The sequence below is a fragment of the Melanotaenia boesemani genome, chromosome 2 (assembly GCF_017639745.1).
Source record: "Melanotaenia boesemani isolate fMelBoe1 chromosome 2, fMelBoe1.pri, whole genome shotgun sequence".
In the NCBI taxonomy this organism is placed as follows: Eukaryota; Metazoa; Chordata; class Actinopteri; order Atheriniformes; family Melanotaeniidae; genus Melanotaenia; species Melanotaenia boesemani.
Window position 1 is genome coordinate 20,738,239 of NC_055683.1, and position 288,358 is coordinate 21,026,596.

A 288,358-nucleotide genomic window follows, 5' to 3' on the forward strand; every position below is an offset into this window, starting at 1 on the left:
AACAAAATCATGTTTTAGCAGAATTAATGTGCAATATTCACATCACCCCATACTTTTTAAAAATGCCTTACAAGAAGCATTGGTAGAATTAAATAAATGAGCATGTGACTAATTTAGCTACATAAAATCAACATGTTCAGCAAAATGGAAATTATACTAAACATCAGCAAATGCCATAAAATGATCTTCCACGTCTTGACATGTAAAAGGCTTTATCCTTTTCATTTATCCTTTGCAGACAGATTAATGGGCAGAATGCATTCAGCACAAAAAATCATATTTAGCTTGCTCCATATGTCCCGGCCCTTCGTAAGGCATACTGATGAAAGTGGGCTTTGTCATGTTTGTAATATATCCAAATGTAAAGTGCTGAGCAGGTTTTGTCCATTTAGATCAGCTGTTTTACATGTGGGACCACTAAGAATGACTGAATGAAGCAGAAAGATGGCACGCATGTTTTTTCTGATGTAAATTATTTTTTAGGATACACTTGATGGCCAGTTGAGAAGGGCCAAACACAGCAGACTGTTAAAAGACATAAAGCACAATTATAATATAAATTATATCTAACAACCCTTTTGGAATAACTTCCCTTCCTGAAAATCTGATGGATGCAGTAACTGAGTAGCTGAAGGTTCTGGTAAAGTTGGCTGTGATGGTCAAAGAATGTTGTCTGGATCGTTAAGATGAAATTTTTTCTAAATGTTCTGTGAACGTCTGCTGAAGGTTGCAACTAAAATTCGAAGAACCTTCCCTTCACCACCGTTCACCTTCATCCTGTCCCAGTCCACTGCAGCCGCTTCTCCCAGAGAAAAATGAGCTTCTTTCAGATTGTAGAGCATATCTGAACCTTCCTTTAATTTAGTCATCATACAAGTTTTCCTCACTTGAAAGGACAAATATACAAGAAAAATAAATATATTCAACTACTTGGTGGTTATTTTATTTGATTAATCAATATCTCTCATTATCAAGTACCAGCAGTCAGGCCAGGGCCGACTGACCAAATAAAGTGACCCTTTCCCAGCTGCATCTCTCAGCTCTTCCCTGGTCAGTTTAAAACGTCACATCTTCTGAGTTTTGTCCCATCGATTTCAGTTCTACATCACTCAGCAGTGTTATCCATCCGTTAGCTGTACTTGCTTTATTGAGTTTAGTTACATGAATAAGAATGAACAAAAATAGTTTGTTTCACAAAACCCAACAAGGTCCACCGCACTGCAGCGCCTGGTCCTGTAATGTTTTGTGAAACAATAGAGTCATTTTTAATTGAACTGAACTTAATGAAAATACTCGGTTACTAAATTAGGTAACTCATAACAGGGTGCTGAAGAAACTGGCCCAAAGACAGATGTACTGGGTATTTACACAAAATAATATGACACCAAATGGACTTCATGATGATTTTAGTCTTAGATTGTGACACTATAGCATTTACAGGTGTTGTATTTATTCTGTGATTGACTTTGTCAGAGTTGAAGACTCTGTGTCACAAGTATTCTTTTATCTGTGATGTATGCCAAATAAAATACTTAGTATGAGTACTTTGTTCTCCTTCACACATGTGCACCATTTTATTTATTTTTATGATTTATGTAACATTAGAAAATTAAAAAATCCACACAACTAGACAAATAAAAGACTGTCCAACTTTAATATGAGTTCCCAAACTTTATTATGCAGCAACCCACCTGTGGAGGTGTGTTTGAACAAAAACACTTCCACAAACACACACTCCATATGGAGCTGTGAACAAAAACCACAGACATCAGCGTTTAACCAACAAGCATAAAAAGCTGACATCATTTACAACCACAAAAGGTTCCCTCATCAGTGAGATAATAAAATGTTCCTCACTGGCACAGTTTTGCAGCTGTTTCTGAGTTGGACAAGGTGTGCAATAAGTAATAATATCCACTTATCAGCTTAACACAGCACATAATATAACTGATATCTATGATCCCATATAAGACTTCACAATTAAAGAATTAGTCAGCAGCTCTTTTGGTGGATCATGTCTGGAGCTTGTAGTGGATTCATATCAAAAACACAGAATATTTAGATAAATGGAGGAGATGATGTCGTGTGTGGCACTGATCTCATCCAGCCAGGCTCAGTAGGTCTGTACCCTCAACTGTCTTTAACCATCACTGTCTTTGGTTATTCTGTGACAGTGTACAACAACAGTGTGGATCAAACATCATGAAAATTGTTTATTGCTGGAATGATGTGCATAAGTCAAAAGAAGACAAACAGTGCATACAAGAGGTGGATACTACTGTGTTAACACCCAGCAGTTGTGATCTTAAGACACAGTACTTGATACCTGTCCAAGAAATAATATAAATTAATCTAACCTTTTACAAGACTCCCTGTTTACGGTCAACCTCCGTTTTTCCCTCTTAAAACCCAATTCTGTCCAAAAATTTTTTAAAATTTAATCTTTTTCATGCAAAGTAGTTCATGCTTTCATTTTTTTTTCTTTTTTTAGAGAAACCAACAGAAAGAAGAGATACAGATGCTAAAATACCTCACAAGTTTCTGCTCCTGTCTTCATACATGACTCCTAAGATTCTTACTTTTTTTTGTTATTTATTTATTTATTTTTTTTAACTCTGCAACTAACCAACAGTAGTTTTACAAAACCTTTGGGAGGGGCTGTGAACTTTTTAAGATAAATTTGGCATGCACTATCGGATATTTTGGTGCCGTTAACAGCTGGAGGATTTGTTTTTAACAAGGTTTTATTTAATATCCCAGCTCCTTGAACAGCTAAAACATACTAATCTAGGTCGGTCAGATTTAATGACAGTCTGTTGTGTTCTACTTTTCAGACCGTTCCAAACCAGATTAATGTGTTTAACTGTAAAATGTCCAATTTAAACTGGTATATGTGGAAAGTCAGTTTGATGGTTTAATTATTATTTTCAGTATAAATGAAAAATATAAAGTTTCTGCAAAGTTGTCAGTTTAAATTGATTTTCTTTCTAAATAATGTTAGAATAAATTAAGAAGATTGAATATTTTTGTAAAGGGTTATGCATGTTACATTAGCAAAACAATCATAACTGACTATAAGGACACAGGATGTGCTTTTGCATTATTGAAATAATTCATTAAGTTTTCTTGGTACCCATGTGCCATTTTAATTCCTATTTTTTTTTTCAGTGCTGATTTACAAACAAACAAAACCATAGAAATTACTTTTAAACGTTACATGAGCATATCTAGCTCATAAATATGTCCCATATTAAAAGCTATCAGGGAAAGATTTTTTAATTTCAAACCTGCAATTAATTGCAGAACAACTGGCAGCCCTTTAATATGAAGTATGATACTTGGACCAGAAGCCACTCAGGTAATGTTAAATACAGATAAAAAACACAGCCTTCCTGGAGTTTATTATTTACAGCTTACTTTCACTGTGAGACAATCTTTCCAGATTATATACACTTAACAATATTTAGTGATTGTCTGCTTTGTGATTAAGAATTTTTTAGACTTCATTTCTTTATTTATAGGAGTTTTAAATGAGATCAAACTACAGCGGTTGTCTCTGAAGGGAAAAGGCCAGGAGAAACAGTAATGAAGTCTTACGTCATACATGGCTTTTGACATGACATGCGACTGACATTTGACATGACATTCACTGGACTAGGGAAAACTGAAACGGATTAAATGTCATTGAGGTTAAGCTAACTTAAGTTTAAGTTTAGTTTAACTTAGTTAAGTGAGGTTAAGTACTTTAAGTCATTTGAGAGATGCTTTAGCCTTGCTTATAAATGTGTCCAGTTTCACTTTGTGCTGTGTTGCCAAAAGTCAGCAGCAGCTTTTTACTGTTTTCATACAGCAGGGACTCAAAGCAGAATATGTCTTCAGACAATATAAAGTAATCATAATATCAGTTTTATTTAATAATCATTTAAATAAATACATCTTATGGGACGTTATCTGTGTTAGGAATTTATTTTTTCTTTCCCTTCATAACATACAGCATATAAGCTGCTGTGTATCACTATATGAACGTTCAATAAACAATGAGTCAACGCTACTTGGTGTCATAAACAGCTTCTGGGACTAAAACTATGAACTTACTGTCACAGCAACTGTGACCGTGACAGCAGCTCTCTGAGCTGTTATTGATTTATTTGTTTTCATTTTTCTATACCCGTACTTTTTATTCATTTATTATTTTAAAATGCTTTACCTTCTTCATACAATGTTTAAGCAGTCCTGTTTTTGTTATTCCAATATTTTGAAGTCCAACCATGTTAACTGATGTGCAGACGGTATCACGAATTACTACATTCTATATTATGTTTATTCTTCATGTTAATGTGCATTTTAGTGTTTAGAGTGTGTATGTGATGCACAAAGAACTCTTTTGAAGTCTGCTTAAAAATGAGAGCCCATAACTAAAATAACAGTTGAGGTCAACAGACTGTGACCTTCTATCATCACATAATTTGAGGGTTTGCAGTTTCTCTTTAGTCACGTCCTCCCTCTCTGGTTCTCCTGGGACCACATCTGCAGCTGCGAAACTTTGCAGAAACTGCCACAACTACAAATACACCTTGTAAAAACAAGTGACACATTTAACTTAATGTATTTGCATGTCAGCAGATGTTCTGACATAAAGTAACTCACATAGTGTGCACATACTGTACACCAAAATAAAAGGATTAAACATATATTAATTAATGATATCAAGCTACACCACTACACAATCTTTTATGGACTCTTTAAAAAGATGGAACATTAGTATTTTATTCAGGTTTGCAGATTTATCTGTAATGTCTGAACTGTCCTCCAAATAACCCTAGCTGAAATCTACTGCCACATAGCTGTCCAGGATTTACAAGTTAATCTTCATGCACATTCCCATAATGTTATGAAAAGCAATTGTAATGTTCTCAGCATGCAGACCTGTTTCTGTTTACAACAAAACAAGCACAAGACCCCAGTAAGATTTAAGCATTACAGAATGACCTCTGTGTGACACAGGTATGATTTTAATCTGTAGGAATTATTAAATCCTCACTACAACACTTCATCCGACTGCTAAGGCCCTCCTCAGTATCTAAGGTCCAGCGCCAAAGAAAGGCTGGTTGAGGCCAGTTTAAGCCAGGGAGTGAGGATACTCACTTTACATCTAACTGCTCTTTGTCCTAGTGTCTATTGTGCTTCCTCCAGTAATCAGTAATAAATCCAAATAAGCGGCCTCTCAGATGAATAAAATAAGAGAGATAAGATAATTCTTTATTTGTCTCACAGTGAGGAAATTCGGTGTTACAGTAGCAAAGGTGATAGTGTAAAAAAAAACACTGGTCAGACTACAGCAGCTACCTACTGATGATTTTGGCTCTTTTGATTCTGGTTGACAGGAATAATTTAGTAGCTAGGATAATAAGCTACAACGATCTGAAGCTACAAGGTGGACTAAGCCAACCGGTAAAAACTAATTTCTGATAATGTTGGACCACAACCGATGATGTTAAATGTCCAAATTCAAGTCAGCAGCTGTTTGGATACAAAGCTGATGGGTCCTTGGGCAGCTCTGAATGAAATCCAGACAATCAGCTGAGACCTCTTCTGAGCCTCTTTTCCTTAGTGGCAGTAGAGATGCTAACTCTTTTTAGGGCTGAAGAATAATGTGGTTTTTTACTTTTTTCAATCATCTTTATCACTTCATCTGTCCCTGCTGTTACCAGGGGTTACGGACACACAAGCACTCAATTCCGCTCTAGTCTTTATCTGCTATGACAGATTTTGGAAAGTCCCAAGCTGAGACAAAAAACGGCCATCTGTTTTCCTTTTCCTGATGGTATCCGCCATGTGGCCATTCTCACATCTTAACTAGATGTTTTCAGTTCCTCTAATGGTGTTTTTCTCTAGTGTCCCTCATTGCTCAGCAGGTAGATGAGAAAGAGACGTTAGGACTGAACCTGGGCTGGCTGCACTAACGTTCAACAACATCAAAACCAGTTCCTTTTATTTCTGTTTGGTCTTTTTGCTCCTGAAATGCAACATTTCTTTGATGGTTTAGTAACTATGCTGGTCTGGTCCGCTACCTCCTCCAATATCAGTGAAAAGTCAGACAGAAACAGGGGCGATACTAAATATTTTGGTATTGATCCAATACCAAGCAATTCAAGGGTATCGCAGATACCAAAACTTATACTTATTAGCTTGAAATCTTTTTTTGGAATTGGCCTTTAATTATTGATCATTTTTATTATCATAATCAAACACAGTATAAAGATAACTGTCAAATAAAATGTGTTTTATTAAGAAATGAATGGCAGAATAGAAAATTTTAAATGGAAGCTTTTCATTATTTTTCAAACAATATGAAATATCAGCAACGTAACAAATAATAAAAAAAGGTCATTTCCTTTTATTACACAATTGTCTGAGAAAAAATAAAAACAAGAGAGCAAATGAGCTAAACAAACACAAAACCTGTTACTAGTTCTTTGGCTTTTTGCCCCCAAAGCACTCCAAAGCAATACCGATCTCATCATGCTGGTATTGATAGAAATTGATATTTCCATCAATCAATCAAACTTTATTTACATTGCACTTTTCATGCAGGATTGCAGCACAAAGTGCTTCAAATAATAAAATAAACAACAGTTTTTACATCTTAGAAGCATCTTAAAAACACCAGTAGTCACACACCAAAGTCAATCACATAAAAAAATCAAAACACAAGCTAAACTAAACATGCTCTCTCATGCACACACACACACACACACACACACACACACACACACACACACACACACACACACACACACACACACACACACACACACACACACACACACACACACCTGACTCTGTGCTTTTCTATGCAAAATAAACTTCCTCATTGATGCCATAAAGTGTCAAACAATCAATGACATCAGATCATGTTCAACATGATCTCTGTAGCTCTGCTGCTACTGGCTGCTGGATCCTGTAAGTCTCACTGAGGCAGAGACACTGTGATCACATCACACTGTTTACTGTTATTACTCTGATATGTTTCCATTTACAGGTGTGAAGTGTGAAACACTGACACAACCAGCCTCCGTGACTGTTCAGCCTGGTCACAGTCTGACCCTCACCTGTCAGGTCTCTTATTCTTTGGGCAGCTATCCAACAGCTTGGATCAGACAGCCTGAAGGGAAAGGACTGGAATGGATTGGTAGAGCAGGTTCTGGATGGACCACTTCCTACAAAGATTCACTGAAGAACAGATTCAGTATTGCCTTCGACACTTCCAGTAAGACAGTGACTCTGAATGGACAGAATATGCAGCCTGAAGACACGGCTGTGTATTACTGTGCGAGACGCCACAGCAACACAAACCATCAGCAGACCTGAACAAAAACCTCAGAGCCTGAAAACTTTTCCTATTCCCCACCAGAGGAGGAGCTCTGAGACAAGAAATGATGTCAGACAATCTGAAAATTTCAATAGCTTGCAATTTGGTGTGAGGGGAACTTTTGTTCCCCCAGAAAGAAAAGAAACTGACTCTGCCACTTAATCAATGTTAACACACAACTACATTTCTTTTTTTTAAATTAAAGTTGGTCCACGCCTAACTAAACTGTTCATCTGTTTCCATCCTACAAGATTCACATCCAACATAAACTGACACATTGAAGACATTGTGCTTTGGTATATAGCAGATTGACATATTACATTACAAATACTGTATATTATACATAACATAACAATATACAAAACAAACATGACAAAAGAATAAATGTGTTGCTCAACCTTTGTTTTGCTACATAGTTTTGTTTATTCTCCACTAATTACTGATGCACCAAATCACTGCAAAGATGGCTGTAACACATGTATGTACTTGATAAAATAAGTAACATGGAAGAAGTCAGAAATCGTACTGCAGAGAATACCATAACATGTAACATTACAGTACAGATAATCATTTGCTTAAAAAGATGATGATGTTGTCACACCATGACACAACAAACATAATAGATCTTAGGTCCAGGTCAGCTTAAGAAGCTCAGTTTAAGAAGGATCATGCCCATTTTTAAATGGCTGATCTTTGACCTTTTACATAAGACTCTCATTGTTTGACACACATTAAACTAGAATGAAACCTTGCTGTTCCTAAGCTTAAAAAAAGTTTTTCCAGAGTAAATGACAGGAAAGCAGGTGGTTGGAAATGCATAAAATAGGAATAAATGACAAGCTTTGTGCTTACTAGTTATTTTGCTTTTATGTAGTGCTGCATGTCTCTTCATGGGAAGACTTGAGAATGACTTCTTTAAAAATAGAAGTCGCAGCAATTAATATACCATCTCCCCAAAGTTTTTTTTTTTCAAATCATTATTTAATACAATATTATTCAGTTTTCTAATCTCAAAAAGAAAATGAGCTCTTTATAAATGTCTGGGTTTTACATGACAGGCACATTTGAAGAATGATCTTTATTACTGTTTTAGTACACAATAAAAGGTATATTTAGATTAAATTAGAATAATTTATCAGTATAGAAGCAACGTCTTCTCCATGCTGCTCTGATACAAATCTTCAGTTTTATCAGTTTGCTTCTGTCTTACTAATTTGTTTTACCTTTAATGTGAAGCGTTAGAAATGCATATTTATCTTCAGGGTGATGAACACTCCTGCCTCAGACACCATTACATGATTTGTCATTGATGCCAGAAAACTTCTGTGGTTGTCTTTCTTTGTATAATCAGGTTAAACAGGTCAATTTTGAGTCCATTCCTTTCAGTCCACGAATTCTGGACACTGTCAGTCTGTCATGCAGTGAACATTTCTTGACATATTGTGTTGCACTGGATCTAACAACCTGCTGGTAAACCACTGGAATGGATAGAAATAGACTTTCTCTGATTTGAGATATTTTGCCAGCAGTGTGACAGGATGTGCAAATATCAGTAGGGATGAAAGCAACAGCAAGGACTGAACGCACAGTGTTAATGTGGTCAGTCATCTTTTTAAAAACAACCTTTAGGTGGCAGTAAAAGACTCATAATCTGATTTTCAAGTAGAAACACTTGTCAGTTAGCTCTGCCCTTTCATACCAGTCATAAACATGCTTTTGGGATAATTTATAAAACTGGCTCATGAGAGGCCGTCAATCTGTCCCAGGCAGGGCAGTTATGGCTACACATGTAGCTTAACATCACCAACTATGAATGAGGAGTGAATGAAAAATTCATACAATAAAAATTATAAAAAGCAAATATTCTGTTTTTGTAATTGTAAATGTGCTTTTCTGCTGACTCATCTGAAAACATGAATTCATATGATGCAGAAACTGTAGTGTTCACCATGTGTCTGAGCAACGCTTTGAAACATACTCTGAAGTAGTAACTTAAAAATGTTTCAGCTGGTAAAATAAGTCCTTATAAAAATTGGGGTGTTTAAGAATATATAGAAATATATAGAAATAAACAGAAACAACAAAGCAACTTGGTGTATGTGAAACTGTCCAACTTTTTAAAACCAGAGGACACAGCAGTGTATGACAGTGTACTAATCTACAAGAATGTATTTTTTACACACACACAAAAAAAAAATAAATAAATAGGCAAATTACTTTTTTTTAAATTTTTTTTTTACTGTCACTAACAAGACTCAGCAAGATTGAATATATAAGATATAACCAACACTCATAGAACCAAACTATCATGGACAGACAGACAAACATTTTCTGGGAAGGTTTGTTGTTCAAGCAGTATTCCCTTTAATTTAACATTTTTATATTAACATGACTTTGGATGATATTTAAAACAGACACATTTGCTTTTCCTGTGTGAAATCAAATGCAAATACAGAGAAATACTTCTATCCTCCTACTGACTGACTGTCTTCATTAGTGGGAAGAGCTTTGTTCACTCCTTCACCTTCAAGATGATCAGACTGTGTGTCCTGCTGACAGTGCTTTGTCTCCCCTGTAAAAGTCTTTGATGTCGTTGCACATACATTAAATATGTTTTGTTTCCCTTCTGTTTACATTAATATCTCTCATTTCCTTTTTTGGCAGGTTTGAAAGGGCAGACTCTGGAGTCCATTCCCTCCACACCAGTACTAAAAAATCTCAATGAAGCTCTCAGTCTTTCCTGCAGAGGCACTGGATTTGATTTTAGTCAGTATGGGATGCACTGGATCAGAGAACCTGCAGGAAAAGCTCTAGAATGGTTGGGAGTTATTTGGTTTGATGCAAGTAAAACTATTTATACCAGCAGTGTTCAAGGACGTATAGAAATTACCAGAGACAATAGTAACAGCATGGTGTATCTGAAACTGTCCAACTTAAAACCAGAGGACTCTGCAGTTTATTACTGTGCTAGAAACACACAGTGGTGAATGTGAGCACAGAGGCTTTACAAAAACCTGACAGAAAAATTCACACTAAAGCCTCAAGGTGGCAGCAGACAATGTAAATTTGGAGCGCACACACACACACACACACACACACACACACACACACACACACACACACACACACACACACACACACACACACACACACACACACACACACACAGAGAGATTAATGCCATGAATATTATCAGATATATTCATTTTTTATGGCTTTAATCATTATGTATTTTTCATTTTTTTATTTCCTCCATTCTACAACATACTTTATGTCAGTATTTACTAGCTGAGCAAATGTGACAGAAAATGTGAAACTATTTTTTTTTCTCTTTGACAGCATTGGTTGATACTGATGACACCAGCATTATATAATATAACCAGCATTATGACAAAATAATCAAACATGTCTCCAAAAGCTGAGTTTGAAGTTTTTTAGTCTAAAATGTCCTGTTTGAACACAACAATGAATGAAATCCATTGCTTTCATCTGGCTTTGGATGTTTAAAAGTTTATAAACAATAATATATTATAATATACTATAACAATATATTTGGTGAACTAAAAGTTATGTTTTACCTAAAAATAGAGAAAAAGAGATATTGTCATTATGACACAATCCATTTTTTTGTTTTGTTTTGTCAATGATTCTAAACAAAGGAACTAAAATGTGAAAACAGGTCTTCATATTAATGACAACATATTATCTGTTTAGATATTGTTGGAGTGATAATATTTAATTAAACTTGAGCAAATTATTACCTAAAGAAGTTTTGTTATTGTATATGATAATCCATTTTAAAATGGGGGCATAAAAAAACCCACCATAATTTATGTTATATGCGACTGGTCCCTCCTTATGCAAAGCAAACTGAGCTGTGGTGAAATATAACCAGTTAGATTCATGCTGTTAAAAAAGAGAAGCTCTGATCAGAGCCTGTTCAACAGCAACATGTTCTCTGTAGCTCTGCTGCTGCTACTGGCTGCTGGATCCTGTAAGTCTCATTGAGGCAGAGACACTGTGATCACATCACACTGTTCACTGTTATTACTCCGATATGCAACATGTTTTCATTTACAGGTGTGAAGTGTGAAACACTGACACAGCCAGCCTCCATGACTGTTCAGCCTGGTCACCGTCTGACTCTCACCTGTCAGGTCTCTTATTCTTTGGACGACGCTCCAACAGCTTGGATCAGACAGCCTGAAGGGAAAGGACTGGAATAGATTGGTAGAGCAGGTTCGGGGTACAATACCTACTACAAGGATTCACTGAAAAATAAGTTTAGCATCACCTATGTCACTTCCACAAAAACCGTGACACTAAATGGACAGAATATGCAGCCTGAAGACACGGCTGTGTATTACTGTGCGAGAGAGCCACAGCAACACAAACCATCAGTAAAGCTGAACAAAAACCTCAGAGCCTGAACATTTTTATCACTTCCCCACCAGAGGAGGAGCTCTGAGACCACCAAACATTTCAGACTGATTTAGCCCATAATACATGTCAATGTAAGGAAGCAAGGAAGGATATAAAGTCCATGTTGATGCTGTCTTCAGTCTGTTATTTTCTTCAGTTCTGGATTTTCTGTTAACTATAGTCCCAACACCACTATCATTCCCTCGTGGTATATATCCTCTTCCATGCTGGGTGTTGTGTTGCCACGGTTCTTCTTCGTTTTTGTTAGATCACGTTTGATTATGCCAGATTCCTGGCTCAGAGGACTAGATTCTAGACGAGACAGCATCGTTATGTGTGTGCTGTCCTGTGATGAGATTATCGGGGCACACTATACACATCTTGATAAAAGATTTAAGTTTGATCAATAAAGTGATGCTGTGATATAAACGCATTCAAAATAAAAGGTTCAAATGAAATAAACTGAATTAAAATTTTATATATAAATACAAGCTTTTAATTAAACTATTTAATTAGAATTATTTTAACTGTTGTCAGACAGATGTTTTCTGCATCTGTAGCCCATTTTCTTTTTGTTTTTTGTTACAAATTTGACCAGTTTTCTTACAAGAGTTGGATGTTTGGATCTTGTTTGTGGAACAAACTCCGATAAGCAGATGTGGAGTTTGTGGGAAGCTGCACTGCACCCGAACCTATTATAACAGTAAAATATCTGTGTTGGTAAGGTGGTTAATATAACTATCAACAGTTTTTGCCTCTTTTTGATGCATATTAACTACATCAAATGGGTGAAACTTGAACGTAACCTGTGGTGTGAACCTTGTGTTAACATCTGCTGGTGCATTATTTGTGTAACACAGTTCAACAACAGAGTGATTCAAAGTGCTTTACAGAGATATTGAAACATCAGAAAATAAGAACCATCATTTAAAATTAAAAACCAAAAGAGAAAGGAGAAAGAAAGAACATAGATAAATTCAAGCTTAAAACAAAGAGTGCAGATTTGGACTTAGGAAATAAAAAGCTATTGAAATGCAGCAGAGAACGGGTCATTAACCTGGATTTAAATAAACTGAGTATTTCCACTGATCTCAGGATTTCTGGGAGTTTGTTGGAGACATGTGGAGCATAGAAGCTGAATGCAGGCTCTCCATGTCTGGTTCTGACAAATAGTTTCTTATTCTAAATCTTCATCTTGGACCCTACTTTGCGTATCTGCTTTAACATTTTGTTTTTTTCTAATATTGTCCTGATGAGGAAACACAAAAGTAACTCAACATCTACCTTCTCTAAAACCCATAAACACATTTTTTAACATTTCCTTCAGCATTTCCACTTTGATTCTGCACACAGAGCAAATTTAGATGAAGTGAATGTTTAAATGTTTAAATGAATTTTTATGAGACCATGTAGACTGGATTGGATTGGATCTCTGGTAAAGGAGGTGGAGTCTAATGTACCTTCTTGGTAATCCTACAAAAGGACAACCAAGAGAGTGCTGTAGATAATTTATACATGGCTGATTGATTTAAATAAATGAATTGTATGTTCATTAGGTACCTGCTTTTTTTTAAAATCCAGTTTAAAATAATTTTATTTGTTTTTCAATTTCTCCGTGGTCTTGCACCACCCTACCTCGCTGAGCTCCTTCACCCTACGTGTCTCATTCATGGTTTATGTTCCTTGGTTTACTTTAATGTTCTTTCATGTTTTCATGTTTTTTTTCTTGGCTGCTTTACACTTGAGATTTTAAGATTTTGCTTCTGTTTTTATATTTTAACTTGTCTCATTTATTTGATTTTACTGTTTTTATTTTTATTTGTTGTGCTTTTAGTCTTCTGTACAGCACTTTAGTCGTCTGTGGTTGTTTTTAAAGTGCTTTATAAATAAAGTTGGATTGGACTGGAAACTTTAAGCAGTCAAATGATATATATAAAAAATATATATATTCAGACTAATATTGTCATAATTTTCATTGCTGGTTTGAATGGATAGTTGTATCCCCCTTGTGAGGAGGAGTCAATGCAAAATCTGAATTTTTAACCTCTACAAATAAGATGGTAGAGAGGCGTGGACACACACGTCAACACAATGGACTATAGGACAGGATTGTTGCTTTTCACTCTCTGCTTGGCAGGTGAGAATATGAACTAAAATCCAACATCATGATGTTGTTTTGCCACCAGAGTGTTTGATGTGATTCTTTTCTATTCTTTTTATAGGTGCTGCAGGTCAGACTCTGACAGAGTCTGAACCAGTGGTTAAAAGACCAGAAGAATCCCACAGACTGACCTGTACAGGCTCTGGGTTCACGTTCAGCAGCTTTCCCATGAACTGGGTCAGACAGGCTCCAGGAAAAGGACTGGAGTGGATCGCTTTTGTCCACACAGGCAGTACCTCTAAGTATTACTCCCAGTCAGTTACAGGTCGATTCACCATCTCCAGAGATGATTCCAGCAGTAAAGTTTATCTGGAGATGAACAGTTTAAGAACTGAGGACACAGCAGTTTATTACTGTGCCAGAAGAGACACAGTGAGAAGAAAGAAAAGGAAGCTCATACAAAAACTACTTCCTCATCTTTCCCTCATTTAAGACATGAAACTTTTATCAGTATCACTTTGGTGGAAAATAAATTGCAGCGGAAATCGTGCCACTATTGGTTGATGGGTTTACACAAAGTTTACACAATTTAAGTCACATCGATCAGCAAAAAACAAAAAAAACAAAACAAAAACAAACAAAAACAAAAAACAAAACAAAACAAAACAAAAAAACTAAACAAAACACAAAAACAAACAGTAAACAGTAAAGTAAAAGTAAAAAAAGACACATTATGTGTTAATTTTATTTTTTATTTTTTTATTTTTTATGCAGTATTTCCTCTTTTTTAAATTTGTTACTTTATAGTTTATCATTTTATTTAAATAAATATTTACTTGTTACACAAAACAAGTAAAACTGCACAGTTTTACACACAAAACACATTTTTTAAGCACAAACATTTTAACAATTGTTCCACTTTTAATGAACCAGTTTATTTAGATCATGAAAAGAAATCCCTGTTATTTTAGCTTTTTATATAATTGAAATAAATAAATTGATAAGAGAACGCTCCAAATACTGTCTGTTATTTATAATTCTAACGGTTCCTGCATCAAAGAAAAAATATTATACAATTCCAATCATTTCATTATATTTTGTTTTCATCTACAGATATAAAGAAATGGTTTTGCTAAAATTTTGTGTGTAAAGACGAAACTACAACATTTACTGAATCCTTTAAACCACATGTAGCAATACCCCAGGATAAAAATAATTTTTTTAGATGTTAATTTTCAACATCAATAAAAAAAACTGACTTAAAATAGATAAAGTTTTACTGCTTGTTAGTCAAGCTTAGATTTTACAATCAAGAAAAGCTATTAAAAGTGTACAATATATGTTGTTACCCAGCTCAAATGCATGCATCAATACTTTAGGAATTTAATTTAATTTATTATATATATATATGTATATATATATATATATATATATATATATATATAAACTGTGGTGGTTTATTTGACAATAAATACATCAACAAATAAATAAATAACTTCTGTCCATCCCATGTTCTGCCAGCTATCTCTCACAAGGGAGGCTAAATTTGAAAGGCAGACAGAGAAAAATACCAGCTTTGACAAATGATGTAATTTGTCAGACCTTGCCTTTATTGTTCTTGACGTTTTTTTCATATAGGTAAATAATGCAAATGTCAGTGTGTTTAAAGCAATAATTCCTCTTTAAAAAGCACACAGTAAACACTATAAAATTTGCTGAAGTAAATGTTCATAATTTCAAGTTTAAATGTGAAAACGTTTTTGTGTGACTTCTCAGTGGCCCTCCCTATGCAAAGTTTATGTCATGATAGTCCAATATAAACATTTGAAGCTTCCGCTTAGTTACAGGAGAAGAGAAACTCCCATCAGATCATCTTCATCACCAACATGTTCTCTGTAGTTCAGAAATACTAACAGTATGATCACACCACACTAACTGTTACTGTACTTCTATATTCAAATATCTTCTCTTCCACAGGTGTGAAGTGTGAAACACTGACACAACCAGCCTCTATAACTGTACAGCCAGGTCAGCGTCTGACCGTCACCTGTCAGGTCTCTTATTCTGTGAGCAGCTACTGGACACACTGGATCAGACAGCCTGCAGGAAAAGGACTGGAGTGGATTGGTTATGGAATGGTTGGAGGCACCCCAGCCTACAAAGATTCACTAAAGGACAAGTTCAGTATCAGTGCAGACTCTTCCAGTAACACAGTGAGTCTGAATGGACAGAATATACAGCCTGAAGACACGGCTGTGTATTACTGTGCGAGACAGTCCCACAGTAACACAAACCACCAGCAGACCTGAACAAAAACCTCTCAGAGTCTGAACACTTGTATTAACAGATATCAGCTGCAGGAGGAGCTGTAACACCAGTGATGATTTCTGATGATCTAGTGCCTGATCAATGTAATACTGGAAAATATATAACAGGAAATAACAATAAAACTACATGTTGTCATTTGTTACGACCCTCTTTGTAACTCTAGGGTGTTTGGGGTCGCTAACAAAAACATGGCCGGACAGAACGTAAATATATAACAATAATTTTATAACAAGCCCAGGTTCTAATCAATACAACAAATAATAATCAACAAAGGTTGTTCTAATCTATATAGTCCGGTAACAAATAAAAGAAATCTAATAAACAAAAGATGTCCTTAACTTACGGTTTTAACAGTTAACAATTACTTTTAAAAAGGAAACTTAACCAAATATCTAATACAAACTTAAAGCCAAATTTCCCTGAGGACTCTCCGAAGGGATTAATAAAGTATTTCTATTCTATTCTATTCTAAACCTACAACACAAAAGGCTACTCACAAAAGGTGAGAGCATCTCTGCTCAATATCAACTGAAAAGGCACAACCGTGAACACAACCAAAAGGAAAGGAATTCAGCTCACAAACCACACGGGTATTCTAACACACAAAGACCAGTGTCTACTTTTAAAACCCAGCCTGGCAAACTGTGGGCCTGATGGAACACAGCTGCCATGATTGCAGTTGCTTCCTCCCTTTTGAAGTCCCGGAGACTGTTCTGGAGGAGGAAGGCGGGAACAGAGTCATCGTCTAGCTGGGCATAGTGTAGATGGAGCCTGAGCGAGTGGTGGCCAATCACCACCAAGATGCAGAGGGAGGGGGTGTCTCCTACTGGAATTGCCTCCAATCGGCGAGATGCAACCAGGCAGCAACATTTACATGAATACGACCACAGGCCTCAAATCTGGGGTCGTAACATTATTACTGTTCGCAGCAAGTGTTCCTTCATCTTACAATAGTTGAAATACAAAACCTATGTTTGTAGATATGTAGTCACACATTGACTAAGTGCTCTGAACAAATTCAACAAAAACTGGGCAAAATAATAGTAAATAGACTAAAATAAATCTGACATTCAGTGTGATATATAAATCAAAATATATATAACCTATATTCTGTTTTTTAGTTAGGCATTGAAAAGGACAAAAAATGATTACACGTTTTAGTAAAAACAACTAAAAAACAAGACAAAACAAGTAGGAAAACAAATAGAAAACAATAAAAAAAACTAAAGCACACGTATGTTTAAAAATTAATTTGCTCAACCTTAAAACTGACAGCTAATTTTCCTTTAAGTAAATACGCTAATGACACACTAACTTAATAAATCACTAAAAAAAATATCAAGTATTACAAAAAATGTTTTGTTTCTGTCTATAGAATTTAATGATGTTTCATAAAAATATATATTTTATGTGGAAGAAAAATAATGGTGCATTGGTGGACCACAAAGACTCTTTAAAGTGTCATTTTTGTATTTTTCTTCACGCTGACAAAACATTTCTGAAGCTGTCCGCTGTTGTTTTTATGTTAATGAAGCTGAAAACACAAAACTTCTGGACAAAATCTCTCTGTCCATCAGACCAGAGTCAAAGTAAAACATGAAGTGTGTGAATTGTATTAATGACATAAAGTTAACCTCATTATGTTGATCAAAGATTATTTATGCATTTTAGAGGTCTGTCATTAAGTTCAATTATAGTTGTTTTTACCCATACCATAATAATACCAAAGATCTTTTTCTCTTTATGCAAAGTAATATAACTTAAGGCTTATTCTACAGGTCATCATAGTAATTTTATTTATTGTATCTATGTTTCAATTTAGTTTGAATTTAATAAAATTTGTGAATTGTAAACCAAAGAATGTGTCTTATTGTATATACAAATATTTTATAAAATGAAGGGGACAGAGAATGCTTACAACATTATTTATGTATGACTGGTCCCTCCTTCTTGTGGTCCTGCTGATGCAAAGTGAACTTAGAGGCAGTCATTTATAAAACCAAAGGAAGAGAAGCTCCCATCAGATCACCTTCAACACCAACATGTTCTCTGTAGCTCTGCTGCTGATGATGGCTGCTGGATCCTGTGAGTCTCAATGAGATACAGATAGTATGATCACACTAATTGATCTGTATCATTACCCTGATTCTACTAAATATTCAACATGTTTTTATCACCAGGTGTGAGGTGTGAAACACTGACACAACCAGCCTCCATGACTGTACAGCCAGGTCAGCGTCTGACCATCACCTGTCAGGTCTCTTATTCTGTGAGCAGCCATCGAACACACTGGATCAGACAGCCTGCAGGGAAAGGACTGGAGTGGATTGGTAGTGCACGCATTGGGTACAACACTTACTACAAGGATTCACTAAAGGACAAGTTCAGTATCAACTTAGAATCTTCCAGTAACACAGCAACTCTAAATGGACAGAATATGCAGCCTGAAGACACGGCTGTGTATTACTGTGCAAGAGAGTCACAGTGATACAAACTATCAGTAGAGCTGAACAAAAACCTTTGAGAGTCTGAAAACTTTAACATGAAGCCACCAGAGGAGGAGCTCTGAGACCATTAATGAGTTTAAACAATGTCAATGTAAAAAGTCTAATATGTAATCAGTACAAGACAGAAACATATTTGAAAGAGCAGGATGACAATTGCCTGTTTTTAGTTCTAAAAAGAAAAAGATAAGTCCATTTATCACTGTAGACATTTAAAATGTGCTAACAAGCAGAATGAAAAAACTTCCTCGAAACAACAGACCCATCTGTCTGTTACACATCATTTCTCATGTAGCTTATATTAAGACAGAGACAGAGGTCTCTAATTAAGTTTCTTTTCCATCGGGAATTGTATTGGACTTTGTGATGCAAATTAATAAAAAATCGTAGATTCATAAAATAGGGATAAACAATAATAAATGTTTGCCCAAAAAACATGTGAACATAACATTAACATTGTTATGTTATTGCATAACAATATCTGCCCCAAAAACCTATTTTTTTTTTTTAAACTGGATGTACGACTAAATCAAATAATAGACACAAATATTAATATTTTAAACTCAAGCTCATGTAATGTCTAGCAAAAAAAAAAAAAAAAAGCACTTCAATCAAAACAATAAAAAAAAAAAAGAAAATATCTCTGACCAAAAATGAACAGACCTAAAGTTAAAGTACGATTTAAAGTAATTTAAAGGTCCCTTAAAGCAGACAGGACTACATCTTATTTCTCCCAGTCCCAGTGGTGCATATAGTCTGTATAATTTACATTTTTATTTTCAGAAGACAGCCATAAGTGTAATCACTGGTACATATTATTAACTAAATACAGTGCACACACTCTATGGCAACTCAGACACACACACACCGTCTCAGTGCACGCAGGCAGGTGACGCACCGTGTTGATCATTACTGTCCCACATTTCTGTGTGTACAACAAAGTGTTTCTCCTTGATAAGAATATGTTCCAAAAATAGATTTTGTTCCAGAATAGATCACAACAACATCTGCATACAGTACAGGCTACTTTCATTCATGTTCTTACAATAAACTTCATGTCTGAATAGACTCTCCATCTTCCTTGTATGACAGATCAATGACCCTCCCTATGCAAAAAAGTGAGCTTCCCGGTAATCCGATATAAACATTTGATCTTATGCTGTTATTTTCAGTAGAAGAAGAACGGCTGACATCAGATCACCTTCAACACCAACATGTTATCTGTAGCTCTGATGCTGCTGCTGGCTGCTGGATCCTGTAAGTCTCCCACTGACGGTATGGTCACACTACTCTCACTTCTTACTGTTGTTGCACTAATGCTGGATATATTTTTCTCCACAGATGTGAAGTGTGAACAGCTGACACAGCCAGCCTCTATGATCCTGCAGCCAGGCCAACAGCTGACCATCACCTGTCAGGTCTCTTATTCTGTGAAGAACTTTGTTACAGCTTGGATCAGACAGCCTGCAGGGAAAGGGCTGGAGTGGATTGGTGATGGATGCAGAGATTGCACAGGAGCCCTTAAAGATTCACTAAGGAATAAGTTCAGTATCAGTGCAGACTCTTCCAGTAACATAATGACTCTGAATGGACAGAATATGCAGCCTGAAGACACGGCTGTGTATTACTGTGCGAGACGCCACAGTAACACAAACCATCAGCAGAGCTGAACAAAAACCTCTCAGAGTCTGAACACTTGTATTATCAGATATCAGCTAGAGGAGGAGCTGTAACACCACTGAAGATTTCTGATGATCTAGTGCCTTATCAATGCAATACTGGAAAATATATAACAGGAAATAACAATAAAACTACATGTTGTCATTACTGTTCACAGAAAGTATTCCTTCATCTTATAATAGTTGAAATACAAAACCTATGTTTGTAGATACACACTTAAACATCTGAACAAATTCTACAAATATTGGGCAAAATAAGAAATAGACTAAAATAAATCTGGGTGCAGAGGATGTACATAACTTACAAATATTCACTAAAGAACAAGTTCAGTATCAGTGCAGACTCTTCCAGTAACACAGTGACTCTGAATGGACAGAATATGCAGCCTGAAGACACAGCTGTGTATTACTGTGCGAGAGCCACAGTAACACAAACCATCAGCAGACCTGAACAAAATCCTCTCAGAGCCCTGAGACCACTAATGATTTTAAACAATGTCAATGTAGTCCAAACTCTTCATTAAAAAGCATTACTATCTGACAGTAAGACAGGATGGGATCAGTCAGCACCAGCTTTGAGTCTGGTGATGGGTTAGAGGTGAACATCTCCTGCTCTGGTGCTGAGACTGATGCTGTGTGTTATGTAAGATAAGTTTTTCCTTATAAAAATCTTTTTCCTTGCACCGGTCTGTGTCCACAGCTTTGTGACAGCGTCTCTAGATTTGTTGCTAGTTGCCTTTTTAAAAGAGTCTCTAGAGGGGTCTGAAAACTCACTAAATGTAGCACCAAAATTGCAAAGTAAGCAACACTGCATTAGCCGAGCTCTGACATGTGCATCAGTGTAATCGGTGTACAGGAAATTGCACACAGACAAATGTCCCACATTGTTTGGAATTTAAACTGCGATTAAATGCATTAATTTAACAGCAGTGGCTTAGTAGAGGGGGTTGTTGCGTCCTTGGGCAAGACACTTCACCCTGCTTGCCTCCAGTGACAGCATCGGTGGTGAATGACTGTGGATAAATGTTTGGTGGTGGTCAGAGAGGCCGTAAGCGCTGATTGGCTGCCACGTTTCCGTCAGTCTGCTCCAGGGCAACTGTGGCTAAATATGTAGCTTACCATCACCAGGTATGAGTGAGGGGTGAATGAATAATGGATACTATGTGCCTTGGGTGCCTTGAAAAGCGCTAAATAAATTTAATCCATTATTATTATTCATTTTTAATTAATCGTAAATAACACATTAAAGTCTGAGTCCTAATATATTGTTAGCTTTGGCTAACTGGAGATATTTGGATGACTGTGTGCAGTGTGAAAGATAACTTCAGACTAGGAATATAACTTTTATTTTCCTTTACTAAAGATGGCAACACTTTGCAATCTGCAGGACAATCACAGACTGTTGACCACTCTAGCACCAGTGCAAGTGAACTTTTATGTCCATAGAGTGAGTGAGCGATCATCCTACAGCGAAAACATTTCCCCAGAAACAAACAGCAACCGTTTACAAAGTTCTGCTTACTGGATAAAGCTTTATTAACATACCAGCAGTTTTCTGTACTATTTCAATGTAACTGGCAACCCAGTATTAGTTCATTGCCGGTACTAGTTCTACAATTTATAAATATATATATATATATATATATATATGTGTGTGTGTGTGTGTGTTTGTTTGTTTATTTGGCTATAAGGTTTTAAATCAACTGTAAAGATTATGAATTTGTTAAAAAAAAAGGGAGGAGCTGATGCAAACTCTGACAGTTTCCATCTTTACATCTGCTGCAGAGAATAAAACAGACGAGCAGCTGCTGACAGACACATGCTGAACCTGACAGATACAAATGGCTTCAATAATTAGACCTGAGATTCTGGTTGTTTTTCTCATCCTCACAGTTAACATGGCTGGTAGGAACTGAAGTTTATTCCTTTTTTTCCCCCACAAATATCTTGATGAAGTTATTACTTCAGTGACTATTGAGTTTTCTGTCTGCAGGTACTGATGGTCAAACACTGACTGAGTCTGAACCAGCAATTAAAAGACCTGGAGAATCCCACAGACTGACCTGCACATATTCAGGGTTTAGTAGCGACTACTGGAACGCTTGGATCAGACAGGCAGCTGGAAAAGGACTGGAGTGGATTGCAACTATTAGTGGTGACAGTAGCTACATCTACCACTCTGAGTCAGTTAAAGGCCGGTTCACCATCTCCAGAGACAACAGCAGAAAGCAGGTGTATCTGCAGATGAACAGTTTAACCACAGAAGATTCTGCTGTTTATTACTGTGCTCGAGAGTCACAGTGACACAAAAAACTAAAACACCGTACAAAAACTCAACACATGAACCAAGTTACAGTTTGCCTACTGCTTTTAATCCTACACTACATAGTTATAAACCTTTATTTAAACATAAATACAAGCATAAAGTTATAAATCTTTATTTAAACATAAATAGAAATAAACACTATTCTACCATGGTCAAAGTGAATTATTGTGCTGACTACACGGCTAAACGGCAGTTGCAATAGAAACTCAAACGCCGGGCTGCAGACGCACCAGATCATATCTGTGACGCGCATTGCTGTGAAAGCAGCTTGATACAGAGTGAATGGTGGATAACATTATAAAAACAATTTAGGATAGACTTACTTGCTTAATACACATTTAATGATCAGAGTGAATGGTGAATAATGTTTCTTGCAATAAAAACGATTTAGGAAACGATCTGTGAACTTTGACTGAAACAAAATGTTGCATCATCCTCTGGACACACATAAGCTGTAAGAGCTGCACCCGCCCTCTGAAATGTTTGTGTCATGTAACATAACTGCAGCTGACCGAGCTGCACGTTATGTGTCAGAGCCGGTTACCTTGGCAGCGCGTCACAACGAAATAGTCCACCCCGCCACTTCTTGTGAAAAACTTAGGATTTTAACGGTAAAAAACAAGATTAACGCATTAATAATTTATTAAATATTTTTTTTCTTTTGTAAGTGAGTATGGCATATGTGGAATGATGCGCTTCGATATGTCCATTATTGTAAAGTAACTGACTTTGTGGAGGCGTGAATGTCCTCAGATTTGCGTTGGACTAATCACGCCTCTGCGTCGCCTATTAATTTATGGTAATGGATACTTTGTCAGGCATTATCCCTTACTTAATGATATAATGACAACTTTAATATTCAAAACTGATTTTTTATTCACTAAAATGTTTTAACATGAATTAAAGAAAATGGAAATGTTTAGACCTTTAGATCTTGTCTGAAATATGTTTCCTTTTTTTTTTTTATATAGAAAAGGTAAATAATAGAAATTAGGAAATCAGCCACACACACTAGAATAAGGGCAAGACCAAAAACAGGGTTTATTGAACAACAAGGATGCAGATTCAGTATTGTAGTGGTTACGCAGGGAGGGGGCAGTAGAGTCCTGTTAGTATAGGAGGGCAAGGAATCCAGAATCAGGGGGATCCCAGGAGGAAACAGTGGTGCTCCACAATCCACAGAAAAGCAAGGGTCATGCAGGCAATGGTCATAACATTGAGGAGAGAGGCAGATACTTATTGGGGCAGGCAGGGTTCAGTAGCCAGTCCGAAACAGAGGTCATATCTGAATAAGCAGCAGGCAAGAAGATCCATCAGGGGATAAGGCAGCAGGGGGTCCAAGGTACGTATCAAGGTCGGCAACAGGAATCTAGAACAAGACTAGAGGAAGGCTGGATATCAACAGCAGAAGAGTAGTTGACCATCTGGCAAGGAAGCCTGAAGAGGAGAGGGTTTAAAAGGAGTGGGGAACAGGTGACAATGGTTTGGCAATCAGGGTGGCTCCAGGTGGAGCAGATGAGCCTGATTAGGGAAGTGCAGGCAGCAACCATGACACATTGTATTTTAAATAGTGCTGGGCAACGATTAAAATTTTTAATTGCGATTAATCGCATGACATGTTGCGATTTGTCGCGATTAATCGCATTGTAACGCACAAACGTTCTCCTTCCTTTAAAAGAAGGCCTATGGCTATACAAAGAAAATGCAGTAAATTTTGGTTTACAAACATTACATCAGGGGTCTTCGACCTGCAACTCTGGAGTCGCAAGTGGCTCTCTGGACCTTCCACAATGCCTCTTTTACTTTACATAATTTTCCACAAATATCCACTTCCCTTAGAAGAAAGCCTATCTATCCTCTTTTTATAAAGGTTTTCTGTTTTTCTTTATTTTGAAAACCTAAAAATGAAAATAAAAATGTGGCTCTTCAAAAATAAGAAATATCTTATGGTGGCTCTTCATAATAAAATATATATATATTAAGTTGCCTTTTAGAAAAGTCTCATAACATTTGCAGCTCTAAACAAGTTTTATTTAGCTGGCTGAGGGAAAAATGGCTCTTTGAATTGGAAAGGCTGCAGACCCCTGCACTAAACACATAAACAGGTTTAGCAGCAGTTTTCTCTTTAAACAGCAACAGATAAAATATTTCTTCATATATATTTATAAAATCAAATATTTATGAGAAAGAAGAATGAAACGTTCAGGATTTCCAAACTAAAAGGTAAAATGGCAGCAGGATGAATTTAAAGCTGTGAAACTGCTTCCTTCTAAACACAGAAGGAACATAATCTGATGAATATCAGCATCAGGTGAACAGACAGAAAGCAGGATTAGAATCTCACAGCTTCTAGATGGTGAGGAGAGAGAAATATTCACAATATGCACAATAACTTCCATCCATGCAGCTTCACTGCTTCATTATCCAAATTTCTGGCCTATAATTGTTCTAACCTTTCATTTTTAGCTTGACTGTTTAGCCTAACACCTCTGCACCTGCAACCTCCGCTACTGGGAGTTAAGGGGTTAACATATTGTTTACTAGTGTAACATCAGGTCTGTTGATTAACTGTAAGGATGTGGTATCCACAGAAAGTCCAGAATCTCAGCTAACAGCTCAGCAAAACCATTTCTATCACCTACAAACACAGTTAAGACAACAGACAATTCAAAGACCAGGTACACAAAGTCCAAAAAATATGTAAACACAGATGATGTCTCCCCATGAACACGGACAAACGACTCCTCTACTGAAAGCTCACATCTCACAGATTCTACAGCTTGAAGTTTAATCTCAATATGACCAAGATTCACCGAACCAGAGGCAGAAGAAGACCCGATTTATGGTTCACGTTTGTAAAAGTCAGAAAGCATGTCTTACCTCTGCTGTCTTGCCTAAATTAAAACCGTATTTATTATAAAAAATAAATAAATAAATAAATAAAAAGTTTCTCGTCTTTTGGGAGCAGTTTCCCATCCAAAATTCACAATGTTCTGCAATCTGCAAGAGTTTTGACAAAGAAAAAGAAACGTGGGTTCTTCTTAAGTTCCAGACAGAAAACATCTCTTCATTTTAATAAACTTGCTCTCTCCTGATTACATCAGACGCACTGCTGCAGCAGGGAAGGGAGACATGACCGCCATGTTTCTGTCATCAAAGCTAGCGGCCAGCAAAACAAAAACAAAACAAAAAAAAAAACAAATGCGCGATTAAAAAAAATTAACACGGATAAACCTAGTATTACTAGGCGCGATTAATGCTTTAATATGCCCAGCCCTAAATTTAAACTAAAATAATTTTTAAAATGTGCCTAAATCAATGTTTACAATAAGTTTCATGTCTGAATAGACTCTTCATCTATGACTGATCAACGGTCCTCTCTATGCAAAAAGATGAGCTTCCTGGTTGTCCAATATAAACATTTGATCTCATGCTGTTATTTCAAGTAGAAGAAGAAGGGCTGAAATCAGACCACCATGTTCTTTGTAGCTGTGCTGCTGGCTGCTGGATCCTGTGAGTCTACACTGACAGTATCAGTCCACACTGACTGCTGTTATTACAGATGATGTAGAATAGAATAGAATAGAATAGAATAGAATAGAATAGAATGGAATAGAATTACTCTGCTATGCAACATGTTTTCATCCACAGGTGTGAAGTGTGAACAGCTGACACAGCCATCCTCCATGACTGTACAGCCAGGTCATTGTCTGACCATCACCTGTCAGGTCTCCTATTCTGTTGGCAGCTACCAAACACACTGGATCAGACAGCCTGCAAAGGACTAAAGTGGATTGGTTATGGATACGGAGGATGTACCTCAACCTACACTGAAGATTCACTGAAGAACAAGTTCAGTATCAGTGCAGACTCTTCCAGTAACACAGTAACTCTGAATGGACAGAATATGCAGCCTGAAGACACGGCTGTGTATTACTGTGCGAGACGCCACAGTAACACAAACCATCAGCAGACCTGAACAAAAACCTCAGAGCCTGAAAACTTTAACATGAAGCCACCAGAGGAGGAGCTCTGAGAGCACTGGACTGGACAAAAAGCTGTTACATTGATCAGACTTGTTTATTTCTTTGTTTCCTTAATAGTGTTTTGTTCTTTTGCTGGTAAGAATGTAAAATCTACTGGAAAACATGCTGATATTAAGAAAACTTGACTGTACTCATGATCCATGTTAATTTCTGTAGGTACTGAGGGTCAAACACTGACTGAGTCTGAATCAGTGGTGAAAAGGCCTGGAGAATCCCACACACTGACCTGCACATATTCAGGATTTGATGGTGATTATTCTAATGTTTGGATCAGACAGGCTGCAGGAAAAGGACTGGAATGGATTTCTTATATCAGCAGTGGCAGTAGCACCGCTTACTCCCAGTCTTTTAAAGGCCGGTTCACCATCTCCAGAGACAACAGCAGAACGCAGGTGTATCTGCAGATCAACAGTCTGACCACAGAGGATTCTGCTGTTTATTATTGTACTCGATTGTCAGAGCGACACAAAAAGCAGAAACACTGAACAAAAACTCATTATGTCAACTCACCATAATTTCTTCTCTTTTCTTTCAATTTGCAGACCATTAAACTTTATCGACACATTTTGTAATACACAGTTTTAAAATATCCTGTATTTATATAATTTAAAGAGAATTTTGCTTGTATCCATCATCTGTCATATGTTGTCAAAGCAGATTGAAGATAAAACTGCAAAAATAAAGAAAACACTGGTGGCTGGCTTTTTAAATCTTTCTTTTTTAATCTTCATGTAATTTTTCATCCTAGATTTTATTTTATTTTTTTTGTTGTTTCATTTTATTTTATTCTTTTTTTTTTAATCGTTTTATCATCAAAACAATTTTAGACAACTTTTTTTTTATTGCTTGTATTTAACAACAGTGGAAACCACTTGTCCTGGGCATCTTTTATTATTATTATTATTATTTTTTATTATTATTTTTATTTCTGTGTCACTAGTTCATGACACAGAAATCTGCTACTCCCAGTAAGCTTGAGGCCAGTTCACCATCTCCAGAGATAAGAGCAGACAGCAGGTGTATCTGCAGATAAACGGTGTGATAACTTAAGATTTTGCTGTTTATTTTTGTTCTTGAGAGCCAGACTGAAACAGAAAGACATATAAAGTAATGACAGAGGATGTTTTCTGCTTTTCACATTCATGAAATAAACATTAGTTCAACATCACCAACACACCCAGAGAAACATAATCTCAATAATGAAGCATCATTTATTGTTAAACTTTTTATTAATCTGTGTATAGCTGCACTGAATTGTAAAGATAAAGAATTCTTACTGATGATGTGAATGTTTAGAAAAGTAATTAATTGTATCATCCCTCTTTTATAATCTGCTCTTGTCATCGCTTATGCAAAACAAATTTTGTCACATGTTTCATCCAATAGAAATTTAAGGTGATGCTTTTATTGGCAGCAGAAGAAGAGAAGCTCCATCAGATCATCTTCACCACCAACATGTTCTCTGTAGCTCTGCTGCTGCTTCTGGCTGCAGGATCCTGTGAGTCTCACTGAGACACAGATTTTATGATCTCGCTCACTGATCATTGTTACAGATTTCATTTACAATATTCTCCTCCACAGGTGTGAAGTGTGAAACACTGACACAGCCATCCTCCATGACTGTTCAGCCTGGTCAACATCTGACCATCACCTGTCAGGTCTCTTACTCTGTTGGCAGCTACAGCACACACTGGATCAGACAGCCTGCAGGGAAAGGACTGGAGTGGATTGGTTATGGATGCGAAGGATGCACCTCAGACTACAAAGATTCACTGAAGAACAAGTTCAGTATCAGTGCAGACTCTTCCAGTAACACAGTGACTCTGAATGGACAGAATATGCAGCCTGGAGACACGGCTGTGTTTTACTGTGCGAGAGACCACAGTAACACAAACCATCAGCAGACCTGAACAAAAACCTCTCAGTCTGAAGACTTGTACCTTAAATCCACCAGAGGAGGAGCTCTAAGACCATTAATGATTCCTCTTCCTTCTTTTTTTGTTGCAAATATGAAAACATTTATCCTTTATCCAAATGTTTTTATCAGTATAACAATAATTAAAATATAAAAAAACACCATCTCAAATATTTTAACAAGCAAAACATTAATCAAGAAAAGTAAAACTTTTGGGTTTATATGCTTACTCTCATGTAAAAATAAGACCACTTTTTCACTTGGCTATTATTTAAATGACTTTGTGTTTGTAATTTTACATTAGAGTCTTTTTTTCACCATGAATATTTTCCAAACACCTGTGTGAGGAGGCAGTGAGTAAAAGACAAAGATACTAAAGACAAACATCCAGAAACACACAAGACACAATTAAATAATTATTTTTATTTGACTGATATGTTCAAAATGTTCTTGTATGTGAAATTTAACAACATTGCTTCATTTAATTAAGGTCAGGTGAGTCCCTTCATGTCACAACAAACTAAATTATTCTGAAAGAATGTAATCTATTTTTAGATTCAGATGCTGATCACTGCTTCATTTAAAATGCATGAAGAACATAGACCATATTGAACTCTCCTCTGAGGACTTGTAAATAATTTCCTTGTTCAAACTGTGAGGTGGAGTCAATGCAAAACAAAGACGTCCTCCACGTCTATAAGTTTGACTGAAAACAGCCGACACACAGTTTAACAACATGGACTACAGGACAGGACTGTTGCTTTTCACTTTCTGCTGTGCAGGTTAAATATTCACAGACCTTACTTATTTATTTGTTTATTAAAACATTTTCTGCCATATATCTTGAATAGACATGACTATTTAATGTATACACATTTTAAATGGTTGTTTCCTCTTAACAGTTGTTGATGGTCAGACTCTGACAGAATCTGAACCAGTCATTAAAAGTCCTGGAGAATCCCACAAACTGACCTGTACTGCCTCTGGATTATCAATCAGCGGCTACAGGATGAGCTGGATCAGACAGGCTCCTGGAAAAGGGCTGGAGTGGATCGCAACTATAGATGTAACAAGCACACACTATGCCGAGTCAATCAAAGGCCGGTTTATCATCTCCAGAGACAACAGCAGACAGCAGGTGTATCTGCAGATGAAAAGTCTGAAGACTGAAGATTCTGCTGTTTATTATTGTGCTCGACGAGCACAGTGACTGACGTTGGTTAAGCAGCTGTACAAAATCCAAACATCACAGTACTGTATGAAAGGAGTGCTGGAAACATGGATAAATCTGGGAAAAATAAGAAAATAAATGAGGAAACATTCACAAATACATAAAACTTTTTTATTTATTTATTTATTTTTACATAATTTAATTCTTTTAATTTTAATAAATTTATTTTTCCCTATTCTTTTAATTGTTATTTTCCTTATATATTTCCTTTTTCTTTTCTTATTTTCTCATTCTATTACCTTTTTATTTCCTTTGCTTTTATCTATTTTTTACTCGCATCCAAGCTGTCAATCATCTGTTTTGGGGCGGGGTTTCTTTTCCACTCAGCAAAGTTGATCACCGCACAAATGGTGACATCTCAGTGTGCTCTGACCCAATATTAATTCAGCATGAGAAGACTGAACCTTTACTGAACTCTAATTGTCTACTATAATCTACTTCTGAAACTATTTTAGGTGAAAAATAAGCTGTTTTACTGCTTAAGAGTCATTCCCATTAGACCTATAACCCCTCATTTAAGATTATGGTCCGAACGTTGTAATACGGCGCTCCGGTTATTGTAATGTTAATTGCATGCAGTCATGAAAGTCATTTTGATCTGATCTGTGCAGCTTGTTTATGTAGACTGCATTAAGATAAATATTTACTGACTGAAACCTACAATTACCTTTTTGTAGTTAGATTACACAGCTATGGAAGTTGTATTAATATTCTACTTGTTCATTTACAACTTCCTTCTACTTCCCAGGCTTTGTGTTCTGCTGGCGATGTTAAAGATGGCAAAGCTACTGAAGATGGTCACAAGGAAAACCCTACGTTGCTATAAAGAAGCTGTAGAATGAAACCAAGACAGAACGACACATATTTTTGTTACACAGAATAACGCTGATGACTATATTAACTGCATTTGATTGACAGATGTTGTTGTATCTTTCCAACTTAGTTCTAACTTTTGATTTGTGGACGTTCGCCGTAACTGAACAAAACAAAGACGTCCTTCACATCTATATGTCTGGCTGAAAACAGCAAACACACATTTTAACAACATGGACTACAGGACAGGACTGTTGCTTTTCACTTTCTGCTGTGCAGGTTAAATATTTACAGACCTTACTTATTTAATAGTTTATTAAAACATTTTCTCTCATTTATCTTGAACTGAGATTTCTTAAGTCAATTTTTCTTCTTAACAGGTGTTGATGGTCAGACTCTGACAGAATCTGAACCAGTGATTAAAATTCCAGGAGAATATCAGAAACTGACCTGTACTGGCTCTGGATATGACTTTAATGACTACATGGCATGGGTCAGACAGGATCCTGGAAAAGGGCTGGAAAAGGTTGCAATTATACAAATTACAACCACATACTCTCAGTCAGTTCTGGGCCCGTTTATCATTTATGGATCTGGAGTCTGAAAACTGAAGATTCTGCTGTTTATCGTTGTGCTCGACGCCCACAGTGACTGACGTTGGTTAAGCAGCTTTACAAAATCCTACATAACTCCAGAAAATAAAAGTAATAAAGGTTTTACTGGGATAAAATACATTTGAATATTTGCTTTCCTATTTCTCATCAAGGCAAATTCATTTACATAGAACATTTTATACATCTCTATGTGCTTTAACACTATAAAGATGAATTGGTTCTATTAATTTCAATTCAACTTTATTTGTTCAGCACAAATTCACAACAAAGTAACTCAGGCTACTTTCAAAGTTTTAGACCAAATTTACTCCAATTCACTGCAGTCCAGTTACAATACAGTTAAAATAAAATCCATTATATGATCCACATTAGTTTATTGATCGACTTATTTACTTTCACATTTCTAGTATCTGGCAAAGATTTTAATAATCATTGTTATCCTGCTGCTTTTCTCTTTAGTGTTCACGTATTTGCAAAACGTCATATTGTGATAATTTACTGTTAAAGTGTTTCTATTCCAGGAGAATGACCCACAAATAAACCTGAATTTGATATTTTCTCAAACTAATTTATAAATGAAAAAAGACATGATTCAGTGTAAAATCCCAGTTATTCCTGATGTCTGTGTAGTTGTTAAACAGCATGTTTGTACACTTTATGAATAAAAGCAAATCTATTGTTTTGGTTCAGAAAGGCTTTAACTTTAAACTTAAATCAAGTTTTCTCATTATTGTAAACACCAGTTCAGTGGCTTCTGTTCCTGTTGATGTATTATATGTCACAACATGAATCTGGTGAAGTCTTGATGGAATTTTCTTGCATTGAGGTTTTTTTTATGGCATCTTTACATTCTTTTTCATTTTATCTGTATTTCTTGAACATGCACAGTTCAGTAAGTTGTTAAGTTTTAAAAATTCAACTCAGCATGCTTTATTTACAGACACACATATTATAATAACACACATACTAGGGACCTGTTCTATAAATTACAAGTTTTATTTTCATAAATCTGCGTAATGAAAAGAGGTGATTTCCAGACATTTTAAACAGCAGAATAAATAACACCAAACAACCAACTTACACAAATCAGACTTAAACAGTTTGCATAGACTTCAGTGTAAATTCAGTGAACTTCCTCTTCGCTCACCTACAAAGACGTTATCATTAACATGAGACCATCAGAGAGGTTTGTGTCAGTTTTCCTGCAATTATATTAACTAACAGTTATGTGCAGTTTAAAATGACTGATTTAATAATTTATTCTTTCAGCGGGTGTGACTTGTCAAAAGATGACACAGTCAGCCTCTGTAACTGTGCAGCCAGGTCGGCCTCTGACCATCAGCTGTCAGATCTTCTATTCTGTTGGTGACCATCACACACATTTTATCAGACAGACAGCAGGGAAAGGACTGGAGTGGATTGGAGGTGCACGTGTTGGATATACCACATACTACAAAGACTCACTGAGGAACAAATTCAGTTTCACCTTAGACTCTTCCAGCAACACGGTGACTCTGAAAGGACAGAATATGCAGGCTGAAGACATGGCTGTGTATTACTGTGTGAGACAGTAACACAGTAACACAAAGCATCAGCAGACCTGAACAAAAACCTCTCAGAGCCTCAAAACCTGTAGCATGAAGCCACCAGAGGAGGAGCCTCAGATCAGTGATATTTTGAAGAGCAGCTGACTCATATTCCACTGAAAATGTAGAAACAACGAAAACAACAGTTTTACATCATGGAAATCATCATTTCTGCCAGCATATTTATCATCATCTGATTGTAATAAAATAAATTGAAATAGGTTAAGGTCATGAAAGATAATGAAAAAACTATGTCTAATGTCAATTCATCAGTAACAGCTAACTGGAGATGTTGATTTACAGTAGGCTCTCATTCTCATTATTTGTAAACCGTTAAAAAGTTGTTCTACATGGATCTTTATTGATTTAAACACCACAAACCTTTTACCTACAGACTGTTTTAATCTCATCCCCCTCAGGAAGAGCACATGAAAAACAGACGGTATGATTAGATTACACAAAACACTGACTAAGGGAAAGGCTAGTACATCTACACTAACTAACACTGCTCTCTTTGTAATTCAGACATAGTCATTTATGTTTTGTTTGCTTGTTTCCTTCCAGGATGTCACTTATAAAGTTCAAATTTCTAATGTAATTAGACAGAATATTCAGTCTGAAAACATTCTTGCATATTACTCTACCAGAGGGAGCTGAACACTGGTGACAAAGCTTTATCCTTCAGTAAAACACACTTTACCACTGTCTGTATATTGAAGTGAAAATTTGGCATTCTCTGAAATAGAAATAATGAATTACATGAAGAGATCATTCTGATGTTTTTATCTTGTTTCATATTATCATATAGAGGAAGATCTTGTAAGAGACATCTTCAGCATTTTCAGGAGAAATGTAAATCCCATAAATTCAGGTCATTTGGAGGAGGAGTCAATGCAAAACAAGGTTTCCCACCTTGACTTATTAAACTCCAAAGAGCAACAGAGAATTGTGATCTAACATTTTAACACGATGGATCTGAGGACAGTTCTGCTGTTAGCAATCTGCTGGGCAGGTGAGAAATATACAGAACAAACTTTGACTTGTTAAAAAAGAAAATATTTACAGCAAATCTACATTTTCTTGTTTGTTTCAACAGATGTTAAAGCCTAAACTTTAACAGAATCTGAACCAGTGGTTAAACGACCTGGAGAGTCCCACACACTGACCTGTACAGTCTCTGGATTCACACTCAGCAGCTACTACATGTCCTGGATCAGACAGGCTCCTGGAAAAGGTCTGGAATGGATTGCGTGGCATGATAGCGGCAGTGGTAGCAGGAGGTTCTACTCTCAGTCAGTTCAGAGCCGGTTCACCATCTCCAGAGACGACAGCAGACAGATGCTGAAACTTCAGATGAACGGTCTGAAAACAGAAGATTCTGCTGTTTATTATTGTGCTCGAGAGCCACAGTGACTGAAGCCGCCTGAGCAGCTGGACAAAAACCCACAGAAGTGCTGATACAACATTACTACATATAATACATATAAGGACACTTTGTTTTTTTAAACTGAAGCACACTCTACCTTTAATCAGTTTATGATGCTGTACATATAACTCTACTGTGTTTAATAGTTATGTTTTAAACGGTGTACATATTGTTTTTACATGTATTTAAAACACATTTTGTCTAAGAACACTAAAATTATTTGTTGTCAACAACTAACAACCATGTTTCACACATAAACACTCCAAACACAGGACACAGTCTGACCAAACTTTAGTAGAAACACAGAAAAACAGAATCTATAATTAATGTGACAGCTAAACTAAATTCCAACATCACAGTGAAAAGAGAGTTTGGTAATAAAAGTACTACAGAACATGATCTGAGCTAACACTAAATTACTATGTGTCCACTTCATTTCACACATTTCATGGATTTTCACACATTTTGAGGATAAAACATATTTTACTAAATTCAGCCATGACCAGGTTTCTGTCTGACATTGTTGATTCAGCTCAACAGACGTAAGTAAAAGTTCAAGCTAAACATCCGCTGTGATGGAGTTGCTGCATTGATGTGATTACCTTGATGTCCTAGGTGTTCTCTTAAAGGCCCTGGAATTCAACAAAGACATAGTAAAAAAAAGTCAGAGCCATGTATAAAAACGTGTTTATTCCATTCATACATTACACCTCCCCAACCCTCCACAAAAAATAAAGGTACCAAACATCTTATATTCATTGTACACTCGGTGTGAAAATCAATACCTTTCTGTGTGAAATGATCCTTAAAGATCCAATTTTACAGTCACCTGTGCTTCTCTTAGTTAAGTTGCAAGAAGCTTCATGATTACAGTATCATTCAAATGAAGCTGTTTTTTTCAACCATATGCAAACAAATGTTATTCATAAGGAAGTGAAGTGTGTGTCTGTGTGTCAGAGGAGCTTCCTTCAGTTCATCTTCAACATCATCATGTTCCCTGTAGCTCTGATGCTGCTGCTGGCAGCTGGATCCTGTGAGGAGATTTCAATGGATTCACACTAAAGATCACATCAGAAACAGCAAAATATTCAGATGAATATAAAATAACTTTTCTTTGTGTTTCTACAGGTGTGTACAGTATTGATCTCATCCAGCCAGATTCAAAGGTTGTTCAGCCTGGACAGTCTTTGTCCATCACTTGTCGGGTTTCTGGTTATTCTTTGACTGATAGCAGCTATGCAACAGCTTGGATCAGACAGCGAGAAGGAAAAACAATGGATTGGATTTTTCATCAGTGGGGAGGCAGTAGTGGAAGCTTCTATCAAAATGATGCCCTGAAGAACAAGTTCAGCTACAGCAGAGACACGTCTGCAGGAACAGTAACAATAACAGGACAGAATCTGCAGCCTGAAGACACAGCTGTTTATTACTGTGTGAGAGTCCACACAGTGATACAATCCCCCACCAGACCTGAACAAAAACCTGACAACAAGCAAAACCCAAACACACGTGTAAAGCTCTCAGAAAATAACTGTAAAACATATCTTTCTGTTTTAGTTTCAGTTTCAGTCATCTATTGTGTGGATTGAGATGCTTATGTGATCACAAGTATATTTAAAGAAATAAAGGTCCACTTCTTTGTCCTCTTTGTTATTGTGATTTTAAACTGTGCTTTAATTCAGTAAATATTTTATACTGTTTGTTGCACATTAAGGAGTTTCCCCCTCAATTTTTATACTTGTGAAATGGCAATAAAGATTTTGAACTTAAAACTGAATTTTAAAATGATCACAATTAATCCCTAAACACCTCATTGTTTTATCTCATAGTTTTGAATATGACTTGTTTAAAAAACTTGTTTTTAATTTGAAGAAAAGAAAAACTATCAAGTTCTTAATCAAGATTTTAGGAAACATTTTCCAAAAGATAATCATGCTTTTTGAAATGAGCATTTTCTACATTGTTTTGTAATTTGCAAGATTATCGTGTAACATTTATTGTGTGCTTTGACATAAATAGTGGAATTTGGTGCTTTAGGGCTTTCTTAAAAATAAATGTTAAAAACTAAGATTGGCAACAACATTTAACACCTCAATAAGGGGAAAATATTATTTTTCCTTAATCTTCCTGAACATGCATTTGGCTAAAAATCACATGTAAAACATATGTATATTTTTGTATATTTTTATAAGTGATGTGTAAATATTAAGTGTTTTATATATATATATATATATATATATATATATATATATATATATATATATATATATTGTATTACATTGTTCTCCCATTTCCCCAAAATCCCCGGGACTGCGGATGGAAATTAGCATTTTGCTATAATCTGGTATGTTTACATTCATGCTATATAAGCCTGTCTGATCATTGGCATGCACTGTCCTGCTCAAATAAATAAATAAATAAATAAACTTTCTATTTGTGTCAATAACATTCTGCTGCTTTATATACAAGAATTTTACCTTACCATTTTTCTATAGAAACATATTTTTAAATAGTTTAGAAACATGGAGGGGTGAGTACGGTCACGCCTCGAAATACCAAAACAGTTCTGAAGATGGGGATCTACGCAAAGTTTTCATCGATATAAACAACTGACATCCTTTTCACTTTACTTTGTTGTGATGATTTAATAGGTCAAACTTTACAATAAAGGCCACAAAATTGGATTAGTTACTCAGTAATTAATGTACTTCAGTACTTTAGTTACTGAGCAACTAATGAGGAACAAATCAAGGACTAATGATTTATTAATGATTACCCGAGCTTCGGATTCCAGTGAAACTAATACTTGTAGCTGTGCGTATACCATTTCAGTGAGCTCAGGACCAGTGAGAATGGAAGGAACTGAAGTACATGCTTGTGTTCAGAGAAGCTCTAATTATCTCAGCTTCAACATCATCGTGTCCTCTGTAGCTCTGATGCTGCTGCTGCAGTCGGTGAGGAGATTTCAGTGGATCCACAATATAATTACATGTTTAATTCTTCTTTGATTCTTATATTTCCACCAAATAAAACCGCATTTACAAACACACCCCAGTTGTCCACAGGAAGCTCATGCAAATCATTTTTCTTTAAACTCTTCTCAACCATCTGCAGAGCATCAGAGATCTTTGTTTAACATGATGGACTACAGGACAGGACTGCTGGTTTTAGTTCTCTACTGGGCAGGTGAACATCTCATCCAACTTTAATTTAAGATTTTAACTCTGATCCATTTCAACTCTTGATTGTTGTTGCAATGTTGCAGGTGTTGCTGCAGGTGCTGATGGTCAGACAGAGTCTGAACCAGTCTGGTTAAAAGAACTGGAGAATCTCACAAACTGAGCTGTACAGTTTCTGGATTCACACTCAGCAGCTACTACATGGCCTGGATCAGACAGGTTAATAAATAATTAATAAATAATACTAAAGCATTGATCCATTATCTGGAGTGCATGATGCACTGCAACAGTGAATCATGAATTTATTTTATTTGTCAGCCTAGCCCACATGTGTCAAAAAAAGGGTTTCATTGTTTCCCTGATCTAACACACCAGAATAAAATCAGCTGGATCCAACAGCTTCTTGTCAACTTCTTCACAATAACCCATTAATTTCAGTTAGGTGTGTTGGATCATGGTTCCTTTGGTCCAGAACAAGCCGCAAGCTTTCTTCATTCACGTCCATTAGAGCAAAAGGTCGTCATTTTATTCTTGTGGCCTCAAGAACAAGACAAAAGTTCTGGCTTCTTGCGGTGTAACAGCTCTAAGTAACAACATAAATGTTGAAATGTTCCACAAAAAGGTGATATTGTTTTGCTCAGTGAGTTTGCATTTTATACACGTTTGCAGATGAGGTAATTTGGGGTGGGGGGAAGAGGTGTCGCTTATGAAACACTTTGTTTTGGTCTACAGACAGTGCATGACAGTAAATCTTGTGGTGAAACAGTTTCGCTTTTTCCTCTTTTAAAGAACAGTTATTGCATCCATCCAATTGCCACATCCATTCATACCTAAGTACATAGATGGTCTTTGACCACTAATAATCAAACTGTATGAGCAGCAAAACTCTGGCAGAGGATCTTCCAACTGTTAACAGTAGAGTTTCACAGACAGTCACCATATTGTGGAAAATTATATTTATATTCATTAAATTAAAATGGAGAAAAGACAATTTGATTTCAATTTATCTTTGTTTGCTTAGTTATGAAACAACCATTTCTAGTGATGTGTTTGTACAAATATTGTATAAATCAACTAGAACAAACAACTTGACTTTGACAGGAATAAATTCAACCTCCCGTGGCTGTAAGTAACTAAATTAAATGCAGACACACAAATGGTAAATGCAAGTATCTGCAATGGTGATGAAATATATTTTCTATTATAAAAAGCAGTCTGAGACGTTCATATCAATTAGCACCTTAAAATGTAAAGTCAGTATGTCATTGTAGATCTGTTTTCTAAGTTCATCTGTCAAGATATACATTATGTAGTATCCAGTTAGATCATCAGTGTTGTTTCTATGCAAACTCAGGTCCTCCTCTCATGTATAAAGACGTGGCATCCAGTGTGGAGTGGAGATGACAGGATGTCAGTTTCATCAACAAACATGTTTTCTTCAGCTTTGTTCCTGCTCTTAGTGGCTGCATGTCAGTTTCTTCAGATTAATCGTTTTTATCAGCTCCTCTTTACAAAAAACCTGATTAAATAGAACAAAACTTGTTTTTTTTTTCATTTAACAGGTGTGAAGTGTGAACAGCTGACACAGCCATCTTCCATGACTGTACAGCCAGGTCAGCGTCTGACCATCAGCTGTCAGGTGTCTTATTCTGTGAGCAGCTACTGGACAGCTTGGATCAGACAGTCTGCAGGAAAAACACTGGAGTGGATTGGTTACGCAAGAGCTGGACAAACAACATATTACAAAGATTCTCTCAAAAACAAGTTCAGCATTTCCACAGACTCTTCCAGTAACACAGTGACTCTGAATGGACAGAATATGCAGCCTGAAGACACGGCTGTGTATTACTGTGCGAGAAGCCACAGTAACAAAAACCATCAGCAGACCTGAACAAAAACCTCTCAGAGCCTGAAAACTTTAACATGAAGCCACCAGAGGAGGAGCTCTGAGACCACTAATGGTTACAAGACTGGTTCATTGATGGAGAGAGAAATTTTTAACATGCTGCATTAAACTACATATACAGAAATCTATTCATCATAATGTAAAGAAAAATCTATTAAGAAACCTCGAAATGAAAACAAAATTTCATTAACATCATAGTAAAAATATGTCAGCTGATTTTAAATTTGTAAACGGTTACATGCATAAATCCATAAATGTTAACAGTTTAGAGGCAAGTCATTTTTTTATTTGCGATTTTTATTTAAATTGATGAAACAGAGTTTTAATTTTACATGAATTACACAATACTTAAAACATGGACAAACAATTAATTGATGGATTCAACAACATCTAAGTAAAAGTAGAACTTTTAGAAGAACAGCTCATATTCAGTAATAATTTATTCATTCTCAAGTGGTGAGAACTGAAAACCAGTCAGTGGTTTTTCTCCACAATCTGTCCTGTGGGAGGAGTCAATGCAAAACTTGAATATCTTCCACCTCTACATATCTGACTGCAGTGATGACAGAGGACAGTGGACAATCAGGTTAACATGATGGATTACAGAACAGTTCTACTGTTGTTAATTATCTGTTGGACAGGTGAAGATTGTTGATGATCTGGTTTAGACAATTATTCATTTCATTTATTAACATAATGCATGAAACAAAGTTCTCTTTATTTTGACAGGCGTTGATGGTCAGACATTGACAGAATCTGAATCAGTGGTGAAAAAAAAAAATAGGAGAATCCCACAATCTGACCTGTAGAGCCTCTGGATTCACATTCAGCAGCTATGCTATGGTCTGGGTCACACAGGCTCCTGGAAAAGGACTGGAGTGGATTGCTTTTATAGGCACAGATGGCTAACGTACACATTACATTCAGTCAGTCCAGAGTCGATTCACCATCTCCAGAGATGACTCCAGCAGTAAAATATATTTACAGATGAACAGTCTGAAGACTGAAGACACAGCAGTGTGTTACTGTATCCGAAGAGACACAAAAACTACTCCTTCTTAGAGGTTGTTTTATGCAATCTTATATTTACAAAAAAAAATATATTCAATAATTTATATCAATCTCATTTTTTAGATTTTAGATTACCACCGAACAATTTACAGAACTTCATGGGGCTTTTCACTGAGGATATAATATCTGACTCTGTCAGGTTAAACAAATCTTCTCCTGGAAGTTACTGAAACACTAAGGAAACTTGATCTGTGTTTTTTCTGTTGTTGAAAATAACTCTTTTTTTTTCTGTATGGATGTATGAAAAATAAAGAAAATGAAACTGCAGCACTGGCATTTTGTCATCATGAGTGCATCTTTTGTCCTGTTAGAAAACAATTATATCAGAACCTGTCCAACTTCTGTCAAATCTGTTGTTAAAGCCAGCATGGTGTTTGATGGCTTTTTTTACTACCATGTGTCCTGTGAGGAGGAGTCAATGCAAAACTAAAATATCTTCCACCTCTACATATCTGACTGCAGTGATGGTGACAGACAACAGTGGACTCTCAGGATTGTAGAACAGGACTGCTGATGTTAACTATCTGCTGGACAGGTGGAGATTTTCAATGATTTTGCTCTGACAATCTTTCATGTGGGCAACCAACAGAATTAAATAATTCAATTCTGGGTTGACAGATGCTGGTAGTTTTGGTTCTTACAGAGTCTGAACCAGTCGTTAAAGAACCAGAAGAATCCCAAGAAAAAGGACAGGAGTGGATCCTTGTTGTACACACAGAAAGTTTTCAGTTCTATGAATTCAAGTCAGATTCATCATCTCCAGAGATGACTCCAGCAGTAAAGTGTTCAGGTTGATTAAAATGTGTGTCATGAGAACAATGAGAGGTGTCTCACTCTTACACAGGAAAACACCAGAGTGGTTCACAGCAGAATGTGAAGCTCGGAGACCCTCAGCTGGAAAAGGGTGGAGTCCTGTCTTCAGGTAAGGAATTACATATTGGCCCCAGAAGAGGAGTTTGAGTATCTTGAGCTCTTGTTCACAAGTGTGAAAATGGGAAGAAGGTTGAGATAGACAGAAGGATTGGTGTGGCATTTGCATTAATGTGAGCTGTACTTTGGTCTGTCATGGTGAAAAAGTAGCTGAGCTAAAGGGAGAAGGTCTTGATCTCCTGGTCAATCCAGAGGGGGTCCTGGCTAGTTTTGCACCCTGGGCGAACCACCCATCAGCGCCCCCCACAACTAATCAACCCCCCCCGACCCAACCACAAACACAAGTCAAGTCAAGTCAAGTCAAGTCAAGTCAAGTCAAAGAGGTTTATTTGTCACATGCACAGTTATACATAGTACAAATGTACAGTGAAATGTGTATTCTGTAGCTGTATCCTTTAAGAATAGGAAGAATAAGAATAAGCTAAATATTTATAAAATAGAATAAAATAAAAATAGAATAGAATAAGAAAGATAAATCTTTTTTCTTTTAAATAAGATAAAAGAATAGCAGCATACTTATGTATATTTACATTCATATTTACATGTGCAAATAGGAGTGAGAAGTGGCTTTTGTTTTGTTCAGTGCTCAGAGTTGAGCAAGCGGACAGCCAGGGGGAAGAAACTCTTCTTCAGCCTCTCAGTCTTAGTCCTCAGGCAGCGGAAGCGCCGGCCTGATGGCAGTGGAGAGAAGAGAGAGTGTGCTGGGTGGCTGGGCTGACTGAGGATCCTCTTAGCCCTTGACCTGCAACGTTCCACATAAATGTCCTGCAGGTTGGGGAGAGTTGTTCTGGTGGTCCGCTCGGCTGCTCGGACCACCTTTTTTAGGGCCAAGAGGTCCTGCTTTGTGCAGTTCCCCATCCACGTGGTGATGCTCCCACACAGGATGCTCTCAATGGTGCAGGTGTAAAAGTTCTTGAGCACCCTGAGAGGGAGCTTAAAGTCTCTCAGTCGTCTGAGGAGGAACAGACGCTGTCTGGCCTTCTTCACAGTTGTTGTGATGTGTTGAGTCCAAGTCAGGTCTTGTGATATGGTCACTCCCAGATACCTGAAAGTGTCCACACGTTCCACCTCAGAGCCACTGATGAGGAGTGGATGGAGGCTCCTCGGCTGTTTCCTGAAGTCCACTATCAGCTCTTTTGTTTTGCTGACATTTAACAGGAGATGGTTCACCTGGCACCAGACCTCCAGGTGGGAGACCTCCCTCCTGTAGACAGTCTCGTCATTGTGGGAGATCAGTCCTACAACGGCTGTGTCGTCAGCAAACTTTATGATGACATTTGAGTCTGAAGTGGCCTCACAGTCATGAGTGTATAGTGAGTACAGCAGGGGGCTGAGCACACAGCCCTGGGGGGATCCTGTGTTGAGGGTGAGGGGAGATGAGGAGTGGTGACCCAGCCTAACCACCTGTGGTCGTCCGGTCAGGAAGCTGTGGACCCACCTGCATAGTGAAGGATTCACTCTTAGGTCATACAGCTTTGACACTAGTCTGGAGGGGACTATGGTATTAAATGCTGAGCTGTAATCAACAAACAGCACTCTCACATAGTTCCCCTTACCAGTGTCCACATGGGAGAGGGTCTTGTGGAGGAGGAGGGCTATGGCGTCGTCCGTGGATCTGTTTGGCCTGTAAGCAAACTGTAGTGGGTCCAGGGTGGAGGGCAGTGTGGAGGTGATGAAAGTCTTTATCAGTCTCTCAAAACATTTCATCACCACAGGTGTGAGGGCTATGGGCCTGTAGTCAGTGGGACTGCTGGGGTTTGGTTGCTTAGGGACCGGGACTATCACAGACATTTTAAAGCAGGTGGGGATCACACACAGTTTCAGGGAGAGGTTGAATATCTGTGTAAACAGAGGCGCCAGCTGATCAGCACAGGCTTTGAGGACACGTCCGCTGATGCCGTCTGGTCCAGCCGCTTTCCTGGTGTTTACACTTTTAAACACCTTCCTCACGTCACTTTCCGTCACGGTGAATGTCTCCTCCTCTCCAGCTGGGAGCGCAATGGGTGGTCGGTCTCCCGACTCGAAGCGTGCAAAGAAGATATTCAGTTCGTTAGCCAGAGAAGCATCGGCACTCACCGGGTGTGTGTGTGTTGCTTTAAAGTCTGTGATGGCACGAAGTCCCTGCCAGAGTCCCCTGGAGTCAGACTGTTCCATCTGATGCTCCAGTCTACGTCCGTAGCGTTGTTTGGCCTCCTTCACCGCCCTCCGGACGTTGTATGAAGCAGCCTTGTATTCCTCCATGTTCCCAATGGCGAGGCCGGAGTTATAGGCAGCTGTGCGGAAGCGCAGAACGTCGCGGATAGATTTGTCCACCCACGGCTTCTGGTTTGGAAAGGCTCGGATGATCCTCTTAGGCGTTGTATCTTCCACGAGCTTTCCAATAAATCCCATAACAGCTTCCGTAAACTCCTCGATGTCTCCGCCCGCGCTGCTGCGGAACATGTCCCAGTCGGCTGATTCCAACGCACCCTGTAGAGCGGCCTCTGATTGGTCAGTCCACCGCGTTACTTCTCTCACCACAGGTAGCTCCTGCTTGAGCTTCTGTTTATATTTTGGCATGAGAAGAACAGCGGTGTGGTCTGACTTCCCAAAGGGGGGAAGGGGCTTGGCTTTGTAGCCCTCCTTGAAGGGAGAGTAGCAGTGGTCTAAGGTCCTCTCTCCTCTGGTGGGGCAGTCGATGTGTTGGGTAAACTCCGGCATCACCTTTGTTAGCATGATAGCCTCATGTAGCTCAGATAGTGCAGCATTTGTGTCCGCCTGGGGTGGAATATAGACGGCGCTGATGATAACCGAAGTAAACTCACGGGGCAGGTAATGGGGACGACACTTAAGCGTCAGGAGCTCCAGGTTAGGCGAACAGGACTGCTTCAGTGTGACGATGTTCTTACTATCACACCATTTATTATTGATCATTAAGCACACCCCTCTGCCTCTCTTTTTCCCCGACTCACGGGGTTATATTTGTTACTTTATTTTATTATTATTTACTTATTATTAAATACAAAAGTTAATAAGAATAGATAAAACAATGAGATGAATGAAATAAAGTATGTTAACACCACATGTTAAATCCTTCATCACACAAATACAAATGAATAAAATAAAATAAATAAAAAATAGTAATAATAATTAACATAATATGAATTCAGTGCTCAGACTGTAGCAGATCTTTCAACCTGGGTCTTTTATCCTGTTTACACCTGGCACACACACACACACACACACACACACACACACACACACACACACACACACACACACACACACACACACACACACACCTGTCAAGTCCTGCAAAGATGTGGCTGCAGAGGTAGATGGCTCCTCCTCATCAGACTTTGGGAGCATCTCAAAGGCCTGTGTGGCTGCAGAGGGAGGTGGCTCTTCATTTTGGCCAGTGGGAGCTGCTCCAAAATATTTCAGAAGTGCCCCTGAATTTACAATTAAGATACAATATGTACGTTAGATCACACTTAACATGCATTAATTACCCAATTAAAATAAACCATAATAATGCACAAATTATTATCATTTGTTAACATCCTATTAACTATGCATAACACACTAGAAATTATTAAAAAAGAAAAAAAAAACCTATCACATAAAGCTTACAAAATGTCATGTCAGTGTATATTAACATGAATGTTTTATAAGTTATTTAAGATAGCATAGACCCACATACAGCATTAAAAACTCCACAGTCAGGACGTACTGTTGTTTACCAACTTTCCAGACTAACAGGCCCATGTGAACTTGCACTTGTTGTGTTGCAAACACAAACTAGCCTATTGGTGAAATTAACTGCATGACTTCATGCCTCAAATGTTAATAGTTGCTTAAGTAAAGCTAAAAAACAAATACAGTCGTCTTCTGTGGCTAAGTAGCAACATATTAGCAAGAGGATAAAAAGTGTATAGGCTACTGTTTCATTACATGCACAATTAACATCACTCATAGAGACCTGCATATCTTTATCTTTTGACCGTTTCTCCTCTTCTTCTTTTCTTTCTCTTTCTGGACAGCTGATGGTTTCTTGGTCTTTTGTCTGTGATACACCCTTGACTCGATGTGACATCATCACCTTTTCCGTTGTCAAACCCAGAGGATCAGGCCCCTCCTTCATGACTCAGCAGTATGCTGACACGATAGTAGGGGCACCCCAGCGCCCATTAACTTGACGTGGAAATGAGCGGTATTAGTCTAGAAAACTGGCATTTTTTTTTTTTTTTTTTGAGGGCGCTCGTGCGCCCCTAAATAGATTGCGCACTGGGCGGTCGCCCACCTTGCCCATAGCAAAAGCCGTCCCTGGGTGAATCTCTTGCTATTTTCACCTTTGCTCATCAGCTTTGCTTAGTGACCAAAAGACTGAGATGGCGGTTACAAGCAGCCAAAACAAATTTCCTCTCCAGGATGTCTCGGCTCTTCCTTAGAGACAGACTGAGAAGCTTGTTCATCCCTGAGGTGCTCAGAGTTCAGCCACTGCTGGAGCTACAGTAGATGAGGTGGCTGGAGCATCTAGTTAGGATGTTTCCTTGATGTCACCCTGATAAGGTGTTATGAACCCTCAGATGTTTGGTTTTAGTTTAAATGGAAAAGCCTCATAATAAATAATGAAGACATACTCTATGACCGTAAATCATTAAAACATCTAATTGAGTTGCCCATAGAAGATGTTTTGATGAGCTTAAAAATTTGATGAGTTTGTAAAAATATTTTTTTTAAGTCCATCAGCAAAAATAACTGTTTGAGATGATGTATTAAATGATTAGTTCATTTGTTTGAAATGTATATAACTTAAATTTTTTACATAAAATGCACAAATTATATAATTTAAAAACAATTGTCAGCATAAATTCAGCCAAACAATTGGCCCTATAAGTTTAAAATCTTTTGTGTAAAGACGGAAATGATTTAGAATTCTTGTAGCAAAATTACAGAGCATTATTATATTCACTTATTAGATGATAATGTGTTTCTACATCAGTTTATTAACTGCACAGCTTTTCATCATCTTTATTAAAACATAAGAATCTTTATTTTTTAACATTGTATATAATTAATCAATATGACCTAAATTTACAAAGACCATGTTTTGTATGTTTCCTGTTTCCATGTTATCATCTCATATACAAGCATTTCTCTTAAAACATAAACACAGTACAGTACCAACCCCCCCCCCCCCCCCCCCCCCCCATTGCATGATCTTTCAGTATTTCTGTCCTGCTGGATGGTCGGATACTTTGTGTGGAGCATCAGAGGTCACATCAAGATGATGATGAGTCCCACATAAAATCAGAAAAAGCTCTTTGATTAAATTACATTTTAATTGTAGAATTAAAAGAGGACACTGCCTGCTGACCTGTTTAGTAGCTTTGACTGATGCTTCATCACGTCTGGTCTTAAACCAAGTCTCTAGAACATCTAATAGTCCTTTGTCAGAGGTTCTCAGACTTCTTACAAGCGCACATGTTTCTAATCTAAAGTCAGGTAAATAAGAGAGTGAAAGTCCAAGAGACTTTAGAAGTGTAGATTAGAATAAAATCAATTCTATAACATACTGGGAGGGTGAGTAAGGTGCTCCCACTTACTGGTTTTAGTTAAAAGTCTGAATTCTGAAACATCTGTAGGACATGAAAATATTTTTGTTTCAAACATGTAAAAATGCTGCTGAAATAGTTGTACCACGGAGATAATGGTGTGTAAAATGGTCTCTGTGTTATTAAAAGATAAAATAGGCTGTAATTTAGAAACATTTCTTAAATGGTAAAACCATGACTGAGCAAGTTTTGTGATGTCTTTCTGTTTCTGTAGTTTATATATTTTCATGTTATTGTAGCACTCAAACATGTTCAAATTATGAAGTTAAACGTCTTCATTTGTGCGAGTTCCTACATTCAACCTGTAGAGGGAGGTCTTTCTTCTTTATTATCATCACTAAAAGTCCCACCATGAAGTCAGTTTCCTGACTTGAAGAGTTCATCATGATTGGAATGAAGTGTTTAATTGCCTTAACTTAGTACAACTGTATTAACTAAGTGTAAGTGTTCGATATAAAAAAAATAATTCTACGGTCACTAAGAAAACAAAACATACACCTTCCACCTCCAGGCAAAGAAAAAGTCCTCTTATAAGATTTAGTGAAAGCTGAGAGCAGGAGGAAATTATCATAACAAAGTTTTTAAAATCTGCTTGACAGATTCTGATAACTAGTTAAACTTTTTTTATGTAGAACTCAAGCAATGAAACAAAGACTATTAGTTTTAAGTAGATTAACTATTCTGCTGGTCTAAGTGTAGTTCAATTAGACTAATATGACCAAAGCAAATTATAACATCATGAAATATCAGAGAACTGTATGAAAGCAAATGTTACATTTGCAGTTTGATCACTGCAACGAGAAAATGCTCCTCTGATGTGTACAAATGACTAATCGTTGTGGAGTTTGAACTTAAAATTATGAGAATGTAAATTCTGATGTGAGAAATGCACCAAAGCAACTGAGAAAAACTGTAAATAGAGTTACCTTTTAAGTTTGCAATGAAACTATTAAAAAGAAAAGTGAGAACAACAAATACTGAAGTTTCACAGTTTTAAACAAGTTTCCATCTCTTTTTATTCAATTTTATTTTTTGCTTCATTATAATTTAAATTTAGCTCTATATTTAGGTTCTTGCTTTGTCAGTTTCAACGAGTTTAAACACTTTTGTATTTAAGCAAATTCAACTAAATGAAAGAAATTATATCTTTTTGCATGCATGTTTTCACTTAATCATTCTCTAAAATATGCATCAAGACAGAAGTTTATTTGAAGCATGAACTCACAGAGATCTGGTTTACATTACTTTTACCCCTCTAAACAAGAAACTATAATGAAATACTTCATTATTAACAGACCCTTAAATGATATCCATGAGTTACATTTTGATCCACAAGATAAGATCCTGTTCTAAAAACACTCAAATATATTCAAATGATTTCTCATTCTCAGGACTGGATGTAAACTCAGTGGTTTCCTGTTCATACAGATGTAAATAGTTCACTTGGTGTTGAAGTTAAAGAGGATCAGAAGCTCATCCGTTCAGCTTCCACACATCATGTTTTCTGTCACTCTGCTGCTGCTGTTGGCAGCTGGATCCTGTAAGTCTCTCTAAATTTCTCCCAGTCAGCAAGTCTTTGTTTGTAATTTCATAAATTGTTTATCTTTTTACAGACGTGAAGTGTGAAACACTGGTACAGCCAGCCTCCATGACTGTACAACCAGGTCAACGTCTGACCATCACCTGTCAGGTTTCTTATTCTTTGGGCTACTACACAGCTTGGATCAGACAGCCTGCAGGGAAAGGACTGGAGTGGATTGGGATGAAACACACTGGAGCTTCATATTATAAAGATTCACTAAAGAACAAGTTCAATATTGACTTAGATACTTCCAGTAAAACAGTGACTCTGAATGGACAGAATATGCAGCCTGAAGACACGGCTGTGTATTACTGTGCGAGAGCCACAGTAACACAAACCATCAGCAGACCTGAACAAAAACCTCTCAGAGCCTGAAAACTTTAACATGAAGCCACCAGAGGAGGAGCTCTGAGACCATTAATGTTATCACACATCCAGGCAGAAATTATATTAGAGGAACATCCATCTTATAAATAACTTTGTGAAATCCAAATGAGAGCTTTAGTAACAACACATTTACTTAAAACCCTGACAAGTGAATTAAATAATCATTCAATGTGGCATATCTTACTGCTTTAGCCAAAGAAGAACAAAGAACATTTACTCTATCTTATATTTTAATGCAGACACCATGAACTCAAGATCCGTTATGTTTTTCCTTATCAAATGTGATATAATTTATCAATAATAATCTACTTTAATCATGTACATTTCTGACCTGCAACACACATAAAAGAGTCATGAGAGAAAGAAAACCCAAAATAATTTATTAACAATAAAACCATTTAACATACATTACTAAAATCACAAAATGAATAAAGAGCAGAAAATTGACTCAAACAACATAATAACTACATAAATATATCTGAAAGTGCCCTGCAACAATGTGTGTAAGAATGACACAAATAAATAAAAAAATACACCTGCTGTGTCTTTCCTGTGAGGAGGAGTCAATGTAAAATATGACAGTTCTTCATATTTATGTGACTGCAGGGAGCATGTCAGAGAACAGTCCATACGTAGTTTAACAGGACTGCTGCTGGTTTCTATTATCTGTGGAGGTGAAGAGTTTCACTAAATTTAAATTTGTCTTCAATAACATACCAGCAAACAGCGAGTGACTTTTTCTTTTGTTTGGTTTGACAGGTGTTGATGGTCAGACTCTGAGACAGTCTGAACCAGCAGTTAAAAGACCTGGAGAATCCCACAGACTGACCTGTACAGGCTCTGGATTCACATTCAGCAGCTACTGGATGAACTGGGTCAGGCAGGCTCCTGGAAAAGGACTGGAATGGGTTGCCACTGATACCAGTGGTAGCCAGTACTCAGTCAGTTCAAGGCCGGTTCACCATCTCCAGAGACAACAGCAAACAGCAGGTGTATCTGCAGATGAACAGTCTGAAAAATTATGATTCTGCTGTTTATTATTGTGCTCGAGGAGCAGTGACTGATGTTGCTTAAGCAGCTGGACATAAACTAACAGTAGATCTGATATTTGGCATCAATGGATCAGCACCATAAGGAATTTTAATTTATACATAAGTGTTAATGATAATAATAATAATAATAATAATAATAATAATCAAATCTAATAAATTAGTTGGGTCTTCAATCAACAAATACAATCAGTAAAGTTGAATAAAATCAGGAAAATCAAGGAAGAGGCTCTGGTGAGGAGCTTTGACATTAAATGTTGTCACCTCTTCTCACAAAAGGAGTCAAGCTAAAATCTGCATATCTGTGACAACCCACAGGCTCTAAAATGCTGTAAAAACTCAGCCAGATATGAAGGTAAAATGGTTTGAAGGAAGACAAGAGTAAAATATAAATTTCTTTCATTGCAAATTCCCCTGGGATGAATGAAGTATCTTTCAGTGAAAGATGAACTACAGAACTGTTGCAGACTGTCTTTGGCCCCTATCAACAGCGAGTGCTGTTTCTCATCCTGGGACGCTGCTGGACAGTCATGGCTTCAGAAATGCACAAAACAGATGTCTGTGTCATCACACGAGTCCAGAACACAGAGTTTTAAGGTTAGAATGTGTCTTTAACTCAATTTTCTTTACTTGTCTGGAAGCAGCATATGGAGCAGGAAGTGTGTTGGCAAATGCCACCAACCTCCTGTATCTCCACCCCTGAACCTTCCCAGCAGCTATCAGCAAAATGTTTCTGCTCTGTCATTTTATGTTAGCATGAGTCAGCAGGATCTCTTTCAGTTAAATAAAATGTTGTTTTGGACTTTAATCATTGCTTTCCACACACAAGATTTCACCTTTCACTGATAAAATAATCCTTTTACACACAATAAAAATATTAGAATATTCATGTAATAATTTCTTTATTGAGACTTCTTCTTGCTCTGTTTGTTCGTAAAACTGAATTTCTCTTATGTGTCTATGACAAGAACTAAAAAAAAAAAAAAAAAAAAAAAAAAAAAAAAAATATACGCTCAAGACCGTTTACCCGCCTGAAAATACTGCTGTTTATTATTGAGCTCTTTCAGAGGAACTGAAACTGAAGCTGAATAAAAATACATAAAAATATGTATATTTACTGTATAACTTTTATTCAGTGGAACATATAAGAATGTGCGAAATTAAGCATGTACAGCATCACATGCTGGAAAAAAAAAAAAAAAACAGGTGACCAGAACAAGGTGTTAACCACACACAAACCTCCATGTAAGTTTTAAATCTGTACAGTAACAATTAGCTTCCACATGTGAAACTGACTGCAGGACAGACAACAGTAACAACAGTTTTGGTGACATCATGAACCAACAATGTTTCTATGCAAACTCAGGTCGTCCTATCAGTTATAAAACCATGAAACCACCGTGTGGAGTGGAGATGACAGGATGTCAGTTTCATCAACAAACATGTTTTCTTCAGCTCTGGTCCTGCTCTTAGTGGCTGCATGTGAGTTTCTTCTGATTAATTAGAGTTAGTTTTGTTTTTTTCAGAGAGAGAGAAAAAAAAAAAAGAAAAAGAAACAATAACTTGTTTTTCTTTAAACAGATGTTAAGTGTGAAACACTGGTACAACCAGCCTCCATGACTGTACAACCAGGTCAACGTCTGACCATCACCTGTCAGGTCTCTTATTCTTTGGGCTGGTACACAGCTTGGATCAGACAGCCTGCAGGGAAAGGACTGGAGTGGATTGGAATGAAAGATACTGGAAGCTCTTACTACAAAGACTCCCTAAAGAACAAGTTCAGTATTGACTTAGATACTTCTAGTAAAACAGTGACTCTGAATGGACAGAATATGCAGCCTGAAGACACAGCTGTGTATTACTGTGCGAGAGCCACAGTAACACAAACCATCAGCAGAGCTGAACAAAAACCTCTCAGAGCCTGAAAACTTTAACATGAAGCCACCAGAGGAGGAGCTCTGAGACCACTAATGGTTACAAGACTGGTTCATTGCACAGACATGTGTAACATGCAACATTAAAATACAAATATAATTCATTGTCAAAAAAAAAGTAGTAAAATACTAACTCTTCTGTCTAAAAATATTTATGAATAATAACTAGTTCAGATGGGTCTTTGTGGAGTTTGCATGTTCTCCTTGAGTATGTGTTGCTTCTCTGCAGGTTCTCCATCTTCCTCACACAGTCTAAAGACATGCATGTTAGGTTCACTGTAAATTCCTCCTATAGTTAGTGTGAGTGATTGTCTTTGTTGGGCCTTTGATAGACTGGTGATTCCTGGCCGAGCAGCTGCTGCAATAGACTTCAGTGAGCCTGCATTGGTAGAAGCTGTTATAGAAAACGGATGGACAGGTGTGTATGGTCAACTGCATGTATGCATTTGAATGAACATGTTCTTTTCCCCATATTAAATATATACAGAATCTTTCCCTGAAGGAAATCACATTTGTCAAGAAAAAGAGCACAGCCACAGTTCCCTACTTATTTTAAAATTCCTATATGTTTGAGCATAATAAGGGAAACAGAGTTAAGGGAAAGCAATTAACAATCTTTTTTTTTTATATATAATCTTTTACTAAATGCAGGATTGGTCCAGATCCAGGAAGCTTTCCCTAAGAGAGGGCAGAGGATTAATGTTGGTCTGAAGAGGTTCTGGGTTATGAAGGCAAGATCTGCTGCTTACTGTAATCCAGTGGTTGCCTGATGGTGGAGGGGTAAGCCAGGGAATGATCTCCAGTTGTGGTGCATAAGTTGGCAGCAGGTAGGGCTAACGGCTGAGGTAAGGCTAGTAGAGAAATGTAGTCCTGATCATGAGTTCTTTGAGGATATCCAAGAACTTCTTGTAACAATCCGACAAAGCTAAGGGGAAAACAAGACAACCAGGTGATAACTGCAAAGAGGCACAAGAAGATTTAGAAGAAGGCCTGACTACCACCCTAAATAGCAGCGTGTTGAACAGCATAACGAGCAGGATGATGAGCTGCAGGTGGTGCCAATTGAAGCTCCAGACTCTGCCCTGAGTCCCCATGGCAACCTGCTCAGCCCTACCTGCAAACTCAAACACACACACAGAGCAAAACCATGAGCAGTGCTGTATTTGAAAATCCACTTTAAGAAAAATGTAAAAAGAAAAAAGAAAAAAAGAGAGCAATACGCGAAATCACTTGAAAACTATGTACTCTCTTGTTCTTTAAGAAAACAAAAAAATATTGAGGCTTAATATAATAATAATAATAATAAAAGTAATAATAAATACAGAGAAAAACTTTAGTTACATTTGCAGGACAGATTTCAGTTATTTATTTTAAGAGAGCTGAAGACGACAAATATTGTGCTAATCGGAAAAACATCTCACAAATATATCAAAATGTAGAGCTTCGGTACTGAGGGCAACTAGATTACTCTGATGATCAGCTTTGCTTTTGATATATATAAAGTGTGATATCTAGTTTTATTATAACGTAAACTGGCTACAAGAGTAAAATTTCAAATTTCTGACCTCATAACACAGGTAGGCTGTTACTGAGAACATGTTATTTAATTGTTTATTATTAAATATCTGCACGGTGACTTGCAAGCATCAAGATCAGAAAATGATTAAACAGAAGAACCACAAGACGCCTGTAACAATATGAAACCAGAATTTATTTAAGACATGAACACAAGTAGCACAAGCAGCTATATTTAGACTTCCTAATGTCATTGCAGTTTATTAGTAATTTTCCCAGTCTGACAGTAAGGATGCAGCGTGGTTTAACTGATCAGCCTGATTGCAGATATTGATCACATAGAACTGTGACTGAAACTTCACCCCCTGAAACATCGACTGTTCAAATGTTCTTCATATCCAAATTTTCTTCATAAACTGCTCCTGTGTTTACACGATTCAAATTGACTAACAAGGGAAATAGACTCCAACAAATCACATGCGAGTGAGTTGTGTGTTTAAACCACAATTTTCATTGTCTGAAGCCGACATTTCATTCATGACTTTTTTAATTTAACTTTGTGTGATGAAAACATCATCAAAGTTTATTTTATTCATTTGTTTGTTTTTATCTTAAATTTCAAAGCTATGAAAGAATTTTGAACATATAAAAGATTTGTTTTACAAGTAAAATTTAAGGAAAAAAAAATGGGGGGCAGCTGGGGAGGGGGAAAAAAACTCCAAAGCAAAACTTTAGCAAAATTGAAATATCTTCACCCCATTCCACAACCTAGAATGGGGTGAGTCCAGTGGTCGAGGAAGGGAGAGAGTTATGGGCATATTCCACCGAGGACAAGTTCCTGGCCCAAGAGGACGGGTTCTCGGAGCAGAGGCAACGTAGACCGGTCTCCAACACCTGGTTGACCCTCTTCGATTGACCATCTGACCGAGGGCGAAAACCGGAAGAGAGGCTGATGTGGACACCCATCCAGCTTCTGGATTCTCATTCAGCAGCTACTGGATGGGCTGGGTCAGACAGGCTCCTGGAAAAGGACTGGAGTGGATTGCTGCTATTTATGATAGTGCCAACATCGCCTACTCTCACTTAGTTCAGGGTTGGTTAACCATCTCTAGAGATGACAGACAGCAGCAGGTGTATCTGCAGATGAAAAGTCTGAAGACTGAAGATTCTGCTGTTTATTATTGTGCTCGAGAGACACAGTGACTGAAGTTGGTTCAGCTGTACAAAAACATGCAACCTTTTAGTGTCAATGCATTCTAGCAGGAAATTTAGTTTGTAATTTGATTCTGCTTTTGAAAAATTGTTTGAGAAATTAGTAAAAAAAGGTTCTCAGATTAATGATAACAAACAAGAAAAATATTTCTGAAACATGTCCTGAATAAAAACTTCAACATAAACGTTACAAAGCACTTTTTTTAACAAAGACATCAAAGATCACTCTGTGTCAACTTCCTTTTTTCCTGTAAGACAATATACATTTTTATTTTCTGTTAATATCCAACGGATGTTCACTGAATGAAATTAAACTCTGACTTCAGGTAAAGGTCCATACTGACATTTTTCTTTTAACCCTGAATCCGTCATGGATCATCTTCAAAGTACTTTTCAACTTTTAATCACACAAACAATCATCACATAATTCTGTTTCATGATCATTGCTCCTCTACAAACTAAACTTCAGACCTCAAACCTTTTATCTTTCACTGCTGTATATAAAAAAATCAGACTAGCATTCCTGTAAAATCCAGTCTCCGCCTCCTGTTGCTGCTCATTATACATCAGATCAGAGTTTACAGTTGCAGCTCTGAAAGTCGCCATGAATTTTACAAAGTGTCTCCATCTTGTTTCTTATTTCCAGTTAATGAAGTTTTATCCAGCTGAGAATATATATATATATATATATATATATATATATATATATATATATATATATATATATGTCTGCTATCTTCCCAGCTCTGTTTTTCAGCTGCTCAGCAGGGAGCTTCTCTCTTCCTCTAAGCCAGCAGTCCACAGAGCAGAAGAATAGATCGGACACATTGAAGGGGGAACTGGCACAATATTTGCCCAAAGTCTGCAAGGCCAGTTTTCCATCACCAAAGACTCTTCCCAAACTTGCTTGTATTTGACAGTGAAGAGTCTCAAACAAGATGATTCTGCAGTTGTTTGAAAAAGCCACAGTGATACAGGAGGCAGAAACAAAGTACAGAACATGATGAACTTTGATGTGAAAGCGTGTCAGAATTTTATGTTACAGGCTTCTGATGGTTCCTGTTTTTCTACAGGAAAGAATCAAGAAGACAGATGAGCTGTGGTCTGTCAGCAGACAGGCTCTGGTCTGATTACTTAATATACATTTATATTCTTTAACATCACACACTCTAGGTCTAATAAGACAACTGTGCTGCAACTAGTCAACATGATATAAACCTGACACAAAAAAAAAAATGTGATTCGTGAATCTAGCAATTCTGGAAGTTAACCAGCAGGACTACATGTCCATAAAAGTTTCATGACAGAAGTGCAAGAAAATCTTTATTTTAATCTGGTTTCTCATGATAAACCTTCTGAATTATGATATTATACTTTAAACCATTTTACACTTCACAAAAAGATGAGACGTTGTATAATTTTATAAATTCATTACACATCCAGTTTGTCTTTATTTTAAAGTTGACATTTTCTCTTTGAAATAATGAAACAAACTTATCTTAAACCCAACAATGAAAGATACCCGACTAACTAATTAATTGACATAAATACACTGACATACTACAAAGGAGTAAAAGTAGGAGTTTTAGAAAAAAGACTGTCTGCTCAGAAATCGCTTAGTCATTTGTAAGATAATAACTCAAGACAAACTCAGTGGTTATATACAAAGACAACCAATTAACTAATATGTTCATTTTCATTTTCATTTTAACAATGACACATGAATAATTATCTGTTGCTGCTCAGTAAACATTAACCTTTTCACGCTCACATGGTTTTAACTGAAAACCAAGTCAGTGGTTCTTCTCCACAATCTGTCCTGTGAGGAGGAGTCAATGCAAAACTCAAATATCTTCCACCTCTACATATGTGACTGCAGTCATGATGACAGAACAGTGGACTCTCAGGTTAACATGATGGATTATAGAACAGGGCTGCTGTTGTTAACTCTCTGCTGTGCAGGTCAAAAGTTTGATTGAATTTACTCTGGCACATTTTGATTTTTGTGACAAACAAAATTAACTGAAGTAATTTCTTTTACTGTTTGACAGGTGTTGATGGTCAGACTCTGACACAGTCTGAACCAGTGATTAAAAGGCCTGGAGAATCCCACACACTCACCTGTACAGGCTCTGGATTCACATTCAGTGACTACTACATGAACTGGGTCAGACAGGCTCCTGGAAAAGGACTGGAGTGGATTGCTGCTATTTATAGTAGTAGCAGCATCTACTACTCTCAGTCATTTAAAGGCCGGTTCACCATCTCCAGAGACAACAGCCAGCAGCAGGTGTATCTGCAGATCAACAGTCTGAAGACTGAAGATTCTGCTGTTTATTATTGTGCTCGACAGCCACAGTAATTGAAGTCAGTTCAGCAGCTGTACAAAAACTAACAGCAGTGTCTCTGCTTTGTTAATACTGAATGTTTCCTCTGTTATGCAGGACTGACAGTTTAATCTGATCTGAATGTGATTTTGTATAATACAGCTGTGTGATTTAAGCAGACAATAAATTATTGTAGAACACTGCAAAAACATAGATATATTTATATAGATATACACAGTAAATGACTCATTGATATTGCTTACTGGAAAACTGAAAAATAACCTTTGTGTAGTAAGAGCAATATTTAACTCATTCTTAGCTTACATGTTGCTAACAGACCCTTTTTAAAGACATGAGATGTTTGCCAGCCTATATAAGCAGAGTGCTGCTGCTGCAACCTCAATGTACTTCACTCCACAATCTCTGCCTAATTACTGTTTGACGTCTCCTCACACTGCTGCACCTTGTTTTGGAACAGGCCCTCCCTGGGAGACTTGTATATCCCTGCTGGAGCGGGTTAGCTGGATAGGCTTAAGCTGTTTGACTCTCCCTGGAGCTTTATTACAAGTTGCCTGATGGTCCTCCAGGCCTGGACTTCTCTATTCGTTAGCAGTCCTCCAGAACAGCTAACTCCTGCTACTTGGACCTATGTGGACTAAAAAGCCCTGCCCTAAGGCCATTAAAGAGATTCTGCTGCTGCTTTGCTTTGGCTTAGCTATTGATTTGGTTCCACTTTTGTTCTTTTAAGTTCTTTTATTCTCGTTTTATGGGCTGTTGTTGTCCAGCTCCTATGTGGTGGTGTTGTTTGGAGATGGAAAATATTTTAACCACTTTTTATTGTGTTTGTTATTTTAGCTTTTGTTTAACAAATTTTTTCGTAAATGGTTTTTAAGCAACTTATTAAAAATACAAATTCATTTAGTTTTTTACATCTTTATTAATTTCTGTCTTTCTTCTAAGGTGCTGGAGTTCTGAGGCGGTGGTGGCTGGGCCCTGCTGGTAGTGGTATCCCTCTTTTGTTTGGAGTGCTGTGTTTCTCCCATCATAGGCGTGAGTCATATCCTTTGTACATGTAGAGCATGTGTGAAATGGTGTGACCAAGCTTGCCAGTCCTCTGGCAATCATTCAATGCATTTGCTTTATTTGTAAATTGAACTTTAATAAGATGAGTTCAGTCTCTTGCTACCTAAAGTTTACAAACCTGAGTGCCTCTTTTTAATGAACTTAAAATACTTTTTCCATGAGCGCAACTCTATAGGTGGCTTGACCAAGTCTGAACCAGTGATTAAAGAACCAGGAGAATCACACAAACTGTCCTGTACAGGCTCTGGATTCACATTCAGCAGCTACTGGATGCACTGGGACAGACAGACTCCTGGAAAAGGACTGGAGTGGATTGCTGTTATAACTCACTCACGCATTTGAGTGAATTCTTAGACTCTCACGCTAATCGTCCGATTTCTCCCGCTGAAACACACATCAAGAGCAATGTCGGCTAATCAGGAGGTTTAGGAAGATTTCCCAGTGGACCATGTTACTCTTAGAACGGCGTCCTGGTGAAACAAATAAATAAATAGGTGGGAACAGATCTACGATATGATCTGTCTGAGAAAAAAAATAGTAGTGATGTGCGGATCAATAGTGAAATATCTATTCATCCTATTTCAACTAAACTTCCATGATAAGTAGGAACTACTTCTTCTTGTGCCTGCCATAGGCATGTTTGTAAAAGACGCAGCGTTGCACACACACAGTTAATCCAGTGCTCAGTATGACATGCAGTGACAAGGGGAGATATTTCAGCTCCACAAACAGCAACGATGCGCAGTTTGATGCATGTGTGAAGCCAGCAAACTTCATTAAACATCAGAAAATCTACAATAACACAGAAGCAGAGGTGATGAGGCGAAAGAGGAGGAAGGGTGCTATAGGGAGGAGACAGACATTATTCTGAGTCCGTTGTCGCATCAGGCAGATACTATCAGGTAGTATCAGGCACTATCCAGAGGTAGAAAATGTAGAGCTGGTGGATCCAGTAGCAATGTCACTGGTTTTTGGGGAAGTGATTTATGTCTGCTGCTAGTTTTAAGCTTTTGTGTTTATGTTAAACAACAGGAGTTCCTGCAATATTAGAAATAAGGTTTCCTGTTTAGATGTGCAGTAATAAATATCAACCACTCCGACATTGCTGACAGCTGAGAGTTTTTGGGATCTGTCTTTTGAGCCTGAAAACAACTTTTGTAATCAATAAGTTATGCCAACAGAGACTGAAGGCAGGGGCGTTGCTAGACATAGGTCTCTTATATTTATAAGCGTTATAGAATTAACAATGTTATATTCCATCTGCTTCCCTTTACTAATCTGACTTTTACTGTTGGTTCCAAACCACTTCTACTGAAACCAAAACAACAACAGCAACAACAACAACAACAATAATAACAATAATAATAATAATAATAATAATAATAATATGGTTGAAACAGACTGTCTGAAACATACAAATAGACAATTTATATCATTTATGAATTCATGTGTATTTTAGTTGGAAAATAAGTCAGTGTATAAGCAGTCTAATAAGGTTAGTTTTCATTTATAAGCGTGGTCATCTTTCTATCAATACCTGGTGATGGGCCAGTCTTGGCTCAAAATGCCCAGGCTGATGTTTTGTCCTAGTCCAGCCCTGCTAAGATCCACTACATTAGTAAGGTCATCACATTAACAAATCTCAGGAAGACAGTTATTTTAGCATGAGAATCAATCACAATAGCAAACAACTGTCTCTAAGAGACACAGAGTGGGACACAAAGACTTCCTCTTTTTAACATAACCATTCAGATCACTTTATTTTTGTATTTTTTTTATGAAGTGTATAGATTTCACCTGAAGATTGTAATAAGTAATTAATGAATCAGGGGACACTGATGTTCTGCCTCCATTTCTGAGGTAAATGATTGGAACTGTGGATGTAAGGTAGTCAGTGCCTGTTGTGACCCTCCACTGGAAAAGGGTGAAGTGCTCTCTCCAGGTCGGGAATAAAATGTTGCCCTGAGTGAAGGAGTTTGAGTCTGTTGGTGTCTTGTTCATTAGTGTAAAAAGAATGAAGGGGAGATTGACAGGTGGATTGGTGTGGCTTCTGCAGTGATGCAGGCTCTGCATTGGCCTGGCATGGTGAAAGATGGGCTGAGCTGAAAGGTGAAGATCTTGATCTGCTGGTGAATCTATGTTGCTACCTTAAGTTTTGGGAAGTGACTAAAAGCTATTGTGGTGGAGTAGGATTTCCTTACTCCCACATTGCAACCCCAAGGTGTGGCTTATATGGCACTGATTGCTGGGCAGAGCAGGGCACCTTTATATCTAGGCAGATCCTGAGTGCCATCATTTCTTTCCTGTTCTGCTTAGGCTTTGGTGGTTATTGGGTATTTACACCTGCTTGCTGCCGGCGGTGTACTGCTTGTCTGTGATGGAGCTTGGTGCTGGGGGCAGCTCATTAACCCCTTTTCCCTCTTCTCTTCCCCTCCCTGTGGGACTGGATGCATTGGTGAGACTGTATTTTCTCTACAGATGGAGTGGTAACCGAATCCTATATCTATCTATCCATTTTCTTCCACTTATCCAGAGTCGGGTTGCTGGGGCAGCTGCCTAAGCAGGAAAACCCAGACTTCCCTCTCCCCAGCCACATTCACGAGCTCATCCAGAAGGATCCTGAGGCGTTCCAAGGCCAGCCGAGAGATGTAGTCCGTCGAGCATGTCCTGGGTCTTCCCCAGGAAGACCCAGACTCCATCCTTCCCTCACTCGTGAACAAGACCCGAGATACGTAAACTCCTCCACTTGGGGCAGGACCTTATTGCAGATCCGGAGAGAGCACTCCACCCTTTTCCGGCTGAGGACCATGGTCTCGGACTTGGAGGTGCTGATTCTCAACCCAGCCGCTTCACACTCGGCTGTGAATCGCTCCAGTGAGAGCTGAAGATCACGGCCCGATGAAGCCAACAGAACCACATCATCTGCTAAGAGCAGAGACCCAATCCTGAGGCCACCAAACTGGATCCCCTGAACACCTCGGCTGCACCTGGAAATTCTGTCCATAAAAGTTATGAACAGAATCGGTGAAAAAGGGCAGCCTTGGCGAAGTCCAACCCGCACTGGAAACGATTCAGATTTACTGCAATGTGGATCAAGCTCTTACACCAGTTGAACAGGGACCGGATAACTTGTACAAGCGGGTCCAGCACTCCATACTCCCGGAGTCCCCATGGGGCATGGTCGAATGCCTTCTCCAAGTCCACAAAGCACATGTATATTGGTTGGGCAAACTCCCATGCCCCCTCAAAGACCCTGAAGAGGGTGTAGAGCTGGTCCACTCTTCCACGACTGGGACGAAAACGACACTGCTTCTCCTCAATCTGAGGTTCGAATATCTGACGGACCCTCCTCTCCAGCACCCCTGAATAGACCTTACCGGGGAGGTTGAGTAGTGTGATCCCCCTGTAGTTGGAACACACCATCCAGTCCCCCTTTTTGAAGAGGGGGACCACCACACCAGTCTGCCAGTACAGGGGGAACTGTCCCCGATGTTGACGCGATGCTGCAGAGGCGTGTCAGCCAAGACAACCCTAAAGCATCCAGAGGCTTAAGGAACTGTGGGCAGACCTCATCCACCCCCTGGAGCCTTGCCAACAAAGAGCTTTTTAACCACCTCAGCGACCTCAGCCCCAGAGATGGAAGAGCCAGTACCAGCTACCATAACAGACAAACATCTCTACTTCTCTCCAGCTGTCACATTCCCCTCTCTTCCTCACTCTCATTAGGTAAAACATCAGCTTCCTCTAACCCAGGGCCAATGCTGATGTCACACAATGGAAAAAATTGTATCTTGTTTCTAACTGCTCTACACTCATTAGTTTTCTATTATTGTTATTATTATTATTATCATTATGTCTCATCGGATGTTCCACTCTTCCTCTCCTCCTCCTGCCACTCTACCCATCACTCCTCTGCATGACCAGCCCGACCACTAATGCATGCCAGTTTTATTTTAATGTGTTACACACACACAACGGTTTAAGGAACATTGGGTTTAAAATGCAAAACAAGTCTTCAAGATGTCCTGATGTCAGTCCAGCTGAGCGTCTCTGAGACATGCTGGACAAACATATTTCTGCTTTAATTTGCTTTTTGTTGTTAATGACTCTTTTCTGTACACAAATGCTAGTGTTGTATAAATGAAGGATGTTAATCACAATAAATTCTCTGATTTCAGGAGGTAAAAATCTGCTGTGAAAAGTAAATTTTGTAAAATATTATCACGCAGAGAAAATAATACAGTACATGTGAACACAGTTCATGCGTTTATGTAGAAATATGTTATACTTGTAAATTAACTTTGATAAGTTAATAGACATCACACCTGTACTGCATAGCTGCTAGTAGCATAACTCACCCAAAACATCTCATTATTACACCAGAACTTATTTCTTGTGTCAGTAAACAGCGGCCAGAATAAGAAACTCTCTTCTCTTTGTTTGAGCTACTCAGGTTGTTTTATTGTTCCAGAGCTGTCAGGTGTATTTTGTATACAGGACACATTTCTGTTATATTCTAACGTTTGTCTAGTTTGATTGTTTTCTCTGTTTAAGCAAATGAGCAGTTTAATCTGGCTTAATGTGATTGTGTATAATTAGATTCTTTCTTGTTTCAGAGAAAAGTGTGTGCACGTCCATTTATGACCTGTAGGGGGCAGTAAAAGTTTGGTTTTAATCCCACTTTCTGTCTAATCAGACAGTTACAGCAGGTCATCTCAGCAGTGACACATGACACGTGAAAACTAAAAGACAAAAAATAAGGGAAAAAAAAGTTAATCAAATGTTTAACAAGTGATGTAGTTTTGAGAATTTTATAATTGTTTATTTTATCATGGAAAAGTTCACCATTAATTTCTTCTGCATGCTTTCATTCTTAAATGTGTTAGCAAAACTATATAGCGTTACAAATACAGTCTGAACGAGTTTAATTCTTCCTGTGGGGAGGAGTTTATGCAAAAGTTTGATCTTCAGCCTCTTTTTATCAATCTGTTGAGACAAGTGGACACAGTTTACATGATGGAGTACAGAACAGCTCTGCTGGTTTTAACTATCTGCTGGACAGGTGAAAATGTTAAATGATCCTTAAGTCTTATTTTAGAAAACTGGTAAAGTATGACTAATGATTATTTTTCTGTATTGATAGGTGTTGATGGTCAGACTCTGACAGAATCTGAATCTGTATTTAAAAGTCCTGGAGAATCCCACAAATTGGCCTGTACAGCCTCTGGATTCACATTCAGCAGCTATGCTATGGTCTGGGTCAGACAGGTTCCTGGAAAAGGCCTGGAGTGGATTGCTTATATAGGCACAGATGGCTGGCCTACACATTACATTCAGTCAGTCCAGAGTCGATTCACCATCTCCAGAGATGACTCCAGCAGTAAAATCTATCTACAGATGAACAGTCTGAAGACTGAAGACACAGCAGTGTATTACTGTGTCAGAGACCCACACTGACTGAAGCTCATTGAGCAGCTGTACAAAATCCACTTACTACAGTTTTACATGACCATTAAACCAACCTGCTAATATGAGTTAAATTTCAACATTTTACATTATACATCAATTTTCTTTATTGCGGACATATGATAACCTTAATTAAGTTATTGTAATATAGACTGAGACATTGCTGTATCTATTATAAATAAAATGGGATTTGTGTTTCTTTTAAATGTAATTTCCAAAGACATCAATGACCTTTATGATCAAAGTGAAATCATCCAGACAACAGAGGGTGTTAACAAATAACTAACATGACAACTGACATGATTGTTGCTTTGTGAAGGTGAAAATTGTCACTTATTTTCATTAAAAGTTGTATCTGGAATGTTACCAGTTTAAATAAAGTAGATAAATACAAAAACAAATCTATCTACAGATGAACAGTCTGTAGACCGAGGACACAGCAGTGGATTCCTGCAGCAGAAGAAACACAGTGAGAGAGTTGTTTTCTTCTTTATTCATAATATGTGTGGGCTGGGATAAAAAGTCAACCGTGGCATTTTGACCCAGACCGGCCCATATATGACCAGGCTCACCAAAAATCTTTGAACTCCCTTAAATGTGAATATTAACCGTGAAACTCCTTAAAATAATTGAAGCTTCGGAGTGAGTTAGCAGGAATCAGTAAGAGTGAACACATTAAACAAGTTTTAAAAAGTGTAATTTGTTAATAAGAAAAACATCTACACTCCAGCAGAGCGATGGATCAGATGAAAACTGTCCCTGAATAATGTGCAGAAACAGAAAAAATCTTCTCTTCTGGAAATCTTACCTCAACTAGGTTAACTAGGTTCAACAAAAGATTGAAGGGAGGTTTTTATTTATTTATTTATTTATTTGTGTGTGTGTGTGAGTGTGTGTGTGTGTTTGTCTGTGTGTGTGTTTTTTTGTTTTTTTATTTGTTTGTTTGTTTTTGTTTTTTGTTTTTTTTTACAAAATGAATTAGTCAGGTCCAAAAGGACAAACATTTGCATCACTTTAATGTATGGATGAAAAAAGTAAACAAATCTTAAAGTGTTTCCTTTCTGTCCATAAGCACAAAAACATAAAGTATCAGACTATCAGCCCAGAACCAACAACAAGTTAATGAAGAAATCAGAAATTTGCCAGTTAATGTGGATAGATGATGGTTAAAAATCACGATCACACTTTCAATAGAACATCTAAATTTAAAATCTGTTGTTTTAACCAGTTAACACAACCAGTCAACCAGTCAATACAACCAGCTCACCAGCTGTTCTCCTGCTGGAAACATTGATGTCATCAACTAATTTTGTAAATGCAAAGAAACAAACTAACGTGGCAAAAACTGGCAGTTTTATCGACTCGTATGGATCAGACTCAGAGTTAAATGGGTCTCTTTAATGAGAACAGTAAGGAGATACATGTCTCTCTCGCTCTCTCTCTTCTTTTATTTATTTAATTTATTCTTTTTTTGTAAATCACAGTTCCTTTGTGCTTCCTCTCCATTTTCTTTCCCTAGTTCTTACAGGTAGTTGCACCCACTAGGACAGAACCAAAAAGGATTGAAAGCATCGGATTGGTTCAGCCTGGTGTCACTTCAGAAAACGACCAATAAGCTTTAAATCAACATGTTTTACAGGCTGATGGGGCACAAAGTTCTGTGCTGACTATTTGGATAAATAAAATACTCAGGCACATGGACCACAGCAAAAAGGGGTGGTTTTTAATGGTCTGAGTAGGACAGTCCAGTGGTCGGCCGGTTACTTTAATGAACCAATAAATTAATAAATAAATAATAAAAAAAATGAATAAATGGTGATGAACCAAAATTAACATCAGCCTACTGTACAACTAATCTGGTAAAATATTAAACATTTTAAGACGGATAAATTGCGTATAAGAATTGAAATTGAAAAATTTTCTCTTGCAGGGTTTGACTCACTCTGTGAATAAGAAAAACTCTCCAGAACTTTTGTTTATACCCAGTATCTCGTGTTGCCTTCTATGATTTCAGTGTGTTTTTGACATTCTGTTAGTTTTCCTTCTGTGTGATTACCTCTCTCTTGGTTTTTTCCCATCTCTCTCATTATGTTCAGACAGGAAGGGCTGCAATAGTGGAAACAAATGGTACTCTTAGTCTGTTCAAGGCGGGTTTTACTAAACAGAAGGAAAGAAATACTTAATAAGCCAAGAAAACTTAAAATATATTTAAAAAAAACATTTTTTTAACAATTCAAAGAATCAGAGAGATCTGTATAAAAAAGTAAGTGGTGGGTCTTTAAAAATTTTAAATTTCTATTGTCATTTATGCCAGTTATTAAATATGTTTTTCTGTTACAAAGTATTGTCTAACAATTCATATGAGCAACACTTCAGATATTTCAATGAAAAAAAAACTAAACCATAAAAAAAAAAAAAAAAAAAGACAAGAAAATATGACAAGGCATATCTTAATCTGGTCTTGACCAGGTAACAGAGTAATGGAAATAGTAATAGTGGATAAGGGAGATCCTGTGTGTCGGGTATCTCAAAATTAGCATCTGACAATATGAAACCTAGGAGGTTACAATGCAACTTGGGGACTTCTGATCCAGAACACAGAGAAATGCTTGTTGATTACTTAAGAAATAAACTGCTCATCTGTGGTAAATTGAGTTTTTTCACTAAAGCAACATTCATCTTGTCAAATGCTCAATATAAACTATTACTGCCAAAAGTATCTTCTCACCTGCCTTGACTCTTGTATGAACTCATAGACTTCCTGTTCTTAATCAAATGAGTTCAATATGACATTAGCCCACCCTTTGAAGGTATAACAACTTTAACTCTACTGGAAAGGCTTTCCTCGAGGTTTAGGAGTGTTTTATAGGATTCAATGTTATAAATACAACAACACAGTTACTGTCTCAGTTACATAAGCACGATGTTTCAGCACTGGCAAATGAAAACAGAAACACAGGGTTGAGAACTTCCTTCATCAAACACTGAGTCAAGGATGAGACAGGGAGCTGCATTTCAGTAAAGTATATAAGATGAGATTTCAGAATAATATATAACAGCATTTCAGTATAGTATATAAGAGGTTTTACTATAATGTGTGAATGATTTCAGTATGATTGTTATGAAGGACTTCTCGGAGACAGAACAGGTTTAACAGGTTTATTGACAACTCCGAGGTTTGGTGGAGAATGTGTCTCACGAGTCCAACGCTTGGTATAACCTGGTAGTTCAGCTGGGTCAGTCGGGACCGGGAGAAGGAAGAGTTCAGAATACTTGAACGAGGTCCAACGGAGACTGACTGGAGAACTGGGGCTTATAAGTCCTGGCTTGGGATTGCTTGCAGGTATGTGTCATTAGTATTCCAGAGAGGGAGATCGGCGGTGATTGGCAGTAGCAGGTGTGTCCGTTGCAGAGTCTGTTGCAACGGTGACAATGATATTTGAGAGGATTCAGTATAATGTGTGAGTGACTTAAATTTCACATGTGTCTGTGAGAGGGTAATTCTTAATAATGTCTTAAACGGCTCCTCATAGTTGACTGTGGAATATTTAGGAGTGAACAAATTTGTTATACAAGTGGCATCCCACTACAGTACGATCCATTCTTTCACAAATGTTTGTAGAAACAGTCTGCATGCCTCAGTGTTTGAATTTTATACACCTGTGGTCATGGAACACCTGACTTAGATTATTTGGATGGGTGAGTGGATGCTTTTGGTAACACAGTGGTGCATCATATAAAGTAGTATACAAGGTCGCTAACTACTGATTTGGAGTTGTATAAACACCATATAAAATATTAATGTTGCTATTTTTTTCTACCTACTACACATAAATGTACATTTATTCCCCAACTCACTCATCCACATGTGTGCACAAACACACCTGAAGATAAGATATTATCAGACAGTGGAGATATATGTGGGGTGAGGACATGTACTGCTCCTCATTCTGGTTGGTGACAGAAGAAGCTCTAATAATATGTCAGAAGTGCCCTTGAATCTTAAATTTATATCAAAACACAAGTACTCACACTGAACATTCATCTGTTGTCTAACTTTCAGCATGAAAAACACAGCAGTTAACAGTTAATAAGTACAGAACAGTGCAATCCAATTTATTTATAAAAAAAGAAAAGAAATAGATAAAGCTTGAATAATTAAAGTGTAAGTTATTTTTTCATTATGGTAAACCTACATGTGGCCTTAAAAATTGTGTTTTTCTGAGCAGAGAACACAAGTTTTACTAAATTCTTGGAGTAATATGTGAGCTGCAAACAAAAACTATTAGGGTGAAAAGAAACAACAACAACAAGAGTGTATGTTATCTTCGATAGCTTTTATCTTATATTTATACATATTGTACAAATCAAACTGGGCAAATCTGAATTTTGGGCAAATCAGTCAGTTGATTTTAATCAGTTCAACCTCCTGAAGCAGAAAGAAGTCGAGTCAAAAGCAGGTCCAAGCTATTCTTCTTATGAGGAGGAGTCAATGCAAATTTTAAATGGATTCCACATCTACTTATGTGACTGCTTTGATGATAACAGAGAAGTGAGGGCTCAGAGTTTAACATGATGGATTATAGAACAGGGCTGCTGCTTTTAACTCTCTGCTGTGCAGGTGAAGATGATTAATAATCGTGATCTCATTTTGTAAGTGTGTGTGTGTGTTACCATTATTATTCATGGAATGTATTTCTTCTTTGGTTTGACAGGTGTTGATGGTCAGACTCTGACAGAATCTGAACCAGTGGTTAAAAATCCTGGAGAATCCCACAAACTCACCTGTACAGGCTCTGGTTTCACATTCAGCAGCTACAGGATTGGCTGGGTCAGACAGGCTCCTGGAAAAGGACTGGAGTGGATTGCTTATATCAGTAGTGGTGGTGGCAGCATCTACTACTCTCAGTCAGTTCAGGGTCGGTTTATCATCTCCAGAGACAACAGCAAACAGCAGGTGTATCTGCAGATGAAAAGTCTGAAAACTGAAGATTCTGCTGTTTATTATTGTGCTCGAGAGACACAGTGACTGAAGTTGGTTTAACAGCTGTACAAAAACCTTCAACTTTTTTGTGTCAATGCATTCAAGCAGTAAATTTAGTTCATATTTTGATTCTGCTTTTGAAAAATTCTTTGAGAACTTGGAAAAAAAAGGTTCTCAGATTAACATACAAAAACAATATTTCTGAAACATGTCCTGAGTCAAAACTTCTTAATACATTTTACAAATCACTTTTTTTAACAAAGACATCAAAGGTCTGTGTCAACTTTCTTTTTCCTGTGAGACTATAAACAGTTTTATAAACATTTTTATTTTCTGTTTATATCCAAAGGATGTTCACTGAATGAAATGAAACTGAATTTAGGCTCATACTGACATTTTTCTTTTAACCCCTGAATCCATCATGGATCATCTTCAAAGTACTTTTCAACTTTTAATCACACAAACAATCATCACATAATTCTGCTTCATGATCGTTGCTCCTCTACAAACCAAACATCAGACCTTAAACCTTTTATCTTTCACTGCTATATATATAAAAAAATCAGACTAGCATTCCTGTAAAATCCAGTCTCCACCTCATATTGCTGCTCATTATACATCAGATCAGAGTTTACAGTTGCAGCTCTGATAGTCGCCATGAATTTTACAAAGTGTCTCCATCTTGTTTCTTATTTCCAGTTAATGAAGTCTGTATCCAAACGAGAAAAACAAACAATAAAACAAGCAAAACTTTCTAATGTCTGCTATCTTCCCAGCTCTGTTTTTCAGCTGCTCAGCAGGGAGCTTCTCTCTTCCTCTAAGCCAGCAGTCCACAGAGCAGAAGAATGGATCGGACACATTGATGAGGGAAGTGGTGCAAGATTTGCCCAAAGTCTCCAAGACCAGTTTTCCATCACCAAAGACTCTTCCCAAACTTGCTTGTATTTGACAGTGAAGAGTCTCAAACAAGATGATTCTGCAGTTTGTTGTTGTGTGAAAAAGCCAAAGTGACACAGGAGGCAGAAACAAAGTCCAGAACATGATGAACTTTGATGTGAAAGCGTGTCAGAATTTTATGTTACAGGCCTCTGATGGTTCCTGTTTTTCTACAGGAAAGAATAAAGAAGACAGATGAGCTGTGGTCTGTCAGCAGACAGGCTCTGGTCTGATTACTTAATATACATTTATATTCTTTAACATCACACACTCTAGGTCTAAGAAGACAGCTGTGCTGCAACTAGTCAACATGACATGAACATGACACAAAATAAATCCCCTCTGTGATTCGTGAATCTAGTAGTTCTGGAAGTTAACCAGCAGGACTACATGTCCAGAAAAGTTTGATGACAGAAGTGTAAGATAATATTTTTTTAATCTGGTTACTCATTATAAACCTTCTGAATTGTGATATTAAATTTTCAACCATTTTACACTGAAGAGAAAAAAAGATGAGACATTGTATAATTTCATAAATTTAAAAGTAGGAGTTTTAGAAGAAAAACCGTGTTTACTCAGTAATCACTTATTCATTTTTAAGTGGTGATAACTCAAGACCATGTCAGTGGTTATATAGAAAAAGAACCAATTAACTAATGTGTTCAGGAACAGAGAACCTGTTGCTGCTCAGTAAACATTAACTTTTTCATGCTCACATGGTTTTAACTGAAAACCAAGTCAGTGGTTCTTCTCCACAATCTGTCCTGTGAGGAGGAGTCAATGCAAAACTCAAATATCTTCCACCTCTACATATGTGACTGCAGTGATGATGACAGAACAGTGGACTCTCAGGTTAACATGATGGATTATAGAACAGGGCTGCTGTTGTTAACTATCTGCTGTGCAGGTGAAAAGTTTGTTTGAATTTATTCTGGCGCATTTTGATTTTTGTGACAAACATTATTAAATTAATTTCTTTGACTGTTTGACAGGTGTTGATGGTCAGACTCTGACAGAATCTGAACCGGTGGTTAAAATCCCTGGAGAATCCCACACACTCACCTGTACAGGCTCTGGTTTCACATTCAGTGACTACTGGATGCACTGGGTCAGACAGGCTACTGGAAAAGGACTGGAGTGGATTGCTGCTATTTATAGTAGTAGCAGCATCTACTACTCTCAGTCATTTAAAGGCCGGTTCACCATCTCCAGAGACAACAGCAAACAGCAGGTGTATCTGCAGATCAACAGTCTGAAGACTGAAGATTCTGCTGTTTATTATTGTGCTCGAGAGACACAGTGACTGAAGTCAGTTCAGCAGCTGTACAAAAATTAACAGCAGTGTCTCTGCTTTGTTAATACTGAATGTTTCCTCTGTTATGCAGGACTGACAGTTTAATCTGATCTGAATGTGATTTTTGTATAATACAAAGCTGTGTGATTTAAGCAGACAAAACTTTCCCGAGAAGATTTTCATGCTATAAAATGTTGTAGAACATGGCGAAAATACACAGTATATCTATATAAATTAAACATTTATATTGCCTGCAGGAAAATTTAAATGAACCTTTGTGTAGCAAGAGAAATATTGAATTCCTTTTTTTAGCTTACATGTTGCTAACAGACTTATATAAGCAGAGTGCTGCTGCTTCAACTTCAATGTGCTTCACTCCACAATCTCTGCCTAATTCCTGTTTGATGTCTCCTCACACTGCTGCACCTTGTTTTGGAACAAGCCCTCCCTGGGAGACTTGTATATCCCTGCTGGAGCAGGTTAGCTGGATAGGCTTGAGATGTTTGACTCTCCTTGGATCTCACAAGTGTTGCCTGCTGGTCCTCCAGGCCTGGACTTCTGCATCTTTAGCAGCTCTCCAGAGCAGCTAACTCCTGCTACCTGGACCTACGTTGACTAAAAAAACCTGAGCTAAGGCCTTTAAAGAAATTCTGCTGCTGCTTTGCTTTGGCCTAGCTTTTACTTTGGATCCACTTTTGCTTTTTAAGTTCTTTCTTTTATTCTGGTTTTATGGGCTGTTGTTGTCCAGTGGTGGTCTTGTTTGTGTGCAGCTGGAAATTCTTTTAACCACTTTTTAGTGTGTGTGAGATTTTAGCTTTTGTTTAACCTGTTGTATTTCAAATCTTTTTTAAAGGAATTTATTAAAAAAGGCCATTTTATTTTGTTTTTTATACAACTTTATTTAATTATTTTTGAGGTGGTGATGGCTGAGCTTTGCTGGTGGCGGTATCCCTCTGGGTCCTAGCCTTTGTATGTGTGTAGCATGTGTGAAGTGGTGTTACTGGGATGCCTCTTCTTCCTGAACTACCAGCCTCCACCCTGGTAATCCTACCAGCACCACCAATCTTGTTTTTAGTTCTGTTTGGTCTTAATTCATTTGTTCTATTTGTAAAATTACATTTTATTTAATAAGTTGAATCCCGTGTCTTGTTACCTAAAGTTTACAAACCTGAGTACCTTTCTTTAGTTAAAATAGTTTTTCCTTGGGTGCAACCTCCAAGGTGGCATTGTGGAACAAATAATGACGTACATACATGATTTTTTTTTATTTAGATAAATTTAATACATTAATATTAAAGTCAATAGGGAAAAAATATAAGTGGATTTAGGTGTACGTGTACTATAAACATGTAGGGGATAGGAAAAGTAGATTTTAAACTCTACTTTCTGTGTAACATGACAGTTACAGCAGATCATCTCAGCAGTGATATGTGACACATGGAAACTAAAAAAAACCCTAAAAAAGAGTGTTTTCCTATATTGATTTTCTTTAACGGTGTAGAAATTTTACAAATTATTGAGTTGGTTCAGAAACAACAATTAAATAGCTCACAATTTAAAAGTGACGTGTGTGGTTCCAGATTAAAACTCATCCTTTGTTTTCTCTAGATGCGCCGTTACTGCATGCAGCTCCCGGTCATTTCTGTGGACTGTGTGCATGTGTGTGTGGCTGCGCACACTTACCCATGTCTGCCATGACGTTTTAATCTTCATCAGTCACTCATCATCAGTAAGGCTATATGGTTATTTCGCCCCCTATGTCCCCAATCAGATGAAGACAGCATCAGCGTGCAAGAATATAATGTAACGCTATGCGTTTTCAACCTTTTTATCACCTGAAACTGAATTTTGGGTCCATAACTTTTTCATGGACATCTTCTGGCTTGAACATGATGCAGCTTTATTCTTAGCTTGTACTCAGTCACAACAGAACATGGAAACTACTTAAACACTCAGTGTGTTCTCAAGTTTCAACCGTATCATTCTGCTTCCTCTTCAGCAGTATTTTCTGAACAAATATGAAACTTATGTTCACCCAAAACCAAAATTAATCACATCTTACAATAGTAACGCACTTTCAGTAACACACCAGAAGAGCTGAGCTGTTCTTGTTACAATCAATGAAAAGACCTTGCTCATATTTGCAGTCAAGCTTTCTCTACATGCTAAACAAAATTTCTGCAATTTGGGCAATTTTGTTGTTTTCTTGGTATTTTCTTTCTGCGTCTGCTGTAGCACCAGTTTCTTACATAATTACATAAGTTGTTCTCTGTCAACAGGCATCATATTACAGTGTTTGATAAACTCTCTGTCCTGTGCCGTTCTGGTGAGGTGAATAGGGTGCAGATGTCTTAGACTGTAAAAGGTAAATGGGCTGTATTTATATAGCGCTTTCCAGTCATGTTCACAATTTAAAGTGCCTTGCATTACATTTCACATTCACCCATACACACACGCATTCATACCCAGTATGTTGCTCAAGGACACTTCAGCATGGAGACAGGGAAAACCTGGAATCGAGTCACCATCTTTCTGGTTGGTGGATGACTGTTTTTCCTCTTGAGCTAAAGCCGCCTCAATGCCTGAGGCTAATTGTGACGGCCTTAGGCCTGTCAGCTTGGTTACCGGCCATGTATATATGTAAATAGAGATGTGCAAGTGCTTGCAAGTGGTTCACTGCTGTCCTCGTGCCTGGGAATAGCCCTTCATCTCCAGGATTGGCTGCCATCTACTCTGACTTCCCTTTTGCTTCTTCTGCGGGACTGGTCAGCGACGACTCCGTCTTCCCTGTGGCCAGTCAATCCGGGATGTTCCTGTACCTTAAATGCTTCTGATCACCTTCGTTCTGGGCAGCTGTGTCAGATCAGTGCACAGTGTGCCATTGTGGTGTTGGTTTGAGCGTGATTACAGCTCTGTGTGCCACAAGAGGGTTTTGGATTTGTGTCAGGAGTTTGTTAATGGGTCTTGTGTCTGTTTTGTGGTGGAGTAAGTTGCTCCTTTTTCGTGACCTATGGGTTCGTTGCTTACCTTTGTTGTACTTGCTTCATGTTTAAAAGCAGCCAGTTTTGGGCATTGCTTTTCTCCTGTCACAGGACGCTTTAAGTTGGTTTATTGTTTGTTGTTCGGAGTCTGGATATTTTACACTGCACATTCCCTTTATTTTGGTTTCTTTTGGTTTCTTAGCTCCAGGTCATGGATGTTATGATATGGATGATCCCTTGGTTATTTTGTTCACTTATTGTAAATAAATTTTATTTTATCGTGCAAGTTTGACTCTGAACATTTGTGTTGCCACTTCTTTTTCCCCTGGACGCCTTAGGGGTCGTAACACTAATCTGTAGCAATCTTTGGAAATCTTTGCTGGTATATTCTCTACCATTATATGAATGAATACACCTAACTTCTCCATAAGGTACAACATCAGCTAGGAATCTTTCGGTAGCTAGCACTGGGTCACTTTTTGTCTTTAGAATATCCACAAATACAGTGCCTGAATAATCATCAGTAAAGGACTTTGCATATGTGTCCATCCATGTCTAGTGTTGACATAGGGTCTGTTAAATCAGTGTGGACTACATCTAAGGGCTTCTTGGCTTTTGCATCTGGGTCTCTGTTTCAGCTTTCTGTGATTTTTTTTTTTGTGTGCAAACTTCACAGAGCTGATCTGGCCTTCCTGAACCCCCTTTTATCTCCATACCTTTTACATCACCTTGTAAGTATGTCAGACCTGGTATGATATTTTGGTTTATTGTAACTATGAAATCCATGCCAGGTTTGACACTTACTAATCATCAATACTCACTACAACAGTTGGTAATTAGTTCGAGTTTTCACTTTCCTGAAAATCTAACCTGCCACTGTCTTTGGTCACCATGATGCTGTGCCCTCATTTGAAGGTAGTTGTTGCTCCTTCATTAGCTGCTCTTACCACTGAGAAGATGTGTGGATATCGTGGCTTGTAGAGTGCAGCTCTGCTCTGTGTTGATGTCCAGCACTGTCTAGTAATTAGATCATCTCTGTGCCTCTTCCTTGTGCTATTTCGCTGCACTTGGCCCCATCTACCAACTCTATGGAGTGGGTTTCAGCCTGGAATAAGTTGTCGAAGCTTTCAAATTTCCCAATGTCATTCACAATGTTGCATGTGGCTCCTGCATTTTCCATGGTGCCTTTCATCTTCATGTTGTCTGGAGGTCTTCTTTCTGTGTTTTTCCTTGAATAAATGATCTTGGTTGCTTCCTTGTTTATCAGCCTTTCTGGCTCCACATTGTTTGTAACACTACCTTAATTTAGTCAAGTCTCTATTTTCAGTCAAATCGGTCCATCACTCATTGTTTCACCTGCTTCTGTTAGGGCTCTCATCTCCCAAAGGTCATACTTATCTTCTGATCCATCAAAGACAAGCTGTGGTGCCAGAACTACAGTGTTTTTGCTCATTATTTTGCTAAGGTGCCAACTTTTCACGTGACCGTCAAGTTGTACATCTTCAGTTGATCTCACCTGTTACTTTAGTCCATTATGTGGCTTACAAACTCTCCAAAATATAAACGCTCACTTACACCAGAGCTAATATATATCGATCCAAATATTGATAAAATGCATATAGTCTCGTATCAGTATCGTTCCATACCAATGTGATGAGTGATAGTTTTCTTTCGGAGGGCTTTGGTGGCAAAAAGCCGAAGAATGTGAATAAGAGCCAACCAATAGTAGGTTTTGCTTTTGTTTAGCTAATTTGCAATATTGATTTTATTTTTCTCAAACAATTTTGTCTAATAAAAGGGAATAACAGAGTTATTTTATTATTGTGTTACTTTGTTGATGTTGTTATTTTAAATTGTTTACAAACAATAAAGAGTTTGAGGGTCTTGCTCAAGGACACTTCGGCATGGAGTCAGGGGAAGCCTGGGATTGACTAACTTTTTGGTTGGTGGACGACTGCTCTTTCTTCTGAGGTACAGCCGTTATTGTTATTTTTTATTGTTTACAAAGAAGAAATGGTTCTGCCATACAGTTTGTTAGTAAAAGACGTTTTTTTAAACAAAATATTTGTACTGTGTTTGATCATAATCAGGATCAGTAAAAACAAAGTCATTAAATGTTTGTGAAATTTCAAACAAAAAGAATCAGTATTGCTATCAGTGATACTTGTACTGGATTTACTCAGTATATTGGATCGATACCAAAATGTGCAGTATGGACCAGATCTAATCCGAGCTGGTCCCCAAGCTGTAGAAGATCAGCGTAATCCTTCACACCACCTTCTTCTGCTACACTAACTTGTGTCAGAAGCTGCCTCGGCTCACTTTTTAACATTAACTTTGGGGAGTCACTGAAAGACTGAGATCACTGTTACAAGCAGCTAAAACAAATTTCTTCTGCAGGTTTCTTTCACTTAGAGAAAGGATGAGAAACTTGGTCATCCAGAGTTCAGCCACTGCTCTCTGCATCAAGAGGAACCAGATGGAGCCATCTGGGTAGGATGCCTCTTGGTCTCCCTGGTGAGGGGCTGTGGTCCCTCCAACCACAATTGCTATTAGTTTAATTGTAGAAAAGTTAAATTATCTATACAAGTAAAAATGTGAACCACATTTAAATGAAGACATAATGTATGATGACTGTAAATCATCAAAACAAAATTCATTTTGTTGCTCATAGACGACGTTTTGATTGCTTCAAAATTTGTTTGTAAAACTATTTTTCTTAGGATAATTTTGTCTGTAGAGATAAAAAGCCAAATATGACTGCTTGAGATGCTGCAGTAAAAGATTAGTTCATATTCAAGAAAGAAAGATGGTGGGATTTAATAAGTATACTTTCTCCCATTCCTTTTCTAACAAAAAGTTCTTTCTTTCTTTCCTTCTTTCTTTCTTTCTTTCTTTTTATTTGCATACTTAGTGGTTTGTTAATTTTTTATGTGTGCGAAATAAATCGATCAAAACTTTGTTTATAATCATATAGTAATATATACATATTTATATAATTAAAACAAACCACATTCTGTATATTTCCTATCTCCATGTTATCTCATATACAATGCTTCCTCTTAAAACACAAACACCAACTCTCCCTGATGATCTTCTGCAGCATCTTTCTGTATTTCTGTCCTGCTGGCTGGTCTGATACTTTGTGTGGAGGATCAGAGGTCACATCAAGATGATGATGAACACACTCATGCTTATACTTGTGTCTGCAGTGTGAGCTCCACCACTTCTTTGCTCTCACAGATCCACTTTCTAAATGAATGTGTGTTTTTCTTCTGCATTCCCTCCTCTATGTTATTTGATCAAATAGAACAGGTCAGAGAATAAAGTCCATTTCTTCTAGTGTAGAAAAGCCTGGACAGTTTGAATTTGTCCTGTATAGGATCTGGCTTCACATTTAGCTGCAGCGACAGATTATTTGGACTCATTCACCTCCGTTGACACATTCAACAGGAGACAGGTTTTTGTACGAGTCTCTTTCATTGTGACTACGACCTCTTTGGTTCTGGGACAATAGTTTATGTAACAGGTAAGAATAAACATTTATTTTCTTCCCGGTTGTGTTATAATAGGAGTTAAATGTGTTTAAAGTCACTTTCTGCTGCTTCAGGCTTCACGTGTTAGTTTTTTCATCATTAATAGATATTTTATACAGCCTTTGGTACAGAAGAAAAATATCAATAAGTTCTAAAAACATGTTTAAATCTCAGTGAACAATTAAACTTAGACCACATTTTTGCAAACATTAATGATGAAACAAGTATTAACTTTTTGACCTCTTCAGTATTTCTGTGACATCTATGAGGTTCCTGGAAATGATTCAGTATTAAATCTTACATAAAAGCTGTAAACGAGTTATAAAACATGTTTCACTGAGAGTAAATTTATAAAATAAGTCACATGTTTAATTAAGACATGTTGAATAAAACATGTTTTTTTTCTGAATTGTTTTTAGAAAATATTTAAGAAAGAAGTTAAAAGGGACTTCAAGTGTATATATTTATATGTATATTGACATTTGACAATTAACATTTTAGTAAATTTATTTTTATACCATAAACAAAATTTTGACCTACAACATAAAACAAAGGGTGATAGCACTTTGAATTTAATTTAATATTTTTTCTGTCTGACATAAGAATAACTAATAAAAGCAAAAAAGTTTAAATATTAGATAAACTAATTCAGAAAATAATAATGTTATTTGTGTTGATGGTATAATGTCTTATTTGGTTTTTAATCCTTAATGAGAGAATGAAATTATATTGAGGTGAAGATTTTTTTTATTTATTTTCTGTTTATATATTTATTTGACAGTGGTAATTAATATTGAAAGTATAATATTTATTTTAATAAATGAAATATTTTTCCTCATGAATAAACATACTGGATATTGTATTATTTATTCAATATAGAGAATGAAAAAAATCACTATAAATAGTGTTATTTTTATTGGCACTGCACTCATAAAAAACTCACCCTTAAAAAATGAAACAAGATGGCAAATAATTTTATTTCACATCTTCATGTGGTCCACCTGCTGCCATGAGGTGATGAGTGTGTTTGATATGAAGGTGATCAGAGTGCATGTAGTGAACTTTGTGCTGTATTGAATATTTTAGTGATCAGAGTCCATGAAGTTTCCAGGATCAGACTGGATGCAGTTCAGTGATAGAAGCTGATGTTAACTGTGTGTGTGTGTGTGTGTGTGTGTGTGTGTGTGTGTATTGGATTTCATTGTTTGTTTTCATTCATAAAAACTGGGCCTGAGAAACATCAATACCAACAATAAACAGCAAGCAGACAAATAACAATGAAAATGAGTTACATAAAAAACCTGTTTATTAAAATTAATAATAAACAGAAATCTGGTCTGTGCATATTATTTTAATGCAGAATCCATTTCAAATTTTCTTCCCAGATGTGATAAACTTTTAGAAACCAAATATATAGATCAATTTATATGAAATATTAAATATATATATATACACTACCGTTCAAAAGTTTGGGGTCACTTCTGTAGTGGAATTTATTTATCAAAGATCACACACTGAGTGAGAATCAAACAAAATATTTAATTAAGAGCTGTACAGACAATGAGAATCACACAGTCAAAGAAGCTTTGGCTGCACGAGTCTGGGGAGGTACATGTGTGCTTGATTAATATAGCCAGAGCATGAGCTGATAACATCGAGGTCGAAGGTCATTGTAGTAAACCCCTCATGGCCTGGTACAAGGAAGAAAAGAAAAGGGGTAAGGGGAGCTCACTAAATCCTTATCTGGGTACACAGTCATTCTCCTCCCTGAGTAAAACATAAGCCAAGCTTTAACAATGCAAAGTGCAGTCTACAGAATATAAAGGTTATTGTGTAAATTTTCCATTATACTACTGAACAGCTTGGTTCAGACAGCAGGCAGGGAAAACAATGGAGTGGATTGGTAATGGATGCAGAGGATGCACTTAAACCTACAAAGATTAACTAAAGAACAAGTTCAGTATCAGTGCAGACTCTTCCAGTAACACAGTGACTCTGAATGGACAGAATATGCAGCCTGAAGACACAGCTGTGTATTACTGTGCGAGAGCCACAGTAACACAAACCATCAGCAGAGCTGAACAAAACCTCTCAGAGCCTGAAAACTTTAACATGAAGCCACCACAGGAGGAGCTCTGAGACCACCAATGGTTACAAGACTGGTTCATAAAGAAAGTTGTGTGTAACTTGCAACATAAATTAATATGTAACTTTATAACTTTGTTGCCTTATAATATAATAAATGAATAAATCAAACAAACAAAAAGAATGACGCATATTTCCACTACACCAATTTAGAAATTGTTGATATATGATTTCAGCTCATATAAACATAGCAAAATATGATAGATTGTATGAATTACTTAATGTAACACAAAAACAAAAGTAGAACTTTTAGAAGAATGGCTTATATTCTCTAAATATTTAATCATTATCAAATGGTGAGAACTGGAAACCAATTCAGTGTTTTTTTCTCTACCATCTGTCCTGTGGGGAGGAGTCAATGCAAAACTCAAATCTTCCACCTCTACATATCTGACTGCAGTGATGATGACAGAACAGTGGACACTCAGGTTAACATGATGGATTATAGAACAGGGCTGTTGCTGTTAACTATCTGCTGGACAGGTGAAGATGTTGGATTCATTCTGGCAAATTTTTATTTACCCAACCAACCAAAATAATCAGTTAAACAAATTTCCTTTTCTGTTTGGCAGGTGTTGATGGTCAGACTCTGACACAGTCTGAACCAGTTGTAAAAGGACCTGGAGAATCCCACCAAATGAGTTGTACAGGCTCTGGATTCCAATTCAGTGGCTATGATATGAACTGGGTCAGACAGGCTCCTGGAAAAGGCCTGGAGTGGGTTGCTTATATCAGTAATGGCGGTGGCAGCACATACTACTCTCAGTCAGTCCAAGGCCGGTTTTCCGTCTCCAGAGACAACAGCAAACAGCAGGTGTATCTGCAGATGAACAGTCTGAAGACTGAAGACTCTGCTGTTTATTATTGTGCTCGAGAAGCACAGTGACTGAAGCTGGTTAAGCAGCTGTACAAAATCCTGGAGTTATAATCAGTTTGCTTAGCATGTACTTCTCCCTACAAAACCTGTTGCAGAGAGAAATCTTGTCAGAAAAAGATATTATTCTAAAGCTATGATGCATTTTTTTCAATTTCATAAAATTATGCATGATTGATAATATTTTTAAAAATTAAAAATGTTTACGAACCACAGTAATGCATTTCGTTCTGTAGGTACTTGTTCATAGTAACATCCTAAGAAGGAAGATCTCAACATAGGAATTACAGTAAAATAAACAAGCAGTTTAGCCTGCACACAGAAATAATTCCTTTGATTGGACAGAAAACATTTTGTGAAAAAATGTGAAATAATTCATTGATTTGTTTTTTTTCAAGTGTTAGCAGGGTGGTTTCTGTTTGTTTTAGCTGTTAGAGGGTTTGTACTTAAAGGATGATTTGGATTTGATCTTTAAATTAATAAATTAATAAAAAAAAGGTAAAATGGTGCTAAAAATGTCAATCCAGATGTCTCCTTCCTGTAAGGAGGAGTCAATGCAAAACCGAGATTCCTACCTACCTCTGTTAAACACTGCAGAGAGGACGAAAGAGAAAAGACACAATTTAACATGATGGACTGCAGGACAGGACTGCTGCTCTTCCTTCTCTGCTGGGCAGGTGAAGAATTTTCAGATGTCACATTGACACAGTTTTCTTTGTGACATAAAAAGTCATTTAATAAGTCAATGTGTGGATGGTCAGACTTTGACATAATCTAAATCACTGGTTAAAAGACCAGGAGAATCCCACAGACTGACCTGTAGAGCCTCTGGATTCTCATTCAGCAGCTATGCTATGGTCTGGGTCAGACTGGCTTCTGGAAAAGGTGTCTCACTCTTACACAGGATAACACCAGAGCATAGACTGTATATAAAACGGAGCCTCTGTGACGTCACCCGTAGGCAGTGTTGGGGTAGCTACTCTATAAAAGTAATTAGTTACTATACTACCAGGAAATGTTGAAAAAAGCTTAGCTTGTTTAGGTGGGTCAGCTGGGGAGCAGGATCTGACCAAAAGCCCCTGTCTCCGACTCTCCAGCTTCATTTTTTATTTTTTCTTGGTTGGCGCACAATCAGCTATGTCACACAAATCGATCTCTATGGCAACGTGCCCAGGCAAGCACACACACAGGCAGCAGCATGCATGTATCACTTAATACAGATCAGAACTTTACACAGACAAACATGGCTTGAGTAATGCAAAAAAAAACAAAAAAAACTGTATTCCAGTAAAGGTTTTCGTTACTAATATTTTAAGTGTAACGCACTACCTCACTTCGTTACCCAAAAAAGTAATATCGTTACTGTAATGCGTTACTCCCGACACTGCCCATAGCTTTCTGAAGAGCTAAATTAAAGCTCATTGGGCAGTTCCCACCGTCGCCATCTTGGCACCGTCACACATGTCGTCATTCCCAGGAAAATCCAAAAGTAATCAAAGGGGCGGAGCTGAGAGGGGCAGTGTGAAGGTGTGGGGTAGATGACTGACGCCCATCAAACTCCGAGCTGCCTATAGCTAAGAGCTAATCAAGCTAAGGTAACAGTAACTAACCAGCTAACAGATGTAGCCAGGCTAAAGCTATGGCATGCTGTTAGCTGGCTAAAAATCGCGTTTGTGCTGCACTCTCCCTTCTTGCTGCGGATATTGGATACATGTCAATCAAAAGAACACGCCCCTAAATATGCCAAATTTCAAGATTAAATTAACATCCACACGGATGTCAACCCCCTCACAGTTGTCATGAACGTAAACTTGACCTTTTTCCTGAAATGGATTTTTGTACCAGGCTTTAAACATGTTTATTTCGGCTGTGAAGTTGGTCTTTTTAACATGGGAGTCTATTGGGATTTGCTCTGTTTTGGAGCCAGCCCCTAGCAGATGAGGGGTGAACTGCAATTTTTTGCATTTCCACACAGGCTTCACATTTTATTAACGGAGGTTGCCACTTGCACCAGAATGGTTTTACAGCAGAATGTGAAGTTCTGAGACCCTTAGCTGGAAAAGGGTGGAGTCCTCTCTTCAGGTTAGGAATTAGATATTGCCCCAAGAAGAGAAGTTTGAGTATCTTGAGGTCTTGTTCACAAGTGTCAAATGGGAAGAAGTTTGAGATAGACAGGAGGATTGGTGTGGCATTTGCAAAGATGTGAGCTCTGCATTGGTCTGTCATGGTGAAAAAGTAGCTGAGCTAAAGGAGGCAGGGTTGATGTACTGGCGAATCTATCTTGCTACCTTCACCTTTGCTCATAAGCTTTGGTTAGTGAACAAAACACTGAGGCCACAGTTACAAGCAGCCAAAAAATATTTCCTCTCTGTGGAGTTTTGGCTCTTCCTTAGAGACAGGCTGAGAAGCTTGGACACCAGAGTTTAGCCAGTGCTCCTCCCCATCAATGCCTGCTCCTTCCACAATGCCTCTAAATACGTGGCTAAAATATTTTTTTAAGTCTATATTTCCTGTCATTAGGTTGAAAACCAGGGACTTTTTTCTTTTTTTTTTTTTCTTTTTTTAACTTTACATAATTTTCCACAAATATCTACATCCCTTATAAGAAAGTCTGTCTACTTCCTTTTTTAAAGGTTTTATATTTTTCTTGATTTTAAAACCTAAAAATAGAATTAGAAATGTGGTTCTTCAAAAATAACAAATATCTTATGGTGGCTCTTCATTAAAAAATATATATATATATATAAAGTTGCCTTTTTGAAACGTCTCATAACAATTGCAGCTCTAACAGAGTTTTAATTAGATGGCTGAGGGAAAAATGACTCTTTGGATTGGAAAGGCTGCAGACGCTGAACTAAACACATAAACAGGTTTAGCAGCAGTTTTCTCTTCAAACAGGATTTACTAACTAAAAGGCAAAAAGTCAGCAGGATGAATTTAAAGCTGTGAAACTGCTTCCTTCTAAACACAGAAGGAACTATATGTGATGAATATCAGCATCAGGTGAACAGACAGAAAGCAGGATTAGAATCTCACAGCTTCTAGATGGTGAGGAGAGAGAAATATTCACAATATGCACAATAACTTCCATCCATGCTCCTTTAGTGCTTCATTTTCCAGATTTTTGGCCTATTATTTCTCTAACCTTTCATTCTTAGCCTTCCTGTTTAGCTTAACACATCTGCACCTGCAGCCTCCGCCACCGGAGGTTAAGGGGTTAACATCTCATTTCAGCGGGGTAAAGCGTCAGGTCTGTAAATGTAACTATAAACATGTGTGGTATCCATAGAAAGTCCAGAATCTCAGCTGCCAGCTCAGCAAAACCATTTCTATCACCAACAATCAAGACAACAAACAATTCAAAGACCAGAGGCCTGTACTACAAAGCTGGATTTTCTCTTATCGGGGTAACTTCAGGGTTAACTCTGGGTTTTCTGTACTACAATGCTGGTTCACTACTTACCAAGCTGTATCACCGCAGCAACGGACGCTGAACAACTAACCTGCTCCAGAGCAGGTTATGTTCTGGATAAGAGAGCAGCGAGTATAAAAGTGCCACCTCCTGACCAATCAGATCTCATGAAAAATGGCCTGCCCATTTTTAGAAGCTCCCGTTGACGTTGGTGCATGGATAGTGAAAGGAGCGCTTAAGAGAGAAAGAGTCTTTACCCAGGTAGCAGAAAGATCTGGGCCAGATCTGGTATCCCGCTTCTCGTATCAAGTCTTCTTACATGCGAGTATTTTATTTTATTCATAGGCCGTGATCTGCTGGTCACTTAACACATTTTTATGAGACATGTTGTTTATTTCCTCATCCACAAAACCTTTTTTCTTCCTAGCACTCCTGAGAAATATTCTCACAAACCAAAAGATGATGATGGAACAGATGAAAATTATATTAAAACTGCGCAAGGCTTGAAATCTGTGGATGAAGAAGAGATAGGTGTTGAACCCAATCTGCTGCCATTAGCTGATCGCCAGTGTATTGAAAACCTGGAGGAGCGGCTCAGAAATATTCCTGACCTCAAAAACAAACTGGTAAGAATGTCATGTCAAACTATCCTTGTGAACTGGAAAACCAAAAATAATTTGTGTATTCAGCCTTGTACCCATAAGCCTCCCTTGGCAGAGCAAATTTGTTCGGCACAACACAGCAGCCAGACTATCATTCTGCTGCTATAATGCTGGACAGGACAGGTTCAAATAAAAGACTGTCATGTCAGTTAAACTTCAGGGGAAAAGTTATACAAGGAGAAACCATGTTCTTGATTGAATGTGCTTTAAATAACATGCTGGGACATACAGTATAGAATTGAGAAACTATTTGGGAGAGGATCCTTTAAAGAACTGCCAAATATGATGTAAATAAAGCATTCCCAGAAATGTTTGTGCTGTAATACAGTGATCTGAGTGCTGTCAGTTTATATTGTCTCATTAATTAATATTGGATAATCTGACAAACCTTTTTGGTGGTGTCAGCAATTTTCTGCCAGCATTTCTTCCTGGCTTTTGCTGCAGCAACAGTTTTGCTTTTAGCCTAAATTATATTTTCAAATTCTTTATATTTTTGAAGAATAATTGTCTGCTCCTCCATGGTAAAATACACTGCTCTGCAGGGTTTGTCCATGTTTGCAATAGGTCAGAACTTCCAAACACCACCCCTTTTATGTCAGCACGCACTAATCGTAATTGGAAACCCTGGGTTGAGTTACTGAGTTGATAACCAGCTTCATAGTACAAATTATCCAGATCCTGATAGGCCCAATAGATTTCACTGTTTTGAGTCTATGTAATACGGATCTCTTTTAAATGTATATTTGTATAAATTAATATGACTTTTATTGTAAAGCAATCTGAGGGGTCAACAAGACTAGAAAATCATCAATGCAGCAGTAATTTCTACTCTTAGTCTGAGGTTTACTGTCTCAAGGGAAAACAGCAGAGAGCAGCTGTTTCTGCAGAGGATCAGTCTGTAAACTAAAAACGGCTGAATTTCCTCAGAATATACCGAACAATCAACAGTATCATGCTGATGTGGACAGAACGTGTTAGAGCAGTTATACAGTTTATTTTTAAGGTGTGTTCAAAGCCTGTCACTAAAGGTTTTATAAGTTTAAAAATGTCATTTTACAGACAGCATGATCATAGAACAACCAAGAGCAGAAGGTGTGGATAAGACCGCATGAGTTGTCTAATGAGTGTAAAAGTTTTTTTTTTGTTTTTATATACATAAATGCAGTTCTTCATTATTGCATGTTTTCTTTAGTTTTTTTTTTTTTTTTTTTTTTTTTGTGAAACGGACCTTATTACATTTCACTAAGCTAAATAAAACGTGTTTATTATTTCCAGCATCTTAGTTAATAATAGTTATCTTTAAAATTTTCACACATAACAAATATGAAGGATTGACAATAAATCCTCAGTTTTACCAGTTTTCTGGAGTCCAGGTGTCTCCTTCCTGTGAGGAGGAGTTTATGCAAAACCTGAACCTTTATTTAACTGAACAGACAGAGATCAGTGGACACATGCAGCAGTTTAACAAGATGGACAGTAGAACTGTGATACTGCTTCTGACCGTCTGCTGGGCAGGTAAAGACTTTAACTAAAACTAGCAGCTTTAAGCAAGAGACCACATTATTATTTAGTTAATCTAAACTTTCTTTAAGTGAGGAGATTTCAGTGGATTCACACTAATAATCACATCAGCAACAGTGAATATTCTGATGAATGATGGAGATGATGTTACTTTGTGTTTCTACAGGTGTGTACAGTATTGATCTCATCCAGCCAGAATCAAAGGTTGTGCAGCCTGGACAGTCTTTGTCCATCACCTGTCGAGTTTCTGGTTATTCTTTGACTGATAGCAGCTATGGAACAGCTTGGATCAGACAGCGAGAAGGAAAACCTATGGACTGGATTTTACATGTGTGGGGTGGTGGAGGCTTCTACCAAAATAATGCCCTAAAAAACAAATTTAGTGGCAGCAGAGACACGTCTGCAGGAACAATGACAATAACAGGACAGAATCTTCAGCCTGAAGACACAGCTGTTTATTACTGTGCACGTTACCAAGCCACAGTGATGCAAAACATCCACATCCTGTACAAAAACTCATTAACCAGCAAGATGCAGTCAGGCACAAGAATGTGAACATGAATAAAGTCGGTGTGTGTATTACTGTGTAACAACCACTGATGGAGCATCAAAAACATGTTTCTTTTAGAGATTATTATTATTATTAAATTTATTTAAACATTTTTCAGTTGTAATTTTTTTTCTTTCTGTGATAAATGTTTATTTCATGTTCTGAAGAAAAGTTTAACCCTGTTTCATATTTGGTTACAATAGTTTACAATGTTTATACTTTTCTACATTATAATTTTATTCATATATATTATTAGTTTATTACATACAATGAAATATAACAGTCAACAATAGAGACTAAAAATAGTTTTGTGGGATTAACTTAACCTTTTTCATCCCCTGAGACAGAAAAAAATGTGTTATATATTCATACCAAACAAATCTAATCACCAGTAAAAAAGTCATCACTGATTTTAAAAATCTGAATTCGGTGTTATCTCTGCAAGAGAAACCACATAAAACCACTTTGTCCTCCTTCTGATTCTGGCACTTTTCAAGCCCTACATTGAAGTCTTGGTGTTATCACACCGTGTTGTATAATTATGTTTAACAACAACATTAATTATAAATGCTGGTCATAAATGATGCTATTGTACAACATTTTGTTTTGACAGCTTTTATATTATTTCAATCATGATATGATGACAGTGTGATTATAATTAGGAGATTTAAAGGCAAACGTAAAATTCAAAACAGTGTCCTGCAGATGTTCCAAGAAACTTTTTAATACATTCAGTCTGCAGTTTTGTGAGAAGATCCAGAAATCCAAAAACAAACAAAAACCAAAGAAAAAAAAAAGACTACCCTTTAATACAAATTTAAATTTCCCCCAGAGACAATTAAAGTATATTTAACTTAATTTCATCATGCATATCTATCTGTGCTGCATGTTTACCTTTTAAACCTGCAGAGGGAGGTCTATGCAAACTCTTCCTCTCTTATAAACTCTCCATTATACCGTTTATGCACTAAGACAGTTTTAAACATTTCTAAGACATCTGTCTTAAAGTGCTAATGTCCAGTATTTAATCACAGAATGGAAAAAGCAGCAATTTGGAGTTTATTTTTTGTAGCCACCATTTAGGGTGAGACAATTTATTTAGTTTATTTACTTATTTATTTTGTTTTAATTTTATGTTTGAATTTTTTTATTTCTTCTGTTGGATAATGATTATGTTATGCTTTCATACAGGAGTCTGGAGTGAGATCAAACTGGGCCAGTCTTCATCTCAGGTCAGAAGACCTACAGGGACAGTGAAGATGTCATGTGTCATATCTGGGTTTAAAATGACCAGCTACTACATTTACTGGATATGACAGAGACCAGGGAGAGCTCTGGAGTGGATTGGAAGGATGAATGCAGGATCTAACTCTGCTATCTATGGAAGTTCCATTCAGAGTCGTTTCCTGATGACTGAAGATGTTTCCAGCAGCACTCAGTACCTGGAGATCAGGAGCCTGACAGCAGAAGATTCTGCTGTTTACTTCTGTGCTCGACACACAGTGACTGAAAACAGAGAAGAAGCTGCACAAAAACCTCCACAGACAGTAAAAATCGACATGATCTTCTCTTCTGAATTTCATCTGCACTTGTTAAATTGATTTTCAGAATATAATGTCATTCATTACATGAAGTAGTTTAGACAAGAAAAAGAAACTAAACATGTTTCACAATGAGATTAGAAAGAGAACAAAAATAAATGGAACATCAACAAGATAAAACCACTTTTCTTATGTGCATAAAAATGTTTTAAACGCAGTAAACAGAAAATTGTTGCAGTTTACATAAGAACATTTGTTTTTCTCCAAATGCTTCTTTAAAATTTTATTTTATGCTAATAAGAAACAGATCCTACACACCAACACAGCTCTCTAACATTGAGTAAAACTAGTTGGTTAATAGTTTCAACATCTCAGTTAAAAATAGTGTTCAGATCAACATTTTCCTGAAACATGTAATTAATTAAAATAACTGCTGATAGATCCTCAGTTTTATCAGTTATTAGAGTCCAGTTTTCTCTGTGAGGAGGAGTTTATGCAAAACCTGAACCTTTATTTAACTGAACAGACAGAGATCAGTGGACACATGCAGCAGTTTAACAAGATGGACAGTAGAACTGTGTTACTGCTTCTAACCGTCTGCTGGGCAGGTTGAGTTTCACTAAAACTAGCAGCTTTAAGAAAGAAACCACATTATTATTATTATTATTTTTTTTTTTTCCGTGATTCAAAGTAAATAAATAAATTAATTAATCACATTATCACGAGGAGCCTTACCCATAGGCCTCCCCCTTGGCAGAGCAAATTTGTTCAGCACGATACAGCAACCAGATTATCATTTTGCTTGCTATGATGCTGGACAGGACAAGTTAAAAAAAAAAAAAAAAAAAAGACCACATTATTATTTAGTTGATCTAAACTTTCTTTCAGTGAAGAGATTTCAGCGGATTCACACTAATAATCAGCAACAGTGAATATTCTGATGAATGATGGAGATGATGTTACTTTGTGTTTCTACAGGTGTGTACAGTATTGATCTCATCCAGCCAGACTCAAAGGTTGTGCAGCCTGGACAGTCTTTGTCCATCACCTGTCAAGTTTCTGGTTACAGTAACAATAACAGGACAGAATCTGCAGCCTGAAGACACAGCTGTTTATTACTGTGCACGTATGAAGCCACAGTGATGCAAAACATCCACATCCTGTACAAAAACTCATTAACCAGCAAGATTCAGTCAGGCACAAAAATGTGAACATGAATAAAGTAGTTGTGTGTATTACTGTGTAACAACCACTGATGGAGCATCAAAAACATGTTTCTTTAAAGAGTTTTTAAAGAGTTTCACTAAAACTAGCAGCTTTAAGAAACACGATTATTTAGTTGTTTTAACTGAACTTTTGGTTTCATATTTCTTGTAATGAATTTATTATCATAAAATTATTTTCTGTTTTTTTCAGACTTCGACAGAATCTGAACTGGAAGTTCCCACAGACTGACCTCTACAGCCTCTAGATTTGACTTCAGCAGCTCCTGGATGGCCTGGATCAGACAGGCTCCTGGAAAAGGACTGGAGTGGATTGCTATTATAGAACATGACAGTGTCTGTGTCTGGAGCAAATAAACACCCGGATAAAGGAGAATTTTCTACAATTAAATGAAGACAAAACTGAGATTATTCTGTTTGGTAGCAAAGAGAAGAGGGTCAGCATTGGCAAACACCTGGAGACTCGGGTTCTTAAAATCACCGACCAAGTTCGTAACCTGGGAGTGTTGATAGACTCTGACCTGACTTTCAGCAGCCACATCAAAGCTGTCACTAAGAAGCTTTTTACCAGCTCAGAAACATCAACAGAATTAAAAGTTTAGTCTCCCAGAAAGACCAAGAGAAACTCATCCATGCATTCATCTCCAGTAGGCTGGATTACTGTAATGTTCTTTTAGCAGGACTTCCTAAAAAGAGCATTAAACATCTGCAGCTCATCCAAAATGCTGCTGCTAGAGTTTTAACCAGGACGAAGAGATCTGAACACATCACACCAGTTTTGAAATCTTTACACTGGCTTCCAGTCAGTCACAGAACAGATTTTAAAACTCTTCTGATTGTTTACAAATCCCAGAACGGTTTAGGCGCAGAAGACATCTGTGATATGTTCAGAGAATATAAACCTAGCAGAGCTCTTAGATCCAAAGACTCTGGTCAACTAGTCCAGACCAGAGTCCAGACTAAACATGGAGAAGCAGCATTTAGCTGTTATGCTGCAAACAAGTGGAACAAACTGCCAGTGGAGATTAAACTTTCCCCAAATGTAGACATTTTTAAATCCAGTTTAAAAACATTTCTTTTCTCATGCGCCTATGCATGAAATCTGCACGGTAACTTTTTTAACTTATCTTGCTTTTAATCATTTTAATGTAATTTATTATTTGGGATTATGTGTTGATGCCTTTTACTATTCTAAATATCTGTAACACCTTTGTTTTATGTAAAGCACTTTGAATTGTCCTGTACATGAAATGTGCTATACAAATAAACTGCCTTGCCTAGAATCTTCAGTCCAAGGTCAGTTTATCATCTCTAGAGAAAACAGCAAACAGCAGGTGTATCTGCAGATGAACAACCTGAAAACTGAAGATTCTGCTGTTTATTATTGTGCTCGATGAGCAAGTGACAAAAATAAAACAACAAATGGCTCCTATGTAACCATATAGTAGAAAAAAAAAAAAAAAAAAAAAAAAAAGAATTACACGAGTTAGTAGAAGGAAAACCTAAACAGGAGAGCCAGCCGATGGTCCGTTTTTCTTTTTTTTGGCTAATTTGTACTGTTTGTAATAAAAGGGAAAATCATTTTATTATTTTGTTACATTGTTCATGTTGTTTTGCCAAAAAAAAGTTTAAAAGTCAGTCAATAAAAAATCTTTTATTATACAAAAACTATATATATACTGTGTTTATTAATAAATAAATAAAATTATTGTGAAATTTCAAGCAGAAAGTACCATTTTCTACATTGGTCATACTTGCCTGGATTTACTTGGTATCGGATCAATAACAAATTTTACAGCATCGTCCAGCCCTCGTCACAGAGCAGAACCAGTCGTGCCAACTGTGATACACAGCAGAACGGATGCAGCAGCAGATTCCTGCCCAATTATAAGGATGTGTGGTCCGCAAATACTAACAAGTAACACCTGGTGTGTGCAAAGTGAGAAGGAGATTAAGACCTGAAAACCTCTCCCACCAAAATAAGTTTAGCTTGAGTTGTTACTGCTTATTGATGATGGCAAAAGATGTGCGTGTGTGTGCTGCTTTGAGATCTGTGCCTGCCTTGACAGTGAGGTTATGTTTCAAAGCTCAGTTTCGAGAGGGAGAGTATGAGGGAAAGGTGGAGAAGTGAAGGAGTTTATGGAGGTGAGAGTGAAAAGCGTCAGGATGCTGCCCACCAGTGTCAGGATAAACAGAAAAGATAAATGTCCCTGTGTTGTTAAAGAAAAAAGAAATGACTCACATTCAGAGTAGACCGCTTGACAAAGAGATCTGTTCTGTTGTTACAATGTCATCTATTGTCTCAACTATCTATAGATTTAACTGTGGAAGTTACAAAACAGGATTAAAGTACCTCAATAGTATGCAGTAAGCAGTTTAATTCATCACAATCACAAACTGTCAATGTGTCACTTTGGCAAAACACTTCATCAAACTCGCCTCCAGTGATGCATTGCTGGTGTATGGATGTGTGGTGCTGGTTAGAGAGACCTGATCAGAATTACTAGATTGTATGTTCAAAGTTAATCCAGAATCCTTCTTGTTAATCCATCAAGTTTTCAGAGACTTTCCCATTTACTGTCACCTCAGTGATTAAGTTCATGCCAGCATGTTTTTGTTGAAAAATAGAAAAAATTATGGCTGAACTTCAAATGCAATTATCCCTATACATTAGAGTTCATAGTAAAAGCTGCAGATCTTCTGTTAAAGCTCTAGAAGTCAGAACAAGATGAACTGTTTCTTTTTTCCAAGCACAAAAATTCTTCAACAGGACATTTGTAAGTAATTTTTTAGCACAGGCGTGCCCAAGTCCGAACCTCGAGTTCTACCATCCTGCAATGTTTAGATGCAACCCTTCTCCAACACACCTGAATCAAATGACTGGCTCGTTTCCAGGTCTCTGCAGAGCTGAATGACCTGCAGATGACATCTGATTCAAGTGTGTTGGAGAAGGGTTGCATCTAAAAGTTTCAGGATGGTAGATCTCGAGAACCGAACTCGGGCACCCCTTCTTTAACACATTATTTTCCTTCATTCTTGATTTACAAAATAATGTCTGCCTTTCATATTTGATTGTGTTTTTTGTACACAAAGCTCTAAAAATATCGACAACCTGTAACCCCTTTTTTTAAAGTTACCCTTTATTCAAAGTGTGAGGTGGAGCAAATGCAAATCTCAACTTACTCCATATTATTTAAGTCTCTACAAACCAAAGCACCAAACAGACATACAACACATTTCCACAATGACTTTAACTGGATGTGTAACACTTCTGCTTACAATCATTTCTGGTGAATATGACTTCTGCAGTCCTCTGTTTTTGTCACATCCGCACCCGGCTCTGCTGCGGACACACCCACTCCAGCCAGGCATCATCGTAGCCGATCCCCTGAATACTAACCTGTTACACCTGTGTGCAATCTGGCCACCAGGCTTTAAAGATCCCAGCTCCCCGTTCATTACCTGTCGGACCTCGTTTCCACGTAGATGGACTCTCCTCCTTGCCCTTTCCCGGTCACGACTTCACAAGATCTCCGTCTCGATTCCAGTTGGACGTTCCAAGATCCTCCTGTTCAGTTAAGCTTCCTGTTCACGATTTGGAATAAATCTGTTCTTACACTCGGCTTGGTCTCTGTCAGGTCCTTCTTAAAACAGAAGGTCCGACCATAACCGAAAGAACAACGGATGGCTTCCTCCACGAATCACTTTTCCGGCGATCCCAAACAATGCAGCGGTTTCCTGCTCCAGTGCTCCCTCCACATCGAAATGAATCCTGGCAAGTACCCCACGGATCGGGCTAAAATAGCCTACGTTATTTCCCTGCTTTCAGGACCAGCGCTTCAATGGGCGGATGCACTTTGGCAGCAAAACAGCGCGGTGACGCAAACCTACGCCCCCTTTACACGTCACTTTCAGGAGGTGTTTGGGATTCCCCCCGGGGATACCACCACACAGGAACGCCTGTTTCGCCTTCGGCAGGAAAGCACCCCCATCACCGAACATGTGTTGATGTTTCGCACCTTGGCGGCAGCCAGTGGATGGAATGAGACCGCTCTCCTCACCCATTTCCGAATGAGCCTGGAACCATCACTCCGCCTCCAACTCTCTTCCCAGGACGACACCATCGGTCTGGAGAGGTTTATTCAGACAACCATTCAGGTTGCTCACCGGAGGGAGAGCTGCTTTCGGGACCTACCACCCGCCACTGCTGCCACAGCCACGGAGGGCTTAGAATCCATGCAGGTGGATTCTGTACGCCTTAACCCCACTGAGCGCCGAAGACGCCTCACGACTGGTCTTTGTCTATACTGTGGCCAGGCTGGCCATCGTATCAACACCTGCCACGTTCGGCCCCCACATCCTCGGGTGAGTCTGGCCTCAGCCTTTTCTATCTCTGCAAAACCCCTTACCATACCGGTCACGTTGTGGTCATCTTGTGGTTCCCTGACAGTCACGGCCCTCCTCGACTCCGGGTCCGAGGGGAACTTCATCTCCGACTCCCTAAAGCACCGCCTTCAGATCAGATGTCATCGCTGCCCGTCTCCCCTCAGCATCCAGACCATCACCGGTAAAAGACTTACTCAGCGATCCATTCACTTACAGACCCCACCTTTGTGTCTTGGTGTGGGTTGCCTCCACAGAGAGGAAATCCAACTTCTGGTGTTGGATCACTCCCAGGTCGATGTCATCCTCGGACGGCCGTGGTTAGAGCAGCACGCCCCCATCCTTTCCTGGAAAACGGGAGAAATTCTCCAGTGGGGTTCGGATTGTTATCCACACTGTTTTCCCCAACTACCACAAGCCACGAGGATCACGATAAGTGCCACCACAATCGAAAGCCCTAACCTCCATTCGGAGCAACATTTCCCCACCGAATATGCATCATTCCAGGATGTGTTTTGCTCCCGCCGAGCAGCGCAGTTGCCACCTCACCGTTCCTGGGACTGCGCCATCGAGCTGCTTCCCGAAGGCAAACTTCCAGCTGGTCGCATATATCCATTATCCATACCTGAAACTAGAGCCATGGAGGAATATATAGCGGAAGCCCAGGCTCAAGGGTACATTCGACCCTCCACGTCACCGGCTGCTTCTAGCTTTTTCTTTGTAGAAAAGAAGGACGGCGGACTGAGACCATGCATCGACTACAGATCCCTAAATCAGATAACGGTGAAATTCAGATATCCCCTGCCGTTAGTTCCTGCTGCCCTGGAAACCATGAGAGATGCTAAAGTGTTCACAAAGTTAGATCTCCGTAGTGCCTATAACCTTATTCGGATCCGCCACGGAGATGAATGGAAAACGGCGTTTGTGACACCCACTGGCCACTACGAGTATCTCGTCATGCCCTACGGGCTTGCCAACGCCCCCTCAGTCTTTCAAGGGTTCATGAACGAGATCTTCAGAGACCTCCTCAACCGCTTCCTCATAGTGTACATCGACGACATCCTGATCTTCTCCCCCGATCTCCCTACACATATCCGCCATGTCAGACAAGTCCTCGAACGACTCAGAGCCCATCGTCTTTTCTTGAAGGCAGAAAAGTGCACCTTTCATCAGACAACAGTCGACTTCCTCGGTTATGTGGTAGGACCTGAAGGCGTGAAAATGGACAACAGCAAGGTGCAAACAATAATAGACTGGCCAAAACCTGACACCATCAAAGCCCTTCAGCGTTTTCTGGGGTTTGCAAACTTTTACAGACGCTTTATTCTGAACTACAGCGCCTTGGCCAGCCCCCTCACTTCCATGCTCAAGAAGGCTCCTCACACTCTTTCCTGGTCCGCCGAGGCGGACAGCGCCTTCGCTTCCCTGAAGCAAGCATTCACGACAGCGCCAGTACTACAGCATCCAAATCCAATGTTACCTTTCTGTGTTGAAGTCGATGCTTCCACCTCAGGTGTAGGAGCTGTCCTGTCACAGAGGTCGGGAGATCCTCCTCGCCTTCGTCCTTGCGCTTTCTATTCCAAAAAACTCAGCCCAGCGGAACAGAACTACGATGTCGGGAATCGTGAATTGTTGGCCATCAAACTCGCCCTCGAAGAATGGAGACACTGGCTAGAAGGAGCACAACATCCTTTTGAAGTCCGCACGGATCACAAGAACCTGGCCTATATCCGTGAAGCAAGACGATTGAATCCCCGACAAGCAAGGTGGGCTCTCTTCTTTACAAGATTCCATTTTAACATAACTTATATTCCAGGCTCTAAGAATCGGAGAGCTGACGCCCTATCCAGACTCCATGAAGGGACAGCATCACCTGAGGAGCCCGAGCCTATCTTGCCCTCCAGGTTAGTAGTTGGCGCCATCCAGTGGACCCTGGAGGAACGAATTCGAGAGGCGTCACATGACCATCCTGCACCACCTGACGCTCCTCCGGATCGGCTGTTTGTTCCCCCTGATCTGCGGCTCTCCCTCATCGAGTCGGCACACGCGAGTCCCGGTACGGGGCATCCAGGTACTCAAGCCACCCTAGCTTTGTTACAACCCCGATACTGGTGGCCAGGAATGGCAGTCCAGGTGCGCCACTTCATCGCAGGCTGTGCAGCATGTGCCCAGACCAAGAGCCCTCGGCAACTTCCATCCGGAAAACTACAGCCTCCTCCAATCCCACAGAGACCCTGGTCCCACTTAGCCGTCGACTACCTTACAGACTTGCCAGCCTCTCAAGGTAAAACCTGTGTTCTGGTGGTGGTGGATAGGTTCTCGAAAGCCTGTAAACTAATACCGTTTCCCAGTATTCCCTCAGCTGCGGACACCGCCAGGGGCATCTTTGAACAGGTTTTCCGAAACTTTGGACTCCCAGAAGACATCATCTCAGATCGTGGACCCCAGTTCATATCCCGGTTTTGGCGGTCGTTTCTCCGACTACTGGGGGTTACTGTCAGTCTGTCTTCAGGGTATCATCCACAGACGAATGGACAAGCGGAACGGAAGATCCAGGAGGTGACTCGTTTCCTCCGTACGTTCTGTCACGAGCATCCCGCTCAATGGAGCGAATTCCTGCCATGGGCTGAATATGCGCAGAACTCCCTGCGTCAAGCATCCACGAGACTGACTCCTTTCGAGTGTTTTTTGGGTCAGCAACCTCCGCTCTTTCCCTGGAATGGCGAGATGTCTAATATGCCAGCAGTGGATGACTGGTTCAAACGCAGCGAGCGGGTATGGAGCCAGGCCCATCAACATCTGCAGCGGGCGGTTCGGCGCTACACCGACCAGGCCAATCGGAGGCGTTCTCAAGAACCTGCCTTTAAAGTTGGAGATCTGGTGTGGTTGTCGACACGGGATATTCGATCCCGCCACACATGCCGGAAGCTGAGTCCCAAATTCATCGGTCCCTTCAAGATCATCACTCGCATAAGTCCGGTGGTGTATCGCCTGGAATTACCAGTCACCTACAAGATCCATCCTGTCTTCCATGTGTCACTGCTAAAGCCTTATCTCTCTCCTATTGCTCCTCTTCCCACAGACTCGGGTGCGGCGGCGGTTCCCCCTCCTCCGCCTCCTCTCCCGCTGGATACGGAGGATGGATCGGTTTACGCCGTCCGGGGCGTGCTGGACTCCCGGCGCCGGCGAGGGCGGTTAGAGTACTTGATCGATTGGGAAGGCTATGGACCGGAGGAGCGGTCTTGGGTGCCCCGGCGGGACGTCCTGGACCCGTTCATGCTCCGGGAGTTCCATCAACAGCATCCCAGTCGGCCCCGCCCCGGTGGCCGGTCCCGTCTTCGCCCCGGTGTGGCTCGTGGAGGGGGGGGTACTGTCACATCCGCACCCGGCTCTGCTGCGGACACACCCACTCCAGCCAGGCATCATCGTAGCCGATCCCCTGAATACTAACCTGTTACACCTGTGTGCAATCTGGCCACCAGGCTTTAAAGATCCCAGCTCCCCGTTCATTACCTGTCGGACCTCGTTTCCACGTAGATGGACTCTCCTCCTTGCCCTTTCCCGGTCACGACTTCACAAGATCTCCGTCTCGATTCCAGTTGGACGTTCCAAGATCCTCCTGTTCAGTTAAGCTTCCTGTTCACGATTTGGAATAAATCTGTTCTTACACTCGGCTTGGTCTCTGTCAGGTCCTTCTTAAAACAGTTTTCTAGTTCTTTGTTTTCTGCTCTCATCACACTGCTTTTCTTCCAGGTGTTTGCAGTCAAACTCTCACAGCGTCTGAACCAGCGGTAAAGAGACATGGAGAATCCCACAAACTGACCTGTACATATGCAGGAATATCTGATGGCTCTGCTGATATCAGCTGGATCAGACAAGCTGAAGGAAAAGGACTGGAATGGGTTGCCTACATTTCTGCTCCCAGTGGAGGCACTAAAACTTATTCCTCATCTGTCAAGAATCGCTTCACTATTTCTAGAGACAATGACAAGGATCAAGTGTATCTGCAGATGAGCAGCTTGACAGCTGAAGACTCTGCAGTTTATTATTGTGCTCGGACGCCACAGTGATACAGGAAGCCACAGAGCTGAACAAAAACACTGCAGCTGTTACTGTGATGCTCCCAAACTACTATAGATAATTCCTGCAAACACCATTCCATTTAATATGATTTTAAGTCCTTTTTCTAAAGTTGATAATCTCCTCTTCATGAGACAGAAGAAAAATAAATAACCATTGTTTTATCCATCTGATGGCACAAATTGAACTAATAATGGCATTTTTACCATGTTGTTGTTGTTTCACCATTTCAGACCCAAACAAGTATATTTCTGACCTCTATGGACTTAACAAGATAAATTGATTAAGCAAAAATAAGATGAGAGTAGTGTTTTATATATTCTTAATGTAAAAATATATAACAGTGTTGTGCGGTATCTTGGTTAACCATGTGTTGTAGTTTTAAAGTGCTATATGAATAAATATGTTATGGTAACAATCAATTTATATAAATTATTCTACATTATGATTTGTAGGCTGAATTTATATATTTCAGTTTTCTGAAACCTGATGTTGAAATAACCTGTTATTTATTTCAGTGCCATAAAAATAGTTCATGTTTACATGAACCTGAATATTTCAATGTAAAGCTGAGTAACAAGAAGTAAATTATATTACTTACTAATAAAAGAGGGAGTAAAAACAGGCCTGGAAGTAGCAGCAGACGCTCTTCTCTATGTGAAAACACAACTGTGAGGTGGAGTCAGTGCAAAAAAGTTTCTATATGCTGACATCAGTGGGACTGACAGACAGCATCTGATCCAGTTTAATATGGACTACAGGAGAGGGATGTTGCTTTTGACCATTTGACTATTTTACCTTTGCACATATTTTTGTTTCTAACAGGTGTTGATGGTCTTGACTTTGAGTCTGAACCAAAACCAGCAGAATCCCACAAACTGGTCTGTACAGCCTCTGGATTCATGTTCAGCCAATCCAGTTAACTCCAGCATATGTGATTAGATTTGTGCCAACAGGATCAAGAAAGACTGTCCTTCTGTCCAAGCAGCACTATGGACAGAAACTAGAGTCACAATTTCAGCAGAGTGGCTCTGGGAGTCTGTGGCAGGGACTAAGAACCATGCCGGACTACAAAACACCATCTTCCAGATCGGTGAATGCAGACGCTTCTCTGGTAAACAAGCCAAACACCTTTTATGCTGGTTTGAGGCTGAAGCTCACAGCGCTAACAGTGTTAGCAGTGTTAAAAGTGCTTTGGGCAGCACACTAGTGGAGCATACCGGAGAGGTGAACGATCAATGATTAAGTTATAAATGAGAAATGGTAAATGGTAAATGGTCCGTATTTATATAGCGCTTTACTGTACCTGGAATGATACCCAAAGCGCTTTACATTATACATCACATTCACCCATTCACACACACATTCACACACTGATGGCGGAAGCTGCCATGCAAGGCGCTCGACCACGACCCATCAGGAGCAATTAGGAAACAGCTAGAATATTGTAGTGAACTACTTGAAGCAGGTGATGTGGAAAAATAGTTGAGAGGTAAAAAGAGCTCTGGACGCCAGTTTGATGGATAACAAAAAAATGGTTTATTAGAAAAAGTGACATCTTAAACAGACATCCTGAGTTTATCTCTGACACCTCCTCTGAGCTTAACCTTCCTTTAGGCTAAACTAACTTATGGAGCGTTTCCTATGGTTAATCCATAATTGACTTCATTTTTGCTGTTTTGTTCTATTTTTCTACCACACTCACTTTTAGTTTACTTTAGTATACGTATATTTTTGTTTTCTTCAAGAATGTATATAGAGCAATGAATGTGTGTATATCCATTTTTTCCCCAGTTTGTCTCATCCTTTAAAATCATGTCTATATCTACCTCTGTTCCAACATCAACAGTGTGTGACATCTTTCACTGGACGGAGCAACACAGTAAAATGGGAAAGTTAGTGGAGCTCAGAGAAGATCTGTGAATGCTGGTAAATTTACACAAATCAGGAACGACTGATGGAGCCATTTTTAATCCACTAAGTATTTTTACTGTAACAGAGTGTGTGTGCTCTTTAATTGCTCTTACCATCCCTGCTATGGACTATTCTAGTTTCTGTGGTGGTTTATTGACTCTAGAGCGCCACCTCTCAGAGGTAGTAAACAAATGCTTGAGGGAAGGTTACCAAGCTCTGTACTCTTTATAAGTATTGTGTTAATATGTCTGGATGATAATAGGATGAACATACGTGCTCTGTGGTTTCTGCTATAAATAAGTGTAACAGGTGGGTTTGCAGCACTTTTTCAGAATTACAGCACACTGCACTTCCTAAGACAGCAAGTTAACCAGCGGCCTACAAATAAGACGACTGCTGCTGCCTGACGCCTCAGCCTCAGCTGCTGTGTGGATTCATCTTCTGGATTTGAATCTGACAGCAGAAAAAAGCAAATGATCTGGATCACATGATGCAAAAAGAATAAAAATAAACATTCATGTTTCCACAAACATAAGAAGGTTGGGGTGAAATTAGTAACCATGGATGAAAAATGGTTTAAGGAACATTGGGTTTAAAATGTAGAACAAGTCTTCAACATGTCCTGATGTCAATCCAGCTGAGCGTCTCTGAGACATGCTGGACAAACACATTTCTGCTTTACTTTGCTTTTTGTTGATAATTACAATTATATAATGTGTTATACACAAATGCTAGTATTGTATAACCAAGGCTGTTTATCTTATTATCTTTTCTGATTTCAGCAGGTAAAAGTTTGCTGTGAAAAGTAAAGATTATAAAATATTGTTGCACATAGGAAATAATACAGTAAATGTGTTTATGTAGAGATATATTATACTTGTAAATTACCTTTGATAAGTTAATAGACATCACACCTGTACTGCATAGCTGCTAGTAGCATTAACTCACCCAAAACATCTCATTATTACATCAGAACTTATTTCTTGTGTCAGTAAACAGCCGCCAGAGTAAGAAACTCTTTTCTCTTTGTTTGAGCTGCTCAGGTTGTTTTATTGTTCCAGAGCTGTCAGACCAGGAAATGCATTTTATATACAGGAAACATTTCTGTTATATTTTATATTTTGTCTGTTTTAAAAGTTTTCTCTGTTTTAGCAAAATACCAGTTTTATCTGGCTGAGTGTGATTGTGTTTAATTAGATTCTTTCTGATTTCAGCAGGTAAGTGTGTGCAGGTCCATTTATGACCTGTAGGGGGCAGTAAAAGTCTGGTTTTAATCCCACTTTCTGTGTAATCAGAGTTACAGCAGGTCATCTCAGCAGTGACGCATGACACATGAGAACTAAAAGTTTATTTTAGGAATGAAAAGTTAATGAACAAGTGATGTAGAATTTTGTAACTATTTATTTTATCATGGAAAAGTTCACCACTATTGTCTTCTGCGTTTTTTCATTCAGACATATGTGTTAGCAGAACTATAGCGTAAATACAGTCTGATCCAGTTTAATTCTGCCTGTGGGGAGGAGTTTATGCAAAAGTCAGATGTTTAGTCTCTTTTTATCGATCTGCTGAGACACACAGTTTACATGATGGAGTATAGAACAGCTCTGCTGGTTTTAACTATCTGCTGGACAGGTGAAAATGTTAAGTGATCCTTAAATCTAATTTTAGAAAACTGGTAAAGTATGACTTATTTATTTATTTATATTTTCTTTTTCCATTAAAAGGTGTTAATGGTCAGAATCTGAAACTAAAAGCAAAGCAACCTGCTGCTGAAATAAGACTGACAGAAACATGAAATTAACAAATAAAAGATAAACACAAACACACTTATATTTAAAGTTGCATAAACATTTTTTCTTCTTTTTTTTTTAAAATCTGACCTGAGCCAAAACTTAGAGTAAAAATTATGTTTCCGTTACTTGCAGCTTCAGGTACTCGCAGAAAGTTTCTTTCTTTACTGTCACGATAGAGTTATTTAGTCTATAAATATACATTTCTAAGTTATTATTAATCAGTGACATCAAACAATGTTTAATTTACTTAATAATCACAGAAATTTTGGCAGAAAACTGTTAAAAGCAGAAAATATCTGAAGAAATTATGAACTGCAATCTGTTTTGCTGAATGATGCATCATTATTCTGCAGACTGAGCCTAAATCTTTACCACTTTTATATTTCAGCAATTTAACTCCAAACGCTAATACAAATAAAAATGTAAATCCAGTCTCCTCCCCCTCCAACTATCTGTATATCCTTCAGATCAGGATTTCCAGCTGCAGTCCCAGTAGTCACCATGAGTGCTGTACAAAGCGTTTTTATCTTGGCTCTAATTTCAGGTGAGTCTGTGTCCTGCTGAGGGGAAGAAAATAACTTTCTAATGTCTGCTGTCATCTAAACTGTGTTTCTTTCAGCTGCTCGGGGTCAGTCCCTCACCTCCTCTGAGTCAATGGTCCACAGACCAGGAGAATCAGTCACTCTGTCCTGTAAAGTACAAGGACTTTCTCTTGCTTGGCTGCACTGGATCCGACAGAAACCAGGAAAAGGACTAGAATGGATCGGACGCATTGATGGTGGGACTGGCACAATATTTGCCCAAAGTCTCCAAGGCCAGTTTTCCATCACCAAAGACTCTTCCCAGAATCGTGTGTTTTTGACAGTGAAGAGTCTCAAACAAGACGATTCTGCAGTTTATTATTGTGCACGACAGCCACAGTGACACAAGAAGCAGAAACACAGAACAAAAACTGATCAACACACGTGTGTGTGTGTGTGTGTGTGAGAGGCAGTGGATCGATTCAGTGTTTAAAAACATCTCATCTTAAAGACTAATTAGTTAACAATGGATCATGTTACAAACAGTAAAAGTTTTATAGTTTACTTCACTGTATTTGTAAGAAAACAACTTTACTGCAAACATAATAAACACAAATTCATTTGTAGTAAAACCAACCTGTTAGTACCAGAAAACCTAGCAGCCCTGGAGTTAACTAGCTGGATGAAGACGTTTCTAAGCTTTAGGACAGAAACTCAAAACAATCTTTATTTTATTATGCATGAAATTTAATTTTAGCCTAATAATTTTTCTAAAGCTGTATGTCAAAACATACAAATAAATTGAATATGAAGAGTGTGTCAGGTGTGGCAGTGAGAGGACAGCAGGGTTCACATTAGTTCAGTTTCTGGTGGCATCAGAGGAGGAGCTCTAAGACCGGCCACGTGTTCAGGACCATTTTAAAATAGAATGTTTTAGTCAACAGACGTTCCAGATAAACTAAACACAGCAAAATTCATCACATGAAAAAACATTTTTATATTGTGTAAATCCATCTAAATTATGAAAATATTTCAATCTCTTCAAATTTTGTTTTTAAAAAGAAGACAAATTATATCAATTAATAAATGTTTTTTCTGTTATAAATGGAGCTTATCTCTGATTTTAATTTGACATTTTACCTTTATTTAGCTTGAATCACTTAGTGCTTCATAATAAAACCACCAATTTATTAAGATATTCATCAATTTCAGCAACAGTAGCACATGAGAATTACTGCTGCTGCTCAGTAAACTTTCACTTATTTGTACTCAAGTGGTGAGAACTGAAAACCAAGTCAGTGTCTTTTCTCCACCACCTGTCCTGTGAGACGGAGTCAATGGGAAACTCAAATATCTTCCACCTCTACATATCTGACTGCAGTGATGACAGAACGGTGGACACTTAGGTTAACGTGATGGATTGTATAGCAGGCCTGCTGTTGTTCTGCAGGTGAAAATGATTTATTCTGGCATATTTATAATTGTTGTGATCAACATAATTAATAATGCAGATTTCTCTTTCTGTTTGGCAGGTGCTGATGGACAAAGTCTGACACAGTTTGAACCAGTTGTTTAACAGTTTTGAGAATCTAACAGACCGACCTTCAAAACCTCTAGATTCACATTCAGCAGCTAAGAGATGAACTGGATCAAACAGGCAGTTGGAAAAAGACTGGAGTGGATTTCTTATATCAGCACCGGTAGCACAGCACTGTACTCTAAGTCCATTAAAAGCTGCTTCACCATCTGTAGAGACAAGAACAGACAGCAGGTTCATCTGCAGATGAACAGTCTGAAGATTTTACCGATTCTACTGATTCTACTGATTCTACCGTACAGTGACTTGATTCAGTTAAACAGCTGTACAAAATCCCACAGCACATCTTTACTAATATCATAAAACCTGAGGACAAAATAACAATTTATTTATTTATGTTACAGTTTTTATAAAAATGAGGCAAACTTTTAAAACTAAGAGATTACAGCAAATGAATTCAGAAAGAGTTTAACAATATTTACCACTTCTTCTATATCAAAGCCAAATGCACATTAATGAATAAATAGCATTCTTCAATACATATTTACGAATTTGGAGTAACTCTACAGTTTTCATTATTAAAACAGAATAGGACAGCCAGTGTTTCTGATTTAACAGTTAAATTAGAAATGACTGAAGCTTCACTAGAAAAGAAGGAAAAGACCATCAAACTGAAGATCAAACACACTAGAAAGGAGAAACTTCTTTGTTGCTTGAGTCTTTTCTGGTTTTATTTAACTCATACAGTCCTGCACTCTGCTTTCTAAAATATAAATTAACATTTATTACCCAAAATCACAACCCTGGCTACATCCTTCATCTTTACAGCTGCTGTTTTATGTCTCTCTCTCCTAATTAAAGAGGAGATAAATCAGATGTGCTGTGGCAAACAGTCTTCAACAGACGGAAACTTTGCTTTAGACTGGTCACCCAACCCGATAAAGAACTATTTCCAAACATCTTCAAAGACAAAAACTCATCAGTCAAAAAGTAAATAAATGAAAAATGGAGATGAATCATAGTTGAAGCTGTAGAATTTATCGTCCATTCAGAACAATACAGACAGGAACAAAACAAGCAGTCCAGCATCTTCTTGTTAGTGAGGGTTAAGAAAAAGCATGTTTACATTCTTCTACAGCAAATCTAATTTGAGCAAAGTCACATGCTTCAAATTAGTGATGTCAGTTTTCACTCTATCATTTAAAACTAACTCAGTCCGTAAAATGGTGCCTCATCATGAGGAAAAAATTTGCATATGAGCCTGATTTTGATCAGTTAAATCCAGCAATATGCAAATAAAGCTTACACAAAAGGAAGTGTGTGTCTGTGTGTCAGTGAGAGGACAGCAGAGTTCAGATCAGTTCATCTTCAACATCATCATGTTCTCTGTAGCTCTGATGCTGCTGCTGGCAGCCGGTGAGGAGATTTCAGTAGATTCACACTAATGATCAAATCAGAAATACTGAATATTCTGATGAATGATGGAGATGATGTTACTTTGTGTTTCTACAGGTGTGTACAGTATTGATCTCATCCAGCCAGACTCAAAGGTTGTGCAGCCTGGACAGTCTTTGTCCATCTCCTGTCGGGTCTCCGGTTATTCTGTGACTGATAACAGCTATGCAACAGGTTGGATCAGACAGCGTGAAAGAAAACCAATGGATTGGATTTTTTATATGTGGGGTGGTGGAGGCTTCTACCAAAATGATGCTCTGAAGAACAAGTTCAGCTACAGCAGAGACACGTCTGCAGGAACAGTAACAATAACAGGACAGAATCTGCAGCCTGAAGACACAGCTGTTTATTACTGTGTGAGATACCGCACAGTGATACAAAACACAAACATGTCTGAACAAAAACTCAGCAGCCACTATGAAAGTCTAGATTATTCCACCGTCTGTGTGATAAGACAGTTAAAGCAGGTCCTTTTAACAACAATGCTTGAACCATGGAAGGAAACAAACACAAAGGAAGTTAGTAAATAGTTTCATTACATTTTATTTTATAAGGATGAAAAAAATTAAGTGGTTGTCAAAATGAAAGTTAAGCAAAATAATTTATTGTTGACTTTGTCCTTTTCATTTAATGTTAAAGATTATCATGACTGTCATCTTCAACCTTTTTTCTGTATTAATGAAATTAAATGAAAAATACTTAATTCCAGGGGAAATTACAAAAAGTCTTTGAAAGTTAAATAAAACTTTAAAAAGAGTAAGATCATAATTAAAGAGTCATAAATGATCATGATGCAAAGCTTCTTCATTGACTGAAACCTGATCGTTCCATATGTTACAGACCCCTTCTAGTCTAGGGGTGGAAGGGGTTGAGTAACACAACAAGCCGGTTTCAATTTCAAAAATAACAATAATTTATTTACAAAATGTTCGATATGTACAAAACTTAAATATCCTTTTCAGGTAAAATATAACAATAATAAACAAAAGATGTCCTATAAAGGAAAACGCACGCTAACCGGCGGCAAATTATAACTCGCTTACACAAAAACACAAAGGAAACTTCACCAAACAAGAAACTATAGAGTCAAACAAAATTCAATATAACTAAACAAACGATCCTAATTAACAAAGGGTGGGGAGTTTCTCCTAATGAGAAAACTCCCTGACAATCATTCTAATTAAGCAATCAGTAAGAAATCCGTCTGCTGAACAGTCCAGTCAGAACCTAAGGTTCAAAGAGAAACCAAGTGTCCTCAGACACACAAACTATACAAATAGCTCAAAGACCCACTCAAATGTTAAAATCTTCCCAAACCACATAGAGAACCCAACACGAGGCGAACTGACACAGATGCCATGAATAATGACAGGTCCTCCTATTTAAGGGCGAGGCATCACTCAATGATTTCCAGCTGGGATGAGCGGGAGCAGTAGCGACCAATCGGTGAGGCGGAGGGGAGGAACTGCAGCGTCTGGTCCACAGCCAATCCCGAGGCAGCACTGGCTCAGCAGCATTTGCATATCCAAGTCTGGAGTGACAGGCCGGAGGCCAATCCAAAAGGCCAGGGGCCGTAACACCCCCTCCCTTAAAATCTGGCCACAGATTCTCCAAACACATCTCCAGCTTGCAATACAGAAACACAGGTTAAACCATCATGAACACACATACAATCACAAACAGTCCTAAAGACGAGATAAGGCATCCGCGAAAAGGTTATCCACCTCCTTTTTATGCCTAATCTCCAGGTCGTATTCCTGCAGAATGAGTGCCCATCGCATCAATCTCTGATTATGGTTATACATACGACTTAGAAAGGTTAACGGATTGTGGTCCGTAAATACCTGAATGGGCACAGGAGAGGATCCCACATATACATGGAAGTGTTGTAGCGCCCGGAGTAACGACAGCGTTTCCTTCTCGATGGTGGAATAATGCAACTGATGTCGGCTGAACTTACGGGAGAAATAACAGACAGGGTGATCAATCCCATCGTTACTAGACTGGAGGAGCACGGCGCCAGCCCCTACAGCACTGGCATCTATATCCAGTTTGAAGGGTTTCTCCATATTAGGAGCCGCTAACACTGGTGCATTTTTAAGTAGAGCTTTTATACTATCGAACGCGTGTTGGCACTTGTGGGTCCATAGAAATTCCTGCTTAGGACTTACTAAGGACGTCAATGGTTCTACAACTGTAGAGTAATTCCTACAGAAGTTCCTGTAATAACCGGCCATCCCCAGAAAACGGCGTAAGGCTTTTCGGTCTTCTGGAATGGGGAATTGGGTTATCGAACTCACTTTAGCTTCCACCGGACGCACGATTCCCTGTCCTACCTGTCGTCCTAGATAGGTGACAGTAGCGCGACCAAATTCGCACTTGGCAAGGTTCAGGGTTAAGCTGGCGTCAGCTAAACGTGCAAATATTGTCTCTAAAGCAGACACATGATCTTCCCATTTGTCCGTGAATACCACCACATCATCCAAGTACGCAGAACAAAATGGAAGATCCGAAAATAACGTATTAACGAGACTCTGAAATGTGGCAGGGGCATTACACATGCCAAAAGCCATAACTGTATATTGCAGGAAAGTATCGGGAGTAGCAAAAGCAGAAATTAATGAAGCACGGTGTGTAAGTGGAACTTGCCAGTACCCTTTTAACAGGTCCAACTTACTGACATATTGTGCATTCCCAATAGTGTCTACGCAATCGTCTACGCGAGGTAGAGGATATGCATCCGTAACTGTTACAGCGTTAACCTTCCTGTAATTGGTAATAAACCGTGGAGATCCATCGGGTTTGGTTTCAACAAGGCAGGGCGAACTCCAAGGACTGGAGCTAGGTACAGCAAAACCATGCTGCAGCAGATAGTCCGTTTCTTGTTTCATCTGAGCCCTTTTTCCAGGATTACACCTGTAGGGATGTTGTTTAATTGGACGACTTGTTCCCACGTCTATATCATGCTGGATGACATGAGTTTGGGAAGGAATGTCCTGAAATATAACAGGGTATCTGTTTATCAAAGAGAGTAGGTCAGTTTTCTGATTGTCAGGCAGATAATCTAACGCTGAAGTCAGCGATGTCAACATTTCAGAGTTTGACAGCCGCGGCATCAAGCGCGATTCTATGCGTTTCGTCAATGCCAGTTCCGGTTCCGTAGTATCCACCATAGTAAAAGCCGCACAACTCTTCACAGCTTCATGGGATGTGGGAACTTTGGCCTTTAACGCAACATCTGCATCACGGGTCACATAAGCCTTAAGCATGTTTATATGACAAACTCGTGTCTTTCTCTTACTATCGGGGGTAGCAATGACATAATCAGTTTCACTAAGGCGTTGCTTCACCTCATACGGTCCTACAAATCTAGCAGCTAGCGCTGCGCCCTGTACGGGGAGCAATACCAGTACTTTGTCACCTTCCTCAAAGTCTCGGGAAACAGCCTTTTTATCATAACGACATTTCATCACTATTTGTGCGGATTTCAAAGCAGTCGCCGCAAACTCACGGGAACGGTGTAAACGTTCTCGAAACGAGGATACATAATCCAATACATTTTCTTGGGCAGAAGTGGTGAAGTCAAGGAGTTTCTCTTTTAACACTTTAAGAGGTCCCCGTAATTTATGTCCGAAAACAAGTTCTGCTGGACTAAACCCGAGTGATTCCTGAGGGGATTCACGGGTTGCAAACAATATGAAAGGGATACCTTCATCCAGTGCTTCACAACAGGTCAAACCCTTTCATGATACCACAATAAAAATCTCAAGTTCCTTCACCAAACGTAACCATGGCGAATATTGGTCCGATGCCACCAAACAGGAAGTACTTGTAACTCACCCGGTGTACCATCGATCTCCACCAAACTCCGTAGAACGGATCGTAGTCAGACGTGGAACTGAGCCAAATTGACATATGCTGGAATAGTGACATAGTGGCTCTTTAGCGCCCCCTACAATATTTCCATCAACCAGCCCCGCCCCCTACGTGGACCGACATGCATGAAATTCACCACATTCATTTAACATGCCAGGATGTACAAAATTGTCCATTAGACCTCTAGGCTAATTTCAACAGGAAGTCGGCCATTTTGAAAAAAGTCTCATTTTTAGGGTCATTTTTGTCTGTTTCTTGCCATTGCATTTGAACGAACTCCTCCTACAGATTTTATCATATTTACCTCAAAATCACTCTGAAGCTTCCAGAGGCATGTGTGATCAAAAGTTATGCAAAACTTTCTCAAAGAAGAAAGGGCATGGCGGGGGCGTGGCCTCAAACTTTGATATCTCGCCATGACAGACGAAACTGATATAACTTACATATCAAACAACCTATCTTAACGAACATGGCCACGTATGATGTCATTTCCATTCTGACCACATCTACATGTCCAGATGTTGTCAACGCCATGGCCCCGCCCCCTGTAAACAGGAAGTACCCCATGTTTTACCATTAAAAGCTTTAAAAACGTACTCAAACTCATCAATATCATTCTTGGAGACCTCATCATTGAAAGTATCGCAATCCCCTTACACCATTGTGATTAAAATGGCTGCCTGTGAGGTTTCAGTCCCTCGCCACCAAACAGGAAGTGGCTCTAACTCTGGACTCGGTTGACCAAATGATGTGATATTTGGCAGTTGTCATTAAAGTCCCAACCTCAACATGTTAGTACATGATTAAACACTATAGCGCCACCTACTGGCCATGTTGATCTCTGCAGATCTTAAAACCATGCTTTTCTTTGGATTTATTTCACACTATTGGTCAGAACTTGGTCATGAACACTTCTGATGCCATTATTGGGCCCACTGATGTACCAGGTGATCCTCAGAGGGAGACAATCACAATCCAAGGCAGAAAACCTGGGGACGACTGAGCGTACGCCTGCAAGCTAGAGAAAGCGTGCTGGGGGAGGGAGGTTGCCGGCTGATGGGGCGGTGCAATAGGCCGGAGCGGCGCCAGAGGTGCGAGGGCCTTCATCGCTGCTTGCAGCTTTAATTGGATTTAGAATCTCACAAACAGACAGGACTTGGACCTTTTTAAAGGTGAATATAGACTTAACAAAAGTATAAACACAACACTTTTGATTTTGCTCCTGTTTTTCATGGGCTAAACTCAAAGATCCAAGACCTTTTCTATGGACACAAGGCCTATTTCTCTGAGATATTGTTCACAAATCTGTCAAATGTTAAATGTGTTAGTGATCACTTCTCCTTTGCCAAAATAATCCATCCACCTCTAAAGTGCGGTATGTCAAGATACTGATTGAACAGCATGATTATTGTACAGGTGTGTCAGCACATCTGTACAATAATGATGCTGCTCAATCAGTATCTTGATTTAATAACAATAATATAATATGTCACAATGTCACCGATGTTGCAAGTGTTGAGGGAGAGTGTAATTGGCATACCAACTGCAGGAACATCCACCAGAGCTGTTGCTCGTGAACTGAATGTTCATTTCTCTACCATAAACCTTCTTCAAAGGCGTTTCAGAGAATTTGTCAGCACATTCAATCGGCCTCACGCATGCAGACCCCGTGTAACCACACCAGCCTAGGACCTCCACATCCAGTATGAACAAAAACGTGTAAACAAAAATCTAAATAGGGATGAGCTACCTTTGGTTCTCACAGGTTTATTAACTCCCAAAATAAAGTCTGGTAAAGCCTGAATTTCATTTTGTTGCTTTTTAATTAAATAGAATTGTCATGTGGAAAGATGTGATTTCCAGACATTGTAACCCTCTTATTAATTTACACAGGAAGTGGACTGACAGAAATCTAAATTGCATTGATCCCAAATAAACAGAGAATTGATTTTTGGAAAGACTTATGATTAATATTAAGTTGTCAGTTAAGTTAATGTCAGTTTTGTCAATCATGTCTCCTGTGGTAACAGGAATTGAGTCTCCCTGGATTTATTGAAATAAACAACTGCTGTTTTTTGGCTATCTGACCATCACCTGTTAGGTCTCTTATTCTGTGGGCAGCTATCAAACACACTGGATCAGACAGCCTGCAGGAAAAGGACTGGAGTGGATTGGCGGAAAATATACTCGAGATTCACAGGCGCACATTTCAGATTCATTGAAGAACAAATTCAGTATCAACTTAGATGCTTCTGACAGCAGAATAACTCTGAATGGACAGAATATTCAGCCTGGAGACACGGCTGTGTTTTACTGTGTGAGACAAGACACACAAAAACAGAAAACATCAACAGATCCGAACAAAAATCTCTGAGAGCCTGAACACTGATGACATGAAGCCATCAGAGGAGGCACACATAGACCACTGATAGTTTTCATCATTTATATTTAAGTATATATAGTTTTTTTTAAGTCAAACTTGACTTGAACATTATATATTAAATTTTTTTTAAAAGTTCTTAATAAATGCCTGGATTTAGCAATGAAAAACAAGCAAATAAAATAAAAAAAAAGATAAATAATAAGAAAAAGAGACGTGATTTTTATTCATGTGGTCATTATTTCCGAAGACACAGCTATGATTTGAATCCTAACGTTATTAATAATTTTATTAAAGAAGCAATACTAAACTTTGGCACATTTCCTCATCAAGTGCCCCCTAATGACAACTAATTTGGCATCCATCTTGCATCCTACCTATACTCTGAGCTCTCTCCAGCTAGTAAAAGTCAATCCAACTCTTGTCTGAACTCAGTGATTCTCAACGAGGGCATTCAGAGACTGCTGGAGAACGATGGGAGCAATATTTTTTAAAGGTGAGGTGTCCATTAACAATTTCTCCTTTCAGACAAAGTTAAGATGGAAGATGTTTGTTTTACCTTGACATGTTTCTACTGGCATCTAGTCTTCCTCAGAACCACTGTGACATGTTGTTTATCAACTTGTATTTCCAGGCATTGCCAACCTGATGAACCTGACAGATCTGCCAGTTTGCCAGACCCCCCACCACTCAATGGTATCTGGAAGAGAGAGTCCCAGTTGTGGGAAAGTATGAAAACTTCCTTATCCCAGCTGATGGTTTCCTTGGCCTGCTTTCTGATTTCTATGTCCTCCTCGATCAATCTTTTGTGTTTGTTTCAATAATCAGTTTTCATCATTTTTTACCATGTTTTTAATTGAGGGCTGATCTTTCATCAGTCAGATCAGAGACAGATGTGGCCACGTGTTTTAACAGAATCTTCCTACTAACTTCCTACAGTCAGTATGCAAATTATTTTTGTGTGTCACAACAAAAGGAAGCAGAAGGTTATATATGTGTGAGCAGAGTTCAGACTGGTTCATCTTCAACATCAGTCATGTTCTCTCTAGCTCTAATACTGCTGCTGGCTGCTGCATCCTGTGAGATTTCAATAGATTCACACTATATATAATATTCTATATAATCACAGAGATGCTAAATATTCAGATGAATAATGGTGGTAATGTTGATCTCTGTTTCCACAGGTGTGTCCAGTATTGATCTCATCCAGCCAGCCTCACTGGTTGTGCAGCCTGGACAGTCTTTGTCCATCATCTGTCAGGTCTCTGGTTTTTCTTTGACTGATAGCAGCTATGCAGCAGGTTGGATCAGACAATGTGAAGGAAAACCAATGGAATGGATTTTGCTTCGACGAGGCAATGGCGATATTTTTGAGAACAAGGCTTTAAAGAGCAAGTTCCTTTACAACACACTGGCTGCTGAGAGCTCAGTGAAACTAACAGGGCTGAATATGCAGCCTGAGGACATGGGTGTTTACTACTGTGTGAGATACACATGGTATGCAGGATCCACAGTGATACAAAGTGCCAGAGAGACCTGTACAAATACTCTGTGAAAATGAGGCTGAACTACACAAACACAATAACTGTGTAATGTTACATCAACACTTTATCTCACTATTATTGTTTTACACCAGAGAACCAATAATAAAATTAAAGATGAGCTTATTTCTTATTAGAATATCAGTTGCTTCCGTGTTTATTTTACTCCTCATTCAGGAATGGAGTCCATTCCTCCTTCCAGCATCATGGAATAATAAAAGGCTAGAACAGATTCAGAATTTTGCAAATTTACACGTAGTTAAATTAGATAAATTACAGAAGGAAAGAGTGAAATGACTGGAAATAAATGTCCCAGTCAAATGCCAGAGGACTCTAAAAAAATGTCTTCTGACCTGCAGGTGTCAGTAAAACATAGTACGATGGCAATAAGAAAACATAACATGTAACACACACACGGACACAATAACTGGAATAGTTACTCTTGTGGTTTGTGAGTTCTGATAAAAAATGTTTATTACAAGAAAAAAAATAGAAAAAGAAAGAAATAATAAGAAGAAACTAACATGGTCTAATTGTCTCATTTCTAACTGTTCTCAGGTGTTGGTGTAGGCTACTGGGATATATTAATGTACTTAAAAAAGAATTATTTTTTTCCTGTATCTCAAAACAGTGTTATGAAAGTATAGTGTGAAAGAACAAAGAGTATAAATTTGATAAATATTTGCAAAAAAATACAATTAAGCACTTTGATCATCATTTTTTATTCAAAATATTTTATCATGAAATGATTTTATGCCTTGGTAATCTGTAAATAGTTTATTACAAAGAGTCAAAGACTAAAATCACAAAGCAGGAATATATATTACATACCATAAATGTTTGTGGTGTTTCATTTTAATAGGGAGGGGTTCATGCAAAACTGCTTCCTGCAATCTGTTATAATGTTACAGAAGTGAGTCAGTGATTCAGTTTGAAATTTAAGCTGCAGACGGAAGAAGCAACTGACTTTTACAATGATCAGACCTGTTTATTTGGTTGTTTTCCTCTTTCTGTTTCATACTTTGGCTGGTAGGAAAAACTAATTAACAAAAAAACAAACAAAAAAAAAAAAACAAACAAAAAAACTGTGAAGTTAAAATAACCTTATTATTCTCTATATTTCTGCAGGTACTGATGGTCAAACAATGACTGAGTCTGAATCAGTGGTTAAAAGACCCGGAGAATCCCACAGACTGACCTGCACATATTCTGGGTTTAGTGGTAATCCCCATATCGCTTGGATCAGGCAGGCAGCTGGAAAAGGACTAGAATGGATTGCCTGGATCCTTAGTAATGATGGTAGCACCTACTACTCTGAGTCAGTTAAAAGCCGGTTCACCATCTCCAGAGACAGCAGCAGACAGCAGGTGTATCTGCAGATGAACAGTCTGACGACTGAAGATTCTGCTGTTTATTATTGTGCTCAAGAGTCACAGTGACACAAAAAGCAGAAACACTGAACAAAAACTAGCACAGCAAGTAATGAAAAAGGTTTGTTTTCTGCTTTTCACATTCATGAAATAAACATTTACTCATCATCAGCAACACACCCACATCTCAATAAAGCATCATTTATTGTGCAGCATTTTCTTCTATCCATAAATAGTTGCACATAACTGTGAAGATAAAAATTTTATATTCATGATATAAATGCAGAAATGTTTACAAAAAATACTGTTTTGACATGTACCATCCCACTTTTATAAACTGCCACCATCATGGTCTTTGCAAAACACAAATACGTCACAGGTTTCACCCTATACAAATCTGATGTGACACTCTTGTTGGCAGAAGAGAAGCTCCATCAGATCATCTTCAACACCAACATGTTCTCTGTAGCTCTGATGCTGCTTCTGGCTGCAGGATCCTGTAAGTCTCACTAAGACGGTAACAGTGTTGGTATGATCACACCACATTAATTGTTATTACAGATTTTATTTTCAATATTTTCCTCCACAGATGTGAAATGTGAATCACTGGTTCAGCCGTCCTCTGTGACCATACAACCAGGTCAACATCTGACCATCACCTGTCAGGTCTCTTATTCTCTCAGCAGCTCTCGGACACACTGGATCAGACAGTCTGCAGGGAAAGGACTGGAATGGATTTGTAGCGCGCACACTGGACACGGTACATACTATAAAGATTCACTGAAGAGCAAGTTCAATATCCACTTAGAGTCTTCCAGCAAAACAGTGACACTGACTGGACAGAACATGCAGCCTGAAGACACTGCAGTTTATTACTGTGCAAGAGAGCCACACACACAGTAACACAAACCATCAGTAGACCTGAACAAAAACTCCACAGTGCATTAGTACTTCGCAAAAGACAATTAATGAGTTTTCTTTAGTGTATTTCTTCTACATAATATTAAAGTATATCTCTTCATCAATGTAAATAATTTAACATTATAAACCATCGACCTTTACTGCATATAATATTAAATAATTAGCTGCCAAGTAATAAAGTCAACATAGCTGAAGATTAAATACTTTTATGTGTGTATATATATATATATTACTTGGAATATTATAAAAATCACATAAACCACAGTTACCTCATCAGTATCCTCATGTTTTGAATTGGCTACATATTCTTTTTTAAAAATGTTTCTTAAGAATATTTCCTGAACATTTAATTATTTTTGAGTATTTAAATTTAAATAAGATGAGTTTGTTTCAGTCATATGTAGATTTACTGTCACATGTCCTCACATAGAATTTAAGTATGAGTCCACATCAGAGAAGATCTCTTGAGTCCAGTTTCATCAGCAACATGTTCTCTGCAGATGTGATGCTGTTGTTAACAGCTGGATCCTGTGAGCAGTTTTTGGTTGAATAAGTGAAAACATGTCAACAGCTCTGAATGATAACAAGTTGGTTAAAACAGAATAAACAAAAAAACAAATAAGCGGAGTGATAAACAGTCTTCAAATTGTCTGTGATGGCACTGGTTATCTGGCTTTACTACTCCCTCCATAAAATGGGTGGTGGGCTTGGGTCTGGAGGACCTGGTTTCAAGTCCCTGGTCTTCCAACCGAGGTGAACCGCTCTGGGCCAATAAACAAGACCCTCAAACCTACAACTGCTGCCCAAACGTCAAAACATGGAAACCTTCTGCTTTCTTGTAATTCCCTAATTTCTCTAATAGGATAAATAAAGAAAAAATTATTATTTTTTAACTAACTTAAAAACAGAATATTATTATATAATATCTTTCAGTACATCATAGTTCTTGTTTGACTTGAATTGCAAATCTTGCACAGAAATGTTGTTAGTTGTAAATCCTGAGCAATAAATGAGATGTCTTCAGTGTGTCTTTATTGGTCTTTATTGTGTGTTGTTGTTGTTACTACTTGCAGCAGCTATAATAGCTTCTAGGAATCCACCATGATGTCTCACCAGATGAGATTTGTGGTGCTGCTACTGCTGTGCGGAACTGATAAAAATGATTTCCATACTTTATATTTAATGATGGATGATAAACCATGTCAGGGTTGGGCAGGTCAGGCATGTTGTTTGGTTTTTATAAATCCTCATTTCATTATAAAAGTAGTTGAATAAAATAATGAAATAGACTTTTTGGTCTTTCTATTTACTGAGTGAAACGTGGAGTCATTTCTCTAGAGAAGGAGGAGTCAATGCAAACTCACCAGTTGAATTTCTTCATAGATGGTGCAAAGCAAAGATCAGAGACAGACTGATCATCAAACACTGAAGACTGGACCAAGAACTGACTGAAAATGATCAGACCTGTTTACTTGGTCACTTTATTCACTGTGTTTTACACTTTGACTGGTAAGAATTCAAAATTCTGCTGGACAGAAACATATTTAGAGACATTATTGAATGTAGTTTACTTGTGATCCGTGTTCATTTCAGGTACTGAGGGTCAAACACTGACTGAGTCTGAATCAGTGGTGAAAAGGCCTGGAGAATCCCACACACTGACCTGCACATACTCAGGATTTGGTGGTGATTATTCTAATGTTTGGATCAGACAGACTGCAGGGAAAGGACTGGAATGGATTGCTTATATCAGCAGTGGCAGTAGCACCGCTTATTCCCAGTCTTTTAAAGACCGGTTCACCATCTCCAGAGACAACAGCAGAACGCAGGTGTATCTGCAGATCAACAGTCTGACCACAGAGGATTCTGCTGTTTATTATTGTACTCGATTGTCACAGTGACACAAAAAGCAGAAACACTGAACAAAAACTCATTATGTCAAATCAACATTATTTCTTCTCTTTTCTTTCAATTTGCATAAGATCATTAAACTTTATCGACGTATTTTGAAAACATAGTTTTAAAATACCCTGTATTTATATAATTTAAAGAGAAATTTACTCTTATCCATCTTCTGTCATATGTAGTTAAAGCAGACTGATGATAAAACTGCAAAAATAAAGAAAACACTTGTGGCTTGCTTTTAAACTTTTTAATCTTCGTGTCATTTTTTATCCGAGATTTTTATTTTACTTTATTTCATTTTATTTTTTGTTTTATTCTATTTTATTTTATTTCTTTAATCATTTTATTGTCAAAACAATTTTAGACTTTTTTTCGTTGGTATTTAACAACAGTGGAAACCTCTCATTCTGGGTATCCTTTATTAATTTTTTTATTATTTTTATTTCTGTGTCACTAGTTTGTGACAGAAATCTGCTACTCCCAGTAAGCTGGAGGCCGGTTCACCATCTCCAGAGATAAGAGCAGACAGCAGGTGTATCTGCAGATAAACGGTGTGATAACTTAAGATTTTGCTGTTTATTTTTGTTCTCGAGAGCCAGACTGACACAGAAAGACATATAAAGTAATGACAGAGGATGTTTTCTGCTTTTCACATTCATGTAATAAACATAAGTTCAACATCACCAACACACCCAGAGAAACATAATCTCAATAATGAAGCATCATTTATTGTTTAACTTTTTATTACTCTATATATAGCTGCACTGAATCGTAAAGATAAAGAATTCGTACTGATGAGGATGATTTTTTATAATCTGTCCATGTCATCACTTATGCAAACCAAATTTTGTCACATGTTTCATCCAATAGAAATTTAAGGTGATGCTTTTATTGGCAGCAGAAGAAGAGAAGCTCCATCAGATCACCTTCACCACCAACATGTTCTCTGTAGCTCTGCTGCTGCTTCTGGCTGCAGGATCCTGTGAGTCTCACCCAGACACTGATTTTATGATCTCGCTCACTGATCATTGTTTTTACAGATTTCATTTACAATATTCTCCTCCACAGGTGTGAAGTGTGAAACACTGACACAGCCATCCTCCATGACTGTTCAGCCTGGTCAACGTCTGACCATCACCTGTCAGGTCTCTTATTCTATGAGCAGCTATCGAACACACTGGATCAGACAGCCTGCAGGGAAAGGACTGGAATGGATCGGTGGGAAATATACTGGAGATTCACAGGCGTACATGTCAGATTCATTGAAGAACAAATTCAGCATCGACTTAGATGCTTCAAACAGCAGAATAACTCTGAATGGACAGAATATGCAGCCTGGAGACATGGCTGTGTTTTATTGTGCGAGAGAATCACAGTAACACAAACCATCAGCAGACCTGAACAAAAACCTCTCAGTCTGAAGACTTGTATCCTAAATCCACCAGAGGAGGAGCTCTAAGACCATTAATGATTCCTTTTACCTCTTTTCTTGTTGCAAATATGAAAACATTTATCCTTTATCCAAATGTTTTTATCAGTATAACAATAATTAAATTATAAAAAGCACTAACAAATTTTAACAAGCAAAGCAATAATTAATAAAAGTAAAATTATTGGTAGGCTGGATTACTGTAATGGTCTTTTAACAGGACTTCCTAAAAAGTGCATTAAACATCTGCAGCTCATCCAAAACGCTGCTGCTAGAGTTTTAACCAGGACTAAGAGATCTGAACACATCACACCAGTTTTGAAATCTTTACACTGGCTTCCAGTCAGTCACAGAATAGATTTTAAAACCCTTCTGCTTGTTTACAAATCCCAGAACGGTTTAGGCCCAGAATACATCTGTGATATGTTCAGAGAATATAAACCTAGCAGAGCTCTTAGATCCAAAGACTCTGGTCAACTAGTCCAGACCAGAGTCCAGACTAAACATGGAGAAGCAGCATTTAACTGTTATGCTGCAAACAAGTGGAACAAACTGCCAGTGGAGATTAAACTTTCACCAAATGTAGACATTTTTAAATCCAGGTTAAAAACATTTCTTTTCTCATGTGCCTATGCATGAAATCTGCATGTTAACTTTTTAACTTATCTTGCTTTTAATCATTTTAATGTAATTTATTATTTTATTGTGATTATGTGTTGATGCCTTTTACTATTTCTAAATATCTGTAATGTCTTTGTTTTATGTAAAGCACTTTGAATTGTCCTGTAAATGAAATGTGCTATATAAATAAACTGCCTTGCCTAATTAAGGTCAGATGAGTCCCTTCATTTGTCACAATAAACTAAATTATTCTGAAAGAATGTAATCTATTTTTAGATTCAGATGCTGATCACTGCTTCATTTAAAGAGCATGAAGAACATAGACCACACAGAACTTTTCTCTGAAGACTTGTAAATGATTTCCATGTTCAAACTGTGAGGTGGAGTCAATGCAAAACAAAGACGTCCTCCACGTCTATAAGTTTGACTGAAAACAGCCGACACACAGTTTAACAACATGGACTACAGGACAGGACTGTTGCTTTTCACTTTCTGCTGTGCAGGTTAAATATTTACAGATCTTACTTATTAATTGATTTATTAAAACATTTTCTCCCATATATTTTGAACTGACATGACTATTTAATGTAGACATATTTTAAATGATTGTTTCTTCTTAACAGCTGTTGATGGTCAGACTCTGACAGAATCTGAACCAGTCATTAAAAGTCCTGGAGAATCCCACAAACTGACCTGTACAGCCTCTGGATTATCAATCAGCGGCCACTACATGGGCTGGATCAGACAGGCTCCTGGAAAAGGGCTGGAGTGGATCGCAACTATAGATGTTACAAGCGCATACTATGCCGAGTCAATCAAAGGCCGGTTTATCATCTCCAGAGACAACAGCAGACAGCAGGTGTATCTGCAGATGAAAAGTCTGAAGACTGAAGATTCTGCTGTTTATTATTGTGCTCGACGAGCACAGTGACTGACGTTGGTTAAGCATCTGTATAAAATCCAAATATCAAAGTAGTAAATGATAGGAGCATCAGAAAAATAGATAAATCTGGAAAAAAAAAGAAAGAAAGAAAAAAAAACATATAGACAAATAGATAAAACAACTTTTTTCAGAGTGGTTTTATTTTTTTTAACATTTATTTAGTTTTCCCTATTATTTTAATTGTATATTTTTCCTTTTTTAGTTTTATTTATTTTTTTATTCTTTTCTTTCTTTCTTTTTTTTTTCTCTCCATCCTAGCTGTCAATCATTTGCTTTGGTGCAGGGTTTCTTTACCACAGTGAAGTCGATCACAGCACAAATGATGACATCTCACTGTGCTCTGAGCCAACATGATTCAGCATGAGAAGACTGAACCTTTATTTATTTAACTCTGATCATCTACTATCATCTATTTCTGAAACAAATAAGGGTGAAAAGTAAACTATTTTACCACTAAAGAGTCATTAACTTTAGACCTATAACCACTCATTTAAGATTATGGTCTGAACGTTGTAATACGGCGCTCCGGTTATCGTAACGTTGCTCTGCTGATGATTGCAAGCAGTCCTGAAAGTCATTCTGATCTGATCTGTGCAGCTTGTTCATGTAGGCTGCAGTAAAATGAATATTCCCTGACTGAAACCTTCAATTACCTTTTTGTTATGAGATTACACAGCTATGGAAGTTGTATTAATATTCTACTTGTTCATTTACAGCTTCCTTCCACTTCCCAGGTTCTGTGTCCTGCTGGTGATGTTAAAGATGGCAAAGCTACTGAAGATGGTCACAATGAAATCCCTATGTTGTTATAAAGAAGCTGTAGTATGAAATCAAGACAGAATGACACATATTTTTATTACACAGAAGGCAAGGCAAATATATCTTTTTAGCACATTTTATGTCCAAGACAATTCAAAGTGCTTCACATAAAACATTAAAAGCATTACAACGGGGTGCAAGAGGAAATAACAAGTGCATTAAAAACAAACTTTTAAAGAAATAAAATAAATTAAATACAAACAGGAAAACAATTGATCAAAAGACCTGAAATAAAACAGATAAGAAGCACAAAATATAGTTCCAGTGTGGAGAATTTAACAGTTGTTCTGACAAAAGGAACCAAATAGAAAAGTTTTAACCCTGATTTAAAACTGCTGAGAGTTTCAGCAGACCTGCAGTTTTCTGGTTCTGGTTTTCCACATGTGAGGAGAATAAAAGCTAAACGCTGCCTCTCCACGTTTAGTTCTGACTCTGGGAACAGACTTGACCCTGATGACCTGAGGGATCTGGTTGGTTCATAACGAACCAGGAGATCCTGGATGTATTTGGGTCCTAAACCATTCAGTGCTTTGTGAACTAACAGCAGATTTAGAAGTTCTTTGAGAGACAGGAAGTCAGTGTAAAGATCTGAGGACTGGAGTTATACGATCTACTTTCCTGGTCTTAGTGAGGAGCAGCGTTCTGGACTAACTGCAGCTGTCTGATGGACTTTTTAGGGAGACCTGTGAGGACAGAACTACAGTACTTCAGTCTACTAAAGACAAGTTTTTCTAAATCCTGCTGAGTCATCAGTCCTTTAATCCTTGATATGTTCTGTAAGTGATAATAGGCTGACTTCACAACTGTCTTATTATAACTGCTAAAAAATTCAGGTCTGAGTCCATCCCAGATTTCTGGCTCGGTTGTTAGTTTTTAACTTTGCTGTTTGAAAAACAAGAACAGACAGAAGAACTGAACAATAACACTGATTACTATATTAACTGTATTTCAATGACAGATGTCCGTTGCATCTTACCAACTTAGTTTTAACTTTTGACTTGTGGAGGTTTCCTGTATCTGAACAAAACATAGACTCCACATGAAAAGTTTGACTGAAAACAGAAGACAGACAGTTTAACAACATGGACTACATGACAGAACTGCTGGTTCTGACTTTTGCTGTGAGGTTAAATATTTACAGACCTACTTATTTGATAGTTTATTAAAGCATTTTCTCCCATTTATCTTGAATTGACATTTCTCAAATTACTTTTTCCTCCAAACAGGTGTTGATGGTCAGACGGACAGAATCTGCAGTGATTAAAAGTCCAGGAGAATCCACAAACTGACCTGTACTGGCTCTGGACATGCATTTAGTGACTACATGGCAAGGGTCAGACAGGATCATGGAAAAGGGCTGGAACTATACCAACTACAAGCACATACTACTCTCAGTCAGTTTAGGGCCGGTTTATCATTTGTGTATATGGAGTCTAAAAACTGAAGATTCTGTTTATCATTGTGCTCGTCGCTCACAGTGACTGACGTTGGTTAGGCAACTGTACAAAATCATAACTCATAATACATAACTCCTAATAAAATACTTTTGAATATTTGCTTTCCTATTTCTCATTAAGGCAAAATAAATTCATTTACATAGAACATTTTATACATCTCTATGTACTTTTAACACTATAAAGATGAATTGTTTCTATTCACTTCAATTCAGCTTTATTTGTTCAGCACAAATTCACAACAAAGTAACTCAGGCTACTTTCAAAGATTCAGACTAAATTTACTACAATTCACTGCAGTCAAGTTATAATAAATTTTTTCTCTTTTGTGTTTATCTATTTGCAAATGGTAATAATGTGATAATTTACTGTTGGTTCAGAATGACTTTAACTTACACTTAAATCAATCTTTCTCACTATTTTAAACACTAGTTCAGTGGCTTCTGTTCCTGTTGATGTATTATATGTCACAACATGAATCTGGTGAAGTCTTGATGGAATTTTCTTGCACTGAGGTTTTTTTCTTTTATGGCATCTCTACATTCTTTTTCATTTTATCTGTTTGGTTTGTTCTATAAATTACAAGTTTTATTTTCATAAATCTGTTTTCTTCTTTCAGCGGGTGTGGCTTGTCAAAAGATGACACAGTCAGCCTCTGTAACTGTGCAGACAGGTCGGCCTCTGACCATCAGCTCTCAGATCTTCTATTCTGTTGGTGATCATCACACACATTTTATCAGGGAAACGACTGGAGTGGATTGGAGGTGTACGTGTTGGATATACCACATACTACAAAGATTCACTGAGGAACAAATTCAGTTTCAACTTAGACTCTTCCAGCAACACAGTGACTCTTATAGGACAGAATATGCAGGCTGAAGACATGGCTGTGTATTACTGTGCAAGACAGTAACACAGTAACACAAAGCATCAGCAGACCTGAACAAAAACCTCTCAGAGCCTCAAAACCTGTAGCATGAAGCCACCAGAAGAGGAGCCTCAGATCAGTGATATTTTGAAGAGCAGCTGACTCATATTACACTGAAAATGTAGAAACAGAGAAGGATAACAGAATATTCCAACAGTATCCAAGGTCGAATAGAAATCAGCAGAGACAACAGCAACAGCACAGTTTACCTGAAACTGTCCAATTTAAGGCCAGAGGACTCTGCTGTGTATCAAGCCTGGTACACACATAACGATTTTTTTAATCTTGTGAGATTTTTTATTTGGTCGAGACCTCACACGTGAAGATAAAAAAATCAGTTGTGATCGTACTGGGTGCGGTGTGCTCTGAAAATGTAATCACAGAACAACACACACACGACGATGCTGTCCAGTAACTCAAATACAATCTAGTCCTCCGAGCCGGACAAACTTTGAAATGTAGAAGAAGAACCATAGCAACAACCGACAAAGAATGAAGAAGAAGAAACTAACAATACAAAAACACAACACACAGCATGGAAGAGGATATGTAGGATGAGGGAATGATGGTGGTTTTGGGACTACTGTTAACAGAAAAAGCCAGAGTTGAAAAAAATAACAGACTGGAGACGGACTTTGTTTACTTCCTTGCTCCCCAGTCAGCTCGCTCTCTGATTGGCTCCATTCCACGTCACGTCACCACCCATGCAGTCAGAATGTACGTGTTGCCGGCATTCCTCAGAAATCGGCATTGAAATATTAAACATGTTCACTGTTCCAAATTATCGGCTACGACCCGTTTCAGAGCGGATTATCGGGACAAATTGGCTCATAACACAACAGAACAAATGATAACTGGACAGGGAAATCTCATGATGATCGGGCGTTTGCCGTCCGAGGTCGGGAGGAGGCAAAATCGGGACAAATACAGCCCAAATATCCTTTTGTGTGTACCAGGCTTTACTGTGCCAGAGATACAGAGTTTGAATCAGGTGGTTAGGCCTTGCAAAAACTTACAAGTGTTTTTACTTTGGCCTTATGGTGGCAGTGTAGAGTAAGAAATGGATCTTCTCAATGTTGAGTGATGCTATGGGGGACTTTTTACTGTGTTTTCAGACTAATTGTTTAAACGGTCATTTATACACAGTGTAACTGACTAATAAATATTCTACTGGAATGAAAACATGGTTATTCTTTGACTAATAACAGCTTTGTTCCAGGTTTTAATGGAATAAATGTTTGTATGGGCCTGGTGGAGACGGTAGAACAATGCTTTTATAGACCAGTTCCTTCTACACACTGACTGCAGACTGATGAGTAAAACTGATCATGCAGCCTGAGGACTCAGCTGTTTACTGCTATCTGTGCAATGATCACACAGCCATGACCCAAATGACCAAAAAACCAACACAAATAGCCAATTAATATTTGGTTCAATCACAAACACAACCAAGACAATTTGTCCAACACATGTAGACATATTAGTTCAAAATTACTGACAAAACTATGTTTTTTCCAGTTTCATGTTTTGTGTAAACTTTTCAGAGCACAGCTGGGTGAAGCCCCAACACACCTGACTTAAACTAACGAGTCATTGTGGAGATCCTTATAGGCTGTTGGATCCATTTAATTTGAGTCAGGTGTGCTGGAGCAGGGAAATCTGGAAAACCTGCCGGACTGGTGCCCTCGAGGACCAACGTTGGCTACCCCTGATCTACACTAACTAACACTGCTTTCTTTTTCAGACAGTCATTTATGTTTTGTTTGTTTCCTTCCAGGATGTAACTTCTAAACTTCAAATTTCTGATCTAATTGGACAGAATATTCAGTCTAAAAACATTTTTGCATATTACTCTACCAGAGGGAGCTGAACACTGGTGACAAAGCTTTATTTGTCAGTAAAACACACTGTACCACTGTCTGTGGTACAGTGGTAATTTGACATTTTGTGAAATAAAATCAATGAAATGCATGATGTGATCATTCTGATGTTTTTTTTTTTCTCCATTCATATTGTCACATAGAGGAAGATCTTGTGGATGATACCTTCAACATTTTCAGGAGAAATGTAAATCCCATAAATTTAGGTCATTTGGAGGAGGAGTCAATGCAAAACGAGGTTTCCCACCTTGATTTATTAGCCTACAAAGAACAACAAAGAATTGTGATCTAACATTTTAACACGATGGATCTGAGGACAGTTCTGCTGTTAGCAATCTGCTGGGCAGGTGAGAAATATACAGAGTTAAATTTGACTTGTTAAAAAAAAAGAAATCACAGCAAATCTAGATTTTCTTGTTTGTTTCAACAGATGTTAAAGGCCAAACTTTAACAGAATCTGAACCAGTGGTTAAACGACCTGGAGAGTCCCACACACTGACCTGTACAGTCTCTGGATTCACACTCAGCAGCTACTACATGTCCTGGATCAGACAGGCTCCTGGAAAAGGTCTGGAATGGATTGCGTGGCATGATAGCGGCAGTGGTAGCAGGAGGTTCTACTCTCAGTCAGTTCAGAGCCGGTTCACCATCTCCAGAGACGACAGCAGACAGATGCTGAAACTTCAGATGAACAGTTTGAAAACAGAAGATTCTGCTGTTTATTATTGTGCTCGAAAGCCACAGTGACTGAAGCCGCCTGAGCAGCTGGACAAAAACCCACAGAAGTCTTTTGCTGATATAACATTACTACATATAATACATATAAGGACACTTTGTTTTTTAAACTGAAGCACACTCTACCTTTAACATTATCACTTCATTATACTGTACATTTAACTCTACTGTGTTTCAATAGTCATGTTTTAAACAGTGTACATATTGTTTTTACATATATTTAAAACATGCTTTGACATTACTTGTTTTTAACAACAATCACATCTAATGCCTCACACATAAACACTCCAAACACAGGACACAGTCTGACCAAACGTTAGTAGAAACACAGAAAAACAGAATCTATAATTAATGTGACAGCTAAACTAAATACAATATCACAGGGGAAGGAGAGTTTATTAATAAAAAGTGATACAGAACATGAATTGAGCTAACACTAAATCCCTAAATAACCAAATGTGTTTCATGTGTCCACTTCATTTCACACATTTCATGGATTTTCACACATTTTGTGGATAAAACATATTTAACTGAATTCAGGCATGACCAGACTTCTGTCTGACGTTGTTAATTCAGCTCAACAGATGTAAGTAAAGGTTGAAGCTAAACATCCGCTGTGATGGAGTTGCTGCATTGATGTGATTATCCTTGATGTCCTAGGTGTTCTCTTTAAGGCCCTGGAACTTAACAAAGACATAGTAAAAAAAAAAAAAAAGAAAAAGTCAGCCTCCTGTCTAAAAATGTGTCTATTCCATTCATACATCACATCACACCCCAACCCTCCCCAAAAAATAAAGGTACCAGACATCCTATCTTCATTGTACACACCTGTGTGAAAATCTATAGCTTTCTATATGAAATGATCCTCAAATTTTACAGTCACCTGTGCTTCTGTTAATTGAGTTGCAAGAAGCTTCATGATTACATAATCATTCAAATGAAGCTGTTTTTTTAACCATATGCAAACAAATGTTATTCATAAGGAAGTGAAGTGTGTGTCTGTGTGTCAGAGGAGCTTCCATCAGTTCATCTTCGACATCATCATGTTCCCTGTAGCTCTGATGCTGCTGCTGGCACTGATAGCAGCTATGCAACAGGTTGGATCAGACAGCGAGAAGGAAAACCGATGGACTGGATTTATGAACAGTGGGGAGGCAGTAGTGGAAGCTTCTATCAAAATAATAACCTGAAGAACAAATTCAGCTCCAGCAGAGACATGTCTGCAGGAACAGTAACAATAACAGGACAGAATCTGCAGCCTGAAGACACAGCTGTTTATTACTGTGTGAGACGCCACACAGTGATACAAACCCCCATCAGACCTGAACAAAAACCTGACAACAAGCAAAACCCAAACACACGTGTAAAGCTGTCAGGAAACAGCTGTATAAATATCTTTTTCTGTTTCAGTTTGAAACAACTTGAGTGTATCTATTTTGTGTATTATGATGCTAATGTGATCACAAATATAGTATTTAAAGAAATAAAAGGCCACTTTGTTGTCCTCTCTTTTATTGTGATTTTTAACTGTGCTTTTATTCAGTAAATATTTTATACTGTTTTTTGCACATTAAGGAGTTTCCCTCCTCAAAACTCATTATACTTTTAAAATGACAATAAAGATTTTGAACTTTAAACTGAACTTTAACAGGATCCCATTTAATCTCTAATTAGCTCTAAAATGAAACACCTCCTTGTTTTATCTCAGTTTTCAATAATAGTTGACTTGTTTAAAGTTGTTTTATTTTCAAGAAAAAAACTGTAAAGATTTTAGGATTAATTTTCCAAAGGTTCTTCATGCTTTTTGAAATATGCATTTGCTAAATTGTGTAACATTTATTGCGTCCTTTGACACATGTAGTGGAATTTGGTGCTTGACACTCTTAAGGATTTCTTGAAAATCAATGCTAAAAACTAAGATTGGCAACAACATTTAGAGCCTCAATGAGAGACAAAAGTCTAACATGCTCAGATGAATAAAAAATACACATAAAATGTTAAATTGTAACTGAAGAAGAGTTTCAGGTTCTTCAGTACAAGAACATGTGAATGTACCTCAAAAAAGTTTAACTTACTGAGTTTGTCTTTAATCTTCTTGAACAAGCATTTGGCTAAAACTACCTATTTGTCTCAGTAACATTCAGATGCATTATATACAAGACTTTTTCTATAGAAACACCAAAGGGGTGAGTATGGCAAAGCCTGGAAATACCAAAACAGTTCTGAAGCTGGTGATTTATGCAAAGTTTTCATTGATTTAAACAACTGACATTGTTTTCACTTTACTTCGTTATGATGATTTAATAGGTCAGACTTTACAATAAAGGCCACAAAACTGGATTATTTACTCAGTAACTAATGAGGAACGAATCAGGGACCAATGTTTTCTTTATGATTACTTGAGCGTCGGATTCTAGTGAAACTAGTAATACTTAGTAATAGTTGTGCATATACAGTTTCAGTAAGCTCAGGACCAGTTAAGGTGATCTAGAGACAACAACTGTTGGAGGAAGCTAGACTTCCCTGAAAGAACCCACAAACACACACGAAGAACATGTAAACTTATCGGAAATTATCAGCTGAGATTCAGATGAAATTCTGACTTCATTCTGTAAATTAAAAATCAAAATAAAAATAATAATAATAAAAACAATAAAGAAGACTACTTCATTTTTATTTCTTCCCTGTTGGCCCAAACATTTGGTTAAATATTTAACTCTTTAAACCAATTATTGAACAAGTTTTGCATTAAGAAGAACTTGAAATAATAAAAAAGCAAACAAGGAGGAGAAAAGTAAGAAAAAAATCTTGATTACATTGAATCCTGATCCTTACAATGTATTTAATTGTACAGTAAGTCTAAAACTCTAAGGCCCAACTATGAAAAAATGTTAAGAAAATTCAAATTTTTATTTTTATTTTTTTCTTTTAATATGAGGTCTTTATTTGGCCCTTTAACAAAACGTAACATCTACCATTTATTACCATGTGATATTTTAAAAATATTATAATGTGGTTTTCTGCTTTTGGATATCTATTATGGGACAGAAAACACGTATCAGATTGTGTTCAACAGGATTTTGAGCAAATTTTATACCATAAATTGAAGCAAAATGTCTCAGAAACTGTATGTATAAATATGTCACGCCAGGCTCTTATGGGCTAAAAATCTTCAGAGCTACAACTGTCTTTCTGTGTCATCTCTTGTGAGAAAGCAACTGTAACATAATTAAATTAATTCACTAATTCTAAAACATGCAAACACATGTTTATAAGGAATTGAAGAACATGCGTGTGTTAGAGAAGCTCTAATTATCTCAGCTTCAACATCATCATGTCCTCTGTAGCTCTGATGCTGCTGCTGCAGCCGGTGAGGAGATTTCAGTGGATCCACAATATAAATACATCAGAAATGCTTGTCGTCATAATGCATGAAAAGCTGTTCTCTTTATTTTGACAGGTGTTGATGGTCAGACACTGACAGAAACTGAATTAGTGGCCCACTTGCCTCATGCATTAAGCCCTCGGTCAGGAACCTTGGGGTAACCCTTGACCCTGCAATGTCCTTGGATGCACATGTAAAATTACTTACTTGTTTTTATCACCTCAAAAACATTGCTAAGCTGCGCCCAGTTGTTTCATCATCTGAGATGGAGATGATCGTTCATGCCTTCATCTCATCCAGACTGGATTACTGTAATTCCCTCTTCACATGTTTAAACAAAAAATCGCTTGACCGTCTCCAGTTGGTTCAGAACGCTGCTGCAAGGCTGATAACTAAATCCCCTAAATTCACCCATGTCACTCCTCTACTAATCCAGCTGCACTGGCTGCCCATCTATTACAGGGTGCATTTTAAAATTCTGGTGTTTACATATCAAGCACTACATGACCAGGCACCTGAATACATCAGGGATCTCCTAAAGCTCTACGTGCCCAGCAGGTCCCTGAGATCGAGTCATCAGGATCTGCTGGTTGTTAAACCAACACGGCTGAGGACTAAGGGTGACAGAGCCTTTGCAGCAGTGGCTCCTGTTCTCTGGAACTCCCTTCCTCTAGGCCTGAAATCTGTGGACTCCATGATCTCTTTTAAAAAGCAGCTAAAAACACATCTTTTTAAACTGACTTTTACTTAGTTTTATTTGTTTTTATTCTCTCTGTATTACTGTTATTTGGTGTTTTATCTTGTTAAGCACTTTGTGATTTTATCTTGAAAGGTGCTATATAAATAAACATTTACTTACTTTACTTACTTACTTACTAAAAAACAACCTGAAGAATCCCAAAAACTGACATGTACAGATAATCATTTAATCCTTATTAGCAATGCACAATCAAGTAAACTTCGACTTTAAAATGATCAGTTCTGAATACAATGCAAATATTTTTTTTTTTTGCCACTGACATACAGCTAACTCATTTTTTCTCCTACTCATCTTAACTAATGTCCAGTAGATATAAAGTTATATTAGTTAGACAAAGAAAAAAGCAGCTCTTATTTATTATTGTGCTTCAACAACTGCAGCAACCTGCATCAACAACTAATATTACCAGCATTAGTTGTTTTAGTAACTATTGAGCAGAAATAATCTGCGTTCAATAGTTCTTTAATTCTCATATTTCCACCAAATAAAACCTCATTTACGAACACATCCCAGTTCTCCACAGGAAGCTCATGCAAATCGTTTTTCTTTAAACTCTTATCAACCATCTGCAGAGCATCAGAGAACTCTGTTTAACACGATGGACTACAGGACAGGACTGCTGCTTTTAGCTCTCTACTGGGCAGGTGAACATCTCATCCAACTTTAGTTTAAGATTTTAACTCTGATCCATTTGAGCTCGTAATTCTTTTAAATGTTGTTGCAGGTGCTGATGGTCAGACTCTGACAGAGTCTGAACCAGTGGTTAAAAGAGCTGGAGAATCTCACAAACTGAGCTGTACAGTTTCTGGATTCACACTCAGCAGCTACTACATGGCCTGGATCAGACAGGCTCCTGGAAAAGGACTGGAGTGGATTGCTTACATCGGCACTTCCAGTTCTCCAATATCTTACTCCCAGTCAGTCCAAGGCAGATTCACCATCTCCAGAGACGACTCCAACAGTAAAATCTATCTACAGATGAACAGTCTGAAGACCGAGGACACAGCAGTGTATTACTGTGCAAGAGAAACACAGTGAGAGACACAAACAGGAGACTCGTACAAAAACTACTTCCTCTTTACCAAATATGAATCTCCAAAACAACATTCCTGATCAGCAGGGATGAAATAAATATTTCTGATCAAATATTACATCATTAAAAATGTTTTTCTTTTTCTTTTTTTTTAAAAATAATAATAAACATGATATGAAACACAACACAACTAGCAGCCGAGCCAACAGAAAGCTTTTAATAATGGGTTGTAAGTAAGTCTGTTAAAACTCAGTGATGATATGACAGAGTACAACTTCACATGCATGATATGATTTAAATTAAGTTGTTTATTCAACAATATGCAAATAAATATTCTGTATAAGGAAGTGAACTGTGTGTATTCATCATCAGCCATGTTTTCTGTGGCTCTGATACAGCTGCTGGCAGCTGGATCCTGTGAGAATTTTTCCCTGGATTCACACTTATAATCCCATCAGACACATTCTGATAAATGATGGAGATAATGCTGCTTTGTGTTTCCACAGGTGTACAGTATTGATGTCATCCAGCCAGAGTCAAAGGTTGTGCAGCCTGGACAGTTTTTGTCCATCACCTGTTGGTTTCTGGTTATTTTGACTTAAGGCTCTGGAACAGGCTGGATCAGATGGCTTGAAGGAAAACCAATGGATTGGATTTTTTAACAATGGGGAGGCAGTGGTGGCTGCTGTTGTTAAAATAATGTCCTGAATAACAAGATTAATTTCAGCAGAGATGTCTGCAGGAACAGACAAAAGCAGGACAAAATATACAACACAACACACAAATAAAAACTAATCAGAGGACACAGCTGTGTGTTACAAACCACCACCAGACCTAAACAAAACCCAGCATTTATAAAACATGACCAGTTGAATATTTACCCAGTAACTTCCTGACAGGGAAGCTAGAAACAGTTGGTACTATTGTTTGGTATATTTTTGTGTGATCATGTCATGATAATACTTGTGTATTGTGTTATACATTATGATATTACAAGTATGTTTATTATGAACATGAATTATAAATTCTGATTATAAATTGTGCTGTTTTGCGTAGCTGTTCCATAGCTCGCTTGTGATCACAGCTATGATGTCATTGTCATCATGATATTTAACGTGTTGTGTAGTTGAACAGAGATTTGAAAAACCTTCTTCAGTATGGATGTCAGTAGGGGAGAGTATTTATAATTCCACTTTTAGAAGGTTTTTGGGTCTCATATATTGTTTTATGGCATGATGAACCTAAAAGTAGAATAGAAACATGTCAGTAGAGTTAAATGAAAATCCTGACAAGACCAGAAGCTAAAACAATGCCCTCATAGATTATCAGTGTAATTACTGTCTTGTGTAATTTTCATCATGAGTAATTAGTTGTGTACTTAAATGTACCTGCTGCTGTAATTTGCACTTTAAGTTACTTACAGACTTGTCCACATGTTTGCCAGTACTTTGAATATTTTAGCATCCTAAAATATGTTTTTGTTGGTTCCAATTCAACTCTTTCTCTTTCTGTATTTCCAATGTTTAACAAATATTTTTAGAATAGAATAGAATAGAATAGAATAGAAGTACTTTATTCATCCCAAGCTGGGAAATTTAGGCGTTGCAGCGGTACAGTCATTTAGCAATCGTGCTTCTTAAGGTAGCAAAAAAAATGAAAAACAGTATAAAAATTTCAATATTTACAAGACTTATACAAGGAGATATTTAGCTATACACAGTAAGAGTGAGAATAGCCAGCAAATAATATAGTCCAGTGCAATGATTAGTAGTGAAGATGAGGAGTTTAACTGTGCAAGGTTGATCCAGTCAGTGCAAAAATTCACCAGTTACAACAGTCACTCATATTGTTATCTCTGAGACCATGACGATGAGTTAAACAGTCTTATTGCGTGTGGCAGGAAAGATTTCCTAAAGTGGTCCTTGAGACAGCGAAGCTGTCTGAGCCTTTTGGAAAAGGAACTTTGCTGTCTGTCCAGCACAGGGTGGAGAGGGTGGTCCTGGTTATCCAAGATAGATAACAGTTTGTTCAGTGTCCTCCTCTCCACCACTGCTTCTAAAGTGTCCTGTCTGCAGCCAATGACAGAGCCAGCCTTCCTGATCAGTTTGTTCAGTCTGTTGGTGTCACTGGCTGCAATGCTGCCCCCCCCAGCAGACCACAGATGAAAACAGGGCACCGGCCACCACAGACTGGTAAAAGATTTCCAGCATCTTGCTGCACACATTGAACGACCGCAGCTTCCTCAGGAAGTAGAGTCTGCTGCAGGCCTTCTTGTACACAGCTGTGCTGTTGGTCTTCCAGCTCAGTCTGTTATCGATAGTCACTCCCAGGTATTTATATTCCTCAACCGTGTCCACATCACTACCCAGGATGCAGAGGGGCTGTGGAGCTGGTCCCTTCTTCCTGAAGTCTAACACCATCTCTTTGGTCTTGTCCACATTAAGCAGCAGGTGATTCTTACCCGCCCACTCCACAAATCCGTCCACCAGCCCCCTGTACTCCTCCTCCCGTCCACCACTTATACACCCAACAACTGCAGAGTCGTCAGAATATTTCTGAAGGTGACATGACTCTGAGTTGTACTGAAAGTCTGTGGTGTATAAGGTGAACAGGAATGGAGAGAGCACAGTGCCCTGCGGGGCTCCTACATCACTCATCACCACATCAGACAGGACACCGCCCAGCCGGACAAACTGCGGCCTGTCTGTCAGGTAATCAGCGAACCAGGAGACAGAGGACCCGCCGACACCCATCAGCCGCAGCTTCCCACCCAGTAAAGAAGGCTGGATGGTGTTGAAGGCACTGGAGAAGTCAAAGAATGTGACTCTCACAATGCCTCCACTACCATCCAGGTGCGAGTGAGCTCGCTGCAGCAGATAGATGACAGCATCATCCACCCCACACGTGGCCGGTAGGCAAACTGCAGAGGGTCGAGAGAAGGTTTCACCAGCGGCCTCAGGTGGGCCAACACCAGCCTCTCCAGCACCTTCATCACATGTGATGTAAGGGCAACTGGACGGTAATCACTGAGGCCAGATGGAGATGACTTCTTAGGAACAGGAACCAGGCAGGAGGTCTTCCAAAATTGTGGCACCTTCTCCAGGCTGAGGCTCAGATTGAAGAGGTGCTGGAGAACTACAGACAGCTGGCTGGCACAGGTCCTCAGTATCCTGGGGCTGATACCGTCCGGGCCAGCGGCCTTGTGTCTGTTCACTCTCTGTTTGCTGCAGCATCCAACATGCACAAAACATGAAATAAAACTGTTTCCTTTGTGCATGTTCCCCCTTTCAACCTGAAGAGGGAGGTCTATGCAAAGTCTTTCTTCTTTATAAAGTCATCATCACTAAGAGTCACACCATCTGAGGGAGAACAGCTCACAAAGCCTCAGTAACTGATGAAAACTCTTATTTCAGAGTTTCCTAACCTGAAGAGTTCATCATGATTGGGATGACGTGTGTGAATGTTTGGAGTTTATTATTTGTTTTAACTTTTCATGGTAAAAATTTACATTTTATAGTCATGAAGAAAACAAAATGTGTTTCATTTGTAATCTAAAACATCGTGATTTCTCTTTCTTTATTGGACTTACAGGTGTTTGGAGTGAGATCAAACTTGAACAGCCTCCCTCTGAGATGAGAAGACCTGGAGAGACAGTGAAGATTTCATGTGTTACATCTGGTTACACTATGACTAGTTATAGCATGAACTGGATCAGACAGAAACCTGGAGAAGCTCTGCAGCGGATTGGGTGGATAAACACACAAACAGCAGCTGCTACCTATGCCAGCTCATTTCAAAGTCGTTTCATTTTTACTCAAGATGTTCCCAGCAGTTCTCAGTACCTGGAAATCCAAAGTCTGCAAGCCGAGGATTCTGCTGTTTACTTCTGTGCTCGATACCACAGTGACTGAAGACAGTGGAGCAGCTGTATAAAAACTTAGCCACAAGACGACACGTCTACCAGTCTTTCAGGTGTGAATAAACAGTAAATATATGAGACCTCTATGGTTTTTGTTTAATGTTTTGGTTATATATAACTTGAAATAAAGACATATATATTTTGTCTCATCAAACAAAAATAATTTAAGCAAATTTAAATTTCTGATAATTTCTTGTGTTGAAATATCTTTTTATAGGGCACTTTAGTGTATTTATGGTTTGTTATACAGCAGTTAATTTTAAATTTCTTCAGTATTTGTTGAAGTCAGCAAAAACAAAAAAAAAAAAAAGCTGAAAAAATAATTTTTGCATCCTCTATGTTAAACAAACATAGCCTCCACGTCCTCATCTAACCAGTGAGAATATGAGTTAGACAAGCTGACTCATAGATGAAGAAGACCTAAAATGAACTGTTTGCTGGACTGGTGACAGTTTTTGGTTCAGTCATTTTTAACACTTTTCATGCATGTTCTATGTTTACGTTGTGTAATAATAGCTGTTTTTCAGATGTTATCCCTGGTTCAGACATAGGTCTGTTTCTGTGGTATAATGTTTGATATAAGTAGTGCTGAGTATTAGGTGTTAGTGAGATGAGGAACACAGATACTTAGGAAATGAATAATGGTACAGTCAGTCAAAATGACTGTATTGTTTACTGTTTATGGTAAACAATGAAGGCATGTAAGTACTCAAATTCCCATAGTTGTAAATGTCTATGGTCAGATAGATTTTACCTTCAGAGGTGAAAGTCCACTTTTTTAATGTGAGGTGGAGTCATTGCAAAACTCAGATGTCTCCCACCTCTACCTGACTGGAGAGAAGACGAAAGATCAGTTGAATCATGGTTCAACATGTTGGGTTACAGGACAGGCTGCTGATTTTATCTATCTGCTGGGCAGGTGAAGATCCTCACTGATCTCATCAACTTTAATTTGTGCTACCAACTTAACGCAAATGATTGTTTTCTATAATTTTTAAAGGCACCTATGGACAAACTGACACAATCTGAAGCAGTGGTTAAAAGACCAGGAGATGCCCACAAGTTAACATGCACAGCCTCCGGTCTGTCATTTAGCAGCTACTGGATGGCCTGGATCAGTCAGGCTCCTGGAAAAGGACTGGAATGGGTTGCTACCGATAATAATGGTTATATAAGCAACAACTACTACTCTCAGTCAGTCCAAGGAAGGTTCATCATCTCCAGAGACAATAGCAGAAAGCAGCTGTTTCTGCAGATGAACAGTCTGAAAACTGAAGATTCTGCTGTTTATTACTGCGCTCGGGACACACAGTGACTGGAACTGACTAAACACATGCACACAAACCTGCATTAACAGATTCTTCACAACAATGCTTGACTTCATGCTCTTTCTGTTTGGGAGGCTGAAAAATAAAGACTTTAAGACTGTCAGGTTTTCCACTGATTAGGTTTGATTTCTTTTAAACACCACTTTCGGTCTTCATGGGTAAAAGTAAGTTTTTTTTTTTTTTGTTTCAGACTCCAAGTAGCAATGCAACCATGAGCACAGTGAATATGCTTTGCCTGAGGGCCACAACAGAAATGAATAGAAACTCCTCAATTTTTCATGAAGAGGCCAAAGATGGAGGGCTTGTCAGGTTTGCTCCTGAAGACCCAGAAATTCAGCCACACGCAGAACAGATGGTTTTGAAAAGAATAAGGTTTATTTAGGGCCAGGGGGATGAAGGGAGTGAAACCAGTTGTGGTTAGCTGGAGGAGTCAGGCAATCCCAGGTCTGTGAGTGAGGACTCCTGAAATGAACTTCAGACAGGAATATAAGTCCACAAATCCAAAAGACATAGTCAGGGCAGGCAATGTTCATTCACAGTGAGGCTCAGTGCAGTACTTATCCAGAGGGACAGGTTATCTCCGTGGTCATACGGGCAAGGGTTAATATCCAGGTGGGCACTTGAAGGGATCCGGCAGGGGTCAGGCAAGAGAATCTCCACGGACGTAACAGGCTCGATGACAAGAAAGTCTGGAACAAGAAAATAGCTGGATATCAACAAGGTTAGTACTGTTGACCATCTGGCAGGGAAGCAGAGTGAAGAGTGTATAAGTAGGGCAGGAAGCAGGTGAGGGGAATCACAATCAGGGCAGGTGTAGGAGATCATCCTGATTGCAGCTCTGCAACCATGACAGGGCTCAGACCAGTTATGTCATTAAGATCATTTAACTGACAATATAAGGTTACATAGCCCACATCTGTTTTTATACCTTGAATCATTCACAGTTACTTATAAGGAAATTACTTTATAACCTTTTAATCTAAATTTTTAGTTGGAATCTATTACAGCAGATTTGTCTTACACAAAAACTCTGTTTTTAAAGTTCTTCGGTAGCTTTTTCATATGAGGAGCTAAAATATGAGACACTTGGTTTGTTCCACATCCAGGCTCTAATCCATGCATTTATAAATTAAATGTTTTTTTCTGAAATTTAGAAGAGTGAAAAACACAGAGCGATGCTTGTAAACTTCAAACAATAAAGGTAAACAGTATTTGACAGACTTAAATGTTAGTTTAAGTTAAATATATTTGTATTATAATAATGCAGCTTTTAGGAGAAACAATTTTTGCTTTAAATCTCTTTAAATCTCTGACACTGATGAACTAAAAATAGCTGAAAAACACTACAAAAACTGTGTATTCAGTTGATTATTCTGTTTAGTTTGTAATTGTAATTTCTTTGCATTCTTGTAGTTTATTTTTACTTTTGAACAGAAAGATGATTTTTGCAATGTAATGCTGGTAAATCCCTCAAACTTACAAACATAAACCAAACTCATGGTAGGAATCAGTTTGACCAAGTCTGTTTAAGCTCATATAGAGTATATCATGACATCACACACATCTCTCTGTGTTGATCTCCAGCCCTGTGTTTACCAGCCGTGAGTTCATGTATGTTCATGTGAATCCTTCTCCCTCCGTCTAAAACACTGCAAAGGCAGGAGACCACCTGCAGATGACCAGGATCTGACAGTACATTTAAAAACAACTACGGTCGTTGGCAAAGAAGTTGTCATCTAAAGAAAGGGGTACTTTTGGATCAACATTGGTCTTGTATTTCCAAATTGGAAGGCACTGCAAGAGTTAAAGAGGCTACAATTAGACTCAGAGGTAGCACTTCTTCTGGACAATAAAGCTTGGTACATATTCCACAAGAAAAGAGAAATTTGTTCTTGAGGCCGCAAGAACAAGAAAAAAGTTAATCTTGGCCTGTTGATTTCATACTTAACAAGAAACTTTTTTGTGACAAGACAAGGTTGTGCATACACGGTGTCCTTGATCTACCACGTTTATTCATTTTCATACTTTCTCACCACTTCGATCAGCTGTTAATTGAAATTGTCTATTCCACATCACATAGTCAGAAATGCAGAAAGGACAACTTTTCACTTCACGCTGTTCCGCATTAACCACGCCCACCTCAAATGTTCGACCAATCACACAATACTTCTTGGAGCCCCACAAGAAAAAGTTCTTCTCGGTTGATGCGTCCAGAAGAAGCCACAAGCTGTCCCCATTCAGTGTGTGAAAGGTCGTCATTTTGTTCTCGTGGCCTCAACAACAAGAAAAACTTTTCGCTTCTTGTGGTGCATGTAACAGCTGTAAGTAACAACATAACGTTATAAGTTACTTCGACATGTTCCACAAAAAGGTGATACTGTTTTGCACATTGAGTTTGCATTTAATACACGTTTGCAGATGAGGTAAGTTGGGGTGGAGGGAAGAGGTGTCGCTCATGACACACTTTGTTTTGGTCTACAGACGGTGCATGACAGTAAATCTTGTGGTGAAACAGTTTCACTTTTTCCTCTTTTAAAGAACAGTTATTGCATCCATCCAGTTTCCACATCCATTTATACCCGAGTACGTAGCTGGTCTTTAACCACTAATGATCAAACTGTATCAGCAGCAAAACTCTGGTAGAGGAGCTTCCAACTATTAACAGTAGAGTTTCACAGACAGACACCATATTGTGGAAAATTATATTATATTCATTAAAGTAAAATGGAGAAAAGACAATTTGATTTTAATTCATCTTTGTATTTTTATATTTATTGTAGGCTGTTTGCTTAGTTATGAAGCAACCATTTTTAGTGATGTGTTTTATAGAAATATTGTATGAATCAACTGGCTCACACAAACTTGACTTTGAGAGGAATAACTTGTCAATAAATTTAGCAAATTTTCATGAATTCAACTTTCCGTGGCAGTAAGTAGCTAAATGAAATGCAGACACACAAATTGTAAATGCTAGTATCTGCAATGGTGATGAAATTTTTTTTATCTATTATAAAATGCAGTCTGAGACGTTCATATCAATTAGCACCTTGTCTTACCTAAAATGTAATGTCAGTACGTCATTCAGATATTCATTACATTCAGATCTGTTTTCTAAGTCTGTTCTCACACTTCATGTGTCAGGGTATAAATCATGTAGTATCCAGTTAGATGATCTGTGTTGTTTCTATGCAAACTCAGGTCCTCCTCTCATGTATAAAGACGTGGCATCCAGTGTGGAGTGGAGATGACAGGATGTCAGTTTCATCAACAAACATGTTTTCTTCAGCTCTGTTCCTGCTCTTACTGGCTGCATGTGAGTTTCTTCAGATTAATTATCAAATCCTCTTTACGATAAATCCTGGTTAGATGTAACAAAACTTATTTTTATTTATTTATTTGTTTTTTAAAATTCTTTTAACAGGTGTGAAGTGTGAACAGCTGACACAGCCATCTTCCATGACTGTACAGCCAGGTCAGCGTCTGACCATCAGCTGTCAGGTGTCTTATTCTGTGAGCAGCTACTACACAGCTTGGATCAGACAGCCTGAAGGGAAAGGACTGGAGTGGATTGGTTACGCTTCTGGCTCTACAGCATATTACAAAGATTCTCTCAAAAACAAGTTCAGCATTTCCACAGACTCTTCCAGTAACACAGTGACTCTGAATGGACAGAATATGCAGCCTGAAGACACGGCTGTGTATTACTGTGCGAGACGCCACAGTAACACAAACCATCAGCAGAGCTGAACAAAAACCTCTCAGAGCCTGAAAACTTTAACATGAAGCCACCAGAGGAGGAGCTCTGAGACCATTAATGGTTACAAGACTGGTTCATTGATGGAGAGAGAAATTTTTAACATGCTGCATTAAACTACATATACAGAAATCAGTTCATCATAATGTAAAGAAAACTCTATTAAGAAACCTAGAAACGAAAACAAAATTTCATTAACATCATAGTAAAAATATTTCAGCTGATTTTAAATTTGTAAACGGTTACATGCATAAATTCATAAATGATAACAGTTTAGAGGCAAGTCTTTTTTTATTTGAGATTTTTTTTCAAATTGATGAAACTGACTTTTAATTTGACATGAATCACACAACACTTAAAACATGGACAAACAATTAATTAATGGATTTATCAGCATCTAATTAAAAGTAGAACTTTTAGAAGAATAGCTCAAATTCAGTAATAATTTATTCATTCTCAAGTGGTGAGAACTGAAAACCAGTCAGTGGTTTTTCTCCACAATCTGTCCTGTGGGGAGGAGTCGATGCAAAACTTGAATATCTTCCACCTCTACATATCTGACTGCAGTGATGACAGAGAACAGTGGACAATCAGGTTAACATGATGGATTACAGAAGAGTTCTACTGTTGTTAATTATCTGATGGACAGGTGAAGATTGTTGATGATCTGGTTTAGACAATTTTTCATTTGATTTATTACCATAATGCATGAAACAAAGTTCTCTTTATTTTGACAGGTGTTGATGGTCAGACATTGACAGAATCTGAATCAGTGGTAAAAAGACCAGGAGAATCCCACAAACTGACCTGTACAGCCTCTGGATTCACATTCAGTGACTATGAAATGCACTGGGTCAGACAGGCTCCTGGAAAAGGACTGGAGTGAATTGGACTTGTCCAACGCTACTCTCAGTCAGTTCAGGGCCGGTTCACCATCTCCAGAGACAACAGCAGACAGCAGGTGTATCTGCAGATGAACAGTCTGAAAACTGAAGATTCTGCTGTTTATTATTGTGCTCGAGAGCCACAGTGACTGAAGCTGGTTGAGCAGCTGTACAAAATCCTGGAGTCATAATCAGTTTGCAAAGCATGTGCTTCTCCCTACAAAACCTGTTGCAGAGAGAAATCTTGTCAAAAAAAGATATTATTCTAAAGCTATGATGCATTTTCCAATTTCATTAATGTGAGCATGATTGATAATATTTTTTAAATTAAAGATGTTTACCAACCACAGTAATGTTTTTATTCTGTAAATCGTTGTTCATAGTAACAAACTAAGGAGGATCTAAGGATGGAAATTATTGTCAAACAAACAAGCAGTTTAGCTGGCAGACAGAAATAATTCCTTTAAATGGGCAGAAAACATTTTGTAATAAAATGTAGAAGAATTCTGAGTTCATTGATTTGTTTTTCTTTCATGTGTTAGCAGGTTGGTTTCTCTTTGTTTTAGCTGTTAGAGGGTTTGCAGTTAAAGGATGATTTGGATTTGATCTTTAATTTAATAAATAAAAAAAAAAAATGAAAATGGTGCTAAAATGACAATCCAGATGTTTCCTCCCTGTGAGGAGGAGTCAATGCAAAACCTAGATTCCTACCCACCTCTGTTAAACACTGCAGAGAGGATGAAAGAGAAAAGACACAAACTAACATGATGAACTGCAGGACAGGACTGCTGCTCTTCCTTCTCTGCTGGGCAGGTAAAGAATTTTCAGATGTCACATTGACACAGTTTGTGACCCAAATTAACTGATATCATTAGTCAATGTCTTAAATCAGTGGTTAAAATACCAGGAAAATCCCACAGACTGATCTGTAGAGCCTCTGGATTCTCATTCAGCAGCTATGCTACGGTCTGGGTCAGACAGTCTCCTGGAAAAGGCCTGGAGTGGATTGCTTATATAGGCACAGATGGCTGGCCTACACATTACATTCAGTCAGTCGATTCACCATCTCCAGAGATGACTCCAGCAGTAAAATCTATCTACAGATGAACCGTCTGAAGACTGAAGACACAGTAGTGTGTTACTGTACCCGAAGAGACACAAAAACTACTCCCTCTTATAGGTTGTTTTATGCAATCTTATATTAAAAAAAAAAAAACAACTAATATTCAATAATTTATATCGATCTCACTGCAAACTTTTTTGAACGTAGACTTATCTTTTAAATTACCACCAAACAATTTAGAGAACTTACTAAAACTTTTCACTGAGGATATAATATCTGACTCTGTCAGGTTAAACAAATCTTCTCCTGACAGTTACTGAAAATCTAAGGAAACTTGATCTGTGTTTTTTCTGTTGTTGAAAATAACATTTTTTTTTTTCTGTATGGATATATGAAAATAAAATAAACAAAAAGAAAATTAAACTGCAGCACTGGCATTTTTTCATCATGAGTGCATCTTTTGTCCTGTTAGACAACAATTATATCAGAACTCATCCAACTTCTGTCAAATCTGTTGTTAAAGCCAGCATGGTGTTTGATGGGTTTTTTTTACTACCATGTATCCTGTGAGGAGGAGTCAATGCAAAACTAAAATATCTTCCACCTCTACATATCTGACTGCAGTGATGGTGACAGACAACAGTGGACTCTCAGGATTGTAGAACAGGACTGCTGATGTTAACTATCTGCTGGACAGGTGGAGATTTTCAGTGATTTTGCTCTGACAATCTTTCATGTGTGCAACCAACAGAATGAAATAATTTAATTCTTGGTTGACAGATGCTGGTAGTTTTGGTTCTTACAGAGTCTGAACCAGTCGCTAAAGAACCAGAAGAATCCCATGAAAAAGGACAGGAGTGGATCATCATTGTACACACAGAAAGTTTTCAGTTCTATTAATTCCAGTCAGATTCATCATCTCCAGAGATGACTCCAGCAGTAAAGTATTGAGGTTGATTTTATTCTCAGCTCATAAAATGTGTTTCTGTTGAGAACAATGATACTTTTTATTCATATGACATGAACTTAAATGTGATCGCTGTCATCGTTGCAGAGGTGTCTCACTCTTACACAGGAAAACACCAGAGTGGTTCACAGCAGAATGTGAAGCTCCGAGACCCTCAGCTGGAAAAGGGTGGAGTCCTGTCTTCAGGTAAGGAATTAAATATTGGCCCCAGAAGAGGAGTTCGAGTATCTTGAGCTCTTGTTCACAAGTGTGAAAATGGGAAGAAGGTTGAGATAGACAGGAGGATTGGTGTGGCATTTGCATTAATTTGAGCTCTACTTTGGTCTGTCATGGTGAAAAAGTAGCTGAGCTAAAGGGAGAAGGTCTTGATCTCCTGGTGAATCTATCTTGCTATCTTCACCTTTGCTCATCAGCTTTGCTTAGTGACCAAAAGACTGAGATGGCGGTTACAAGCAGCCAAAACAAATTTCCTCTCCAGGGTGTCTCGGCTCTTCCTTAGAGACAGGCTGAGAAGCTTGTTCATCCCTGAGGTGCTCAGAGTTCAGCCACTGCTGGAGCTACAGTAGATGAGGTGGCTGGAGCATCTAGTTAGGATGCTTCTTTGATGTCACCCTGATAAGGTGTTATGAACCCTCAGATGTTTGGTTTTAGTTTAAATGGAAAAGCCTCATAAAATATAATGAAGACATACTCCATGACCGTAAATCATTAAAACATCTAATTGAGTTGCCCATAGAAGAAGTTTTGATGAGCTTAAACATTTTATGAGTTTGTAAAAATATTTTTCTTAAGTATATCAGCAAAAATAACTGTTTCAGATGATGTATTAAATGATTAGTTCATTTGTTTGAAATGTATATAACTTAATTTTTTTACATAAAATGCACAAATTATATGATTTAAAAACAGTTGTCAGCATAAATTCAGCCAAACAATTGGCCCCATAAGTTTAAAAACTTTTGTGTAAAGACTGAAATTATTTTGGCATTCTTGTAGCATAATTACAGAGCATTATTATATTCACATATTAGAGTGTTTCTACATCGGTTTATTAACTGTACACCTTTTCATCATCTTTATTAAAACATAAGAATCTTTATTATTTAACATTGAATTAATATGACCTAAATTTACACAGACCATGTTTTGTATGTGTCACAACCTGTCCTGCCACTTTGCCACTTGCAGTTCCCTGATCCTCCACACCCTGTCTGATCCAGTCATTACAATTAGGACAACCAGTCACACCTGCCACTCCTTGTTTCACCAGCCTTTATCTGTCCCAGTTCCACAGTCATTCCCTGCTGGACCTTGATGCTCTACCCACATGAACCCATCTCTAGGGATGGTGAAAGCGAGGCCTCATGAATCATCGAGCCAACTTTGACCTAAATGCTTGAAAATGGCTTAGTGTTCTGAATCATTTGACCAAACCAAAGAGCTCCATCTGCTGGCTGTGGGCGTCTGATGTATCAGAAGGACAGCGTTGACACCTCACATCTGTCATTCCTATCTGAACTTTCTGAATATGTGTTCAATAAACGATACGTAATCTACCATCCGAGTGAATATTTATTTTCTGTTGTTCATATAAATAACAAGGAGGGGTATTAGGTAACATTTGTTTAGGTAACAGAATTGTGGTGTAACTTCAGTAAACCAATCTGTAATGATAGTAGTTACTCACAGTGGGAAGTCATGAGGGAAGGGTGTTTGTGCAACGGGTATAGTGACTGTGTTAGTTATTTTATACAGTTGTAATAAAATTGTTTACTGTTTTATGTGTCTTATTATTTATAATAGATATTGCAAATGCGTGTTATCGTCTACCTCATGAGTTGTTTTCTTTTGCATAGCTGATCGTTGTTGAAGGTAGCACAACAGTTTATAGCTCACTGCACATTTATGTACATAGATTATTTACTCAGTTTTTTTTGTTTATCTTCTATCTAGTTTTTTTTTTTTCAAATTGTTTATTTTTATTTTATAATGTTTTATGGCATTCAGGTTGGACGGCAAAGTAAGATTTTCATTGTTCAGGGAAACTTGTGTCCTTACTGTGCAAATGACAAAGAAACTTTGAATCTTGAAATGTATTATGAGAAAAAAAACTTTGGCAACATTGTGATGTGTCATAGATTTTTATTTAAAAACGTATTTTCTGTCAGGCTTCAGTCTGCTCCTCTTCTGGTACACTACCTCTCCAGCTTTGGAGCGGTTGCACCTGAAACACACACAAGAACAAAATTGTAATTACCCAAGTTTAAAATCATTAAATTGCTGCTGATGGTGATCAGAAACCAGCTTGGTGTCTTAGGTCCTGCAGGTGGTGGTTTTTCTTCTGCAGCTGTAGACTGAGACGTTTCCTCTGATGCTTCTGGTTAAAGTTTATGATTAACTGTAAAGTCTGCTCTTTGCAAGGCTATTTAAAAAACATCTATATTAAGAAAGGGGAATTAAGCTTACCTGTGATGTTGAAGGCACCCCCCGCTCCGTCTTTCTCTCATACTCCGAGCTCCTTCAGCAGTTACCCTGGCAACGGCGTCTTGCGCAGATGTTTGTTTCCCCAAATCTCTAAAAGCTAAATGTGATTCAATATAAGCTCATGCTGATGTGATGCTTTTCCTAAATTTGTTTTCAAAATGTAATGTCGCGCAATCGCTACAGAATCTCCTCTCAAAAACCTGCGATCTCCTCTGTGTTTGGAATCTGAGAGATTGACAAGCCCGGTCCCTTCAAAGATCCCGCTTGCTGCTCGATACGCGCTGATGACGTAACGAGGCCTCGTTTGGTCTATCACGTGACTTTTGGCATGCTGAATCAATGCTCAGAGACAATGCTCACAACACTTCCGTGTCACATGCTCGACACGTGATCGAGCAGACGGCTCGAGCATAACATCCCTACCCATCTCCTCTCCTGTGAAGTAAGATGATTCCTGTTTATTCCCTGTCCAAAAAAAGATATGTTAACTGTCCTTTGTCTCTGTGAGGTCCATGCTTAACAGAAGATCAGGCCAAGCAGTATGACTCGCTAAGGAGAAAGGATTCCTGGAGGAAAGAATTCCCCCCTGCAGGCCCGACATTTACAAGTGAGGCTGAGATGAGTTGCTGGCTGAATCAAATGATAGCCCTTCAGGAGAGTCTCCCTGGTTGGTCTTCATTCCAGGGCTCCAGACTGGCTATCTGAAGAACTCCTGCTCCCAGGCTCACGTCCCCAGTGTCGCCTCCAGTTTCCCGGTCAGCTCTCGCTCTACAGCGTCCGACGCCACAGTCATGGTCAGCTCCAGTCCTGCAGCCTCCCATGCCTGCCCCCCAGTCCTGTCCTACTCCACAGCCTCCGACGCCTGCTCCCCGGTCTTCTCCTGCTTTACAACTTCCAACGTCGATGCCACGGTCTGTTCAGGTTCAGCCTCAGATGCCTGTGCAACAGTCTAGTTCGGCGCTTCACTGTCCGATGCCAGCTCCCAGGTTCCCGCAGCCTCTGGTTCCTCCATATCTGCCGGTTTCTGTCTCCAAGATCTATTGCTACGACGCTCATCTCCAGCCTCTGGTTCTTCCTTGTTTATTGGATTCCGGCCCCAAGGGGGTCTCTGTGAGTGACGCTCCTCTACTGTGGTCCGTGGTTATCCCTGCCGAGAAGATGATTTCTCTTCGGCCTCTGGCACCTGGGCTTGCTATGAGGTGGACGTTGCTGAGCTCCCGTCCGTACAGCCGCCCAGTTGCCTGTCAGACTCTGTCTGTCAGTCAATGTCATGTATGTAATGAAACAGTCTGATGTGAAGGATGTTCACCCAGAGTGCAGTGCAGGCCAGGATCAGTCCTGCTTATGGGACTTCACAGAACATAAGGGCAGCTGAAGAATTGAAGCTGTTAACGTTGCAGATTTTGTCTAATGAGTACGATGGAAACCAGTGGAAAACAGTAAAAATTCAGCTCTGATTGAGATGAAGAGAATCCTCTGACAAATAAAGAGACCTGAGCTGAACCAACATGGACGTCTTGTCCTGCTTGTTTTCTGAGAAAAATGAAACATGACTTGCTTGTGTCGGTGGTTTATGTGTTTGTCTCAGTGTGGTTTGTGTCGCTCTGATGAACCAACAGAAGTTTAGTCGCTGCAGTGTTTCTTATAAAAGCTGAAAACACTGTCAGCAGCTTTAATGTTTTTTAGACAAATACAAGAAATAAAGTGTTTGTTACAGAGGAGAAACTTCTGAGAACATGAGGTTTAAATTATTTATAATTAATGAATTAGCAGCAAATGTTCAACAGGAGGATTCTCATCTCTCTTTTTCTTCCATCAAAGTTCATTTCTCAGCTCTGAGGTCAGGATTTGAGCTGTTTCTCTCACAGACGAACGACACAGATGCTTCCTGAAAGATTTTTTAGCACATTGATGGTTGTAACAGTCATTGTGTTATTAAAGTGAAAGCCACAGCTAACCGTGTGGAGGCTGCAGAGAAACCAACACAGCTACAGGAAAGGAAGTTTGATTGGCTCTCAGCAGTTGTTTCTTTTCTAATAACCACTGAGAACAGATTCATATCTGCTGCTGAGCACACTCATCATCTCCCTCCATCTCTGCTCGTCGTCTTTTCTCTGCTTTGTGGAAACTTTACCAGGAAGACCTCCACCCACACAGAGTTAAACTAAGGACAAGCTACCTTCCTGCTTTTATTCTGTCTATATTTATCGTTTTAGTTCTGTATATTCTGCTGTTGCAATGATTTCTTTTCATGTTATTAAAAAAAATCTAAACTCCTAAATCCACCTGCCTTCTTACCTGATCCTGCATTTAGGTTTTATTACTCGTATCGTCTCTGTGGTTCAGAAACAGACCGGATAGTAAAATATAACTGAATCAACATTAAAGCTTCATCAACCATAAATTTTAACTTTGATGTCTCACACTGAAACCAAATTAAATAATTTTTGATAATCAATACAGAATAAATGGAAGAAATTATATCTTTTTACATATATATTTTCACTGAATCAGTCTTTAAAATATGCACTGAGACAGAAGTTTACTTGAAACATGACCTCACAGAGATCTGGTTTACATTATTTCTTATCCCTCTAAAAAGAAACTATAACAAAATACTTCATTATTAACAGACCCTTAAATTATATGCATGAGTTACATTTTGATCCACAAGATAAGATCCTGTCCTAAAAACAATAAAATATATTCAAATGATTTCTCATTCTCAGGACTGGATGTAAACTCAGTGGTTTCCTGTTTATACAGATGTAAATAGTTCACTTGGTGTTGAAGTTAAAGAGGATCAGAAGCTCATCCGTTCAGCTTCCACACATCATGTTTTCTGTCACTCTGCTGCTGCTGTTGGCAGCTGGATCCTGTAAGTCTCTCTAAATTTCTCCTAGTCAGCAAGTCTTCATTTGTAATTTCATAAATTGTTTATGTTTTTACAGACGTGAGGTGTGAAACACTGACACAACCAGCCTTAATGATTGTACAGCCAGGTCAGCGTCTGACCATCACCTGTCAGGTCTCTTATTCTGTCAGCAGCTGGTACACAGCTTGGATCAGACAGCCTGCAGGGAAAGGACTGGAGTGGATTGGGATGAAATACACAGGAGGCTCATACTATAAAGATTCACTAAAGAACAAGTTCAGTATTGACTTAGGTACTTCCAGTAACACAGTCACTCTGAATGGACAGAATATGCAGCCTGAAGACACGGCTGTGTATTACTGTGCGAGACGCCACAGTAACACAAACCATCAGCAGAGCTGAACAAAAACCTCTCAGAGCCTGAAAACTTTAACATGAAGCCACCAGATGAGGAGCTCTGAGACCACTAATGATTTCAAGACTGGTTTATGTCAACAGACATGTGTAGCATGGTACATAAAAATACAAATTTCACAATTTATTATGTCAAAAAAATTAACTTAGGTAGTGAAATACTAACTTTTCTGTCTAAAAATATGACAGATTATATGCATTATTATTAATAACTCTATAGATGCAGATCTTCTGTTTCATTCTGTTTGAGCCTTTCTGTGTGGAGTTTGCATGTTCTCCTCAATTATGCGTTGCTTCTCTGCGGGTTCTTCAGCTTCCTCTCAGTCTAAAGGTATGCATGTTAGGCTCACTGGTCACTGTACATTCCCCTCTATAGTTAGTGTGAGTGATTGTCTTTGTTGGGCCTGTGATAGACTGGTGATTCCTGGTCGAGTAGCTGCTGCAATAGGCTTCAGTGACCCTGCAGCGGTATAAGCTGTTATAGTTTCGTGGTAACTGGTGGTAGCATTCAACACTACTCTTATTCAGTCCAAGGCCAGTTTACCATCTCCAGGAGGTGTATAGAGAACTATGATAAAATCATTTTTTTCCTTCTTTCAGTATGTTGAACCTTAAGCTTGAATGTGTCCCAGCATACAGAAAGGCTGCTCCCATTTACCTGCAAAGATTGAGAGGATTGCCACATCTTCCCATTGATAGTTGTTCCTGAAGCATTTAACTAAAATATACAATGTTTCTTATTTTAAACATTTCTGTTGGTCATATATTTCAGAAATGATTCAGCAAATCTTGATGGTCCCATTAGCAGCTTCAGCTTTATGTCAGGAAATAAAGCCCAATAGAATAAACCACTATTTGCTAATCAGAGGGTTTCTGGTTTACTCAGCCTTCTTAGTCGTTGCATTGTTGAAGTTTCTGTGCAAGACATTGAACCCCCGATGGGCCCAAAAGATTTCACTGTTTCTCTGTGTAATACTGATCTCTGTTAAATGTATACTTGTATAAATGAATATGACTTCTAGTGTAAAACAATCTGAGAGGTCAACAAGACTAGAAGATCATCAATGCAGCAGTAATTTCTACTCTTAGTCTGAGGTTTACTGTCTCAAGGGAAAACAGCAGAGAGCAGCTGTTTCTGCAGAGGATTATAGGGGAATGGCTTTCCGCCTGTAAATTTTCATTACTTTAACCTCCTGTAGCGTAAGTAGCCGAGTCAAAAGGAAGTCCATGTTTTCTTTCTTGTGAGGAGGAGTCAATGCAAAACTTGAATAAATTCCACGTCTACTTATGTGACTGCACTGATGGTAAAACAGAACTGTGGGCTCAGAGTTTTACATGATGGATTATAGAACAGGGCTGCTGTTTTTATCTATTTGCTGGGCAGGTGAAGATGAGTAATAATCAGGATCTCCAAAACTTTTATATGTGTTATCATTATATTTCATGACATGTATCGTCTCTCTGGTATTACAGGTGTTGATGGTCAGACTCTGATAGAATCTGAACCAGTAGTTAAAGGTCCTGGAGAATCCCACAGACTGACCTGTACAGCTTCTGGATTCTCATTCAGCAGCTACTGGATGGGCTGGGTCAGACAGGCTCCAGGAAAAGGACTGGAGTGGTTTGCCACTCTTAATAGCGGCAGTGGTAGCAGCAAGTACTACTCTCAGTCAGTTCAAGGGCGGTTTACTATCTCCAGAGACAACAACAAACAGCAGGTGTATCTGCTGATGAACAGTCTGAAGACTGAGGACACAGCAGTGTATTACTGTGTCAGAGAAACACACTGAAGCTGGTTGAGCAGCTGTACAAAATCTTGCAGCAGTTTTGTGCTGATATTTAAAGCTGCACTTTTATTTCATATTTTGATGCTGATTTTAAATCTAAAAAAGTTTAAACTATTTTATTACGGATTTAGACATAAAGGGGAGGTTGGATTTAGTTCTATAATTAGAAAACACTTCTGGATTGAAAGTTGTTTTTTTAAAGTAAAGTTTTGATTACAGCAGTCTTAAAAGATTAAAGTACATAGAGATACATGTCAATAGAGATATTTTGTTTAACTTCAGTATAGATGTATTAACTAAGGGAAAAACTTCCTTAATAATCTGGTTGGGATAGGGTCTAAAATACAAGTTGAAGGTTTAGATGAAGCTTTATGACGCAAAGCTAAATCTGCTTGACGGCAAAAACACAAATAATTTATTTTTCAAATACATATAAATTCAGGTGTTAAGGGGTTAAATCATAAACAACAGTTATTAAGTTACTACTCACACCATAAAAACAGAATCTTCAGTGACAAAGTCATCACTGCTAATTTAAAAATCTGAATGTGATATTATCTCTGTGAGAGAAACTACATAAAACCACTTTTTCCTTATTTATGAAGATTCTGACAGTTTTTAAGCCTTACATTAAAGTATTGACGTTATCACACCGTGTTGTATAATTATGTTTAACAATATCATGAATTATAAATAAAAACAATTTGTTTTAACAGCTTTTGTATTATCGCAATCATGTAATTATGTCAGTGTAATTATAAATATGAAATAAATATATATTTAAAGGTAAATGTAAAATTCAAAACAGTGTCATGTAGATGGTCTGAAAAACTTGCTAATACATTTCAGCCTGCACTATTACGTGAGAAGTTCCAGAAATTCCAGTCAAAAACAAACAAAAACCAAAGAAAAAAACCTTCTAATACAATTTTTTTAATTTCCCATTCAGACAATTACAGTATATTTAATTAAATTTCATCATGCATATCTGACTGTGCTGCATGTTTCCCTTTTAAACCTGCAGAGGGAGGTCTATGCAAACTCTTCCTCTCCTATAAACACTCCATCAGCAGCTCTCATACAGTTTGTGCAGAACACTGAGACAGTTTTAAACATTTCTAAGACATCTGTTGTAAAGTGCTGATGTCCAGTATTTAATCTCAGAATGGAAAAAACAGCAATTTGGAGTATTTTATTTGTAGCCACCATTCATGGTGAGACCGTTTATTCTGTTTATTTTTCACATTTCTTTTTTTATTTCTTCTGCTGAACAATGATTATGTTATGCTTTCATACAGGAGTCTGGAGTGAGATCAAACTGGACCAGTCTTCATCTGAGCTCAGAAGACCTGGAGAGACAGTGAAGATGTCATGTGTCATATCTGGGTTTAAAATGACCAGCTACTACATTCACTGGATACGACAGAGACCAGGGAGATCTCTGGAGTGGATTGGAAGGATGGATGCAGGATCTAACTCTGCTATTTATGGAAGCTCCTTTCAGAGTCGTTTCCCAATGACTGAAGATGTTTCCAGCAGCACTCAGTACCTGGAGATCAGGAGCCTGACAGCAGAAGATTCTGCTGTTTACTTCTGTGCTCGACACACAGTGTGACTGAAGACAGAGAAGAAGCTGCACAAAAACCTCCACAGACAGGAAACATTAATATGATCTCATCTTCTGAGTTTTATCTACACTTGATGTTCAGAATGCAATAAGTTTATATAAACTACACGTTTATTTGAATGAAAATTTATTCAATATGTCATTAATCACACTAATAAACATATTAATGAATCAAAAATGTTTAACTTGTAAATAAAAAAAAACATGAATTACATGAAGTAGTTTAGAAAAAAAAAAGAAACTAAACATGTTTCAAAATGTATGGAAGCCCATTTCCGTCACTCTGACGAAAAAAAAAACCCATTGTATCTCATTATTATGAGATAGTATCTCAAAATAATGAGATACTTAAGTCATAATAATGAGATACTATCTCATTATTATGAGATACTATCTCATAATATTGAGATAGTTAAGTCATAATTATGAGATAGTATCTCATTATTATGAGATACTATCTCATAATATTGAGATAGTTAAGTCATAATTATGAGATAGTATCTCATTATGAGATACTATCTCATAATAATGAGATAGTATCTCATTATTATGACTTAACTATCTCATTATTATGAGATGGTATCTCATAATAATGAGATACTAAGTCATAATTATGAGATAGTATCTCATTATTATGAGATACTATCTCATAATATTGAGATAGTTAAGTCATAATTATGAGATAGTATCTCATAATAATAAAATACTATCTCATAATAATGAGATAGTATCTCATTATTATGAGATACTTAAGTCATAATTATGAGATACTATGTTTTTTTTTTTTCATCAGAGTGACGGAAATGGGCTTCCATAAAAATGAGATTAGAAAAACAACAAAAATAAATGGAACATCAACAAGATAAAACCACTTTTATTATGTGTAGAAAAACTTTTAAAATCAGTGAACAGAATAACACTGTATAAACTGTAGTTTACATAAAAACTTTTATTTTTCTCCAAGTGCTTCTTTAAAGTTTTCTTTTACGTTCAATAAGAACATCATCCTACACACCAACACAGCTCTCTAATGTTGAGTAAACTGGTCAATAGTTTCAGCATCTCAGTTGAAAACAGTTTTTTCCTGAAAAGACAAACAAATATCTTCACGTTACTAATTAAAATAACTACCTATAGATCCTCAGTTTTATCAGTTATCAGAGTCCAGTTTTCTCTGTGAGGAGGACTTTATGCAAAACCTGAACCTTTATTTAACTGAACAGACAGAGATCAGTGGACACATGCAGCAGTTTAACAAGATGGACAGTAGAACTGTGTTACTGCTTCTAACCATCTGCTGGGCAGGTAAAGAGTTTCACTAAAACTAGCAGCTTTAAGAAAGAAACCACATTATTATTTAGTTGTTTTGTTTTAACTGAACTTTTGGTTTCACATTTTTTGTAATGAATTTATTAATATAAAATTATTTCTCTGTTTTTTAATGGTCAGACTTTGAAAGAATCTGAACCGGTGGTTAAAAACCCTGGAAGTTCCCACAGACTGACCTGTACAGCCTCTGGATTTGACTTCAGCAGCTCCTGGATGGCCTGGATCAGACAGGCTCCTGGAAAAGGACTGGAGTGGATTGCTATTATAGAATATGACAGTGATAATATCTTCTACTCTCAGTCAGTCCAAGGTCGGTTTATCATTTCTAGAGAAAACAGCAAACAGCAGGTGTATCTGCAGATGAACAACCTGAAAACTGAAGATTCTGCTGTTTATTATTGTGCTCGAGAGCCACAGTGACTGAGAACAGAAAAGAAGCTGTACAAAAACCTCAGTGGCAATAAATATAAAATTAATCTAATTTTCCACCATTAACAACACCACAAAACTGATTCATGTTTATAATGAATTCATAATAATTACACATGTTTTGAATATTTATTTGATAACCACACAGTGAAAAAAAAAACATTCATCGTTCTGTCAAAACATTCTTGAATAAAAAAGGCTGAATTACATGTTAGTTGAAGATAAGGCTGAATGCTGTTTTCATGATGCTTAAAAAGAAAATCGTCTCTAGGATTTAAAGAAAGGGGGGGCTTAGCACTCAAGAGATGACATACAAAGGTGCTCCTTTGTAGCATCAATGCTGAAATCACGATGACAATCAGATAAAAGCAATGATGAAGAGCAGTTATTGTAATGATCTCTAGCTACTGTAAAGTTATTTTAGACACAAAGCTGTGTGGGACACGAGGGAAGTTACCATGACCTCCTGCTCTTGTTAAGTACTTCTGTATAAAATGATGTAAATGCTAAATGTTTGAATACAGTGGTGGAAAAAAGTTTTTAGACACCCTCATCATTTGTGAAATATTGCATTCTGTATCACTCTTAAGTGTTCAAGTACATTTTTTTTTAGTACAGTCAAAATACTGAAATCCTAAAAAGCCCTTCAATATTTCATGATAACATTGAGATGGTGTAAAATTTTAATTGTGTTCAAAAACGTCTTCCACCACTGTAAACCAGCCTCATAATTCCACTTCCTGTTAGATAACTTGCAGCCCTGTTTTTATATCCATTTTCTATATCTGCTTTATACTATTTGGGGTCACTAACATTCATTTTTACAGTCAATGAAAAGACTTATTGACATGTTTTGCTTTTTTTTTTCTTTTTTTTTATTTGGACAATGGAAAGAAGTAATTAATGCAGGGAGAACAATCAAAGTCCACGTAAAAAGTCTCCAGCCAAGACTGAACCATGAACCTTCTTGCTGTTATGCAACTAAGCACCGAGCAGCCTGTCACAGGTCACCGTTGCTGCTCTGCATGATTGATTCAACCAGGAGATGATTTTACTCTGTAGTTTTACTTTCATGTAGAATAAAATAGAATAATCCAGGAGTTATTTTAAATCTTGTAGTGAAATCTGACCACGTAGAAGTATAGACAAAGATCAAAATTTTAATTTACTCTTTATAAATTACAAACTTATCTGGGCTGCCTTCACCTTCATTATCACCACAGAAATGAATAACATGGATCTTGTGGGCAGCTGTTCAGCATCATCTGTCTGATCCTCTGGCTTTGTTTCCTAAATCAGACCCACTAGTGGAAAGAGTTTCTTCTTCTTTCTCATCTGAAAAAAAGACAACATCTGCTTCACCTTCTCTGTCTCTGGATCTCTGTGTCCTCTTTAATGTCAGCTCAACATCATTTTAGCTGTTTAACTTAACTTTAACTTCACATTTTGAGGGTCAGACTTCCTGCTAAATCCTTCAGACTTAGTCCTCAGTAGATGTCTCTGTCCTCTCTGTCCCTGTCCTGTCTCAGTCTGGATACAGGTGACAGAAGTAGGGTTTTTTATTTTTCTTTTTTACTGATGATAACAGCTACAGAACAAATTGGTATCTATTTTCAGAACTAACAAAAAATAACAGAACTCAACATCTTGCACAGAGGTTTACATTTATGAAAAGTACTTACACATAAACTAAACAAACTCCATACTTTTAGATTAAAAATGTTTATCTAATTCTTTATTTTTAAGGATTAATTTTCAGCTTTATAGCACAAGGCGGTATGTGATATTTTATATTTATTTAATTATGTATATTTTTATTTCCAAACAAGTGACATATATAATGTCCATTCCCACTGGACATCCATAACACCGTCTCCCTCCTCAGAATTCAAAATTAAACTGATCAGGAAATTATACTATTAATAACATTGTCCAATGTTTTTTTTTTTCCCTGTATTGTTTTGTTGTTATTTTTATTTTCTGCTTGTTTCTTCTTTTATTGTACAATGTCCTTAAGTGATCTGAAAGGTGCTTCTAAACAAAACAATTATATTAATATTATTATTTTTTAGCATTTTTATCTATTTTTTTATTATTATTATACTCTAATCCAATGATGAACTAACCAACTTCAAATTGAAAAAGTCAATTATTTTATTGGCATTTCATTAATAATAATAATAATAAAAATAATAAAAATAATAATGACAGCATAACTTATACATTTATAATTATTATACATTAACAGTTTTTTTTTTAAGTTTTGTTCATAACTTGCCATAAAGCCTTTTAGAGACTCCTTGTCATTTTTTTTAAAGAGAAATATTAAAAAGTGCTTTTTTTACATAAATTTATTTAAACTACTACAATTAAAGAAATCTTCAAATGTAGATGTTTATGTATAATCAGAAAAAAGAAAATCAGCATGTTTTGGTTTGGTGTGATAAAGGAATATAAATACTTTTTATGGTCTAGATGAATGTTTTATTCGAGTTTTGTACAAAAATGTTATTTTTATAGAGTTTGTTTTATGTTGGGGTTTGAATTGTTGTCATTAGTTTTAGATCCACAAAGTCGAGTAATAACTTTCTGTTTACTGATAAAAACTGATACTGATATTCTTTAGGCCATCATTAGCACTTACTCATATTCTTCTGGGATTAAAACTTAAAAGTGGCTGAAATTGGCAGAACAAAACTTCTTCGAAACAGCAGCTTCATCTGTCAGCTTTATTTGCAGATCAAGTGTGAAAAGCTCATATTAAAACAGAGACACTATCTGGATTATACAAGTTTGTGATACAAATTAAAAATTAATCAATCTATATATTTAGTACTGCATATAGTAAAATAGGGAAAAAAGAAAAATTTAATATGTTTACTAGAAAATTAAATAACAAAGTATTTCAGTCTGCTGGAGTGTCTATCTGGGTGTAATAACTCATTTACAGATTTTTATGATGAATTTATTCAGTAGTTTTGGAAAATTTGGACACAATTCACTCTATACTGATATTAAATGACTTGAACTGTGAGTATAGATTATTGGAAACAAAATGTTACACATTACTTGCAAGCAGCTCCCACACTCATGTCAGATAATGTGATTATGTTGTTCTTTAAATCAGCTTTAAAGTAAAAAGTAGAAGTCAAGTGGATATCTAGTAATACTAGATGTTGAATAATATTGTGAAAGAATATATTTTTCTATGTGTTAACGTGTCAATTTTAGTAGCATTTTAAGGCCTATTTATGCTCGACACAGAAGACGGATACGCAGATGGACGGACAGTTTCCTCTTTCTTTATGTGGTTTATGTTCTAAATGTTTTTTCTTCCTCTTTGAAACACCAAACTGGGGATAAGAGTTGCAAATTACCTTCACACTTTATTTTCTTTGTGCAAAACATAAGTTATACATTATTTTGTCCATGATGGATAAAAAATGATAAAAATAGAAAATAAAAAATAATATTTTCAGCATGTTTTATGAACTAATTTCACTTGAAGTCTTACACTCCATCTTAAATAACAACAAATTTGAAAGCATTGGTCAGTGTTTGTGTTTTTAACTTTTTAACTTGATACTCCTGTTAGTTGCTGATGCATCAAACAGAAATTGAACTTTACTGTTGTTATGATGATGTGTGTTAAAACTCCTCGATGCTTTTAACCACAACACATTTGCAAAGCTCATGTGATTCTTTGTTTAAGGATTAAATTTTGGATTTATGGTGTAAGCTTACAGGTGAAAGGACCTTTTCACAGTCTGACCTACCACAGTCCAAAACAATCATCTTATATGTTACAATAATTCAGCAATGTTTGTATTTTTATTTTATTTATTCAATGTATCATGTAGTTATGGTTTGTTAGATAAATGTGTGTACCATTCAGCATCTAAAGCATATCAATGTTTGGTTAATTTCTTCACTACAGAAGCCAGAAAATGTTTTAAAAAAAATCAGCTTGTTAAAACTGTGTCAACAAGAGGACAGTTTGGTTTACTTACAGGCTGATGAAAAGAGGTCAGAACAGTGTGTAAATGTGTAAATGTGTAAATGTGTAAATGCTGCTACCTGGTGGGGAAAAAGTTACACGTTTGAAGGTTTGAAGCTGCACCAGGTCCAACCTTATAGACTTGTACTAAAACAAGAAGAAAACTAAAAAAGAACAATCTTCTATATTTATTAATGATATGATTCATCTAACACGAACTACAAAGCAGAGAGAAACATGTATTCTGTTACTTCTTGTCTAATAAGATAATAATGATGAGACTGAAACACGTTCACTTCGGTGTAAATCAGGACGAGTCAAAGCAGATGCTGCTGTTATGGCTCATGTTCTCATGAGGTTTCCTAAGACAAAATTTATACTCGTAATGTCTATGTTACTTATGCTTTTTTTTTTTTTTTTTTTTTTTTTTTTTCCATAGTTTTTTTTTTCTGATGACTGTCAGTGATGAAAAAGATATAAAACAGATGATTTGCTGTTTATAGTATGAAGATTTTTAACTTCATCATTAAGTCATCAAACCATTTAGTCTTCAGTTCAGTGTGATGCTTTTTGTCTGTTTACAAAAAAATATGAAACATGAGGGATTTTCTAGTCACAATGACAAATATTATTTCAATTGTACCATATATATTTTTACTATTGAGTTTGGAAAATACCAGCGAGAAATGTATTGAAAATAAGTTATACTATTACTTTAAAAACCGAGGATTTACTAAAGTAAATGTTGGTTAATATAAAATCATTTTAAAATATCTAAAATAAAAATGTGTTTAATTATTTTTTCTTTCTTTCAATTCAATTAATAAACAAAACAATACTTGTTGTATTTTATAAATGTAGGAATATTTCTTCATTCTGGCACATGATACAATCATCCTGGTCTTTGCTATTTTATTTATTTATTTATTATTTTTTCAAAAAATAAATAAATAAATAATTAAAGGGAACAATAGAGGTAAGTCATGATATTTTCACAGCATTGTAGCCAACATGAATGATATCCACTGCAGTGATGCAGGGAGGAGTTTTTGTTTAGAGATGTGTCACAGTGTACAATAACAACCACAGTGATACATCATCTGACAAAATCCTCCTGCCATGTACTATATATGTATAACATCCTGTTTAAACATTAATAATAGAATCTGATTCTCAACAGAAGGAAAAGGATAACTGACTTCATATTATTATGTCTTTATGTAATTCTGGAACTGCTGCGTTAAGAGCAAAAGCAAACAGAGAGACAGCGTGATGAAGAGAAAAGCTACAAGAGAGACAGAAACTCATTAGTTTTCTTTTTGACCTGCATTGTTTGATCATTCTGAACAAATTTCTTTTGTGGAATATTTTACCTGACAAGTATTCATTCTGGATTTATTTTTTATTTGAAATATTCTTATTTTCTGACTTCAGTCATTTCTATGTTTTACTGAAACAAATGAGGCTTTTAATGACTAATGTCTAAAATACAAAGACATATAGAAAAAGTAGGATAAAGATCCAAACTCAGAGGAATTTATGATTTGAAGCTGCCTGCTGAGATCAATGCAAAAGCTAAAAACCCAACACTAGTGCAGGTTTTTGTAGGACTGTTTGCTGTAGTGTATAGCGGCGGCCACAGTGATATGTGGTGGTACAAAAACCTGCCTGCAATTAATATAAACAAAAAGTCATCTTACCTCAAGAAAAATAGAAGACTGAAATGTTTTCCAGCTGACAGACTGATGAAAGTCCACATCTAGTGGAATATTTCATATATAAATTTAATCTTTACAGTTGTTTGTGTTTCAAACCTAAATTTTTCATTTTAAATAATCTAACAGCAGATAGAAGTTTAACTTAGCATCATGCTAGAACTCTGTAACTTGGATGTATCACTGAGAAACAACTTGTTTTACATTCTTTGAGTCTGCACTTTGTTTCTCATCTAGGTGGAAATCATCTGTCCATTCCTTTCTGCAAAGTGTTCAGAAATAAACTGATCATGAATTTGTTCTACTTCACTGTTTTTTAACCTTTCAAGGCATTTTTCAGGAGTGTGTGCAGTGGAGCAAAGTATGGATTAATTCAATGTTAAGCAAGATTAACAAAAAAAAAAAAAAAAGTCATTCTTTCTTTCATATTGTTATTTTAGCCCGAGTCTAAATGCTGCAAAAATCATCAGACAGACCACCTTTTACCTTTGGTGATGAGACTCAGAGACTCGAGGGTTCAAACATAAAAAAAACTGGGTCAAAAATACAATGTGGTTTCCAACAGTCACTCATCAGTGTGTTACTGTGAAGTAAAATACACACATACCTCAGATTTCTGAAGAAAAGTCTCATCCAGTTTTAATTTGGAATATGTGTAATTTAATTACTTTTGTTTGCCTTTGTGTTTTTAAAGACAACACCATACAAGTCGTGTAATAATGAGTCGTGCAGAGGGTGAAGTTTTTGTAAGGAGCTGAGCCACAGTGTGTATTATAGCAGCTACGGCCACAGTGATACATCCTGTTACAAAAACCTCCACCGAGACAGAAACGCTGAGGATACAAAGATGATACGAGAATATTTACGTCACTAATGAAGGAAGTCAAAATAATTTTTCATATTAACGTAAAATAATTATCAATATAGAAAAAAAGAAGTAAAGATCAGTTAATGTCTTCAGAAAACTTTCATTCAAAAGATTATGAAAAGGTCTTTTTTTTCATCTATTTTTTATTAAAAGCAGTAACGTGAATGATGTGTGATGATAAATATTCCATTGGGTGAAGTTTTTATTAGGAGCTCAGACACAGTGTTACTGAGGTAGCGGCCACAATGATAAATACAATACAAAAAAACCTCTTTATACCAAGAATGAAATGTTGTATATGATGATGATTATGATGAAACAAATAAATAAATATATAGATATCATATACTTCAACAAAGGAGCAGAAATACAAATAAACAGTAAAAATACCAACTACTCATCACATCAGAAAAGGTTTTGTGTCAGTGTGCATCACTGTGGTTGGAATCACAACCACATGAAACAGCAACACAAAACCAGTCCTGAGCTACACTTGGACACAAACCACAACATCTTGTGGGGAAAAGATGACATTTAAATAATTCTGTACGTTTTATATATTTATATTTATTACTAAATCTGTTTATTAAAGCCAGCAACATGTGAGAATGTTTTCTATCTTTCCTTTGTTTTAGGCATCATGTGAGTCATGTGGAGTGAAAAACATTCAAGTTTTTGTAAGGAGCTGAGCCACAGTGTAAACTGGGGTAGCGGCCACAGTGATACATCCTGTTACAAAAACCTCCTAAAAACTGAATGATATATATGGTGATGATGACAATGAAGTCAGCTAATTTAATTAAATCAAATGACATTACATTAAATGAAATTAGAAAAAAAAAAATATATATATATATATATATATATATTTTTTATATACAAAAAAATTATCATCTGAGGACAATTGTGATGTTATAGTGGTTTTTATTTATATTTATTAGAATAAATAATTATCAGTTGACAGTTAAGTCTTGACTTTTCTGTATGTGTTGTTTAGAGTGTTTAGAATTGTTTATTACATTCAGCAGCTATGTTTTTTTCTTTACTGTACAACCAGCTCCAGCACCTCTAGATCAGTCCAACCAGCCTTTATTTATTTATTTGTTCACTTTCTTCAAGCCTCTTCAAGTTCTGATGCTGCTGTCCCAACCGATGACTGCAGCACAGCTTGTACTTTCCACAACAGAAAAATAAATAAATTGACAAAGGCATAGCTTACCAAAGGTTCAGAATCTTATAGTAAACAGAAGGTATTTAGATGATGTTTATTTATATAAATTAATGTACAGCATTATTCATTTGTATCCAACAACACATTGGATAGTGTGTATTAAAAAATTTCTCTTTTTTTTCTTGTTTTTCCAAGGCAAAAATCATGTAAGCCACGTCCAACGTTAGCAGAGTACAGACTGAAGTTTTTGTAAAGGGCTGAGCCACAGTGTAAATTATAACTACGGCCACAGTGATACATCCTGTAACAAAAACCTCCATCCAATGAGTCAGAAAGTTTATTTATAATGATCTAGATAAACAAAATACGAAATTACAGAGAAAAAAAGAAACATATATTATAATTACAGATGAAGGAAGTGATGCAGTTTCCTAAATGCTTTTAAAGAAATTAATGTTTATTCATAATAATTATTCATAGAATACTAAAGAAAAACAGGAAAGTAGTAAACAAAGAAAACATCTTAAAAAAAAAAAACTTCAAGGATAAGTTCTATCAAACAAATAATTAAAGGGTCTTTTCGTTTTATCTTTTAAGACAACGTGAGTTATGTGTAATGATGAGCAAAGCACAGTGGGAAGTTTTTGCAAGGAGTTAAACCACAGTGTGGGGTGGCAGCCACAGTGATACATCCTGGGACAAAAACCTGTTTCTACTAAGAAATTAATGATTGCAATGATGATACAAAAGCACAGGTTAAATCTGAAAGGACAGCAGCACGGTGCCATATTTGTACTTTAAAAAGGAGCAGAAGAACAAATACACACTACTGACTGTCCATCACATCAGAAACAGGTTTTTGTATGAGTATGCATCATTGTGTATGGAGTGGCAACCACAGTGTGAAACAGCAATACAAAAACCTGTCTGAAGCTACACTGGGACAAAAACCACAACATCTTGTGGGAAAAACAAGATGCCCTCAAATTTATATCTATATTAATCAATAAATGTATTTATCAGTTGTGTTTTTAAGTCAACATGTGTCTCATGTGTAAAGATAAGCAGCACAGAAGGAGACGTTTTGTAAGGGCCACAGTGTATAACTACGACCACATTGATCCTGTAATAAAAACCTACTTCTAATGAGAATAAATTTTGAGAATAAATTTTTGTATATTATGATTAAAAAAGGCACCATCTGAAACAATTTTACATAAACACCAGCATGATGCCATTAATTAAATATATGTGTACTCTAAATGTACACTTTATTAAAAAAAAAACAAAAAAAAAACACAGGTGCTATCCCAAAACTTTCTTCAAATTTATAAAACACTGAAGGAAGGAATGATGACTTCCCTCTAAACCTAATAAAATGATCACAGTACAGTATTATTTTTTTTTTATCAAAAAACTGCAAAGCTGCTGATAATATTTAATGTCATAACAGATAAATAATGAGAAAGTAAAGCTGTTTTTATTGAGAGGGCTGTTTTGTTTTAATGAAGATTTAATTTTTAAAAGAATCTTGTTTAAGTAAAGAAGCAAAATCATTTTATCTAATTTCCATGAATGATAAATAGCAGGGTGGAGTTTTTGTTTAGAGTTTTTTCACGGTGCAGTATGATGGCCACAGTGATGGATCCTGTGGCAAAAACCACCACCTACTGGAATAAATGTGTTTCTGGGACTCAGTGGGAATGTTTCAGTAGCGTGTTTTATTTTCTGTTACAAAACTATTAATTTAATTTATTAAAACAAATTTAAACTATTATTTTATCAAAAGCCAAAAAGATCAAACGGCATTCAGGTAAATAAAAACATGACTGATCACCTGGTGAGTTCAACATACAAGCTTACAGGCTCCCTCTGCAATGACCAAAATAAACTAAATATAAAAAAGAAATGGTCTCAAAAAACAGATAGAAATGAAAGTTTAGTTATAGAAAAAGAAAAAGATAATTAAACTGGAAAAAGCTTCATGATGGTGATGGTGTTGCACTATATAACAGTGTGTTATATGATGCAAAGGTTTTAGTGTGGCTGTGAGTCACTGTGTGGTGGGCACCACCTTGATAAAGGGCAATACAAAAATCTGGCTTACAAAGAAAGAAAGCAAAAAAATCAATATACTTCATTAATAAACATCTGGTTTATCATTACACACTGAAAATCTGACAAGAGTACTTCAATGACAGTATCATCATATTTTTCTAAGGTACTGAACCACAATGTAAATGACAATAGTAATCATGAAGATACATATTAAGTAGCAAACGTTCCACTTAAGAATGATACAGACACATCAGCTGATGAAACTTGTTTTGTTTTTTTGTTTTTCTTTTATGTGTTCCACATAAATTATTATCAGTCAAAAATGTCTTTGACTGATAATGATGTATCTTGATCAGGAGATGTGGAAAAATTGGTTTTCAGGCAAAAACGTCTCTGGACGCTGACTTGAATAATAAAAAGAAGTTTATTACAAAAGTTCAAACATCAAAACAGATTTCTGCAGCAAAATCTGGAGGTCCCAAAACCAGAACGAAGACCTAAAGACCTGATGTGTCGTTCTGTTTTATATAGGGTTTAAACAAAGAAAATTCCTCAGTCTTGTGTCCTCCAATCATTGAGTTTGCCTATAGGATGCTCATTTGCATAGAATGCATGTTTGTGTGTCAATCCAGTCTGTAGGACAGAGAACCTTATATGGTAAAAACTTGAGTGTGTACCATACAAATGCTATGCTTAGATACCTCAATAATAAGCCCCAACAAAGCCTTTGGGCACCATGAGCTTAAAAGAGCTAGAGTTACCTTGGTATTTACTGACAAAAGGACAGAATCTTGACTGCTCTGGTGAGACTATATCTTTTTACTGTAGCTACTGATCCAGAAAATGACATTGTGGCACTGATAACTAAGAGGCCAGTGGTGTCTGTTAACAGTGATGAACTTTTTATTCCCATTCAGTGGGATGCTTGTCTCAGGATTGTGGGTTGCTGGCTTGGATCCACAAACATTCAAATCCCCACTGACATTTTTAGTAAAAGAAACTTTTGTCTCTTTTTATTCTCCACCAAACAAGAACAACAACAAAATCTTTTGTCACGTCATTGTTGACAAAATCTGTTTTTTTAAACTATATTTTAAAGTTAATCTTCATAGATGAGGATGTTTATGCTTTAAAAATACAAAAGTATGTGCAGCCTGTGCACATCTTGGACTTCTGGTTTTTAACATCCTTACTGGTTAATATTTGTGTAACACAGGAAACAATCTTCACCACAACAGGTGCTTCCGCATCCAGTTGACGAAAGGAAACTGGACTAAATGCTGAAAGCTCACACAGTACTGGTAAAGACAATACATCTTTCCAAAGCAACCAAATGGATCTACTATAAAATGAGTGCAGAGACAAAGATTTTGATCATTATCAATCAAGTAACAAGTGCTTGATCCAAAGCACATTATTCTGACTCATCAGTTTATGAGGTGTACAACAGAGTACACACCAGGCCTGAAAACAAAAAAACAAAGACTACCATGTGTCTACCTGAGTAAACCATAGTAAAATAAAGAGTTTAAATAATGAAGACTGTTATTAAATTATCTATTAACACAACTAGAGATTGATTAGGTAAAATAAAGATGCTATGGGATGGAGGCACCAGGATAACAGAGGATATAGATAAACATCCCTAGTGAAGAAGTGGTACCAAACAGCGCTGGGAATCCCTGAATACAACATGAATACAGGAGCAGCTGAAATGAGATAGATGATCATAGACAAACTGGACATTTGAAGCCTGCACCACTATAGCTAAGAGACAAATTATGTATAGGCTAAAGTATGAACTATACCTACTGGGACCATCACAGAGACCGAAAAGCTTATGTACACCACAGCCAGGGATGTCTCTAGGATTTAAAGATTCGAGGGCTAGTCCTCAGGAAACAACATATAAAGTTGCTCCTTTCTGCCAAATCATGACGATGAGTTAAAAGAAATGTTGAATAGCAGTTATTGTAATGTTCTTCGGTTACTATAATGCTATTATACACACAAAGCTTTGTGGGACATGGGGGGGGGGGGGGGTTATTATCACACGACTGAGCACCTGTTGAGTTCTTTTGGATGACATAAATGTTAAATGTTTAAATAATAAACAATCCCCCACCATACCTAATTCCACTTTTTATTAGATAACTTCCAGGTCTGTTCATCTATCCATTTTCTATACCTGCTCTATCCTATTTGGAATCCTGACACACTCACTCTTAGGATCAGTGTAGAATCATCAGTTAACATGCATTTTGTTGGACAGGGGGAGGAAGAAAATGCAAACTCCATATAAAAAGGCTCCAGCCAAGATTCAAGCAGAAACCTTCTTGCTGTCAGGTACCTAACCACCACACCTCTGAGCAGTCTGTTGCAGGTCTATAGAAGGTTAATTACACCAAATGCTGCTTAGTAGATTGATTCAACCAGGATATGGTTTTGCTCTGTAGTTTTACTTTCATGTAGGGTGTCTATGTCCCATACATACAGCTCTGTTACGACCCGACTTAAGGGGTAGGGACGGGCGTAACAAAAAAACACGGAGAGGACAGATGGTATTTCAAAATAAAAGCACATTTATTTACAATTCCCGTGATAAGTGATGGACAACCTGTAAAACAAAAGATGCGCTGGGGTTAGCGGACCTGCAGAAAGAAACAAACCAAAACCTATACCAAACACTCACCGAGTGCACACACAGACACAACTGCAACTCGGTGAGGAAACTAAAACCAAACAAAAACAACAGGCCCCTAAACTAAAGTGACCGTCGTCACAACACAATAAAACGCTAACCTAGCCCAGCTCTAACACAAACACAAAGTAAACTTAACTCAACTAAACACCTAAGGCACCCATTGTGAGAGGGAGGTGGTCGCGACACACACACACCCGGTGCACAACATGAGGGGGAGAGAGACCGAAGCCATTCTGGCATCTCCCCCTCCAGACCTGCCTCGACTGCTGCTGGAGTTTTGAGACTCTGGAGGCGAGACTGTGGCTGATGTGTCTTATCCTCTGATTGGTTAGTTTTCGGTCTCTCTCCCTTGTCTCCGACAGAGCCTTCGATATACTCAGAGGTGTGACATCGGTTGACTTGGCTGTATGAGCGGTCAAGTGGGTCATGGAGCCTCCAATAGCTCCAAACAAACCCCGCACTGCTAGACTCTACTACGGAATAGACAGCAGCGATCAGATTACTGAGGGTGAAAACTAAATAAACATATTATTGCTGCACATACACGTTTGTCACTGAATGCATTATTATGTTAATGTTGATTTAAGTGATGATCAAGTCATTTTTAACAATAGATTAAATAAGTGTAACCAACACAATAATTTCATACATTTTTGGAGGGAAATATTTATCTCAACCAATGAGTTAGCATTTATTAAAGATCAGACATGAAAGTCCTCATTAGCCTCTATATTTCTTACTGCTAACCGTCCTTACAATTCACTTTCATAAGGTTAAATGACTAGGTTGTTACGGCTTACTTTCATCTATTAAAGCCATCCGTGTGGTAGCATGTAATGTCCCAGCAGTATGGACTTAAAGTCAAAGACAATGCAGACAACACTGACGATCCGCTTCAGACAGGACTCTGTCTCTCAGCTGCATTTCAATGGTTTGTACTTAAAAGACCAAATCTGCACCGTCTCTCTTAAGCTGGATAAAAAAATAAATAAATAAAAAAAGACATGATCATGCTTAGTTTATGTCTTACCTTTTTGTCTTGTTTTTTTTTTTTTTTTTTTTTTTATTATGCTTCATATGATCTTATGTTTTTAATGTCTTCGTAAATCCCTTTTAATCACCATGTTGTTGAATTGCGCTGTACAAATAAAGTTGCTTTGCTTTTGAATGTAAAATGAAATGTATAACAACTTGATTTAACTAAAAACTCACCTGACCTACTGATGGGACTGGCACCTCAGGACAAGAAAACAAGTGAAATCTTTCAAAAAACAAACGTTTTAATGACATAAGACAACAGGGCAAGGCAATAAAGTAAAACAATCAGTTTCAGTTTGTATAATGACGTGATAAAAATAAACCTTGGGGAAGGAAAAATGACAAACTGATAGATGTCAGTCTTCCTGCCTGCTGCTCCTGAATAAATATATATATATATTTTTTAAATGACTGTAATGAGTAAATTAGCTTCTGCGATGACGACGGATATTTGTAGATAATTGGATAGGGTGTCCAGGATGTACAGCTTCTGGGGACATAAAAACTGCAGGTAATCAAGATTCAGTGGTATTGTGCTAAATCCACTTTGTATTTATGCAGAAGCCATTCAAGCAGGTGCCATCTCTGCTATTGACAAAAGAAAGCATAGCTGAAGATATGCACATATCAAACATGACATTTTTTTAGGGTATAACAATTGAATGTTTAAAATGCATTGGAAAAAACGTGCAATTAGATATAACGTGAATACTATATATGCAGAGCTAGTGAACACGTTCCAATACACTGTGTGGCGTTATTCCTCTAAGTTGGTTCAGATACTCTATTAAAGAAACCCATAGAACAAACTTTTATTAACGCAGAATATTGGACAGTATGCGACGTGAAGCAGCTGCTGAGAGAAGCAGTGGGTTTGATCGTGGGAGCTCAATTACCTCAGAAGATATCCGGCTCTTTGAATACCACCTTTATGACTTACAATGAAACATGGTGGAAAAAGACCTATCCTTTTCCATCAGACTCTAGACAGACATTTAAACTTTGTTACACAATTCATTAAGGTTAATACAACACACTGCCAGATACTCCATCAAGGACACTATGATAACCTTTAATCACTCAGAGACATTGCGATGTCAAACACCTACAAACAGGGAAGGATATCTGGAAGGCACAACAGTAGGATCTTGATATTCAAAGATTGTATCACAGAATCATAGAAACAGGAAAATTGAGAATCATGGAACCAAATTCACTGTTGGTACCTCATTAAACACTCTGTCAGATTTAGATTCCATCTTCCATCTTCCAGCATTTACTCCACTGTTACCATAACAATCAATTTCTGTCTACCTTGGATAATATAAAACATGTTACAAGCACTTGTGCATTTTCCCAAGATTTGAGTTTAAGGGATTGTGTGTGGTATTGTAGTGTGCCACCAATCCAAATTGGAGATCTGGAAACCACCCCGAAAATTCCAACAAGTTCTGGTCAACAACACTTGGGAGACCCTGGGAGTCATCCTCATGGGACCCTTTTCATGTAGTACCAGTAGTAACTTATTTTTAACTGTTTTGTGGACCACTATACTCACTTCATAGAGATATTCCCTCTGTGCAATGGTGCAACAAAGGTGTCATCTTACACTTAGAATATTCACCCCCTGGAGTACACTGGCATAAATTCTCTCTGGCCAGGGACCACAGTTCTTTATCTTCTGTGTTTGAGAAACAGAATCAGCAGAAAATGACCTCGCCTATCATTCCCAAACCAAGCTAACTAAAATAATAAACCACAATGGCAAGGCAATGGCTGACTCATATCTGGAGAAAAAGGAAAAAACCAGAGATAAATATTGACCAGAGTTCTGGTTTGCTCTTAACCCAGTTGTGCATTAATCCACAGAAGTCCCCCTGCAGAGCTCAACTTTAGACAACCTGGATAATGATCTCTGTCTGCACATATGTGACCCTGATTCAAAAGCATATTCTACAGTCAAACAAGTGATGGTGCTCAAACCTATGAAAAACATATAAAAAGCACACAGAAGACAAAACAGTATTATAACAAGGTAAGAAAAGAGACTAACATTACAGTACAAGATCAAGTCTGGCTTAGTTTTTACCCCAGGTCAAGGACAGAGATTTTAGATTCAAGGTTCAAGAGTTCAAGGTTAGCTTTATTATCTTTAGTGGGACATTTGGTTTTGCAGCAGCAGCAAATGACAACCAGACAACAACACAACAATAAACAGTCAAGACTAACAAAATAAATAATAATAATTAGTGCTGGGCAACGATTAAAATTTTTAATCGCGATCAATCGCATGACATGCTGCAATTAATCGCGATTAATCGCATTGTTATGCGCAAAATGTCTCTTTCCTTTAAAAGGCTTACAGCTATATAAAGAAAATGCAGTCAATTTTGGTTTACAAACACGACATCAGGGGTCTCCAACCTGCAACTCTGGAGCTGCAAGTGTCTCTCTGGACCTTCCACAATGTCTCTAAATACGTGGCTAAAATATGTGTCTTAAATCTATCTTTCTTGTCATTAGGTTGGAAACCAGGGACTTTTTTTTTCTTTTACAGCATTTTACACACATATCTACATCCCTTAGAAGAAAGTCTGTCTATCCTCTTTTTATAAAGGTTTTATGTGTTTCCTTTATTTTAAAACCTTAAAATTTAAATTAAAAATGTGGTTCTTACAAATTACAAATATTACAAATATCCTATGGTGGCTCTTTATTAAAAATATATATTAAGCTGACTTTTTGAAAAGTCTCATAACATTTGCATCTCTAAAGGAGTTTGATTTAGCTGGCTGAGGGAAAAATGGCTCTTTGGATTGGAAAGGCTTCAGACCCCTGCACTAAACACATAAACAGATTTAGCATCAGTTTTCTCTTTAAACAGCAACAGTTAAAGTATTTCTTCATATATATTTATTAAACCAAATATTTAAGAGAAAGAAGAATGAAATTCTCAGGATTTATTAACTAAAAGGTAAAAAGTCAGCAGGATGAATTTAAAGCTGTGAAGCTGCTTCCTTCTAAACACAGAAGGAACTATATGTGATGAATATCAGCATCAGGTGAACAGACAGAAAGCAGGATTTGAATCTCACAGCTTCTAGATGGTGAGGAGAGAGAAATATTCACAATATGCACAATAACTTCCATCCATGCACCTTCAGTGCTTCATTATCCAGATTTCTGGCCTATAAATTCTCTATACTTTCATTTTTTGTTTGACTGCACTTGCAGTCTCCGCTACCGGGAGTTAAGACAGCAAATAATTTAAAGAGCAGCTGCACAAAGTCCGAAAAATATGTAAACACAGATGATGTCTCCCCGTGTCCACCCCACGGCATGAACACAAACAAACGACTCCTCAACTGAAAGCTCACATCTCACAGATTCCACAGCTGGAAGTTTCATCTCGCTATGACCAAGATTCACCAAACCAGAGGCAGAAGAAGACCCGATTTATGCTGCAAGTTTGTAAAAGTCAGAAAGCATGTCTTATCTTTGCTGTCTTGCATAAATTAAAACTGCATTTATTAAAAAAAAAAAATAATACATAAAAAGTTTCCCATCCAAAAATCACAATGTTCTGTCCATCTGCATGCATTTTGACAAAGAGAAACGTCGGTTCTTCTTCTTTCTTAAGTTCTAGACAGAAAATGTGTCTTCATTCTAATAACCCGCTCTCTCCTGATTACATCAGACACACTGCTGCAGCAGGGAAGGGAGACACGGACGCCATGTTTCTGTCATCAAAGCCAGCGGCCAGCAATTAAAAAAATTAAAAGCGTTAATTAAGCGTCGCGTTAATTAAGCGTTGCGTTAATTAAGCGTTGCGTTAATTAAGCGTTGCGTTAACGCGCGATTAACACGTTAACGTGCCCAGCACTAATAATAATAAAAAAAACGAAAAGTCACCCAACCTTATTTAAAAGCCCAAAGGCCACAAAGAGAAAAGACTTTTTAAATCTGTTTGTCCTTGCCTGTGGCATCACAAATCTGCAGCCTGAGGGAAGCAACATAGATTAGTCATGAAGGTGATGGCTCCGGTCTGCCAGAATGCAACAACCTACTTAAGGTTCCTGGGGCCTGATGCATAAAGCTACAAATTAAAACAGACTGCAGGTGGTGTCTGCAGACCAAAAAGGAAATGCAGAGCATTTCTATGGTGAGTAAAAGCTGCCAATTTACTGCAGACCAAGCACAGGAGAGGGCACAGCTGACCATCATGTTGCCACGTCAACGTCTGCAATTTCAATGGTATTTTGCAAGGCTGCTAACAACAGATGGCCGGTGACACCGTGGCGATGTCATGAAATGAACGTCTACTGGCGGCGATGACGTGGTGGCATACCTTGAAATTACGTTTCAAAACCAAGTCAAATTATGAACATGTCTCACCTAACGCTGCATCAAAATGTTGTAAGTTAAACAATTTTTTTGGAACTGCATATGTAACCTAATATGTAAAAAACTGACTATTTTGAATAGTCAATCATGGATTAAAAATGTTTTAACTTTTCTTTCGATATCACATCATTTTAAATAAGAAGAGGAAGTTATGCTATGTGCTGCAGTGTGGAGAGTGGCTGGTTTTCAGGTGGAGGTTTAAACATGGAATGCCGAAGCAAGAAGCAGGTGATTCCTGTGTGCAGCTGCCAACATCAGTTTCTGGTCCTGCAGCTGGTGGAGAGACAGCCTCGCATCCGTTAGAATCTCAGTTTTACAAAAATGTCAAATCTGTAACTCTACGTCTTCTTTTCTAACCTTTAGAAACTCGGTAAATATAATGATTTAGAGATGAGAAGTAATGTGACAGGAACAGGTTGTTAAAGAGCAGTGCAGCATGTAACACCCAGGTTAATAACGTAACGTTAGCCAACCTTAGCTGCAATGCTTTTTGTAAAACCATTTTATAAAAAGGTACCCTGTTTGTCTATTTTATAGCTGATAAGTATATTTATAGCTTACTGACTTTGTTTGCAGCGAATAGTTTTGCATGTGTTATGTTTGCAAGAATTTGTGAAGCATTGCCTGTAAAGAAGCTGGAGATGAATGACTTCATTGACTGAGGTGAAATCAGCTTTAAGTTAGGTATTGGACGGATGTTCACTCTGGAGCTACCTGCCTCTGTATTATGGACAATCAACAAATGACTTGTCTTTTTTGTAAGACAAAAGATGTAAAACAAAGTGTTCAATAAAATGTTGAGAGAACATTTTTCAAAGAGAAACACAACTCTGACATAAACAGATACTAATCTTTTTGATTGCTTCCTCCTTTAATGTAAATTTAATAACTACTGATGTGACCCAGTCAGGAAGACTTGAGTCTTATTTGGATGGACTACAGATTCATATAACTCCAGCACTCTTTGACCTCCATTCTTAGCACATTTAGTGACAGAGCTGTTGTCTACTGGTTGGACAGGGATTATCCATTAAAGCAGCCACTGAATGTATGACATAATGGTGATAATAAATGTGATCTAAAATGTTGTTTCCTTCATCCAGCCTACGCTTTGATCCTAATGGCTATACTGCTGTTACTGCTTGTCATTAGACTGCAAAGTTTAATCTATATGATTTATTGATGATGTATTCATTCCATTCATTATGACTGAATCGATACGTTTGCATTATCACGCAATACTTTCACCTCAGTTCAACATTCACACACTGAACAGCACATTTCAATCTATCGCGGTGGCTGACCTGCCTACGACAGTGATAACTGGCCAGTTACAGCTGGTTGTGTATAAAGTCGGTTCTTGTATGAGGCAGCCCCCCCCCCCCCCTAAGAAGATAAAATATCTACATCACTGCTTGGGGCTCAGGCCGATGGAGATGATGTGTCATACTGAGCCCAGCACTGCATTTGCTTTACCTGTGGCCTAAACTTAGAATAAATTTATAATTATTTTGGACAGATCCTCTACTGATTTTGTTCTCGGATTTCCAATAAAAAAAAGAATCAGGTTAACACAAAATAAAAGGGGAATGGCTGATTAACCAAAATAAATATTTTAATATCTAATGAACTGAATTTTTAGTCTAACTTTGAAAGGTCATTATTAACGTAAAATCTGAGGATCTCAGAGGATCACAAACTGAGATTGTAATTTAGCCATTTAAATCTTGAAGCAAAAGTTTAGAAAATGACATCTCATATAAAAACATAAAAAGACAGAAAGAAAATACACATATGCCCACAATATATTGTTAAAATCTTTATCTAATAAGATAAAAACCAGATATTTAAGCAAAAAACTAAGAAAACAATATGAGGCAGCAACATTATCCATGTGTTGGAGGGAGGCGGCATAATTCACACGTTGGTGTGTGCAACTCAGCTTCTCAAACGGACACATTACACGGCGGTCACCTTATGCAGGCAATCTGTGGCACTATCCACTCGCCATACATTTCAGCTTTCAGATTTATAAAAGCCTGCGCACGTACATCCCACACCTGTTTCCGTTTATAAATCAAAAACTCTAAAGCGGGCACACGTGTGGAACCGCCTTGCCACGCTCACATGGTGGCTATAAATGGTCAGGTGGACACCTGTAATAAATATTTATTACAGGTGGACACCTGTAATAAATATTTATCACATCATTTTTCATGATGGCTTGAGAGGGAAAAAGAGGGAAGAAGTGGAATTTTTCCAGGTTTGAGGTAATGTTTAATTAGTGGGCAGGGTGTGGGCATTGTACTTGTGTCAGAAAGCCTTTATAGTGGCAGCATGTGGCAGACGCTGTCATCGCAGTGTCAGAAGGGAAGACACGCCAGAGGCGTTGGTTGTGGCTGGATATCTCAGTCGGTAGGGCATCTTTCTGCCATGCAGGAGATCGACGTTCGAATCCCAAAGTAACACCTTCGACTTGGGGCCTTAGGCAAGAAGCTACAGCCCACAGTAAATTGTTTTGGAGAAAAGTGTCTGCTAAATGACTGTAATAGTAATGATGCTGGTAATGTAGTTTTTGTTTTAATGTATGAAATAAATATGTACAGATACGTCTGAGATTGGTAGCAGTTTATTTAGTGTTAAACAATGATTCATTATAGTTACTGGGTGGTCCAACTGGGTCAGCAGGCGTGTCCATAGAGGAAGTCCTGCAGGTGCAGAGGGACATGATCACCGCTATTAACAATGTGCCCAAGGAGTTGTGGGAAATGGAGACTGTCTTGATGGAAATTGGGACAACAATTTTAAAAGGATTGTGTAAGAATAAATAAATAAAGGAAATCCACCTCTTGTGTGTTTCATCAGTGTTGCATCACTTTTAGACTTTCCAGTCTGACCCACTCTGCTGCATCACAGAAAAAATGACCGAAGCCTACTTTTGGCATTTTCTTTTACTGACTGGTAAAAGTTGGCAGCATACTCTCCACCTCATCATTTCCTTGATTTTATTCTGTACCGTTCGTGTCACAGTTTCCTGTTTTCCCAGATTTTGTGCATACACCATGGTCAGAGTTTGGAGGTAGGAACATTCTCCCGCCAATTTTATTTTTTATAAATCCCAATATGAGATAAGACACAACCTTGGGGGGGATCCACTGGAAGACAAACAATGTCAGAGATTACACCACTGACTTTCACACATTGCAATCTTTCTAGTAAGAAGTCCAAGAGCCAACAATTTAGTCCCAGAGCTACATTGTGGGTCCTCAATCTTTGTGCTAGGACATGAGGCTGGATACAGTTAAAAGCTGAAGAAAAGTCATTAAAAAGTAATTCCACCAACGTCTTAGACCCCTCGAAATGTAACAGGGCCATTTATTAAGCTAAACTAATCCTTTCTAAACTGCACGGAAGGACCTGTCATTGTCCATTTTTAAATCTGTACTTTAAACCAATTTCTTTTCTTTGGCCTTTAACCCAGCATGAGAGATGATTTTATTTTAATTATTTTAATATTGTTTTTGTTGTTATAGGTTTTTTCTCTTATATAATCCTTAATCCTCATAGGATTCATAGTGTAGGTAAGTGAGTATAATACTTATGACAGATTAGGTCAACATACACACCAAAAGTTGTCATGAGGACTGGCCTGCATTGCCTGCAGCTCACACAATCAGGCTCATCTGCTCCACCTGGGTCTCATCAGCGCTCACTCTCCTCACCTGTTCATCACCCTATATAATCCCTCCTCAATGTCTGCTTCCCTGCCAGATGGTCATTTGCCTTGCCTGTTATTCTGTAGTAAATCTTGTCTTGTTCTAGATCCCTGTCGCTGACCTCGCTTCCACTCACGGACTCCCGATTGCCTGATCCCTGCCGGACTATCCTGAACTCTGCCCACCTGGATTTGACCTTGCTGCCTCTCACGGACTCCCGATTGCCTGCTCCCTGCCGGACTATCCTGAACTCTGCCTACCTGGATTAGACCTTTTTCTGGACCGACCTCCGCTATCTGCCTAGCCCCTCTTCCTGGTCCTGGTTGCCACACCTGCCGTCCGTTAGCTGCTCTGTTGCATCTATTAAAACTGTTAAACTCATCACCGTGTGGGCTGAATTTCCGGGTCTCCCAGAAACGATCATTACAGTACCATCTGGCCAACATGGACCCGTCGCCTACACACGAATGGCGTTCTTGTGTCGAGACATCAATCACCAAGTTGGAAGCTAACATGCAAGATCTTTTAACCATGATGACTAACCTCTCCACATCCGCAGGTGTTCCCGATGCTGCGACCTCTCACTCCTCCACGGTTACCTCCATGCATCAGACTCGGCCACCCCCAGAACCACGCCTCGCTCCACCAGAGGTGTTCACAGGACAACGTTCTCAGTGTCGTCCGTTTGTGACCCAATGTGAGATCCAGTTTGAACTCCAGCCATCATCGTTCCCCTCAGATCGGGCCAAGGTCGCCTATATGATTTCCCTGCTATCGGGAAAAGCGAAGGTTTGGGGCACGGCGGAGTGGCAGAATGACTCAGCAATTTGTTACTCTTTCAGAGACTTTTCTGCAGCCCTCATTAGGGTTTTCGATCCTGTGTTGCCCGAGAGAGAAGCGGCACGCAGACTTCTGACACTGAGGCAAGGCGATAAACGTGTGACTGAATATATTATTGATTTTCACACTCTGTCTGCAGAAAGCTCCTGGAATGACGCAGCATTGTGCGACGCCTTCTACCAGGGATTGGCGGAGGAAATAAAAGATGAGCTGGCCACCCGGGACGCTCCCAAGAACCTGGCTGAACTGGAGGTCCTCGCTACGCGGATCGATCTCCGGTTACAGGAGCGGCATGGGGAGAGGAGGTTTCTTCGCCGGAATCGCCAATCCGAAACCTGGAGCAAGCCGGCACATGACCCGCCCACTTCCGCTTCCGGTTCAGCCTCCCTTTCTGACGTCGGGGAACCCATGCAGCTTGGTCGGACCCGTCTATCCCTCACGGAGAAAGAAAGGCGGTACAAGGAAGGACTGTGTTTTTATTGTGGCGGGATGGGGCACATCGCTCACCGGTGTCCAGTGAAAAGACCAGACCCAGTAGGAAATACGAGGAGCCTACTGAGTCAACGGCAGTCATCGGAGACCTCGGGTATGTTTTCCATCACAGCTCAACTGACATTAAAAGACATGACAAGACCTTTGTCCGTTTTCATTGACTCAGGGGCTGACACAGAGTTTCTTGACATTGGGCTGGCTAAAGAACTCAACCTTGCAACTCGTGCCACGTCCAAGACCGTAAAGGTGATAGCATTAGATGGACATGTCCTACACCACATTACTCAAGAGACTGTTCCCCTGGAGCTGGTTATCGGGGGCAACCATCACGAATTTGTCTCATTTCTATTGATACACTCCCCTGTGGTTCCAGTCATTCTTGGAGCGTCATGGCTTGCTAAGCATAATCCTCACATAGACTGGAGCCAAAAGGAGATATTGGGATGGTCACCAGACTGTTCATCCACATGTCTTCGTACCGCTGCTCCTTCACCCAGGAACTCAAGGGCTGGGATTGATGATTATCCTAATCTGGCTGAAGTTCCCCCAGTTTACCATGACCTCAGAGAGGTCTTTAACAAGCACCGTGCAACGTCTCTTCCACCTCACCGCCCTTACGACTGCTCCATAGATTTGTTACCAGGAACGTTCCCTCCTAGGGGACGGTTGTATTCCTTGTCCGGCCCTGAGAACCAGGCTATGACTACATACATTGAGGAATCCCTTCAAGCAGGGATTATTCGCTCTTCCTCATCCCCAGCAGGAGCCGGATTTTTTTTTGTAGAAAAGAAAGGCGGTTCCTTACGACCCTGCATCGACTATAGGGGACTCAATGACATAACTGTTAAGAATCGTTACCCCCTGCCTCTCATGAATACCGCGTTCGACCAGATCCAGGGGGCCACATTCTTCACCAAACTAGATCTTAGGAACGCTTATCATCTTGTTCGCATCAAAGAAGGAGACGAATGGAAAACCGCATTCAACACGCCCTCAGGGCATTATGAATACCTTGTCATGCCATTTGGGTTATCCAACGCGCCTGCGGTCTTCCAGGCGCTAGTGAACGATGTCCTCAGGGACATGGTTGGTCAATATGTTTTTGTCTACCTGGATGACATCCTGATCTTTTCCAAGGACATTCAGTCCCACCAAGAACACGTCCGCACAGTGTTACTCAGACTGTTACAGAACAATCTCTATGTTAAAGCAGAGAAATGTGAATTCCACCGTCGGTCAACTTCGTTTCTTGGGCACATAATTTCTCCGGACGGTGTATCCATGGACCCAGCCAAGGTAAAAGCTGTTGCCGATTGGCCAACGCCATTTAATCGGAAACAACTGCAACGCTTCCTTGGATTCGCCAACTTTTATAGGCGTTTTATTAGGAATTTCAGCTCCATCGCTTCTCCGTTACACGCTCTCACGTCCACCAAAAACAGATTTACCTGGTCAGAACAGGCGGAGAGTGCGTTTCAATGTCTTAAGACTTTATTCACCACCGCCCCGGTTCTTTTCTCCCCAGATACATCCCGGCAATTCATTGTGGAGGTTGACGCATCTAACACCGGCATAGGGGCAGTTCTCAGCCAGAGGTACGCTGACAACAAGATTCACCCATGTGCTTTTTATTCCAGGAGTCTGTCTTCCGCAGAGCGAAACTACGATGTGGGCAACCGGGAGCTGTTGGCTGTTAAATTGGCTCTGGAGGAATGGCGGCATTGGTTGGAAGGGGCCGCCAAACCATTCATTGTCTGGACCGACCATAAAAATTTGGAGTACTTGCGTACGGCAAAACGACTAAACCCCAGACAAGCCAGGTGGGCTCTGTTTTTTGGCCGGTTTGATTTCTCCCTGTCTTACAGGCCGGGGAGCAAAAATGTGAAGCCGGATGCCCTGTCTCGGATCCATGATTCCCTGGAGGACGACCACATTGAGGATCGACCAGAGTACATCCTGCCGCCCTCCGTTCGTTTGTTCGTGACCAGGACCGAAATCGAGCAGTTGGTGATGGCGTCACATCAGCAACACCCGGTACCGGCTCAGTGTCCCAGAGACCGCCTTTTTGTTCCCGGACAGCTGGTCTCTGATGTCCTGTCCTTCTGCCATAACTCACGCCTGTATTGTCATCCAGGGGTCAGCAAGACATTGTCTGTGGTTCGTGATCGGTTCTGGTGGGGCACGCTGGCTAGGGATGTCAAGGACTATGTGCTGGCCTGTCGGCACTGCTGCCAGGCAAAGTCTTCTCGTCGTCCGCCTATGGGGCTGCTGCGTCCGTTGCCCATACCTAATCGGCCCTGGTCACATATTTCCATGGATTTTGTTACTGGTCTTCCTCGTTCTGACAATTTCACTGTTCTGCTCACTATTGTAGACCGCTTTTCCAAGATGGCTCATCTGGTTCCGCTCCCGAAACTTCCCACGTCAAAGGAACTCGGGCTCATCCTCTCAAAGGACGTATTCCGCCTCCATGGACTTCCGGCCAGTATTGTCTCCGATCGGGGTCCTCAGTTCATCTCCCGCTTTTGGAGCGAGTTCTGCGCCCTCCTGGGAATCAAGGTGGACCTGTCTTCTGGATTTCATCCCCAGACGGATGGCCAAACTGAGAGGGCCAATCAGGAGGTAGAGACTAAACTGCGCATGTTGTGCGAGCAGGATCCGGCTTTGTGGTCCCAGAACCTGTCATGGGTGGAATATGCCTTGAACTCTTTGCCTTCCAGCGCCACTGGATTGTCTCCATTCTATGTTGTCTACGGTTACCAGCCCCCTGTGTTCCAGGTTCAGGACCGGGAGGCTCGAGTCCCTTCGGCCCATGCTGCAGCCCAGCGCTGCCAACGGGTCTGGCGGCGGGCTCGTCGGGCACTGATGACCTCCTCCGTTGTGTACTCTAGGACGGCCAACAGGCGTCGGGTTCCTGCCCCTGGTTATCGGGTTGGTCAAAAGGTTTGGCTCTCCACCAAGGACCTTCCTCTGCGGTTGGAGAACCGTAAATTGGCTCCCCGTTTCATCGGCCCCTTCCCTATAGTGCGGATCATCAACCCGGTGGCTGTGCGCCTTGGTCTGCCCCGTACACTCCGTGTTCACCCTACGTTTCATGTTTCCAGGGTCAAGCCTGTGTCTCTGTCGCCTTTGGCTCCCTCCTCCAGGCCCCCTCCTCCCGCCCGGTTCGTTGCTGGGGGTCCGGTCTACTCTGTCGGTCGCATCCTCCGTTCCCGGCGGCGGGGCCGCGGGGTGCAGTATCTGGTGGATTGGGAGGGTTACGGCCCGGAGGAGCGGTCGTGGATTCCTTCCCGGTTTGTGGTGGATCGCTCCTTGATCAGTGCTTTCCATCGCTCTCGTCCGGGCATGCCTGGTGGTCCGTCAGGTGCCGGCCCTTGAGGGGGGGGGTTCTGTCATGAGGACTGGCCTGCATTGCCTGCAGCTCACACAATCAGGCTCATCTGCTCCACCTGGGTCTCATCAGCGCTCACTCTCCTCACCTGTTCATCACCCTATATAATCCCTCCTCAATGTCTGCTTCCCTGCCAGATGGTCATTTGCCTTGCCTGTTATTCTGTAGTAAATCTTGTCTTGTTCTAGATCCCTGTCGCTGACCTCGCTTCCACTCACGGACTCCCGATTGCCTGATCCCTGCCGGACTATCCTGAACTCTGCCCACCTGGATTTGACCTTGCTGCCTCTCACGGACTCCCGATTGCCTGCTCCCTGCCGGACTATCCTGAACTCTGCCTACCTGGATTAGACCTTTTTCTGGACCGACCTCCGCTATCTGCCTAGCCCCTCTTCCTGGTCCTGGTTGCCACACCTGCCGTCCGTTAGCTGCTCTGTTGCATCTATTAAAACTGTTAAACTCATCACCGTGTGGGCTGAATTTCCGGGTCTCCCAGAAACGATCATTACAAAAAGTACTTTTAAAGAGGTATAAAAAAATCTATTATATCATGTGTTCATATCATTAACTTGCATCATTAATTAGTTATGGCTGCCTCTGGTGACTGTAGTTGTGTGTGTGGTCCATGCTATTGAAACTGTAATTCAGAACAAGGCCTGAAAAAAGAGGAAGTGTGCACCAACTGCTGGCAAGCTGACATAACTTTATGTAACTCAAACCAGAGAAAAAGAAAATCTCAGGGGAGAATGCTTATAAATAATACAGCAGGAATTGCTTTGTTAGAAAAACAAATGTTTTTCTTGATTAAAAAAAGAGACATGTATTTGTATTAGAAGCAGGTTGTTGTACATCACTGTGACGACTACTTTGACTACTGGGGGAAAGGAACACAAGTCACTGTAACTTCTGGTAAGTACAAAAATAAATATCTGAGGTTATTACAGCTATTATTATTTTTTATTTGTCATTAAATTTATCATAGTTTTATTCTCTACATCAACCTTAATGTAATATGTAACAACAAAATGAAACCTCTGGGTAAACTAAGTGTATGTTAAGGTTTTCATCATAAAATGTTCTAGTTAATTACTCAGCACAAGTGTGTGAGGCATTTTGTACTGAAGTGCAACTGAAATGTGTCACTGTGACAACTACTTTGACTACTGGGGAAAAGGAACAACAGTGACTGTCACATCAGGTAAAAAACAAAGCTTTTTGTCACCATAGTGTGATTGTAATAGTTACACTGTTTAATTCAACTTATGTAGACCTCAGAGGCATCAACGGTGTCTTTTGAGGTGCATGTTTTTGTATGTGGATATGTTGAGATATTTCACTGTGATGATGCTTTTGACTACTGGGGGAAAGGAACCACGGTTACAGTAACATCAGGTAAACCAAGCTTAATTTTTCTATCTTATGTTTTGATTTTGTTCTAAAAGATTTTTTTTGTTGTTGTTTTTTTGTTTTTTTTTTTGTCTTGTTTTTATGAAAATGGCAAACACATCAAAATCTGTTGTTTCAGTTTAAACTTTAGTGGTTACAGTCCACACTTTCAAGGCAACAATGTCAAAGAGTAGATTATAATTAAATATTTCTTGTAATTTGTATTAAAGAGTCAGCAGGGTTTTAGTATGGGGTAGTGGATCATGTGTTTTACTGTGACTACGCTTTTGACTACTGGGGAAAAGGCACAATGGTAACCGTCACCTCAGGTATGTAATATTGTTTTTATTCAGAGACATACGTTTGCATTAAAAAGAATATTTAAAATTTCTTTAATTGTTTTTATGTAGTTGTAAAAATTGTCATTATCAGATGGCCAACGGGATTTTCTTACTTGACAAGAATTAATCAAAAATTAAACCTTATGGCTGTTAGATTCAGTTGTATATAATTGTATGAAAGGGAAACATTTCTGGACTACTTTTAAAATAATCTCCAAGCCAAACTATGTAGAAATAAATGATGGTTGTCGTCATGGGTTTTTGTAAGAACTGTGAAAGGAATGTTTTACTGTGACAACTGGGCTTTCGACTACTGGGGAAAAGGCACCATGGTAACGGTGTCATCAGGTAAGATTTGTACCATTTAAAATCTGTAGTATAGTGTGTTTTAGAAATTTTAAAAAGTTACGTCCATGTTTACATATTTTAAAAGTTATGTCTATGTTTAGATATTTTAAAAAGTCAGGTCCATGTTGCAGTGGACCTTTCAGTTGCAGTGTGAATATTTTTAAAATCCAATGTTAGAATTTATGTTAATGCTTAATGGGTTGTGTAAAATTATAAAATAGCAAGAATTAGTGTATGTTTTCTTCTTTTTTTTTAAATAATTTAGACAATAAGCCTTTTTCTACTAAAAGTAAAGTAGATTCAGCTCTGTGTTACGGTGCTTTTGACTACTGGGGTAAAGGCACGGTAGTCATTGTCACATCAGGTATGAAATCTGGTTATTTTTAATTTCAGACATACATTTTTAATTACATGAACAAAATATATAGCATATTGTTCTTTTCATGTTCATTACATGGTAATTAGACAACCGTTGATATTTTGTTCAGTGACAAAAACTTGTGAAAAATAAATTCTTGTAGCTGTTAGATCTGGTTATAACATTATTACATGAACAGGTCTGAATTTAATATCTGATCGGTCTAAAAAATTACAAATCTAAACTTTATGAAACAGTTTATCATTGTAATTTGTTTTTGTTAGAAGCCGTATGTTCCTCCAATTATGAAAACTTGACTTTGCTTACAACGTCTACTGAAAAATATTTTTTTAAAAATTCTAAAAAGCATGTTATAATGTTTTAATTTAAGTGTGAATCTGTTAGAGTCTCAATTTGAAAAGTTCTCCAATGCAATATATTTAAAAAAATTAAAATTGATGTTTGCGGTTAGTTGGGTTGCAGGTTGTTTAAATGTTAGAATTTTAGTAGAGAAGTGTTTTTATATTAAGAGTTGAGTAGATCCAGCACTGTGTTACTACGCTGCTTTTGACTACTGGGGAAAAGGGACAATGGTAACGGTGTCATCAGGTAAGCAAAAGTGCAAAAAATAAGAAAAAAGTAAAACATTTGTGAGAACGTGTATGATTGATGATTTTATTTTTCTTTTTTTTCATTTTTACGAAAGAAAAAGAGATTAAATGGGACCGGAGAACATAATACGTCAGCATTTCCTGCCTTTTGTTATGTAATTAGATAAACTCAGTAATTCAGTTCTCTTTAAATAATTCCTCACAAAGAATATTTAACGTATTATTTAAAGATTTATTTAGGTGTTCTAAACACACTTTTTTTCCTCTTCTTCAGCGACTTCCAAGGCCCCAGAGGTATTTCCTTTGATGTCATGTGGCTCTGGGAGTGGAGACACGGTCACCCTGGGGTGCCTTGCCACCGGTTTCACTCCCTCCTCACTGACTTTCGAATGGAAACAAGATGAAACACCTTTGCCTGACTTCATCCAGTATCCTGCAATACAGAAAGGCAGTGAATATATGGGAATTAGTCAGATCCAAGTGAAGAGACAGGACTGGGACGCAAGAAAGTCTTTCAGATGTATCGCAAAACACGCCGCGGGGGAAAGACCTGCTACTGTGATCAAGCCAAGTAAGACATATGCTAAGTTATTAATTACTGCTTTTTAGTGGTTATTTTCATTAGTAAATGTTTCTTATCATTTAGAATGATTAAACAAGTTAAGAGATTCTACTTTAATTTCATTCTTTATAATAAAACCATATGATCAGTTTTGGGTGTTGACAGTAAATTTTGAGTATAACGGTGTTGAACACATTTGTGTAAGTTAAAATAATGATCACATTTTACTGTGTCTTAAAGTAATGAGTAGTTTGATGTTAATAAAAGTAAAAAAGGTTGCATGAAGCTACATTTACTTGTGATGGAACAATGAGTAAACAGTCTGTAAATGCATCGATTAGTGTAACATTATATCTGAAAGTTAATTGTAACAATTACGTTTGTGTGTGCTGTGTGAGAAACACTGGTAGAGGCTAAAGCACCTTTGAAAGCAAATAGGTTAAATGAAGTGGTTTAACTTTTTGGGGTATAAAACTTAGTCAAAGCTCTGGCACATGTTTAAATATTTGTGCATTTATAATTAGCAGGGTAGACCCGGTGAACTGATAACGATAAAACATACGATATATTAACATGATGAGTCTTTTTTCATCTTTACTAATTAACTGCTTGTCTTGAGACTACAGAGGCATGTTATGCTTCTTTCTCTTTGCTAACTAATCCTTTTTCTTTTTACCCGCTGCCTAATACCATTTTCACCATCTGTTGATTATTAACTGTTTGCTTGCCAGTCAGTGTATATGCAGAAGTGAGCATTTATGCTACTTTATTCTATACTATTATTCTTGATATATTTTCTATCACTCATGCACACTTCAGAAACAAGATGGAGTAAATCCTGACGTGAGAAGAATCATATTTAAAAAATTAACGTATATATCAAAGTAAAAGACTTGGTCATTTATTTTTTCTGGACTTCTGCATATATAATTATTATTTCTTGCTTCTGCAAACATATATTTGTGTATGTGTTTGTTTTTCAGATGTGGTTTATGAGTTGCCAACTCTTAAAGTGTGTTCATCTGCTGTTGATGGAAAAGAAGAGGCTTCCTTTTCATGCTTTGCCAAAGATTTTTCTCCAAATACATTTGAGTTCAAATGGCTGAAAGATGACAAAGAATTCAACAACTCAGTAGATGAAATCAGCTCATTGGCCAGCGAAAGGAAAGACACCAACGGAACAAGATTGTACAGTGCAGCAAGTTTGCTCACAGTCAGGACCAGTGAGCTTTCTGTAAGCACAAAATTCACATGTGTGTTCAAGGGGAAAGGGAAAAACAATGCAGAACCTGAAAAGAGAGAAGATGTGTTCTTTAAAGAGTGTACATCCGGTGAGTATATCTAGACTTTTTTATGTAAATGTTTCTATTCCTTTTGTTTTGCTTTGATTGATTTGTTCTATTATTTTTTCTTAATTCTTCACTTAGGTGGTGAAGGGTGTCCCACCTCAGATGTGGATATAGCTATTATACAACCCACAAACCAGGACATCTTCATAAAAAAAGCAGGAATTTTAACATGCCGTGTCACAGTCCATAGTGGTGGGTTTGAGAAGGTTGTGTGGGAGGACGAAAGTGGAAAGGAATTAGTTTCTTCCAACAAAGCTGTCAAACCAGGCATCTACGAAGCTGTACTTGACATCACTTATGATGAATGGAGCAAGGGGTTGAAGCGCAACTGTTTTGTTCATCATAAAAACTGGTTTGAGCCACTGAAGAGACCCTATGAAAGAAACTATGGTAAGACAACTCTTTAAAGATTCTTTTTATGGCATTGATTTCTGTTATGACATGAAACTGAGCTTTTGTTTGTCTTTTGCAGTACTTGTAGGGCATGTACTCATGCCACCAGCTCTAACTGTTCTCTCATGCTTACAGGAGGATCTGATGAAAAGCGTCCTTCTGTGTTTATGCTGCCTCCAGTAGAACATACTAGTAAAGACGAGGTGGTCCTGACTTGCTTTGTGAAAGACTTCTTTCCCCGTGAGGTTTTTGTGTCTTGGTTTGTTGATGATGTGGAGGCAGACTCAACACACCCATTCAATACCACAGACCCTGTAGAAAAAGATGGATACTACTCTGTTTACAGCCACTTAATCCTCACCACTGCACAGTGGGAAAAGCCTGATGCAGTGTTTAGCTGTGCTGTTTACCACAAATCTGTGGCAAATTCAGCTAAATCCATTGTCAGATCCATTGGATATAGAACATTTAAAAACACCAACATGGTCAACCTCAACATGAACGTCCCTGAAACGTGCAAGGCCTAGATGTTACCTTGTGTTTCTCTGTGTTCTGTTCTGTTCATTGTTGTTTGATGTTTGTTACTTGTGATATGACATTGTGTTTGTGTGTTATTAATGCAGATTCAAAATCAAAATAATAAAAAAAATACACTTTGCAACTCTGTTTTTTGTCTCTTGTACTTCCTGTCCTTGTTTAGTGTTGTCTTTATCTAACGCAAATAAGAAATCAAGTAGTTGTAGATGTCTGCATGTTTACATGTAGCAAAATAATTAAATATTGATATATAAGAAACTTTAAAAAACATACTGTATTATCACCTCCTCACTAACTTTAACTTCAGGCAATAATTGTATTAAACAAATCATTTTGTCTGCAGTTTAAGAGCTTCTGTCATGTGTCTTTGTGTGTGTGTGTTTCCTCTACTGGGTCTTTGCCCCTGATATAATGACTGACTCAGGCTCTGTGGTTTCTAAAACAGTGAAAACATCTCAAGTCAAGTGGTGCAAGTCACAGTGATAATGGGGTCTCTCAAAAGCAAGTCAGGATCATTACTAAACTGAAATAACAACTTTAATCTAAAGACATGCATATCTGCTTTAAAATAAAACCACCTTTGACTGACTTGTCAGGTTTTAGAATGTAATACTTTAAAATTATAATGTAGGTGTTTGTCATTGTCGCCTAAATAATTATCCACTGCTGAGAGTGAGTTATTACAGAGATTTTCTGATTTGTATCCAGAAATTCTGATTGAAACTTCCTCCGTCTGGAAAGAGGCTTTGGATGCAGAGGAAGATAACATGGCAAAAACAGCTCTCACCTTCATCCTTCTGTTCCTCATCACTCTGCTGTTCACTATTGGAACCACAACTTTCAAGGTAATAAAACCTTCATTTTTCAGTGTTGAGCACAGATTTGGAATTGACTCAACTATAAAAGTAAAGCACAATAGATTTACAATAGTGAAGTTTAGGCAGAAACTATTTATTTCATTATTTTTTCCTTGGGGCAACATTAGATTAGATTAGATTAGACTTTATTATCTCACAGTGGAGAAATTCACTTGTTACAGAATGAAGTGCAGAAAGACAGAATAAGGTGAACATGCATCACAGCAAGAAGGTGCAATATAGATTATTTACAAGAAAAAAAAACAGTCTAAGAAAAGCAAAAATATGTACCATTATAAATATAAAAGATATATATATATATATATATATATATATATATATATATATATATATATATATATATAAATTAATAAGAATGAATATTATTTTAATAAATAATAGCAAGTATTAGTAAAATATACTAATATAATACTATACTACTATACTATAATACTATATATAATATATACTTGCTTTTAGCATTGCATACCTAAACCGAGTAGCAGAGGTGGATCATTCTGTGTTAAACTAATTTTAGTAAGGCACCACATCGTCACTAAAATGTGATCTGCTAATAATTAAGCAGGACATTAAAGGGCAGAAAACTGATAAAACTGATAGTGCAGACGTGCACTCAAACATGCAAATAAACATCCTACATATAATAAAATAGAAATTGATGAAAAAAATATAAGCATATGCAGCTTAACATAATAATTAATTAAAATGACTTCCCATTCACAGATTATTCTAGATGCAATCATTAAAATACTGATGTGAGAAGTATGTTATATTGATAACAATAATCTACAGTAAATGGATTAAATGGTAATTTTGTGAGTGCTGCTGCTATTCTGGGGATATAAAATATATGCTTAGTTGATTAAATTTCCTTGTCAATTAGATAAATGTAATAAGCTTTAACAAAAAATAAGCTGGAACATTCTTACTGCAAAGAAAAATGACTAACTGGTGATGAAATAATGATTGATCTGTGTGAATTAATTAAAAATTAAAATCAGCAGCACAATCACACTGTTAAGTTTTATATTTTGTTTCTATTTCTTTTCAGATCAAATGAAGCAAGAAGAATATAAAAAAAGGTATAAAGAAAAAGAAGAAAAAAAATTCAACTTTTTTTTCATATCTGATGTATAATGTAAGTAATAAGAGATGCTACTCCTCTTTTCTTCTTATTCTGAGAGTTTATTTTTATTTTTTTAATCTGTTGAATGAAGATAAGAATTAATGTGCTCCTCTGATATATTTTTCTCTTTTGCAACATTTTGAAGCTGTTTATATTTGTAGTTTTACTTTCTTCAATAAATAGTATTGTTTTAACTTCACACTGTGTATCTTATGTTTCATGATGTTATGCTCATCACACCAGCAGCACCTGGACTCAACAGCCCACGTTCAGCCCAGTATGGAAATTGGGAGATTTCACAGTCAGTTACTCTTTCAGTCTGTTCTTAAAAGACTTGTGAACAAAAACCTTTGGCAAAGTCATGAGAAGAAGTCGTATGCGTAGCTTATGTAAACTGACATGAGATATTTAAATATTCTCTCTGTTTCTTTTACTGGAATAACCCCACCTTGCACCTGGTGTCTGTGATGCTCTGTTGCTCTTGCTTTGTTTCACTTCTGTAATTTGGACCTTTTTGGGGACCTGGGTGTTATACAAGGCTTCCGCTCGCTGCTTTCCCCAATCGCTCTGCCCTGTCAAGCTCAACATCTGTGCAACTGACATTCAGCCTCGTTTTTGCAAGACTCTACAAAACTGTTCAATGTAAAAGTACAACTCTGCCATCTGGCCTAAATTCAAACAAACTGCACTTAGGATTGAAACTTTGCAAAACATTTCTTATTAAATCAGAAGGTATGTATGAATAAAATTCTTTGTCTTTTGTTGTTTAATTTAGTTTAGTTTTATTGTTATTATTATTTTTATACTTTAAAAAAATCCCTAATCCTACCATGCATGTAACATGTAAATGCAACATTTTTCTGTCACAGGAATGAAGGTTTTCTCTCCAAATATCACACTGTACCCTGTATGGGACAGTGATTTGAGGGCCTCACAAGTCACACTCATCTGTACCCTAAGTGGCTTCTTCCCCAAAGCGTTGAGCGTGGAGTGGCAACAGAACGATGTGCATCTAGCTCATATTAAACCGATTGAAAGGATGTTGCAGAGTATGGACGGAGAGGAGAAAACCTACAGTTTAACCACTGAGATCCAGCCAAGCCAGGAAGAGTGGGAAAATGGTTCAAGTTTTACTTGCAAGGCGGTTCACAAAGACATTACATTTAAAAAGGCAACAAGTATTTGTCACAGTAAGTATGTGAAACAAAGCACATAATTACCAGCATCTATCATGTCATAACAAAAAACAGATACGACAATGAACTGTAAAACTGAGATAAGATTAAAGTGTGAGATAACCCATGTTTTCTGCAGTTTATGGAAGAAACTCTTCTTCCATCCACGTGGAGATTCCCAGTTTTCAGACTGTAATGAAGTCAGACTCTGAGGTGAAAGTCACATGTTTGCTCCACACTGCCTTTAATGCCAAAATCACCTGGCTGATGGATGGGAGGGTCCCACCAAGTGATAAAGTGACAACGACTTCAAACACAACTCATATAATCAGTGATGTTACAGTTTCCCCGAGTCAGTGGAAGCAGATGAAGAAAGTAACATGTAGAGCAGAACATAAGTGCTTCACATCTGCTGAGAAGACAGTAGACGTAGCAGGTGAGGCAACTTTTCATCCTACAAACACCACGTCTTTATTATAGAAGGTCTAAGGCATGAAAGCTGTTGTTTTTCGTGCTGTCTTCATGCAGGACCTCCACCTCAAGCTCCGCAGGTGGAGATCAGGAGATCTCTACCAGAACTGCTGAAGGGAAACACTGCTGCGCTCCAGTGTGACATCACACAGCTCTCCTCACAGGACATTTACGTCACATTTCAGGCCAATGGAGTTGATATGTCTGAGAAACAGTATGTTGATCTTCCTGAAGCTCCAGGCCACCATTCAGTCAGCAGAAGCTTCTCTGTGCCTCAACGTTACTGGACTAGTGACACAAGTTTCACCTGCACAGTGTACCAAGGCCTCTCCATCACACCTTTCATGTCTAATTCCATTAGCAAAATAATTGGTGAGACTTGTCTTCATGTTCTTTCAACACTGATCAGTTTTTGTGTTGTTAAATCCATCTGTTGATTATTAATATAACTGGTTGAATCATTCATGTGTTTTTCCTACATTTTATTTAGTGGACCCCTCAGTGGAACTCCTTCTGGCCCCCAGTGAAGAGTCAGGACAACAGAAACTCTTGTGCTCTGGATTGGGCTTCAACCCTCAAATTAAATGGTTATCTGAGTCAAAGGAGATATCCTCATCAACTGAACACATCAGCATAGATTCAAATGGATATGTGGCAGTTACCAGTAAGCTACTGGTTCCTCAGACGGAGTGGAAAACTGGGAAGGTTTTCACCTGTGAAGCATCTGACAGCTCTCTGAGAAAACATTTCAGAAAGAACATCAGTCTCTGCTCAGGTAAAAAGACAAGGAAGAATCATCTGATGATAAATGTGTGTTCTGGTCCATTCCAGGCTTTAAAATCTTATTTTATTGTAAAATACGTTCTTAATTTGTCTTAGAAAGTTTTACAGTCATGTTTGAAAAGTCTTAAAATGCTACTGGTACATGATGTTATAAACTTTCACTGGTAGCAGTTTGCAGCAGCTACAGCACGACTAATTAATCACAGGAAAATGTGAACTTGAAAGAAATGGTGGGAAAACGTTTAGCTTGCATCTTGGGGCGAGCCTATTAAAGACTTAAAATGTGGAGCTCAGTGCTTTGTATTAAACTAACTCTAAAACTGTAAAGTAATGAGTTAAAATCACATAAAAATTATTGGTTATGAACGTATTACCTGCTGATGGCGCTATTGTAAGGAGAACTGATAATAAGGTTTATTGACTGCTTTTCTGGCAGTTTGTGTTACTGTAAAGTTGATCTACAGTTTAGACCTGAGTGGTTTTAAAACAAATAACTAGGAAAAAATAATTCCTAAAATCCACGTAGAACATCATGTCAGCAACCCCGCTGATATTTAAAGTCTTCATTACTTATTTACGATCCTCTAAATGTGGAATCATTCGACATCGTGCATCACTTCAAGAAAATGCTTTAATTTGTTTACCTTACTTATAAGTTGTTCTTTCTTTACTGATCCTGTTACCTTGTATTTTCCTCTGTCAGGTTGTTCAAGTGCTCCTCCTTCCATCCACGTAGAGATTCCCAGTTTTCAGACTGTAATGAAGTCAGTCTCTGAGGTGAAAGCCACATGTTTGCTCCACACTGCCTTTGATGCCAAAATCACCTGGCTGATGGATGGGAGGGTCTTACCAAGTGATAAAGTGACAACGACTTCAAACACAACTCATATATTCAGTGATGCTACAGTTTCCTCGAGTCAGTGGAAGCAGATGAAGAAAGTAACATGTAGAGCAGAACATAAGTGCTTCACATCTGCTGAGAAGACAGTAGACGTAGCAGGTGAGGCAACTTTTCATCCTACAAACAACACGTCTTTATTATAGAAGGTCTAAGGCATGAAAGCTGTTGTGTTTCCTGCTGTCTTCATGCAGGACCTCCACCTCAAGCTCCGCAGGTGGAGATCAGGAGATCTCTACCAGAACTGCTGAAGGGAAACACTGTTGCTCTACAGTGTGACATCACACAGCTCTCCTCACAGGACATTTACGTCACATTTCAAGCCAATGGAGTTGATATGTCTGAGAAACAGTATGTTGATCTTCCTGAAGCTCCAGGCCACCATTCAGTCAGCAGAAGCTTCTCTGTGCCTCAACGTTACTGGACTAGTGACACGAGTTTCACCTGCACAGTGTACCAAGGCCTCTCCAGCACACCTTTCACGTCTAATTCCATTAGCAAAATATTTGGTGAGACTTGTCTTCATGTTCTTTCAACACTGATCAGTTTTTGTGTTGTTAAATCCATCTGTTGATCATTAATATCACTGGTTGAATCATTCATGTGTTTTTCCTACATTTTATTTAGTGGACCCCTCAGTGGAACTCCTTCTGGCCCCCAGTGAAGAGTCAGGACAACAGAAACTCTTGTGCTCTGGATTGGGCTTCAACCCTCAAATTAAATGGTTATCTGAGTCAAAGGAGATATCCTCATCAACTAAACACATCAGCATAGATTCAAATGGATATGTGGCAGTTACCAGTAAGCTACTGGTTCCTCAGACGGAGTGGAAAACTGGGAAGGTTTTCACCTGTGAAGCATCTGACAGCTCTCTGAGAAAACATTTCAGAAAGAACATCAGTCTCTGCTCAGGTAAAATGAAAACAGCTTATAATGATAACTAATTTCATTCTGAAAAAGCAGTCAGACTCTTCTTTAATAATATTCTGCAAATCCAAACATTTTTCTAATGATTGTATACTGACAATTGTATTTTTATTTAATTTATCATTGTGCTCTGTTGTTCAGTGACTCCAGCATCCTCTCAGAGAGTTGGTGTCTACGTTCAGGGACCACCACTAGAGCAGCTTCAGAACAAGGGACATGTGACTATCACCTGCCTTTTGGTCGGCCCTCATCTCAGTGATTTCTCCATCAAATGGAAAGTGGATGGAAAAACCTGTTCACCTTCTAACGTCTATGTGGAGCAACCTGTGGATCACAGCAATGGTACAGAGACTTTGCGCAGCTTTCTCAACGTATCAGCGGAGGATTGGCTTGCACATGAACAAGTGTCTTGTGAAGGAAAGCATCGATGTTCTAATCAGGGTCATGAGGACTACATCAGTAAAAGCAAAGGTATTGTCAGAGACACACCAAGCCTCTCTGAGATTTCTGGAAAATACACCAGTTTAAAACAGAAAGTTTCTATAATACTGATTACAAAAGTAGTCATCTCCATAATGTTTTTTTTTTTTTTTAAACTCAAAAGGTCAAAATATGAACCCTTATTTACAGTTGTCTTTTTGTGTGTGTTTGTTTTTCAAGATTTGTATCCACCAGCTGTGACGATAATCCAACCAACTGCCTCTGAGTTGTCTGCGTCTGACAACTTCATGCTTACTTGCTCAGTTTCTGGATTTTTCCCATCGAGCATCATTTTGCACTGGGAAGAGAATAGCCAGAGACTCCCATCCTCTCGTTACATTAACAGTCCTCCATGGAAATACCCAGGAAGAAGCTCTTATTCAATGAGAAGCAGACTCAATATATCCAAGACTGAGGACAAAAAGTCAACTTATACTTGTGTTGTCAGACATGAATCATCAGAGACCCCAGTTAGAAGCAGTATACATGATGTTTTCGGTGAGCTCACTCTCAGTTTTCAGTTTTCATACTTATAAATTTTGCTCAGTTGCCTCCCACCAAACAAATGTATGCTTCTCTGTCATCTTCCCCAGCCTCAGTGACCCACAGCAAACCTTCAGCCATCTTGCTCCAAGGCTCTAACGAACTTGTGTGTCTGGTCTCTGGCTTCAGCCCTGCATCCATTAACATCACCTGGTTTCGTGATGAAAATGTACAACTTTCAAACTACAATAATAGCGAGGTCCACAGAGGACCAGATGGAAAGTTCAGCATTCAAAGCAGCCTTCGTCTGTCCCAAGTGGACTCCTTACCCGGGGTGGTTATCACCTGCAGGGTGACACATGAAAACACCACCCTGACTCGGAATATATCTAAAACAGGTGCTGTGATCCACGTTTGCCCTGCACATTTAAGTCTCTCACAGTTTCAGTTTGATATAAAATTAATTCAACAATCAACTAACATCTTATTCTACTTGTTTTCCAGACACGCTGGAGCACTGCCATTTCTTTGATGACATCACGCATGCTGATATAAGCCAAGATACAGTTGTGGAAACGTGGTATATGGCTGTGCTTTACCTCGTTCTTTTCTTCATCACTGTCATATTTGCTGTCGTTATCATGATTATTAAGGTAAGATTTAACACTTTTTGGCTGTTTTGTGTAGTTTTAATATGTGATTATAAAATCTTAATAATTTGAATATTCAGTCAAATCTTTATATTTTTTTTACACAGAAATGACCAAATGTTGACTCGTAACTTTTCTTTTCCCTTTCAGACTAAATGATGATAACAAGAGGGCAGATCTCAATTCATGTAAACATCTTAGGATTTTTTTATGACATATTTTGACTTATTTTCACTTGTAATGAACTGATATAGTTCTTTTGTGTGTTTGCTTTTAACTTGTTGAATTTTATGGAATTTCATCCAAACTTTATTATTTCTCTGTATTTCAGTCATGTATTTGGTGTGGTATGCATGAAAACTACTCTATGAATGAATTAGATCAATAAGTCAAACGTGTTTCACTGCATTTAACTAGTTTTTATTTATTTAGAAGTCAAAATCTACATCTGTTTTTTTGTTTTTTTTGTTTTTTTTTTTTTAAGCTGGAATAGTTTTTAATATTGTCTTTCCCCACACTGGAACTTTATCTCTTGCATTTCATCTATCCTATTTTAGCAGATTCCTTCTGTTTTTATTTCATTAATTGCATTTCTTTTAATCTGTTTTTTAATGTATTGCTTTCTGCACCCTGCTGTGGTGTTTCATGTAAAGCACTTTGAATTGTCTTGTACATTAAATGTGCTATACAAATAAATTTTCTTCTCTTCCCTAATATTAACTGTAGTCATTCCTACATTTAGAAAAACAGAGAATTTTTTTTTCATAACATCACAGATGACAACTACACATATTTCAACACACAATGCAACATTACTAACATGCATGTATTATGCAGACTGTCCACAAGAGGGAGACAAAGCTTCACATACAGTAATGGTAGTCTGTGTGAAACAGGATCCTTGCAAGGTTAGATGTACTTATGAAGTAGTAATTAAACAATAAGAGCTAACAGAATAAACACCATCACTTCAGTTGCAGCAAGTCTTTTTATCCTGTTACTTGACCATCTTGCAGTAGGTACTCCCATTAGTAGAAATGACCCCAAGAGGCCTTTAGACAAGCAGCTTGTTGTGATCATGTCGTGTTTACATCACATTGTTTTACTGTCCTCTAGTGGCTGAAACAACCATGACAGGTGAATAGGGATGAGTTTAAATAAGATGAAAGGTAGAAGTATGGGAACAACAGATGAACAAACAGCGGCTTTAACGAGGGTGACCACAATCTATTTTGTATTTTAAACCAATAGTCAATACTTTAAACAATATCAGTTTTGTTATTTTAATATTTTCTTAGTGAAACCTTCATATTGCCTTAGAACTGAGAAAGTTGTTTTGGTTTTAATCCAAGCTTATTACTATAGATCATAATCTAAAAAGCAGAGACAATGACCCCATCAGTTGTTACCAAAAGAATATCAGGTATACAAAAGATCAGTTTAGATCAATTTCATGCTAAAACATGCTCAGAGGTCCATCTCTCAACAACACAGGCAAAAAGTAAAAAATGCACTTCTTCAGAATATATGAATTTTTCAGTACAGCACAGAGTTATGACCAACCCCAGTAAAAGATGCTGCAGGGAAATGAGCATGACTGGTCTACAAATTATTTCTTGGTAGAACAAGAAGTGCAGAAAACATAAAAAAGCAGCAAACGTTAAGCTGGACATACAGGTGTAAACTACGTGATCTGGAATACTGCTTTAGTAGAGTCTGCACATTTTATTTTATTTCAACAGCAACATGTTATGTAGCTCTGCTGCTGCTGGATCCTGTGATGGTGATCTTGATGTGAGACAAAGGCGGCTGAGGACATCTAGACACAATGACAGGTAGCCAATAAAAAACAAGCTCAGAATTAAATGCTAGAACCAAGAAGAAGACACAAGGAAAACGCTCTTGCAATGAGAACTCAAGCAACTAACTCAACATAAAAAACGTAGCTGGTAAACATTTAAAATTTAACTTCACAAAACATAAGCTGCACTCTGGCTTTCTTCTTCCCAGAGTAGAAAAACATAAACATTTGGATAACAGCTGATCAAACTGACTGTAAATGTCCATGTTGTTTTGCCTCCATGTTGGTCCTGTGATGGACTGCTGATCTATTCATTCTGCATCCTCCCTCTACCTTGATGACTGCTTACGAAAAGGGTGAAACACAGAAAACATCTTATAATAAACAAATTTGCCGTCGTCATTGTCATCAGCATGTACTTATGCAGATTAAGCCTTGCTTACACAAGAGGGAACAACGTCACCAAAACCTGTGGAAGAAATGTTCAAATACAACGTGTTCTCTCCTCCACCTACAGAAACAGACATTCGTGGAGGAATAATTGCATGATATTTGAAAGAATAGATCGAATGTCATCCAAATGACAGATTTTCTTTCTGATTTCTTGACAGATTAGTCTTTATGCAAATTGACCATCCTGATATAAACACTTGCTGTCAGCTGTAGCAACTGAAGAAGAGAAGCTCCCATCAGATCCTGTTCATCACCAACATGTTCGCTGTAGCTCTGCTGCTGCTACTGGTTGCTGGAACAAAGCTTTATAAGAAACAAACTATGAGGAAGACGGGGTGCTATGTTTGGTTTTATAGAGTACTTTCATGTCTGTTAATATGAAGTGACAAATATGAATGTGTTTCATTCTACAAATATGTAGAATTAAAGACACAAAACTATTATGGTAAACTAAGAAACAGCTGATTTATTAATCTTCTCTTGACATCATGATGCAAATCTTCAGTCTGTGCTGTGGACCTCTGTCCTGCTGACTGGTCTATAAACTTGAGGGGAATATCAGAAGAGTGCAGCTTCATTATGATGAACACGTTGGGTCTACTGCTGCTTGCTCTTTGTCTTGCAGGTATGTTTCTTATATTTGTGTCTATTCATTTTTTTAAACCATTTAGTGATGGTCAGTTGCTGCAAACATGAGGTAATTGTCTCTCTTCCTCCTCCATTCATCTCTTCTTTCATCTCATCATGTTGTTCAAGTCAGAGTATAGAGACAATTTCCTCCAGTCCCATTGTGAAAAATCCAGGTGAGACTCTGAGTCTCTCCTGCAGAGGATCTGGGTTCTCATTTGGCTGTTGCAGTATGCACTGGATCAGACAAGCTGCTGGAAAAGGACTGGAATGGATGGGTCGTATCTACAGCGATGCAAGTAGAACAGAGTATTCCAGCAGCGTTCGAGGCTGAATAGAAATCACCAGACACAACAGCAACAGGATGGTTTATCTGAAACTGTCCAACTTAGTATCAGAGGACTCTGCCACGTATTACTTTGCAAAGCACACACTGATTAAAACAGATGGTGAGGCTTTACAAAAACTCCACAGGGATAGTTCTTACTTTGACCAGATAAAGTAAACGGTAAATGGTCTGAACTCCATCAAGCTGGCTGAGCCAGGATGATGGGATTGTGTTTTTTTGGTTATATATGTTCTCTATTTAAGAAAAAGGACAAATTCAGCTGATTTTTGTTTTCTTTCTAGTTAGAATGAAGTTATTATTTCCTCCAGCTAACTAAAATAACAAAGCTGGAAGACAGCAGGTTTTCTCTGTTAATTGCTGTTTTTCTACAACAGGTTTCTGTTTGTCTTACAAAAGAAAAGAAAGACAAGAACATGCTAAATGGAACTGAATGGCATTTATAGTGTAAATAAATACAACAACACTGTGCTTTGATGAGAAAACAAAAACTCCGTTTTCTCTATTTTGAAGATTGAAATCTAAATGGCTGATTCTGTGTCAGTCATATGTAAACTTATTATCAAATGTATGTAAAGTAAGAGTTTACATTGGAGGAGATTTCTTTAATTCAGAACCAACATGTACTGTGAGGAAGCTGCATACATCTCCTCACTAAGCAGGTGCTCAGTAGGAGACCACACACATACATGCCCTGCATACACTTTAATATCCTTTTATTTGTGTTTCTTTAGTTTTTGTTAATGTATCTATCCACTAATATTGGATCCTATTAGGTTGGGTAATACATTGGGTTTGGATTATTTTCAGTGTGTGTTATTGTTGCTAATCTCTCTCTCTCCCTCTGAGGTGGTTTGGGGATCAGCACCTTCATGGAGGCGCGCCCATGAGGGTGTTAACCAGGGCCTGGTGTGCTGAATTGGCTGATTTGGCACGCACCAAGTGGCCAGAGAAAGGGGGGAGGATGGGATGATAGTGTTTATTTTTTGTATTTGCTTTATTGATTTATGTAATTGTGTTAAGTTAAGCATTTGGGTTAAAGGGGGATGTAATGGTGCATTTGGTGGGAAATGGTGTATGTTAATCTGTGGTAGTGTTTTGGGAGTTACAACTGTACATACACCTGTTTCTGTATGGTAATGGGGCTGACCGTAGGTTTTTATGCACTGTGTAAATATGTAGGTGGTTGGCCTTGTGAGGGTCGGTCAGAGAACGGAGGTGTATACGGCTGATTGTAACTGCCGATCTGTGAAGTAAAAACCCTGAGCTCAGTGAAGACTGGAGTTGAAGTGTGTTCTGTTCGTCATTGGTGGGATTCCTCCGGAGGAAGTCAGTGTTCGATCTCTTTAAAGGATTGAGAATCCGTAGGGTGGGAGCCTTAAAACCTAACATGTACACAATGGGATCTTGTGATCAGTGAAAAGAAGAAGTTGTTATAAGACATATTACTTATTAAGTTAACTAAGACAAAGTTACATTTATTGTCATTATTATTATTCCACGATTTGTTAAAAAAAAAAAAAAAAAAAATTGGACTTTGCAGAATAGTCCAATTCTCTAACTATGCTCAGCCGTTGGTGAACTGTGGTGTTTTTAGTGTTTCTTCTAAATTGTGTGATGAATGTGGTGTGATTTTCATTCAGAAGGAGTCAATGCAAAACAGATACATCCAGTCTCTTTTTAGATGTTACAGAACAGAGGTCAGAGGTCTGACACTAAAACTGCAGACAGAACAAAGAATAATGACTTTTACAATAATCAGACCTGCTTATTTGTTTATTTCCCTCAATCTGTTTTGTACCCTGGCTGGTAAGAGTTTATGCCAGAAAAAAAAAACAAAACACACTGATATGAAGTCAATGTGACTGCATGAATGACTTGTTTATATTTCTGCAGGTACTGAGGGTCAAACACTGACAGAATCTGAGTCAGTGGTTAAAAGACCTGGAGAATCCCACAGACTGACCTGTACTGTATAATACTGTGTGAGATACACATGGTATGCAGGTTCCACAGTGACACAGAAGATGAATATTGTTGAACAGGTGTGGCATAGACCATAGAAGGTGGAGTGTTTAGGAAACAGTGATGTATTTCTGGGTGTTTCCCTGGTGTGTCAGTCAGAGCACAAGAAATCAGAAAGTTCAGTTTACTTCACATTTAGGCTTGATGTGAGAATAAATGCTTACTTTACACCCAACTTTTATTCCACACAATGACATATGTTATTCAAAACAAACCCTGTCACAGGTTCCTATAAGAATTTGAGATGATGCTGTTATTTTATCCTCACTCTGAACACTTGTTACATGAAGTGTCCAGAGGAGGAGCTCTCAGACCAGAAATGATTTAAAATCTGACATGACTGTAACAATGAAAAGATTAACACTCCATCAACATCTTTGATCAATATAATTAGAACATTAATAAATTATGAATATCTTCAAGATAATAAGAAAAATAACTTTATTACTACATAATTAAAATATTTGACTTTCTGGAGTAAATTATTGGATTTAAAATCTCACAAACAAACAGGAATTAGACATTTTTAAAGATGAATATAGACTTAACAAAAGTATAAACACAACACTTTTTCATGGGCTAGACTCAAAGATCCAAGACCTTTTCTATTGACACACGGCCCATTTCTCTCAAATATTGTTCACAAATCTGTCAAAATCTGTGTTAGTGATCACTTCTCCTTTGCCAAGATAATCCATCCACCTCTAAGGTGTGGTATGTCAAGATTAAACAGCATGATTATTGTACAGGTGTGTCAGCACACCTGTACAATAATCATGCTGTTTAATCAGTATCTTGATTTAATAATAATATAATATTATAATAATAACCATGCCACCTTAAAATGTGCAGTTTTATTTAGCACAATGTCATAGATGTTACAAGTGTTGAGGGAGAGTGGAATTGGCATACCGACTGCAGGAACATCCACCAGAGCTGTTGCTCATGAACTGAATGTTCATTTTTCTTCCATAAACCTTCTTCAAAGGTGTTTCAGAGAATTTGTCAGTACATTCAATCACATGCAGACCCTGTGTAACCAAACCAGCCTAGGACCTCCACATCCAGTAAAAACAAAACAGTGTAAACAAAATTTAAATAGGGATGAGCTACCTTTGGTTTTCACAGGTTTATTAACTCCCAAAATAAAGTCTGGTAAAGCCTACATTTTATTTAGTTGCATTTCAATTAAATAGAATTGTCATGTGGAAAGATGTGATTTCCAGATATTTTAACCCTCTTATTAATTTACACAGGAAGTGGACTGACAGAAATCTAAATTGCATTGATCCCAAATGAACAGAGAATTGATTTTTGGAAAGACTTATCACTAATATTAAGCTGTCAGTTAAGTTAATGTCAGTTTTGTCAGTCATGTGTACTATAACAACTGGATATGAGTCTCCCTGGATTGACTGAAATAAACAACTGTTATATTTTTATTTCTTTTCAAAGACATGGTCAGGTCTGTTCTGATAAAAATGACATATTTTATCAGACAATCTTCAGGAAATCAACTGGCGTGGATTGGTGGTGGACATGTTGGACATGTGGGTCTTTATTATCCCGTGAGGGTAATTTGTTTGTAGTTTGACAAAAACTTTTCCACTGACATGTTAGAAATGTTTCAGAGTGATTGTATTTGCATCATTAATGATGTAATTGTATATATCACAGCATAAGTCCCTGTTTCAAACTTCAACCGCATCATATAGAAAAGAAGAAAAAAAACTTGGCCTTATAGTCTGTATGCAAATTCATCAGCCTGGATCTGATATAAAGACTTGTGTTGTTTATACTGACAGTAAAACAAGAGAAGCTGCTTCAACACCATCATGTTTTCTGTAGCTCTGCTGCTGCTGGCAGTTGGATTCAGTCTCACTGAGACAGAATGATTACAACATGATGCCTGTTTACTGATTTGACACAATTTTATCTTTCTACTTTATTTTCTTGAAAGATGTAAAGAGTGAACAGCTGATACAGCCATCCTCCATCACTGTTCAGCCTGGTCAACATCTGACCATCACCTGTCAGGTCTCTTATTCTGTGGGCAGCTATCGAACACACTGGATCAGACAGCCTGCAGGAAAAGGACTGGAGTGGACCGGTGGAAAATATACTGGAGATTCACAGGCGTACGTTTCAGATTCATTAAGGAACAAATTCAGTATCGACTTAGATGCATTAAACAGCAGAATAACTCTGAATGGACAGAATATGCAGCCTGGAGACACGGCTGTGTTTTACTGTGTGAGACAAGACACAGAAAAACAGAAAACATCAACAGATCTGAACAAAAACCTCTGAGAGCCTGAACACTGGTGACATGAAGCCATCAGAGGAGGCAAACATAGACCACTGATAGTTTTTCAACATTTATATTTAAGTATATATAGTTTTTTAATCAATATAACAAGAACTTTAAAGCATATGTAAAACATATTCAAAAACATTTTAAAGCAGAGATTAAACCTAAACAATATATACTATAACTATTTTAGAAGTTCTGAATCAATGCCTGGATTTAGAAATGTACTAAAAAAACTTGGTCCACATGGGCACTATTTCCGAACGCACACAGCTATGATTTGAATCACAGCTTTATTAATGACTTTTATTTTTTTAAAGAACCATTTCTGAACTTTGGCAGATATACTCATCAAGTGCCACATAATTTGGCATCCATCTTACATCCTACCTGTACTCTGAGCTCTCTCCAGCTAGTAAAAGTCAGTCCAACTCTTTACTAAACTTAGTGATTCTCAACAAGGGCATTCAGAGGCTGCTGGAGGGTGGTGGGAGCAATATTTTTTAAAAGTGTCATTGAGTTGTCCATTAACTGTTTCTCATTTCAGACGAAGTTAGGAGGGAAGATGTTTGTTTTTACCATTGATATGTTTCAACTAGTGTCTGCAGTTTTCTTTAAAAGCATCATCCAACCGCTGTGACATGTTTTTTATCAGCTGGTGTTTCTAGGCGTTGCCAACCTGATGAACCTGACAGGTCTCCCAGGTTAGCCACACCCCCTGCCACTCGATGGTCTCTGGAGGAGAGTCCCAGATGTGGGAGAGTATGAAAACTCCCTTGTCCCCGTGGATGATGTCCCTGGCCTGCTTTTTGATTTCTATGTTCACCCTACAGCTTCTGAAATGAAGACACACCCCTGTCGTGACATCTCCACATATCAAGTCATTGCAAAAATTTGTTTTCTTCTTTTCACCTCTGTGAAAGAATCTTCAGCTCATCATTATCAACACACTCAGATAAAAAGTTTCAGTATCTCATTAGAGAAATATTTACAATTTGCTTTAGCTACAAATGACAGAACTTAAATGCAAAGATACAATTTTCCATCCTTAACTGGGTCTGGAAAGTAAATGTAAACATGTTTGCTTGACTATTAACAATCAGATCATTTCATTAATTTAAACTTTTATAGATCACATAAAAATAGTGTTTGATAACTTTCTATTGTCTGTATGGGACAACTGTTGGCTAAAATGATGACAAGGTTCACTGCAGTGGGCTTAGTTTAAGGAAGATTTAAAGAAAAACATTTATATAATATACCTTTACTAATTTTTCTGTAAAAACGGATGACAACGGATTGTGGAAGAAAATGTTAATGTGAAGAAATTTATAAAATGTTTTTATGCCTTTTTAAATATTTTTATTTTTGCATTAATGACAGTGATGCAGAAGAAGAGACTTGAGAACAGTTTAATGTTCCATCAAAATAAGGTATGATATTTAGAATATATAAAATTTCAAAAACTTTTAGTAAACACCACCTACATGACAATTTATGCATTTGCAATTCAAAAGTAAATTTTAATATTGCACATATTCATATGTAATGAATGAACTCAGCTTTTAGCTTTGCAATAAACATTTATTATATTATAAGGAATGAATCTTTAAAAAAGTGGAAGGTTTTGACCAAATCTTCCTACTAACTTCAGTCAGTATGCAAATTATCTTTGTGTGTCACAACAAAAGGAAGCAGAAGGTTATATATGTGTGAGCAGAGTTCAGACTGGTTCATCTTCAACATCAGCCATGTTCTCTCTAGCTCTAATACTGCTGCTGGCAGCTGCATCCTGTGAGGAGATTTCAATGGATTCACACTATATATAATATTCTATATAATCACAGAGATGCTAAATATTCAGATGAATAATGGTGGTAATGTTGATCTCTGTTTCCACAGGTGTGTCCAGTATTGATCTCATCCAGCCAGCCTCACTGGTTGTGCAGCCTGGACAGTCTTTGTCCATCATCTGTCAGGTCTCTGGTTTTTCTTTGACTGATAGCAGCTATGGAGCAGGCTGGATCAGACAACCTGAAGGAAAACCAATGGAATGGATTTTGCATCGATGGGGCAATGGTGTTATTTATGAGAACAATGCTTTAAAGGGCAAGTTCCTTTACTACACACTGGCTGCTGAGAGCTCAGTGAAACTAACATGGTTGAATATGCAGCCTGAGGACATGGGTGTTTACTACTGTGTGCGTTCCACAGTGACACAAAGTACCAAGAGACCTGTACAAATACTCTGTGAAAATCAGGCTGAACTACACAAACACAATAACTGTGTAATGTTACATCAACAATTTATCTCACTATTATTGTTTTACACCAGAGAACTAGTATTAAAATTAAAGATGAGCTTTTTTCTTATCAGAATATCAGTTGCTTCCGTGTTTATTTTACTCCTCACTCAGGAATGGAGTCCATTCCTCCTTCCAGCAGAAGGAGCTAGAACAGATTCAGCATTTTTCAAATTCACACATAGTTAAATTTGCTAAATTACAGAAGAAAACATTAAAAAGACTGGAATTATACTTAGCAATAAAACTGGAAATAAATGTCCCAGTCAAACATTTGATAATTGAAAATAAGCAAATGTAGCAGCATCAGCATGGAACATCTGAAGATGTTAATGCCAGAGGACTCTAAAAAAATGTCTTCTGACCTGCAGGTGTCAGTAAAACATAGTACGATGGCATTAAGAAAGCATAATATGTAACACACACAAGGACACAATAATTAGAACAGCTGCTGTTGTTGTGGTTTGTAACTTCCTGTTTAGGTGCCAAACATTTAATTACAGTAATGTTGCTTGATAACATCTTCAGCTAAAGACATTGCCATAAACACCACCATAGCACCGATAGCACTCTGGTTCCTGGGGTGTGCGGCTGGAACACCGGCGTGTGTGCTGGCCTACGCCGGGTGGCTGTCTGGTCGCATTTGCATGATCTTACTCATCAGTCTTCATCACTGATCACTCCTTGTCTCTCATGCTCTGCATGCTGACACAGTCACCGAGTTGTCCAGTGGGTTTTAATACTAAGCGATAATTCTTTTTTTTTTTTTTTTATTTTTCCTGTGAGTTAGTATCTGGTCGCTGTTATGTCTTTTTGATTTGGTTATTATTTAAAAACTCTTAATGACTAGTTTTTTCTGTGTGTGTGTGTTTCTGCTTTTGTAAAAGTTGTAGGAAATGTTCTGGTGTGTTCATGTACAGGTGTAACAGTTTGTTGTCTGGTGATGGTGTGGGTTGAAGGGTCGTTTCCTTCTGTCTGTGATCTTTTTCTCTCCTTTCTTCTTTCCCTTTTGCTTATTTTTGCTATTTTCCATCTTTTTCTGTCCCCTCCGGTCAGGTCCAGCAAGATTACATAGATTCTGTGATTCAAAGTAATAAATTAATCACATTATCAAGAGGAGCCTTACCCATAGCCCTCCCCTTGGCAGAGCAAATTTGTTCAGCAATGTGGCAATGGACATGCATGCAGGACAAACACGTAACCAGTTGGAAATTATTACATTAAATCTAAATGTTTATTGAATAAAAAAAAAAAAAAGGAAAGAAAGAAAGAAAGAAGAAACTAGCATGGTCTTATTATCTCATTTCTAACTGTTCTCAGGTTTTGTTGATGGCTACTGGGATATATTCATGTATTTTAACAATGAAAATTTTTCCTTTCTCTCAAAACAGTGTTATGAAAGTATAGTGTAAATGAACAAAGAGTGTAAAGTTGATAAATATTGCAAATTAATCACTTTAATCATCATTTTTTTATTCAAACATTTTATCATGAAATCATTTCATGCCTTGATAATCTGTAAATAGTTTATTACTAAGATTCATAGACTATAATAAAAAAAAACTAGTGTCAAGTTAAAATAACCTTATTAATGAACTGTTTATTTTTCTGCAGGTACTGATGGTCAAACAATGACTGAGTCTGAATCAGTGGTTAAAAGACCCGGAGAATCCCACAGACTGACCTGCACATATTCTGGGTTTGGTGGTGATCCCCATGTCGCTTGGATCAGGCAGGCAGCTGGAAAAGGACTAGAATGGATTACCTGGATCCTTAGCGATGGTGGTAGCACCTACTACTCCGAGTCAGTTAAAAGCTGGTTCACCATCTCCAGAGACAGCAGCAGACAGCAGGTGTATCTGCAGATGAACAGTCTGACAACTGAAGATTCTGCTGTTTATTATTGTGCTCGAGAACCACAGTGACACAAAAAACAGAAACACTGTACAAAAACTAGCACAGCAAGTAATGACAAAGGTTTGTTTTCTGCTTTTCACATTAATGAAATAAACATTAGCTAAACATCAGCAACACACCCACATCTCAGTAAAGCATCATTTATTGTGCAGCTTTTTCTTCTATCCATAAATAGTTGCACATAACTGCAATGATGAAAATATTATTTTTATGATATAAATAAAGATTTTTTTTTTATTTTATATGGGTTTTGACATGTACCATCCCACTTTTATAAACTGCCACCATCATGGTCTTTGCAAAACACACATACGTCACAGGTTTCACCCTATACAAATCTGATATGACACTCTTGTTGGCAGCAGAAGAAGAGAAGCTCCCATCAGATCATCTTCAACACCAACATGTTCTCTGTAGCTCTGATGCTGCTGCTGGATCCTGTGAGTCTCACTAAGACAGTAACAGTGTTGGTAAGGTCACACCACATTAACTGTTATTACAGATTTCATTTTCAATATAATTTCCTCCACAGGTGTGAAATGTGAATCACTGGTTCAGCTGTCCTCTCTGACCATACAACCAGGTCAACGTCTGACCATCACCTGTCAGGTCTCTTATTCTCTCAGCAGCTCTCGGACACACTGGATCAGACAGTCTGCAGGGAAAGGACTGGAATGGATTTGTAGTTCACAGATTGGAAATCGTACATACTATAAAGATTCACTGAAGAACAAGTTAAATATCCACTTAGGTTGAATAAATAAAAACATGTCAACAGCTCTAAATAATAACAAGTTGATTAAAGCAGAATAAAAGAAAACAAATTAGCAGAGTAATAAACAGTCTTCAAATAGTCTGTGATGACATTGTTTATCTGCTTTTATTACTCCCCCCATAAAATGGGCTGGATTCAAGTTCCTGGTGTTCTAACCGAGGTGAACCACTCGGGGCCAGTAAGCAAGACCCTTAAACCTACAACTGCTGCCCAGACGTCAAAACATGGAAATTCATTGCTTTCTTGTAAATTTAGAAATGAGTAAAATGCCTAATTTCTCTAATGGGATTAATAAAGACAAAAATAGTTTTTACTAACTTAAAAACGTTTTCTGCCATCTTTACTCCTGTGCCCAGTGCACAGACACCCAAACACATCCCATTATCCTTCAAAAAGGACATCTTCTCTCCTCGTGTCCTTCTATCCAAAAGAAGGCAAATGTCCAAAGAATGGCCAGCTCCACAAAACAAACAGACTAATGAGTTATTTTATTCACAGGTTCCACTTGCTTCTGAACAGATGTTACAGTTGTGGCAAAACTACTGCTTCTAGGTTTTGAACCAATTTGAGACTTGACCATTTTCAGTTCTTTTCTCCTCATTCCAAGTTCATCTTGGATATCTCCGAAAAGAGTTTCGCTTGCTATCTTAACTTGTCTTTCCACAAACTCCACAATATCCTGAAAAGTGACTCTACGGCACAACTTCTCCTGAATATCATAAACCGTGCTTCTCCACTGATCCCGCAACTTATAAGGAAGCTTGATATATATTCAAGACATGTCTGTATTTTCCCAACATTATCAGCATTTTGCATAAGATCTGTAATTTCTCTTATTGCACCTTTGATCCCTTTTACCTTTGCTTGACGTTCTCCTTGGAGCCTTTCAACTTTATTTTCAAAAGCTTTAGCTGTCAGTTTTGCTTGTCTCTTCCCAAGTGTTTCATTTAACTCCATTTTTAATTCACAAAATATCCATCAATCACAAAAACATTTGCTAATTTTCAACTATACACAGCCCCTTTATGTATTTATTTATAACTTATGTTTCCACATATACAGTGCGTTATTTTTAATTTAATTCCCCTCTACCTCTTCTCAGGGACTATACTCAACTCAACCCTAGTCTTCTGTGTGTACTGCGGGTGGGTATTTATGTGCCCAAATACCGATAGCCTCGAACCAGACTGACCATCTTAGAACCAGAACTACGGCAGCCCTCCCAGCCGCTGCTTCAGCCGCTTGACACACGAACAAAAACACTCACAAAATAATCCCAAAATAAACAAACCAGTACAATCACCTTATGTGAAAGTTCCGCTCAGCCTAACAGGGGAAAAAAAATCAATCTTTATTTACAAACAACCATAAATGTTTATCAAACACACTGTGTAAAATACACAAAGTAAAATAGAAACGACTATGACAGCGAACGAAAAGCATATCAGCAAATTGTGAATGAACGGGCTTTACGAAACTAAATGCACGTTCACGTCTATCGCTTACAACCTTAAAACAAACTCAAACATCCAGAGTTGTACCGATAACACGATTACATCTGCACTTTCAACAAGTAACCTGCCTTCTGTCAAAAAAAAACTAAATAACCTCCGTTGACAGATAAGTTATTATTATCAAATTTTTATTAACAATTATTGCAGCCCATCAACTTTAAATCTAACCAAACACGGCGGCAGGGTTTATATCCAAAACGCGTCACGCTAAACCAGTTCACTTGTCATAATGCTTTATTGCTTCCTATCCATGTGTCTGTCAATCTGTCTGTGTTTATTGGTCTTTATTGTGTGCTGTTGTTGTTTCTACTTGCAGCAGCTATAATAGCTTCTATGAATCCACCATGATGTCTCACCAGATGAGATTTGTGGTGCTGCTACTGCTGTGCTGAACTGATAAAAATTATTTCCAGACTTTATATTTAATGGTGGATGATAAACCATGTCAGGGTTGGGCAGGTCAGGCATGTTGTTTGATTTTTATAAACCTTCATTTCATTATAAAAGTAGTTGAATAAAATAATGAAATAGACTTTTTGGTCTTTCTGTTTACTGAGTGAAACGTGGAGTCATTTCTCTAGAGAAGGAGGAGTCAATGCAAACTCACCAGTTGGGTTTCTTCATAGATGGTGCAAAGCAAAGTTCAGAGACAGACTGATAATCAAACACTGAAGACTGGACCAAGAACTGACTGAAAATGATCAGACCTGTTTACTTGGTCACTTTATTCACTGTGTTTTACACTTTGACTGGTAAGAATTTTAAAATTCTGCTGGACAGAAACATATTTAGAGACGTTTTGAATGTAGTTTACTTGTGATCCGTGTTCATTTCAGGTACTGAGGGTCAAACACTGACTGAGTCTGAATCAGTGGTGAAAAGGCCTGGAGAATCCCACAGACTGACCTGCACATATTCAGGATTTGGTGGTGATTATTCTAATGCTTGGATCAGACAGGCTGCAGGAAAAGGACTGGAATGGATTGCTTATATCAACAGTGGCAGTAGCACCGCTTACTCCCAGTCTTTTAAAGGCCGGTTCACCATCTCCAGAGACAACAGCAGAACGCAGGTGTATCTGCAGATCAACAGTCTGACCACAGAGGATTCTGCTCTTTATTATTGTACTCGATTGTCACAGCGACACAAAAAGCAGAAACACTGAACAAAAACTCATTATGTCAAATCAACATAATTTATTCTCTTTTCTTTTGAACTGCATAAACAAATTAAACTTTATCAACGCATATTGAAAACATGGTTTCAAAATATCCTGTATTTCTGTAATTTAAAGAGAAATTTACTCATATCCATCTTCTGTCATATGTTGTTAAAGCAGACTGATGATAAGGCAAGCCAAATTTATTTGTATAGCACATTTCATGTACAAGACAATTTAAAGTGCTTTACATAAAACATTACAGCAGGGTGCAGAAAACAATACAAGTGCATTAAAAAACAAAGATTAAAAGAAATAAAATTAATTAAATGAAAACAGAAAAAAAATGCTAAAAAAAAAAAAAAGATAAAATGGAAGAACTAAAGTTCCAGTGTGGGGAAAGTCAGTGTTAAAACATGATCAAGTTTAAGATCCCAGCTTAAAAGATAAAACTGCTGTGTAGGGCTGCACAATTAATCGGATTTTGATCGTGATCACGATTTTGGTGGCCACAATTAAATGAACCTGATCGTCAACGATATTTACATTAAAAACGCAGCTCTGCTGCTTCTCTGATCACACACATTCTCAACCTGCAGTCGGCCAACCACCAGGGGGCGAACGCGAGGCCAAAGCTTCATTAAGCTGCCTAAAGAACAAGGGCGTGCACCTTTTACAGTCGGCAGCTAGTTGTACTCAGTGTTGCTAGTTTTCACTCACCTCTAGCGACTTATTTTCAAAAAACGACTAGCGACTAATCTAACGACTTTTTCTGGTGATATTGGAGACTTTTGGAGACTGACGTGAAAGAGCGTATAGTTCACTCTTCAACAGGGGGGGGGGGGGGGGGGGTGCTCCGACCCCTCCCCCGTCCAGAAGCACTCAGAAGAGGCTTGGTCCTCACGCAGCAGCTGGACTCAGAGCAGGAGAAGATCTGTTTCATGACCAGGCTGAAAATGAAACGTACATAACTGCTGCTGGCTGGTCCCGCGCTGGCTTACCGTCAGATATTAATGTTTATTAATGAAGAGTGTCGACATTAACATTTAAAAAGTGTTGTGACATGTTGCAGACTCCTAATTAAAGAAAACATTACACTTAATAAAATTAAACTTAAAAAACAAAGAAAATATTGACTGAAGAATTAAATTTTTATTATTTCTTTACTGTTCTAAACATTTTTATGTTGTCTTTTCTTCAATGTTTGCCTTTCTCACAACATCCCTCCCACACTAGCATCCATTACTAGTGATGGATGTTCGGCTCTTTTCAGAGAACCGGTTCTTTTGGCACCTAAACGGCTCTTGATTTAGCATCTTTTGTAGCCCCAAAATTTACATTAACTTCTCAAAAATGAATGGTAAATGTATTTATTGCATTATTTATCATCTATTCTAATTTAAAGTTTACTTTTTCACAAAAAATTGTTGCAAAGTAGTTTGTTTATAATTGGTGCAATAAAAATACATGTTTTTCCAAACACAGTGAATAATCGCGATTAATAATCGTGATTACAATATTGATCAAAATAATCGTGATTATTATTTTGGTCATAATCGTGCAGCCCTACTGCTGTGTTATTTTACTTGGAGAAAAATAAAGAAAACACTTGTGGCTGCTTTTTAAACTGAGACTTTTTTAATCTTTTTGTAAGTTTTCATTCCAGATTTATTTATTTTATATATAAGATATAAGATAGATATAAGAGTCTGCTGTTTATTTTTGTTCTTGAGAGTCAGTGTTACAAAGGACCTCGCAGAGATAGATCAGAGTTCAAGCTAGGATTTATTACAGTCACTAATCACAACACAGAAGCTTATGAAACTGAGGAGCCAAGGAGCAAACACTGGAGTCCAGAGATCAGCCAGGTGAGTTGGGACCGGGAAGGGGAGATCAGGGAAGTCCAACAAAATTGCAACAAGGTCCGACAGGGAGTGGATATGTAGTTGGCGTATATAAAGCCCAGTGATCAGACTGATTGCAGGTGTGACTGATTAGTATTCTGGGGACTGACTGCTATGATACGTGGCAGGTGTGGGTGTGTCTGAGGCAGGGCCTGGTGCGGGTGTAACAGTCAGACTGGCACAGAAAGACATATACAGTAATGACAGAGGATTTTTTTTATTTTTGCTTTTCACATTCATGAAATAAAGATTTGTTCAACATCACCAACACACCCAGAGAAACATAATCTCAATAAAGCATCATCTATTGTTAAAGGTTTTATTACTCTGGATATAGCTGCACTGAATTTTAAAGATAAATAATTTATATTGATGATGTGAATGTTTAGAAAAGTACTTTCCTGATTTGTATCATCCCTGTTTTATAATCTGTTCGTGTCATCGCTTATGCAAAACAAATTTTGTCACATGTTTCATCCAATAGAAATTTGAGGTGATGCTTTTATTGGCAGCAGAAGAAGAGAAGCTCCATCAGATCAACTTCACCACCAACATGTTCTCTGTAGCTCTGCTGCTGCTTCTGGCTGCAGGATCCTGTGAGTCTCACTGAGACACTGATTTTATGATCACGCTCACTGATCATTGTTACAGATTTCATTTACAATATTCTCCTCCACAGGTGTGAAGTGTGAAACACTGACACAGCCATCCTCCATGACTGTTCAGCCTGGTCAACATCTGACCATCACCTGTCAGGTGTCTTATTCTATGTACAGCTATCGAACACACTGGATCAGACAGCCTGCAGGAAAAGGACTGGAGTGGATCGGTGGAAAATATACTGGAGATTCACAGGCGTACATGTCAGATTCATTGAAGAACAAATTCAGTATCGACTTAGATGCTTCAAACAGCAGAATAACTCTGAATGGACAGAATATGCAGCCTGAAGACACGGCTGTGTTTCATTGTGCGAGACGCCACAATAACACAAACCATCAGCAAACCTGAACAAAAACCTCTCAGAGTCTGAAAACTTTAACATGAAGCCACCAGAGGAGGAGCTCTGACACCACTAATGATTTTAAACAATGTCAATGTAAAAAGTCTAATATGTAATCAATACAAGACAGAAACTCATTTAAAAAATTAAAAACATAATTGGCTGTTTTTAGTTCTAAAAAGAAAAAGATAAGTCCATTTATCACTGTAGACATTTAAAATGTGTTAACAAGCAGAATGAAAGGAGGCATTTAGTTCAACTCATCGAGTGGCCACCTCATATACAGAGGCTACAGCTGCTTGACTGAGATGAAGCCCAGTCTGGCCCTTTGCTGAGTCTAGTACCCTGTTCCTCTTGAATTACTGACATTTAGAGGACACTAGTTAAAAGGAAAAAAAAAGCAACCTAACAAAACATACATAAATGATGCTAAGAGAGAATGCTTTTACACTGAAAAAAATCGGGAGTGATATTTACTTAAGAAAACTTAGGAAAGTTTTTGCACTTAGAAAATGCAAGTAAATTCTACAAGAGCGATCATCAAGTAAACTTTACTTGCAGATATCAGTTTATTTTACTCGCAAACCTCAGGTAATTTACTGTTGATTATTGATATGGTTATTGAATTTTACTCTCTCCTTCTTAGTAAGTTTTACTTACTCTGACTATTTCAAACTAAAAAATCTCAGCTAAAATCAATGGCTTTTTTAGGTAATTTCAAAATACTTTTTTAAACTTTTATTTATGAACCGTAAATGAGTAACATTTACACAATATTTTACATAATTTTTATGCAATTTTAAACTGCCTAAATTTGTTTATTTTTACTAAAAAATAAAGACTAAAAAAATGAGGCAACTGATTTAATGAAAAACCTTTATTTTTCTTATGTGATTTTTTTTTTTTTTTATGAAACATTACCCAGCAGGGTTTGCATTGCAAAACAAGCTATATTTCACCCTGGAAAAAAAAAATAAAATTGACATCCTTCAGGAGTCTTCAGTGTATAAAAGACATGCTAGAACATTTCCTTTTCAAGAACAGTGTTAGCTTTTTGTAGGTTAAGATAATGAAACATGTATAGAACCTCAGTGTAGAGCATCTTGGCACTAGTGCCATATTTCCTCTTTCTTTTCAAGTCCACACTCACATGCGTGACCCATTAAAATGGTTCTACAATCAGTTTAGAACCTGTGGTTTAACTTTGTTACAGTGGAACAAGTTGAAATACAAATAACACCTTTAAAACAGAAGAAAAAGAAGAACACAGACAAATAACCACATAAACAACTGTGAGCCTTTTTTTTTCTTTTAGAACCCTCTTTGAAGGGTCAACTTTTGGGCCAAACATGTGGACTCAAGTTGTAAGTTTGTTTCGCAGAGACAGGATTTTGGGAGACAGCTTAATGACATCAAGCTCTAGAAGAAGCTTTTGAAACACTTCAAAAGTGTACTTAATTTTTGGTGGGTAACTCAAGTTCATGGCATAAATGATGCCCATCAGCAGAAGACAGGCCTTGGAAACACTTCCACAGTTGTGAAGTACCTCAGTCCCCTCAACGACAATCGACACATCTGCGTTGGATACACCTCCATCTTCTTCGTGTGTGTGGAAGACACAGATCCTCAGGACTTGCTCAGCCTGGTCCTCTTGAGCCGCCTCTCTGATGATATCCTGTAATATATATGTGAATCCATGTTCAGGTACATAGTACAGCTCAATTGCATATCTAAGTTACAGACCAGTGTCAAAAATGTCAATATTTCAATAACTAAGGATCCTAAACATTTAAAATGATTTCACTAAGTTTAGGAAAGTTGGAAAATGTCTTTGAATCATACAAAAGGAGTAGACTGCCAACTAACGAGGAGAGGGGGTAACAAGGAACTAAAGAGTGCATCCTACATAATAATGTTGTTTTTTTTCTCTTTTGTGTATGCATTTTTGTTGTCTGGAAACAAACGCTTGATTATTCCAACCCATTTTCAAACTGTGTACTGTGTAATTTGTACACATTTTGAAATACTTTTTCTGATTCTGAAAATATTCCTCAGTACCAATAACAACTGAAGTTTGCACTCACTTTTATACACACAAACAACAAATCAGGCCTAATGGATCTTAACTCTAGGTATTCCTGAACTTCATTTACTGTCTCTCATTATTGGAAAAACTGAATAATACAGATGTGTATGTATCCTATCATGCAGAGAGGAGAGGATGGAGGAGATGGGAAGAGAGAAGGGGGAGGAAAGAAGAAGAGAAGAGAAAAATGGGAGAGAAGAGAGAAACAAGAGTGTAAGAAAGTGGAGGGAAGAGAAGAGAGGAGAGCAAAGATTAAAGAACACAGGAAAAGGGAGGAGAGAGGATAACGAATTTTCTTTGTTTAAATAAAAACAGAAATATGAAGCATTTTTTAATCTGGAAGATTTCTGGAAAAAAAGGTACAATTTTCAAAAATTTTAATGTTTTGAAAATTAGTTGATGGTTCAAGCTAGTTTTATTTTAAAAGGGTAAGTGAATATAAATCAAAATATTGTACTCAAGTGAACTTTGTGATCTGAAAATGTTTGAATTTACCTTGTAGTCCTTGATGAGTTCCCCTGAAGACTCCCCCAGGAATTCCATCAGGGCGCGGATAATGGCCTCCCGTCTTGCTTCAATGTGTCGCTGTTTTAATAGACAGAAGAAACTTGTGTAAGAAGTACCGTAAATCCACTAATCTACACATGTCAATAGAAGCAAAAAACAAATTTCATACAAGACATCCTGGATCTGCATTTGCTAGTCCTCTGAAGGCATTACTCTTAACTGCTCTAGGTATATCCATTTTAAAGTAACTGTATGCAGGGTTGGGTCAGGACCCAAAGTGGGCCACTTGCCTAGATTGCCAGTTATCAGAGTGAAATGTCAATTTTTTAAATTTATTTTCCAAATTAAAGTAGACTGAAATCATGATTTGAGTATGTTCAGCTCTCTGTCTCTATGTTTTGCACTCCATTTCTCTCCCCCTCTTTCTCCCTCTCTTCCTGTACACACCTCCCCCTGTTTTCTCCCTGTGTGTGTGTGTGTGTGTGTTCCACGTCTGCTGTACTTTTAAAAAGTGTCCCATGCACATGTGACTGAGGTCTGGTTTGGGTCCCAGCAAGATGGTGTGGGGACTCCGGCTTTACCTGGTTTAAGGAATCCAGAAGCGGTCGTATTTTGGTCCCAGCTACTCCGCCTTTTTTGCTGAATATTTCCTGCATTTTTGGAGTGTAGAAGTCCAGCTTCGAGAGAAAAGTTCTTTCCAAGGGAACCGTTGTGATTCTTTTGAATTCCTCCTTGATCTGAAAAAAGGTGTTACGATTATGCCATTTACATTTTTCTTTTTAACAAACCCTATTTCTTAATGGATTATAAATGCAACACAGACAGTTTTACCTGAGTTTCGGAGAAAAGAGCAGGCCATCTCTCCCTGAAATCTTGAATAGTGGGGCACTGCTTTACAACTTCCTGTCTTCGGATGGAGAAAGTTCTTTCCATTTTCTCTGATATTATCCTCTCATTGTTTTTCTTCTTAAGTTCTTCCAGCATATCTACCCTCTCCTTCTCTAAAGTGGCTTCTGTATCCCCAACTGGCAGTGGAGGCAGGTAGTTTACTTCTGCTTTCTTGGGCTTTTTGATGCCTTTCTTTGAACCACTCTCATTTGACCTCTGTCTTTTCAGCGAGTTCACTTCTAGCTCTGGACAAGCAAGTTGACGGCCTCTCAATTTTGCACGGTAATTCCCCATTTTCCATTTCATCCTCTGCTGCCACCCATAAAGGCCATTAAAAGAACCTGGTTCCCTGAGACATGGGAACTTTTCGATTAAGGCTTCGACCACTGTCAAAATTTGAATCCCTGTTGGGTATGCCGTGTAACCAAACACCACCTCTGCAAGCTTCTCCAGTATGCTGCTTATCAAACTTGGATTGTTGAGGAGGGAACCATCCTTCAGGAATGCTTGGTTTCCAGCCTGCAAGTGTTGCTCTACATCAAAGGAAAGTGTTGGTATTTCAAATCTGGCTGGCCATGGTTGAGAGCGTCGAGAAGTTGTGCCTTCATCAGAGGAGGAGAGAATGATGGTGTCTGATGATGAGTGTGTGGAGACGGTACCAGAGGATTCCTGTGGTGGAGAAGAGTCAAACGCCATTTCTTCCACTGGACTGACAGTGAGGACAACTGGCTTTACTGGCACAACTTTTAATGTTGACTTATCCTCCACATCTTCAATGCTGGTTAAAGTGAAAAATTGAACATTGAAGTCAATGTCCTGGTAAAGCACAGAAAAATCCCCTGGAATATCAAAAGAATCTCTGAGAGCACAAATGAGGTCTGTGAGGCTGCTTGGTATGCCTGAAGGTAGAATGAGTTTGCGAATATCATCATCTCCAAAAATGATGCGGAGCTTTGCTGGGGTGCCCATCTTGACAGAGGAATCTGAAACATAAACACAAAAAATGTTTGTTAATCTTTACAGACATTCATGCAGATGTGAAGTTGCAACTATATACAGTGTGCTGATGTTTGCCTAACTCATTAGAATATTATCATTATCTGCAGTTTTTCATTTAAGTCCAGAAAAAGTGCTCATTTGTGACCAGAAATAAATGGTGGTTATTACAAATATGTTTAGATGTGATGAACAATCTGTGCAACACCTAAGGCTGTTGACTTTAAAACCCCCGTGAATGCATTTGTGAATGTAGACAGGATAGGAATGCTTAATGTCCAGACGAAAATAAAGCTCAAATTCAAATTTCATCAAACATTCCGCATTTTTGACCTCTAATAAGGGAGGCAAATGTGGTGCTTTAAGGTTACCAGACGTCTTCCTGCCAGAGTGTATGCCACCAAAGGATAAAAATCTGGAAGATCCTTTTGCTCAATTACTTGCTCATTGCTTGTGTTCTCCAACTCATAACTTCTAAGGTGCTCGTTGTACCATGTCATTTTTAGTCTAACAACAAACACTGGTTTGTTTTGAACTATCATAATTTGTAGCACCTCTGCAAAGTCTGGCAACCCAGCAGTAGAACCATGGCACACCACCATTCCGGCAGCATAAGTTGTCCCTGAACAGTTCACAGAGTGGGCAATATGTACTCTTGTGACACCTGGAAATCTGCATTTCAGTGCATCTTTAATGTCTTTCATTAGAACATCCAAAGACACCTCTGTTGTTTTTGTAACAAAGAGTGATGGTTTGACTGCATTTGATTCATGGAGATGGTTTGCAATCATGAGCTGGTGCTTGTTTGCAAGAGAAAGCAAGATATTCTTGAAACATCCTGTGTGTCTGACAACTCTCTTAAAAAAGCTGTGTTTCGCTTCGAATCTCATGGTCCAAAGAGCAGCCACAGGACCAAATGCTCGGATAAGCTGAGGATAGTGTTCAAGAAAATGATGCTTGGGGATGATCTTCTGTTGAGGAAAAGCCTCGAGAAGTCTACTTCGATGTTCAGATATCAAACTGTCGAGATAGCAAATGCTTTCCTCTGTATGACTTGGTGACATAACAAGCTCCACAATGGTTTTTAAAGTCATTAGCATCTGCCACACAGGCTCATCTTCAGGTACTTTCAAACCTATCATCAGAGGCAGCAGTCGTAGCAGGCACCAATTTTCATGAGCATTGCCTCCCACCGATTTACGGTTTGAAAAGTTGCAGGGGACAAGATGAGGGCTAGTGGTGTTCCGATCGATCGGACACCGATCATTATCGGCCGATATCCGTAAAAAAGTATGTGATCGGTGTTCGCCGATCAATGCCTTTTGTTGCCGATCACAAAATCTGACCACCTATATTTCATACTCTGCAACCTGCAGAAGCGCTGCGGGCAGTGTCATAGCTCCCGCTTTCCTCCACAATTTGCATGCGTGCGGTTGCAAATCCAAAGCAAACATGTCTGCCGTGTGGAAGTTTTACACTGTGTGTGAGAATGATGTAAAGTTTGCATCCTGCAACACGTGCAACGCAAAAGTACCTCGCGGGGGAAGTACGTCAAAATCATTCAATAAAACGAATCTAATACGGCATTTAAAGAACAAACACTTGACGGAGTACGCTGAATTTTCGAGGCTCACTGCACAGAATGAAAGGAAGACGCTGGTGCAGCCAGAGCGCAGCTAGCGCAGCCAACAGTTACCAACACTCGTCCGTATGAGCGTGACAGTCAAGCAAATAACCACAAAAATAATTCAGTTAATCGGCCTTGACGACCAACCGTTCTCAGTGGTGGAGGACGCCTCTTTTACTTGGCTTTTTTTTTTTAGCAATATTAAGATTTTGTTTTACTTTCTTATTTAGCCTTATGAGAGCCTTATGTGTTTTCAGTCTGTTAAAATATAGTACTACTGATTACTGAAAGATAGAGCATTGTACTATGTACATGTTATTGTCTAAATTAGGGGGATTTTATGGTTCCTTTTCCACATCAAATAGTCGGCAGTGCTTATAAGAAAATTACAGCCAATCCATGTGATTATCGGTGATCTGCAGTGATCGGTGATCGGCAGTGATCGGCACTCATGGGTGATCGGTATCGGAATCGGCAACAAAAAACCTGATCGGAGCATCCCTAATGAGGGCGATTTGTCTTATCGCTCCACTTGTATGGGAACTGATGGATGACATGATTTAGTTCAGTGAGAGAAAAATACTTCTTCTTAATGAAGACATCAAAAGACAATGCCATTTCCAATGGAATGATGCCTTCAAGAAGGTCATGTAAAACATCTGGGGGGTACCCAGATGTAACATGAAAGTGGTCAAGCTTTTCAGACAGTGCACAATGGTTTTTCGCACCATAGCATGGGGAATTATTCAGACTGGACAAAGCAGTCTGGACATGTACTGCATGTTCCTCCTCAGTTCTCTGTTGAAAACAACCAGATCTCACTTCTCTTGACTGATAGTCTGACCGCTCAGCAAGACAAAAACGGCAAGGATAAGAAGAAGAAAAGCTTTCAACAAAGCCTGCAACTGAGTGAGCGCCTAAGTTGTCTGCTACCACACACAGAACAGTTCCTTTGAGAACCTTTCCCAGAACTGGAACAAATAAGCCATCTCTTTCTAAAGTCCTAAGATCCATTAGCAATGGCTCTAACACTTTCTGGTATCCAAATGTCTTGGTGTGTCCACTGCCTTACACAAAACAGCTAAATTAATGGATGTTAATGCTGATTGGGACTGTGCTGGAATGTTTCCCAAGATCCAATACACAGCTGTGACTTTGTGTTTTTTCTTTGAGGTTCCCAAAGGATTACACACCTCAAAGTCATCAATGTACAGGATAAGACTAAGCCTGTCCTCATCAGAGAAAAAATCATTCTTCTGGTAGTTGGATCCATCATGAAAAGATTGGTACTGTAAGGCTGTGGCTGAATTTCTAGCAGTATCAAATAGTTTTTCTTGATTGTGTTTGTTGTACAGAACCTGTGATAGAGATTGCAATATTGGTACATACTGGAATGTTTTGCCCTCTTTTTGTTCAAGTATATACTCTTTTGGTTCAACAACTGAAAAATGTTCCTTCATGAAATCCCTTCTCTTGTAGGATGTTGAAAAGGGGCCATCACTTGCCAAAGCTGAGCTTATTGGGTGTGCCTCACTGAGAGTTTTAACCAAATCAGAAATTACAGCTGTGTCCAGCTCACAGCTATGGGTCCTTAAAGTAGACTCGATCAACTCCCTTACAACAGGAACTGATGCTGTGCATGATATGAATTGAAGCTCATTAACAATTTCATCAATGCACTTGTTTGACACATTAAAGGTACTCTCTAGCTTAAGAAAAAGTCTGCCAAACTTCTCCTTTATGATCTGAGAGAGATCATTGTCTTCCTCAATCAAAGGCTGAGGATCTTCCTCCTCAGTGTCAACCAATGGCTCCTCCTGAGCACCAACTGGATCTGAGTACTTTGTCAATATTTCATCTTTAAAGTCTTCAAGGCCATGTGGAGAATGTTTCCTATGTCTGTGTGAAGCGAAGGTTGAATATATGTTTGAGCTGAAGGTGCAGCTTTTGAATACACATGGAACTACTTCGAATTTCCTCAAATGGCTTCCAAGATGTTCAAAATACTGCCTCTCTGAATCAAAACAAGCTGAACTGCACAGGATACAACTAAAAGATAGAATCTCTTTTGTTGTCACTGACTCAGGGTGCTGCCTAGATAAATGAATATTTAGGGCATTGAAAGTCTTAAATGAACAAGGACAATCCTTATAAAGGCAAGGCACTGTCTGGCCACGGCTAACTATTCCATGTCTTAGTCTGTAGTGTTTCAAAAGTTCTGTCCGTGTGTCTGCCTCAAATTGACATGTTTTACAAGACCATTTCATCTTTTTTTTTTTTAATCTGGAAAAAAATCAGAAAGAAAAAAAATCAAACCTCATCTGAGCTAGATTTTCATATAAGTATAAAAGTCAACTTAAAACAAAGAATGAGAGGTAACTAAGGTTTAAGATTTACCTTACATTAGGCGTTCAAATTATATGCTGCAGCAGGAGAACTCTCTCAGTGGAGGCTGTAAAATACAAAGAAATATAATCATTAAAGCATCATACTTTAGTTTAATGTTACTTTAATCTTTAATGCCAGGAGTAATGGAGAAGCCACATTTCTTGGGCTATATTCATATAACTAGAATAACATAAGATTGTCCTTTCAACTTTGTATACATTAAATTTTATGCATCACAATACATAACTTCAAAATACTAAATATATTCCGCCTCATTTCAATTTGGAATGGTAACTATGCATTCTGTGATGAGGGTAAACCTATAACTTATGAAGTGCATAAGAAGTGCAGACAACTAAACATTTTTTTTTTACCTGAATACCCAGATGGCTTTGCTTGTGACAATGCTTCATGTAGTTGCTGCTTGAGAGAGCACTGCAAGCTGCAGAAAGTTGTTGCTTTGAGGAGGACAAGAAAAAAAGACAAAATAATAAGAATCATGTAACTAAAATAAACTGCACCACTGTCAAACAAATGTACTTTTGACAATATACTGTAATGGTATTTTTAAAATATCACCAACGCTTCTCATTAATTAACTCGTGTTTTTTTTATTTATTTATTTATTTATTGAACAGCGCTTCACTCTGTCTTATCCCTGACAGCAGTTAGACCCTGCACCTGCCGTCTCTCTCGCACACGCACTTGTGCGCTAACACCCACAACACGGGTGCACTGCGTGGACAAGATATGCTTGGCGGCTAATACATGGTAATTGGGGGCTAAATCGCGCAAATTGTACAGTGTGTCGCTTGCAGTCGAACTCGCGGTCTGATTCTGGAACACGCCTTTTGTTGAACACGTCTGTCTGTTACATGCAGCCACAACGTGCAAGAACCTGACCAGCTATACCGTCTGCTACAGCCCCGATAGAAACTGCCTCGGCGCGCCGAGGGAAAAGTTGTACATTCGGTGCTTACTGGCCACGTTGCATCAAAATATAAATAAAGCCGCCATCAACTTTACTTTAAATAAAGTACGCAACCGTTAATAAACAACAAAACGATGGTGGAGCTCATGGGCTGTGCACTTACCAAGGGGAGAAAAAATTCCACATATCCCAGGGGTTCACAAGCCAAGTCTACAGAGACGTTTCGTTTAGGGACCGTAGTAAAATTAAGCCAGTGATACGTAATGTGCGATAATGGCAAATACTACAGTTTATATTTTCGTATTATTACATTTAACTCTGTTACGTTACATATGCAAAACAAATAAAAAATTATGAATTTCTTACCTTAGACCTGACTGCTGCCGTTGTGATTTTGGCGGACAAGGAATCGCATGCATCCTGTATGCACCTGACAAGGCGCATGCGCGGGTTCAAAGCACGCAGCAGCACAAACTTCGTAAAACCTACTTGGTATTTAGAAGTTCATTGCAATGACTATGAAGGCATTGAATATTACGTGGAAATGCATAGTAAAACTTATTCTTCCCACAGAGTTTGCTTATTACATTGATGACATATATAGGATTTACTTAAATAATTCCAGTTCTCACAGATACTTACAATTAGAAAATAAAAAATATGACAGTTAACCTAATACATATTACTACACCACAAAATCATTTTTTTCAGTGTACCAGAGACAGATAACCTGTCACCCACATTCATGCAGGATCTTGTGAACACTCTTTCTCCTCTTTCCTTATCTCGTAGGTGCAAAGTTCCCACACAAAACTTATTTTCCACAGTTCTTCATTCACACAAATAATCCTAAGGTCATGCCAGTATGAAAGACTAATATGAAAAGTAAAGAAACAACAATGGATTAATATAAAGGATTAATAAAAGAAATTTAATCAACATCTTCTGGGACCAAAACTGAAACTTAGCTTAAACTGTCAGAACTAAACTTCCTCGAAACAACAGACACATCTGTCTGTTACACATCGTTTCTCATGTAGCTTATATTAAGACAGAGACAGAGGTATCTAATTAAGTTACTTTTCCATCTGGAATTGTATTGGACTTTGTGATGCAAATTAATATAATATCGTAGATTCATAAAATAGGGAAAAACAATAATAAATGTTTGCCCAAAAAACATGTGAACATAACATTAACATTGTTATATTATTGTATAACAATATCTGCCCCAAAAACCTATTTTTTTTAAACTGGATGGACGACTAAAATAAATAATAGACACAAATATTAATATTTTAAACTCAAGTTCATGTAATGTCTAGCAAAAAAAAAAAAAAAAAAAGCACTTCAATCAAAACAATAAAAAAAAAAAGAAAATATCTCTGGCAAAAAATGAACAGACCTGAAGTTAAAGTGCGATTTAAAGTAATTTAAAGGTCCTTTAAAGCAGACAGGACTACATCTTATTTCTCCCAGTCCCAGCGGTGCATAAAGCCTGTATAATTTACATTTTTATTTTCAGAAGACAGCCATAAGCGTAATCACTGGTACATGTTATTAACTAAATACAGCGCACACACTCTATGGCAACTCAGGCACACACATACACCGTCTCAGTGCACGCAGGTAGGTGACACACCGTGTTGCTCATAACTGTCCCACATTTCTGTGTGTACAACAATCAACTAGAGTAGAACAATCATTGATAAAAATAACTGATCTCCTTGATAAGAATATACTCCAAAAATAGATTTTGTTACAATATAGATTGCCACAACATCTGCATACAGTACAGGCTACTTTCATTCATGTTCTTACAATAAACTTCATGTCTGAATAGACTCTCCATCTTCCTTGTATGACAGATCAATGACCCTCCCTATGCAAAAAAGTGAGCTTCCCGGTAATCTGATATAAACATTTGATCTTATGTTGTTATTTTCAGTAGAAGAAGAACGGCTGACATCAGATCACCTTCAACACCAACATGTTATCTGTAGCTCTGCTGCTGCTGCTGGCTACTGGATCCTGTAAGTCTCACACTGACGGTATGATCACACCACTCTCACTTCTTACTGTTGTTGTACTAATGCTGGATATATTTTTCTCCACAGATGTGAAGTGTGAACAGCTGACACAGCCAGCCTCTATGATCCTGCAGCCAGGCCAACAGCTGACCATCACCTGTGAGGTCTCTTATTCTGTGAAGAACTTTGTCACAGCTTGGATCAGACAGCCTGCAGGAAAAGTGCTGGAGTGGATCGGTGAAGGATGCAGAGATTGCACAGGAGCCCTTAAAAATTCACTAAGGAACAAGTTCAGTATCAGTGCAGACTCTTCCAGTAACATAATGACTCTGAATGGACAGAAAATGCAGCCTGAAGATACAGCTGTGTATTATTGTGCAAGAGAGCCACAGTGATACAAACCATCAGCAGACCTGAACAAAAACCTCTCAGAGCCTGAAAACTTTAACATGAAGCCACCAGAGGAGGAGCTCTGAGACCACCAATGATTTCAAACAAGTTAAATTAAAACAGGTTTCTAAACACAGTAATTAACACTGAAATATGAATGTATAACTACCTTTGATGGTAATTAACAGGATTTATATTCTATGAAATTTGCTGAGAGATGGTGTGAAAACTTTCAAACTCCAGTTTATTAATAGAAACATGGAAAGGTCATTAATTTCAGTGATGTTATTAACATTGAGATATTTCAGTAAATTATTTTAATCAGTTTGTTAGTGAAACCCCTTCTGTCCTGCTGACTCTTTTTTAAATTTGTGTGGTGCATCAGAAATCTCATTTTCAGCCTCAAGATGATGAACGTTGTTGCAAATATTTTTATAAACATTCTATTTCATTTACTCATTTACATTTTATCCTTAGATTTTAGTAACATTCATTAGGCTCTGCTTTTAATTAATAGATTCTTAACAGATTAACAACACAGCTTACAGACTCATACAGGGTTACTGAGTTCAATACTGAGAAAATACCAAGGGACCTTGAAACTGTTCTGGGTGTCCAGCAAGGGAGTTGTTGTGAATATTGTTATATTCCCTTACTTATCTACTCACTCCAAGCAGAGCAGAATTTCCCAGTAACTCAGAAAAATTATTAAAGAACAGCCTTTGTGTAAAAAACTGTGGGAACAGGTAGAAGGGAGTCAGCACAGAGACAGACAGATAACAGGACAGGGAGAAGTGTTTCTTTTCCCCTCAGCTCTGACGCACCCCAGAAAGAGGACCTGGAGGAATCAAATTCCCGGAAGGAGGAGGGACCACCTTTCAAAAATACACATTCACATGAATGCGCACCACATGCACGCACATAGCCACAATGCATTGTATCAGTATACGTAAATGAGGAGGATAACTTAGGTAGGCGGGTCTTTTGGCTGAACCAAAGGTCCCGACACTTCATGTATTAGTGGACCAGAAGCTAAGCTAACTGATCTCCTCTTAAGAGATATGTATTGCTTTTTTATTACTGGCTCAACAAAGAATTGTCAATTTTACTCAATCTCAGGTGTTTTTGCCTTCTTTTAAAAATGTGAAATCATCCTTCTGATGATTTATTTACAGGTGGTGAACAAATATTTTAAAACCAACAATTAAAAACATCAACATGCTCACTGTACTGCTGCTTGCTCTCAGTCTGCCCTGTAAGTTCTTATTCTTTTGTATGTTTTCTTTATCAACATTAAGTGATGGTTAATCATGGCAAAACTTAGCAGATACATTCTTCTCTTCTTTCATCTCATCAGGTTGTACAGGTCAGAGTGTAAATAAATGCAACAATACTGTGAGAAAATGAGAAAACATCAGAACATTATGACTTAGACAGTTAAAGGGAAGGGAAAACAAGCTCTTTTTATATGTTGCTGAGCAGAGGTCTGACACTAAAACTGCAGAAAGAACAAAGAATAATGACTTTTACAATAATCAGACCTGCTTATTTGCTTATTTCCTTCAATCTGTTTTGTACCCTGGCTGGTAAGACTTTATGGCAGAAAAAAACAAATTGATATGAAGTCAATGTGACTGCATTAATGACTTGTTTATATTTCTGCAGGTACTGATGGTCAAACACTGACAGAATCTGAGTCAGTGGTTAAAAGACCTGGAGAATCCCACAGACTGACCTGTACTTATTCAGGGTTTGGTGGTCATTACTACAATGCTTGGATCAGACAGCCAGCTGGAAAAGGACTGGAGTGGGTCGCTTGGATCAGTAATACCGGTGGTAGCATCTACTGTTCTCATTCAGTCAGAGACAACAGCAGACAGCAGGTTTATCTGCAGATGAACAGTCTGACAAGATTCTGCTGTTTTTTATTGTGCTCGAGAGTCACAGTGAAACAAAAAGTAGAAACACTGAACAAAAACTGATTTCATGATCATTTTCCTATGTTGTAATAAACCTGTAAGTTGATGTAAGTGTAAATGTAAACTGGGGAAAGAGTCTAGACCTACATGCAAAGTGAGCGTCCTGACAGTCTGATTGAAGAATAAAAAGAGAAGCTCCCAACAGATCAGCTTCAACACCATCATCTGTTCTGTAGCTCTGCTGCTGCTGGCAGCTGATTCAATGAGTCTCACTGAGACAGAATGATTACATAATGATGTCTGTTCACTGATTTGACACAATTTTATCTTTCTACTTTATTTTCTCTACATATGTAAAGAGTGAACAGCTGACACAGCCATCCTCCATTACTGTTTATCCTGGTCAACATCTGACCATCACCTGTCAGGTGTCTTATTCTGTGGGCAGCTATTGAACACACTGGATCAGACAGCCTGCAGGAAAAGGACTGGAGTGGATTGGTGGAAAATATTCTGCAGATTCCCAGGCGTACATTTCAGATTTATTAAAAAACAAATTCAGTATAGACTTAGATGGTTCAAACAGCAGAATAACTCTGAATGGACAGAATATGCAGCCTGAAGACCCCTTGCTACCGTATCTAATGAAATAATATGCTAACGGGGGAAGCACTGCTCAAGAGCAGTATTTTGGACTTTCTTTGTGCAGAGCACACATGGTAATCAAGTGTGTATTTGGAAGGCTAAAGGGCCGTTTTGGAGCTTTGAGGAGAGCCATGGACATCAATCTGCAGGAACTGCCATTTGTCATTCATGCATGTTTCGTGCTGCATAATTACTGTGAGGCATCTAAAGACACAACAGATGACAACCATGTTACTGAAACATTCAACATTACAAAGACAACCAGCCAGACTCAGAACCAGGTGTCAGAGGTGACAGCTTGACAGTTGAAAGAAAGGGGGTCAGGAGCATTGGTGTCGCCAGACCTCATTTACTGGGGCATGTGCCCCAATATAAATGCTACAGTTGATTTTCGACAATAAATATTTATCATAAATTAATTCAGATAATTCAGACGGGAGATATATATTTCAACTGAAACTTGTAGCAAGAGCGTTAACTTCAATTAGAGGATACAGCTCATGGGGCGTATTCTGTCTCTGCATGTCACTGTGCACGAGCAGCAGGTGAACCACACACACGCAGCTCTTCATGTGTCGGGTATGGTCAGTGCACAGCGCAGTTTGGGGTCTCATAGCGTGTCTCAAAAACAGTCAATTTTAGATTATTTTTTAAAATGAAATCAAATGAGATGAGAAAGAGGGAGTTAAGTTTGTTGAAGTCAGTTTGAGGTTAGGTATTCAACATTTGAACTGGAGCAAACCAGCCTCTCATTTAGGGACCATCAGCAAATGACAGGCTTTCCATGAAACAGAAATTCTCAAAAAGGACATAAAACAATATTTTCATACTAAACAAAAGCGGACTTCTGATGTAAACAGAGAGAAATAACACATTTTTTTTTTTGTTTTCATCTGTTCAGAATGAGGTGAACTATCACCCTGAAAGTCAGGTACTAACCATTACTTTAGAATGTGTATGAAGAGAGTTCTGACTTGCCATCGTTTGTTATGGCGTTTATGCTTTTGCTGCCATGTTGAAAGTGTTCATGTATTATCTCAATTAGTAATTAGTAATTGAGTCAATGCAAATACATGCCTAAAGCAGGTCTCTCCTCTGTTTCACTGCAGTTGTTATGCTGCTGCTTTCCTGCTCAATAATCTGACACAGTGTTGGATGGCTCTACCGTACACGAAGAGGATGTAGAGGGTGATGAAATGGGGGGGTGGGGTGGGGATGGGGGGTTATCATCCTGGTCATTTGTTTTGATGTCAGACAACATGGTTGTAGTGGCAAGGGAACCACCCCATATTTGTTCACACAACTCAAATTGAGCACTAATGTTTTGCACTTTCCGGTAGTGACGTACCAGCTTACCAGCGCCGTGTAAATATACTTTTTTTTCCTTCCAAAATCCAAAATCACGTTAACATACGTGTTTGCATGTCAACATACTTTTATGCTATTAAACGCCTTTTAAAAGGCATCATTAGTGAAACAAAGAACCGTGGCCTCCACTGTATTAATCTATCTCAGTTGATAATAGAAACCATCAGCACATGTTCATGTGTCTTTGCATGTCTTCCCCATACTTGTTAGTATAAAGTGCAATATAAAACACTAAAAAACAGCTTTTAAATAAGCAAAGATATCTTAACTGAATTAAAGTATTTTACATTATACATCTGTTTTCATTGGTGTTTACACCGATACCGTTCACGTCTGGCAACAGGAAATCATCATTTAAAATATGAAATGCAGTAATGAAGATGCTAAAACAGGGATGCAGAAAACATTTTATTTAAACTTTTTATTAAAACATTTCTCTCTTGCCACCTCCTCTTCTCCACAGCAGCGTCCAAGCCCGCAGGTGGTAAATGCCTCAGTGCCACTGCTGGCTCGGCAGTTTGATGCCAAAGTGACCTACGGTGAACACAGAATGGCAGTTTATATAAAAGCAAACATTATTATATATATGTACTTTATGGATACTTTGCAGACGCTTATCTAAAGTGATGTACAATCAGCTACGGCTTCGTCAGCGGTACCAACGAAACGGGCCGGTTCTCTAACCAGCGGTGTTTCCTAATCAGTTTTCAGATTATAGACCATTTCGTTTACGCCAGAGACCCCGCAGTGTTTTATCTGGAGGTTCAACAATCATGAATAAACATACGGAACCTATAGCATTAATCATTTTTAACACTTATAGCCCATCTAGATCCCCGAAATCGGCTATAAAACTGCTAAAATTTACGTGGCTAACTTTACTGCAGCCTCCAACAAATGATCAGATCCATAACTGTCATCAGGGATAGAAGAGATAAGAAGCATGCTGCAGTTTATATTAGAATTTTGATCAAATATCTTCATACTTACAACAGTAGAAAATACCCTCCGTCTGCATCGGTACCTCTGAGTCGGTGGCTGCCAGCTCTGAAAAACTGGTTGAAAGTCCCTCCCCTTCCGCTACATCAGCAAGATGGCGTCCGTTTAGTGTGTGTAGCGTCCATCGTTTCGCACTAGATTTTTGGCCGAGTTTAGGGCAGCATCCGGGTACTTTCAGTGCACTGAGTTTTTACTGAAATTTCTGTGTCAGCGCACTAAGCACTTAAATGTAGTGTCCGAAGTATAGAAGTGCGCAGTTTGGGACACACCCATGATGATGGTCTAAGTATATATAGTTTTATATCGCTATAAAAAAACATTAAAGCATATGTAAACCATGTTCATGAACAATTTTAAAGCAGAGATTTAACTTAAACATTAGATAATATAACTTTTTTAAAGTTCTGAATCAATGCCTGGATTTAGAAATAAAAAAAAAAGGAAAGAAAGAAAAGGAAATATGAACTTGGTCACATTAGCACTATTTCAGAAGACACACAGCTTTAATTTGAACCATAGCTTTATTAATAACTTTTATTAAAGAAGCACTACTGAACTTTGGCACATTTCCTCATCATGTGGCACCTAATGACAACGAATTTGGAATCCATCTTGCATCCTACCTGCACTCTTAGCTCTCTCTAGGTAGTGAAAGTCAGTCCAACTCTTGTCCAAACTCACTGTTTCTCAAAAGAGACTGCTGGAAGACGCTGGGAGCAATATTTTTAAAAATGTGTCATTGAGGTGTCCATTTACAGTTTTTCCCTTTCAGACAAAGTTAAGGTGGAAGATGTTTGTTTTACCTTGACTTGTTTCGACTGGCATCTGCAGTGTTCCCCAGGAGCATCATCCGACTGATGTGACGTGTTGTTTATCAACTTGTATTTCCAGGCGTTGCCAACCTGATGAACCTGACAGATCTGCCAGTTTGCCACACCCCCTGCCACTCGATGGTGCCTGGAGGAGAGTCCCAGTTGTGAGACAGTATGAAAACTCCCTCGTCCCAGTTGATGGTTTCCTTGGCCTGTATTCTGATTTCTTTGGCTTCCTTGATCCATCTTTCGTGTTTGTTTCAATAATCAGTTTTCATCACGTTTTATCATGTCATTTAATTGAGGGCTGATCTTTCATCAGTAATATCAGAGACAGATGTGGCCACGTGTTTTGACAGAATCTTCCTACTAACTTCCTACAGTCAGTATGCAAATTATCTTTGTGAGTCACAACAAAAGGAAGCAGAAGGTTATATATGTGTGAGCAGAGTTCAGACTGGCTCATCTTCAACATCAGCCATGTTCTCTCTAGCTCTAATACTGCTGCTGGCAGCTGCATCCTGTGAGGAGATTTCAATAGATTCACACTATATATAATATTCTATATAATCACAGAGATGGTAACTATTCAGATGAATAATGGTGGTAATGTTGATCTCTGTTTCCACAGGTGTGTCCAGTATTGATCTCATCCAGCCAGCCTCACTGGTTGTGCAGCCTGGACAGTCTTTGTCCATCATCTGTCAGGTCTCTGGTTTTTCTTTGTCTGATCGCAGCTATGCAGCAGGTTGGATCAGACAATGTGAAGGAAAACCAATAGAATGGATTTTGCATCGATGGGGCAATGGTGATATGTATGAGAACAATGCTTTAAAGAGCAAGTTCCTTTACAACACACTGGCTGCTGAGAGCTCAGTGAAACTAACAGGTCTGAATATGCAGCCTGAGGACATGGGTGTTTACTACTGTGTGAGATGCAGATGGTATGGATTCCACAGTGACACATAGTACCAAGAGACCTGTACAAATACTGAAATTGAGGCTGAACTACAGAAACAGTTAACATGTAATCGACAATTTATCTCATTATGATTGCTTTACACCAGAGAACCAATAATAAAATTGAAGATGAGCTTATGTCTCATCAGAATATCAGTTGCTTCCGTGTTTATTTTAATCCTCACTCAGGAAAGGAGTCCATTCCTCCTTCCAGCAGAAGGAGCTAGAACAGATTCAGAATTTAGCAAATTCACACGTGGTTAAATTAGATAAATTACAGAAGAAAAGAGTGAAATGACTGGAAATAAATGTCCCAGTCAAATGCCAAAGGACTCTAAAAAAATGTTGTCTGGCCTGCAGGTGTCAGTAAAACATAGTATGATGGCATTAAGAAAGCATAATATGTGACACACACAAGGACACAATAATTGTGAACAGCTGCTGTTGTGGTTGGTGACTTCCTGTTTAGCTGCCAAACATGTAATTACAATAATGTTGCTTAATAACTGTACTCGGGTGTTGGTGTAGTGTGGTATATATAAATGTATTTTTACAAATTTACAGTTTTTCTTTCTCTCAAACAGTGTTATGAAAGTATAGTGTAACAAAGAGTGTAAAGTTGATAAATATTTGCAAAAAATTATAATTAATCACTTTGATAATAATTTTTATTCAAACATTTTATCATGAAATGATTTTATGCCTTGGTAATCTGTAAATAGTTTATTACAAAGATTCATAGACTAAAATCACAAAGCAGGAATATATATTACATACCATAAATGTTTGTGGTGTTTCATTTTAATAGGGAGGGGTTCATGCAAAACTGCTTCCTGCAATCTGTTATAATGTTACAGAAGTGAGTCAGTGATTCAGTTTGAAATTTAAGCTGCAGACGGAAGAAAAGCAACTGATTTTTACAATGATCAGACCTGTTTATTTGGTTCTTTTCCTCTTTCTGTTTTATACTTTGGCTGGTAGGAAAAGTTGATATACACTACAGTTCAAAAGTTTGGGGTCACTTCCCTATTGAATCCCATGGCAAAGTGACCCCAAACTTTTGAACGGTGGTGTATACTTAAAAAAAACTAATGCAAAGGTAAAATAACCTTATTGATGAATTGTTTATATGTCTGCAGGTACTGATGGTCAAACACTGACTGAGTCTGAATCAGTGGTTAAAAGACACGGAGAATCCCACAGACTTACCTGCACATATTCTACAGTCTGACAACTGAAGATTCGGCTGTTCGTTATTGTGCTTGAGCACCACAGAGACACAGAAAACAGAAACACTGTACAAAAACTAGCACAGCAAGTAATGACAAAGGTTTGTTTTCTGCTTTTCACATTCATGAAATAAACATTAGCTCAACATCAGCAACACACCCACATCTCAGTAAAGCATCATTTATTGTGCAGCTTTTTCTTCTATCCATAAATAGTTGCACATAACTGCAACAATGAAAATATTATTTTTATGATATAAATAAAGAATTTTTTTTTATTCTATACGGTTTTTGACATGTAGCATCCCACTTGTATAAACTGCCACCATCATGGTCTGTGCAAAACACACATACGTCACAGGTTTCACGCTATACAAATCTGATGTGACACTCTTTTTGGCAGCAAAAGAAGAGAAGCTCCCATCAGACCACCTTCACCACCAACATGTTCTCTGTAGCTCTGCTGCTGCTGGATCCTCTGAGTCTCACTAAGACTGTAACAGTGTCGGTATGATCACACCACAGTTACTGTTATTCCAGACTTCATTTTCAATATTTTCCTCTGTTACGGCCTCCGCCGTTTTCTGATTCGCTGCTGGGTCTGTCACTCCTTGCGGACCTGTGGGTATGGAGGCGCGCCCGTTTGACCTCTTGGGATTTGCTGACGGACCTGCCTCACCTGTGACGTCGACGTGCCTCCCCTTCTGCGTCACGGATTGGCTGCTGCTCCAGTGCGCCCGCAGCTGTCCTGCATTAGATTGATTACCTTGTAATTGTTTCTGTGTTAAAAACGGGGAATTGCTATTCCTCTGGAGTGATGTCATTAGGGCATCGTTCACTGTGTGCAAGGTTCTCTGTGTAGACCAATTTGAGCCTGTTTAGTAGTGTTAGTGGTGATTAACGGATTTAGTGTGAGTACTCGTAAGAGTTTTGCTGGATTATTGTTTGTGTACCTTAAACCTGAGTGTCCAACAGAGTGGTTGGTTTTATGTTCTTTTTGATGGAGATTGGTCAGTTTGATTTTGTGCAGTTGGTTTACTTGATAGTTTAATAGGGACTTCTCAATAGGAGACATTCCCCTCTTTTTGTTGTTGGTGGTTATTGAAATTTGTATTGTTTTGTTTTGTATTCATGGTTAAGTTTCCTTTCCATGTTATTGTTTTGTAAATAATATTCAAAGGCTCCTTTGTATTTTGTTCGTTAATACCTGAAAAGGACACTTTTATTTTGTATAGTTATTATTGTAAATAAATTCTTATTTAATTGTACTATTTGTTTTTGGTTTGTTGTGTTGCGGTTCCTTAAGACCCCTAGACCAAAAAGGGCCGTAACATAATGGGGGCTCGTCCGGGAGCTTTTTGAGCATTTGTGAGCCTTATACATTGTTTTGAGTCGACAATTGCATTTGTTTAGTTTATCTGCATCTGTGAGCTGTACTGAATTCGGTGAGGTAGCTCCGCTATGGCTAAGTTCAGTCTGGAAGAGTTCCAGCTGAACCCCACTCTGGTTCAGATTGATCAGTGTCTGTTGTGTTGCGGTTCCTTAAGACCCCTAGACCAAAAAGGGCCGTAACATCCTCCACAGGTGTGAAATGTGAATCACTGGTTCAGCCGTCCTCTGTGACCATACAACCAGGTCAACGTCTGACCATCACCTGTCAGGACTCTTATTCTCTCAGCAGCTCTTGGACACACTGGATCAGACAGTCTGCAGGAAAAGGACTGGAATTGATTTGTAGTGCACACATTGGACATGGTATATACAATAAAGATTCACTGAAGAGCAAGTTCAATGTCCACCAGCAAAACAGTGACTCTGACTTGACAGAACATGCAGCCTGTCAAATTATCGCGTTAATTGCGATTAATTAATTACAGTCGTATTTAGTGCGTTATGTTTTTTAATCACGCCAATCTATTTTTTGATCTCTAATTTTACTGCTACTGTATGTGAGTTATTTTTGATAGGCTCTCGTTGTAGTTGGAAGGGCAAGGTCAGGAGCATAGGTCAGGAGTCATTAGTGGGAGACCTGAAAATGACGGAGCATGCAAGAGTTGTTGGTCCGATGAATGGTAAATTTACTTTTCAAAAACGTTCTGACGGCACCATTGATAAAGGTAGAGTGATATGCCTTCTTTGTTAGGAGTTTGCTCACCACCGAAGCAGCTCAAGTTTAGCCTACCACATAAATGCAAAGCACCCTGTCACGAGTGCAGCCACAGCTAACGTTAGCAGCAAAGATCTTAGCAAGTTAGTAAGCCATAGCAAAGCTTTCCGCCAAACTAAACTGGAGGAGAACACCCCTCGTATGAGCAAGTCTGCGACCGACAAGCTGACGAATGTGATTGCCAAGTGGATAGCGATGAACTGCAGGCCGATAAACATAATGGAAGACAAGGGGTTAACACAGGTGTAGAATAGAATAGAATAGATTAGAAATACTTCATTAATCCCTTTGGAGAGTCCTCAGGGAAATTTGGGTACCAGCAGCAATACAACACCAACAGTAAAGCAGGATAAGCACAAGATATAATATATACAAGTATAAAGTAAAATAGAGGCAATAAGGTGCAAGAAAAGTATAAATAGAATGCAATAAATAATAATAAGATAAGTTAAATAAAATAATATAAACAAGCATTGCACACAGTAGAGGTGGTACAGATTCCCAGTTCACTTATTGCACGTATAAGTTATTGCAACTGTTGTGTGGGTTATTGTGCATGTGTTGTATCAGGCACACCTCCCTCTCCCCCCTCCTTTTCCCCCTCCTGCCTAATGCAGAGTTGTACAGTTTGATGGCTGTTGCAAACTGCGTCCAGTGATCCATCATACAAGCCACCTTGCAGGACAAAAATCATCAAGATATACGACGGTGAAAAGAAAAACAAACTTGAGATTTTAGTGAAGGATTCGCCCAACTATGTTGCTATAACTGGAGATCACTGGACGTCAGCTGGCAACCACAGCTATTTGGGGGTGACCGGACACTTTATTGATGGTGAGTGGAACCTCAACACATTTGTGCTTACCGTCATGAAAACAGAAACCAGGCACTTTGCTGATAAATGCGCCAAACAGTTTCTCAAGGTGGCAAATGACTGGGGAATTGGAAACAAGGTCTCCACCATCGGTACAGAAAGTACAGCAAACATGCTGGCTGGTGTGAGAGACCTTCCATATAAACACATCACCTGCATTGCTCACGTCCTCCAGAGGACCATCACGGTCTGCCTTGATAGCAGTGGGTTTGCCGGTATACTGGCAAAGTGCCGGAAGATTGTTGGCCATTTTAAACAAAGCCCTGCGAGTACCATAGTACTTAACCAGCAACAAGTTGCACTTGGAAAAAAGAGGGAGCAGCTTATACAAGATGTACCGACCAGGTAGAATTTGACACTAGCAATGGTCTCACGTCTGCTACCCAACAGAGAGGCTGTCCCGGCGACGCTGGAACAACAGAACGATCACAGATTGGTCATGCCAACCCAAGCTGAGTGGGGGAAACTGCAGAAGCTGGAGGTCCTGCTTGAACCATGCAGGTAAGCCCAAATTAACACCTGTCCATTTTAATTATGTAAACAATGACCAAATCTGTAATACAAACATGAATGAACATTAGGTAGTTACTTTTAAGAACAATTAAATTGGAAATCAGTTACACTTTAAATACCCAGCTAAGTTTATTTTGCAAAATTATCCACTTATGCAGGTATGTGACTGAGCTGCTGGGTGGTGAGGCCTACGTCTCTTGCTCCGTAGTGCTGCCTGCTTTTCGCCATCTGGACCTGTCATGGACATCACTGATGATGATCCAGCCTACGTGGTTAAGTTCAAGAATGCCTTCCAGAGGGAAATGGCAGTACGGCGAACTGATGCCAATGAGACATGGTACATGGTTGCCATGGTTCGTCTTATGGGGTTTGGATTTCCCAGCTGTCCCCGAACGCATTCTCCTTTCACCCATTCTGATTGCTGATGTGTTCCACCTGCCCAGTGTCCTTCATAAGACGGAGTTTGTCTGCCTCTCATTGCCAGATCGTCTTGGTTCATGCCTGCACGCATACAGCTTTGTTTTTCTCCTGCCTGTCTGCCTTCCGTCGACCATTGTACTTCTGGACCTGGATATTCGTCTCTGCCTGCTCGACTGTCTGGTAAGTCTGCCCTGTTATTGCTTGGATTTCCTGGATCTCTGACCTCTGGATTGCTCTTAGGATTTGGATTCTGGACTACGGACTTTGCCTCTCTGACCCAACGGAGAAACACGGAAGCGCCCGCCGCTGCCTTCCACTACTCTGTACCTCTGACCTCCACCAGAGACTCCCTCACTAAGTTCCCCTCTGTTCAGCAGTTGTCGACCCCACTGCAGCGGGATCCCCCCAGTTTCCTCCGGTCCGGTGCCCGGTTCTCACTCACTGCCAGACACTGGACGCCCAACGTCAGCTGGTACGTGGAAGCATATTAATCCTTCATCATAACCTCAGACTTCCTGCCTCTTAATGCCTGTTCTCGTATTCACGCCTTAATAGTCACATTGTTCAATAAAAACTCCTTTACCTCTCTCTGGGTTCCTGATCTTTATTGAGTCCAAACTCCTGTCGCGTGACACATGGTGGCCACGACACTGGATCCACATTTTAAGGATTTGAAATGTCTTCCAAGAAAAGAGGTAACAGGTGAAGACCATAAGGATAAGCTGGAGTTTATCAAATCAAACTTTATTTACATAGCAGTTTTTACACATAAGAAATGCAACACAAAGTGCTTCACAAATTAAAAATGAAGAAAATAAATAAAACAGCTTGCTGCACTTAGTATTCATTCATTTATCCATTCACCCATCCATTCAGGTGTGGACTAGTCTGGAGAGCATGCTCCAAGCAGCAGAGCCCAGAAGAGCAGCGACTCACCAGCCCCCCACAGAAGATGATGAACCAGTTCAGAAGAAGAGGAGGAGCGTTCTCCTTCTGGGGTCTGACTCTGATTCAGAAGATGTAATGGAGTATGGAGAGCTGCAGCACTACAGAGCAGAGCCCAGCATCAGTATTGATGACTGTCCCCTGCAGTGGTGGTATGCTCACTCAGGAGCCTATGAAAAGCTGTCAGTCCAGGCAAGCAAGTACCTGCCTCCCCGGCAACATCTGTGCCTTGTAAGAGACTGTTTAGCCTTGCAGGCCACATAGTGCAAAAGAAAAGGGGGCCTTGCTCCCAGAAAATGTGTCCAAGCTAGTTTGTCTCAGCGACTGGCTGAAGAAGAAATAAGAGGCAAGAGGTCGGCATAGCTGCTTTGTCTTCTGTAGCCAACTAGAATTGATGGCTTGATAGTATTTCAGCACTTTAATTTGGGATGATGAACAATGTTATTTTTTAAGTGCTTACTTACAGCACTGTGATTAATGGGTCTTTAATTTTTATTTGAAGCTGAAGAAAAGCAAAAAATATTCAGTGTCCAATACTTGTATAGCTCAGAAAGTGTTCTTGTTTTTTGATGTGTTAACAACAGCACTTCACATGAACCTGATGTTTTGTTTTATTTTCATTTTCCAGTTATTTGGAGATTGACAAAACAGTAATATGATTGAAACTAAAAGTTGCAGGCAGCACTTGGGACGAGTGTTAAGTACAGCCAAATGTAAATTGCTAGGACTGCATCTTGGTCCAGGTCCGGGATGCTGTTCCTAAGAGAGTGCAGACGGTTAGTGTGGATATGACGAGGTATGGGAAATAACAGCGGGGAGGAACGGTTTACTGTGTTCCTGTGGGGAAAATGACGGCGGAGGGGGTACGCCAGTGAAGGATCTCCAGTTGAGGGAGAAGTGTTGGATGAATGGCAGGGCGAGCAGGCAGGTACAACTTTAGGTGGTGAGGTGGTGGAAGGAGATGTCTTGGTCCAGAGCTGCTAATAAGTTCCAAGGGGTGGATGTCAATGTGGTGAGGAGTAGAGATCACAAGGTTAGGTTTAAATGCAAAGCAAGGCATAAAGATCACTAGGGCAGGCCTGATTACCACGCAGAATTGTGAGACAATCTGGCAAAGACTGGAGCTCCTGCTTGTCCTTAAATAGCTGGGAGTAGAGCAGGACAACGAGCCTGATGATGAGCTGCAGGTGGTGTCAATTGTGGCTCCAGTCTCCGCCCTAAGTCCTCATGGCAACCTGCTCAGCCCCACCTGCAAACTTCAGACACACACAAAGCACCACCATGACAGTTATATCAATCTTTCGATCTGCCAAAATAATGAATTTAATGAAAATATCTCATGGTCTCAAGGTCAGCAATTTTTAGGTGAGATTAAAAAAAAGATTCATTAGATTAATTAATTACAGATCATAATTAATTAATCTCTCAATTTTTTTAATCTATTGACAGCACTAAAAGTAACTCTCCTCATCAGTGTAAATAATAACATTATAAACCCTTGACTTTTACTGCATATAATATTAAATAATTAGCTTTCAAGTAATAAAGCCAATATAGCTGAAGATTAAATACCGGTATTATTTAGCTTTTTCTTTTTTACTTGGAATGTTATAAACATCACATAAACTATAGTTACCAGTGGTCATGATACCAACACAGATCCTCATCAGTATCCTCATGTTTGTAATCAGCTAGATATTCTTTTTAAAAAAATGTTTCTTGAGAATAACTCTTGAATATTTTGTTGTTTCCTTTTTTTTTGAGTATTTAAATTAAAATAAGATGACTTTGTTTCAGTCATATGTACATTCTCTGTCACATGTCCTCACATGGAATTTATGTATGAGTCTACATCAGAGACGATCTCTTGATTCCAGTTTTATCAGCAACATGTTCTCTTCAGATCTGATGCTGTTGTTAACAGCTGAATAACAGTGTGCAGTTTTTGGCTGAATAAATGAAAACATGTCAACAGCTCTGAATGATAACAAGTTGGTTAAAGCACGTTAAAGGAAAACAAATAAGCAGATAAACACTAACCCTCTTCAAATAGTCTGTGATGGCATTGGTTAGATGCCTTTACCACTCCCCCCATGAAATCAGGTAAGGGTGGTGGGCTTGGGTCTGGAGGACCTGGATTCAAATCCATCCAACTGAGGTGAACCATTTGGGCCACTAAGCAAGACCCTTAAACCCACAACTGCTGCGCAGATGCCGAAACATGGCAGCCCTCTGCTTTCTTGTAAATTTAGAAATGAGTAAAATGCAGAGCCTAATTTCTCTAATATTAAAAAATAAATAAAAATTATTATTATTATTACTGGTAGCACTTTACATTACAGCTCTGTAATTATATCGTAATAGTGTGGTAATATCTTGGTATTACAGAAGAAATAACCTGAGAATACTCTGTAATTACCTGTAGTATGAACCATGTAATATTTTAGTAGTAATACTGGGAACATCATGGTAACAACAGAATAAAACTGAATTTAAAGGGGAATAAGTTGCCTGTAACCTACAGCAATAGGAACAAGCAACAAGTTGCTTATATTTATATCTAATAATATCTAATATCTTATAGCTCAACTGATATCAGCTGGATCAGACAAGCTAAAGCAAAAGGACTGGAGTGGGTTACCCACATTTCTGCTCCCAGTGGAGGCACTTCCATTTCAACATATTTCCGCTGTCCGTCAACAACTCCACTGGCTCCCAATAAAATACAGAATTAACTATAAGTTACTGGTCCTCACTTTCAAAGGTATTCACCATCTGGCCCCTCCTTATTTGTCTGATCTCCTCCATATTGTCACTCCCGCCCATGCTCTCAGGTCATCCTCCTCCATTCACCTTACTGTTCCCTCTGCCCGTCTCTCTCTGGAACTCACTTCCATCCGAGATTAGGAACATCAACTCCCTTCCATCATTCACATCTGCGCTCAAAACCCACCTGTTTAAACTGGCATACTCCCTATAACCCATGTATACTGACTGTTTTGTGTAATTTCTATATCAATGTCCGTTATCTCTTTTAACTCTTATATAATTTATATTTTAATTGTTTTTTTGTTTATTTTTCTTTTTGTGTATGGTGACCTTGGGTGTTTGAAAGGCGCCAAGAAATAAAATGCATTATTATTATTATTATTATTATGATACAACAAAAAAGATCAACTGTATCTGCACATGAACAGCTTGGCAGCTGAAGATTCTGCAATTTATTATTGTGGCTGGAGAATTAAAAAAAAAAAATTAATAAAAAAAAAAAAAAAAACAACAAAAAAAAAACAAAACAAAAAACAAAAAGACAAACAACCCCCCCCCAAAAAAAATGAACAGGAAAAACCCAAAAACAACAACAACAACAACAAAAAAACAGTGCAGCTTTTGTTTTGACTCTATAATAAAATTAAATTTAATATAATTTATTTATTCATAAAGTAAAATTAGAACCTTGGATATTGTTATGCTTTTTTATTACATAGAAGGCTTTAATAACAGGATCAAATGAACTAAACTGAAATAAGATGTAAGCATTTTTGTTTATACTATGTATATATATATATATATATATATATATATATATATATATATATATAGTAGTAGTATAGTATCACTGCTATACTATCTACCATATATTCAATTCTTACCTGACAACATGGGTCCTCTTCCTCCCCAGTGGAGAAAACGGAGTGTGGTTTTTGTGTTAGAGTTTGTCATGGTGATGGGCTGGGCAGCTGGGCCCACAATGATATACACCCATACAAAATCTTATAGCCAATAATATGTCACTCCCCCAAGTTATATATATATACAGTATATATATATATATATATATATATATATATATATAAAGATGGAAAAAAAAGTATTGCATATCTAGTATATTTTTTCTTTCAGTCTAACACCAGTTCTGTTCTTGTGGGACTGGATTTACTGTTAAGCTTCTGTTACATTAACTTATGATTCTTAAATAATTTTAGTTTCTCTGTCACAGTCACTAGACTGTTAAGTTACTGGTATGCGTGTGTGAGTGTGAGGAATATTATTAAAAGCATTTTGCTTCAGAATAACAGAATGAAGGCCACTACCTTAAGTAAAGGTTAGTGTTTTTGTTTTTTTTTTCTTTTTTTTTATAATAATCTTTCATCACAGTGGTGTAAATAAAGACTAAATAATTATATTAGTACATTGAGTGACTTTACTCAAGGTGGAAATCATTGATCCATTTATTTACAATATTCATACATAATAGTATGTTGTGTGAACTTAATATTCACACTATCAATGGTATGTTTTTTTTCACCTTTTTGACAATTTTTATGTGAGAGTGTGTAGATGGGTCAGCAATCAGAATTAATTGACTATTAACCATGAGCCATCAGCAAAAATGAAAAATGATACCTCATTCTCAGTCAACTAAATATTTAGGTCTGAACGGTCCTGAAATAAGAGAAACACAAATATGCTTTGAATAACTGAAGAAATGTGTCTGCCAGAATACTGCATACTATCTTATTCTTTTCTTCTTTAAGGCAGCGACATGAATCCTGTGTAACAATCAACAGTCCAGTTTCTGTAAGGGGCTGAGCCAAAGTGTTTTTCTATAGTTACGACCACAGTGATACTTCCTGGAACTACAACCTCAATCCACAAAGGCAATACAGTCAGCAGGTGAGACGGAAAAGCATATTTGTTCAACCCCAATGGTACCAGACATCCTGCGGGAGGGACGTAACAAATGAATATGTATTTTACTCTATCTCCCTTCCAAGTTCATGCTATACTGCACTGGAAAGTTTCTTGAGACCTGAATAATTTATACCATTTCAGGTTTTAATAATAACTGTAGATTCAGTAAACATTTTTTTAAGACCAGTCACAATTGTTTATCTTTAAGCCATACTAAACTCCAGTAGCAACAAAAATGGTCCTGTTACATCAGTAAAGGTTCAGTAAAACTAGTCCAGTAAAATAGTTTGTCCATAAGAAGTCTTTTATCCGTTAAACCGTGTTTTAGGCAAAATTGCAGAATTGTTAGGGGTTAAAGGTTACTAATAAAGCAAGTGAAGTTATTCCCTCAAGATTATTTAAGCAGTTTATAATTCTACATATTATCATAGAAAAATCAAGCAAAGTTTAATAAAAGCAAAGATAATCAAATACCTAATTTATATTAAACAGCAAAAACATGTCATGTTTTAGAGACAAAGTGAGTACATGTGAGATATCAAATTTCATACCATTAAATCAATGGAATACTACTTCTTCAAATTATTTACAATCCCACAAAATTATATGTTGAATTTGAAGTATTTGTTATAATATTAATATTTGTTCCCTTTCACAAAGATAGCAGCGATAGATAGACCACAATGTTGATATTTGCTATGTAACATTTCACTCCACATCAAAGGTATCGATCGATTGATGTGTTTGATGTGGAGCCAAAGGTAATTTTACCTTAATCTAACTTTATTTTGATTTCCACAATAACTTTGACTGGATGTGTAACATTTGTGCTGGTCTCAGTAAAATCTGGTAAACATGGATTTAGCAGTACCATGTTTTCTAGTTTTCTGCTCTGACCACACTACTTTTCTTTTAAACTGTACATGTGCAGGAATATCTGATTGATCAGCTGATCAGACAAGGTAAAAGAAAAGAAATGGACTATGTTTCCCACATTTCTGCACCCAGGCTCCCATTTCAGGACACAACATCAAGGATCAAGTACATCTGTAAATGAACAGCTTAGCATCTGAAGACTCTGCAGTTTATGATTGTGTTCAGATGACACAATAATAAAGGAAAACATAAAGCTGAACAAAAACATTGCAGCTTTTGTTTCAGCAATGATAAAATAATTTCTACAAATTGACTGATGAATTTTGTCTTTATCCCAAAGTATTCATCTCTTATGCTGATAAACATAACAAAACCAATTTTCTTAAATCCAGAAAAAAATTAAACATTAAATACATTTTAAAGCTTAATGATTTTAAATACCTTATTATTCAATATAATGTTGAGCCCTTTACTTTTAATAGACAGAACTTAGAAATACATATAAATTTTCTGATTGTTATGATGGCAAAAATAGATAGTTTGGACATATCAGTCTATCAAAAAGGACATTTTATAATGTAAATGTCCTCAATAACAGAATCAAATGAACTGAACGGAAATATATATATATATATATATATATATATATATATAAAATAAAAAATTGTCCCCTCGCCCTACATGGGCGGTCTCTCATCCATCCAAGCTCGGGTCCTCTACCAGAGGCCTGGGAGCTTGAGGGTTCTGCACAGACTGCACTCTTCTGGGCCGAGATGTCTGAGGTTTGTCCTGGGACCTGCTGTAGCCACTCTTCCAGTTTGGGGGTTACTGCCCCGAGTACTCCGATGACCACGAGCACCACTGTTCACTTCACTTCACTTTCCAGGCCTTCTCAAGTTCTTCTTTGAGGCCTTGGTATTTCTCCAGTTTCTCATATTCCTTTTTCCTGATGTTGCAATTGCTTGGTATTGCGATGTCAACCACAACGGCTTTCCTCTGCTGTTTGTCCATCACTACAATGTCCGGCTGGTTTGCAATTACCATTTTGTCGGTCTGGATCTGGAAGTCCCAAAGGATCTTAGCTCGGTAATTCTTTACCACCTTCGGAGGTGTTTTCCACCTTGACCACGTGGCTTCCAGTCTGTACTCCGCACAGATGTTCCTGTACACTATACCAGCCACTTGGTTATGACGCTCCTTGTAAGCTTTCCCTGCCAGCATCTTACACCCTGCAGTTATGTGCTGAATTATTAATTAAACTGAGTTTTATACATATCTGCATTTTATTTAAGCATTAAAGAATTTTTAGATAATAATAATAATAATAATAATAATAATAATAATAATAATATGATGCAGAGAACAACAGAAATGAAACAGAGACAATGAAACATATTACATTTTTATGATGGTATCTGCTGATGTCAGTTTATAACAGGCTGGTAATACTCCACACTGGTGCAGGTTTTTGTAGGACTGTTTACTGTGGTGTATTATGGGACCACAGTGATACTTAACAATACAAAAACCTGTCATGGAAGAAGCATTGAAAACTCAGTGGGATGATCAGCAGATGTGGTGACTACAAATCGTTGCTGTTTGTTGTCTTGTTCTTAGCTGTAAAATGTTTGATGTATAAATATCTTGCTGAATATTCAGGAATCTTATTTTTACAGTCAATAGTATTTAACAGTTTGATGTCCTGAGAACTTTCCTGTGAAATTTGTAACAAAATATTGAATTTCATTTTCATTTTAAATACAAATTAAGAGAGTGAACATGATTCAGTTCCACATAGAGTTTTAGGTTTATTGCTACAGTTTATGATGTACCATCAAAGTATGATGATTATGTGTTAATTTCATACAACAAAGGTTTTTGCCAGTTTTGTTATTTTAATGAAAACAGTCTTTAAAACATCTAGTACACCACAGCATATTAAAAAAGCAGTTTTCTGATGAGATTTAATGGCTTCTAAGCATATTTTTAGGTCATCATTTAGACCTGTCTTTGGACTGCTGGGACAAAAACTGAAACTTTGTTGAAACTGTCTGAACTACACTTCCTTGAAAAACGGAAACGTCTGTCAGCATCCGTCTGCATACAAACTTTAAAGTAGTTCACATTAAGGCAGACCCCAGAGGTTTGACATTTTTATCTAATTTTATTCCCAGATATGACAAACTTTTAGAAACCAAATATATAGATCAATTTATACTATATATATATATATATATATATAAATATGTGTGTATATAGATAGATAGATAGATAGATAGATAGATAGATAGATAGATAGATAGATAGCTAGATAGATAGATAGATAGATAGATAGATAGATAGATAGATAGATAGATAGATAGATAGATAGATAGATAAATCTAAACAAGCAGGGGTTAAAGTGGGCGGGAACCCTCTGGAGCTGAGCTCATCCATCTGGGGGCTAAGCTCCACCACCTTAGTCAAATAAATAAATTACTAAATTCAAACTGGCCGTTGTGCCATGGATCACAGATCAATTTGTCATGCACAGCCTGCGTGGCTCTTTCATGAAAACTGAAAGGCTCAACAAATTGGAGTGCAACATCGCCCTCTGCTGGCCTCAAGGCTGATCCAGATAAATCCAGAACCTACGTTTGGACAAATTCACCCTGGTGCCATGCGGCTGCCTTTTATTTACATCTCTATAATCTTTGGTTGAAGTATCATAAAGTATGGGAAAATCAGACAGCTAAAAGGATCTGTTCCTCCATGATGAAAGTGTTTGTGGACTGCACCGTGTGGCCTGCTTTCAGCTCATTGGTCAGTCAATCAAACCCTCGCTGGTTGGTTCTTGTGCCATGCGACAGCAACAAAAATGGAAAATTTGACTATTTTCTTGTGTTTCGTCGCAAGCTCCTGTATGCACATCTGCGTGAACAAGCGTAACATTTCACATGCACGTATGTCGCCTGTCGCTTGACTGGAGGGGGGCAGCAGTTTTCTCCTCATCGCACAAGTTCCATAGGAAATGAATGACGAAGGAGCGACGTCACCTCCCATGTGTCGAGCCCATTAAAATGGATCTTATGCTGTCTGTGTAAAGTCAGATATGTCTGCGGATGCTCGACATGCACATCTTCTAGACCTGATATGCACCCCTGCTGTGACGACGGTTACGCTGAAGTACTCCCTTGTGATTGGTCAGTTTGGGGTTACGTGTTTCTGGATTTCTGGATCTTCTCAATTAAATTTTTGTGGTAACCACCACATCTAAAAACAACGCTGAAAGGATCAACTTTTTGAGAGGCTGATCAAATTACTTCTTTGTTTGCTTCCACAAGCTCATGAAGACAAAGCACCATGTTGAATGTATTGCCATTTTAAAACAGGAAGTACCTTTTGGAACTGAAGTGAACCATCAAAAGAACTCTGACCGGTTGAGTTTACCAACCGATACCACCCCTTCTGCCACCTTCAGATTAGACAACAGAAACTACAGGATGACACCAAAACAACGCATACCCCCTACGCCCAAGTGCGAGAGCACACTTCACCAGCGTCAGATACACCATAACTGACCTTACGCAGACGCCACACGAGTGTAAATCCAGCTTTAGTCAAGTCTTGTGTTATTATTTGCATGAGTGAAAATAAGTGAAAAATGCATGTGTGTTGGTTCATGGACTAATCCAACAGTTTTAAACCCAATGCCCGTTGCTGAAAAGAGGTCCGTGAAGATTCCTGGTGGGCTGTATAACTCTTGGGCCTGTGTGTCGGTAAATAAAAAATGAAACATGAATAAGTGGGTAGATAAGAACGGCCTACGCTTTGATCTAAGTAGTTATTTGAGAAGAATAATTAGTAGTGATGCCTGGAACAATACTGAAATATCTATTCCTTCTATAACTAAACTTCTAGTTATAGAGATCATTTTATGCTCCAAAAGCTGGAGAGCTATGTTAAACAGTTATATGTGTGTTTTGTCTGTTAATCCGGCCTGTATTTTCCTGTTGACAATGAAGTTAATACTGTAGTTTTTGGAACCATTTACATCATTTTCCCTACAGCACTGCAACACTGAATTTTAGGGCTCCCTCACCTGTCCCACTTTAACTATTGTATACAAACCCACAGAACTTTTAAACCTCATTTAACCTCATCGTACAGTCCTCTTTTTAGATTTTCCATGGGATAAAAACCTGAAAATTGCTCTGAGTTTCATAAATGATGCAACTGAAGAGGAAGAGTTCAGCAGCTTGTCCCCAGAACCCAAAAATAAGAAATATGATAAAGTAAAGACACTATAGCTATTTTTTTAAGCTTTAGAAATTTAGAATTTAGAATTTTTTTTTTGTTGTTGTTGTTTTAGTTGGGCTTAGGTGGTCAGAAAAGGAGGAGGAAATGCAATAAAGACCCCTGGCCAGGATTCAAACCTGGGTTGGGTGCAATTAGGAGCTGAAGCTTTTGTATGTGGAGCAGATGCTATTGAGCTACACACTGCCACATTTTTGCCACAGATTGATTCTGTTGTATGTTTCAGTTACAACTCAGGAACACTTAAAATAACAGCATAAAGTGTGTCTACTTGTAAAACTTGTTTTAGCAGTTAAAGTCTGGAGGCTTTCAGCTTCCTCTTATTTCTAAACATGTTCTCTTTCCAGTTACTTCCCCCTCTGTCTGTACCTCTGGGGCCGCACCTGCAGCTGTGCAACTTTGCAGAAACCATTAAACCTGCAAAGACGTTTAGCTGAAGCAAGACACACATCTGGCATATTAATATTAGAGTATTACCTGACTGTAACCAGGCATAAAATAATTTACATTTAAGAAAAGTCCTAAGCCATGAAACTCCATTTAGACTCAAAAAGTTTATCTAATATTTTTATGGATACATTTTGTTTTTATAGCACAAGGTGATATATGAAATAAGTTTTGCACCATTTGAACTACCAGGATCTGAGAGATCCTATTATTTTTTTTATATTCATTTGCTTATGTATTTTTGATTTTTAAAACTAGAGTCACACGATGCATCTGCTGTAGAATGTCTGCTGACCCAAACCACCATAACATCCTGCTTTTTGTCAACTACTGTGTGAAAACTTAAAACCTCTGGAGCTGAATTAAAACAGGAACAGATAGTGGAAATGTTTAGCACTTTGCAGTCACACATTCATATAGTCAGTTTTCATTGCTTTTTTCAGATGAAGAAGCAATGATTAATCATTTGGTGGGACAGCAGGCCAATACAACAATATGTAATCTGCTTGGGACTCATATCTATCCCCCCTGAGAATCCTGAACTCTGTGGCTGATTACTTTACTTTACTGGACTGTTAAACCCAGTGAGCTCTCTGAAAGCTGCTGTATTCATCAGTGGACCTCTGCCACTTGTCAGAAGGGAAGAGGAAAGATTCTGTAGATTAATGAAACTAAATTGGCTTATTTTAGCATGTGCTGACAACAAACTGCATTTATTAACATTTTTTACACTTTTTGGGAATGCAGAAATATTTTTAAGGCAAATGGATTAAATTTAAACAAGTTAGGTGTGAAACTGTTCACCTCCAACCTTTCCTAATTCTTGCATCCGTCTGCAACATGTGGTGAATTTATTTAGTAGTTTTGGACAAATTGATGAAAAAAGTGCAAAATTAATTTCACTGTGTAAAATTAAATAAAATCTTTTTAACTGCCAGTAAACACAATGTTGCACATAACACCCACACTCATGTCAGGTACTTCATGTGATTATTTTTTAACTATAAATCAGCTTTGAATTAAAAAGCAAAAATCAAGTTGATATCTAGAAACTGAATAACATGATTGTGTAAGAAGTTTTTTTTTTATGTTTTTGATTGTTTTATACATGAAGACTACATAAACAGTAACAAAAATAACAATTCTTAAACTTCTTTTTAAACATAAGAAAATCAGCCTCTGGTCAGGACCTGAAACCTCTTTCTTTTTATTTTTTTGTAATTGTCTATAAATGAATTTCATAAAAGCTGATGTTTTGTAAATTTGGTATTTACAAAAGCTTTTATTTTATTGTTTTTTTCTTTGCAAACCTGTGGTGTTATTATGTTTCCTGTTATAATTTTAGTGACATTTCAGTAGCAAATTGTTGATCACTGAAGATATATACAATTTATTTTATGTTTTATCTTGTTTTTTTCACACTGTCCTGTTTACATACATGGTTAATGTCCAAGAGCGGCTTTTACAAATCATCTACTCATGAACCTTAAAAAACTGTTTTGTATATGTTTCTTGATTAAAACAGTAACGTGCAACATTTTAATATCTACAGTAATCATTAAAAAATAATAATAATAAATTAGATTTGTTGCATTTTATCTGATAGATAAATGAATAAATAAATAAATACTTTGTTATTTGAAACATGTAATAAACTACAAAATGATTTGTAGTTTGCTAAACTGATTTTACTTTAAACCTTTCACTCCATCCTTAAATGACAACAAATGTGAGAGCAGTGGTCAGAGCTTTTTTTAACTTGTTACTTGTAAACTTGTGGGTTGTTATTGTTTACGCATCAAACAGAAATTGAACTGATGATAATGATGAGACTGAAACATGAACACTTCAGTGTAAAATCAGGATGAGTAAAGCAGATGCTGCTGTTTTGGCTCATGTTCTCACAAAGTCTCCAAAGACAAAATTTATATTTGTATGTTTCTGAAGGAAAGTCTCATCCAGTTTGAAAATTTAAATATGTGTAATTTATTTACTTTCGTTTGCCTTTGTGTTTTTAAAGGCAACACTATATAAGTGTGTAATAATGAATCGTGTAGAGGGTGAAGTTTTTGTAAGGAGCTGAGCCACAGTGTAAACTGGGGTAGCGGCCACAATGATACATCCTGTTAGAAAAACCTAAAAAATTAATGATGTGTATGGTGATAATAAAGTCAATTAATTTAATAAAATAAAATTGCATTAAATTATATTAGATAAAAAATATGTATCTCCTTAACCAAATTGTGATGTTATAGTGTTTTTATATATATTTATTAGAATAAAAAATTATAAATTGACAGACTAAGTCTTGTTCCAGAGGGTGATAACTTTTCTGTCTGTGTTGTGTAGAATGTGTAGAATGGTCTATTATATTCAGCAGCTATGCTTTTTTCTTCTGTACAACCAGCTCCAGCACCTCTAGATCAGTCCAACCTGCCTTCTTTATTCATTTGTTCACTCTTTTCAAGCCTCTTCAAGCTCTGATGCTGCTGTCCCAACCGATGACTGCAGCACAGTTTGCACTTTCTACAACAGAAAAATAAATAAATTGACAAAGGCATAGCTTACCAAAGGTTCAGAATCTTATAGTAAACAGAAGGTATTTAGATGATGTTTATTTATTTAAATTAATGTACAGCAATTTTCATTTGAATCCAACAACATATTGGATAGTGTGTATTAAATATTTTCTCTCTTTTTTCTTGTTTTTCAAGGCAACACCATGTGAGCCATGTCCAACGTTAGCAGAGTACAGACTGAAGTTTTTGTAAAGGGCTGAGCCACAGTGTATAGTATAACTACGGCCACAGTGATACATCCTGTAACAAAAACCTCCCTCCATTGAGTCAGAAAGTTGGTTTATAATGATTTCGATAAACAAAATACTAAATTACAGAGAAAAAAGAAACTATTCTATTCTATTCTACAGTCATTTAGCAGACGCTTTTATCCAAAGTGACTTACATTTGAGAGTAAGAACAACACAAGCATGAATTCAAACAAGATGGGACGTCATAATTAAGTGATAGTCAGACTGCTTTTGAGTCCAGTTGGACCCAGGTGCTGTCATGTAGTGCTAGTGCAGTGCATATGATTTTTTTTTTTCATTCTTTTTCATTTCAGTCATTTTATTTAAATACAAGATCAACTTAGTCATAAGTGCATGATTTCATCACATAATATAATTTTGGACATAAGTGCACACAGACAGTAACTGTCGAGAGGGAGTGTAGCTCTGGATTAAGGAGTGAAGGTAGACCGGAGCCGTTTGGGTTATTGTTTTGTAAGCCAGAAGCAGAGCTTTGAATTTGATGCGTGCTGCAACTGGAAGCCAGTGAAGAGCAATTAGCAGCGGAGTGACATGAACTCTTTTGGGCTGGTTGAAGACCAGACGTGCTGCTGCGTTCTGGATCATCTGCAGAGATTTAACTGAGCATGCAGGCAGGCCAGCCAGTAAGGAGTTGCAGCAGTCAATGCGTGAAATGACCAGAGCCTGGACCAGGAGCTGGGTCGTGTGTTCAGTCAGGTAGGGTCTGATCCTCCTGATGTTGTAGAGAGCAAATCGGCAAGACCGGGAAACAGAGGCAACATGGTCCTTAAAGGTCAGCTGGTTGTCTACCATGACACCAAGATTCCTGGTAGAAGACGTAGGCACTAGTGAGATTGAGTCAAGCTGCACACTTATCTGTGGCGGTAAAGAAGGATTGGCTGGAAAGACAATAAGCTCAGTCTTGGTCAGATTTAGCTGAAGGTGGCGATCCTTCATCCATGCAGAGATATCAGCAAGGCTTGCTGATATTTTCATTGAGACGGTTGTGTCGTCAGGTGGGAAAGAAAGGAAAAGCTGAGTGTCATCTGCATAGCAGTGGTAGGAGAAACCATGAGAGCTAATGACTGCACCGAGTGAGGAGGTGTATAGTGAAAAGAGAAGAGGGCCGAGCACCGAGCCCTGAGGCACCCCTGTTGTCAGCCCATGTGATCTGGACACGCCCCCTCGCCAAGATACTTTGAATGATCTCCCTGTGAGGTAGGACATAAACCACGAGAGGACAGATCCTGAGATGCCAAGCTCCAAGAGTTTGGAGAACAGTATATGATGGTTGACCGTGTCAAAGGCAGCCGACAGGTCCAGCAGTATAAGGACTGAGGATTGACCAGTGGATCTGGCAAGCCGTAGGGAATCAACATATCAGAAAACATATATTATAATTAATGATAGCGGGAAGTGATGCAGTTTCCTAAACGTTGTTAAAGTAATTCATGTTCATTCATAATAATTATTCATAGAATAATAAAGAAAAACAGGAAAGAAGAAAATGTAGAGAAAATAAATTTAGAAAAAAACCTCAGGTAAACTTCTGTTAACTAAATTATTATTTTGTTTGATCTTACTAGGCAATGTGAGTAATGTGTAATGATAATGCACAGTGGGAAGTTTTTGCAAGGAGTTAAGCCACAGTGTGGAGTGGGAGACACAGTGATACATCCTGGGAAAAAAACCTATTTCTACTAAGAATAAATTGCTGTTTGTGATAATTTAAATAAAGGCACCATTTGAAACAGAAATGCAATGCCTTAAGATAACTGAATATTTCAGTAGGGTGTTTCATTTGCATTACAAAACCATTACTTTAATTCTTTAAATGCCCGAAGGGCAACTGTGGCTACACACATAGCTTACCATCGTCGGGTATGAGTGAGGAGTGAATGAATAATGGATATATTGTAAGCACTTTTACTTCCCTGAAAAAAAAAGTGCTACATGAATCTAATCCATTACTTTTTATTAAAATGTACAAAATGTAAAAGAAAAAAACAAAATAAAAAGTCTTAAAAATCACATAGGCATTAAAGTTTAGTGATAGAAAAAGAAAAAGTTAATTAATCTGAAAAAAAGCTTCATGATGGTGTTGCATGATATAACCATGTGTTATACGATGCACCTTGATAAAGGTCAATACAAAAACCTGGCATAAAAAGAAAGACTGTATATATATATATATATATATATATATATATATATATATATATATTCTCAGTGAAGAATGTAAGTTAATTGAAAAAAGTATAATGACTGCAATTTTATTATGTTTTATGATGTGTTTTTATGTAACAGTTATTAAATGAAATTTGAATCTGCAGCAAGCAGATCTTACATACAGACAGACTGCCTGTCTGTGTCTCTGAGTGGAGAACATGGTGGTTGGAAGAGTATGAGGAAATTATCTTAACAAATGAACCACTTTATGTTACAGCCCACAGTAAATCGTTTTAACAGTAACAGTTTGACTAAATGACGGTAATGATGCAGGTAATGAAGTCTTTTATTTTAATGTATAAATAAATATGTACAGATACATCTGAGATTGTTAGCAATTTATTTACTGTTAAATAATATTTTCTTATAGTTCCTGGGTGTTCCAGGTGGGTCGGTGGTGCTGCAGGAGAGGGTGAGACTAGAGACTCCATGCATCACCGCTGTGTCCACAGAGAAAGTCCTGCACGTGCAGAGGGACACGATCACCGCTATTAACAATGTGACCAACAAGTTGCGGGGAAATGAAGACTGTCTTGATGGAAATTGGGGCAACAATTACAAAATATTGTGTAAAAATAAATCAAATAAATAAAGAAAATCCACCTCTTGTGTGTTTCATAACTGTTGCATGCTCCAGTTTTTGCTGGGTCTCAAAATAAACGACTGCAGCTTACTTTTCGCATTTTCTTTTACTGACTGGTAAATGTTGGCAGCAGAATCTCCATCTCATAATTTTCTTGATTTATTCTGTACCGCTGGTGTCGCAGTTTCCCTTTTTCCCAGATTTTGTGCGTACAGCAAGGTTAGAGTTTACATGGAGGTGGGAGAATATTCTAACTCCAGTTTCTGTACCTACACCAGTTTTATAAATGAGGCCCCTGGTCACATCATTTCTGACCATTACAGAGTCATAATATCAATATAACATTTTTGCATATGCGTCTGCATATTATTACGTTAATAAGGAATCAATAAGTAGTATTTTAATGTTGAAACAACAAATTGTGTTTTTTAGTTTTTGAGCAAATGCATACATAAATTTATACTGTGTATACTGAAAGTTGTAAAATTGTATATATTAAATATATGTTCACACTTTAAATGGTTATTTGTTGTTGTTGTTTTTCATGCTCCTATTCATATTCTTACTGATTTTTCTTGTTCTTGACTACAGTTTTTTTTTTATGTGAGGATTTGTCACAATAAAAATCTGGAGTTTTAGACAGAAATATTTATACAAATACAAAATTCTAATTCCTTGATTTACTTTGACAAGAAACGATGGAAAATAAGTCCTAAATAAAACATTTTAAATGAAAATACACATTAAACACTGTTTTAGTTTGTTTTAATACAGCAATAAATAAAGTCTGCAAATCAGTTAATGTGCAGATATATGTGTTATTTTAAGATAACTGTTTTAGAGCTGAAACAGAAGCAACAAAAAACAGCTCTTCAATGATCCTCTCCAAAAATAGCTTCATTATACATTTCCTGTTGTTTGCTGGTGCTTCAGGTTTTTGTTTGAGCACTAAGTGGAGATGCAGCACTGTGATGCTTTCGACTACTGGGGCAAAGGAACCGAAGTCACAGTAACTTCAGGTAAGACATGATTTTAACAATAAATTCACAGTGATTACTTTATTTAGTTCTTTTGAAACAGTTTTGTTGGTGTTAGAAAAGTTCTGCAACATTTTGTGCTGAAATGTTTACAGACAGGCTTGTTAAATGAAGCTGCCAATCCTGCTGCCTCAAAACTTTTAAATTATTGTCTAAAATAATTTTATTTAGTGTAGGATGATGTTTGTTTTGATCTTTATATTAACAAAATTTAGCTATCACATTTTCAACTTTTTTTATAATTTCAAACTATATGGAAATTGTAAAAACACAGTGGAAAAGGTGGAGTTTTATTTAGTAAAAGGATTAATGAGAGAAATCTTCTTAAACAACTAACTCTGACTTAACATGTTAAAAAAGGAAAGAAAAAAAAAACATTTTTCAACATTATTCTACACTGAAAGAAAACTTTTACAATGACCATGTGTGAAGGTTGGTTCAGATCTATACAATTTAATTGTTCATGTTATTTAGTGATAAAGTTTTATTTAAATTTTAGATGTATTGTATAAAGGGGCCATTACAGTTTTTTTCAGACACAAGATAATTTAAGTAGATGTTATTTAGTCTTTCAAAGCTCACATTTCTACAAAACTGCTGTTTTTAATTATATACTGAACTTTATATTTAAAATAGCTTTTTCCATTTTTAAAATGAGGCTGGGAAGAAGAACTACTTCAGATATTCTTCATTTTCATTGTTTGTTCATTTCAGCAGTGGTGGAGGAGGTATTTATTGTCCTTTACTCAAGTAAAAGTATAAGTTTTATCTCATAAAACATCTCTTTTATAAGTTCTCGATTGAAAATGTTACTCATTAGTATCAGAAAAATTAAGTCAAAGTTAAATTTAAAGTAACAGAATAATATCCGTGGAATATTATACATTTCTTATCATTAGATTATAGCTGACTGATCGCTTGAGTAAATGAAGGAGCTTTAAAGAAAAATCGAGCACTGAGACCACATCTTTCCATGATGTTATCGTGTTGTAACAAATTACAATAATTCATTCCCGTAGTTAACCGGAGGAAAAATAACCATAAATCCACTGAGACAGAAATATGGTGTTTTTGTTGCAGCTTGTTTTCATTTATTTAACAGCTGTAAAGATCATTTTCATCATTAATCAACACGCTGGGTATTTTCTTCATCAACGAATGGATTGTTTCATTTGTGAATTTAAAAGAAATAGAAAAAATGTTAATCAAATGCTTGTATGTGTTTTTTTTTTATTTTTTTTTTCTTCCTCTATTTTTGATAATAATTGATTTAACTAAAGGTAGAAACATACAAACGGTTTGAGAATAAACTTTCATATTGAATAAGTTCTCATACATTTTGAATTAAACTATGTCTTAATCTCTAAAGTAGGTTATCATTAGCAAATGTAGTGAAAGGAAAAATTTAATATTTGTGTTTCTGATGTGGTGTAGCAGATACACATGTAGCCTCAAGTAAAAGCCAAGAACCTCCGATTTGTTCCCAACAACAGATGTTTATTATATGAACTTTACATTACATGTCTGTATATTTGTGTCTGTGTGTGATATGAGCATGTGGGTTTTTCTTTTTTTTTTTTTTTTTTTGCTTCATTTGGGACGTTCAAAGTTCAGACTTTTCTTATTTTACAGAAACAACTTCATCACCATCAGTCTTCCCCCTGATTCCATGTGATTCTGTCTCTGGAGATAAAGTCACTCTTGGCTGTCTGGCACATGACTTCTATCCAAAGAGTGTTACATTCGAATGGACTGATGCCCGTGGGACCAGAGTCCCTTCTGAAAAATATATTTCATCTCAGAACAACAAATTCACAGGAGTCAGTGTGATCAGTGTCTCAAAATCAGATGTTTTGTCCTATAAGTGTTCTGTCAATCATCCTGGAGGCAACAAAGTTCAGCCAGTCAAGTGTAAGTTACTATTTTATTTCTATATAATATTTATTCTTTTGGCTGATAAAAGCTGATAATACCACAAGATATCAAATGTTGGATTAAATTTTTCCATTTTTTATTTTTTTATTATTTTCTTTTTTGTCATGTTTAGGGGCCTTTTCTGCTCCAAATGTAACTTTGCTATCCATGTCAAGTGGAGACCAGCGGGCCTTTCTGTGCAATATTGAGGAGTTTACCCCTAAACAAGTGTCAGTCAACTGGAAAAAAAACAGTAACTCAGTAAATGGCTTCACAAATTTTGGACCACAAGAAACTGGAGATGTATATTCAGCTGCCAGTGTCTTAAAAATAGACAAAACAGAGCGGAACCAAAATAATGTTTACACTTGTGAGGTGACCCATGGAGGAAAAACTTACACAAAAAAGATTGCAGAAGGTAAAGTAAGATGACTGTTCATGCTTAAAGTATGTTAAGGATGTTTATTTTCTTCTTCTCCTGATAAAAAAGTTCACTAATTACTGTTATTACATTTCCATGTAGCTCCTGTCACAGTAACCCTGAGCCCTCCGAGTCCCAAAGCAATGTTCACCAACAGGCAGGCAGAGCTGAAATGCATCGTTACAGTACAGGACGCTGACTATTTGTCTAAAACTAATATAAGTTGGCAAATTAATGGACACGATGTAACAGACAACATTATAACAGAAAGTAGTGCTGAAAGCAAAACCAGCACTCTGACCCGTAGTCTCTCTAACTGGGAAAATGTGAACAAAGTCAGCTGTTCTGCTGTTACAGAAGATATGACACCAGTCACTCAAGAGCTAACGATCAATAGAGGTAAGTTATTATAATAGAAGTTAAATGACATAATAATTTGTTTAACTTTATAACTTAATTTTCTCTGTGATAGTAAGTTAATAAATACTGTATTGTATTGTTATTGTATTGTTGTATTATTTTTTTTTTTCTGGGAAAATTTGGTTCAAACTCATTACATGAGTCTGAAGAAAGACTCAACATTTAAATTTACTTGGTATCTTTTTCAGCTGGCGCAGAACCAAACGTGGTAGTCCATATTCTCCCAGAGGAGAACATCAGGAATGGAAACTCAGCTGAAGTTACTCTAGTGTGTCTGGTCTCCAGTCCAGTGCTGCAGGATTATTACATCGCCTGGTCAGTAGATGCTGGAATATATTCTGATGGCATCAACTCCCCTCCACAGAAAACCAATGACCGCTACTTCGTTACAAGTTTTTACACCACAACTATGGACATGTGGAACCGGAAAAAGATGTTCAACTGCAACGTTTGGCCTGCTGGTAGTGAAGATAAAATGAAAACTCGAGGAGTTTCTAAGGCCTTCGGTAATTCATGTGAATGTTAATAGAGTTTGTTTTTAATGTCCATCTTTTGTGTTGTGTTATTCTGTTTCTGTGTAAATTCATGTTGAAAGTCTGTACACTGTGCTGTCACCAGTCACTGTGATTGTACAAAATAATGTTTGTCATGTTGTTTTTTGTCTTTCACAACACTGAATGGCTCTTTAAATGTGTTGACTTATCCAAATAAATGTTGCATACAGACACGTGTGTTATATTTGTGTATGAATGAAACACTGTCAAGTCTCTCAAATTAATACTGACCTTCTTCATTGTTTGTTTCTCTCATTTTAATGTTCAAATGAGACATGAGTCTCATCTAATCACCCATACCGTACCTTCCTCTTCTTAGATGTTTCAAACCTGACACATGCTGTGGACTGCAAACATGATGCCACTGAAGAGGATGAGCTCAGCAGCTTGTCGTTCAAAGCTTCCACCTTCACATTCCTCTTCATTTTCTCTCTGTTATATAACATGATATTCAGCCTGCTCCAGGTAATCATGAAGGACTATGTGATCTTGAAAATCAAGAAGACTTACTTAAATTATTAGGCTTAACACAGACACTGATATACAGACAAAAATAGATTTTCTAAATAAAAGAAAGAATAAAAACATACAGCGCATGTATGAACTGGTTTTTCATGTCTGATGAGCCAAAACACTTTAACATACTGCTGTAAAGTAACTGTCAGTTCCTAGTTGTCAGCCACTGTGTAAAATGTTGAAGGAAACAAGAAATCAAAATAATATAAATTTAAAGATGGTATCTTTATAAATATCAATTACTTCACAATAAATATAGAATATATTTAAATTGATAATTTTTCATTAGTGAATTTTAATATTAATCAAGATATTTTTGTGTTTTCTGTTATATTCTTACAGTTTTGTGTGTTTTTCATTGTTTTTCAGGTGAAGAAGAATTGAAAATTCCTTTGGATGTGCAGCAGACAGGGACGTCTCTAGGATTTAAAGAAAGGGGGGGCTTAGCCCTCAAGAGATGACATACAAAGGTGCTCCTTTGTGGCATCAGTGGTGAAATAATGATGACTATCAGTTAAAAGCAACGATTAAGTTATTGCAATGATCTCTAGCTACTGTAAAGTTATTTTAGACACAAAGCTGTGTGGGACACGAGGGAAGTTACCATGACCTCCTGCTCTTGTTAAGTACTCCTGTAAAAAATGATGTAAATGCTAAATGTTTTAATACAGTGGTGGAAAAAAAGTTTTCAGACACCCTAATCATTTGTTCAAGTGTTCAATTACATATTTTTAATACAGTCAAAATACTGAAAACCCAAAAAGCCCTTCAAAACTTTTTTTTTTTTTCCATTTTAAAATATTTCATGATAACATTGAAATTGTGTAAAATTTTAATTGTGTTCAAAAACGTCTTCCACCACTGTAAACCAGCCTCATAAGTCCAACTCCTGTTAGATAACTTGCAGTCCTTTTTTTATCAATTTATTCTACTTGATTTATACTATTTGGGGTCACTCACATTCATTTTTACAGTCAATAAAATGGCTTATTAACATGTTTTTCTTTTCTTCTTAGTTCTTTTTTTCTTTTTTTTTTTTGGACAATGGGAGGAAGTAATTTATGCACAGGGAGAACAAGCAAAGTCCACATAAAAAGTTTCCAACCAAGACTGAACCATGAACCTTCTTGCTGTGGTGCAACTAAGCACTGAGCAGCTAAAAATTATCACTGCAATCATTAAAGAAAATAATGAATATGAATGAATGAATAATGAGGAACTTTTGAGGATTTTATTCTGTTGTTTGTTTCAGTCAGTACACAGAGATCCAAGAATATTTAAAGTAACAGCATGAAGTCAACCTTGTAAACTTCTGTTATCAGTTAAAGTCTGAAGGTTTTCAGCTTCCTCTTATTTCTAAACATATCATCTTTCGAGTTACTTCCTCCTCTGTCTGCACCTCTGGGACGACACCTGCAGCTACGAAACTGCAGAAACCATGAAACCTTAAACACATTTACTTTAAACAAGACTTAATAATAATTTACATTTAAGAAAAGTACTTAGCCATGAACTAAACAAACTTCATACTTTTATATTAAAATTTTTTATCTAATTCTTTATTTTTAAGGATTAATTTTCAGCTTTTTAGCACAAGGTGATATTTGAAATAAATTTCTAAATTTAAAACTATTCAGATCTAAAAGATTACATTTTATATTTTCTTTTTATTTAATTATGTATATTTTTAATTTCCAAACTAGGGACATATATAATGTTTAATGTATAATGTATAATGTCTTTAGGCCATCATTAGCACTTACTCATATTGTCGTGGAATTTTATTATCAAAGATCACACACCGAGTGAGAATCAAACAAAGTATTTAATTAAGAGCTGTACTTCTTCTTCGAAACAGCAGCTTCATCTGTCAGCTTTATTTGCAGGTCAAGTGTGAAAAGCTCATATTAAAACAGAGACACTATCTGTATTATACAAGTTTGTGATACAAATTAAAAATTAGTGAAGCTATATGTGTAGAACTGCATATAGTAAAATAGGAAAAAAAGAATAAATTGCATATGTTTACTAGAAAATTAAATAACGATCAAACAAAGTATTTCAGTCTGCTGGAGTGTCTATCTGGGTGTAATAACTCATTTACAGATTTTTATGATGAATTTATTCAGTAGTTTTGGACAATTTTGGACACGATTCACTCTACACTGATATTAAATGACTTGAACTGTGAGTATAGATTATTGGAAACAAAATGTTACACATTACTTGCAAGCAGCTCCCACACTCATGTCAGATAATGTGATTATGTTGTTCTTTAAATCAGCTTTAAAGTAAAAGGTAAAATTCAAGTGGATATCTAGTAATACTAGATGTTGAATAATATTGTGTAAGAATATTTTTTTCTATGTGTCAACATGTCAATTTTAGTAGCATTTTAAGGCCTATTTATGCTTGACACAGAAGACGGATACGCAGATGGACGGACAGTTTCCTCTTTCTTTATGTGGTTTATGTTCTGAATGTTTTTTTCTTTTTCTCTTTTTTCTTCCTCTTTGAAACACTAAAATAGGGATTAGAGTTGCAAATTAGCTTAACACTTTATTTTTTTTATGCAAAACATAAGTTATACATTATTTTGTCCATGATGAATAAAAAATGATAAAAATAGAAAATAAAAAATAATATTTTCAGCATGTTTTATAAACTGATTTCACTTGAAGCCTTACACTCCATCTTAAATGACAACAGATTTGAAAGCATTGGCCAGTGTTTGTGTTTTTAACTTTTTAACTTGATACTCCTGTTAGTTGCTTACGCATCAAACAGAAATTGAACTTTACTGTTGTTATGATGATGTGTGTTACTGAACTCTTGGCCAGGTAACCCTTGTGACAGAGATCAGGATCCCAGTGGGTTTATTCTGATTAAAAAAAGTCACAGGGAACCAAGAACATCTAAAATATCATGTAAAGTCAACAAAACAATCTTCTGATATCAGTTAAAGTCTGCAGGGTTTCAGTTTCATGTGTTTGCTAAAGATATCTTTGTAAGAGAAAAACTTCCTCCTCTGTCTGCACCTCTGAGACCACACCTGCAGGACTGAGACTTTGTAGCAACCACCAGGCCTGCAATGATACATCCTTAAAGTAGCACACACATCTGTCAGCGTGCATCTGCCAGTATGAGATATTTGAATATTTAAAAGTAACCAGCTATTAAAATGACTCACATGCATTTATCAGAGAAAAACAGCTTAGAGTTACAGGCCGAAACAACTCCTCGATGCTTTTAACCACAACATATTTGCAAGGCTCATGTGATTCTTTGTTTAAGGATTAAATTTTGGCTTTATGGTGTAAGCTTACATGTGAAAGGACCTTTTCACAGTCTGACCTACCACAGTCCAAAACAATCACCTTATATGTTACAATAACTCAGCAATGTTTGTATTTTTATTTTATTTATTAATTTTATTTTATTGTCAATGTATCATGTACAAAAAGACATATAAAGTAATGACAGAGGATGTTTTCTGCTTTTCAAATTCATGAAATAAACATTAGTTCAACATCACCGACACACCCAGAGAAACATAATCTCAATAAAGCATCATTTATTGTTATACTTTTTATTAATCTGTATATAGCTGCACTGAATTGTAAAGATAAAAAATTCATACTGATGATGTGAATGTCTAGAAAAGTACTTTAATGAATTGTACCATCCCCCTTTTGTGATCTGCCCGTGTCATCGCTTATGCAAAACAAATCTTGTAACAGGTTTTATCCACTAGAAATTTGAGGTGATGCTTTTATTGGCAGCAGAAGAAGAGAAGCTCCATCAGATCATCTTCACCACCAACATGTTCTCTGTAGCTCTGCTGCTGCTTCTGGCTGCAGGATCCTGTGAGTCTCACTAAGACAGTAACAGTGTTGGTATGATCACACCACATTAACTGTTATTACAGATTTAATTTTCAATATTTTCCTCCACAGGTGTGAAATGTGAATCACTGGAACAACCATCCTCTGTGACCATACAACCAGGTCAACGTCTGACCATCACCTGTCAGGTCTCTTATTCTCTCAGCAGCTCTCGGACATACTGGATCAGACAGTCTGCAGGGAAAGGACTGGAATGGATTTGTAGTGCACACATTGGACATGATACACGCTATAAAGATTCACTGAAGAGCAAGTTCAATATCCACTTAGAGTCTTCCAGCAAAACAGTGACTCTGACTGGACAGAACATGCAGCCTGAAGACACTGCAGTTTATTACTGTGCAAGAGAGCCGCACACACAGTAACACAAACCATCAGTAGACCTGAACAAAAACCTCTCAGACTGAAGACTGAAGTATCTTAAATCCACCAGAGGAGCTCTAAGACCATTAATGATTCCTCTTCCTTCTTTTTTTGTTTCAAATATGAAAACATGTATCCTTGATCCAAATGTTTCATGTTTCAATTATAAAAAGCGCCATCTCAAAAAATTTAACAAGCAAAACATTCATTAAGTAAAGTAAAATTTTTGGGTTTATATGCTCACTCTCTTGTAAAATTAATTTCACCTCCATAAGACCACTTTTTCATTTGGCTATTATTTGAATAACTTTGTGTTTGTACCTTGACATTAGAGGCTTTTTTTCATCATGAATATTTTCCAAACACCTGTGTGGGGCAGCTGTGAGTGAAATACAAATATACTAAAGACACACATACTGCAAACATCCAGAAACACAAAATAAACCAAATTATTCTGAAAGAATGTAATCTATTTTTAGATTCAGATGCTGATCACTGCTTCATTTAAAGAGCATGAAGAACATAGACCACATTGAACTTTCCTCTGACGACTTGTAAATAATTTCCTTGTTCAAACTGTGAGAAACAAAGACGTCCTCCACGTCTATAAGTTTGACTGAAAACAGCCGACACACAGTTTAACAACATGGACTACAGGACAGGACTGTTGCTTTTCACTTTCTGCTGTGCAGGTTAAATATTTACAGATCTTACTTATTTATTTGTTTATTAAAACATTTACTCGCATATATCTTGAATTGACATGACTATTTAATGTAGACGTATTTGAAATGATTGTTTCTTCTTAACAGCTGTTGATGGTCAGACTCTGACAGAATCTGAACCAGTCATTAAAAGTTCTGGAGAATCCCACAAACCGACCTGTACTGGCTCTGGACATGTATTTAATGACTACATGGCATGGGTCAGACAGGAACCTGGAAAAGGGCTGGAAAGTGGTGCAATTATACAAATTACAAGCACATACTCTCAGTCAGTTCTGGGCCCGTTTATCATTTATGGATCTGGAGTCTGAAAACTGAAGATTCTGCTGTTTATCGTTGTGCTCGACGCTCACAGTGACTGATGTTGGTTAAGCAGCTTTACAAAATCCTACATAACTCCAGAAAATAAAAGTAATAAAGGTTTTACTGGGATAAAATACATTTGAATATTTGCTTTCCTATTTCTCATCAAGGCAAATTCATTAACATAGAAAATTTTATACATCTCTATGTGCTTTAACACTATAAAGATGAATTGTTTCTATTCATTTCAATTCAACTTTATTTGTTCAGCACAAATTCACACCAAAGTAACTCAGGCTACTTTCAAAGTTTTAGACCAAATTTACTCCAATTCACTGCAATCCAGTTACAATAAAGTTAAAACAAATCCATTATATGATCCACATTAGTTTATTGTTCAGACTTGTTTACTTTCACATTTCTGGTATCTGGCAAAGCTTTTAATAATCATTGTTATTCTGCTGCTTTTCTCTTTTGTGTTTAACTATTTGCAAATGTGATAATGTGATAATTTACTGTTAAAATGTTTCTATTCAAGTACAATAACAAATACATGATTCAGTTTTACTTTAAAATCTGAAATATTCCTGATGTCTGTGTAGTTATTAAACAGCATGTTTGTACACTTTATGAATAAAAGTAAATCCATTGTTTTTTGGTTCAGAATGGCTTTAACTTTACAATTAAACAAATCTTTCTCATTATTATAAACACCAGTTCAGTGGCTTCTGTACCTGTTGATGTATTATATGTCACACCATGAATCTGGTGAAGTCTTGATGGAATTTTCTTGCATTGAGGTTTTTTTTTCTACATTCTTTTTCATTTTATCTGTTTGGTTTTAAAAGAGTGCACGGTGGTTAGCACCGCAGCCTCACAGCAAGCAGGTCGCTGGTTCGAATCTCGGCTGGGGGGAGGTTCGAACCTTGGGGGGGCGGTGGCCTTTCTGTGTGGAGTTTGCATGTTCTCCCCGTGTATGCGTGGGTTCTCTCTGGGTTCTCCGGCTTCCTCCCACCGTCCAAAGACATGCATGTTAGGTTAATTGGACACTCTAAATTCTCCCTAGGAGTGAGTGAGTGTGTGTGCATGGTTGTTTGTCTCTATCTGTGTTGGCCCTGCGACAGACTGGTGACCTGTCCAGGGTGTACCCTGCCTCTCACCTGTTAAAATGCTGGGATAGGCTCCAGCTCAGCGACCCGAAATGGAATAAGCGGTCAAGATAATGGATGGATGGATGGATGGGTTTTAAAAGATTCAATATTTCTTGAACATGGACAGTTTAGTAAGTTGTTAAGTTTTAAACATTCAACTCAGCATGCTTTATTTACATACACACATATTACAATAACACACATAGTAGGACCTGTTCTATAAATTACAAGTTTTATTTTCATAAATCTGCATAATGGAAAGAGGTGATTTCCAGACATTTTAAACAGCAGAATAAAAAACACCAAACAACCAAATTACACGAATCAGACTTAAACAGTTTGCATAGACTTCAGTGTAAATTCAGTGAACTTCCTCTTCGCTCACCTACAAAGACGTTATCATTAACATGAGATCATCAAAGAGGTTTGTGTCAGTTTCTCTGTCAGACATGTTTCCTGTAGCTCTGCTGCTGCTGTTGGCAGCTTCATGTGAGTTTTCCTACAATTATATTAATTAATAGTTATGTGCAGTTTAAAATGACTGATTTAATATTTTCTTCTTTCAGTGGGTGTGACTTGTCAAAAGATGACACAGTCAGCCTCTGTAACTGTGCAGCCAGGTCGGCCTCTGACCATCAGCTGTCAGGTCTTCTATTCTGTTGGTGACCATCACACACATTTTATCAGAAAGCCAGCAGGGAAAGGACTGGAGTGGATTGGAGGTGCACGTGTTGGATATACCACATACTACAAAGATTCACTGAGGAACAAATTCAGTTTCAACTTAGACTCTTCCAGCAACACGGTGACTCTGAAAGGACAGAATATGCAGGCTGAAGACACAGCTGTGTATTACTGTGTGACACAGTAACACAGTAACACAAAGCATCAGCAGACCTGAACAAAAACCTCTCAGAGCCTCAAAACCTGTAGCATGAAGCCACCAGAGGAGGAGCCTCAGATCAGTGGTGTTTTGAAGAGCAGCTGACTCATATTACACTGAAAATGTAGAAACAACGAAAACAACAGTTTTACATCATGGAAATCATCATTTCTGCCAGCATATTTATCACATCATCTGATTGTGAGAAAATAAGTTTAAATAGATTTTGGTCATGAAAGATGATGGAAAAACTCTGTCTAATGGCAATTCATCATTAATAGCTAACTGTTGATTTATAAAAGAGTGAATGGGTCTAAAAAATGCAGACCAATATGATTTCAGTTCAGTTCTACAAGCTAAAACTTTTAATCAATAAATAAAATAGGACATAGATAAATAAGTAATGTAATGTTTCAAAATGACTCAAATAATTTGAGACAACATCCGGGCTGATAAAATTCTGTGTATCTCATTACTTGTAAACCCTTAAAAAGTTGTTCTACATGGATCTTTATTGATTTAAACACCACAAACCTTTTACCTACAGACTGTTTTTAATCTCCTCCCCCTCAGGAAGAGCACATGAGAAACAGACGGTATGATTAGATTACACAAAACACCGACAGCTGAGCTTTTAGAAACTCCCACCTCTTCATGTCATGATGCAAATCTTCAGCCTGTTCAGTCTACTTCTGTCCTCTTGACTGGTCTCTCACTTTGTGTGGAGCATCAGGGGTCTCATCTCCAGCATCATGAAGACGAACACTCTTTCTCTGACTCTACTGCTGTCTCTGTCTCTGTCTTGTAAGTTCTCTATCTTCATGTTTTCTTCCTAAATAATTGTTTCACTACCTCCTACATTCATCTCTTCTTTCATCTCATCAGGTTGTACAGGTCAGAGTATGGAGTCCATTCCTTCCAGTCCTGTAGTAAAAGGTCCTGGTGAGACTCTCAGTTTCTCCTGCAGAGGTTCTGGGTTCACATTTGACTGTTGCAGTATGCAGTGGATCAGACAAGCTGCTGGAAAAGGACTGGAATGGATGGGACGTGTCTATAGCCATTGAAGGACAACAGAATATTCCAACAGTGTGCAAGGTCGAATAGAAATCAGCAGAGACAACAGCAACAGCATAGTTTACCTGAAACTGTCCAATTTAAGGCCAGAGGACTCTGCTGTGTATTACTGTGCCAGAGACACACTGATTGAAACAGATGGTGAGGCTTTACAAAAACTTAAAAATGTTTTTACTTTGACCTTATGGTGTCAGTGTAGAGTAAGAAGTGGATCTTCTCAATGCTGAGTGATGCTATGGGGAACCTTATACTGTGTTTTCAGACTAATTGTTTATGCATGTTTTTATAGTTATAAATATTTCCTTTACAGCAGATGTGATTAACAAATAAACGGTCATTTGTACACAATGTAACTGACTAACAAATATTCTACAGGAATAAACACACTTGTTATTCTTTGACTAATAACAGCTTTGTTCCAGGTTTTAATGGAATAAATGTTTGTATGGGCCTGGTGGAGACGGTTCACCAGAACAATACTTTTATAGACCAGTTCCTTCTACACACTGACTGCAGACTGATGAGTAAAACTGATCATGCAGCCTGAGAACTCAGCTGTTTACTGCTGTCTGTGCAAGAAATGGTGACACAACACTGACACAAATGAGCAACAAAAATAGTCGTTAACATTTGGTTCAATCACAAACACAACCAAGACAATTTGTTCAACACATGTAGACATGTTAGTTCAAAATTACAGACGAAACTATGTTTTTTTCCAGTTTCATGTTTTGTGTAAACTTTTCAGAGTACAGATGGGTGAAGGAAAAGTTATTGTTCTTATATTTAAGGGAAAGGCTAGTACATCTACACTAACTAACACTGCTCTCTTTGTAATTCAGACATAGTCATTTATGTTTTGTTTGTTTGTTTCCTTCCAGGATGTCACTTATAAACTTCAAATTTCTAATGTAATTAGATAGAATATGCAGTCTGAAAACATTCTTGCATATTACTCTACCAGAGGGAGCTGAACACTGGTGACAAAGCCTTATTTGTCAGTAAAACACACTTTACCACTGTCTGTATATTGGAGTGAAAATCTGGCATTTTTTAAAATAAAATTAATGAATTACGTGAAGTGATTATTCTGATGTTTTTATCTCCATTCATATTGTCACATAGAGGAAGATCTTGTGGATGATACCTTCAACATTTTCAGGAGAAATGTAAATCCCATAAATTCAGGCCATTTGGAGGAGGAGTCAATGCAAAATGAGGTTTCCCACCTCGACTTATTAGACTCCAAAGGGCAACAGAGAATTATGATCTAACATTTTAACACAATGGATCTGAGGACAGTTCTGCTGTTAGCAATCTGCTGGGCAGGTGAGTAATATACAGAGCAAACTTTGACTTGTTAAAACAGAAAATAATTTCAGTAAATCTACATTTTCTTCTTTGTTTCAACAGATGTTAAAGCCCAAACTTTAACAGAATCTGAACCAGTGGTTAAACGACCTGGAGAGTCCCACACACTGACCTGTACAGTCTCTGGATTCACACTCAGCAGCTACTACATGTCCTGGATCAGACAGGCTCCTGGAAAAGGTCTGGAATGGATTGCGTGGCATGATAGCAGCAGTGGTAGCAGGAGGTTCTACTCTCAGTCAGTTCAGAGCCGGTTCACCATCTCCAGAGACGACAGCAGACAGATGCTGAAACTTCAGATGAACGGTCTGAAAACAGAAGATTCTGCTGTTTATTATTGTGCTCGAGAGCCACAGTGACTGAAGCCGCCTGAGCAGCTGGACAAAAACCCACAGAAGTGCTGATACAACATTACTACATATAATACATAAAAAGAACACTTTGTTTTTTTAAACTGAAGCACACTCTACCTTTAATCAGTTTATGATGCTGTACATATAACTGTGCTTAATAGTAATGTTTTAAACGGTGTACATATTGTTTTTACATGTATTTAAAACACTAAAATTATTTGTTGTCAACAACCAACAACCATGTTTCACACATAAACACTCCAAACACAGGACACAGTCTGACCAAACTTTAGTAGAAACACAGAAAAACAGAATCTATAATTAATGTGAAAGCTAAACTAAATACAACATCACAGTGAAAAGAGAGTTTGTAATTACAGTACTACAGAACATGATCTGAGCTAACACTAAATCACTATGTTTCCACTTCATTTCACACATTTCATGAATTTTTACACATTTTGAGGAGAAAACATATTTTACTAAATTCAGCCATGACCAGTGTAGTGGAATTTTATTATCAAAGACCACACACTAAGTGAGAATCAAACAAGGTATTTTATTAAGAGCTGATCAGCAATGAGAGTCACACAGTCAAACAGCTTTGGCTGAGCGAGTCCGCAGAGATACACATAGGCTTGGTTAATATAGACTCGCATGACATGATGTCAAGATTGTTTGAAGTAAATCCTCAGTACACTGTCTTCAGACCCTGCTCAAACTGGTACAAAGTTTCTAAAGGATGTTAACAGCGGTGTGATAAGAAAGAAGAGCTCATTACTAAATATTTTCTGGGTACAGGTTGTTCTGCTCAGTAAAACATAAATCATGGTTTTAATAATACAAAGTGTAGATTACAGAATATAGGGGTTATGTGTATAAATTTTCCATTACACCAGGCTTCTGTCTGACATTGTTGATTCAGCTCAACAGACGTAAGTAAAAGTTCAAGCTAAACATTCGCTGTGATGGAGTTGCTGCATTGATGTGATTTCCTTGATGTCCTAGGTGTTCTCTTAAAGACCCTAGAATTCAACAAAGACATAGTAAAAAAAAGTCAGAGCCATGTATAAAAACGTGTCTATTCCATTCATACATTACACCCCCCCAACCCTCCACAAAAAAAATAAAGGTACCAAACATCTTATATTCATTGTACACCAGACATGAACAAAAAGTGTGTAAAGCTCTCAGAGAATAACTGTAAAACATATTTTTCTGTTTTAGTTTTAGTTTCAGTCATCTATTGTGTGGATTAAGATACTTACGTGATCACAAGTGTATTTAAAGAAATAGAAGTCCACTTTGTTGTCCTCTTTGTTATTGTGATTTTCAACTGTGCTTTAATTCAGTAAATATTTTATACTGTTTGTTGCACATTAAGGAGTTTCCCCCTCAATTCTCATACTTGTTGTCACGGCTGGGTTCAGCCGTCGGAGGGAGGAAAGCAGGACCCAAATAGCAGACGTGATAACAGAACAGGTTTATTAAACACGAGGGATCTGGGTGGTCTGAGCTGGAGAGGGTCCGGGGTTCAGGTTCTCTGGGGGAAGAGGAAAATGGTGAGTGGAGTTCTATGCAACAAAGTCCTGTGATTCCAAGCTGGTGAGTGGCTTACTATATCCAAATGCAACTCCAGAATGAAGGAGGAGGTAGGCTGTCACGGCTGATCCTGAGCTGAAGGATGAAGGGCGGGTATACAGCTGGCGGTTGGAGGAGGAAGACTGGAGGTCAGATCACTGGAATGCTGGAGTGTATCGATGCTGGAGAAGAGGTGAGGAAGCAAAGGTAAGTACACTAGACAGGAACAATAGAATTACTAGTAGCGGCCTGATTTACCACAAAAAACAGTGAGATAATCTGGCGAGGTCTGGTTGCTCCTGCAGTCCTCATAAAGGGAGGCTTGATGAGGGTTGATGGAACGCAGCTGCGGAGAAAAGAGCAGACCGGACTCCGCCCCAAGCTCACTGAAACCTGCACAGCCCCACCTAAAGCTCAGGTAGAGAAGGACATGTAGCAGAACCGTGACACTTGTGAAATGACAATAAAGATTTTGAACTTAATACTGACAGAAACTGAATCAGTGGTAAAAAAAGACCTGAAGAATCCCAACAACTGACATGTATAGATAATCATTTAATCCTTTTTAGCAATGGACAATAAAGTAAACTTCTACTTTTAAAATAATCAGTTATGAATACAAAGCATATATATATATATATATATATATATATATATAGTTTTTTTTTGTTTTTTTTTTGTTTGTTTTTTTACCACTGACAATACAGCTAACTAAAATGTTCTCCTACTCATCCTAACTAATGTCCAGTAGATATAAAGTTATATTGGTTAGATAAAGAAAAAGCAGCTCTTATTTATTATTGTGCTTCACTGAGTCATTAAACCTGCATCAACAACTACGATTACCAGCATTAATCATTTTAATAACTATTGAGCAGAAATAATCTGTATTCAATAGTTCTTTGTTTCTTGTATTTTCCACCAAATAAAACCGCATTTACAAACACACCCCAGTTCTCCACAGGAAGCTCATGCAAATCGTTTTTCTTTAAACTCTTATCAACCATCTGCAGAGCATCAGAGATCTTTGTTTAACACGATGGACTACGGGACAGGACTGCTGGTTTTAGCTCTCTACTGGGCAGGTGAACATCTCATCCAACTTTAATTTAAGATTTTAACTCTGATCCATTTCAACTCTTGATTGTTGTTGCAATGTTGCAGGTGTTGCTGCAGGTGCTGATGGTCAGACAGAGTCTGAACCAGTCTGGTTAAAAGAGCTGGAGAATCTCACAAACTGAGCTGTACAGTTTCAGGATTCACACTCAGCAGCTACTACATGACCTGGATGAGACAGGTTAATAAATAAATAATAAATAATACTAAAGCATTGATCCATTATCTGGAGTGCATGATGCACTGCAACAGTGAATCATGGATTTATTTTATCTGTCAGCTTAGCCCACATGTGTCAAACTCCGGTCCTGGAGGGCCGGTATCCTGCAGGTTTTCATTGTTTCCCTGATCTAACACACCAGAATAAAATCAGCTGGATCCAACAGCTTCTTGTCAACTTCTTCACAATAACCCATTAATTTCAGTTAGGTGTGTTGGATCATGGTTCCTTTGGTCCAGAACAAGCCGCAAGCTTTCTTCATTCACATCCATTAGAGCAAAAGGTCGTCATTTTATTCTTGTGGCCTCAAGAACAAGACAAAAGTTCTGGCTTCTTGCAGTCTATGTAACAGCTCTAAGTAACAACATAAATGTCGAAATGTTCCACAAAAAGGTGATACTGTTTTGCTCAGTGAGTTTGCATTTAATACACGTTTGCAGATGAGGTAAGTTGGGGTGGGGGGAAGAGGTGTCGCTTATGACACACTTTGTTTTGGTCTACAGACAGTGAAAAACAGTAAACCTTGCAGTGAAACAGTTTCGCTTTTTCCTCTTTTAAAGAACAGTTATCGCATCCATCCAGTTGCCACATCCATTCATACCTAAGTACGTAGATGGTCTTTAACCACTAATGATCAAACTGTATCGAGAGGAAAACTCTGGCAGAGGAGCTTCCAACTGTTAACAGTAGAGTTTTATAGACAGTCACCATATTGTAGAAAATTATATTTATATTCATTAAATTAAAATGGAGAAAAGACAATTTGATTTTAATTCATCTTTGTATTTTTATATTTACTGTTGAATGGTAAATGTTACCATTAAACTTTGCTTAGTTATGGAACAACCATTTCTAGTGATGTGTTTGTACAAATATTGTATAAATCAACTGAAACAAACAAACTTGACGTTGAGAGGAATAACTTGTCAATAAATTTAGCAAATTTTCATTAATTCAACCTCCTGTGGCAGTAAGTAGCTAAATTAATTGCAGACACATAAATGTTAAATGCTAGTATCTGCAATCGTGATGAAATATATTTTTCTATTATAAAAAGCAGTCTGAAAAGTTCATATCAATTAGCACCTTAAAATATAAAGTCAGTACGTCATTCAGATGGTAGATCTGTTTTCTAAGTCTGCTCAGACTTCATCTGTCAGGATATAAATCATGTAATATCCAGTTAGATCATCGGTGTTGTTTCTATGCAAACTCAGGTCCTCCTCTCATGTATAAAGACGTGGCATCCAGTGTGGAGTGGAGATGACAGGATGTCAGTTTCATCAACAAACATGTTTTCTTCAGCTCTGTTCCTGCTCTTAGTGGCTTCGTGTCAGTTTCTTCAGATAATCTATGCTCACCAGCTCCTCTTTACAAAAAAAATCGATTAAATGGTACAAAACTTTCTTTCTTAACAGGTGTTAAGTGTGAACAGCTGACACAGCCATCCTCCATGACTGTGCAGCCAGATCAACGTCTGACCATCACCTGTCAGGTGTCTTATTCTGTGAGCAGCTTGGATCAGACAAGCCTGCAGGGAAACACTGGAGTGGATTGGTCACGCTGTTGGCTCTTCAGCATATTACAAAGATTCTCTCAAAAACAAGTTCAGCATTTCCACAGACTCTTCCAGTAACACAGTGACTCTGAATGGACAGAATATGCAGCCTGAAGACACGGCTGTGTATTACTGTGCGAGAGCCACAGTAACACAAACCATCAGCAGAGCTGAACAAAAACCTCTCAGAGCCTGAAAACTTTAACATGAAGCCACCAGAGGAGGAGCTCTGAGACCACTAATGGTTACAAGACTGGTTGATAGTTAAGGAAAGTTGTGTGTAACTTTCAACATAAATTAATACATAACTGTATTACTTTGCTGCCTTATAATTTAATAAGTAAATAAATCAAACAAACAAAAAGAATGAAGCATATTTCCACTACACAAATAAAGAAATTCTTAATAAATGATTTCAGCTCATTTAAAGAATGTTAAAAATTATAGATTGTATAAATTGATAATTATATTTTAGATGCAGGCCTTTTGTATCTAATTATATATTTTTATTCAACTCGATGAGGCAGACTTAAATTTACACAGATCACACAATGCTTAATATTAATATTAATAATAATAATGGACAACTAATTACTTAATGCATTCATCAGCACATAAGCAAAAGTAGAACTTTTAGCAGAATAGCTCATATTCAGTAATTATTTAATCATTATTAAATGGTGAGAACTGGAAACCAAGTCAGTGGTTTTTCTCTACCATCTGTCCTGTGGGGAGGAGTCAATGCAAAACTCAAATCTTCCACCTCTACATATCTGACTGCAGTGATGATGACAGAACAGTGGACACTCAGGTTTAAATGATGGATTATAGAACAGGGCTGCTGCTGTTAACTATCTGCTGGACAGGTGAAGATGTTGGATTCATTCTGGCAAATTTTTATTTACCCAACCAACCAAAATAATCAGTTAAACAAATTTCCTTTTCTGTTTGGCAGGTGTTGATGGTCAGACTCTGATACAGTCTGAACCAGTTGTAAAAAGACCTGGAGAATCCCACCAAATGATTTGTACAGCCTCTGGATTCACATTCAGCAGCTATGATATGAACTGGGTCAGACAGGCTCCTGGAAAAGGCCTGGAGTGGGTTGCTTATATCAGTAATGGCGGTGGCAGCACACACTACTCTCAGTCAGTCCAAGGCCGGTTTACCGTCTCCAGAGACAACAGCAAACAGCAGGTGTTTCTGCAGATGAACAGTCTGAAGACTGAAGACTCTGCTGTTTATTATTGTGCTCGACAGCCACAGTGACTGAAGCTGGTGTAGCAGCTGTACAAAATCCTGGAGTTATAATCAGTTTGGCAGGTGTGCTAAACATGTTCTTCTCCCTTCATTAAATTTACGAAACGGGTCCAAAAAAAAAAAAATCCAGTCAGAAAAAGATATTACAGTATAAACATAATGCATTCTGTCCATTCAGAAATATGTGAGGAAGATTGCTAATATTTTGAAAAGTAAAGATTTTTTTCCATCCACAGTTAATGTATTTCCATCTGTAAGTTTTTGTTCATCCCAAGAGACAAAGAACAAGTATCTCAAGGTGAACATGTAGCTCTTGTCTCCTAGTACTGTATACAGGGTTAAATAGTTATTTAACAATTAAATCATATGGTAAACTTTGACCTGATCTGGGCTTTGATCAGACGATGCTTGACTAGACTGGGAAGGAGATTTTATTGAAAAAATTAATGGACAACATCCGAGACAGGAAATGTTTAGCAGATAACTTATATTTGTAGCGATTTAGCATCATTAAACATTAAAGATGTTTAATAAAATTATTCATTTTTATAATTTCATAAAATTATGAATTCTTAGTCAAAATATTGATTATACCCCGAGGAACACCACCACACAGAGAGCTTTATACTAATCTAATGGGTGTGTGGACATCATTAGAGTACTAAATTAACTAATTTAATAAATTAATTAATTCAAGCTAGTTAAATCAAACAGTTATCAATCAATCAGTCTCAGGACGCCAATAAAGTGAATTCTTAAGTCGAAGGGACCCATGACGGGACTGAAAGGAGGAGTTCACATTAACCAGACCAGTTCAGGATAAATATGAAATATTTATTACTAGTCTAATCATGCATAAATGAAAAGGAAATATTTACAAAGGACTTCATGGGAAAATGAATCAAAGATTGTAAAATGCAGAATATGGTGTTCAAACCAGAATCTTATTTCAAGATCATGTAATATGTCAGAATGAATGAAATGTATGCAAGAAATGAAACAAAAGTTAATTAACCTCTGGTGTTAATCCAACTTATGTTTAAGAAAACTGGGAGGAAAAAAAGGGATTTCTGTATCCTTAAAAGAAAAAGAGAGAAACTGAATCTCATCTGTTTAAAGCTGGAAGTTTAACTAAGACATAGAACTACTTCACTAAGGCCAAATCTGGAAAGCACACCAACCATTCCTTGGAGCAGAAAGGCAGAGAATTCATCCAAGCAGGACTCGTCTAGTTCTGTTTGGATCGAGTCGACTTACGACCATTGTGGTGACTCTCCTGGGCAAATTAGGAATTTGGCACAGGTGGTTTGGATCCCGAACGACTACCAAGAAGGCCAGAAGATGTGTCACGGGGTGGTCTGAAGGTTTGGATCAGGCAGCTCTGCTGATGGGGACTCTCCCGCGGCTCAGCTGGTGGTGTCAGTGAAGATAAAAAGTCCAGCTTTGGATCAGTTTAAAAAGAAACTCTGTAGAACTGGTTCTGAAGCGTTTGTCAGTTATCTAAATTAAAGATCAAAATTTAGGATCAATATTAAAAATCCAAATGGAAAAAATATGACTAAAAGTAGAAGTATCGGTAAAAGCTACATTGCAGGGTTTGTTGTCAAAAATGTACTAAAAACATATATCATGTGAGGTGGGCCCTTCAGCTGAAGAATAATGGTGGGCACACATTACTGAACCCCAATTCGGAATTGAGAACCACCATTTCATGCTTTTGTTCTTTGTTGTCTCTGTATTTTTTAAAGTAATGCTACACAACATTTCAAAATTAACTACACTGGAGTTACAGAGTGGCAGCACACGCAAGAAGCTGCAGAAAACAGTTCTTTTTCAAGGGTTTTAGATCCGTCAGTGTGTGCGTGCATGTAACAAAGAAAATTCAAATGATCAAACTTGTTCAAGTGTCAATTCATTTATAAATAAAGTTTGATTGACTTATACTTTTATTAATAATTCATGTCATTGTTAAAGAGGATAATAAAACTGATTTCAGCATGAAAGCTGGTGTTTTTAATGTGTAACAGTAACCTGCATCATAACTACATCTCTGCTGTTTGTAACAAAGCAAACCGCGAGAAAATCGGGTAAAAATTAATGGGTTGCGATGATTGTAGTTGGGCATACACCATCCATCCATCCATCCATCCATCCATTTTCTTCCGCTTATCCGGAGTCGGGTCGCAGGGGCAGCTGCCTAAGAAGGGAAACCCAGACTTCCCTCTCCGGCCACATTCACCAGCTCATCCGGAGGGATCCCGAGGCGTTCCCAGGCCAGCCAAGAGATGTAGTCCGTTCAGCGTGTCCTGGGTCTTCCCTGGGGCCTCTTTCCGCTGGGACGTGCCCGGAACACCTCACCAGGGAGACGTCCAGGAGGCATTTTGACCAGATGCCCGAGCAACCTCATCTGGCTCCTCTCTCCATAGAAATAAATGCATTGGAGGCGCATGAGACACCCATCCAAGATGGCGGCCGCGTTGATCGTCAGCTCCGATAGGCAGCACCAGTCTATGAGGCTTCTATGTATATGTGTCTATGCCTAAAAGGGCCCGCTGCACCGCCTGCAATGAGTTTAAAGAAACAGTTTTATGTGTCATTCAGGTGGATACACAAACTTGTGTAGCTGCTGTTGTGATTTGCAGTTTAAGTCATTACTTTAAGCACACATGGAGAAGGTGTGTCCAAATGTTTGACATTATTTTGCATCCTAAAATTTGCTATGATTCCAATTCAAGTCCTTCTCTTTCTGTAGTTCCAATATTTAAGAAATATTGTCTTCTTAGCTTAACGCTCAACATGCTCAAAACATTAAACCTTTTCCTTTATGCATGTTTCCCTTTTCAACAGGCAGAGGGAGGTCTTTGGATGAAGTCTTTCTTCTTTATAAAGTCATCATTACTAAGATTCACACCATCTGAGGGAGAACAGCTCACAAAACCTCATTAAACTGGTGAAAACTTTTATTTCAGAGCTTCCTAACTTAAAAAAGTTCATCATGATTGGGATGAAGTGAGCAGATGTTTGGAGTTTATTATTTGTATTCAATTTTGTGGCATTTTAAGGTCATGAAAACAACTAAATGTGTTTTAACTGTAGTCTAAAAGATTATGATTTCTTTTTCTTTAATGGCCTGTTTCTTGATTGGCTTATTTAAAAAACCATCAGATGCTGATGGTTGTGATAGTTTTTGGCACTCAGCAGAGTGCTTTACCTATCTGAAAAATCTTTTTACTTTTTTTACCTTAATACTGTCTTTGTTTTCTAAGACAGAATAAACATACAGTGAATAGTTTTAATGATCTTTGTGGATCCTTTTTTTATGTTCTTTTTTTAAATAAAATGTCCACATAGGGGTTTTTCATGTCCTGCATTAAGTCCAATGTCACCCTGACTAGACATTTTGCAACTCCTTTAGAGTTTTGTAAATTTTTTAGAGCCACTGTGTGCAAAATCCATCTGACAGACGATGCTATTTTTTTTTCTCTATTTTCTGTCCTACTAGACATGTGGAAGTGCGATACCAAGAAAATGTATCTTTAAAATTATATCTGAGGAGTTAATAAATATATTCCTATACAGATGTAATGGATTTTTTGCATTTTCAAACTTTAAAACAAATTTATTCATGAATTTAATATATTTAACTTTAATATGTTATAAAATATACACTGATTGTTCAATACAACAAACACTATGGTTTTAAAATAAATAAAGATCTGCTATTTATTGTTTTATATGTGCTTTTAATTTTTTTTTTATTATGTTAGTCATTGATGATCTTAAACTTCCTAATGTCTCTATTCTTCTTTGCATATCTTACAGCTAAATTTGCATACAAAAATAATAATAATAAAAAAAAGTCCTCTTTAAGTCATAGAAACATCATATGCAAATTAAGTAGTTTTCCACGTCACCCAGATGTAAAGACTTCAAATGGAGACAAGGTTAAAGACGATCAGAAGCTCAACCCTTCAACTTCAACACATCATGATTTCTGTAGCTCTGCTGCTGCTGTTGGCAGCTGGATCCTGTGAGTCAACATATTTGTCACAATTGATAGTTGTTCTTTTCCAGTGATGATAAATCCTCACACAATCTGCTTATCTTTTACAGGTGTGAAGTGTGACACACTGACACAGCCAGCCTCCATGACTGTACAGCCAGGTCAACATCTGACCATCACCTGTCAGGTTTCTTATTCTTTGAGCAGCTACTACACACACTGGATCAGACAGCCTGCAGGGAAAGGACTGGAGTGGATTAGTAGGGACACAACTGTCAAAGATTCATTAAACAACAGGTTCAGTGTAAATTTAGACTCTTCCAGCAAAACAGTAACTCTAAATGGACAGAATATGCAGCCTGAAGACACAGCTGTGTATTACTGTGCGAGAGAGGCACAGTAACACAAACCATCAGCAGACCTGAACAAAAACCTCTCAGAGCCTGAAAACTTTAACATGAAGCCACCAGAGGAGGAGCTCTGACACCATTAATGGTTACAAGACTGGTAATGCTGCATTAAACTATATTGACAGAAATCAGTTCATCATAATGTAAATAAAAATCTATTAAGAAACTTAAATTAAAACAAAATTTCACTAACATCACAGTGGAAATATTTCAGCTGATTTTAACTTTGTAAAACGTTATTCATTGTATAAATTCATAAATGATAACTCCAGTTTAGAGGCAGGTCTTTTGTTTTTAATTTGATATTTTTATTCAAATTGATGAAACAGACTTTTAATTTTACATGAATGAAATGGTTAACAAATGGACAACCAATTCATTAATAGATTCATCAACATATAAGTAAATGAAGCCGGGATAAAGAATGCACAAAACTCCAAATACAGCTTGTCTTTGTGTGGCCTTGGTTTCCCTTCTTTCTTAGAACATTTTAATCAGGGCCAAACAAATAATCCATCAAATTGTATACAAACTTAGTGTATAAAAAAAAAATGTATAGAAAAAACGGGTAGGAATTAGGTGGTGGCACCTAAATGGACAAATTTGAACAATAGTCACTACACCACCTCTTCACATCACTATACAGCTGCAAACATATATCAAAAAATTGCTTTTCATACCAAAACACAGTATCACAAAAAACATATTAGACCATCCCGCTCAGAGACAATGCTCACAACACTTCCGTGTCATATGCTCGACACGTGATCGAGCATATCGGCTTGAGCATAACGTTCCTAGTTGCACATATTATTCAGAAATTTAAGATCCATGGGACTGTAGCCAACTTCCTTGGATGTGGCTGCAGGAGGAAAACTGATGACAAATCAAAGAGACGGATAATAAAAATGGTAACACAAGAGCCCAGAAAAACTTCTGAAGACATTAAAGGTGAACTTCAAGCTCAAGGAACATGAGTGTCAGATCGCACCATCCATCGCTGTTTGAGTCAAGGTGGATTTAATAGAAGACAACCAAGGAGGACACCATTGTTGACAACAAATCATAAAAAAGCCAGAGTGGAATTTGTGAAACTACATGTTGACAAGCCACAAAGCTTCTGGGAGAATGTCCTATGGACAGATGGGACAAAAATGGAACTTTTTGCAAAGGCACATCTGCTCTATGTTTACAGATGAAAAAATGAAGCATATGAAGAAAAGAACACCGTCCCTACTGTGAAACATGGAGGAGACTCTGTTATGTTCTGGAGCTGCTTTGCTGCATCTGGCACATGGTGTCTTGAATCTGTGCAGGTACAATGAAATCTCAAGACTATCAAGACATTCTAGAGAGAAATGTGCTGGCCAGTGTCAGAAAGCTTGGTCTCAGTCGCAGGTCATGGGTCTTGCAACAGGACAATGACCCAAAACACAGCTAAAACACCCAAGAATGGCTAAGAGGGAAACATTGGACTATTCTAAAGTGACCTTCTATGAGCCCTGACCTAAATCCTATTGAGCAAGTTTGGAAGGTGCTGAAACATGCCGTCTGGAAAAGGTACCTTTTAAACTCGAGACAACTGCAGCAGTTTGCTTATGATGAGTGGGCCAAAATACCTGCTAAGAGGTGCAGAAGTCTCATTGACAGTTACAGGAATCGTTTGATTGCAGTGATTGCCTCAAAAGGTTGTGCAACAAAATATTAAGTTAAGGGTACCATCATTTTTGTCCAGGCCTGTTTCATGAGTGTATTTTTTAAATTATTCTGTTGAAGCACGGTTGAAAAACAATGTCTGACTTTTATTGGTTACATTTCATAGAATTTTTATTTATTATTACTTTTGTCAGATTCAAGTTATTTCTGTGACCATTGTGAGTTTTTCTTTAATTAACCGAAGAGTACCAACAATTTTGTCCACGTCTTTATGTGACTGTAGTGATAACAAAGAACAGTGGACTCTCAGGTTAACATGATGGATTACAGAACAGTTCTACTGTTGTTAACTGTGAACTGGTGAAGACTGTTGATGATCTGGTTTGGACAAGGTTTCATTTGATTTATTACCATACTGCATGGAACACAGTTCTCTTTATTTTGACAGGTGTTGATGGTCAGACATTGACAAAATCTGAATCGGTGGTAAGAAGACCTGAAGAATCCCACATTCTGACCTGTACAGGCTCTGGATTCGCATTCAGTGACTATGCAATCCACTGGCTCAGACAGGCTTCTGGAAAAGGACTGGAGTGGATTGCACTTGTCAATCAACCTAGTGGTAGCACCCAACGCTACTCAGTCAGTACAAGGCTGGTTCACCATCGCCAGAGACAACAGCAAACAGCAGGTGTATCTGCAGATGAACAGTCTGAAGACAGAAGATTCTGTTGTTTAGTACTGTGCTCGACACCCACAGTGACTGAAGCTGACTAAACACCTACATAAAAACCTACAATAACAGTCTTTATAAAAAAAAATGGTGTTTATCAGTTTGGATGCAGATGTCAAAAATACTTTAAAGAACAAGTTTAGTGTCAGAATATGCAGCCAGAAGACACGGTTGTGTATTACTTCGCGAGATGCAACAGTAACACAAACCATCAGCAGACCTGAACAAAAACCTCTCAGAGCCTGAAAACTTTAACATGAAGCCACCAGAGGAGGAGCTCTGAGACCCCAAATGTTATCACACATCCAGGCAGAAATTATATTATTTAGAGAACCTCCGTCTTACAAAAATATTTTAAACAACTTTGTAAAATCCAAATGAGAGTTTTAGTATCAACACATTTAGTTAAAAGTGGATTAAAAAATCATTCAATGTGGTATATCTTACTGCGTTAGCCAAAAGAGAACAAAGAACATTTACTTTGTTTTATTATAATGCAGACACCATGAACTCAAGATACTTTTTTTTTACATGTCAAACTTGAAATAATTTATCGATATTAATCCATATTTGCATTTCCAACCTGCAACACACATCAAAGAGCCATGAGGTCATGAGGGAAAGAAAACCCACATTTACTGAAAAATCACAACATAAAAAAAGAGCAAAATGATGTAATCAAACAACATAACATAAATATATCTGCAAGTAAGCTGCAACAATGTGTAGAGAGATGCAAAGTAAAGAAAAAATACACCTGCTCTGTCTTTCCTGTGAGGAGGAGTCAATGCAAAATACGATAGTTCTTCATATTTATGTGACTGCAGGGAGCATGTCAGAGAACAGGCCATACATAGTTTAACATGATGGACTACAGGACAGGGCTGCTGCTGGTTTCTATTGTCTGTGGAGGTGAAGAGTCTCACTAAATTTAAATTTGTCCTCAATAACATACCAGCAAACAGAGAGTGACTTTTTCTTTTGTTTGGTTTGACAGGTGTTGATGGTCAGACTCTGATAGAATCTGAACCAGCAGTTAAAAGACCTGGAGAATCCCACAGACTGACCTGTACAGGCTCTGGATTCACATTCAGCAGCTACTGGATGAACTGGGTCAGACAGGCTCCTGGAAAAGGACTGGAGTGGGTTACCACTGATACTGGTAGCCATATTACTCCCAGTCAGTTCAAGGCGGGTTCACCATCTCCAGAGACAACAGCAAACAGCAGGTGTATCTGCAGATGAACAGTCTGAAGACTGAAGATTCTGCTGTTTATTATTGTGCTCGACAGCCACAGTGACTGAAGCTGGTTAAACAGCTGTACAAAATCCTAATCAGTTTGCTAAGCATGTACTTCTCCCTACAAAACCTGTTGCAGAGAGAAATCTTGTCACAAAAAGATATTATTCTAAAGCTATGATGCATTTTTCCAGTTTCATAAATGTATGCATGATTGATAATATTTTAAAAATTAAAAATGTTTACCAACCACAGTAATGTATTTCATTCTGTAAGTCCTTGTTCATAGTAACAAACTAAGAAGGAGGATCTCAAGATTGAAATTACTGTAAAACAAACAAGCAGTTTAGCCTGCACACAGACATAATTCCTTTGATTGGACAGAAAACATGTTATGAAAAAATGTGAAAGAATTCTGAGTTTTTCTTTCAAGCGTTAGCAGGGTGATTTCTCTTTGTTTTAGCTGTTAGAGGGTTTGTATTTAAAGGATATTTTGAATTTGATCTTTAAATTTGTAGAAAAATAAATAAAAAAAATTTAAACAGTGATAAAAAGGACTGTCTAGATGTCTCCTTCTTGTGAGGAGAAGTCCATGCAAAACCTAGATTCCCACCCACCACACAGACTGACCTGTAGACCCTCTGGATTTTCATTCAGCAGCTATGCTATGGTCTGGGTCAGACAGGCTCCTGGAAAAAGCCTGGAGTGGATTGCTTATGTAGGCACAGATGGCTGACGTACACATTACATTCATTCAGTCCAGAGTCGATTCACCATCTCCAGAGATGACTCCAGCAGTAAAATCTATCTACAGATGAACAGTCTGAAGACTGAAGACACAGAAGTACCCGAAGAGACACGGTGAAAGACACTAACAGAAGATTTAGACAAAAACTACTTCTGCTTATATGTTGTTTTAAGCAACTATATGTTTTAAAAAATAATAATATTCAATGATTTACACTGATCTCACTGCAAATTTGTTTGAAAGTTTGAAAGTTTTACATTACTAAAACTATGGAAACTTGATCTGTGTTTTTATGGTGTTTAAAATGACTTTTTTTTGTCTTTATGGATATATATATATATATATATATATATATATATAAAAGGAAATTAAAAATGAAACTGCAGCACTGGCATTTTGTCATTATGAGTGCATCCTCTGTTCTGTTAGACAACAATTATAGTTGAACTGTCAAATCTGTTATTAAAGCCAGCATGGAGCTTGATGGGGTTGTTTACTACCACGTGTCCTATGAGAAGGAGTCAAGTCATAACTGAAATATTTTCCACTATCTGACTGCCGTGATGGTGACAAACAACAGTGGATTCTCGGGATTGTAGAACAAGACTGCTGATGTTAACTATCTGCTGGATGTCATGGTTGCTGCTCTGCTGGGCCTCCAGTCCCTCATCACTCTCATCTGCTCCACCTGTGGCAATCCTGATTGCTCACTCTATTCACCTGCTCCCCTCCCTACTTAAGCTCACTCCAGTCCTTGCTTCCCTGCCAGATGGTCAGCATTTACTCTTGTTTCCAGATTCCTGTGTTTGACCCAGTTACGGCCCTTGGACTTGTTTTGCCTCATTCCCTGTCGGACTGCTCCTGCCTTGTGCTCTCTTGGATTTTGACCTGTTTTGGAACGTCCCCGGATATTCGCCTGCCCCAGCTAAGTTGTCTGCCTCTTACCCCTGTTCATGACTCTTGGCTTCTTAATTCTCTGCTCATTTGGATTGTGGATCCTCCTGATTGCTTCTGGAGTCCTTTCAGGATATTGTACCATGCATTACCTGAGGAAGTCGCCACCACTTCCTACTGGACCAAACCCTGCTCATCTCCTCCATTACCTGGTCTCAAATTACATTTTTGGAATCTATCACTGTGTGTGGCTGCATTTCCGGGTCCTCAGGGAGACATCATTACAGCTGGACAGGTGGAGATTTTGGTCTGACAATCTTGTGTGCAACCAACAGAATGAAATAATTCAATTCTTAGTTGACAGATGTTTGCTGGTTTTGGTTCTCAAAGGGTCTGATCCAGTCATCAAAGAACCCAGAGAATGCCAATGAAAAAAGATTGGAGTGGATCACTGTTGTACACACAAAGTTTTCAGTTCTGGGAGGGGGGACTGTGAAGGTGGGGGTGGATGATTGACAACGATCAAGCTCTGAGCTGCCTGTAGCTAAGAGCTAACTGAGCTAACGGTAGCTAACCAGATAACAAATGTAAGCAAGCTAAAGCTAAGGCAGCTGTTAGCTATAAACCGTGTGTGTGATTGGGGTGAAATATGTCTCAGTTGCAAATAAAGAAATAGTCTGACATTTCTGACACCTTTTAGCTTCAGTTTGACTGCTAGGTCAAACTGACCCGAACAGTATCTATGTGATATAAACATGCAGGGGGTGGTGCAAGTGTTAGATGAACCAGTTTCATTTTATATGATTATACTAAATAAGGCAAACAAGTTTCATACTAAAAAAACACTAAGTATTTTTCCTAGATCTTCAAACTTTAAAATGGGTCAATTTGACCCGTAACATAACAGGAGGGTTAAAGCCTGGTACAAAGAAGTCCTTTTAGGATTAATAGGTCACGTTTACCTTCAAGACAACTGTGAAGGTGGTGATGATTTTTTTTTTTTTTTTTTTTTTTTTTTTAAACATCCGTTTGGATGTTATTTAATCTTGAAATTCTGCATATTTAGGGGTATGTCCTTTTAATTGACAGGTATCCAATATCTGTGGCAAGAAGGGAGAGTGCGGCACAAACACACACACAGGTGCAGATGTTACGACTTCTGACCGGAACCATTTATGTTCTCGCAGGACAAAACTCCACCCACATTCAGTGGACACTCAACAGAGCAGGGGCAAAACATATAAAGGATTCTCTGCATGGGAGTCCCACCAACATTACCCCTCCTCTACCCCGGGTGCGTGTGCACCACACTACGGCTGCACCACGGTTTTGTTCTGACCTCCGTGGTGCGGCAATTTTTACCAGGATCATGTCAGGTGTGGAGCGCCCGCTAGTGCAGTCCACTTAGAAGGTTCCGCGAGATCACGAAATCACACGAGGAGTGGAGAACGCAGTGAAATGTGGAATTGATGCATTCTGGGAGCACGAAGCATCAAAATTCGACTGCGCTTCTGGGACGCTTCTGATACGTGCTGTGGCGCACCTGGTGGAAACCAAACCATTGACTAAAATGGCTGCGAATAGCAGCGGAGACCGCGGTGCAGCCGTAGCGTGCCGCACACACACACGGTGTAAAACAGGGGTTACACTCTATCAGGCAGACCTTTACAAAATGAGCAGCAGAAGCAAAAAGATGACAATCCAGGAGGTTGTGGAAGTCATCTATAATCATGACAAAGAAATAGAGGAGGATGTGTCTGAGGATGAAAACTTGAGCTAAATTCTGTTTCTAATAATTCTGATTTTGAACCAGATGAGGGAATTTATATTTCTATTCCTCCAAGCAAGACATTCATGTCAAAAAATGATGAAACACAGTGGTCTGAATCCCCAAATATGCGTCAGACAAAACACTCACAGAAAGCATAATAAAGAAAGTGCCATGGCCAACTAGGATGGCAGTGACTTGTGTGACAGACATTAAGTCAGCTTTTAAGCTGGTCATGCCTAATTCAATACAGAAAATCATTGTGGAAATGACTGATCAAGAAGGGAGGTGTGTTTTTGGGGAGAAATGGGAGGAGCTGGACAAAACACATTTAGTTTTAACATGTATTTTTAATATGAAAAACAAGTGAATTATCATTCACTGATAGAACACATGCACAATAACCCATACAAACAGTTGCTATAACTGCAATATAATACGTGCAATAGTGAACTGGAAATCTGTTCTACCTCTACTGTGTGCAATGCTTGTTTATATTGTTTTATTAACTTATCTTATTGTTATTATTGTTATATTTATTGCATTCTATTTGCCTCTGTTTTGCTTTGTACCTGTATATATTGTGTCTTGTGCTTGTCCTGCTTTACTGTTGGTGTTGTATTGCTACTGGTACCCAAATTTCCCTGAGGGCTCTCTGAAGGGATTAATAAAGTATTTCTATTCTATTCTAATTTATTCTATTCTATTCTATTCTATTCTATTCAAATTTATTCTATTCTATTCTATTCTATAATTGAACAATTACCTGTGAGAGGTAAGGAACACCATTGCATTAAATATTGTTAAAATAGTTAGTAATGGAGTTAGTAATGAAATAATAGCAATGCTTGTTAGGACTCTTTTGGTGTTGGACATTTTTTGGACAATTAAACATGCACCAGGTCAAATTGACCTGGGAACATCATTGCTGTTCCTGACAAATGAATATAACAGAAGGGTTAAACATGTTTATTTCTGCTGTGAAGTTGGTCTTTTTAACATGGGAGTCTATGGAGATTTGCTCTGTTTTGGAGACAGCCCCTAGCGGATGAGGGGTGAACTGCAATTTTTTGCGCTTCCACATAGGCTTCACATTTTACTGACGGAGGTTACCGCTTGTAACAGAGTGGTTTTACAGCAGAATGTGAAGTTCTGAGACCCTCACCTGGAAAAGGGTGGCGTCCTCTCTTCAGGTTAGGAATTAGATATTGCCCCAAGAAGAGAAGTTTGAGTATCTTGAGGTCTTGCTCACAAGTGTCAAATGGGAAGAAGGTTGAGATAGACAGGAGGATTGGTGTGGCATTTGCAATGATGTGAGCTCTGCATTGGTCTGTCATGGTGAAAAGGAGCTGAGCTAAAGGGTGAAGGTCTTGATGTATTGGTGAATCTATCTTGCTACCTTCACCTTTGCTCATCAGCTTTGGTTAGTGACCAAAAGACTGAGGCCACAGTTACAAGCAGCCAAAACAAATTTCCTCTCCATGGAGTCTTGGCTCTTCCTTAGAGACAGGCTGAGAAGCTTGGACACCAGAGTTCAGCCACTGCTCCTGCCCATCAAGAGGAGCAAGATGAGGTGGCTCGAGCATCTAGTTAGGATGTTTCTTTGATGTCACCCTGATAAGGTGTTGTGAACCCTCAGACCACGTTTGGTATTTGTTTAAATGGAAAAGCCTTATAATATACTATCTATATATGTATTGAATGTGTATAATGTGTACATGAAGACATACTCTATGACTGTAAATCATTTAAACATTTAATTTAGCTGCCACTAGAAGACGTTTTGATGAGCTTAAAAATTTGATGAGTTTGTAAAAATATTTTTAAAATATAACTGTTTGAGATGTTGTAGCAAATGATTAATTCATTTATTTGAAATGTATTTAACTTAAATTTTTTTTACACAAAATGCACAAATTATATGATTTAAAAACAGATGTCACAGCATAAATTCAACTAAACAATTGGCCCCATAAGTTTAAAACCTTTTGTGTAAAGATTAAAATTATTTTGGCATTCTTGTAGCATTATTACATAGAATAATTATATTCACTTATTAGATTGTTTCTACATCAGTTTATTAGCTGTACACCTTTTCATCATCTTTATTAAAACATCAGAATCTTTATTATTTAACATTGTATATAATTAATTAATATGACCTAAATTTACAAGTATTAACATGTATTGTTTGTTTCCTTTTTATTCTATTCTATTCTATTCTATTCTACAGTCATTTTGCAGACGCTTTTATCCAAAGCGACTTACATTTGAGAGTAAGAACAACACAAGCATGAATTCAAACAAGATGGGACGTCATAATTAAGTGATAGTCAGAATGCTTTGAGTCCAGTTGGACACAGGTGCTGTCATGTAGTGCCAGTGGCAGTGCATATAATTTTTATTTATTTATTTTTTAAGATGTTTCCATGTTATCCTCTCATTTACAAGGATTTCTTTTAAAGATGTCCTGCTGGCTGGTCTGATCCTTTGTGTGGAGCATCAGAGGTCACATCAAGATGATGATGAACACACTTACATTTATACTTATTGTTCTCTCTGCATTATGAGCTTTACCACTTCTTTTGTCCTATATTCATTCACAAATCAACTTTCTAAATGAATGTTTGTTTCTCTGCATCCCCTCCTCTATATTATTTGATCAGATTGTACTGGTCAGAGTATGGAGTTCATTCCTTCCAGTCTGATGGTAAAAAAAGCCTGGAGAGTGTCTCATCTCCAACCCTGGTCCACTCCCCTGCAGGTTTCAGATGCTTCACTGCTGCAACACACCAGATTTAATAGGTCATTAATGGGTTTGTGCAGAGCTTGACATCAAGCTGTTGGAGCTCAATCTAATTTGAATCAATGGTGTTGCAGGAGGGAAACATCGAAAACCTGAAGGACAGTGGCCCTCAAAGACAAGGGTTGAGAGTTCCTGCTGTGGAGGATGCTGCTTCACATTTTGCTGCAGTGTTTTGAGGTGGACTAGACAACTAGCATGAAAATAGATGGATGGATGGATGGATGGATGGATGGATCAGAGATATTATTATTATTATTATTATTATTAAGCATAGCTGACCTCACATTTAACAGCTGGCAGGTTTTGTATCAGCCTGTCTCACTGTGTCTATAACCACCTCAACGTCTTTGGCTCTGGGACTGTAGTGTATGTAACAGGTAAGAACATTTATTTTATTTTCAGTTGATTTATTGTAGAAGTTAATATGTATATATATATATATATATATATATATATATATATGTATATACCCAAGGTAACAGGCTCTGACACAGACCCTTACGTGACACAAAATATCATTTCAGAGGGCAGGTGCAGCTCTTACAGCTTGTGTGTGTCCAGAGGATAATTCGACATTTTGTTTCAGTCACAGATCGTTTCCTAAATCATTTTTATTGCAAGAAATATTTTCCACCATTCACTCTGATCATTAAATGTGCATCAAGCAAGTAAGTC

General features: G+C 37.8%; 3 protein-coding genes, 1 long non-coding RNA gene, 1 pseudogene and 10 gene segments (V, D, J or C); 14 read left to right on the plus strand and 1 right to left on the minus strand.

The window, feature by feature from the left end:
• The first annotated feature begins 6,914 nt into the window (after positions 1–6,914).
• LOC121656207 lies at positions 6,915–7,569 on the plus strand. The segment is given in 2 exon segments: positions 6,915–6,963; positions 7,043–7,569. Coding segments are annotated over 2 exon segments (378 nt in total).
• A 3,754-nt stretch (positions 7,570–11,323) lies between these two features.
• LOC121657129 lies at positions 11,324–16,204 on the plus strand. The segment is given in 2 exon segments: positions 11,324–11,366; positions 15,873–16,204. Coding segments are annotated over 2 exon segments (375 nt in total).
• Positions 16,205–18,264: 2,060 nt separating this feature from the next.
• Positions 18,265–194,554, plus strand: LOC121655986 (hemicentin-1-like). 25 transcript variants are annotated; one of them, XM_042011011.1, is made up of 17 exons: positions 18,265–18,308; positions 18,404–18,703; positions 161,065–161,078; positions 181,324–181,375; positions 183,496–183,792; positions 188,936–189,256; positions 189,381–189,677; positions 189,770–190,084; positions 190,203–190,487; positions 191,199–191,495; positions 191,588–191,902; positions 192,021–192,305; positions 192,462–192,791; positions 192,981–193,298; positions 193,394–193,681; positions 193,788–193,936; positions 194,084–194,553. In XM_042011011.1, the coding sequence occupies exons 1-17, from the start codon at positions 18,266–18,268 to the stop codon at positions 194,090–194,092; spliced, it is 3,915 nt and encodes a 1,304-aa protein (XP_041866945.1). In that variant the 5' UTR covers position 18,265; the 3' UTR covers positions 194,093–194,553. The 25 variants fall into 25 exon arrangements, with proteins under 25 accessions (XP_041866945.1, XP_041866996.1, XP_041867032.1 ...); XM_042011062.1 differs by lacking the exons at positions 161,065–161,078; positions 181,324–181,375 and adding exons at positions 66,412–66,419; positions 181,519–181,569 and having other exon boundaries at positions 18,404–18,701; XM_042011098.1 differs by lacking the exons at positions 18,265–18,308; positions 18,404–18,703; positions 161,065–161,078; positions 181,324–181,375 and adding exons at positions 48,464–48,586; positions 48,660–48,955; positions 81,851–81,856; positions 182,204–182,252.
• Positions 33,818–34,437, plus strand: LOC121656294 (annotated as a pseudogene).
• LOC121656282 lies at positions 116,456–116,980 on the plus strand. The segment is given in 2 exon segments: positions 116,456–116,540; positions 116,625–116,980. Coding segments are annotated over 2 exon segments (363 nt in total).
• Positions 149,907–150,401, plus strand: LOC121656255. The segment is given in 2 exon segments: positions 149,907–149,995; positions 150,085–150,401. Coding segments are annotated over 2 exon segments (366 nt in total).
• Positions 151,478–152,054, plus strand: LOC121656274. The segment is given in 2 exon segments: positions 151,478–151,612; positions 151,697–152,054. Coding segments are annotated over 2 exon segments (366 nt in total).
• Positions 194,555–211,593: 17,039 nt separating the features above from the next.
• Positions 211,594–212,079, plus strand: LOC121657138. The segment is given in 2 exon segments: positions 211,594–211,664; positions 211,748–212,079. Coding segments are annotated over 2 exon segments (375 nt in total).
• Positions 212,080–216,379: 4,300 nt separating this feature from the next.
• On the minus strand, positions 216,380–222,178 carry LOC121656409. Its single transcript, XR_006013393.1, has 4 exons — positions 221,861–222,178; positions 220,938–221,021; positions 220,573–220,627; positions 216,380–216,535 (listed from the first exon to the last, which is right to left on the minus strand). It is a non-coding gene; the product is annotated as an uncharacterized LOC121656409 (long non-coding RNA).
• A 1,258-nt stretch (positions 222,179–223,436) lies between these two features.
• Positions 223,437–223,919, plus strand: LOC121657148. The segment is given in 2 exon segments: positions 223,437–223,527; positions 223,612–223,919. Coding segments are annotated over 2 exon segments (351 nt in total).
• Positions 223,920–261,340: 37,421 nt separating this feature from the next.
• Positions 261,341–261,873, plus strand: LOC121656302. The segment is given in 2 exon segments: positions 261,341–261,428; positions 261,519–261,873. Coding segments are annotated over 2 exon segments (357 nt in total).
• A 2,527-nt stretch (positions 261,874–264,400) lies between these two features.
• On the plus strand, positions 264,401–264,880 carry LOC121657156. The segment is given in 2 exon segments: positions 264,401–264,498; positions 264,576–264,880. Coding segments are annotated over 2 exon segments (387 nt in total).
• Positions 264,881–267,249: 2,369 nt separating this feature from the next.
• LOC121656367 lies at positions 267,250–267,735 on the plus strand. The segment is given in 2 exon segments: positions 267,250–267,295; positions 267,380–267,735. Coding segments are annotated over 2 exon segments (360 nt in total).
• Positions 267,736–272,955: 5,220 nt separating this feature from the next.
• The window catches only part of LOC121656110 (immunoglobulin gamma-1 heavy chain-like), a 343,586-nt gene continuing 328,183 nt past the window's right edge, over positions 272,956–288,358 (plus strand). Inside the window, exons 1-2 of the mRNA XM_042011157.1 lie at positions 272,956–273,031; positions 273,121–273,423. Coding sequence (XP_041867091.1) covers positions 272,983–273,031; positions 273,121–273,423 — 352 coding nt within the window. The 5' untranslated portion in view covers positions 272,956–272,982. The remainder of the gene's footprint in view (positions 273,032–273,120; positions 273,424–288,358) is intronic.
• Positions 277,393–288,358, plus strand: part of LOC121656141 (immunoglobulin gamma-1 heavy chain-like) — an 83,656-nt gene continuing 72,690 nt past the window's right edge. For both annotated transcript variants that reach the window (XM_042011209.1, XM_042011200.1), the window contains exons 1-2: positions 277,393–277,455; positions 277,539–277,827. In XM_042011209.1, coding sequence (XP_041867143.1) covers positions 277,413–277,455; positions 277,539–277,827 — 332 coding nt within the window. In that variant the 5' untranslated portion in view covers positions 277,393–277,412. The remainder of the gene's footprint in view (positions 277,456–277,538; positions 277,828–288,358) is intronic.

Coding starts and splice junctions, on each gene's coding strand:
- LOC121655986 (XM_042010966.1), top strand. CDS start 79,912: ATGATGGATTATAGAACAGGGCTGTTGCTGTTAACTATCTGCTGGACA. Junction 183,793..188,935: donor TGCTACTGTGATCAAGCCAA/GTAAGACATATG, acceptor TTTCTGTCACAG/GAATGAAGGTTTTCTCTCCA. Junction 190,488..191,198: donor GAACATCAGTCTCTGCTCAG/GTAAAAAGACAA, acceptor TTCCTCTGTCAG/GTTGTTCAAGTGCTCCTCCT.